The 221892-nt window shown below is 35.3% G+C and overlaps 1 protein-coding gene and 1 non-coding gene across 4 annotated transcripts; both read left to right on the plus strand.

Moving 5' to 3' along the window:
- Positions 1 to 22783: 22783 nt before the first annotated feature.
- LOC150101716 (ectonucleoside triphosphate diphosphohydrolase 5-like) lies at positions 22784 to 194533 on the plus strand. Of its 3 annotated transcripts, none has more exons than XM_090400547.1 (14): positions 22784 to 22802; positions 77550 to 77676; positions 90909 to 91181; positions 105626 to 105705; positions 110715 to 110858; positions 111598 to 111673; positions 119959 to 119994; positions 130626 to 130791; positions 136131 to 136186; positions 143796 to 143889; positions 154712 to 154866; positions 166350 to 166406; positions 180869 to 180975; positions 193951 to 194533. In XM_090400547.1, exons 3-14 carry the CDS (start codon positions 90938 to 90940, stop codon positions 194017 to 194019), a joined length of 1284 nt encoding a protein of 427 aa, XP_090256673.1. In that variant the 5' UTR covers positions 22784 to 22802; positions 77550 to 77676; positions 90909 to 90937; the 3' UTR covers positions 194020 to 194533. The 3 variants fall into 3 exon arrangements, with proteins under 3 accessions (XP_090256673.1, XP_090256671.1, XP_090256672.1); XM_090400545.1 differs by lacking the exon at positions 22784 to 22802 and adding an exon at positions 56893 to 57020; XM_090400546.1 differs by lacking the exon at positions 22784 to 22802 and adding an exon at positions 69861 to 70101.
- Positions 194534 to 204569: 10036 nt separating this feature from the next.
- LOC150101717 (signal recognition particle RNA) lies at positions 204570 to 204868 on the plus strand. The gene has a single exon (XR_016549095.1).
- Positions 204869 to 221892: the final 17024 nt, after the last annotated feature.

Raw genomic sequence — 221892 nt, forward strand, 5'->3', positions numbered from 1 at the left:
CTATTAATAAATATCGTAGAGACAGTTAAAACAATTAAAACACGCAGCACTCAACCAAAATAGTGAACTAAAACCAAAACCGAAAATAGTAAACCGAAACCAAAAATTATTGAGAACTGAAACAAAAACCAAACTCAAACTAAAAACTTGACGAAAATTAGGCTTGTTCGCATTAATTTGTTAGCTACTATGCATATTATGCCATTTTTATACATTGCTACTCACTTGTGTGCATGCGCCGTGTTCATTCACAGTACTCGTACATTACCCAGCTGATGACCTATTATCTATCAGTTCAAAATTCGTTCCTGATTTGAAGACGAACTTTAAAAACAGAGATACGTAAACGTCGGTTCGATACACTTCTGATGCTGTTTTCCACATAATTTATTACAGATTTAATTGCACCCTTATTAAACATGTTAATAAGACTAGCGAAGGAAAGTCACAACAGTGAGGATACGCCTGCACATAAAAAGAGGTGTGCTGTTATCAATTTAGATATAAAGTTAAAAACTATGCAAAAACTCGAGTCCGGTTTTAAGACTGTTGACGTCGCACACAAATTTAAATTAAATTCGTGTGCGACGCTTCTTTAATTTTATTCTTTAATTAAATTAAAGGATAAAAGTAAAGAATCAGGTGAAAATGTTACTCCCTTCTCGGTAAAGGAAATCACCCATTCTCAGAGTAAAACCATCCCCGAGTTGGAAAAATTGTTTGAGAGCGTGGCTCAAAGATTTAAATAAAAAATCGGTGCCAATCAAAATCCGAATCCTTCAAATATAGTTAATGTCATATATTTTTCAGGTATTAGTTTGTTCAGAAGTTGAATTATATTAATGGCCTATGTGTGATCAGAAGCTCTTAGGATAAATGAGATGTGGTGAAAAGTCAGTAATCTGGCGTGATTTTCATCAGCATTATACTGCTGATGAAAACATGACAATCTAGGAGCTAGCTGTATTTTTATAACTTGTTATTGGTTAACTTAAATTTTTTTTACTAAATTATAAAGATAGAGAAGCTTAGCGAATCTAATTAAAAAGGAATAACCACCATATCAATGAATTAACTGCTTTTAATGATTTGCTTTCTAGTGAAACGTTTGTATGTGGAGGTAAGAGACTTAAGGCACAAAAAATGGTGCTGTCTGCCTACAGTTCTTTCTTTTATAGAATATTTCTTGAAAACTCGTGTAAACATCCAAATGTCATTCTCAAAGATATAAAATACACAGATTTAAAAATGATAACAGGTTTTATGTACACTGCTCAAAACAATTAGTGGATATTTTAGTTTCTGTCGGATAATTATAAATTTCTGCAAATAATTATAACTATTCGGTACTTTATACATGAATAAATATTTCTTACTTATGGATAGCGTGTAATTGATGAGACATTATTTAAATAATCGATATTTATTACAAATTTAACAAATTATACATTTTAGCGTGAAATAATTTTAATAAGAATAGCCAAAAACGCTTTTGTTAATTTTTAATAGTGCGTATGGTCTCCATTAACAGCGAAAACAGCGGAACATCTTGATTGCATAGACCGGATAAGATGATCAAACAGTTCTTGTGGGATATTTCCCCACTCTTCTGTGAGAGCAATTTCAAGCTCTTGAAGCGATCGTGGTAGCACCAGTCGAGCAGAAATGCGCCTACCTAAAGCATCCCAGGCATGCTCGACTGGATTACAATCCGCCATTCGTTCAATACCTTTTTCCTCAAATCACTCTTGTACCAAATTTGCACGGTGTGGACGAGCATTGTCATCCATAAAAATGAATTCTTGGCCAATTGCAGCAGCATATGGACGAACTACAGGTTCCAAAATCTCATCGCGATATTTTTGGGGTGTTAAGGAACCGTTTCTAATAAAATAGAGATCGGTATGGCCACCTATACTTATTCCAGCCCATAACATCAAACTCCCACCTTGATGTTGGGGGTCTTTCATGAACAAACTGTGGATTATTTCTTGTTCCACTTTCACGCCACATCAAGACACGTCGGTTATCTGGTTACAGACTGAACCTGGACTCGTCACTAAAAAGTACACGAGCCCAATCCTCATTTGTCCAATTTCGGTGTTCCTGTGCCCAAATTCTTCGGGCTCTTTTGTGATTTGCAGTAACTAGAATGCAAACCATTGGTCTTCAAGCATATAAACCTATGGCATGAAGACGATTTCGTACTGTCTGTGTCGATACCAGCCTCCCTGTTGCTGCGGCAAGTTCGCTTCGAAGTTGTGTTGCGTTAAATGTTCAATTTCTTCTGGCAAGTAATGACAAATGCTGATCGTCTCTTGGAGTTGTTGATGATGGGCGACCTTGACCTTGTCTTCGGCAAACATTTTCCGTCTCCAGAAAGTGATTACAAAGTCGCGAAAGTCGCTTTGAAATGCATGACACTTGAGCAACAACTTGCTGCATTTGTCTAGCTTCTAATCAACCAATAGCTCTCCAAGCCATGAATTCCGGGATATCATGTCACCTACCACCCATTATTTTGTTAAAAATGACAGAGCAACATGATATCCCGGAATTCATGGCTTGGAGAGCCATTTGATTAGAAGCTAGACAAATGCAGCAAGTTGTTGCTCAAGCTTGTCATGTATTTCAAAGCGACTTTTCGTGACAAGTTTACATTTGAAGTGATAATTATGCAGTGTGGAAGCGAGCACAACAAACCATGCTTTTTACCCCCCCCCCACATGCTAATACGGCTAAGACACGTTTCGACAAGTCTTAAGATAATTTTGTACGCAGTTGCGTGTTCTACACTGTTATATATTAAGAATATTTTAAAATAAATGTGTTACATTTGTAAATTATTTTTATAACTTTATAATTTACAAGAAAACCAAAATATCTCCTAATTGTTTTGAGCAGTATAGTTGCGGTTCGTTGTAGTTGGTGAATTGAGTGGTGGAAACGGAGAGTTGTGTGGAGTAGGCGCCCCTCCCTCGATGAGTCTTTGGACTCCCTGGAGATGTCACGTAATAATAATAAATATACACTTTTGTACAGTGCATTAATATGAAGGGAAAAATCAACCAATAAATGAAAACAGTCAAAAGACATGAAAAAAAAAAAACACGGTATCCACTGTTTAATACGGATATTCTTTTTAAACGGATTTCTTGGAACGCTTCCTCTTGTAAACAGGTAAAAAGGCACTGCAATAATGAAACAAACGAAACGGAAATGAAGAAATGAATTAGAGCGATTAGTTTTAAGTCCATGCTGTTCAACATTTTAACAAATTAAATAATAAAAGAACTAATAGATAACAATAAAATAAAAATATAATAATATATTAAATCTGATCTGCTATGGAAATTACGTTATAATAATAGTAGACCATTATTACGAATAACATAACGCCTTAGGTCAGATATATAAAAAGCTACAGAAGAAAATAATTTACAAAGAGAAGTATTACAATTCCAAAAAAATCAATAAAAAATACTTGTGATTAGTAGGCAACCAATCATTCAGTTAGAAATAGATAGAAAAATAATAGAACAGGTGATGGATTTTAAATACTTAGGAAATCAGATTAATTCAGATAGAATAGCACAAAACGAAGTTAAATCTCAGTCACTTAATGCAAAGATTTCTGGATATCATTATTACATGAACATCTCCATGCAGTCAATAAACTGCTGGATGTCCACTGTAAACAGAAAAATCTGGAAAAATAATAATTTTAAATAGTAAAACTAAGATAAATGTTTATAAAAGTATAATACGACTAGTTTTAACTTATATCTCTGAAACAAAGTCAAAACAGTTAAGATCAAACAGTTTCACCACTGCAGAAATGAAAACATTTAAGAAAATTGTAGGAAAACAGAGAATTGTTGGGAATTCTGGTAGGAGATGAATGATCTCTTTTAAGTCACTGCTTACAGCAAAGATTTCTCCCTCTCTTCCAGCTTGGTCAGTGAAATTCAAAAAAGCCAATTAGAATTGGATATTAACATCACCAAGCAAAGACGATGACTTCACTGTTTGGAAATGTTGATAAAGATAAAAACTGAAGATATATGGCGCAAACTTCACTTACGTGTCTGTTTGCTCTTGGGGAAAAGGATTAAAACCAAGTTTATAAAATTACTTGGTATGTTTAACGTATAGTATACCCAAGGTAAAAAACTTTCTACATCTTTCTCTCATCCTGATATTTTTATTTAATAAGGTCAAAGCACCTTGTGGCAACTTGTTTAGGCAAAATTTATAGGCTCTGCATTACTTCAACCTTGGCATCTCTGGGTCTGGCTCCCACTGACGAGACCTCAATAAAGGTCGAAACCGGTCTGGGTAGTGGTCCTTTCCTTTAATGCATAGCATCATACATCTCCGCAAGGGGATGTGCTTTGCATTAAGGGAGATACTAAGGGAAAGTGATCAGATCTTACTCCACCTTTACTACGAGTTGCCTCAGACCTGAACTATGTTCAGGCGCAAACTTGACTTACTTGTCTGTTTGCTTACTTGGGGAAAAATGATTAAAACCAAGTTTATAAAATTACTTGGTATCTTTAAGCACACACACACACACACACACACACACACACACACATATATATATATATATATATATGGGCCCTAAAAAATAGAAAAACGTTTCACGACTAATAAAACATAGGAATTTATTAGTCGTTATATTAAATAAATTACACCGATTAGTTTCGCCACCTGGCAGCTTCTCCAGGGTTAGACACATCAAACTAACTATAAATACAAAGATAACGAAGTTGATTAAACACTGAAAACCGTTACAATAGAAATAGGAGAACAAAAAAATTAGAAAGCCTCCACGCTACTGTCTAGAGTCGATCATCATTTTTCTATATTAGAAGCTGCTCTATTCTTTAGGGTGTGGATTATGCCTAATTTTTGAGAAGGATGGTGGAGGAAAGGATGGTGAACGAACACCACTTTAAGATTTTTAATGACGAGAACATGAAGAAAAGGAAGTTTTCCATTTTTCCAACTTCTAATGTAATTTGATAGCAGGTTTGTAGGAGTTAAAGGAATGTAGAAATTTTTGCAGGCTTGGAAGGCCTTGTTTCCAAATAATGAAGATGTCATCAACGTATTTCCACTCCACCATACTGCTGATTTTAAACTTGTTTCTAATAGGAAAGTCTTCTCAAAATTATCCATGAAAAGGTTACTTGAAGGAGGAGAAGGGGAAGGAGGCTGCCCATAGCAAGCCCAAATCTTTGTTTGGAAAAAACCTATTGTTCCACTGAAAAAGATTGGACAGAGAAAATGTTCAAATAAGTCAGTGATATATAGTGCAAAGAGGTCTTTAAGAAATCTAACACATCATCAACAGGAACATTGTTAAAAGGGCTATGACGTATGGACTTGCAAGGATGGCAGTATATGCTGTCGTATCAAAATGGCTGAGAATCTGAGCCATTTTCAATGTCATGTCTAAACTGGATACTTTTGCACAAAATAGGAGGAATTTTTTCTTTACTGAAACACACACACACACAAACAAATTCTTCCAGCTTCTTTAAGTGCTGGAAATATATGAAATAAAAAGCAGTCACCATCCAAACGCGATTCAACTTTAAAGTTAACGAAAAATTTCTCTGAAAAAAACTAGACCGCTAACAATTTTGTAAATAGCAATGACTCTTCATATTCAGGCTGTTTGTGATCACATGTGGTTAATAAGTAGTGCACCCCATAAACCTCACTATCCTTCCAACACCCTAGATATCAGCTCTCCTTTTGTACAGATGATGTCTAGAGATCATAACTCAGTTTACATTATCTTGCCCACCTTTTCTTTTCTACGAAACGTTCTTATCTCAGCCATTCTCAATGTCATGTCCTTTGAACTAGAATGTTAACAAATCGGATGACCTCTGATTTCCAATTCTTCTTTTCATGGTGTGATTACTGTTTCTGCTTTCTTGATTCAAACATCTGCTCCAACGAATAACTAAAACTTTGCTGGAATGGGATCGACTCCATTCCCCCTATTCCATTCCAAACCGAAACGCTGTCCAAGTCTTCGTTCTTTTAAAAAAAGTGTGTCAAAGCAGTCCAAGATAAAGATTCGATATATCTAAAGTGGTTCAAATCAAAAATCCTAGCTTTGAGCTTACCTTACACTGCATCATATGTAAATAGCCAGTGAACAAATCCAAATTCAACTTTGAAAGGGCCAAATGCAGAAAAGTGTCTCCAGCTCTAACTGCAGTCATATTTTCTATATCTTACCAAGGCTACTGGACTCAACATCTACTATTCCAAGTTGCCACCCTCATACATCTAGACGGCACCATTCAAAGATAAAACTAACCTGCTGGTATCAGTCTCTTATACACTGCTTGAAAAGAAGTCAACGGATACCCCATGGTCAAGGTGCATCGTACCATGTAACGAGTCACATGTTTGTAGCCGGTATAAATTGAAGGAATATGATGCTCCCAAGTCAGTGCAACTGTATCTGTGTGAAATGGCTGCGAGAAAACTGACAGAGTTTGAAAGAGGCGTTGTGATAGGATGCCATGTTACATGCATATCTGTTCGGGAAATTGTTGAGAAATTGGGCCATCCCAGGTCAACAATCAGTGATACCACACTGATATGGAAGCGCAGGGAGTCAACTGCAAGAGCTATTCGGACGACCCACCACACCGAACGTGATCTTGGGGCGTTATAAAGGAAAACACCCTTTCGTCGCCCGACACGTTGAATGCGTAATTCCGGCCATCGACTGGAACACGAATCTGCACAAAAACAACCGATGCTCACAACATGGGTTTCTATGGTGGGACTGCAATATGCAAGTCCCACATTTCCCAAACTATCATGCAGCGTCGTCTTCAGTGGTACAAAAAGCATGTATACTGTAGGACGTGGAAGCTTGGAAACCTGTGTTAAAGAGCAATGAATCATGCTACATCGAGCAGATGGACTGGTGTGAGCGTGGCAGATGCTCGGTGAACCTCTCTTGCCAGAGTGCGTAACTCCAAATATGAAATCCGAAGGTGGCGGTGTAATGATATGGTTCTGTTTTTCCCTGGTTTGGCCTCGGATCTCTGTGGTGCTATGAACACTGAATTCCGAGAAGTAGCTGAACATTCTGGACAATGCAATGCTTCCTACTTTGTGGCGTTTCTACGGAACTTGCCGTTGTCTCTTTCAGAAAGACAGTGCACCGTGTCATAAAGCTTCTGCTATAACTGCGTGGTTTGTGAACATGAACGTAACCACACTGAACTAGCCTCCAGAGCCCTGATCCCAACCCTATGGAACATCTGTGAGATGAACTAACCAGTTCATCCAGGACCTCATTACATGCCTACAGGAAGAACGATCCAAAATTCCCATCGATCGCTATCGTACGCTTGTGAAAAGTATGCCCATAGGATTCTACAGTCATCACAGCGAAAAGAGGCCCTACATCTTATTAAGCTATGGCTGTTCGCATACTGTGGTATCCGTTGACTTCTTTGCAAGAGGTGTATAATCAATAAAGGCAATACCTTCCATATATCAATAATACTTCACTTTAATACTCCTAAAGAAATAAGGGGTATCTTAAGAGCTTGTATACCTACAAGTTTTGTAAGGCAGATTGTATTATCTCAAAGACTGAAACCTCCAGCTGCGTGCGCGCGCACCGCGCGCACCACACACACACACACACACACACACACACACACACACACACATTACGCATACATTGATAGACTTTCTTCTTCTTGCTTTTAATCTCGATGTCTACTGTAGTTACAATAGTTTTCAGGACGCTGTGTAGTTTGGAAACGAAGTCTCTGCCGGAAGATCTATTAGGGTTGTAAATGCTTTTCCACACGGAATTAGTAAGACAGATACAAACATCCATGTCAATAGTAGAATTCGAACCCACGGCCTGGGTTCGAATTCTACTTTGTTGGTTGGTTGGAGCACGGGGAACTATCCATTCGGTCAACCAGTCCGGCATGTGTACTGTATGTTCTGCTACCTTTCAAGTGTAGGATTAATAACAACAAGGCCTTTCTGAATGGAAACAGTCCAAATCAATATCATGAAGTAACGCGTATTACCTTAGCTGATACAATTACTGTTAGATGTAGTAAGTAAATCGCTTATATCCAGCGGGTGTTGTAGTGTTCTCAATCTTATGGAATTTAATCTGCAATAGACATATACAGAATTATCAAAAGCACGTGTTTAGTTCATCATTCAGACGTATCGGTCTTTGACCCAGCCTCTATTTTTTTTTATAATAAAAGATAATCGGATTACTTCAAAACATCAGGATTTTATCATGATCTGAATCCAGATCGCTATTTATCGGATATTTGAGAAAATAAATTCACTTTTCACTGATTTCATTTTTATCAGCAGAAATTACAGGGCATATTTTTTTTTTTTATCATATTTTCCACAAAATCCTATCTATAGGTATTTATAGTAACTTCTGATATGAATTGACTTTTGGATGTTTCAGTGAGATAATGAATAAAAAGTATTTTTATCATCAGTTAATTAAAACGAATTAATTTCTACATTTATTATGGAAGCAATTCACATACTTGTATTGACCTTATTCTCCTTGCATACAGGTGTGTACAGTTCTTTTTCCTCTCCATTTTTTTTTAAAATTATCTGAATCTCCTTCTCTTCACGAAATGTTATACGCCTACATCCCTACTATGAAGATAGGCCAAGGGTTGGATAATCCACTTCAGGTTTCCAATAAGCAATGTGGTAGTTTCAGGCCGAACGATGAAAATCGTCTACCATCTAAAGTAGCTCGCAAACATCTATCGCCACGGTGGGATTCAAATCCATAGCCAGTTGATACTGAAGAGTAAATACGCTTATGTGTGTGTGTGTACACACACACGCACACAAAGATAATGAAGAAAACGAGGTGGGGGGAAGTAAAAACATGAATTTACATTCGAATCAAATTTAAGGCTGGACAATAAAAGTCCATTTTAATTTATACACAATAAGCAAACAGTTTCTACGCTATTAAAATGAAAGTTTCGAAAGTCCTCGGAAGCTTGCGAAGTTCTTGGTCTCTGAGAAGACTAACAGTTTGAAACAGCTGGCAGGCTAGTAGATTCCATAATCAAATGCACGAAAATAAAACGCGAATATCAACTTCGGAAGTCAAAGATCAATTTCGAAACTTTTAAAGTGTCATTGTGGTAGCAGTAGTAATCTCTCTCGCGATGAGTCCTTGGGCTCAGAGATTTTACCTAGTAGTAGTAGTAGTAATAATAATAATAATAATAATCCTTTTAAGCGAAATAAAAATGACTGCATAGATGAATGACTAAAACGTGGTCCAGGTGAAAAAGAGATTCCGACATGGATACAAATGGAAACGGTTGAATGACCAAATATGGCGCTCCAAAAAATACCGTTACTTTTAAAACACCACCTTCACACAATAAAAGAAAAATCGACAAACAAGCGTTCTCGGTGAAGAACTTTCAAAAGCATAATACTGTTCATGGCAAGCAGTAAACAATTTCCACTATGGTACACATTTTCACATTCTGTTTAATAGCTGATATACACAGATTAGCCAGAGACATCCAATCTCAGAAATGCCACTGGAGTTTTCTTAATACTTTAATGTATAATATCAATATTGTTGTTAAGAAATCCTCTAAGGCCTTTTATTCCCATACGGAATAGACGTTCATTTAGCCCTAACTTTTTGAAGACAGGTTATATCTCGATCTTTCAAGCCTTCACTAATAGCAGGCCCAAACTATAAATTGAGGTTTTTCAGGAACGAAAGAAAGTACGGCAGACAACTATCTCCATATCTCACTTTCTCTTATTATTATTATTACGTAACACCCGCAAGAAGTCCGAGGACTCATCGCGGGAGGACACTCTACTCCATTCCACTAGACACACCTAACCGTCTCCCCTGCTACTTAATTTACCTACTACACAGAACTACCATCAACGCCATCTACCACCCAGTACCACAACAGTAGCTTTTGTCTGTATATTGCGTGCGTATTATTATTATTATTATTATTATATAGGTATCTTCAGGGAGTCAAAGACTCGTCGAGGTTCCTGAAGAAGTAATTCCTCGGTACCTATCATACCCCCTCATTGAAAACACTCACAGAAGACAGAATCACACTTTTACTCACCTTCCAATAAAGATCCTGAGTTCTCCCTACATGCCATAAGCTACAAAATTTCTCTTGTATCTATACTATAAGATTCCTTTACCAATTTGCGATGAGGAGAGTTATATCTGTCATGTCTCAACTTCTCTCCTCTCCTCCTTCTATTTCCTAAACTCTGAAGGCCATTTTGTTATTGTAAAATCTTTCTGTTTTTAAGAAACTTAAATAATATCAAAGAAATACCCATATTGGTAAATAATAAATTTACAAATGCATTTTTCTCTCTCTCTCTCTTAATTGCGCTTACAGAATGAAAGCGCACACTTGCACTTTGTGGGTTGTAGATCTGAACAGGATCTGGACCCTGGGGAGGTCTTGGGGGAATTGATTCCACTTTCCTTATTGACATATCATATCATAGTTAACATGAGAAACCTACCGTAACTGTTCAAGAACGAAACTTCTTTCCTTCAGTGGCTTTCACAGACATTTAAGCGCCCACAGCCTTCCAAATATCCTTGGATTTCCTAACCGTAATACGAGGATAAAGCGGTTACCCCTATGACTCCAAGTATTCTTGTTTGTAAATTGCGTGTGTTCTGCTGGCCGGTTTGTCTGATCTGAGGGAGGAAAAGCTCAAGTTTCCGGGAGAACCCCCTCCCCCTCTACCTCTGTATGAGACCGGCTAACTCACCTTTAGTCGATAAAGACCAGATAAAGGTTCTTCACATCATGGACGGGAATCGAGCCCAGGTCTTTCCGACCAAAGGGCTTCGTCTATACCGACTGAGCTACGGAGGCTCCTCAAGAAAGATAAACTACCCATTTAGAAATATTCCACATTTCTGTGGCAATGAATTGTGGAATGACAGACAGTTGTGGAATAACTATAGAAATTAAACTTGCACGATGGGGCAAATGGATCATAGAGCGCACGACGGAAAACAGATACTTGATGTGAATATTTATGAGTTCACTTTTAAAATAAGAAGTTGGTATATCAGTTATGGCATGATAGCCGAAGGGGAAGAAATCCTCGATTTTAAGGTAGTTCCTTAATCTTTGTGTGTGTGTGTGTGTGTGTGTGTGTGTGTGTGTGTGTGTGTGTGTGTGTGTGTGTGTGTGTGTGTGTGTGTGTGGCTATTTTATCTTTTAAGCTTCTGCTAATTTTTATATCTCGATCCAGCGGCTGCATGAAAATGCGATACTGTGAAATGCGATACTTTCCACATATAAAGACATGAGAAACACATAATCAATACAAACACACACGTTAATTGTGGTTGTATTTCTGAACAGTCTCTGATATATAAGTAAGATAATTCTCGGACTGAAGTCTCTTATTACTATGAAACCAAAAGATAAATTATTTCGTCTCTTCTGCTTACCTGTTTATATTTTAAATAGCAAATAGGTTGGGAAATTTGGCTATAATATATATACACACATGTAAAAAAAGTACTAATTCGAATTTTGAAAAACTGTTCTCTGCTGCATTCAGAAGAATGCCATATGTTTTTTATTTCCTTTCCCTCAAGCGTGAATCATATGATAAGAATATGAAGTACATATACCCAGTTTCATATGCATTCGTTTTTTTGAGATTTTTTATTCGCTGAAGCAACTTTTCTGTGAAATTTTGCAGTTTCACTACCGAACATCATAAAAATTTAAAGAGTTTTTACTAAATTTTTAGAAATATCTTTTTATATGAAAAAAAAAATAATACGCTGTATTCTTGCGATCAAAAAAAAAAAAAAAACCTGGTATAGTTAGCTTTGTATGATTATACTCTGTGTGAAGGAATTTTGCTTTGTTAGAGTTTACGGCCGAAGCAAAGCAACGAAGGGAATGTGGCCAGCAAGTTACATCTGGTAACTGAATGTGCTCTCCGGCCGGTTTGCTCGGTATGAAAGGATGAAAAACTTTTCTGGTTGGAAAATATTCTCATCACTGTATGAGGTCCGCTAACTCACTTTTAGTTGAAAAGCCTTGCGCTGTAAAAGGAATACGATCAAGATCTTCCCAATCGTACTTTTCACACATAATGAAAAGATCTTATACAGTTAGTCCGCAACAAATAACAAAAATCGATCTCATATATGTTGGGACCTCAGATTGTAGGCATTAGTGATGAGACCTGGCTATCAGAATCAGACCTACTAACTGGTATCGAGTGTCATGGGTACAGTATATTTTGGAAGGATAGGAGAGGAGGGGGGGAGGTGTGCTGCTAATGATATCGGATGACTTAAATCCAGTTAGAGTTGAGACGTATTATTGTAGTACTACTACCAACAGAATTTCATGTGGCAGTGAGTTTGAAGCCATCTGGTGTGAGGTGGAATCTAACAAGATCAATTACATAGCGGGGGTGTTGTTACAGACCTGGTGGATCGGTTGCTAGTGATGAAGAAATGCATCAACAAATAGAAAAGATGAGCGCGAAACGAGTAATCATAATGGGAGACTTTAATTATCCAAATATTGATTGGGTAGCAGTAGAATCTCATTAGAAGAATGAAAATGCATTTATTGAACTGTTGCGGGACAACTTCCTCAAGCAGCATGTGACAGAAGGTATTCGAGGTCAACGAGTGTTATATTTGATTATAGTGTCAGAGCACGTTTCAGTTAAAGACTGTTCTGCCTCCTATTGGTGACATGCAAAAGGTCTGAAATTCTACCTTGTAAGCCATTGACGATAGTTTGTTAATTTCAAACTGAAATATTTGGCAGTATATTTAATAAATAATACTTTTCCTTGTGTTTACGTGTAGATAAGTTATAATAATATGGTACAAGTTTCCCTCAAAACTAGAATTCACTTGGGAAGTGACTAAGTTTATGAATGTTCCATTCAGAAAAGGTTACTTGCTGAACAAAGCAGGAAATTATGACCAACTGAGAAATATATACTGAGTTCAGTAGAATGGGATCTGTTGCTGGATGGGAAGAATATCGACAGTGCATGGGAAGCATTTAAACAATACTTAAATGATGCGATATCAAAATGTATCCCGATAGTTCGAAGAAAAAATAGGGTAGGAGTCAAATGGATGTGTAATCTTATATAGTAAGAGATTCGTAAGAAAAAGATGATGTGGATGGAATACCGTGCGCATAAGGATGATATCCGTTATGAAAATTATAAGCAGCAGGCTAGAATAGTCAGTCACAACTGCTGTACGGAAAGCAAAGTCTGAGTATGAAAAGAAACTGGCTCTGCATGCTAAAGACTACCAACAAGAATTCTATCGATATGCTGCGAGTAAAAGAAAGAATGAATCTAAAAGAATAACTCTTCTGAATGTATATGTCATAAGGGTTACAGGTGCATAAGAGGTTGTTCAACTAATGAGTGCCCATTTTGTTAAAAGCTATCAACCTGTGCACGCGACATTGAACTAACTTCTACCTCTTCACTGGATGAAGAAACTCAGGTGTATGAGGACAAGGTATTAGAGCTGTTGCACAAACTGAATAAGAATTCAGCAATAGGGACTGATTGGATATCAGATTGGATATCACCACGTGTGCTAAAAGAGTGTTCAGCAGAACTGGCTATTCCTTTGACCAGGCTGTTTAATATGAATCTCAGAACAGGAAAGATTCATCATTAATGGAAAGAATGTATGGGAATTCCATTGCACAAGGGTGATGTATTCAACTATCGACCAATTAGTATCTCATGAGTAGTGGTGAAGGTTTTGGAAAACTTAGTCAGGGCTTGCATTCAGAAATAGGTTGACAGTGAATCTGTACTTTGCAACGAGCAACATGGATTTACTAAGGGAAGGACATGTTTTAGCAACTTGCTCACATTCTATAACAGGGGTCGCCAAACTTCTTTGAACGTCGACCCCTTCAAGCGTTTCTTGACTTTTTATCGACCCCCTCTATTTTACTATTACGTAATTATAATAGGACACGCAAAAAAGATGCTTATGTGAGTTTTTAGATTATTTATTTTATAGTTACAGTGTTTATTGTATGTATAACATAGTATATATTATTATATTACTATTACTACTACTATTACTATCACTAGTAATATCACTGGTATTACTAGTGATATTAATAAACTACTGGTATTACTACCAGCCCTGCTCAACTCTTCAACATAGAGAAATTTAGTTCGTGAATGAATAACGATTGAATTATGATATGTATGTTGATGAATTTTAGAACATTAGCGCTCACTTGTATGTCGATGCGCAAAAATGAGACTGGGATCGAATACGTGTAAGTATAAGTAAATAAGAACAGCGTACGTGTTGCAATCTCGCTCCTGCCGCGCCGGAACCACTCATCCGTTTATTGGTAAATACGTTATTTTGGCCTACTTGATTGGCCTCAGTAACTATTTTCATGACCTTGCTCCATCGTACAGGTCCTATTCATGTCACTGTTCCCACGATTCACTCTTAATTGCGTTGTCATTCAGGATGGAGGTAATCCAAGTTAACCGAATTAAATATTATCCGTGCAATGATGTCTTATATTTTTCTATCGACCCCTGTGCTCGAATCGACCCCTAACAATGTTATATCGACCCCTGGGGGTCGATATCGACCACTTTGGCGACCACTGTTCTATAACAATGTTACCATTGAACTCGACAAAAGGATGGATACACTATGATACTTTTAGATTTTGCTAAGGCTTTTGACAGAATACAGCATGGTAGACTGTTGCATAAATTGGAGAATATGGGTTTGGATTATAGAATATTAACGGATAAGAAGACGGCCGATTGACAGATATCAAAATGTGGTATAGGGGGAATGTGAGTCTGCAAGATTTAAGGTAACTAGTGCTGTACCACAAGGATCAGTGCTTGGTCCACTGTTATTCAATCTGTACATTAATGATATTGGGAAGGATTTGACAAGCGACATACAGTCATTCACTGATGATGCAAAGATAGGTAGGGTAATTGGGAATGCTGCTGATATGCAGTACTTGTAGAATGATTTGAATAGGCTGGAATTGTGGGCATGAGAAAACGGATGTCAGTAAATGTAAAGCCATTCACTTTGACGTGATTAGATATCCAATCATATTATATTGGTGAGACTATGCTAGAAGAAACTGATGAGGCTAGGGATCTTGGAGTATTAGTAGATAGGAAGTTGAAGTTCAGTGGCCATGTAGTAAAGATTGCAAATACAACTCAAAAGATAATTGCAATGCTGAAATGAACGTTCACATGTAACGATAACGATGTCATTTTGCCTCTTTACAAGGCCTTGATAAGACCTCGCTTGGTCTCCTGGTTTCAGTTGTGATTCTGATATAGTAGAGAGAGAGAGAGAGAGAGAGAGAGAGAGAGAGAGAGAGAGAGAGAGAGAGTGTAAAGGAGAGTGTTGAATACTGATTATGAAGACAGATTGAAAATTTGTAGACTGCAGACATTAGCAAACAGAAGAAAGAGGGGTGATATGATTGAGACTTACAAACTTCTAAAAGGGTCATACAGGATTTCAGTTGATGAAATTTTTCATTTTATGTAGGGTAAGGAAAGGACGAGAGGGCATCCTTGGAAGCTGAGAGTGAATGCCGCTAAGAAGGGGGTGAGGGCTAGAGTTTTCTCTCATATGGCGGTGCCTGGTCGGAATGGATTGTCATTGGATGTTGTGAGTGCAAGCAGTGTGATTGAATTCAAGAGTAAGTATGATAGGTTGTGTGTGTATTATGTGGCCTCTCTCGATGAGTCACTGACTCCCTAGAGGTCTCTCTTAATAATAATAATAATAATAATAGTAAATATCATAATAATATTTACAAACATGAACGTGCCAGTTCAGGCGTTGTTATCGCTGTGGTTCAATGATAACAAATCTGAAATTTATCAGGGAACACACGTGGTTTTTGAAAGAGTTACTTCAACAGCTGCAATATTGATACCAAGGATGAAATAACGTAGCAAACAAGCAACGTCTTTTCGCCAGCAAAGTTTAACAAATATCCAAATAACGTTATTTTAATTTTCTTTGTTTTTTAATATCAAATTAAAATATTATTTTATTTAATAATAAATGTATTATTATTTAATAAACTACATGAGACTAAAAGGCGCAAAAATATACTAATAATGAGACCTGTAAAGTATTCATAACTATAGAATCACACGTGTACCACAGTAAAAATTAAATTTATTATGCAGATATTATGCCAATATTAACTAAAACATTAAATATCAAACTTTTATCGTGATACACTTGTGATTCTATAGTCAGATTAATATACGAGTACAAGGAATTATATGAAAACATCCTAACATATGCTCTTGAGTCTGGACGTATTCAACTGACAATACAAAATGACAGAAATTATATTCTGTTTTGCCATTCGGAAAAAAAGAGATAAAGAGATGGCATACGGGCATATGTACATCATAACGTACATACTGCATTGTCACCACATAACATAACATATCGACAGCAAATTGTGCTACTTGTGTAGGTGTTTGAGCTCTGTTGGAGTATTATCTTATAGCTGTAGTTGAAAACTTAAAGAAATGGAAAAACAATTATTAAAGTAATTATAATGCGGAGAATCAAGGTTTTGGTGACTATGCTGAAAGAAATTATACAATATCAAGATGGAGAAATGGGTAATGCAAATAACGCCAATAGCGTCATGGACACAGGAAGACGAAACAATCCAGGGTGAAGATACTGAGAAATGTGATGAATTTCTTTCCTTCTTCTTCGAAAGGAAACTGTTCATTATTTGACTCTGCTGAGACAAAACAAAATTATTTAAGGGAGTACTTCTCAAAATATGACGAAATGACAGATGCTGATATTAAAACTGATCCCAAGAAGCAGTTGGAAAAGTTCATAAGAGTGCTACACATAGAGTAAAAAGAAAGCAAACTGATCCAAAAGACATGCCAAAGAAAGTCCAGGTATTAAGAAATATCTGTTGGAGGAACGAATCATATATAACGAAAGTGATATTGTCACATTTTGAATTATCCAGAAAAGTTGAATTATTGAACTTCCATTTGGCAAAGTAAGGAACCAAAGGAGGCAGTTCTATTTTTGCTGATTTTGAAGCTGATAAAACAATTAAAGTATGTAAAACAATCAATAAAAAAATTGGAAATAAACATTAAGAAAGCATCTACCAAATCAAATCCGTTGTGTTACGCGGTAGAAGTCGTGATAGTGGAGGAAATGATACTTATGGGCAAAGCTGGAGAGCTCTAGTCAAAGCCGTGTTCAACGGTATGCGGAAGTTACAGAAGTTATAGTTATGATTATAGTGGAGAAATAGAATAGTTATGATGAAGCTGGATTTGGCGCCTCTACTCAAAAGAAAAAAAAAGAAAAAAAAGAAACCATATAGTCTATATGCCCGTTAAATTTCTGCACGATTGTTGGGTTACTTATCTGGAAGACCAAAATGTAATGGCTTGCAATTTTTATTTATTGCAAGCCTACAGGGAACGAAGATATTTTTCTCGGTATAGCCAAGATAGATTGTAGGATTACAGTATCTAAAGCTAAACAATGACTAGGCCTTGTCATCGTAATGGAGTGCCAGAACTTTCGTGAAGTTCAGTTGGCCTGCAACAATTAAATCTTTGCCTGTCTTCGCTCAAAGTCTGAACACTGTTCTCACTGTCCATCAAAATATTTGATTCAGTGCAGAAGAGAGCAATTTGACTGATTAATGATCAGTCTCTCAGCAGTTCACTAAATCTTCACACGGATGTCCAGTTTCTGCTACGTTCATTTATTGCAGATATCTCCATGGACATTGTTCATTACAGTTAGCATCAATAATTCTCCAGCTCTCTTCGAAATCTGTTAAAACATGCAACAGCTATTCAATGCTCTTTCACAGTTCAACTCCATTTACAGAACAAAATTTTCTTTCTGTTCATTTATTCCTTCTGCTGCTGTATTTTGAAACAGCTTTCTTAATGAGTACAATATATACGTCTTCAAATCAGTGGCGGCTCGTGGCTTGAAATCGTGGGGGGTACTGTAACTTTCTAAATATACATACACATTGTAAGTACAGTGTATACGTGTTTAGATAAAATATCAAAATTATGGTAAAAATTAAAAAAAAATTAAACATGAAAAAATATTGTTTATTATCGATAAAATTATACAGTTTTGAATAATTCAAAATTACTAAAAATAAGATATATTCTTCTTGTTTTGTTTCATGAAAAAACATTGTTTATTATCGATAAAATTATACAGTTTAGTATAATTCAAAATTACTTTAAAATAAAATCCATTCCTTCAATTGTAATTAAAGGAATGGATTTTTGTTTTTATTTTATTTTTATTTTTGGACATTACAATTAAATCCTTTAATTGCAATGTCCAAATATTTAAAAAGACGGAGTAAGCACGATAAGCACTACGAACACTCTACTACTGGCGCAAACTGCATATAAACAACAGTGGAACTGCGCGACGGACAGTGCTGCATTACGCCAATAGCTCGCATCTCACTATGACGTGCTTTTGCCTGCGCGCGTAGCAAATACTAGCAATATGACGCTGTGGTAAACACAGTGCTGCTAGCGTCCTTCCCTCTTCCAAGTGCTACAAGATGGATTTTTTTTATTTTTTATACAAAATAAGAGAATTGTATAGGATTGTTGATGATAAAATTAAATATTACAAGCAAATATAAATAAATTAATAAATATATTTATATACAGGGTGTTCGGGATAAATTTGACAGTTTCGTAAGGAAAAAGAAAATCTTCTTTGTATCTATTAAATTTAATGAATTGACAAAAAAACATTACAGGCAGAGTTAATTACAATACTATCAACAAGATTTACTCAAAATAACCACCATTAGCATCGATCACAGCTTCAATTCTGCTTCGGAACCTCGAACAAGCTGATGCTACAGTCTCCCTGGGAAGGGCCGCGAAAACTGTTTTAATTTTATCCATTAACTGGGCTTTTGTATTACTGGAAGTGCGATTGGTGTCTTTTTCAACTGCGCCCCATACAAAATAATCCATGGGGTTAAGGTCTGGGGAGTTTGGAGGCCAAACATTTGGACTGGTGAAGTCGTAGAAATTTTCAGACAACCATTTTTGACTTTTCCCAGAGGTGTGGCAAGGGGCCGAATCCTGCTGCCATACATACGGCCTACCATTGGCTACCCTTGTTATCCAGGGCTTGACTACAGTTAGCAACTCCACGAACAAAGCCCAAATTCCAATGCCAGGGTTCTTCAACACCTGTTCCTGCAGATTTGCGAGGAATTCTGCTGTACGAACGCAATCAGATCGTCTGCTAGGGATCTTTCTTCTTGCTACATCCTCGTAGTCACCATTGCAAGTCTCTAGTTCATGCCTGATTGTTTTTACTGTATTCAGGGAGCATTGGGCAGCAGTCGTAATATCCTTATTTTGATGGCGGGCACGAATCATCATGATACAAGTTATTCTCTTCCATGATTCAGGTGGGTTCCAGCTATCCATCCTTTCTGACATCTTGTATATGAATGAAGAAGGGTCCAAACTTTTAAATGAAGAGAAGTGTGTGTTAATACATGTAACTTACGGAAAAATATAATTAATTATAAATATGTCAAATTTATCCCGAACACCCTGTATATAGAAAAATTGGGGGTGCTGCAGTTCCGCAGTGCCTGTGCACGAGCCCCCCCCCCCCACCCCCTGCTTCGAATATAATGTTATATAACAAGTTTTTTTTTCCCTCTACATCTTTCTTCCCAAGTTACTAACGTACTGTTGGCTGAGCAAACGCTAGGAAATAGGATTATAAAATAAAATAAAATAAAATAAAATAATAAAAATAAATAACGGGATTATACTTAGCGCTTTAACTGTGTCATAAAACATGTGATGGTTTCTGTTTTGTTTAATTAGACTGATAATGACTGCGTGTGAAGCACTTGTTGTGACTTCATGTGAGCAAAATCCTAAACCTAAAGATGAAGGTAAACTTTTGCTCTCTTTTTTCCTCCTTTCTTTTCATTCTGTTGGATATGTGGACTTTAAAATGGATTTAAATCATGCTTACTCTAAACCTTGTTTATATCCTAAATGAAAGTTTCAGAAATTGCGGGCATTCATTTCGGTCGCCCATTTTATCCCTTAACTCGTAATGTACTCAAATATTGCCTATCACTTTATCAGAAGTAAAGAGAAGGTAGACTTTAGCTGGTACTTGAATTGTGTCATAAAATATTTTTATTTTGCTTCATCAGATTGATAATGATTGGGTGTGAAGCATTTGTTATGGTTCCATGTGAGTAAAATCCTGAAACTAAAGATGAATCTTAACATATTCTACAACTTTTATATATATATATATATACATTCTGTCGAGCGTGTAGACTTTAAAAAGAATTTAAATAATGCGTACTGTAATCCTACTTCCTAAATGAAAGTTCCAGTAATTTTGGACATTTATTTCAAAAGTTCTTAATATATCTAAATATTGCCTATCGCTTTATCAGAATTAAACAGAATGTAGATATCAGTATGTGAAGGGAGATAAATTTCTTTGCATCCGAGACTTTGCATCAAAATCACATGACGTGTTAACAGAATAATACCCGAAAATAATGTTTCAGGTGGTTTTTTCTTCTTCTTTTCATTATAATGAATCTTATTATACCAAAAAAATAAAAACAAAATAAAATAAAAAATTATTCCACCATTCTACGTGAGACTTCATTAATGCAAATTCTTTTCTAACACCTTATTTGTAAAATTAGAAGAGAAAATATCAGTGATAGTACTTCTATATTTTCATTAATAAATACAGTCTATATAGGAAAAAAAAATTAATAATTAAAATTTTTTCTATGAGTCTTCATGTGGAGGCATTTGCAATAATAACAAACACATATCAACAATAGTTAAATTAAGGGGATATTAATCCCACATTGTTTTAAAACCGAATAAGAAACTCAAGGATTGGAATCAGAGAGTTTCATGCCGAATATAGTAAACTATAAAAGTATCGGCGATTACTAGCGTGAGCCAATGCAAGTAATCCTAGTACGTAGTACAATCTTGGAAAACTCGCAGCAAAGGTGGTGAAGTTCTGATCGCTATTCTTGGTATTTTCCATAATGTAAAAACACATTTCCTAGGAAATGTATGCTGTTATTACACTATGGTAGGAGGTCACTACCCAGACCGGTTTCAGCCTTTTTTGAGGCTTCATCAGTGAGTAGCTAGACCAAATAGATACCAAAGGGTATAGCGAAAAGAACTTATATACTCTGCTACACGAGTTGTCAAACAGGTGCAACCATTAAGTTACTTAAATATAAAGAGCCAATAGGCTCTTTATATTTAAGTATATAATATCCCCTTAATTTAAATAATGTTTATATCGCCGAAATGAAGCCTATTGGCTCTTTATATTTAAGTAACATATCAACAATTTTCTTCTCGCTATGATATTACGTAACCGCGTAATATTTCTCCATCTAAGTGGTCACTCAAAATACTCATTAAGTTCTTTCTTAATCATAGCTGGATCCTTAAATGTTTAATTATTAACGTTTATTTTGTTTATCTTGTTCTTAATTTTTTTTTTTTTTTTTTTTTTTTTTTTTTACACATGGTGCAGGAGATTAATGCTTGGATTAACTAAGCATTCCTAGTCAGCTTATGTTCCAAATTTTTGTCGTAAATTTCGAAATCATATCCCGCTTTCTTCCCATGCTTCTTTTTCAGTTCAACAATATTAGCGTACACTTGTGCACCGTGAACTTAACAACTACAGGTTCCTGCAAAGAAAATGATAATTACTAAGAAAAAAAAAAGTTATTTTATTCCGAGCATGATAAAACATTAACGACGTTAAAATCAACCTTGTGAGGGCAGTGCGTGTGTGGTGGCGGTGTGACAAGCAGTTTCACAATACACTTGTCCGTTATGTTGTAATTTGCCTTATGCATGAGTTCGATACAATACTACGATGCATCACGCGCTTCAAAAACGGAAAAATAATAAACCGAACATAATCGTTAAGCTTCCTCAGTTAGCCTCATACAGATCTTTTCAAACGAACTGAGGAAGGAGGGGAGAAGGGACGGTTTCATAATCTAGTAACAGTCATATTTTTGTTTCTTTGATATGTAGATATTTTATGGCATTCTCAAATCATTAATCATGAAGACAGAAAGACGGAGTTGCTTGTCCCTGAATTCCTAATGTGTCTAGCACTGCTACTAATCTTAAACTCAAAATTAATGAAGTATCAAAAGTTTTAAATCCTTCTCTTTCGCCTCTTCGGAACAATTTTCTTATTTTATCCTACACCAGTCCTATTTTTATGCTCCTGCCTTTCCTCGCTATTTATATCTACGCAATTCTAAGCGATGCTGGATGCTTAGATGGCAAATTTAGTGGTCAGCTGTGCGGCTTTGTGCAAGACTTTGACTGTTTAATTATCCAAATGCTAAAAATGTTTTGGCGGTTTTCCACTTGAGTAACTTTTGCAGGTAGTCTTTACTTTCATGCAAGTGAATACTTAACAAAATACTGAGTATGCTCGTTCGTTTCTATTCATTAATTATTATCCAAGCATTTTTCAAATGGAATAATTAGTAGCCAACTTTCTCCAGAAAACAAGCCTCCCTGTATGTATCTATGTACGTATATAATATTTTATAAGTGTCTGATTAACATTATAATTCCAGAATTTATATAAAAAACAACAACTAAATATTAATAGATCATTGGTTCTCAACTTTTTTTATGAATAATTACCAACAAATTATATGCATATGCATCTACCCTATTGAAAATGAGTACTTTAGAAGAAAAGTCAATAAAAATATAAATAATTTAAAAAAATTAAATATATATATTTATTAAATTTTAGTTATTTTTAAAAAAATTCTTGGCACCTACCTCAAATCCTCTCCGAATCTACAAATTGAGGAATATTGGACAACGCAAGCCATAGATTATAGATGAATCTCACAACATTGAACAGTAATTTTCATATATTACTAATTATTCATTTTCATCTTCTATCCAAAGGATTTAATTCCTGAACTTTTACTCTAAAGAGCTACGAGATATTTCATCCACTAAATATGTTAGCGAAACAAGCAGACGATAAGTAGCCATATACATATTCATTTTACAAATTGTAGGATACAGTCCTTTGCGCTTAAAAATATATGGAAATAGAAAACTACCAAAGCAGTTAAAAACTAGCTAGACTGGGAGAAAAAAAAATCTCGCAAAAATCTAAATGATAACATATCTAAAATTGCAACAACACGAGACAGAGCTTCTTTGTCTTATGTCTTACCAATAGATGTGATCGCCCTCTACCAAAAGAAATAAATAAACATATTGAATATAAATTAATGTAAATAAACATAAATATCCTGACATTTTTTAAGAAATCAAAACGAAATTCACGTTTCTTTTTATTTAAAGCATTTAAAGTGACTTTTTGGATTTTATATAGATGCAGCAACTATTCCAATGACATTCATAAAATATTAATTTCCAGTGCTAACTTTTCAAATTTGCCAACTTTTTTTAAAACATTTCTTTAAATATTATATGCTATCCATATTATTTGGATTATCACCTCTTGAATCTGATGCCAATGTAGAAAGATCATGCAGACCATTTCGTATCTTCTAATGTGTCTACTGTTTCGCCTGTTTTACTTGACTCATATAAACATTGAATCGTGAGATATATGACGATACATTTGGTTTGTCTACTGTTTCAAGTTTAAGTGAACATCAGTGCTTAGCATTTAAGTGCAATCAGTCTCATAGGAAGCATGCCTTCTTTTATACAACCATACCCAATGTAATTGATAGAAGCATGTGGAATAAATTGTGCTGTACAGGTTCTCATGGGACAAAGAAAGTGACATTTTTAAATAACTGGAATATATTTTATAATTTTGAACGGACCAATTTGTATAGTTTATCTTGCAACATTCCAATATGTTCTAATGTTATTTATTTATTTATTTATGGAATAGAAAGTATGGGGGAATTGAGAATGACAGATTATTTAGTAACGGATTAAGTGAGTGTGTGCGTAGAATGAAAAGTGCAGAAACACATACACAGAGATTTCTGAGCAATGTCCAAAAGAATGTGAGAGAAGAACAGGGACAAAAACAAGCATCAGTGGGTGTAAGGGATGTAAAGTTTAAAAGGAGGAAAAAAGATATTGTGCTGTAAGCGGATTCTATAATTAAGGTGTGAAAGATGGTAGAGTAATTGAATCATGTTATCCAGGGTAAAAGATTAGGGATATAACTGAGGCTGTGAAATTGCAGAGAGATAGAGTGAGCGAGATTATTGTAGTTGTGGAGACGAATGATCTAGGTAGCGAAAGATTTTCTGTGAGATAGAATTTGAAAGGCTAAATGATAACAACAAATGCAAAGAGCGAGAGCGGAAAGATCAAGAGTGTGCTACCAAGATTCGACAGTGATGAAATAAACAGCAGAGCGATTATAGAAAATGGAATGATGTCAAGATTGTGTAAAAACTTTTGCAAAGAAATGAAACTGAATATTCATTTTATGAATGTCTCGGATGAATTTGGTAAAAGAAAGGAATAGATGATAGAGTCAGCTGTTAATAGTACTAAGGTCAATAATCGCTGTGAATATGACATTAATTATTTCCAGAAAATAAGCTGTATATAGAGTGGACTAATTCACACGCAGGGAGGTTATGAGAGGAAGGGAGTATTGCAGTTTATGTATGCTAATGCCAGAAGTATTCGGAATAAGTGTGAAGAATTTTTGGCATTAGTTATTACAACTTGGCCAAAATTATAGACATTAGTGAGACTTGGTTAACTAAGAATGATATAGTTATAGGGATAGGATTTAAAGGATATGTTATTTTTTAGGGAGGACAGAGATGATAGAATGTGGGAAGGGGTTTTGCTAATAATAGACGAAGAGTTGAAGCCAAAAAGGGTAGAAATACCTCAAGTATGACGGGTATGCAGATTGCAGTTTATTTGAGGCTATTTGGTGTGAAATAGAGATCAACAGGATGAAATACGTAATCGGTTTTACTATAAACCAGGTGGGGGGTATGGGAGAATGTAAATGGTATGCATTAGCAAATTAGCATGATGAGTCAAGGTCGAGTAATTATTATGGGGAATTTTAACTATGGGGACATAGACTGGGAGAAGGAATGATCACAAAGAAGGAAGAAATTGGATTTTAACAGTTGTTAAGAGATAACTACCTGAGACAGCATGTAATGGAAGAGAGAAGAAATTCGAGAGTGTTAGATCTGGTCATAGCATCGGAGAACATATCAATAACCAGTTTAGTTACACTGTCTCCACTTGAGGAAAAGCGATCATGAGGTCTTGTCCTGGGAGATTGTAAGAACTGCTGAATATTCTGTTAAAAAGGGGTATATGGAATTACAAGGCTGGTGATGACAAGCGGAGAAGTCAGCTATCAGTAGTGCTATGTCATAAGAATTTGAAGGTGAGAGATGTTGATAGTGCGTGGGGAATTGTATATAAAAAATGTTGATAGTGCGTGGGGGGTAAAGAAAGCAGTATCACACTGTATTCCCAGAGTTAGGAGGAAAAATCAAGTAGGATGTATAGTATTATTAAGCAAAAGTTATAGATAAAGATTGTGGAGGAAGTATAAAGAAAATGGTGATCAGCATACCATGAATAGTACAATGTACAGGCTAAGAAGGTGACCTGTATGGTAAGGAAGGCCAAAGCTAATTATGAGAGGAAGCTAACTGATGAGTTCAAAAGAAATCCTGAGGAGTTCATTCGCTATGTGGCAAGTAAAAGGTGCAACAACTATAGAAGGATGACTTTAAAAGCGTTGATGGTAGAGAAGTAACAGAAGGAAATCAAATAGTTGAGTTACTTAGTCATCATTTTGCAAAAGTGCACCATCTTGGTTGTGATATTGCAATGCCGAATGTGTCACTGACTGATGAGATTCTAGAGATAGAAGAAATAGAGGTGCTTTGTATATTACAAAACCTTAATATTAACATTGCCATAGGATTAGATGCCATATCGGCCCATGTGTTACGAGAATGTACAAGAGAATTATCTCTTCCTCTGACCAAGATGTTTAATTTAAGCCTCAATTCTGGTAAAATTCCAATAGAGTGTACAGAAGAGAAGACAGTTACACTGCATAAGGGAGACTCCAAGACAGAAGTAGCAAATTGTAGGCCAATCAGTATCAGGAGTGGTGGTTAAGGTTTTGGAGAAATTAATAAAAATTATAATTGAAGAGTGGGTGGACAGAAATATGTTACTTTATAAGAGGCAACATTGTTTTGTGAAGGGTAGGTCTTGCCTTAGTAACTTACTTTCTATAATAAAGCAACAGAGGAGTTGGATAAAGAAAATCCTTACTCGGTGATGCTTCTGGACTTTGCGAAGTCATTTTGACAGGATCCCACATGGAACTCTGTGGCATGAGTTGGAGCAAATGGGAATGGATCCGAAGCTGGTGATTTGGATTAGAGGGTGGACAGATATCAAAGAGTGGTTTATGGAAGAGCTGAGTCAAGGAGAAGGCAGGTGACTAGTGGATTCAGGGTTAGGTACTTATTTCTGTGTTGTTTAATTTCTACATTAACGATATTAAAAATAATTTGAAAGGAAATATCCACTTGTTTTCTGATGATACAAAATTGGAAAGAGCGATAGTCAATTCAAATGATGTAGATATCTTGCAGGATGACTTAAATAGGCTGGCGGTATATGATAAGGTAAATGACTGTCAGCTTAACGTGGCTGAGTGGTGCACTTTAGGAGGATGAGATCACATACTGTTTACTATATTAATGGAAATGAACTGCAAGAAGTTGACTGGGTTATTGTGGGCAGACAACTTAAGTTTAGAAGGCATATTGCAAAGGTTGCCAGAACATCACATCAGATTACATGGTTGTTGAAGAACATACTGACAAGCAAAGATATGGAAGTTATTGTTCCACTTTATAAGGCATTAATAAGATCAAATTTGGACTAGGACTATTGCGCAGAGACCTGGTTCCCTGGATTCCTTGGTGATGAAGAGGAGGAGAGGATTGGAGGAGAGCATCCAGAGGTAAGTTATAAAGATTGTTGCAGGTCTGTAGAATGTTTCCTATGAGGAAAGATTGAAGGGCTATGGACTCCAAAAACTAGCTAATAGATGTAAGAGAGGAGATGATAGAGACATAAAAATTATTAAAGGTGTTTTATAAGGTTGATACTGATTACATGTACTTTTTTTTGAATAGTGTAGGAAGGGAGAGAACGATGGGTCATCCCCTGGAGATTGTGTAAGAGTGTGGTTGACAAGGGTGTTAGGGCTAGATTTTTTTGCTTGGAGGGTGGTGATTGTGTGGAATGAGTTGCCAGAGGTAGTTATGAATGCTTCGTCTATTAATGAATTTAAGGAGAGGGATACGCTGACTTACACAATACGATAGGTATTGTGTAAGTCAGCGTATCCCTGATTTTTCCTACGAGAACACTTCACAAATCCTGAAATTTTCACGGAACACCTTGGTTATTTTGTAATGTATTAATAATTAATTATGGCATAATCATAAAGAGTATTAGTACACTTATGTATAAGGTGTGACATGTTGACAAATATAAAATTACATTTAAATCAGTTATCAATCACTGGACTAATGATATCTTGTAGCATACTGTAGTTTCCTCAGGCCAACATCATTAAATTAATTTGTACTGATTTTCATTGACATATCCCATTCTGATCACCAAAAATTTATAATATTATTAAGTACTTAAGAGTGAATGCAGACTTTTTCTCCCGTGTGCTGGTAGTTTTCCCCTCCTTTTGTACATCCTGGAGATCGCTTTGTAGGCTGGATGTGGATGAATCATTATCTGTTGCGTCACAAACACCTTCAATAACAGATTTCTTAACACCAAAATTAAACAAAGTCCCTTGTCTCTTATTCATATTAAAATTTAAATTTGTAGGCATATTATTTTTAAAAAATCACGGCACTACGGTTTTGAAACAAGCACTTTCACCCTACAATACGAACTTGCGAAGAAAGTATTCAGTACTGCTAGATTTGAGAACCGGATAGAGAGTACCTTGATCTTCAATTTCAGTGGAAAAAGTTTCTTTATACTACCTTGCTGATTGGTCACTAACATTTGCAACACAGATGTTATTTTGTTCAGTTTTGAGAACAGAGGATACGCCGCCCATTGTTGTAATCAGCTTGCAGGCAATTTTTATGACCGATCATAAACAGCGGTATTCCCTTCCCCGAATTATTTCCATGTTTAAAAATACACGGCTTGGTCACTCTGACATCACGGAACACTTATTCACTTTCCGCGGAACACTGGTGTTTCGCGGAACAGAATTTGGGAAACCCTGGTGTAATGGTTAGTGTGTCAATGTAGGGTCTCCCGTGATCAGTCTTCTGACTTCATGCAGACACCGTTATAATATTAACATTATTATAACGACTTATAATAATGTTATAATTTTATAATATTATAATATTAGTAATTTTATAATTAATTTTTAGTATAGTATTTAATATATTTTAATTTTTAGTAATAATTTTTTTAAAAAAAAACATTTTATTATGTCTCAGTATAAATTACATACAATAATAATATTTACAATATTTACAATAAGGATTATACAGAATTTTTGAATTTAAAATATACATGATTATAATAATAATAATAATAATAATAATAATAATAATAATAATAATAATAATAAGTTATTTATTTTATTTATTTATTTATTATTATTTTTTTTATGCCTCAGATTGAATACATAGTTGCTGTAGTAATTATATATATATATATATATATATATAATATTTATAACGCATTACAAGTGTGTATAACAGATACTTGCAAGTTAGTAATTTTCTTCCTCGAAGCTTAGCTGAGCTTATCTGAGGAAGATAATAGATGACAGAGGGTGGTGGTTCCATGGTTGTGTTCCTATACTGGTCACAAGCCAGGTGTTGATTTTACTGTTTGTTGGTACGTGCTTGGAAGACTTCGACTGCTATTACAGTTTAACTTTTTTTTTTCTTTTTTTCTTTTTTTTTGTGCAAATAGGGTTGGATTTAGACATGGTGTGTTTGTTTCTTTGTATTCTTGTAATGATAGTTTTTGAGAGGGGGGGGTTGTCATAGGTTTGTGTGTGTGTGTGCATGTGTGGTGGGGGAGAGAGAAACAGGAATTGCTCTAATTTTCATTCTCGCTATAATATTTATATAGTGCCTGTTTCAGCTCTCTGTATGTTCCTAGGTTTCTGTTGTCGAACGGCAGTTTGTTTATCATGTCAGGTACGTAGAAGTTTCAGGTGTCTTTGCCGTTGTGATTGTTGTACTTATATGTTATGTAGTTTGTTGACTGTGGTCTTGTTATTTCATATATTGTTCTGGTTACTCTATATGTTGGGCTGTAGTAGTGTTTTAACATGACTGTGTAGTGGCATAAGTGTTTCACCTTAAATATTTTTGTTTTGTCCATGCTTCCTGCATAAGAGTGGGTTGTTCCCAGAATATCAGTTTTATCATTTTATCTTGCAACCATTGTAGCCTGTTAAGTCTGTAGTCTGCGCAGAATGCGTATGATGTGATTGCATATCTTAAAATGTTTTCACATAATGCTTTATAGATTAGTATTTTTATGTGGGTTGGGGCAATGTCTTTTAATCTGTATGGTTTGCTTGCTATTATCCTAAGCTTGGTATGTAGGTAGTTTGTATGGCTATTCCAACCTTGATCAGCATCGAAGTGAAGTCCAAGATAGTTGTTTTCACCTGTGTGATGATTGTGGTTTTATGTTCTGCACTTTGTGTATAGGAAGATGAATGTTTGATAGTGAGATATTTAGTTTCTATGGGCAGGGTTTGGGGGTTTTTGAATATCATTAGCTTTGTTTTTCCAGAGTTTATATATATGCCGTTTTCGGTTAACCGGTTAGTGATTTGATTGATGTCGTGTTGCATATTTTTGTAAGCGATATTTGCATTGTTGTGAATGGATATTATGGCCGTGTCGTCTGCATACTGGAAGATTTTACTTTTTAGGGGGAGTTGGCTTATGTCGTGTGTGTATATGTTAAATAGAATGGGAGATAGGACAGCTCCTTGCGGTACTCCACAGGTTACATGTACCTCTTTGCTGTATGCTGATCCTATACGTGTGATGTGCTTTCTGTTTTTCGTGTATGCTTTAAACCACTGGAGTAGACGACCTCCAATTCCGATATGGGTAAGTTTCGTTAACAAGGTTTTATGTGTTAGTGTGCCAAATGCTTTTGTTAGGTCAATGAATATCACTAATGTTATTCTGTTTTTATCCAATGCAGCGTTTATTAGATCTGTGAAATCTTTCAGGAGTGTTGCTGTTCCTTTATTTTTTGAAAGCCATATTGTGTTTTGGGTATGATTTGAAAATTTTTCAACGTATGTGGAGAGTTTCTGATGTACAATGCGCTCCGTGATTTGGTTGATTACAGGCAGCGTGGCGATAGGTTAGGTCTGTAATTACTTATTATGTTTCTTTTTCCCTGTTTGTATATGGGTGTGATTAATGCAATCTTAAGTGTTTCAGGTATGTGTCCCGTTTCGAAGATTTTATTTAACAGTTTTTGTACAACTGGAAGTAGGTCGGTTGAGTGTTTCTTGATGTCTTTTGGCCTGATTCCGTCTATCCCCGGTCCTTTGTTAGGATTAATTTGTTGAATTGCCAGTGATAGTTATTCTTTTGTTACTGTGGGGAACCACATCGACTGGGTTGCTCGTGGACCTAGTGGAGAATGTTCGTTTGTGTGAGGAAAGGTTGTTTCTTGTAGCTTTTGGACAGAGTTCACGAAGTGCTGATTAAAGTTGTTTGCCAACTGTTTGAGGGATTTGGGATCGCAGGCAAAGCTGTGTTTTATTGTTTCTGAGGCAGTGGTTCTGTGTATATTGTCCAGCATTTCATTAATCAGGTGCCAGGTTTCCTTTATGTCATTCGGAGCTGTTGTTAATTTGTTGCTGTAATAGTTTCTTTTTTGCCGTTCTAATCTGAGTTGTTAGGAGATTCCGTTTTCTTTTGTATTCAGCTTTTAAAGCGATATTGTTCGGCGACTTCTTAAGTTGTTTCCATAGGGCATATTTTCTTTGTATGTCTGTTAGTATATTGTCTGTTATCCATGGATTTTGTTTCTTTTGGGGGCGTATTTTTATTTTTGTTAATGCTTTGTTATATATTTTGTTAAATGCAAGTTTAAGATTATTATATACAGCTTCAGCAGAGTCTAAAGATGCTATCTGCATCCAGTCTGTTTTTCTGATTTCATCGTTTACTATTGCTTCGTTTACAATGCTATGATACTATTTTTTGCTATGATACTATTTTGTAGTCTCAGTGATTTTTATGGGTTCTGGTTCAGTGTGTAACTGCAATGCTGTGAAATAATGGTCTGCTAGTTTGCATGTTATGACGGCTGCTGTGTGGCTGTTTGGAGGGGCCCTTATATTTATATGATCAATGCAGGTTGAGGTTGTTGTGTTTCCGACTATCTCTTCTCGTGTATACGACTGTATGGATGGGGTTATGTTATACGCCGATAATAGGTCTAGGTATTGTTCTGTGTTGTTATTTATGTTCCTAATGTTTATATTAATGTCTCCTATTATTATCAAGTATTTTGAGGTGCCTACTTTCGTGGCTGAAAGCCATCTGTTTAGTTCTTCTAGGAATTTTGTGGTGCTTAAGTTGGGTGGTCGGTATATTGCGTTTAATATCAGGGAGTTTTCTTGTTTGATGTTTTTAATTTCGATGCATATGTTTTCTGCGTATTCTAATTTATAGTTTATTTCTGTTACTTCTAGTTTATGTTTGGTAAATATTATTATACCACCGCCTCGTTTTGTTTGTCTGCAGTGTTTGTGTTGTTGGAAGTGTGGCATTTGGTAGGAGGATGCCTCTTCGTTTGTCGTAGATACTTCAGTCAGTATTAAAATGTCTATTTCGTCTATATCTTCCTTCAGATAAGCTTGCAGGGTCAGCCAGTATTTTTGAATGCTTCTGATGTTGATGTGGAGAATAAATAGTCCTTTTTTGGGATTGTCAGTTGTTTCCATTCTGTTATTGATTTCAGAATGTGGCAATTATCATGTTCCGGGGTGATTACGTCTGCTTGATGGTCTGCATTCATGTTGGTTGGTATGCTGTTCCTTCTTTACGAGTTGTCAATATTCCTTTCAATGTGACAGCCTGTTGAGGTCATCTACGGATTTTATTTCGATTGGTTTTGCGTCTTGTGCCTTTCTAAGGAATATTTTGCTGTCTCTTATCCGATTAATAATAATAATAATAATAATAATAATAATAATAATAATAATAATAAGATATTTCTCAAGATGATGCAGTCAATTTTGTGACTCCATCTGGGGCTAAATAATATTTTAGTATTATAATATAGTACAGTATTCTGTAAGACGAAAGACGAAAGTAGTTGATATTTTAAGGCATTGCGGTTGATAAGGAAAGATATAGGAATGGAATATTGCCCTGAATAGTCAGGAAATGTATGTCAGGGTTAATCAAACTACTTCTGATTACTTTTATTGAATTACTGAGATTAAGAATTATCACTCTGATTAGACGTTTGCGATGGTTATTCCAATTCGGGAAGAAGTTTCGTTATATAAAATATGGAATTACAGAGCATTTATTTTTACAAATTGTTGTAATAATTTTTCAATTTTCACCATTTTTATTATAATTTTAGCATTACATAATCATAGTCGGCATTTTACCTTATCATAATGAAATAAATGAGAGAGTGGAAAACAACACAAAGAAGGAAACTGGGGAAGTCAGTGTGGACGGTGAAACAATTTACGAAACGTGGATGCTGGATTCAGAGGAGCGTGTGTGAGTGGGCAAAAAAGGATCGAAACTTTTCACGTCCAAACTTTCCCTTCCCAGGGAAAGTTTGGGTGTGAAGAAAGGTGTAGAATCGGTGGTAATATAGAGGAAAGTACTAAAGAGTCACATCGGAGAAGTGATGTTCATAGAACTTGTAGAATCAAAAATGATTTCTTATATTTGTTTGCTAATGCCAGAAATGTTCGAAATAAGGAAAACGGAATTGTTATATTCAGTGAGTTCATTCGCTTATACTAACAAAACTGTTAGTATAAGCGAGACATGGTTAGATGAGGATGACATCCGGACAAGAATAGAGATGGACGGATATGATTTTTTTTGTAGAAGGAAGAAAGGGAGGAGGTGTACCGTTGATTACAGTTATGGCCATCTAAGATGGATTTGCAAGGTGCAATTAATGGCCGCTGTTTTCAGGCAGTATGATGTGAGGTAGATATGAACAGGATGAAATATTTAGCTAGGTGTTGCTATAAATCTGGTAATGTGGAGAGTAATGAGAAGGAAATGTATAGGCAAATTAGCCTGGCTAGAAAGAAAGGAGTGATCATTATGGATGACTTTAATTATGGTGATATAGACTGGAATCAAGAGATGGCTTCTGGAGGCAAAGAGAATGAATTTCTGCAGTTTTTGAGAGACGATTGCTTTAGGAAGTACGTAACAGAAGGTACACGAGGATCAAAGGTAGTGATAAGTCTTGATCATCTTATCATATGATGATTTATAAATGGGGTGTGAAATCTTCCGCCAGTTGGTGAGAGTGACAGTGAGGTGATCACTTACAGGTTGACCAGTCATTTCAGGACTTCTTTTAGAAAGGAATATGTGTGGAATTATAAGCTTGGTAATTATGAAAAGTTCAGGAAACAGCTTATGGCCATAACTTAGAAAGAGGAACTGAATGGAAAGAATATCAGTATTGCTTCAATGTACTGGCTGAATGGGAAAATGAGTAGGAATTTCAGGAATAGCAAAGGTGGGATGTATTATACACAATCGGTAGAAATATCTTGGAAAAGGTAGAGGAGATGAGAGATCTGGGAGTTATTGTGGACAATGATCTAAAATTTTGGGACATATTGCTAAAATTGTAAAGGTCGCACACAGTGGCGCACTCAGGATTTAATCTTGGAGGGGGTGAGTTGAGTAGACGATTTGCGAATACACACTACGCATCCCATACGACCTATGACTGAGCATCTGCAGTGATCGCTAATTCATAAGTAGTATAGAAATAGAAGACACGACACAACATAAATAAAAAAAATGAATTTTAATTAGGAAAAGATTTTTGGAAAATTTTCTAGTGTTTTATCCTTTTCTTTGGGGGGTGCCCGGGCCACTTGTCCCCCCCCCCCTGGGTGCGCCAGTGGTCGCACAGCGGTAATGGGGAATGATTCGGAGGGCACTGACTTGTAGAAGGAAATGTTATAGTTCCCTTATATATAACTCTGATTAGTACACATAGGGATTACTATGCACAGATTTAGTCAACTGGTTTTCAAAAAGATGGAGATGTATTGGAAAAGGTTTAGAGACGATTGACTAAGCTGGTTTCTGGTCTCTGGAAAGTTGAGTATGAAGACAGATTGAGAAAATGGAATTTGCAGAAATTGGTGAATAGTAGGAGAGGATATATTATCGAGGCATAAAAGCTGTTACAAGATTATTACCAAATTAATGTCAGGCGGTATTGCACATAATGGGCGAAGATAGGAAGAGAATAAGAGGTCATTCCTGGAAGTTGTATAAGGAGATCGTGAGCAAGGGACTGAGAAGCAGATTTTTTGAATGGAGAATGGCGAGTGATTGGAATGCATTGCCTGAGAATGTGGTGAGTACAGATACAGTGAGCATATTTAAGGTGTGGTATGATAAACTGTGCGTGTAAGAGTGGGATCTTCCACAATGTCTTTTGACTCCCTATAGGTTTAATAATAATAATAATAATAATAAATAGTTGATAAGGAAATTCTAAAATTAATGGAGAATTATATGCAGAATGAAAAATTTAACTTGACATCGGATCTGGAGCATTCCTGGAAGACAAATTGCAGAGCAAGCAGACCTGACGAATATAACATTTTCTTGAGGAGTGGAGAAATTACGTTACCTTATCGCAGGATATATTTATTTTTTTCTGATATCCCATCTACGGAAAGTTGGAAATTTATAGCACCTTAATGCAGGTAGGCAATGAGAAGAACAAAGATTGTTTTCTTAATGCCGCCTTCGATAAGTGAAGTAGTAGGTAAACAAATAGTAGGTAAGTGAGGAAGTAGGCAATCGGATAGTAGATAATAATAATTATTATTATTATTTGACACCTCCAGGGAGTCCAAAGACTCATCGAGGGAGGGCAGCTGCTCTACAACTCTGTCTCCACCACTCAATTCACCAACCGACCACAACTACACCATCGCCATCTACCGCCGACCACCACCACTGGTATTTCCACAGACAATCACAAGCATCCATGCCCACGACGGGATTCGAGCCCCCAGCCTTTCGGCTGGAGAGCGGATACGCTAACCACTCAGCCAGCCAGGCTGGCCAAGTAAGTGAGGCAAAAAAGTTTTACATCTTTACCATTGCATATTCAATGTTCAAACTTTTATGTCCTGATTAAACGTCATGATGTAAAGCGACGTTGCGAGTCAATTAAGTTATTTCTTTATGAAAATTGGATAATATTAGAAAAGGTCCAAAATCAGGTAAGTAATCCTTTTAAAACCGTATAATGAAAGGCAGAATATCCACAAGTGGCGTTTTCGAATAAAGTGAGGTACAGAGAGGAACTTGTTGAAACATTTTGTGTTATATTTGTGTGTTCTTCATTATAAATTGTGGCTTATATATAGGAGAAACTCTTTGTTCGTTTTTTTTTTTTTTTCATACATTTCGATAAGTTCACCTTTCAAACTAAAGATTAGTTATTTGCCCATAAAGGTCAGTTATGTGCCAAATCTCAAAGAATGCACTCATTTTTTGTGCCATCAGGCAGATGTCACAAAAAATGTATGCAATTATCGGATCACACACATCACGGTGCTAATGTATTTTATTATTATATTTTCATTTCTGTAGTAATTTCTGGCAAAACACATAAACCGGCTAGAATAACAAACGCACTTTACAGATATGTGATGCTACGGGAATAAGGATTAATTAACTTATTCCGTCAGATCTGGTTTCTGGTTTCGAAAGCCTGCATGGTCTACGTATAAGTAAAACAGGAAGGAAATATAATAATTATCGTTACTCGACAAATACGCTCGCTCACTCGCCCGTGGCGAATAGATTTTACCAGATGGTGAGTAGCTGCAGATTAGACAAAACAGTAATTTTTCATTTAATAAAAAAAAGTAATTTTGTTAGGAAAATCTTTTTAACTAAGAAAATACAGAATATGCGTAATATGAAGGCCCAAGGGCCATTTTAGTAACAAAATGAATGTATCAAATTATATTGTCCAAACATTCAGTGCAGTTTTTACTGGTCTTCTTATTTCTTATTATTTATTGACTTCTTGAATGGTTCTCACACAATATAAATTTTCTCCAAAGAACGATATGGCACCACTGTTCACTTTATGGAACTTCTTTTGATTTATTGGGGAATACATTAGAAGAAGAAAAAAAAAAAAAAATGAGGGAGATGATTTGGGCGAGTACAATTTTTCGTAATTTGTCGAGACCTGGTAATTAGTTTATAACACACGGCACTACTTGACAGTGCAGTAATAAATGCATCATGAATTACTGTAAGACGAGTGAGCAAAGCATCATCCACCACAAACATTCAAAGTCAATATTTCCAAATAACTAAGTAATTCAATAATACTTGCTGACCCTCGATTATTTTGTGTTGGTGTAAAATGTCGACATCGTTATGGGCCGCAACAGTATCACTGCTGAGGCCCACAAAAATCAAGATTCCATCGATTTCATTTAAAAAAAAATACAAACGATAACAAGGTAAACTGTAATGGTGCACTTTTTAGTATAAATGTCAGTATATTGCTAAATATAAATGCATCGTCTCATCAGTGAGATTATATACAGTATTTGTAATTACTACACAGTGAGACGAAAAACTAAAAAAAAAAAAAAAAAAAAAATTAAAAAATTAAATTAAATTTAGTTATTTATCTATTAATGAATCACATCCCAAAGTTTCTTAAATCCTGCTCTAAAACTTCACAAAAATTATGACTTTAAAATAATTGCCCTTCTCTACTTTCGCGGTTATAGCCACTGTCTACACTGCACATGCGCTTTGTTTTGAACTGTCGACAGAGAGTAACAAAGGAGTGTATAGTTGATAATTTTTAAAGCATCTACTTATTAAAATCCAATGACCTTTACGCTGACTGTTGCGCATTTCTTTATTGACTGCTTTGAATAGTTTCAAAATTGCTAAATTGAAGTTCTCTACTAATAAACATTTAATGCGAAATATATGTATGTCACAAAGAAGTTAAAAAATTACATTCTTGCGACTTGTTGTTTTATATCGCAATAAATTTTTTCAAAAACATTTACAAAATGGCTTCAATATATATACTATAAAATAATTTGGAGCTGTTGTTTCATAATCAACTGTAACTCCGTTTCTTTCAATTGCACAAAAGGTTAAAAAAAAAGTCATTGAGTACACTAAAAGATAAGTCAGTGAAAGTTCCTGTAGGTGATAGTATAGCATAGTCTATTAGATTAATCGTGACGTAACTGTAAACGTAACCTTGGCAGGCTTGCACTTACAGTGAGAACAATATGTACAAATCTACACCTGATCAGATCTGAAGGACGACCGCTGTTCAAAGATTAAACTATAGATTATTTCATTTTCTATTGAAAAACTGAAAAAAATTGCTTTGAGCATCTATAATCGCACGCACGCACGCACACACACACACACACACACACACACACACACACACACACACACACACACACACACACACACACACACACACACACACACACACACACACACACACACACACACACACACACACACACACACACACACACAAATATAATAGAAAATTAAAAATAGAAGAAAATTATTTGGCCCTCCATTGGTACATGGCACTAATGTACTATTAGATGTAGTAACTCTATAAATTCTCTTTACTTACTCTCCTCCTCCTTCTCTCTCTCTCTCTCTCTCTCTCTCTCCAGTTTATATTCTCACATAGTCGAAATTTCTCATAAGAAATCTTCTATCCATAATGTTAATGTGCCTTAGATTTGAGTATTCTTCACTGGATCCTGATCTATAGCAGCACTTAACTGTATATTTTGTCGTAAAATAAAAGGGAACAAATGAAAATGGGGATGCTTTTTTTGTTAGTTATGTTCTATTGAACTGACTCTCACTATCATTCCCCGATCTCTAGTCTAACTTGTACAGGAAATTATCTGAGAAGAAATATTTAGTTATTTTCTGAAGATGTAAAACTAGGTACAGCAAGAGTTAATAAGAATGTCTGTCAGTTTAATATATGAAAGTGTAAGGTTATGCATTTCGAAATGAAAAGATTATCATTGGTGAACTGCATCGATGGAATTGCACTTCAGGAAACTGATGAAAGTTGGGATTTGGGAATAATGGTGGACTGAGAGTTAAAGTTTAGAGGGCGTATTGCCTAAGGTCGGAAAAGTATTGTTATTATTACGTGACACCTCCACGGAGTCCAAAGACTCATCGAGGAAGGGGACCTACTCTATAACTCTCTGCCTACCACTCAATCCACCAACTACAACGCCATTTACCGCCCACCACGACTAGTATTTTCACAGACATCCATGCCCACGGCAGGATTCGAACCCGTAGCCTTTTGACTAGAGAGCGGATACGCTAAGTACTCGGCCAACCAGGCTGGCATATCTCATAGGATTACCTTGTTATTGAAAAACACGCTGACTAGCAGAAATAAGGAAGTTTTTATCCATCTTTATGATTTGATATGAGCTATCTGGTCTACTACTGCACATATCTGGTGTCATCTGGGTTTCTTGGAGATGTGGAAGAGGTGAAAAATGTCCAGAGGCGAGTGACCAAGATACTAGTAGAGCTATGCAATGTTTCATATGAGAAGATATTGAAGATTTGTGAGTTACCGAAAAAAAAAAGGGGGGGATATGATAAAGACACAAGTTATTTAAAGCGTTTTATAAGATTGACATAGAAAGCATTTTTCAGTACATAACTAGTGTGGGGAAAACTGGGGAGTTATCTCTGGAAATTAACTAAGAGTATAGTTAACATGGGCGTGTGGACTAAATTTTTTGCTTGGAAATGGTGAATGAGTGGAAAGCGTTACCAGAGTCAGTTGTGAGTGCTTTGTCGGTGAATGAGTTCAAGACGAAGTATGAGAGACATATTGTGTAAATGAAGGTTAGTGCTTGGTCGAATGTTAGTAATTGAACTTTCCACGACGAATCTACTGGTCCCAGGGAGGTGATGACCTGGCAATCTAAGTTGGCCGGCTATGGCTTAAACACACCAAAATTATTCCAATAGTTATCGGTGCACTTGATGTAATTTCAAAGAAGCTATCCAACTATTTACAGCAATTAAACATCAACGAAGTGACCCCATATGTCTGTCAGGTGGCGTCGTAAAATATCGACTGTTCCAAGTAATGCTGGTTTTTTTTTTTTTTTTTTGTATTTTCGGGACTTTTATATATATATATATATATATCTTCTTCTTTTCCCTACTACGTATTAGGCCTACTGGCCTGTTACAGAGCTATCTTAAGCTTTTCTAAGTCTTACCCGTCCCGAGGATAAGGTGACTATCCCTATACCTCCCGGTATATTCTATGGCTGTAGCTGTGTGTATTCAAGGGGACAGTTTGCCTGCTTAAACCCTGCTGTCCACGCTCAAGACCGGACTTGGCTATGTCTGAGAAAAATCCTTAAAATCCTCACGTCAGCGATGGAATCGAACGCAGGACACTCCTTTCCCAGGCATATGGTTGCGAAGTGCATAGCCACTAGGCTAACCGCGACACACACACACACACACACACACACACACACACACACACACACACACACACACACACACACACACACACACACACACACACACACACACACACACACACACACACACACACACACACACACACATTTAATTATTTCTTACTAAATATACTTTTTATTTTAAAATTCGTTGTAAATCTTAAGTATTTCTCATTAGAATTACTGTGCTTTTTTTCCCAGTTAAAATGCTACTACTAACTTAGTTTATTTGCTGCACTTCAGATTGTTTTCTATTTTCGGATGGTCTGAGTTTATTTTTCTTTTCTTTTCTTTCTTTCTTTCTTTTTTTTTTTTTTTCGTAATTTACTTTGAACTAGTAAAGTGTTGTGCTGTTTATTCTAAATGTACGGCTTTCGTTAGTTAAATATTTCTTGATATCTATTAAAGGTTGTTTATAATACGCTCAAAATAACTGTAACTTAAAGCATGCGGTGTGTTGAAAGAAATGTTGACTCTAATTATAGCTTTAATAAAGCTGAATCAGCAAGCAGAAACATTTCCTGGAAAAATTGTTTTAAATATACTGTATATGTAAATGTATATCTTGGAAATTGTTTCGAAAATAGAACTTCTCTAAGCATTTGTTACAGATGATTTGCATTTCTTTCTTTCTTTTAAAATACGACAAACATAAAGTATGCTAAACTGTTATTTGATAAGCATATACAGTAATGTTGTAAGGTACAGTTTGAACTGCACCGAGTATTTTTCATATATATATATATTTCTTATTTTCGAGTTATTACAAATATATTTGTATTTATCTCTTATTTTTCACTTATTTTGCAACATAATTGTCTGGAATTATATGCCCAGTATTACATTCAGGTATTTTTATTTTTTATTTTGAAATTCTTATAATTTTTAGTTTACTGATTTAATCTGTTTGTTAAAATATCTATAAAATTGGGACACAAACAAAGCATAGCTGCAAAAACTTCACTGAATATTAAAAGAATATTTATATAGCCATTTTCCTGTTATTCAGGAATCTGTGAATGAGGATATCTGCATGTTCATTTCCTGTTTCAGTTATTTAAAGTTGTCAGTGCCAATTGACATTATGTTGGTGCTATCCTCCGAAAATGAAATCTTGTAGTGAATTGCAAGCATTTGATTATGTCAAGAGAAACTAGGGATAATATAAATCACTAATACATACATTCTTCACAAACTTATCTGAAATTACCGAAAGATTAAAAATGCACGCAAAAAGAGATCACTAATACATACATTCTTCACAAACTTATCTGAAATTACCGAAAGATTAAAAAATGCATACAAAAAGATATCATATTTTAAATAATTCATAAATAATTTATAATATAGAAAGGTAATAAATATAAGAGAGAATGGCTACAATTTGTTTTTTTTTTTGTTTTGTTTTTTTGGCCAAATATATTTATTTTAAGCTAAGTTATACCAACTAGTTTCGCCAACTGTGGCTGTTGGCGTAATTATATATATTTATATAATTTTAACCCTGATGAAGCCAACAGCCACAGTTGGCGAAACTAGTTGGTATAACTTAGTTTAAAATAAATATATTTGACCAAAAAAACCCCAAATAGTAGTCATTCTCTCCTATAGTTCTCGTGGTCAAAAATAACCGTTTTATTATCAGGTAATAAATATATTACGCTTCAAACAATAGTTTGTAGAAAATATTACTTTCACATGCTGCAATAGCAGCTTGTGCAAGTAATAAACATACAAAGTTAGTAAATAAATAAATATATAAAAACAGTATTGGCAATAATCTGTTGGCTATTATACTATCATGTACAGCTGTGGATTAAGCGGCTGAGGGCCCTTGACGGTAAAATTTACGAGGCCCCTAAAAAGTGTTTTAGGGGCGCCGTAAAAAGAGAACTAGTATAGGACTTCACTATAACAAAAAATTAGACACACATAATGTGTAATTTAATATTTTTATTTCAAAACATAGCAATAAATGTTTTTTTTATAATAACATCAGGCATAAAATATATAAAAAATATAAAAATTAAAATTACAATGAAATAATAAAATGTGTTAAGTAAAAAAGAAAGAAATATATTTATTTGGAGTAAAAAGTTAAATAAATTTTTCTCGATTTTTCTCTAGTAAATTCATGAATTATTTTCGAAGTATCGATGTTATTTAATACTTATTGTTCCATATACAATAGCACCATATTGTTTAACCTTTGTTCTGATATCGTACTTTTTAGATAGTTTTTTTTTACCCTTTTTAACCACGTCGCCGTCAATATAAATAAAATACATCACTCCTTTACACTTCGTATCCATCATATATTTCAATGTAATATCAATGGTATATTACAATTTTAATATGCACTTCGTCTTGGCTAGTTGGGATAAGGCAGAGAAAAATCTTTCTCCCAATGAAATGAAAATAGCCAAAACTTTTTTTTTTAAATAATTTCTACATTTGGAAAAGTAAGCTCGACCCCATTCAATCTCGGGGCCTCTGGCAGCCACCAGGTCCTGCTTAACGCCTGCCTTCTGATCATATACACTCCAGAAGACAAAGCCGAATTAGTTGGTAATATAAATAAACAAGCCGTAACGGTGAAGATTTTCGCTTAGTACCTTATGGTGAAGAAATTCTTCAATTAAAAAATGGAGACATACTATATTATAGAGGCCCAGATAAGGAAAGAATCAGTGGAGTTGGATTCTTGATCAACATAAAACTGAAGAACAACATAATAGAATTTGACAGTGTATCTGATCGAATAGCAAGTATTGTTGTTCAAATCTCGAAAAGATACACTCTTAAGATCATCCAAGTGTATGCACCAACAATAAGTCATACTGACGAAGAAATTGAAGCCTTCTATCGTGATGTATGCCAACTCTACAATAAAGGAAAACATCATTCCAGAATTGTAATGGGAGACTTTTAATGCTAGAATTGGTATTCAACATTGAGATGAAAGCTCAATGGGAAATTTTGAATATAGTATGAGAGAGGACAGAGGAGCAAGGTTAATAGAATTTGCAGAAAAAGAAAACCTGTACATCATGAATCCCTTTTTCAAGAAAAAAAAACACATAGATAGTGCACATGGAAAAGTCCAAATGAAAAAAAAACTATCCTCAGCAATAAGAAAAATATCTTTCAAGACTGCTCTGTTATAAACACCTTCAACATTTGAAGTGACTATCGCATGATACGCAGTAAAATCCAAATAAACTGCCAAAAAGAAAGAAGAAAAATGTTTTCTGAGATCAAAGCAAAACATAGATGTACACAAACTCAACATTAAAAAAGATATATTCCAACAAGAACTAAACAATAGATTTAAACATCTTATTATAGATGACAATGCTGATCTATCAGAAAGTAATGACATTATTACCCAAAACCTTTTACAATGCTCACTTGAAATAGCTGGTACCACAAAGCAAAAACAAGACAAAATCTCTGAAGAAACAAAACAGCTTATAAAGAAACGAAGAGAAATGAAACAATCAATTAACCTACAGAATGAAACTGAATACACTGAACTGTGCAAAACAATCAGAAAAAGTATCACAGAAGAAATAAGAAAATTCAATTGTAAATCCATACAACAAACAATTGAAAACAACCGTAGTCTCAAAAAAGCCAAACAGTAATTGATGAATAGCAACAAACAGATGGTTGCAGTCAAACTACAAGACGGGACCATCACCAGAGATAGATATGCTATAGCAAAAAGAGTTGAATCATTTTACTTAATATTATATCAGGATAATGAATTAAATGAAGAAGACAACTACGACACAGCTGAAGTACCACAGATTCTACCAGAAGAAGTTACGTGGAGCATCCAAAGCTTGCAAAATGGGAAAGCTGCAGGTGAGGAAGAAGTTATAACTGAACTTCTAAAAACAGGTGGAGAAATAATCTACAAATTTTTAGCAAAACTATTTACTTTATGCTGAAGAAAAATGATGACCAACAACATGGAAGAAGGCTACGCTAATTCTTATACATAAAAAAAGGTGAGATAGAAGACTTGACGAGCTACCGACCTATCAGTCTACTATCAGTGGTTTACAAAGTTTTTACAAAAGTCTTAGCTCATAGGCTTTGTGCGACTTTAGACCTAGCACAACAAAAGAACAGGCAGGCTTTCGAAGGAGCTTTAGTAAAATGGACCATATTCAAGTTGTACAGCAGATTATTGAACGGTGTAATGAATATCAGTTATCATTATGTCTTGGCTTTATTAACTACGAGGAAGCCTTTGATTCACTTGAAACTTGTGAATCAAAGTACCTTATAGCATTACGAAATACTTGAAGCATTACGAAACCAACAAGTGGAGGAGCCCTACATCAGAACTATCAAATCAGCATACATCAATTCCACAGCAGCAATTCATTTCAATGGAAACATCTCTACTCTGGGAATACAGAGAGGTATAAGACAAGGTGACGCAATATCTCCAAAATTATTCACAGTGTGTCTAGAAGAAATATTCAAACTTCTTGATTGGGAAGGAAAAGGTCTGAAGATAAATGGAAGATATGTAAGCCATTTACTCTTTGCAGATGACATAGTTATCCTTACTTCAACTGCGCATGAATTACAGACTCGTATCTATGAACTCCAAATTGGTAGCAAAACAGTTGGCCTAAAGATAAACCTAAAGAAGACCAAGTTATGTTCAATAGCTATATCCAACCAGAAATAATAAAAATCAATAATGAGGAAATTAAACAAGTAGATCATTACATATACTTAGGACAACAGATATCAGTGGAACAAAATATCATGAACGAAATAAAAAGCCACACGATTCTTGGGTGGAAAGCATTTAGAAAATTACATTCAATATTCAAAAGCCAACTACCATTATCCTGAAGAGAAAAGTTTTTAACCAATGTATTCTTCCTATACTGACATATGGCTGTGAAACATGGATACTGAATGCAAAGGAAATTCAAAAATTACGAATAACACAATTTAGTATGGAAAGAAGTATGCTTGGTATCACAAGATTGGATCAAAAAAGGAATACATGGATAAGAAATCAAACCAAAGTCTCTGACATCATAGGAAGAGTGAAACAAATAAAGTGGCAGTGGGCTGGGTATGTTGCTCGAAGACAAGATCGACGATGGACAAAAGAAGCACTGGACTGAATTCCATGAGAGGAAAAACGACCACGACGCCGACCTAAATCACGATGGATTGATGATATCATCAGATTTGCAAGAGTGACATGGAAAAGGAGAGCCATTGACAGACAGCTTCGGAATAATCTTGGAAAAGCCTACATCCAGCAGTAGATCGACAACAGCTGATAATGATGATGATGATGATAATGGCCTTTAAAGACTAATAATAGACAAATGAAATGGTTTCTTTTTTTTTAATACGAATGCCAATGCTTTTTTTTTTTTTTTTTTCAGAAATACTCTTTAAAATTAGGACTGGGGTGTGAAGGATTGTTTAAACGCACTATTTATGTGACCCTTACCGACTCTTAGAAGACGAACATTGTGATGAAAAAAAAAAAAGTAATTGTACTCAAGGAATTCTGGCCTCAGCAACGCAAGTCCCGTTTGAGATCATTTTAGTGGCCCCTAGTTTAAGATAATCAGTATCGGGAATATATATATTTGCAGATCTCGTTGGTAGAGTTGTTAGCGAATCTGCTCTCTAACCAACAAGCCAAGGTACTAATGTACTATAGATGTACAAGTTTTTGTGGGAGTCACAAAAATATACTATTAAACAATATTAAAATTAATAATATATATTATATAATATATTTATATTTATCAATTATACTTATTACAAAAATAAACTAATCATAACGAAAATTTTTAATTTCTTGCTTATGGATCCATTTGGGTCTAATCGACTTAAAGCTGATTTAAGCATATTGAATTTCAGTACAACTGATAATTGCAATGTGCGTTGAAATATCCGTATGATACCGGTTTCATAAGGAGGTAGCAAATGTTTATTTCTTGGAACCTTGAGTTTTTCACCTGAGAAACTGGCTAACTTCCTAGAAAAACGTTCTCATCTAACTGATATGATACATTGGCCTCATATTGAATTTAGCTGCTTCGAACATAATTCCAAGCACTTAATTCCATGTGATATCATTTTACTATACGTCAGCTAACATGATGTTTCGCTTACTTGCTTATCATTACTAAAAATACTTGTGTCGTTTCGGATTTAATTAATTAATTTTAATGACACTTGACAACGAAACGTACTGACTATATTGCCACGTAGTCAGCCAGATGCCGGTCTAGTATGCAAAGTAATACACCTGCTATCTATCCTATAGTCTGTGGGTGGAATGTTTGTGAAAGTCTTCAGTCAGGATTTTCTTCGCTCTGTGAATAGCAACACCACGCTGTATATTAGATGTCTGAAGTGGCGTGATAGGATTTCATATTTGGTTTTTGTATGCTAATTCTTTCCCATCTGTCCTTTAGCCTACCTACAATACTAATTTACTATTGAATCCTTTTTACATTCAAAAATTACATCACACTAGTCTCTGTGAAACGAATCTACTTTATCATAGAGAAATGTATAAATATATTAATTATTATTATTATTATTATTATTATCACCAGACCCCCATGGAATCAAGAGACTCATTGTGGGAGGTCCCACTCTCACATGAACAGCTCATCGAACCTCGACTTAAATTCATTCACTGTCTCTGCACTCACCACACTCTCAGGCAATCATTCCCATCACCTACCACTCTCCATGAAAAAATCTACTTCTCACCCCCCCCCCCCGCTCATATCCACCTTATACAGCTTCTAGGGATGGCCTCTCATTCTTCCCCTGTCGCTCGATATTCTATGAAATTCTATTTATGATACGATATTCTATTAAAGATACAATAAATGAAATGTTTGTCCAGTTTTAAAAGGATTCTTGAAAATTAATTAATCCCAACAAGGGTTCCTTATGATGTTTTAAATGAACAAATTAACAGGTTCTAATCATATTACGTGTAGTTACAACAAATTTGTAGGGTTACTACCATACTACGAAATGCCATAATGGAGAGAGCTTAACGTGTTTAATGAAAGCATTAAAGGCCATACACCTAGTTTAGAACAACTGATTGGAATTACTAATCATATTTATGCCTTTTTATTGAAGCTGCTTCTTTGGGAATTCTGATTGAGATTGCCATGGTGAATGGATGATTATCAATATTATCTGCCTGTTTTTTGGCAGATTAAACAGTGTTTTAGACTGTTCATTAATTATAATACAATTGATAATTGCAAATATAATAATCTTAAAACTATTACTTATAATTGTTCAACTACGCATAATACTTGTTCTACATGGTTGACGTCATCAACTTCAGGTGTAGCTTCTCCACTAGTAAGTGGTGTCTCTTTTGGAGATCAAAAATTTTATCACAGTCCGTATTGGTCGGACTATAATATAAACTAAAAACAAAAAATCCTCTAACGCCTTTTATTTCCAAAAGACAGACGGAGAATAGAAGGAACTCTTTAACTGCGAATAACCTTTTGAAGACAGGTGAGGAGACAATCTCCATCCTTCTAGTTTTCACTGATAGTGAATCGAAGGTATCAAGGTATAGTGTATCCAAGGTAATATTAAAAATAAATATACTTCTACAAGAATACAAAAGGCATCAAAAGTTACAAAATGAAAAAAAAAAAAACAGTCAGGAGACTGAAGCAGTATAGAAATCTTTGCATTTCTTCTGGACACCCCGATATTATCCTAATATTTTTCTCATTGTATTCTATTTACAATATTGCATGGCAATGAAAGAACACAATCAGCTAATTTTAACTGTCTCTTCTGCACCTGTTCATATTAGAGTGAAACCCTTATGTTACACTTTTGAAGGAATTACTTCAAATCAAATGTAAAATTGTTGTTGTTGTTGTTATGGTATTGCTTGAATTTCCGAGAAAATTTACATTCTTAAAACAGTAATGGCTGCCATGTAGTTCTTAATACTAAATTGCAGCCAACCTTATTTCACCAGTATGTGGCTCAATTTTTTTATATAGAAAATTTTTTTATGAAACATCACTTATTTTTAGATGAAGTATGTTAAACAATCCCACTATAGCTCAGTTCAGTGTCTATCAACCCTTCGGATTGTAAAGACCTGGATTTTTATCCTATCAATGGTTCTAAGATCCTTTATCAGGGCTTTTTAATGGAAGGTGAGCTTGCCAGTTTCATGAGAGGATGGATTTTCCACTTGAAAATTCCGTTTTTTCATCCGCAAACCTGACAAGAGAACGCAGCATTTATCCACAAAAATATATATTTAGATTAACCACCTTTTCCTAAAATTATGGTAACGAGAAAGCCAATCTAGTCATGTTATGCGCTTAAATACCGCAGATTATTTTTATCAGCTAAATAGTTGATGAATAGATTGCGGAAATTGATTAAATGATGAGCTTGGTAACTGTATCTACAAATTTTACTTTCTCCTTATTCCATTACAACAGTGCTATCCATTTGAAATTAAACTGTCATTAAAATCCAAGTACTATTCCACAAGATTCTATTCACTAATTAATCGTAACATATCAGTGAACTTGGCAAATATTACATTTGGCAAAAGTGATGGTGCTTGGTGGTTGAGATTTAATTTCTTCAAATATATACAACTCATTCAAATTATTGAGATATTTTAAATTAAATCTGCAGCATCTTTTTTCATCTTGGTCGAATCGATATTATTAAGTGTATAACCTGATTAAAATTCAAAATCCTTAGAAATAACTTTTAGTTTTTTTCCTGTAAATTATTATTATTTTTTAAATCTCTGTATTTCAACTTTTTGCTTTTGTCAGCTTTACGTCCGAGGCAGTTGTTTGCTACATCTCAAAATTCTGGATCTACTCTATAGCATTATAAACTTAGGGCATCAAAACTCAAACACTATATATTTATGAGGAGATAATCTCAAAACCTACCTAGACGAAGTTCGTAGATTAAAAAAAAAAAATCTTGAAAAATCCTTCTTGGTGTGAAATCTTGTTAACAACGAGTTGTAGGTATTTTCGAAAAAAAAAAACACCTGTACTACTCCTTAGTCAATTGCTTTGACAATGCCCTTTGCTTGGAAAGATCTAGATTCTGACCCCCCCCCCCCTTTTGGATGAAAACTTTCTAAGTGCTTTTCAAATGAAGGTAAGTTTGCCCTCTCATATATGGATGAAAGCGTTTATTCCTCCCTGAATCTCGATTTTTTTCATCTCACAAAACAAGCAACCCAGCCATAGAACATACACTCAGTTAACAAACACAATATATTGGCAGTATAAGCCTTATCGACTTCGGTCGTAATTCCAAGCAAACAGAACAATCTCACACATGGTTTGTTTACAGAGATTGTTTTCTTACGTGAACTCCTCCACTAATGATGGTCAGTTTTTAATGCTTGCTACGTTTCGTATTATCATGTTCATACATATTACCATACATATTCATACATATTATCATCACTCAAGTAAAGCTATGTGTTTCATTCTATTATTATTATTATTATTATTATTATTATTATTATTATTTCAGCTAAAGAAATAAATGTAATCGCAAGGACTTCGGGATATTTTATCTTCGACTGAAAAGAAGTGGGATCGAATTAATCTAAGACGCCAAGAACCTTTATAATAGCTTTTCAAGTTAGCTGATGACGTAATTTATAATGATGAGTTAGCTGGTGTCATAATCAAAAAAGCTAAGAGTGTTTTTCCCCTCCTGTAAACTCAGGTTTTCATCTCGGAAAACAGGCAGAACGACTGGAACTTACGCAATTAACAGACATTATATGCTGGTCTGTGTCATAGTTGCTTTTATTATAATTCAAATCGGTTTCTATGAAAATAATCTCATTGGTCAGGATAAATAACAACAAATAATGCGTGCAACAAACAAACAAGCAAGCAAAAAAGAAAAAAGAAAAGGAAACCACTTACTATGCGAATTTCGTGAGAATATAGATAAACATTGTTCATTGACCCCCATTGCCTATCTCTGATTCTGTACAAGGGTTAAACATATATAAACAAATTAGTTTTTTTTTTAATTTTTAGTACGTCTCTATTTCAACAGCCTAAAGGGGATTTCATAATATTTCTCAATCCTATCTTTACTCCAATCACATTAATTCCTAACTTATGAGGGACAGAACAATGTTCGATGAGCATATGGAACAATTTGACTGTTTTAAAATTTCTGCGTTTTTCTTAAATTGTAGAGTTGTCGAATGATATTTGAACCTGACAGTGGCGCACCCAGGGAGCGGGCCAAGGGGGCCCTCCCCCCCAAAAAAGAAAAAGTTAAAAAACACTAGAAAAATTTCCAAAATACTTTTCCTAATTAAAATTAATTTTTTAATTATGTTGTGTCATGTCTTCTATTTCTATACTATTTATGAATTAGGGTTCACATAAGGTGAGAGAACCCCTATAGCAGTGTTTCTCAACCTATGGTCCGCGACGATGGGACAGGTAGTCCACAGGCTTAAATTAACCAAATAAATCTATATATTTTAATTGTCCAAACAAAACAAATTAAAATTGAATAAGTAAGTAAAAATTATTAAAATAAAATGAATACTTTAAAAAAAATAGCTGCAGAATGTTCATGGAATGAACATTCTGCCACCATTTTAATTTGTAGGGGCAGAATGACGAGTAATAAAAGAGGGGTGAAGTGAAAAACAATGTGATTTTATTGCTTCCACCTTCCCTTGCTGTTTTGTCAGATTTGAAGTGAACATGTGTTGTCCACATAACCACATTTCAACCAACTGCTTGTTGTTTATTGATTTTTATTGTTGAAGGTTTTCGTCGTTCAACCAAGGCTCAATATACCTTCAGAAGTGCTTAGTAATACTTAGACAAAATGTGTTGTGAATTAACTCCAGTATTTATATATTTTTCGCGCGAAAAGCAAACTGACAATTGAGTTGAAATGCTAACTCTCTTCAACCGAATTCCAATAATATGTGAAACTGCCATAACAGCATTCACTATATATATATATATATATATATATATATATATATATATATCTTATTTTTAACACGTTTACGAATTTTAGCACTTTCGGTTGAATTTTATTGCTGCCGAGCGAATTCACACAATCTAATTAATAACAATAGTTTTTGTTAGATTCTGTGTTTGCAGGTGCAACATATGGTTTTGCTTGAGTCTATATATACAGTATAGTTTCTGTATGAGGGGACATGTGATTTATTAATTAGTGTCGTTTTTATTCCAGTTGTCTCTAATTGCACTGTTTGTTGAGAAATATATTACACAGACTGCTTATACCTTATTCACTGACATAATAAAAGTATTTGTTTTTATTGTCTCTGCAATATAGTGGCTATTGGGGGAGGGCGTGTTGTTTACCTCGGGAGCAAGATACTATCGCCCTGCTCTGAATGTGTTTCAGCTTTTTTCATTTGCGAGGTATATGCGAAACTTTTTAATTTCTTTTTTTCGAAAAGTAAAATTAGGGGTGAGAGTTATATGCGAGTAAGTACGATAAGTACATTGGTACCTTCTTTAAACGGAAAAATATCTCGGATGACAGTGATAATACAAAACGAGTTTGTAATGACAGTTTGTGTGTAGTTTCTGAAGAGAAAGAGGTCTGTAACGAATCCACAGAAAAACAGAATTCCCATCAGTTGCAATGCGATAATATTAATACGCTGAACGAAAGGAAAGATTTGGTGGACACTCGACCAGTGGATCGCATTTAAAGTAAATACAGTTGGTTATTTTGTAGGAACATTTTTCTGTTTTGTGACTTTTCTCCCTTTACGGTAATTATGCCTACATTATTGTGTTATTATTCAACAATTGTTTACAGGTTTGAATGTGTATATAAAGTGAATATCAACAGTAGCCTGATTACGAACGCGTGATGAAAGGGACAGGGAGATTTGGAACTTCCCCAGATAGTATTCAAAAGCTAAATACAATTGCTTATTTTGTATAGGACCCCCGGAACTTATTGGTTTAGAATTTAACCACTGGGAAAGGGTTTGTGTCTACCTCAAAACTCTGAAACAGAATTTGGAAACATTTTCCGAATAACTTTTTATAAGAAATTTCTGTGATTTCACGATCCAATTCAGGCTTGCAGCCACAAGAAACCTTTCGTTATCGAAAAAAGAGCAGCTAATTGAGCTTTCAAGTGACAGTGGGCTTAAAATGCAATTCCGTGATCGTGGTTTGGCTCGATTCTGGATCTCGCCTTCAGTGAGAAGTGAATTTCCCGAATTATTTGAAGAAGTCGAAAATCATGCAGTTTCCTACAACCTATCTTTGAGAGAAACGATTTTCATCGTTCCTTCAAATAAAAACAAAATACAGAATTCGTCTTAGTGTGTGTGCCGATCTTCGACTGAAGGTGACCAATATTGAGCCAGATATTCAGCAACTCTGCAAGGTCGAGAAGCTCATCCATCTCATTAAAAGTAAATAGTAACATAATTATATCATTTCATTTATTTGTTTAATAAAAATTAAAAATTTGTTTTAATTTTTACACAAAATTTAAGTTTTTATCTATATATCCGGCCTGGTCGGCCGAATCTCCAGCAAAAGGCTACGAGTTCGAATCCCGCCATGGGCATGGATGTTTGTGATTGTATGTGAAAATACTAGTGGTAGTGGTCGGCAGAAGACAGCGTTGGTGTAGATGATGATGATGATGATGATTGTATTTGTGGTTGGTGAAGACGGAGAGTTGTAGAGTAGGTGCCCTTCCTTGATCTGTCTTTGGACTACCTGGAGATGTTATGTAATAATAATATCGACAAGCTTTATATGTTCATTGTGCATCACATAGTTTGAATTTGGCACTTGGAAATGCTATATCTGTGACAAATAAGAAATTGTATTGGCATAACTGAAAAGGTACACAATTTCGTTAATACCTCTAAAAGACAGGATGTAGTTGTTGTTTATAATATTATAATATTAATATCTTTTAAGATTTATAATATCTTTATTTAGCTTGCAAAAAATATTTGCGTGCACCTTACTATTGTCTAAAATAATGCAAAAATCTGACAGTGACCTCTTAATTTCCCTAAATTTTGTTGATGATGTTGTGGCTCAATTAAATACCGTTTGTAAAACACCGATTCTTCATTTAAAGATATTTACGATGAAGCATGTATAAAAGCCAGTAATTTTAATATTGACATTAAAAAGCCAAAGACTTCATCAAAACAAACATTAAGGTCCAATGTTCCAGCCGATTCTGTAGAAGAGTATTTCAGAACTATTTCACTCCATTTATTGACCAAATATTGATTCAACTTCATGAACGTTTCACTTGGCACCGCAACATTTTGAAATATATTTTTTTCTCTTCTACCAAATGGAAAAGATGCTCCAACAGCAAGTGCAATGGAAGATTTTCGTCAATTGTGTGAATTTTAATGCCGGTAATTTGCCTTATACAAATCCAGCAATTGTGAACGCCGAATTCAAGTTGTGGTATAAGAAATTTGAAAAACCGTTTGCAATAGCTCCATGCAAAAATGCCGTCGATGCAGTTTCAAAGCGTGACAAAATGATATATCCTAACATCTATAACTTATTAAAAATATTTACAACGCTTCGGGTAACAACATGCGTCAGTGAAAGGTCATTTTCTAACCTACACCTTTTAAAAACCTATTTAAGATCTACCATGACACAATCACGATTGAACGGACTGGCTTTGCTATATATATATATATATATATATATATATATATATATACAGAGAGAGATTAATGTAACCACGATTGAAGTAATTGAAGAGCTTTGTAAAAAGAAAAGAAAACTGAATTTTATTCTTTAAATAAATTTTTGTAATTACCTAATGAATTATATTTAATGAATTTTATTGAATGAATGAAATTTAACAAATTTTAGTTGAACGGATAAAAATATTTTTAATGCAAATTCATTGTACTAAAAATATTTTTATCCGTTCAACTTGTCCCCCCCCCCCCCACCACCACCAAGATTAAATCCTGGGTGCGCCACTAGAACCTGATTTGTTTCGGAGATATCGTCCAGTATTAAGCTTTCATATATATATATAATGAAGTGGAAGATCATTAATTAATGGGAGAGCTGTTTTATTGCTTTCAATATAATTTATAAAAGAACTATATATCAACATATTGCTTATCCCATTATTACAAATGATCGTTATTGCTTTGAATCATTACAAAATAAATGAGCTTGAAAGGGTTACAAGAGCACAGAGTTGTACTCTGTGCTCTTGTTGTACAAAGTAGTACAAAGTAGCCCATAATGTTTTATTTATAAGTGCTTAATGAGAGCACCTTAGGAAGCCAAGAATCTTTATCAAAGCTTTTTAAGTGAAGGAGAGTTAGCCAGCCTTGGGTTTTTTCATCCCACAAACAGGCAAACTTGTCATGTGAATACACATATCTACAGACATATAATACTTACCTCTAGAGGGATGCAGGAAAGGAATGGAAAGCCGTCTGCATTAAATTGTCTAAAAACCCCTAATCACAACACTCACCCCTCTCGGATGAACGAGAAATGGATGGAATGAGACCACCACTGTTTAATCCGATATACAGATGTAACAATAAATGATTTCTTTCCAGCATTTACAAGTCAAATAAAGCAATACTTCCCTGACTCATTATTTTACTTTATAGAGATTGGATGTCATCTGTGAAACAAAAACAGAATATTTAACCTGCTTCTCTTGACTCAGAGAGGTTGGAACCAGTAAGTAGGTCCACCATGACCAATCTACTGACCTCGTAGTTTCTCACTGAGAAAGTAATTCCACGTATGATAATGATGCAAAGAAGCTGTTTTGTTTCATTTTTTCTTTCGTTACCATGAAAAGGAGCAGGCTGTATTCGTTTTTCGAATCACTCGTATAGTGAACTGTCGCTTGTGATTTCGAATGCCCTGTATCTACATTTTGCTATGACCAACGAAAGATAACCTCACCCGAAAAAAAAAAAGCCAATTTTTTTTTTTTTCGGGTGAGGGAATTTTTAAGGGAATAAAAAGGGGTATTTATATTAAAAAAATTCTCATTCATCTAAATTCATTAATAAATCAGCTAACCCCTTTTATTCCCTTATAGGGAGTAGGTGAGGTCTTTATACCGTATCTAGCTTTTGGAGACTGAGTGGACAGTTCAATCTCTATGTCAGACTTATGTTCAAGTCTAGTCGCCGACTAGAGGAACTTTTTCTAAGCATTTCTTCAACCGATTCCCGAGTTGGTCGATCTCTGGCACGGGCAAGCTGGATTTTCCTCCCGAAACTCGGGTTTTTTATCCTGTAAACGCAAGAAAATCGACCGTAGTACCCACATTATTTCAGACAGTAACATATCTCGTAAGGGTTAGGTACCAAGAGATGACAGCACTTGTTTGCCAGCCTCTTCATCGGTGGCTGCTATAATTAGTGATAGACATGGGCCAGCGATCTCTGATTGGCTACCGGTGGAGATTAAGCTTCCCACTCAGTCTCCAAAAGCTAGATGGGGTATAAAGGCCTCGTCTACTCCGTATAAGGGAATTAAAGGCATTAGTTGATTTATTTTTGTTTATTTATTTCTAAATTCATTATTATTACGTCATGCCTCTAAGGAGTTCAAGGATTCATCGAGGCTATTCCACATTACACAACCCACCATCTTCGTCTACAAAATCTACACCAACTACTTCCCATTACTAGTAATAGTATTTTTATATGTTAAATGCATGTTTTCATTTGCGTTATTTCCTTTATCCAACTCAAATGTCTCTTTATTATAAACGTCAGTAATTTCTTACTAAGGCAGAATCTACTCTTCACGAAACCTTACTTGGTGGGAAGTACCGAAGTCCTTTCTGTATATAGTTATCATATATTCCTATCCACCCATTCTTGAAATCTGTCTGACAAATTTCTCAAAATCTTTAACTCTTTCCGGAGATACCGATATCTGCAATTTGCTACTTCTGTCTTGGAACCGTATTTATTCAATGGAACTATTTTGCTCTTGTTTCCACTCCAATGGACCTTACTGGAGCTGATACTGAAATTAAACAGCCCGATCAGAGGCAATGCTAATTCCAGTTGTTAATCCCATTACGGCATTCGAATTGAGATTCTCACATCGCTTAAAGATGCAATATTCTAGTAGATGCACTATTCTAAGCACGTCTACTTCATATCTGTCAATCGGCAAGCAAAGGTTAGTCGATTGGTAGAGCCTCTGCTACTAATGGTCACGAAAAAAAGTTAAGCAAGTTTGAGTGCGATTAGTATTTGGAAGGGAATCAATCGTTCGATGCTGTTGGCACAGTCTCCCTCGATGAGTCTTTGGACTCCCTGGATGTGTCTAATAATAATAATAATAATAATAATAATAATAATAATAATAATAATAATATCTATATTGCATCAGTTTGCGTTATCTGTTATGCAGTACCTTTACGTGGATGCTGCAGTCTTGCAAAGAGATCACTTAGTACGCAAGTATTTCTTCTACTTCTGTCACCTATCTACCATCAGGTAGTAGAAGCGTGAATTTTCAAGTAAGCTGCTAGTGTAATAATTTTACTTTGCATTTTATTTTCTTACCTGAACTTTTATACAGTATAATATATTCATGGGAAAAAATCAGGTTATCATCTTTACTGTCATTTTAGAGCATTTTGATTAGACGGCGCTGTATCTTCTACCATCTGTGTTGGCTGGTTATAATTTTTTTCCCCCCTTCGCCAGTATGAGTTGCTGGTTAATTAAAATTTATCCTATAGGAATAGCAGAGCTCGATATAATGAAAAAGTAAGAACATTTTTAATATACATCGGTTTTGATATTGAGATGGTATGTAAAAATCGTTAAATATATGTATGTGTATTTTACCTCTAACATTGATTTTTAGTTAGTAAACCCAAATGCACTGGTTGATTTCAGTATCGTATCAGATGGCAACAACACTTTATTAATTGGATCCTTTTATTATAAGTGTAGGTTCATAGTTGTATGTTGTCATTGATTGCTATAAAATAGTTTATTCGTCTTTAAGTTGAATAAACTATAAAATAGTTTTATATTCCGCCTGAAAGTATTACCTTCTTTAGATAATATTGGCTTCTAGTTGACTAGTCCAGTTGTTGAAACAGCCTTAATTTCAAACGTCTCCTAGAGAGACATGTATCTGCATGAGCTGAAATTTTTAATCAAACTCATCCAATTTCAACCCTAATCTGTTTAGATGTGTGCTGTTGATAGATATTACTTGGATGGTTGAATGGAAGTTACAACATAGTAGCTAAAAAAAAAAGTATCATTTAGCGAAACTTCTCCGTATTGAATCGATTTTCATTATCAATAATGCTGAACCTCCAACAGATAATATTTCTCCTGCTGAAAGACAAACCCTAAAAAAAACTTAAAAAGAATAATAACATTGTTATTTTAACTGCAGATAAAGGCAATTCCACGGTCGTCCTCAACTCTGAAGATTATCACAGCAAAATGCTTCAATTACTTGAAGACAACATAACTTACTCAATTCTTCAGGAAGATCCTACAAGAGAATTACAAAACCATACAAACAACTTGTTAAAGACTACGAGTGAACTTCCTCATAATGTTCGCCTTTCTTTATGCTCTCTACATTTTCTTATACCACGCATCTATGGAGTTCCTAAGATACATAAGGAAAACACCCCTCTTCGCCCAATCGTGGAAGGAATTGATTCACCTACTTGCAATCTTTCAAAATATGTAGCAAAGCACCTCAAATGTTTCTCCAGTAAATCCTCATCATTCATCAAAAACACCACAGATTTTGTTTCTCGTATCAAAGATATTTCTATTAATGAAAATGGCATTATAGCAAGTTTTGACATTATCTCTTTATTTACTAACGTTCCTACAGACGAAGTACTTACATTACTAAAGGAAAAATTATCCAAAAAAAATGTTTGCTTTATTAAAACATTGCATTCATTCTGGTTACTCTAGATATCGGGACTCCATTTACAAACAAAAACAAGGCCTGGCAGTGGGCAACCCATTGTCCCCAGTTCTAGCTAACATTTTCCTGGAAGATTTTGAAACGAAAGCTATATCTTCCTTCTCATTTAAACCCAAACTTTGGAAACGTTATGTTGATGATATTTTCATTATATGGAGTCACAGATGCACATCTCTCATAGATTTTGTTCATCATCTTAACAACCAACATCCTAATATAAAATTTACTGCTGATCTAGAACAAAATAACTCCTTACCATTCCTGGATGTAATGATTACTCGATGCTCTGAAATATTAAAAATCTCTATATGCAGGAAACTTACTCATACTAATAGATATCTACATAGTCATTCTCATCATTTCCCACAACAGAAGCTTGGAACTATCTACCTTAGGACACAGAGCATGCTCTCTTTTGAATGAACCAGATGAACTCCAAAAAGAAATAAATCACCTCTCTCTTATCTTTAAACAAAATGGATACTCCGAAAAAACGATTAAGAAATTTCTTCTGAATCCTCCTAGGCAGTGCACCACAGAAACTAATAATAATTTTAAAGGTAGCATCTCCATCCCATACATTAGCAGTCTCTAACAAATTGGCAATTTGTTAGAGACTGTGTTACGTATGGGATGGAGATGCTACCTTTAAAAAATACAAACATCAGGACGTTCTTCACCACACTTCCAAAAATCCATTCTCTTATCAGCCATCCAAAACCTATTCATCGCAACCTAAAATATCCAGGTGTATATAAATTATGGTGTGATTGCAATATCCCGTATTTTGGACAAACCAACAAATCTATTGAACAACGTATAGAGGAGCATAAGAGAGACATGTCCTATAAAAGATCACGTGCAACTGCATTATCCAGTCATGTTCTTTTTTCAATCAATCCTAATGATGATCTCCAAAATCACTCCATTTGCTGGGATAAATCAGAAAATATTTTTTGCTGTGGTGATGAGTTCGAAAGAAAAATTGTAGAGTCCAGGGAAATCATCCTGAATTCTGAACACTTAAACAGCAATTTAATTTATAACATCCCAGATAGCCATACTGCAGTTATTCAATATTGGCGTTCACGAGAGCCTGCATGTACACACGCAATAAACAATAGCATGCAAGTTAGAACAACTTAAAAAATACGTTTTTTGTTTCAATTATGTGTTGCAATTTTTACCTGTAATTCCCAGCTTTTTAGATATATTCTCATTAAACTTTATAAGTTATCTTGGTTTAAGTCATTAAATCTATTTAAAAAAAAAAATATATATATATATATATATGTACAATTCATGTATCATATATTCCTGCATCATATATAATACTAATGAATATACTTGAATTTAAATGACAATAGCAAAAATTACCATTATTGGCTTCTGAACTATCGAGATAATACCAACAAAATAATAACAAGAATTCAATATAGCATAACTATTCATAAAATATATGTACTGGTTTTAATTATATAAATATTATATATTATATAAGTTTCACCATGAAAATAGTTTACTGACAGAAATTTTAATATGAAAACATAAGTTTGGAAAACTAATCCCACTGTGTGCACATTTGCTGAAACCTTTGTACAGGAGTTCAGCTTTCGTTATACCATGATGATATAGTTTTTTTTCTTCTTGAGCATATGATACAGTTAGTCTAGTTTTAACATTCTGAAGTTGAAGGAACATGTACTGCTGAATATGTTCCTAAAAACATTCTTGCAGTTTATTAATGCTGACAGTTTAAGAATATTTTGTGTGCATGTGAAGTGTTACAAATGGTTTGTATTTCTTGTACACATAACAGCCACTGAATTAGAAATCTTTTTATATATATACATAAATGTCACTTATGCAGTGTATATGTAAAATACACTGCATCATGTGTTCTCAACAGCTATTTAAGAATGCTACTGGTCAGTAATCGTTAATGGTGTTGATCACAATGAGGGGGGGAAACTTTCAGAATTTGTTAAAGGGATTATTATGGGTGCTGTCTGACTGAAGTCACACTTTTGAAAACAGCTAACTGGTTTCTCTAAAGGTGAGATATCTCACGTGTTCAATCAGTGGGAAAATAACCAAAATTGCATGTCTAAGAAGTGTAACTCTGGTCCTAAGACAGTCTGCCAGGAATGAGAACACTATCGTCTGAAAAGGCTTGTATGGACAAACTGAATTTTCTGTGTGTGTGTGGTAATTATCTAATACCAAAGCATTTAATGAAGGCTGTTCCCAACCCATATTTCACCAAACTATGTGCAGGGAATTGAAGAGGATCAATATTGGCAATCGCATGCCCGTACGTAAAAGAAAAGTTACTAATTCAGTGTGCATTATGCAGTATCAGGTGCAGCAACATTCTGACAAAGTTAGATGACTGTCCCATGGTGTAGAGCATGTTCACAACATTGTGGTTCGTTATGAAGGTTGCAGGGGATTGTGCATTGTAATTTGAATCCTGTAAAGCGGATGCCTTGCTATATTAAACTGTTGCTTGATAAATGAAACTATTTTGAAAAAGTATCTGTATATCAATGGTTGCCTTGCAGGATTGAAGATGCGGTTTCTTTTCTCCATGAAGTATAGAAAGGATCCAGAAGTAAGTGACCAAAATGGTAACTAGGGTGTGGAATATTCCCTACAAGGATAGACTTGAATATTCGTGGTTACAAATTTTAGTGGATAGGTGAAAAAGATGGGATATAAAAGAAATGTATGTTACTTCAATAGAGTTTTATATGGAAATGCTGAAAAATTTTTAATGCATGATAGGATGGGAAAGAACAATTGGTGACATTTTGTAAAGGTGTGATTAGCATAGGTACAAAGACTAGATTTTTTTTATCTGGAATGTTGAATGAGTGAAATGGGTTGCCAGATAAAGTTGAGCAGTTTATTAGTGAATGATTTTAAGGAAAAGCATGGTTGGCATTGTGGGGCTAATACTTAGTGTTGGACTCCCCTACTGTCTTTAGATTTAATGGATATTAGTGTAATAATGTTGAAGGATAGCATGCAGGATCAGCACTTCACCAGAGAACAAAATGGGAACAGGATAAACTCCAAAGATGCTATAGAGGTGTTTATATATATGAGGGTAGTCTGAAAAGTTCTCGACCATAGATGGCAACACTATCGGCAAGATTTTTTTTCTAAATTGGTCTGTCATAATCATTCATGTGAAATTGCAAGTCATTCTATCAAGTAGTTTGTTTTATAATTTGAATTGGATCATCATGGATCATCTTCAAGGCTGGCCATACCAGCCTTGAAGATGATCCACGTGAAGGATGTCCAAAAAGTGTAACAACACCAGAAATCATTGATCAAGTGCATGATATGGTATTGAATGACCAGCGAGTCAAAGTGCATGAAATTGCTGAGACTATAGGCATTTCAAAAGAACGTGTAGCAATATTTTGTGTGAAGAATTGCAAATGAAAAAGTTTTGCGCAAGATGGATGCTGCGCTTGCTTACAGCAGATCAAAAAAACGCACTTGTGTGAAAAATCTATGAACAGTGCTTGGAGCGTTTTAACAAGAATAAAAGTGATTTTGTGCATCAGTTTATTACTATGGATGAGACTTGGATTCACCATTACACACCAGAGTCCAAACAGCGGTCAAAACAGTCGACTGAATATGGTTGTTCAGCTCAAAGAAGACAAAGTCAGTTCCATCAGCAGGAACGGACATGGAGATGGGTGTTTTGGGATGCTAAAGCATTTTGTTTATTAAGTATCTTGAAAAGGGTAAAACAATAACTGGGGAATATTATTTCGATCTTTTAACCAGACTGGACGAAAAAAAATTCTTGAGAAAAGACCCGGTTTGCAGAAGAAAAAAATCATCTTTCATCAGGACAATACACCTGTTACAAAGGTGTTTTAGCAATGGGAAAATTAAGGGAAATGCACTATGAATTATTGGAACATCAACCCTCCCCAGATTTGGCTCCTTCTGACTTCTATCTCTTCCCAAAACTAAAACTCTTCCTTGCTGGTCAGCGATTATCTTTGAATCAAGAGGTGATTGCAGCTGTAGAGGGGTATTTTGCAGATCTTATTGAGCACCACTAAAGGGACAGGATAATGGTGCTGGAGCATCACTAGAATAAATGTATTAGTCTTAAGCGAAATTATGTTGAAAATAAAAATAATTTTGAAATTATTATTATTATTATTACCCCAAGACCTCATGGAGTCAAAGACTCATCTGGGAGGTCCTTTTATCACACATACAGCTCACCATACCATGTCTTAAATACACTCAAAACTCCTTGCAGACACCGCACTCTCTCGGGCAAGGCATTCCAATTATTCACAACTCTGAACAAAAAAAACCTGCCTCTCACTCCCCTACTCACACTCGCTTTATACAGTTTCCAGGGATGACCTCTGGTTCTCCCCATACCTCCCAATAACTGGGGAATATTATTCGATCATAAATTAGTTTTTTCATTGTTAGGCTGAGAACGTTTCAGATTACCCTCGTGTATATAATATATATTGTGATAATATATTGTTATTTGACACCTCCAGGGAGTCCAAAGCTCATCAAGGGAGAGTGTGCCAACAGCAACGAATGATTGAATCCCTTCCTACTACTAACCACGCTCAAACTTAACTTTTTACGTGAGCCATTAGTAGCAGAGGCTCTACCAATCAGCCAACCTTGCGGCGTATCCTATCCATCTCGTCTGTCCGTGTGTGTTAAACAGCAACTACATATGAAGTGCATCCACAACTTGTAAGAATTATCAGAACCAAACAACCTAATAATGGTTGTTGTTTATGCCCAGTGCTCGACAAATAGTCTTGCCCACTTGCCTGTGGAGTGTGAATTTTGCTAGCTGGTGAGCTGCAGAATGAAAAAATTATAGTATTTTTTATTTAATTAAAAAAAACTTTCTCAACCACAGTATATTACTATTAATCATTTTGTGGAATTTCTGTTGACTTATTGAGACATGTCATACTGACTGATCTTGGGCAAGTAAATTTTTTGCATGACAAGTAGTTTCACTTAATTTGTTGATCCACTACTTGTGACAGTTCTTTGGCATGCTATTGGATGTAATGATTGAGCTCATTCATTCAGCACCATCTCTGAACTTTCAAATGGCAATATTTTTTAGATATTATTCAGATTCAGAATTTCTTATATATCATGAGATTTGGAGAAAGTTTTCTAAATGGTCAGTATCATTAAAGGAATGTTAGTACATGAAATTAATAAACAAAAATAACCTGTTTCCAAACTTGAGAAGGAAAAAGTTATGAATTTATTGTCAAATGTGATAAAATATCCATGATAAAAAAACAGCTGCTTATAAATCAGTAAACGAGGACGCAATCCTTATAAAATAAATAAAATGCTGCATCTCTACCTTCCCCTCCACACACACACACACACACACACACACACACACAGGACCAAAGCAGTACTATTCCTATCTCATCTATTCAGGACACATCTAAAAAAAATACTTCAAATACTTAGGATCTTCACTCCATGTTCAAACCACATCTCAAATTTCAAGCCTTGTTACTGTAACTTGGCCAATTACAGACAGAAAGATCATTACTTTGGAGAATACAGAATACATGTGCTGCCATTTATGACACATCAATCCATTATAAAAACTTCTGTTTTTATGATGCTATAGAGGCACCAATTTAGGACTTTATCTTTTGTCTGTTACAATTTGAATGTTTCCTACTCGTTGCTTATATTTTGACAAGGTTGTGCTGTGAAGATGCTGGTTGAAAATTAGTGATATATTGGCTAGCTAATGAATCTTATTTTTTTGATGTTGAATTTATAAATACTGAAAAATTATGGTATTTTAACAACTCCGTTCAGTTTAAATAAGCTTATTTACTCATACTTCACTATGCAGATTTTTTTTATGTAAATGACTGTTTAGCAGTCGTACGTGAAGTAGGTCATGTGACTTCTAGCATAATAGACATGTTCAAAGGTTAAAATGAGTGTTGGCAAGACAAAAAAAAAAGCTGCATTAAAAGTGGAGGAGCGTCTGAATCTGAATGGTGGAAATAGTAAGAAAAGGAACTATTATTCTGACTGCACCTGTGATCATGAAAGATCCTTTCAAAGGAGTATGCCAAATAATGCAATGTTTTTTATTTAAAATTTAAAATAAATTTTATTTAAAAAAAAAAAAATTGAAAATGTTTAGTACCTTGTGAGTGAGCAGTGTTCTTGATTTGTAAGATTTGATTTGTTAGCTTTACTAGGTAAACACCTTCCGTTAAGATGGATCATGATTAGACAAGTACAGTAAAAACAGACATCTCAAAAACAGTTAAATCAAGAAATATATAATCTAGAGGAAAATCAGGATTATTATTATTATTACTATTACTCAAGACCCCATGTAGTCAAAGACTCATCTAGGAGGTCCTTTTATCAAACACGCAGCTCATCATACTGTGCTTTAAACACATTCAAATTCTCTGCAGATGCCACACTCTTAGGCAAGGCATTCCAATCATTCACAACTCTGCATGAAAAAAACCTGCTTCTCATACTCTCCTTATACAGCTTCCAGGGATGACCTCTGGTTCTCCCTTGATCTTCTACTAACCTCTCCAGCATTGATCCTATAACAACCCCCTCAACAACTTGTAGGTTTCTATCAAATCTCCACTACTCCTCCTGTCCACCAGACTCTGCAAGTTACATCTTCTCAATCTTTCCTCATACTCAACATTCCAGAGTATGAGGAAAGAGAGGATCCAGAGGTGACTGACCAAGGTGACTGAGAGGATCCAGAGGTGACTGACCTTAGTCAGTCACCTCTGGATCCTCTCCAACATCTCTTCATCCTGAAAACCAGGTGACCAAATCTGGGCACAACAGTCCATGTGTGGCCTAATCAAAGCCTTATACAATGGAACAAGAATCTCTCTACTTCTACAAGTCAGTGTCCTCTGCATCATTCCCAGATTTAGCATTCTTTGAGAAAAATTTAAGGGATTTATGTCGACAAAAATACCAAGTGGGACCATAAAATAAATGAAGAAATTTTACAATCCCTGTATATAAAACCAATTAATCACTACATAAGACAGTATAAGCAAAACTGGATAGAACATTTGAATTGAATTGAAAACTGAACAGCAGACTACCAAAAATATTATACAGATATAAAATAAGTTTTAAAAGAAGAATCGGAAGATCAAGAAAGGGATGGCATGAGACCGGAACAGGCTACCTGGTCTAAAATCCATGTTAGGAAGATGATGTTGACAAAAAAAAAAAAAAAAAAAAAAAAAGTTGAATGCAATATAATGCTATAATTGAGGATAGAATTCTAAACCCTTACTTATGCACGAAGTTAGAAAATAGCATTATTAAAGAAATGTCTCACATAGTATTATTTTTTTTTTTTTTTTATAAAAAAAATCAGAATATGCAAATAAAAGATTAATCTTTAACTTTTTCCTCCTCTCTGGCAAGTGATAATGCACTGGCTGCTGCAGCATTCTAGACATGACATATCCTTTCACTGTAGAGAAACAAGTTATGAATTTTTGTAGTCCCAGAATATTACTAAATGATATTTATTTGCAGTGGTATAAATTGGTTATGGTGGCAAAGTGAGCAATTCAAAAGTGGACAGACTGTTGTGATTGTTATAGAAATGTCAGATCTATCAAAAGCATCTTCTTGAGACAACATTGCTAAACTGCACATTTTGTATGAAACAGTTTGTTGTTTATGAAAAATAATTGAATCCCTGTTTTATTTGTAGATTTGTAAATGTTCATAGTCAAAATCTTTTGCCACTGTATGTTGGAGTTTAGTTGACTTCAGTTTACACTCATATTTAACATAGCATATATTGTGTGTGCTAGTTTTAGATGTGATCATTTCATCAGCCATGTAAAATTAGCCATGCAGTAATCCATTTTTGCTTTATATAGCACTTTTCAGTTGCACACATTAAGCAGTGAGCTGCTGTACAAAATCAAAGTGACTCATTGAGACCCCCTTAGATAGCACTAGCATGCGGCCTTCGTTGGCAGAGTGGTTAGTGTATCCACTCTCCAGCCAAAAGGCTGCGAGTTCAAATCCCACCGTGGTCATGGATGTTTGTCTCTGAAAATACTAGTGATGTAGACGGCATTGGTGTTGTGGAACAGGTGCCTTCACTCAATGAGTCCTTGGACTCCCTGGAGGTGTAACATAATAATAATGTATTTTGTGCTTGTGACAGATTACTGTAATTGGGTTAGTGAACAAAAGGAGGGTGATTATTATGGGTGATTTTAATTATGGTGGTATAGATTGGAATGCAGAGATAGCATTTGGGAATAAGGAAAATTAATTTCTTGAGCGACAACTATCAGCAGCATGTAAAGGAGGGAACACAAGGATCGAGAGTTTTAGATGTGATCATTTCATCAGAGGATGTAATTGTGAGTGGGGTTTGTACTTTCCTCCAGTTGATGAGTGATCACCTGGGTTGTGGCTAGCTCTATTCAGACTTCTGTGAGGAAAGGATATATGTGGAAGTACAAGGCTGGTGATTATAACGAGCTTGAAGCTATAGCATGGAATGAGGAGTTGAGCAGTAAGGAAATAAATGCTGCTTGGGAACTAACAAAGATACACATAACAGTATCAATGTGTGAATGTATTTATTCCAAAGGTCAAAAGGCTGAATAAGGTAGGTGCAAAATGGATGAATGAGGAAGCTTAAGCATGAAATCTGGATGAAGGCACTTTGGAAGCAGTAGAAGATGAACAATGGTAATCAGTTATATGAAGAGTACAGTATAAAGAACAAGCCTGGAAAATGACTCAGTAAGGACAGCAAAAGTGCAGTATAAACAGAAATTAGCAAAGCAAGAGAAAAAAAGACCCTAGATTTTTTTTTAGATATGTGGCAAGTAGAAGGAAGAATGATTATAATAAGGTGATGTTAATGGATGAAAATAGTAGAATGGTAACTACTGCAGAAGGTTAACAGAAGACATAATTTCTGATAGTCTTAGGACAGCTATGTATGCGCAGCTAGCAGTGGAGATTGAACTACACCTACATGGAGTAAAAGGCATTAGCAGATTTATAATTTTTAAAATAAAAGTAGCTTGTAAGGAAGACATTTTTTTCAACCATCTATTAGAATAATGCCCAAAGAAAGAACTAAAAGAATTAAATAAAAAAAATAAATTAAACTGTTTCACCAGGTTTGATGATCTCTTATGAACAGTAAAATCCATGGGACTTCCATGGAGTACAAAGTCTCAGTCACTCAACCCTATATAATCCACCATCTATACCACACCAATACAATCCACTATTATAGTATTTTTGTCTGTTAATTATGTGCATTCTCTGGCTGATTTATTTATATTTGAAGGATGAAAAACACAAGTTTCTGGGAGAAAACCCTACTGCCTTCATATCAGATTGGCTAAGGTTCCTTGAGTCATGACAAGAATTGAAGTTAGCTTTTTCCAGCTGAAGGGTTTACTTTATATCTAGTTTACTGGTGGTTTGAGCAAAAAAATAATAAAACCTAAGATGGCAATGTAAACAAACAAAAATCATAAATACTTTTGTAGAGTAAAAATAAAGCTGGAAATTAGAAATAGATATTAGGAACAGATTTCACATGGACATGCAATTATAACATTAGTACCATAACTAAAGAATTAAAACCATTAACAGCATTAAGTAATTATAATTACAGCAATCCGTCAGAAGCACAAAATACATTATTATTATTATGCTACACCTCCAGGGAGTCCAAGGACTCATTGAGTGAAGGCACCTGCTCCACAACACTCTTGTCTCCACCAATTACACCAGTGCTGTCTACTGCCCACTATAACCACTAGTATTTTCAGAGACAATCACAAACATCCATAACCATGGCGGGATTCAAACTTGCAGCCTTTTGGCTGGAGAGTGGATACACTAACCACTCGGCCAACAAAGGCTGAGTGGTTAGTGTATCCACTCTGCTCGTCTGCCTTACGCAGACATAAAAGAGGACATCCTCAGCACTCCCTCTCCCTTCTTGTCCTTTCTATTCTCACAAAAAACACTGTGCCCTTCCATTTCTATTCCTGTTAGGATATCTTCATTCAGCCATGTTTTACTCGTTCCAATGATTTTGGGGCAAATAAACTCAATCAGTGAAACCATTTCATTTCCCTTATTTTTGATACTTCTGGCATTTGTAAATAAACACAGCAGTTCACTTTTATGTTTATAACCAGTCCTACCCAAGCTTCTTGCTGGATGTGATTTCCCTACCACACTGCCCTTGCTCAATCACCATTATCACTGCTTATCACATATATCTGCTCAGTCTCAACTTTCCCACTCACATCCCAATCTATTCCATTTCTGTGCTGATCATCCCCATACATACATTCACTACTACTTCCACCATCCACTCTCCCTATTCACCCAGGTTCCCTGTTTCCCCCATTCCTCTTGCATTTCCATTCTCTAGTTATCCTTCACTACTATCGTTTCCATTGCCGAGCACTTCTATCTCTTCAATACCACTCTCCTGATCTTTCACTTCATCTCTTGATTGCATCACACACTGCACTTCTATCGAGCAACATGCGATTTGGATGAAAATAGTCACACAGCTAATGACTAGTTTTGTTCAAACCTTTTTAGTTTGTCATATGAATGTTTCTATATATATAATTTCTGACTTATAGTCATATGATGTTTATATATATATATTTTTTTTTTTTAAATCCCAGGTTTGAAATTTGCAAAATGGCAATTTGCATTATTCAACTTATTTGGTCTAATGTCAAAGCATGATTGCAGAACTATTATCCATAATAATGCCATAGTCAATAGGGAGTTTTAGTAGTAATCTAAACTTTTCATGTAGTACTGTCATAGACTCCTGTACACCCCCCCCCCCCCTTGAGGATACATATCAGAAATTTGATGAGATTAATAATGCCATTGGCAAGTAAAATTTAACTTGTCTACTTGCTTATTTCACAACTGAAACCACCAGCTTTACAAATTTTAACTGCTAATCTTTTCTCTGAAATAGGAATTAGTGTCACTTCTAATGTGTAGGCTACTCAGAAGTGCTTTGCAGATTGTATTAAATTTGATTTGTAGTAAGATGCAAGGGCTTACTCTTTTTTTTTTTTTAAGTAGTAAGATTGTCAGAAATCAATTGTCAAAAAGACATTTGTGCACTCCTTTTGATATAAAGTTAAATTGTTCAGCCAGTTTAGAAAAGCAGTCTTATTAATCAAAAGAAAGTAAATTTTTGTTAGGATTATTTTCACTCTTAATATCTGTTTAACCATATTTAAGAAATGTAACTAGAAATGACCAATTTAGGTGTATTTTTGATAAGGTTTTTTTTTGTTGTTGTTATTGTTCATAAGCTTTTAAAACATTTTTTATAATTATTTACATCCTTTCAGAAAATTAAGTTGAACTAGATTTCTTAATTTTCTTTTGTTAAAAAGTAAAAATATACTTATTGTTATGACAATAAGTATATTTTTACTTATTGTCACAAATGTTTTGAAATGTGCTTGTTAACTTTTTTCAGATAAGATTATTCAAGCCAGTTAGATCTGGTCATTGACTCACTTTTGTGTATCATGTTCTGTTTTGTGGGTGTTCACGTGTATGGCAGGAAGATTGGTTTATTTGAGGGTGTGTCTTAAAATCATACAAAACTTTGTCCAATCAGAATGTTTCCATTCAGGCACATTATTATTGTGATGTTAACCTTTGATCTTAGGTGTTGCTGAATTGGATTATTTTATCAGTATGCTGTGATATAAAAATGCTCAGACATATCACTGTTTAATAATGCATTTGTTGGTAAGTAACTGAGATTAGTATTTTTTACAAATCACTTTTCTGTTGGATTTAATTTATGCTGTAATAGTCGAAGCATGTATTGTTTTCCTTATGGGCAATTATAAATGCTATAAATATATTGTGTTAGTACTTTTTTTTAATTCTCAGAAAAGGAGCAATATGAGCTATGTTGGAAGAATTTAATAGATTGTGGCAACTGCCAATGCATGTAGCTTGTTTTTAATTTTGAGATGATTATACCCTTCTCTCCATCTTTATGTATGTGCTCTCTCACTCACTTTTTTAGTAATTGACTTTTGTAATTTGGAGGTTCTTTTTAACATTATAAATTTAGTATAAATGAAATATAGCTTAGATATAAAATTATGTTACTGCTCTTAAGTAGTTGGATTGTTTTTATTCTTCTGTCATCCTGTTATTTTATAGCGCTTTTACATGGAAAGTTGTAAAACCACAGTACACCAATATTGTGAATGGATTAGAGATTGAGAAGATAATGAACTTATTGACATTTGACTTTCTTTGTCAGTCCCCTCTTACAAAACAGTTGTAAATCTATATTACTGTTAGCACCATGGAGGAAATTTACTTTTGTAAATTTCCTCTATAGAAAATTTACTTGTTTAGAAGCTTCTGAGCTAAACAATAAAATACCCTCAAAACATTGAGTAACATAGTTTCTCTAAACCCTCCTATATGTATCTCTTTTTTGATATAAGTAAGATTTCCATCAATTCATCACTTCTAGCCCTTTTTTATAACATTTGATGGTTATAGTGCTCTCCCCCCCCCCACCTCCCATTTGTCTCCAACTTTCTCTGTTTCTCTGTCGCATCTTTTTCCTGATACCAACATTCTCCAGCCATTGCCACTAAGTCATCCTTCCATTTTCTCTCTGATTATCCAGGCATTCATCTTCCTTCATATGGATGCCACTGGGTAATTTTCTATCTATCGCTGTTCATCTGTGCAACATGTCCTGCCCATCTACATTTTAATTATAAAAACTTGTGTCCAACACTATTGTTTCTTATATCTTCATTCCTTATTTTATCTTGAAGTTTGATGTTTAACATGGCTCTCTCCATTCTGCTCTTATATTCCTCATTATGTCTGGTATTTGTTTAGTTCTTGGTTATGTCTCTGATCCATATGTCTTAATTGAGATGATGCATTGGTTGAAAAGTTTGGCTCATTTTCTGGTTTTATTTTACTGGTCAAGAATTGTTTCAGTTTGCCAAAAGCTGTCCAGCCTAACTGAATTCTAGACTTGAATTTTTAACCTTTTTATCTTTTACATTTTTATGTAAACTTTCTATAATAATTAGATTTTGATTTTCTTGTAGATTCATTTGTGGATTTCTGCTTTCATGTTATTTCTTTGATTGTATAATTTTTTGCAGTTTCTTGGTATAATTTTTTGTTAGCTACTGATTTTCTTCTATTGTTATTTTCCTTCTTAACTATTCTGTGATCACTTCCTATGACTGTTTGATTGATGACTGAAACATCCTTAAATATTCTTACATGAGATGATAAAATATAATTATTTCACTTTTTGTTTGTCTATTTGTACTAATCCATGTCCAATTTTGGTTTGGTATTTCCCGTGGACTAAGTGAGTAGCAGGCGGGAGAAAGATCGCGGAAAGTAAGAGGGCACTATCATGGCTAGTAACAGGGTGCTAAAAAGGGGGTGGGGGAAGTGAAGGGAGAATAAAAAGGGTTTGCACCCCTTTCTCAGGGCTTTTTTCGCCTATTTTGCTGGATGATTATTCGACTTCTCTTGTGGACCGGTAGTTCCTGATGGTGTTTCTTGAGGATAGTTCGATATCGGAAGGTGTGTCTTTCCCTTCGATGTCTGAATTTCTGCCGGTACTAAGGCATGAGATATCGGCATATGCTGCCTTCGCTGAATGTTCCAACAGAATAATATCGTGGACGTATATTATGAACTGGCAGCTAGAAACAAGGATGGCCTGAAACAGATTGAGAATAGACGAGGGAAAAACATCAAGTGTAGAGCATAGTTTAATCTGATGACCATAGTGACTCACCACCACGTGGACACAGACTTATGGAAGTATTGAACAAAGAAGGATAGTTCAGACGGACCTAGAGATCCTGCCCCAAGAAATGGTAAAGTACAGATTTTATTGTATACCCAGTCGGTAAAAGGGAAAGATCATTGTAATGTAATAATCGAGTATGGACAATATTTAAGAACTTTAAGTGATTATTTAGCAGTGGCTAATGTCCATAAGACAAATTGTTTGGAATGATTATAGATGATTGTGACTAGTTTAATATGCAAGACTAACATAGTAGATAGAATATTGATTAGAAGTGTATAATGTGTATATTATGTGTGTTAAATCTCTAACTCAGAAGAAGGATTTATTGTTCATGCATTAGAGTATTAATCAGTTTGATAAAGTTTGATTTAAAACTTTATCAAACTGATTCCATTTTTTTAATAACATTTATTAATAACAACTAAAAACAAAATTTAGTCAAAAATTTAAACAAAAATATGTCATTAAACCAATTGAAAGTGAGATTGGTCTAAGTGTATATTATGTCTTTAGATTCCAATAAATTTTTTTTTTCTTTTATACCTGAGTTTTGCCTGTGATATGAACCAAAACTACCACTCATTAATCTGAACCATAGTGGGGGGAATTGAAAGAAAGGTATAACATGTTGTTATAGAGGTTACGACTGCAAACCAGAATTTACTTCGCCACAGTAATTATGAAAGAAAGTGGTAATAAAGATGATATCAAAATTGCAGATGTTAATGTCAGCTCTTTGCTTTATGCGGATGATGTTATACTTCTTAATAAATCTGTTACAAGTCTGCAAGATTCTCTGACTAAATTGAATAGCTGTTGTAATAGATATGGTATGAAGGTCAGCAATAAATAGACAAAGACAATGAAAATAGGCAGAATCATTGAAAATGTCAACTGTGTTGTGAATGGAGAACCTGTGGAACAAGTGAAACATTTCAGCTACTTAGGCATGATTTTTACTGAAGATGGTAAATTAAATATAGAAATAGACAACAGATTCAGCAAAGCTGGTATGGTAGGAAGTCAATTGAATAAATTCATATGGAATAAGAGAGAAATTAGTCGGAACACTAAATTAGCTATATACAAGACAGTGTTCAAACCAGTTTTTTCTGAGAGCTGGGTCAGAAGTAAAACACTTGACCAAAGACTAGAGACCGCAGATATGAGAGTCCTAAGAAAGATTATAGGCGTGAGCAGATGGCATCAATGGCAATATCATATTAAAAACGAGGATATTAGGAAAGAACTTGACATTGTCAACATCCAGGAATGCGTTAGCAGAGCTAATCTCAGGTGGTATGGTCTCTTAAACAGAATGGGCGAAGAAAGATTAGCAAAACAAGTGTTCTCTGCCAGGTTGGCAGGAAAACGACCCAGAGAAAGACCAAGATATAGGTGTATTGATACGGTACAAAGTGCCTTAGATGATAGAAATATAAGACTGATAATGTTGGAGTCTTGACAAGTAACAGACTGATTTGGAGTAAAATTATAGATAGGAAGTTAGTAATGATGGTTCATGTAGTACTATCATATCCTGTACACCCCTTGAGGGTACATGGCAGGAATTTGATGATGATGATGATAGTAAAGCATTTGATTTATGAGTATAAGCACTAAATTTATTCACCTATGTGCACCAAGAGTCTGGAAAAGTCTCCCTGAATAAGAGTCCCCTCTATTCTAAGTTATTGGCTGGCACAGCTTTAAAAAATAAATTTGTCAATATCTGAAGATGAGACGTCCCCAGGAAGAAATTAGAGGTATTCATTTCTTTTAGCAAGGAATAACCTTTAACCGTCAAGGTAAGCACGTGAGTAAAATTAGGAATCGGCTAGAGATATAGAATTTACTTTCCTTATAGAATGAACACGTAAAAAGTGATACAGATATTAGAATCAGGAAAATTTTATAAGTCTTGTAATTATTGTAGAGAGGAAAAGTCATAAAGGAAGTAAAAAATTATTTAAGGAAGAGCAAATATTTAACAACACAAAGTTTTTTGAGGCTTGTTCTATTGAGAATATGCTTAGAATAGCTTTATTCATTGTAGTCTTTGCATAGAAGAAAGACCACACTTCACTTTCACTCACCTTTGATAATACTGAGATCTTCATATGAGATCAGATATCTGTTCTTGAACTTTATGCACATCTAGCCTTTCCTGCCACAAGCATATTGCACCCAGTCTTCTGTTTTTCCTCCTCCCACTCCAATCTCCTTTTCTGCTCAAGACATTACTTCTTACCTATACAACTCTTAACATTATGAATCCCAAATTTATGCTACCTTAGAATATTATAACATGTGGAGTGCTGAACCAAAAGCCTCTTTAAAAATGCTTTATGCTATACAGAAGACAGTGATTCATTTAATTGGCAAACACTCCCTCTGAGACTCATTCTGGTCACTTTTTTCATAGATATTCTGTTTTCTGCTTTATGTATAAAATAGGTACTCTTCCATAGATACTTTCTCTGTACTACTAGACTGGTTTCCTTCGTTCCTTCCTTCGTTTTTCTGTCAAGCCCACTAACATAAGTAACTGCTGAACAATGTCTATTCACTGTCCAGCTCCAGATATATTTAATTAACTTGTCCCTCTCCTTCATTCTGTCTTCTGCGCTTTGGAACATTATTTCCCACACAGTTTTGCTTAAGCATGACTAGCTTCACTTGTTCAAAAACTATTAATAGGTTTCTTCATGTTGGAGATTTAATGGAGTATTGATAGCACTAAGAAAGAAAGAATTAACTAATTTTCATGCTTCCAATATTTCATCTCAGTTACTGAGACATCTTCAGGGAGTACAAATAATGTTTGTAACACACACACACAAAGGCAACACAATACTCAATGAAACACATAGATATGATGATGATTCTAAAGTCCAGTGGTACACCCTCTGTGGGCCTTTGTATGTTATCTAGGGAGTAAACTGAGGCCTCTAATAATTACAATTTTTTTTTTTTTTTTTCTCGACGATATGAGCCCTTTGTTAAAATTCCCATAGCTCATCACTGGATGTGTCTAAATACCGACCTATTAGTATTTCTGTGGTAGTGAAGATTTTAGAGAAGTTGGTAAGAACTCGCATACAGAAATGGGTAGACAAGCATTCTGTACTCTGCAGGGAACAGCATGGGTTTACTAAAGAAAGTCATGTTTTAGCAATTTGCTCATATTTTATAACAATGTTACGGCTGAGTTGGATAAAGGGAATGGATACGCTATGATAATGTTGGATTTTTCTAAGGCATTTGATAGGATACCACATGGTAAGCTGTTGTGTAAACTGGAGAATATGGGATTGGAACATAATTTATTGACTTGGATCAGGGGATGGTTGACAGACAGATATCAAAAAGTGGTATACAGTGGGTGTGAATCTGCCAGATTTAAGGTAACCAGTGGTGTACCTCAGGGGTCAATCCTTGGGCCATTATTGTTCAATCTATACATTAATGACATCAAGCAGGGTCTATCATCAGATTTGCAATTGTTTGCTGATGATACGAAGATAGGCAGGGCAATCAGGGATGCTACTAATATTCAGCAATTACAAAATGATTTGAATAGATTGGAAATCTGTGCTAACGAAAATGGTTGTCAGTTGTTGGTAAGTGTAAAGTTATGCACTTTGCTGTGATTAGAGTTCCAGCTGCATATTATATTAGCAGGGTTATGCTACAAGAAACTGAAGAGGCAAAGGATCTTGGTATATTGGTGGATAAGAATTTAAAGTTCAAAGGTCACATAGCAAAAGTTGCAAATACAACTCGGAGGATAATTGCTATGTTGAAGCGAACCTCAACATGTAAGGATAAGGAAGTAATTTTGTCTCTTTATAAGGCTTTGATAAGACCACACTTGGATTGCTGTGTGCAGATTTGGTCTCCCGGGTTCAAAGGGGGATATAGAAGCTGTGGAAAGGGGTGCAAAGAAGAGTTACAAAGATTATATCCGGATTATGGGATTTAGATTACGAGGACAGATTTGCATATGTGGATTACAGACTCTGGTTAAGAGGAGAAAGAGGGGTGATATGATACAGGTCTATAAACTTTTGAATGGGTGTTATAGCATTTCAACTGATGAAATTTTTCATTATATGGAAGGTGGGGAGAGAACATGGGGGCATCCATGGAAGTTAAATTTATTTGCAGTCAAGAAAGGGTTAAGAGCTAGGTGTTTCTCCCAGAGAGCAGTGAGTGAGTGAGTGGAATAATTTGCCCTTATGGGTAGTGAGTGCATCTAGTGTGAATGAATTCAAGGACAGGTATGATAGCTGGGTTGGGTAAGTTACAGCCTCCCTCGATGAGTCCTTGACTCACTGGAGATCTCAGATAATAGTAATAATAGTAATCAGAAAATTTTATGTAAAAAGTAATTTGTAAATCTGATTTGGCATAACTTTTTTTTTCCATCCTTCAGAAATAGCTGTATCATAGATCTGCAAGCCAAAGTGATGGGGGAAGCTACCCTCACCCTTTAGCCCAAGTAGACATGCCTCTTATGGAATTAATGGTGGTATAGGTGTGAATTCTGGGTGCACTACACTGTCTTAGGAAGTAGTGAGCATAACTCTGCCAATAGTGGATGAGATTTTGAACTGATTTGGTACTGGCAAACATTGAATAGTAATGATGTATATACACATTTCTCCTCAGTTTTTTTGTGCAAGTATATGTCAATCAGTCTCACAATAAACTTAATCATTGCTGGCCTGGTTGGCTGAGGGGTTAGTGTATCTACTCTCCAGCCAAAAGGCTGCGGGTTCAAATTCCACCATGGGTATGGATGTTTGTGATTGTCTGTGAAAATACTAGTGGTGGTGGTAGTTAGCAGTAGATGGCATTGGTGTAGTTGTGGTTCATTGTAATTGGTAGAGACGGAGATCTGTAGAGTGGAAGCCCTCCCTCAATGAGTCCTTGGACTCCTTGGAGATGTCACATAATAATAATAATAATGACTTCATGCTGTTTCATTTTTGGACATCACACTGGTCATTTTTGCTGTTACAATTGAGAGGCTTCTAGTGGCAGAAGTGTTAAACTTCATACCAGAGTTCGGGTAAATAAGTGCATTTTAGTTCACATACCTATTTAAATTATTTAAAAAAAAAACTACATTTAAAGGTCACAGGTCAAATTTATTATTTACAAAAATGGTGACTATTTTTTTGATGATGCATTCAATAAAAATTGAAGTTGTAACAAGGTTGTAAGGGATATATGGAAATCTTCAATAACGTTTCACATGAATTCTCATTCTGAAATGTTATTTAAAATTGATTATAAGATTTTATTGAGTATTAAAATTTGAGAAATTGTCAAGAATTGAAAGCTGTATCACTAATTTTCTTTTCAGATAAGTATTTCACACTCTTCGTTTCTCGAGAAACAAATTCTAGGAATTGTCATAATTATGGATTGATCATTAATTAAAAAACACCATTCTCTGATGCATATCTAGTTGCTGCAACTCCACATTCAAGGTAGATATAATCGTATTAATTCTTTTAATTGCTAATGAGTTTTTTAAAGCATATGATTATTTTTGTCTTAAATAAATATGTAACTCTTAGTAATTCCTGTATGCTCATTCCAAAAATGGTATCTAGGTTTCATTATCACATTTTTTTTTTTTTAGCTATGAGTTGGAATCTCACTGTGGGCATGTATGTTTGTGATTGTGAAAATAGTAGTTGTGGTGGGCAGTAGATGGAGTTGTTATAAATGTAGTTTGCTGTAGTTCAGGGGTCTTTAATCTTTCAGACAGTGCAGGCCACATTAAACATTTCAATGAAGCCTGCAGGCCACTAAGCTATACTGCAGTATTTAGAATTGTAAGATGGAAGGCACTAGACAGTGCACTCGAACGAACTACTGCTTCAGCCATCTACCTGCGACGTTAGTACTAGTACTTAAGTACTGCTTGGCACTGGTAGATGGCTGAAGATGCATGTCTATTTAATATTTATTTTTATAGGATTTTATATAAAGTATCAAATGCACAGCGTTCCTTGTGAATCTGGAAAGCATCTTACAATTCTAAATACTGCAGTATAGCTTAGTGGCCTGCGAGCTTCATTGAAATTATTTTTTATTTAATCGCGTTTTAATGTTAAGTAGTTATTTTTCAAAATGGCTGGCCGGCAGGCCATGGCAAAGAGCTTCGTGGACCACAGACTGAGTGGTGAAGACAAAGAGTTGTAGAGTAGGTGCCCTCCCTCGATGAGTCTTTGGACTCCTTGGAGGTGTCACATAATAATAATATACGAAGCATCCATTTATTACAAACCGTATTTATACTCCATTCATTCTCATTAAAAATTAGCTTAACCTTGCAATAGATTTGGCATGCCTTAAGACATGGAATTGGCTCTATGCCTTACAGAATTTTTAGATTATTTTTGTCATTACTATATCCTGATTAGAATTATTAGCAGATTAAAAAAACAAAGTACAGTCATACGAAGTTACCCGGTAGGTGGGACCAACTAGAAGCGCGTAAGTCGAATTTGCGTAACTTGGGTATAATTTTGCATACAAACATACAAAATATTAATTAATTGGGACCAAAGGTTTACAAAAACACCTATATTTTTTAAGAAATATAATCATAATTGTAGTTTTTCGTACATAAAAAACAAAAAAAGTTATTTCGATGTCGATGGTTTCATAAAATCTAATAGATTCGTCTGACGGCATAATGTCTTTTTCTTGTCACGCAGAATTTCTTCATATCAAGCTAATGATTTTTTTATTCCTTACCTTGTGGCTACAATTCATTCCTCGTTAGAATCTATGTCCTCCAAAATCTGTAAACCTTTCTTTTATGATTGTTCTTACTGTGGATTCCTGTAGATCGAACTTCTTTGCTAGCTCACAAATTTTCATTCTGCCTTCAAAATCCTTAATAATGTTGAGTTTTGTTTCCAAAGTCAATGTTTTTCTTTTCTTGCTAGCTGTAGAAGAATTGGACTTGCTTCTTTTGGACGACTTTATTATTTTTTATGTGATGAAATTTTTATCAAGAACATAATATTAAACAATTGCAAGGTTTGTAGATTATAAAAATCTTGTATGAATGGAGACCACGCGAAACACGTCAGTGCTTGTTCACAGCATGTGTGACACTGGTGATTGCGGCCGGCGGTGGAAAGATACGACTAGTGGTGAGCTGTGAAGCGGGACGGGAATACGTACATATATGAAACCGCATAACTCCGGATTCGCGGAAGTCGGGGTATGACTGTATTTGAAATGTTATTGACAAGATTACCCTTATCTAGTGCTGTATTTTTCTGTGAATGTTGTTTATTTTCCTAAATCTGCAGTGATTGGTTCAAAGTGACAAAAAAATGCTACCAAAGCAAGAATTACAAAAAAATTTTTACTTTCATTGCAGAATTTTTACCGAATAATTATATGACCATTTACAATTATGAGGTTTATTTTTAGAGTTTAAGCATTGAGGGTGCAGACATTTTTTTACAAATTTTAAGAAATATTTTGCTTTGCTGCTTTTTGCAAAAGCATATACAGGTATGACTTGGTTTATGGCATTTCAATTTATGCCCGCTTCTCTTTTGTGCCTCTTATAGATTGGAATTGGAGACTGTAATGAGTCATGACTCTGCCCAACTTCCTAGAAATAGATGGTCCTGACATTGTAATAAAACTATAATACTAAATGATTAAACTGTGGTCTAAAATTTAAATAATTAAACAAAAAAAAAACAAATATAAAATGTGATGAGAAAAAGTTAATTACATTAACCATGGACTAAGAACTGCATGTACTGACAAACATGCACTTGTCTACTCAACAGGATACTGAAAGATTAAGTCTGATTGCTACTACTACTATCCTCTCAAAACATGTTATCTAGTGTGTCTGGACAAGAGACTAAAAGCAATGTAAATCATTGACTAATCAAGGCTTATGACTTACAGACGACACTCAGGGAATTTGTTGAGGTTATTCAAGTGTCCGATAATGTCACGAGACTACTGGAAGTCATATGAGATCATAAAAGGAATCTCCAACATTTCAGCTGCATGAAGTGTGAAAATGTATGAATGGTGTCTGACATAAGCTTTGGCTTGGCTGCATTCTAGATTTGCAAGAGCATATCTGCTCTTTCGTCAATAACAGAGAATGTGACAGAGATAGCAAAAGAAATATGAATGGATGATTGAAGTTGGTGACATAAATGAGCTCCTTGAAAATCAGAATGAAGAACTTTCATGAGACTACTGGAAGTCATATGACATTGTAAAAGGAATCTCCATGGAAGATTTAGAAGAGCTAGCTAAACAGCTGTCCGAAGAAGACAGAGAAAAGTGAAGCTGACTCTGTTGGTTAGGACACTAACAGTGAAATGAATAATGCTGTTCATTTCACTGTTATTTATTAATTTGTTACTTATTAATAACAGGCTACTACTCTTATTAATAAGCGATGTGAGATCTTCAGTAGCAATGACCTCCAACTGGGAGCTGAGCTCATCCGTTAAGAGAGGAATTGAGACAGTACTATATCCATACTATAACTTATTGACAGTAAAGAAGAAAGCCAAACAGATATCCATTGTCATTTTTAAAGCAGTAAAGTTTATTTCTTTTTCTTAAACATCATGTCGTTTTTAGTATGTAAATTTCATAAAACATAGGTATTATTTCTGGGAAATTCCCATATTACTCCTCTTAAAAACTATTGTTTTTACAGCTATTTACTTGTTTTCGTTTAGGAGTGTCCCTTATTTTAAATACATTGGCTTTGTATTCAAGAATTTATAAGGTATTATAAGTGTATTTTAAGGGTAAATATATGCAGACTAATAGAGGAAGAAATTCTGCACATACCTTGTTTGGATGTTAGGATGTCTTTGTTTTCCATACTTCTGCTGTTTAGGCTATTGAATGGGGGGGAATTAGGAAACGTGGGTGGGTTGTTTGAGGCAAGGTGGGAAGATTAATTAGAAAACCTGGGTTTTTTTAAATAATATATATATATATATATATATATATACACACGTATATTATTATATTTAAGGGCACTACTTTAGGGAAGTAGTGCCCTTAAATCTTATGGGAAACGGGTGGGGTAGAGCGTTAACGGGGTGCGAGCCGTTTCGATCGTGTTATCGTCATCGGAACATTTGATAAGTGTAGGGCTGTCATGGCAGCTTGGTGTATCTTCTTTAGGAGAGCCTGTGTTATCGCTTATTGGTCGGGGTCGTGACCTAATTTTTTATGTTGTGGAACTTCCAACACTCGGAAATTAGGTATGGTCGGTGGACGTTGATTGAGTTTACATCACATTTATGACAATTGTTTCCGATATTCTAAGCATTGTTTCGTTGTCTTGTTTATCTATTATTATGGCCTTGTCAATTTGCAGGGTATATTTCTGTTCAAGGGTGTGAACTGCTATTTCTGTCTTCCCTGTACTCTGTATTCTATTTTTTTTTTTTTTTTTTTTTTTTTTTTTTTTTGATGTTGCATTTTTTTTGTGTTTAAATGTTCTGGAATAGGGATGTTACAGTCGCAGAAGTGTTCTTGTAGTCTGGCCGTAAAGACCTGATGGTAGAACCTGTGTAGGTGATATCACAGCCTTTTTGTCAAGGAAATTTGTAGACTGCATTGTGGTGTTCTAATATTTCTTTGTGTGTGTGAGAGATTTAGTGGGTTTTAAGAGAGTTGCTAATTTTTGGTTCGTGGTGAATACTCGTTTATAGTCCGTGTGTTTGAAAATGTATTTGTAGGCTTTGTATGTGTTTTGGATGTTGGGCAGTTTGATAATCTTTCATGTTGGGAAGTCTGTTTTGGTTGTAGGGTTGTTTTGACGGGTTTTTGCTGTTCTGTTCGCGTAATTTATTAGTTGTGTCGGATAGTTCCAGATTTAAAATCTGTGTTAAATTCTTTAATTCCGTGTTGACATACTTACGGTTAGTTGAGAATTTGTAAGCATTTAATAATTGTGATAGGATGACCTATTTTTTAACTGAATATGGATGGTATGAACTGAAATTGAGGTAGTTTTCAATATGCATGGGTTTGTGGTATATTTTCGTGGCTAGTTTGTTGTTAGTTCTGATTAAAAACAGGTTTAAGAAATTGATGGATTTGTTCTGTTCAGTTTCCATGGTGAATTTTAGTCTGTTGCTATAATTGTTAAAGGGATGTTTGTAAGGTGGTGATGTGTGTAGGTTCTCCAATGCATAGAATGCATACACCACAATGTAGTCTACAAATTTCCTTGCCAAAAGACTGTGATATCACCTACACAGGTTTTACCATCAGGTCTTTATGGACCAGCCTACAAGAACACTTCTGCGACTGTAATATCCCTATTCCAGAACATTTAAATACAAAAAAAGCAACATCAAAAAGAAAAATAGAATACAGAGTACAGGGAAGACAGAAATAGCAGTTCGTGCCCTTGAACAGAAACATACCCCGCAAATTGACAAAGCCATAATAATAGACAAACAAGCAATGAAACAATGCTTAGAATATCGGAAACAATTGTCATAAAATGTGATGAAAACTCGATCAACGTCCACCGACCCTACCTAATTTCTGAGTGTTGGAAGCTCCACAACATAAAAATTAGGTCACGCCCCTGACCAATAAGTGATAACACCAGCTCCCCTAAAGCAGATACACCAAGCCGCCATGACGTAGCCCTACACATTATCCCGAAATGTTCCAATGATGATAACATGATCGAAACAGCTCGCACCCCGTTAATGCTCTCTCTGCCGCCCCTGTTTCCCATAAGATTTAAAGATGCTACTTCCCCAAAGTAGCACCCTTAAATATAATAATATATATATATATATATATATATATTATTTAAAAAAATAAAAAAAACCCAGGTTTTCCAATTAATCTTCCAACCTTGCCTCAAACAACTCTCATGTTTCCTCCCCCCCCCCCTTCAACAGCCTAAACAGCAGAAGTATGGAGAACAAAGATATCCTAACATCCAAATAAGGTATGTGCAAAATTTCTTCCTCTATTAGTCTTCATATATTTACCCTTAAAATACACTTATAATACCCTATGAATTCTTGAGTAAAAAACCAATGTATTTAAAATAAGGGACACTATTAATTAAAACAGGCAAAAATTCTTGGGAACCTAATGTATTGACATATATTCCCATTATATTTTTGCTTCAATTTCTGCTGCTTCATTTTACACCAGAAATCTCTGGACCCTAACTTTGGCATAAACGAGTCATACCTGTATTGGGATTGTTTGGATCTCCCAGAGCAGCAGTCTCCAAACTAAGGCATGCGAGTCAGATGTGGCCTGCGATATGATTTTATCCAGCCTGCCAATTGGACTAATTTTTCAATAAGAATCCACAAAAAAATAAAAAAAAAAAAACACGAATGCTGATAGATTTCAAATGCATTAATTAAAATTGTGTTCAAAATATATTCCCGAATAGCAAAAAGTAAATTGTAATCCAAGTTATGGTCTTTCTGACTGTAAAAGGTCGGTTAAAATAGACTAACGAAGAAAAAAAATTTTAAAGAATTCAAAATAAAATAAAAAAGTTACATCTGAATAAACTTTTTTATCAACAAAAAAAATTTGTGTCGCACGAAATAAGAACACTTAAAAAAGTCGGTAAAAACATGGTTAAAATGAACTAACGAGCAGAAAACGAAATAAAAACAAAATTTCCCAATCTATATTCATTGACAAAAAAAACTTGAAGTTATACGAAATTAAAAAAAAAGTTGCGTGTAAATTGTCGGTGTATATTCGGTTGAAAAACTAACAACTAGCAAAAATTTGCTGATAGTGTTTGTTGTCATTAATATACGATAATTTAATCTCACATACTCTGTAATCAGTTTTTATCTGCTTTCAATAAAACTCGTATATCTAGTTCTAGAGTTTTTTATTACTACGGCCCGCTGAACAATGCTGAAGTACCCAATGTGGCCCTCACGGCGAAAAGTTTGGAGACTACTGTCCTAGAGGAATTAGACCAACATGGTTAGCATATGTACTCTGCAACCAGAAGGCTGCAGGTTTGAATCCCACTTAGTGCTTGGATATTTGATGATTGCCTTTCATCATCATAAATTATTCATACAAATATATATATATATATATATATATATATATATATATATATATACACACACTTTTCCAATATGAACTGGGAGAAGTAGACCCAGCAGTGGGAAAGATAGTCTGAATATCATCAAAGGAGCTTGGCTCAAAATAATTGACTCTCATTTTGTATGTTAGTCTCTTTGAGCTGTTTTCTGTACTTTTTATGTATCTTTATAAAGCCAGTTTGTGTTTGCATTGTTTGTAACAAAAAATATGATTAATTATTGTTACTACTTTCATGAGGGCCAACCTGATTGAGTGGTTAGCGTATTCGCTCTCTAGCTGAGAGGCTGCAGGTTTGAATCCCGCTTAGGGCCTGGTTGTTTGTGATTGTTTTTCACCTTCATACGTTCATTCACACAAATATGTATACACTCTCCCAAGGTGGACTGGGTCACCATGGAAGAAGTACACCCAATTCTAATGTAATGGGAGAAGCCTTCACCCTGTAATGGGTGAAAATACAGGCTGATCATCATCATCACTTTCATAAGGAGAACTATTTGCTATTTTCTTTTTTTTTTACTGCACTGTATACATAACACATCTCATTCACTGTATTCACTATCTTTGATATAATTTCATTATACAAATAACATTATAGAAATGTTATTTTGTACTTCTTGATCAGCTGATGAATTAGTAGCATCAACGTAATATGTTTTCATGTATATAAATTATACACACAACGAAGTTGCAGAACTTGTGCACACTAGCATCATGTGTAGTGTGAGCAAGATTTAAGGGAGAAGAGACACTGATTTTTTTGAGTAGCTAGAGGTTGTAGTTGTTAGTGGACACTTTGTGAGGCAAGCTCTTCAAGAGAATAGAGGCAGTTGGAATGGAAGAGGAGAAGCAGGTATGATGGATCTGAAGTCAGACAAAAAGATGTCAGATAGCTACTGTTCATGTTTTAACATTCTTAGTGGAAATTGGAGGGGTGTTAGATATCATTTCTATGGAAGTTCTTGTAGAAAAGTATCTGCAGTAATTGTTATATGGGTTTTTAAAATATAACCCTTTTCTGTTAGTATTAATAGATTTTTACACTTGTCTTCTAGTTATTGTGCATATTCGCTGATGATTCTGTCACAAAAAGGACTTTGAACCAACACATTTTCCTCTTTTTTGGATACACAACATAAAATTGTTCTCTTAGAATGTTATATACTGGTTGTTTTTGGTGTTTGCACATTCAGGTAGGAATTCTCACTTCTTTTTCCTTGCTTTTTCCCACTGTTAGGTTGAAGCCAATATATTATTATTGCATGGGCACCTCCATGGATTCCTAAGACTAGTTGTTGGAGACCTAGACTATCAACACAATATCTATTGTACCTCTCCTTGAAATCATTAACAACAAAAAAATCTAGTCCTTGTGCTCTCTCTTGCTAACTACACTCTTACTCAACTTCCAGAGATGGTGTCTTTTCTTCCCCCTCTAGCCAAATGCTGAAATATTTCCCTGGCATCAATCCTATAAAATCTTTTAAGTAACTTAATTGTTTCTATCATATCCCTCCTTTATCACCTATTGACCAACTTCTGCAATCCATAAACTCTCAATCTATCTTCATAGGGAGTATTCCACAGACCACTTGCCTCTGGATCCTCTCCACTACTTGCTCGTCCTCAAAAAACCAAAGTGACCAGACCTGAGCACATTAATCCAGATGTGGATTGCTGTGCTCAGGATTGTAATGTGGATCATATCAAGGCTTTATAAAGAGAATGATAACTTCCTTATCTCTGCTTGTTAGTATGTTCCTTAATAACAAAGTAATCCTATGAACTGCCCTGGCTACTTTAACAATATGCTCTCTAAACTTCAACTCTATATCTACTGCTGTGCACAAATCCCAGGCTTCATCAATTTCCTGGAGTACAGGTTCTTCAATGTGGTACACAGCTTGTAATCTTTGTATCCTGAAATGCATAACTTTACATTTTACATTAACATCCAGTATGTTTTGTCTATACTTTCAGCTTATTTAAATCATCTTGCAAGCTCTCTACATCATCCTGATTAACTGTTACCCTACCGAACTTGTTATCATCAGCAAACAACTGAATATCTCCGTTCAAATTATTTCCTATATCATTTATGTACAAATTAAACAGTGGTCCAAGTAGAGAGCCCTGTGGTACACCACTGGTCACCAGCCTTTTCCTGGATTCTGCTTCTCCATATATTACTTTTTTGCTATCTGTCTGCTGTTCATTAGCCATCCTTTTTATTTATATCACCAGTTTCCTATCCATCCCCATTTGTTGCAGTTTGCATAATAGAATTCCAAGTGGTATCCTGTGAAATGCCTTTGCAAAATCCAGCAGAATCATTGTGTAGCCATTCCCTTTATCCAACTCAGCTGTCGCTCTTTTCTTATTATAAAAAGTTAGTAGATTACTAAGGCATGACTGACCCTTGACAAAGCCATGCTTTGCCCCTCTTACTGTATCATATTCTTATCCATCCATTTCTGAATTCTCTTTTTGACAAACCTTTTCATTACTTGTACCACCATTCCTGAGATAGTCATTGGTCTATAATTTGCTACCACAGACTGGGATCCTTCTTTATGCAAAGGAATTATTTTGCCCTCCTTCCACTCTCTTGGGACTTTGCCAGAGCTGAGGCTTATAGTCTAGTCAAAGGCACTGCCAGTTCCCCTGCACATTCTCTTAAAATGCAAGCTGATATCCCATCCATTCCCACAGCTGTATTTGCATTCAGATTCTGCAGTATCCCAAGTATTTTCAGTTCATCAACCTCTGTTCTCATATCAGTACCTGTCACCACTGTCATAACAGCATCTTCAGCTTGATGATATACCCTTGCAAAATAGTTGCTCAGTAGTTAACCGATTTCATTTGCCTCTCTACCATCTGTGCTCATTAAAGTTATCCTTCCATAGTCATTCTTTCTCTTACTTGCCACATAATGAAAAAAAAAAGTAGAATTTCTTTTTGCCTGCTCGTCTAATTTCTTCTCATAATCTGATTTGCTTTCCTTACCATGCTGGTCACCTTTCTCCTTATATATATATATATATATATATATATATATATCCTCCATTTTTTTTGCAACTAATGCTTAATAATACTACTCATCCATCTAACTCCTACCTGGTTTACCCTCCTGACCTTGGGTATACAGTGTGATATGCTTCCTCCAGATATACCCCTTGATTATCCTCCATGCACTGTGAACATTCTTTGTGCCATAGTACTGCTTCAAGTTGCCTTCTAAGTGTATCATAATCACCAGCCTTATAGTTCTATATATACCCTTTCTTATCTGAAATTTCTCCAAATTTTGTTACCTCCAAGTCAAGACCATATGGCCTTGACTTTTTTTTTTTTTTACATTAACATCCATTATGTTTTATGATCCTATAACAAGATCCAGCACTCTTGTACCCCAAGTCCCCGAGAGGTTGCACTAATTAGTGCCAAAAACCCTCTTATTCTGGCATTAGTATACAGAAACTGTAGCTCTTAGGTCCCAATCACCTTTAGTTCCTGAATTGACTACTCCTATTTGGTATTGTTGCTTGAGAGACTAGATTCTTCATTTTTTGTTCATTCACACTCACTCACTTCATGGGTACCTTCAAATACATTTTGTCTTCTGCATCCACTCTCAGTGAACAAAGCTCTCTTTAGACACCTAACTCCAAATCCATTTAAGCAGCCCATCAGCATTGTATAAATCTATCCATTCACACTCACTCACTTCATAGGTGCCTTCAAATACATTTTGTCTTCTGCATCCACTCTCAGTGAACAAAGCTCTCTTTAGACACCTAACTCCAAATCCATTTAAGCAGCCCATCAGCATTGTATAAATCTATCCATCCATCAAACTCCGGCCATAGGTCTACAAAGTCTCTGCACAACCTACATTTTAATTCATTGTTTCATATTACTGTTTTTTGTAATGAGTTCATGCATCACTTATAGTAAACGGTATTCCATTTTTTATTACTTGAAAGTTAATGTAAATTCACATTTCCTCTGAAAGACTAATTTTTTTCTGGTATAACATGTATGCTTTGGACATGCATTTGGATATATATTTGTATACAAACAATTCTTGAATCAGTGGCAATTTATCATTTTTTCTGTTGATTATCTCTGGTGTTCCAGTTGTTCAAAACACATGGACCTCAGTGAAAATGTTCTTTACAAACAACAAAAGAAAATTACAACTGACTCTGTGAGACTTGTTGTTCCTGCTAAATTCAGTTTATTTCATGGACAAGGAATATAAATACTAGATCTTGCAGAAATTGTGAATAAATAACTAAATAATATAAACAACTTTGTATCAACTATAGAACAATATTAGATCTCCATTTTGGGATCTAGAACTGATAATACTAGATCTCAAAACAGGAAGTGACACAAGACAAAGTTATCTGCATCATTTGTATTTCAAAGGCTGATTGATAGAAGTGCTGTTGAGTATCTAAGACTGTTGAGTACCAGTACTTCCGGCTTAAAAACACAGACATACCTAACAGATTGTTGCATTAAAAACATGTTATGAAAGTAAATATCTTTGATAGTGAAGTATGAAAAAAAAAATTATTCAAATTTATGAAATTCAAAAAACATAAAACCTGAAGAATAAAATTAAGATCACATAAAAAAACAGCAAATGACAAAGGAAAACCAGCTTTGCTGTTGGTTTAAAAAGGATACCTTCAAACTAAAAACAGTTCTGTTGACACTATGTAGAAGCAGTTTTTTTTTTTTTTTTTTTTTTTTGTCTGTCATATTGATTTATGAAAAATGAGATAAATATGACTGAAGAAGAGTAAGTATGGTTTTGCAGGTTGGTGATGGAAACAGATATTATTGCGAGTGGAACTGAAATTATGAATTTGTGTGTTATCTGGAAGCTTTGAGAGATTTCCATCTTTTTAATACATTTAATCCATTTTATCCATGATATGACTTTTCATTGAATTGTTTACAGTAAATTGAAAGGAGAGATATGGAATATACTTTGGATGAAATTTCTCTCTCTCACATGCACTACATGAACTCTCCAGACATGTTTCTTGGCAGAGTAACTGATCGGGATGCCTTCTAAAGCATTACTGTTACCTTCAGTCCAGCATACTTTTCCATAGCCAGTGTGGAATAACTGTTTTAACTCTATCCCTGAAAAGAAGGAATATTGAGATTCTTCATAATGTCCAAATGTTGAAAGTATCACTATGTCCAAGCTTCCTGCTACTTAGGCTTTCATTATGCAAAATGTTGGTGTTTAAAAAAGGCAAATTCGTCCACCACTACCACCTAATGATGTGCATATTACGACAGAGGTTAGACTTTTCCTCCAAATGCCATCCAAGACTACTTACAGACCCAAACGTTTTTAGATACAGATCAAGAACTGTTGCAATTGGGTAAACTACACATTAATTTCACCAGCATTTTTAAACTTTCAAATTTTGCCCCATAAGGTGCAAAGTTTAGTTTATAGCTGTAATTTTTTTTTATTTCTTCACATTATGGCTGGTGATTTTAACATAAAGAATAAAATAATGCATTGAGTAATTGAGCTTAAATTTAAGATAGGAAATTGGTAATTGACAGAGTTTATTTATAATAGCAGAGGCTATAGTGGATGAGAGAGTTCCAGGCCATGCAAATTGGACAGTCAAGATGATTGTCCAATATGAACAGCACATGAGTTTGGTTTGATTGCTTTTCATGTTTAACATTTCTAACACTTTAATTGGGCTCTAGAAGTACCTCTTAAACTTTAAGATCCCCCCCCCTCCCTCCTCTCCATATAAATACGTTTCCAGAATGTGGCTTTGCATATTGGTAGTTTATCTGAATTACTGTTCAACACTGTACTTCGAATACTTCTTTGGTGCAGTATCCATAACATATAAATCACTTTCAAATTATTACTGTTTATTCCTTGCAAGTCACTATTTTAGAAGTGTTTTATGCCAACCTAACAGTTGTTACTTCTTTGCTTAAAATCCTCAAGAGGATTTTTGTTGTTCCATTCAAACAAAGTGGTATTAATAAGTCGAGATGTGAGGTTTTTCTTCCACAAAGCCATGTTTTCTACCTACAAAACAAATGGTCAGAAAAAATGCAATTTAAAGATGACACATAAAAACACTGACATCCTGACCAGTATAGCTAACAATAAATATTTTTGAGTGATTGACATACTGATGCTCTTTACTGTGCTGTGATCAGAACAAGACATAAATAATTGCTGGTAATCCAGCCAACCAATGTATTAAGTGCTTTCTATCTGGAAAATCATAAGACCACAGGATTTTAGATAAGGTAATGAAAACAGTCAATTGATATTCATGTGCAGTATACATATCGCTACAAATATTTGCTTGCACTTTTATATGAAGAAAGGTTAACTATTTAGTCTTTTTGCTTTTATGAATGTTTTTGTTTCAAGTGACTGCTAGATCAGAATGATAGAACAATTCATTTTTATTTTTTAAATAACTTATTTTTTGTGACACATTTTGCTTAAATATTTTGATTAGCATTCACAGCTAAATAATATTTTTTGTTATAGGGAGTAACAAGCATTCTAAAATTTAATAAATGGATAATACTAGATCACCATTGAAATGCACCATGAAATGGACATTCTATCCACTGATAACCATTACTCTCATGGTCCTGCTTGCTTCTGTTACCCAAGTTGGTCCATTTTCTGCAATGAGAAAAGTTGCATCCATGTCAGATAAAGATGGAAACAGTATGTTTACAGATGTACATGCTATTATATTTGATGCTGGTAGTACAGGCACCCGAATTCATGTTTTCACCTTTTTTAATAATTCTGGTAAGTTCTGTAATTTTTATTATTCAGTTATATACCTTAATTTTAAACTGAATTGTAACAATCATTATTGTCGTTATAACAGTCAACTTTATTGACAAAGTATAAAACAAAGTATTTTGTTGTAAAAGCTGAATGTTTAGGCCATGTTGATTAGAGTTGGGGTGCCTAAAGGTTAAAGCTGTATAACTGGGAGGAGACCTCCATGTAGCTTTTTAATGAATGCCCAGAACCAACCACAGCTTCTGACGTAATGTCCAGTCCTCACCTTATCATGGTGCACCCTGTTAGGTATCTATCTTGATACTGAATGACCAAGGATGAGCTGACAATTTGGGACTCATCTGACCAAATTGTATTCTTATCAGCTTAAACCATAATGAAAAATAATGGTACAACATGACAGAATTTCATGCTGGGTGGGATATTGTATAAACAAGATCTCATTGTTTTTGTCAGGGAATCGGGGTGAGCACTTGAAAAGTCAGCTACTGAAATAAATCCTGGCACCTTTATGAACTCAATATCTGTGAATACCAGGATACTTATCAATGAATAAGTATCCTGGTCGGTTCTCCACATTCCTTAAAGGTGATGTGTAGGTATCCTCCCAGTTATTTGGCTTTGATCCTTAAGCAATCCCAATCAAAAAAATCTCTCCTAAAGCAAACAAAAAAAAAGTTTGCCAGGAAAGGTGAAAAATCAAAACAGTACTGATCACCTTCTAAAATAATGAAATCATTGTGCACAAAGAATTTGTTTCAAATAGTGATGACCAAACTGTGAACGCTGTTTGTTGTTTAGATTCTGAAACATTTGCTGCAGAGAATGTCATGTGCAGACTCTGTATAAAAAAAAAAAAAGGCAGTTAGTTCTTTCATAACTCTCGAAGCTGCAAAGTGCTCATTGTTGGTCTTTAGTCTTGGGGGGGGGGGGGATCTGCATACCAATACATTCACCACACTCACCAGACTTTGTTCCAAAAAACCCAATGCACTATTGAAATGCTGCCATTTTGATGTGTTGATACCATTCAAACAGCCATGATGATGATGACTTTGAACCATAGACCAATATAAGTTTTCTAGTTGCGTCCTGACCATTGTTTTCAGTGTTTGAACTCTGGAGGGATCTACTTTGAATGAAATTTAATAAATTTAAAAATACATATACTGGCCACTGAATTAGAAACCTTTATGCAGATATACATAAATGTACTTACAGAGTATATATGCAAAATACTTGGTCACATGCATCACCATGTGTTCTAGGCAATTATTTAAGAATACTGCCGATCAGTAATCATCAATAATGTTGATCACAATGGGGAAAACAAAGGATCTTTCGGAGTGTAATAAAAGACTGATCATGGATTCTCGTCTGGCTGGAACCACGATTTTGAAACCAGCAGAGCTGACTAGTTTCTCAGAAGGTGAGATATCCGAGATGTTTAATCAACAGAAAAATAAAGCCCACATTGCTTGTCTAAGAGGTGTAACTATGGTCCTAAGACAGTCTGTCAGGAATGAGATCACCGTTGTCTGACACAGAGGGCTTGTACCAACAAGCAGAACTTCCTGTTTGTTCCTGGCCCATATCTTGTTGAACTATGTACAGGAATTGAAGATCAATATTGGCAGTTGCATGCTTGTACGTATGTGTACATGCCCCCCCTTTTTTTTTTTTTTTATTCATCAGCTTTATTTTCCAATTGCAACATCCCATGCTGCATGACAGTAATTGACTGTACCTGCTAGATTTATGTTCATGACATGAACAGATTATTATTAATCAGTATGTAGTAAAGTTTTCTACAAACAAAAAAAAACAAATTCCATGGTGTACAGAATGTTAAAGAAACTACCCATAAAAAGAAATACGAACAGTTCCTGTTGAATAAATCAGCAAATACACTTAGAAAATATTGAGAATAATGTGTGGAAGTCTGTGTTATATGTAAAATTATCTTAACAAAAGTTGTAGGAGGATTTTCAAAATATTTCAAAAAGAAAGCTTAGAATGGAGGAAAGAGTTATACTACAAAAGTAATCTATGATCATAAAATTGATGTAAAACTGAATATAAATATCTCTTGTCTTCATAATCCAGTAGAGTAATTACTTTGAAAATTAGTACATGAGGTAACAGAACAGTGGTAGAAAATATCCAAATGGAATGCTACTGGAATATTTTTTTTTTAATACTTATGTAGAAATAGTTTTTAATCCTTTCTTAGTGCTATAAATATTCCATTAAACCTCCAACATGACTGTGTGTGTGTGTGAGTGAGTGAAAGAGAGAGAGAGAGAGAGAGAGAGAGAGAGATTTTTATGTTGCTCCCACCCAGGAAAGATTATTTCCAAGTACAGTACATTTCGTACCGAGGGTGGGCTAGGGATATTCCCCCCACATTTTTATCACTTTATATATATTGTATTTTTCATTTATTTTTTTAAATAGTCTGGACACTCTACTCTAGAGACCAAACTTGGAACTTTTTGAAGTCACTTCAGGTTTTCAATGGTCTCATACCAGGCAATGACATTCACCTTCAACCTAAAGCAATCGCAAACATCCATGCCCACCGCAGAATTTGAACCTGCAGCCTGTTGGAGAGCTGGTATGCTAACCACTTGGCTAACCAGACCTGCAATTTGCTAGCTAAAATTGCTTGATGAATCCCCCCCCCCTGCTTTTTTTGGAGATGTGATGTGACTACTGCCATCTTTCATCTCAGGAGGAGGTCCCCAACTACTGTTCCCCCACCCACCCATTTTCCCCACATGCTCTTGTTGGGCATGCTTAACACACCATTATTATTATTCAGTGATGGAGCCAGTTTCTGCTCCATTTGAAGGAACAGCAGTGAAACAGTGACCTGTGGGCTGGCTGCCAGATAGTGCATGGGACCAAATCCAATGGTAATATGTCTGTCAGAGGCTTTCTGATCTGCAGGTGAATAATCCTGCTGCTGCTTACTCTGCCAGGTCATGCCTGTAGGGAAACTGAGTTAGTAGTATGCAGGGGATACTGGCCAAGGTTACACTTGGATTGGATTCTGGGCACTCCCTGTGTGTGTGAGTTGTCTTTCACCCCAGCTGCATGCTCCTACTCACCCTGTTTCCTGAATCAACTCTAACAAAAAAGACAGTCATACAAATACTAATGTTTTAACTAAGGATATGAAAAACTCCCAATAAAAATAAAAAATATTAAATATATGAAAAATACAAGAAAAAATTTAAAAAAAAACATACTTCTAATAAAAAAAAACCCACTTCCATGTTTATTTAATTCACATTTGAAGCATCACTACAAACATCAATGATATACACCACCACCGCTTAGATATCAAAATCTCATCTCCTTTTCTTAACAGAACCCCAATTGACATCCTCCATGACCACCCACCTCAACTGTCCCAACTACACCTTGCATGATGCATTCTGCAAAAAAGGGAGGAATGTGTGCTTTGTGAAATCTAATATCCCTTATGAAAGGCTATCTAACCTTGAATTTCTGCCTTTCAATCTGCTCTGACTTAAGTTCTTATCTTACTTTATAGCCTTCATTTACTGCCTTTACTACTCCCCTAATTCTGACAACCATGCTACCCTTTTTGACTACTTTTTACTAAAAACGTGCAAACTAATTATCCAAATTGTGAGATGGTCTTACTAGGGCAGTGGTTCTCAACCTTTTGAGAGACCACGGCCCAGTAAATTCTTTTTTTTATAAGACGAAGACTTGGTCCCAACATATTTACTTGTAAATACCTTTCCAATTTTTTTTAAAGTTCATACATTAAACTAACATAAGTATTAATAATTAATTACGGCATAATCATAAAAAGTATTAGTACACTTATGTATACAGTGTGTCATGTTGACAAATATAAAATTACACTTAAATTAGTTATCAATAACTGGACTAATGAGATCTTGTAGTATATTGCAGTTTCCTCAGGCCAACATCATTAAATTTGTGCTGATTTTCATTAGCATATCCCATTGTGATCAATAAAAATTTATAATATTCAGTGTTAAATTGATTTTAATGATGTTGGTTTGAAAACGGATGCTTAAGGGTCAAAGCTGTATAACTGAGAGGAGACCTCCACATAGCCTTTAAAGGAATGTGGAGAACTGACCAGAGCTTCTGACCTAATGTCCAATCCTTACCTTCTCGTTGTGTACCCTGTTGGGTATCTATCTAGACACTGAACGAAAGAGGATGGGCTGGCAATTTGGTATTTAGCTGAAAAAATTGTATTCTTATTGGCTTAAACCAATATACAAAATGATGGTATAACATGACAAAATTTCATGCTGGCTGGCGGCGTCGCCTGGTTAAACAAGGCCCCCGTTGTTTTCGCCAGGGAACCAGGGCGAACAGGGAAAAGTCATCTACTGGAACAAATCTGAAGCACACCCCAACTCAACATCACCTGAGTTAAAGAATGGTAAACTATCAACATAAGAATCCTGAATGGCAAAGAAATGGAGCTAGCTGAGGAATTAGATAAGTACCAGATCAACATAATAGGGGTGACTGAAACAAAAACGACAAAAACTGGTGAGATCTTTCTGAACAATAAATACAAAATGTTATATTCAGGCAATGACAATCAAGGAAAAGAAGGGGTAGCCATAGTATTCAACACTAAATATGAGGCTAATCTTCTTCAATGTCAGGCAGTCTCAAGTAGAGTGATGTGGACAAATATCAAAATGGGGAACTGGACAATGAGCCTTATTTGTGCCCATGGTCCCCAACTAAGGTAGAAGTGGAGGAATTTTTTGAGACTCTACTGACACAATGAAAAGCAAAAGTTGGTCCTTGTTAGGGATCTAAATAGCAGAGTAGGAAGTGATTGTCAGACATACAAAAATGTTTTGTGAAAATTTTGGAGAAAAGAGCAAAGCTAATAATAATGGTAAATATCTGTTGGATTTCTGCTCAGAACATCGACTAGTTATTACTAACACAATGTTCCAACATAAAAATATGCACAAATTCACATGGAGAGAAGAGGCAAGGAATAAGAAAAGTCTCATTGACTATGTTATTGTTGACAGTGATATTTTCTCCTTGGTGCAGGACACCAGAGTGTACAGAGGATTTGAAATTGGAAGCAAATACTATTTAGTCTTGAGCAGGATAAAATTGAATTTCATATTGAAAAGAATGACATGTAAGAAAGGTTTAAAGCGAATAAAAGTTGAGCAGCTCTCAGATATGAACTGTAGACTAAAATACACAAAGATTATTGGAAAAAAAATGAAAGAGTTTGAGAACAAGAACCAAACCTTGGAGATTCAGTGACAAACCTTGAAGAAAACCCTGATTGATTCAGTCAGAGAGGCATGTTGTGAGGTTGTCTTGCAAGGATAGAAAAATCAGAACTCCATGGTGGACACAGGAAGTTAAAGAGGCAGTGAAGGAAAAGAAGAAAGCATATCAAAAGTTCCTGTCAGATAAGTCAGCTTATGCTCTTAGAGAATACAGAGACAAATGTAAGAAATAAACATTGTGTAAAACTACTAAACAAAAGTCATGGAAGGACTTTGGCAAGAACGTAGAAAATAAATATCAAGAAGGTGGTAAGATATTCTTGAGATTGCTGAAGAAGCTTAGAAATGGAGGAAAGAGTGCTGTAAAAGGAGTTAGAGATGATAAAGGTGACATGAAAACAGGAGAAGAAGATATCCTTGAAGTATAGAGTAATTACTTCGAAAAATTGCTAAAGTGATGACAGCACAGTGGAAAAAAACACTCAACAGGCATACAGTCAGGAATGCATATCCATACTTGAAGTAGAAAAAGCCATCAAAGGCTTGAAATGTAGAAAGGCAGTAGGAGTAGATGATATTTGACCAGAAATGCTGAAGTATGGTGGCATAAAAGTCTTACAGTGGCTGCACTGCATAGTTCAGAATGCCTGGACAGAGGGACGAATTCCTGATGATTGGAGTAGAGCTCTAATGGTCAAGAACAAGCTGGTTCAGGCCAAATAGAAGCTGTCAGAATCAGATCTTCACTTTACGACAATTAGTTGAGAAAGCATGGGAATATAACAAAGATCTGTATTTAAGTTTTTGTTGATCTGGAAAAGGCATACACAAGGTGCCAAGAGAGAAGCTATTCAATACACTACAGTTATATGGTGTCAATGGGGGCATTATATCAAGCAATACTTAGTCTTTATTTGAGTTTTAAGTCAGCAGTTAGAATTGAAGGAAGCACAGGAAGATGGTTTAATGTTAAATCTGGTGTGAGACAAGGATGTACATTATTCCCTCTGTTATTCATTATCTATATGGATCACATTATGAAGGAATGTGGTATTCAACATATCAGAATTGGAGATGTTAATATCAGCTATTTGCTTTATGTAGATGATGTTATACTTCAAAATAAATCCGCTACAAGTTTGCAAGATTCCCTGACTAAGTTAAATAACTGTTGTAATAGATATGGTATGAAGGTCAGCAATAAAAAGAGAAAGACAATGAAAATAGGTAGATTCATTGAAAATGTCAACTGTGTTTTGAATGGGGAACCTGTGGAACAAGTAAAGCATTTCAGCTACTTAGGCACAATTTTTAGTGAATATGGAAATAGACAACAGAATCAACAAAGCTGGTATGGTAGGAAGTCAATTGAATAAATTCATATAGAATAAGAGAGAAATTAGTCAGAACACTAAATTGGCTACAAGACAGTGTTCAAACTAATTTTAACTTATGGATCTGAGAGCTGGGTCAGAAGTAAAACACTTGACCAAAGACTAGAGACCGCAGATATGAGAGTCCTGAGAAAGATTAGAGGCATGAACAGATGGTATCAATGGCAATATCATATTAAAACGAGAATATTAGGAAACAACTTGACATTGTCAGCATCCAGGAATGTGTTAGCAGAGCTAATCTCAGGTGGTATGGTCACTTGAACAGAATGGGCGAGGAAAGATTAGCAAAACAAGTGTCCTGTACCAGGTTGGCAGGAAAACAAACCAGAAGAAGACCAAGATATAGGTCTTAGATGATAGAAATATAAGGTTTGATAATGTTGGAGTCTTGACAAGTAACAGACTGATTTGTAGGAAAATTGTAGATAGGAAATTAGTAATGATGTAAATTTTTCATGTAGTACTATCATATCCTGTACACCCCTGGAGGGTACATGTCAGGAATTTGATGATCATGATGATGTAGAAAAGCTATCAATTGCCTATATAAATAAATGTATATAGGCAATTGGAATAGATGATATTAAACCTGAAGTGCTGAACTATGATGGTATAACAGTTTACCATTATGTATACAATGCTTAATTCAGATAGCCTAGTAACAATGTCAAATCCTAATGATTGACTAACTCTCATTGTCATATCCATTTATGTAAATGGAAATAAAATTGAATTTCGTAATTGCATGTTCCAGGAAAGGGTTTATGCAAGCATACTTGAGAAAAGACTAAGAAAAATAGTTAGAACAAAAGTAGTAAAGAACAAGCTGAGTTTGTCAAATAATGGTTGCAAAGATCAGATTTTTACCTTACAACAAATAGTTGAGAAATTGTGAATGTATATAGTAAGGATTGCCATTTAAGCTATATTGATCTCGAAAAAGCATATGGTAAGGAACTGGGGGGGGGGTAGAGCTGTTCATAAATAAAAATTATATAAATGGACCTTATAAAGAGTGATACATAACCAATATAAAAGTTGGTGGTTAGAACTGAAGGTTTGTGTACAGGAAATTAGCTTAAATTGTAACAATTGTGCTACCTCCATTATTTGTTTTTTCCCGTATGCTGGATGCCAGTTCACAAGACCAGTAGTACATTTGTGCTGTGTGTGGGCAAGATGAAAGAAGGAATCTGGTGATATGTTTCTTGAAATCTGAGTAAAAGACCAAAAAGAAAACCTAAAACAAGATGTGTAGACACCATTAGTCAAGATAGCAACATCATATTACAATGTCTGAACTGGAGAAGTTAAGTTTTGGACTGACAGGGTTAGAGGCAACAAATTCAGGAGGCCAAGGCTGAGTTTGTGCTGTAGAGCCATAAGAAGTTTTTGAGAAGATGGAGTAAAGGAGGCAGTTCCAAAGAACAGCGGTGAGTTGAATGGAATGAACAAGAGAAAGAAGTTGGTTCAGTAAGTTGTGTGAAGCTGGATGTTGACTGGTGACCTCTCTTGTTATGACTGACTTGAAAGATGAAGCAGGAGTAAGAACGAGGCCAGTTCTGCAGAACATTGTTGAGGAAAGTATCTGGAGAAGAGACAGAGAGGAAATTAAGCATTATGAGAGAGAGAGAGAGAGAGAATGAAAATGTATGAGGAGGTGGATATTGATTAACTGGAATACCCTCTTCTGTATATCATCAAGCCATCTTAGGAGTTTTTGGTATACCATCCTAAATGTGGAAGCAGTATTTCATGGATGGATGGATGGATTTGAGATTTATACAGTATTAGTTGTATATACTGTATAAATAGTGCCTTGAGAGAGAACACACATAGCTTTTTAGTGGCCACAGGAGCTGTTACTACGATGCATTTATGCCAGGAAAGCCCAAAAATATATAGATTAACCAAGAAGAGAAATTCAGTCACATTGAGATATCTGGATGAAAGGAAGAGGAGGTAAGGAAATCTTTCTTGTGAGAAATTAGAACAGGACTGTTTCGATAGCATTTGCCTTGCCTATTTGATCTGTGGAATTAGAGAATGAAAGGCAGTTTAGATAACTAAGTGATGGTGCACGTTGTTTATCTTAAGGCCATAAAAGTTGGTATAGTGGTGTTTTTTGGATTTATTTTTTATTTTGAAATTGTGTTTTTTTATGATTTGCAGTAAAACCGTGTATCACATTGCTTTTCATTGTTGATAAAAAGCAATGTGATTTACAGGAAGAGCCAAATAAAGAGTGGGAACATGCAATGGGAGATGAGACTCACAAACATAAGTGATTCTGACTACAAATATACAGGCAGTCCCTGGGTTACTAACAAGATATGTTCCTGAGAAAGTCTTTAAGTAGGATTTGTATGTAACTTGGATCCCTGGTGAACAGCACATATACACTAATAATAATAATACTATATTATTATTATTACATAACGCCTCCAGGGAGTCTAAAGACTCATCAAGGGAGGGCACCTACTCTACAACTCTCCATCTCCACCAACTGCAACTACCTTCATGATATACACCACCACCATTAGTATTTTCACAGACAATCGCAAACATCCATGCCCTTGTCTGGGATTCGAACCCGCAGCCTTTTGGCTGGAGAGCAGATACGCTAACCACTCGGCCAACCTATATAATACTATAATGGCTCATATGTGGTAATAATACAGTGTAATATTGTAATAATAACAACACTCCTGTACTATAGTAATAATAAGTTACAGAAACTATTGTGCTCTTTCTTTTAATTCAAAACAAACAGAACATGAAAACAAACTCATGACAAAAAGTTTAGATAGGAGATATTTCAGAAACGAATATTAAAGGTTAACATTCGCCTAATGTTGCATCAGTGTCTTGCTTACTGGAAGGGGCATTTTTGAAATAAGAAGGTTGGCTTACATTATTCAGAAGATGATGGAGATGGTGCTGGAGAATCAGGATTTGATTCTGTTGCTGGAGGAGGGGAGCTTACCACTGAAGTAGATTTCTTGAGAAGGTATTTAGAGTTGTTTTCACAGCCTTTTTCTTTTCTTTTTTTTTTTTTAATCATAAATGGCCTTGTAGCAGTTAAATGTTCTCACTAACTGCATGGTAAACCTTTGTAAACTGCTCAATGTTAGGATATTGCTCCTCAAGCATAGCAAATCCTGCTTCACTGAGATGAAAGGCTTCAGCTAATTCTTTTGTCGTAAACTTTCTTGGCTCTGGTCATGTTCTTGTGTTTCTATCAGCTGCTTTTCTATCTCAATAAGGTCTTCATTTGTTAAATCTTGTGAATGGGACTCTGGTAGGCCAATAACATAATTTTCATTGATGTCCGATTGCAGTGCATTGCCATTTTCTTCCCACAGCTTTTCTGGCTTCGGCAATGTCTTCTTCTGTGAAGCCATGAAAATCACAGAATTGAGGGCACAGTTTGTTCCACACCCCCTTTAATTGTTGATTGCTTCACTTCCTCCCAAGAATCAGCAATGTTTTTAATGGCATCATGGATGTTGTAATTCTTCCAGAACTCTCTCAAGGACATCACATCATCTTCTATAACCCTGACTGCTTGCGGGAATGTACACTGTAAGTAATAAGCCTTCTATGCAGAAATGACTCCCTGGTCCATTGACTGTAGTAATGATGTAGTGTTGAGTGGTAAAAACATGACCTTTACATTAGGGTGAAGGCCATCTAAAGATGTTGGATGTTCAGGAGCATTGTCCAGCACAAGTAGAATTTTAAAGGGAATTTTCTTTTCTGAACAATAACATTCCACAGTAGGAATAAACAGTTCAAGACCCAATCTTCAAACATGGAAGTGTGACCCAAGCCCTTAAATTTGACTTCCAAAAAACAGGAAGAGCTGCTTTAATAGTGCGGGTTTGTTTACATAAGCTAAAGATACTAGTTCCTGAATTATAATTTAATTATTAATTATCCTTAAGGGGGAGCCCATTCATAAGTACGGAATGCCGGAATCCTGGGTTGTCCGTAACCTGGGGACTGCCTGTACTAATTTTACTGATTCGTACAGTGAAGCTTTCATATTATGCCAGTCCACTTACACAGAGGAAATTCAGTCTCATATGGACCACATTATTAAGGAAAATGGTATTAAAGCATCATATGATGTTCACGTCCATCTAATTCTCATCCATTCGAGACTGGTTAAGTCCATTGATTAGGGATTTTAAGCAATTTAATGCAGCTGGCTGGTTTGCTTGTTTTTTGCAGGAGGGAAAATTCTGCCACCTTTGTATGAGATTGGCCAACTCATCTTCATTTGAAAAGCCATAAAGGTTCTCATCCTAGATGGGATTCGAATCCAGTTCTTTCCAACCAGAGGATTTTGTCTGTATACCAGACAATCAAATATATTAGATAATAATCTAAGTTCTTTGTGCTATGCAGATGACATTATTCTTTTAAATCTACCTCAAGTATTCAAGAGCCTTTAGTGAAATAAGTAACTGTTGTGATAATTTTGATATGAAAATCAGTAATAAAAATATAATTGAAATTGTGAAAATAGTTGAGGAAACTAATCATTTGCATTCTCAGTAATGAACCTATGTAACAAGTGACATTTAGCTATTTAAGATGGGAATTAAGACATAGTCAGCAAGGATTTCATTATTAGGATCAAGACAGATGGATTCTGTGTTTTTGAAGCATAGAATTTAAAATTAGAACTTGTTTTATTTCAGAAAATCAAGGTTCTTTGTTAAAATTATTTCAAAACAATTTTTGTAAGATTTTATTATTATTATTAATAAATAATTGTAAGTATTAAAATGAGTGCAACAATAAGGCAGTCAGGTACTCACATATTTGCTGTATATTCTTAGTAAGAAATTAAAAAAATTGTTATATGTGCACATTTGAATGTACTTTTGAATACTTTTTTGCAAGCACTTTCATTTGTTTCTCTTTTAAGGAATTAACTGTAGTCATCCTGTATACTAGCATTCCATTTTGGTATCATTTCTCCATTGCAGTGATGTCTTGATAAAAGTATTCAATCTGCTCTTCACTCATGCACCAAAGTTTTCAAAAACAAGCTGATCAACTAGTTCTTGATAATTTTCAGGTTGCTGGTTCTTTCATTGTTACTCTTGTCCTGTAAGCACAGAAAACATGTAAAATTAAATGCAGAAATGACTGGTTAACAAGGATTTTATAACTAGGAGAAAGACAGATGAATTCTGTGTGTTTTGGGGCTAGAACTTAAAAATGGAACTTTATTCCAGCAGATCAGGATTCTTTGTTAAAAATGCTTTGTAAATCCTCCTTGCATACCTAATAGTAATGCATCATCGAATTCCTGGTATGTACTGTATCTTTAAGCAATATACAGGATACTACGATAGTGCTACATGAAAAATTTACCTTTATTATTAATCTTTCCTGTTGATAATGTTCCTCCAAATTTGTTATCTGTCAGAACTCCAGTATTGTCATATCTTATATTTTGGTCTACTAAGGCATCTTCTTACTGCATCAACCTTTTCCTGTCTTATTCTGTTAGGTGACCACAGGTTATTCTGTTCCCACATTCCCAAATGCTATCAGTGTCAGATTTCTTTCTAATATCTTTATTTTTAACATGATTTTGCCATTGATGCCATCTGTTCATTCCTTTCATTTTTCTCAAAACTTATCTGTGTAGTCTTTGATTAACTGTTTTATTTCTAACCCATCTCCCACATCCATAAATTAAAATTGGTTGGAACATTGTTTGTATACTGCTAGTTTAGTGTTTTGGCTAATTTCTCTCCTATTCTGAATAAATTTATTCATTTGGCTACTCACCATACCAGCTTTTGTTATTCCATCTTCTCTATCCATATTTAAATTTGCTATTTTCACTTAAAATTGTGCCTAGAACAGCTGAAATATTGTGCTTGTTTAACAGGTTCTTTGAATTTCAGGATTCAATATCAAGCATCCTGAATGAAGAACCTATAGAACAAGCAAAATATTCAAAGAATCTTGATTCAAATGGTGATCACTTGCATTGTATTTAAAAATATAACATTATCTGCATAGTGAGAAGAGCTAAGTTGAATATCTCCAGTATATCAGGATTGATGCTTCTTTCTTTCACAGTGTAAGCCACATAAATAACAAATAAGAGTGGAGATAGTTTGCATAATTGTCCTATTTATCTAGAATTTTACATCGCACCATCTTCTCGTACTTCAATTCTGAGTGAATGACTTTAACTTAAATATAAACTATGTATTGCTTGATGTACCATATAACTATAGTGTTTTTGAATAACTTCTCTGGGCACCCCGGTGGATTCTTTTCCTGATCTACAAAACTTAATACAGCCTTGTCAACCGTCTTTTTGAAAGATCATCAGTTGACAATCTTTCAAAATAAATACTTCAGACATCTGGAATATTTTCAATTCCATGTCACCTTTATCATTTTTAATTCATTTTAAAGTGCCCTTGTCCCCATCTTTTATATTCTTTTAGAAGTCTTCCCTTATCCCACCCCACCCCTGTGTTTCTCTTGTGCCCTTTCCTTTTTCTTTAGTTACTTTAGTTACTTTTCTTTAGCAAACCCTACTTTTACAATTTGTGTGTAAAAGTAGGGTTTGCTGATTTGATAGGAACCTTGCAATATGTTTTCTTTTATTCTAGAACTGTCCCTTTATCTTTTTTGTCTCCTTCTTGAAGTTGATTGTTTTTTTGTCCTTGCAAACAATCTTGCTACATGCTCCCTGGCTGAATCACATGTTCAGTGTTTTCTTCAGGGTTTGTTTCTTGTTTTTAAACTTTCATTTTTTTCTCCAATAGTGTTTGTGTACTTGAGTCTACAGCTCACCTGTACTCAACTTTGATTCCTTTCGAAACTTTCTTATGTGTTTTTCTTTTCAATGTGATATTTACTTTTATTTTGCTCAAAACCAAATGGTGATCTCTCCCTGCTCTATATTTCTTGTATACTCTTGAATTCTGAACCAGCATGAAAAGATCACTCTGGAAATCCTTCTCTAGAGACCAAATATAAACTTTTTTTTTGGTCTGGGTAAGCCTGATAATCATCATTCTGCATGTTTTATTTTGGTTTCAGGATCTTACTAGGAGTAACACCTGCCATCCTCAGTAGAGAGGAGCATTTAGGAAACTAGGTTTGCTATCAACTGTTTGAATGAAATCTTTGCAAACATCCAATTACTGAGTTTTTCCTCATCATTCAGTGTAGAACAAATTTCATAAATATTTCTTTTCCTCCAAGTCTGTTGTAATTATGAATCTTGTCAATTCCTTGTTGACATTTATTCACTTGTTAGCATTCTCAGTGTTTTGGCACCTGTTTTCATTCATCCATTTTGAGGATTGTTTGATACAAACATTTCAATACTTAAGCATTGAAATGTTTGTTCATTTGAAATGTTATGGAGAATAGGTTCTTGGAACAGAACCTATTCCTCATAAGTTTATAATATGTTCATGCTTTTTCAGTGGGAATTTTCCTCAGGTTTACACAATTTGAGCAATTTTAAAAACAGCTGGTTTGAATTGGTAGACAGATCATTTTCCTCTGTCTTCTCTTGTGCCCTTTCCTGGAGTGATTGCTTAGTACTCAAGCAGAACCTTCTGTTGCCATGGAAACATAGACAATATTTTATTATATAAAGAGATTTATATTTTCAAACTTAGAAGATATTGGGGAAATATTCAGGTCTTATAAGGGATACATGCATATCATTTTAATGTAAAAATGTTTTTGTTTTCAGATGGTCATTTAGTTTTGGCTGATGAATACTTTCAACAGGTTACTCCAGGCCTTTCTAGTTATTCAGAGAAGCCATATAAAGTAAGTTTATTTTAATAAGTAGTTTGAAATGTTGTAGCATTTGCTGGTCTTATAATTATATACTACAGACCTTTAGTAGAGAGAGAATGTATATTAACATGATGGTTAGGTCACTCCTGCTAATGTAATGAAGGAATTTGAAGATATTCAATACTGTAAGTAGTGAATATCTTCAATATTGAATATTCCTTATCTTCAAATGGTAAATTGAAAAAACTTTCTTTGCACCTTTTCTTACATTGTATGGAATTTTTTTTTTCAGAAAAAAAAAAAAACTTCTCCTTAGTAGTTAACATAATTTTGTCTGTTATCTCTTTCAAATTGCAGAAATAATATCTCATTTTTAATGTTTTATTTTATTTGAAACAATGACAAAAATCAATGGAAGCTTAAAAGAACTATTGTAGTAATTTTATTTTTAGATAATTTCAAATTTTGCTTTAATTAAATGTTGATTAATCAAAAAACAACTTAATGTTCAACTGGAAATTTAAATTTTGACAGTCACAAAAAATTAATTCTATAAGTAAGTTTTATATTATTTAGCAAGTTTTATATTAATTATTTAGCAAGCATAACTAATTTAAATTGGACAACTTAACCCTTAGTTTAAAACGTAACTACATGAAAAATGGAGTACATTATACTAGTTAGTATATTGTATTTTACACTTACATTAATTACTGTAGTGTAGAATATGTTATTAAAAAAAGCTTAAAAATTATCTCTATCAAAAAATTCTCCTGTTTTAAGATTAATTAGCATTCTCAGTGTTTGGGAACAAGTAGTGGAACAAGATCTCCCTTTTAATGTTTTATTTTATTTGAAACAATGGTAAACTTAGCTTGATTTAAAAATAACCTAATTAGGTATTAAAGAATCATATTTTTGAAAAGACAATCCTTTACCCAGAGAAAATTAATATGTTCACTCCTATAACTAGGTACTTTTAAGCAACAGCTGCTTTTGTGTGCCATATATATGTAGGTCAATGTGATTCCTGTGTTCTTAAGAAATACAGCTTCTGCTTATTCTGTGAATGCTGTGCATTTTGTTTAGGTAATATTGAGGTGCTTTTACCTTGCTAATGAATAGACTTATTAACTTTTAACATGGGAAGAACTTTAGAAGTAGTGGTGAAGGAGAAAATCCAGCAGATTAAACAAACCTCTAAGCAGCTATCGTATTATGAAGTACCATTATTAATTTAATTCAAAGAAGCTTTTCAAAACATGCATTGAGTAAAATGCTTTTTTTTTCTATCATGTTTCTGCTATAAACAGACTGTTCTCTAAGTGACCTTGGTTGCTTTTTTTTAATTGAAAAGAGAGAAATGAGGGAGACTTAAGAAACATAAACTTACATAGCTTATCAAAATAACAGTTACTTCCTTTGGATGAAAAGATTGTGCCAATTTGCCACTGATATCAGCAATATTTTTGGATGTATTTGCAAGTAAACAGCATCTTATTAGCTTTTTCATGTTAATTTAGACTGAGAACTTGAGCAGTTTAATTTGTGTTCAGATCATGGTAAGTGCATAAATAAGGCTTATGCTTTGATCCCAAGTGCATCCCTTCATGTGTGCATCAAGAATATCAGTAGAAATTGCTCACCCTTGTCTAATTATTTAAACCATCTAGAGCATACAAGGGCTCACTTTAGTGAGTACAAGAGTGGCGAAACCCGAGACGGTACTTAGACCATGCCCTACTTTGTGTAATATACATCTGTTATATTACCTGTAGAGTAATCCAGAAAGATTAGAGGCATGAACAGATGGCATCAGTTCACGCCTCTAATCTTTATATGCAATATCATATTAAAAACGAGGATATAGGAAAGAACTTAGCATTGTTAGCATCCAGGAATGTGTTAGCCGAGCTAATCTCAGGTGGTATGGTCACTTAAATAGAATGAAAAGGAAAGATTACCAAAACAAGTGTTCTTTGCCAGGTTGGTAAAAAAAAAGACCCAGAGGAAGACCAAGATATAGGTGGAGTGATACAGTAAAAAGTGCCTTTAGAAGATAGAAATATAAGATCTGATAATGTTGTGGTCCTGGCAGGTAACAGATTGATTTGGAGGAAAATCGTAGATAGGAAGTTGGTAATGATGTAAGTTTTTCATGTAGTACTATTATATCCTATACATTCCTTCAGCTTACATATCAGGAATTTGATGATGACTAGTCCCTCTCCTTTTTTTTTTCTTCTTGCTCCTTTCCCCAATGCTATTAGAGAATTCAAAAGCTAAGGGTGAATATTTCCTATTTTGCTATTTCATTTTGTCTTATTCAGTGGGAGTCTACCTTTTCTCCTAAGTATATTTGCCTCACCTAGAAGGCTGAAGTCCCACTCCATCTTGCCAACATGGGAAGTATTGGGACCAAAACCTCCCAGATATGTGGAAAGGGCCTCTACAAATCTACCGCTGTTTGTGGAACCTCACTCCAAACTACTAATATGGTTGTGCCTTATAATACATCTCATGCAGAATAATCAGAGCCATATTCAGGGCTTAGGTAGATGGCCTTGTTCGAGAAGTATATTAGTCTCCAACAAAAGTCAGTGATATTGTGAACGAGGCATACAGAATGTATGGGATTAAACTTAGAGGAGAACTTTACATAGGCAAATGGAATATATGGGTACTCTTGACATTGTCTGTAAAGAGATGGAGAGGTATAGAATTGACAACATGAGAATTACAGAGATCAGATGGATTGGAGAAAGTCACTTCGAAAGACAGGATGGTAAACTAGTGGTTTATCCAGGAGGTGACTCAAAGCATCATGGGCTAGTTATGATATTGAAGACGCTTCAGCAAGAGCCCTTCTTAGTTATTAATTCTGTTAATGACAGGATACTTCGCATTAGACTTAAGGCTCATCCTGCCAATGTTTCAATTGTGGTAGTTTATGCATCCCACACAGATAGGCCTGATGAAGAGAATGAGGAATTCTATGAAAACCTACAGACTGTTTTAGACTGCCTACCAAGGAGAGATGTACTTTACATCTTAGGAGACTAATGCAAAAGTGGAAAAGAGTATGGGAGTTAGGAGGTCTGAGTGTGGCATGTGAAAGACTATTGGCATTTTCTCATGCTAACAGATTAGATTTTATAAAATAGCTGCTTCTGGAAACACCCCATGATGGACCTATACTTGGACATTGATTGCGTCCTGTTCTCCAACATGGAGCAGACTGGTACAAACCGTCAGCTAGTAAGAGTCAGAGTAAGACTAAGACTCTGAAACCTACAGGTCATGCACATCCCATTAGAGTGGATGTCATTACTAGAGTAATCACTACTGCATAAACAGAAGGATCATCAACTTGGTTGGATGATCTTTTGGAGACTAATGAGGAGAATTCACTGGGAAAGCCTGGAAAGGAGTCAAGATTATTATACAGGATATAGCCAAGAAGTATATAGGTCATTTCGAAAACCAAGAGACACATAAATATCAGATTCAACATGAGATCTATTTGAAAAAAGGGAGTTGGAGAAACAAAGAGACACAGGGACTGAAGAATATAAGAAGTCAGAAGAGCCATCAGGTAGGACAAGGAAGATTTCATGCTAGTAAATGTGAACAGATCGAGTTCCAGATAGGAGACGATTATATAAGGATGTTGTCAAAGACAGGAATGGAGCATTCTAACAGAAGAAATGGAAAGAGTACTGTGAGGAATTCTCCAGCAGAAAAGATAAATTTGGAGGTGTCCTCTCATCAGGAAAATTTCTATTTGGAACCTCCTTCTCTTAGGCATGAAGTTGAAAGAGCAGTTAAACTGCTTAGCAACAGTAAGGCCCTGAGTGCAGATGCAATCCCAGCAGAGTTGATTAAGGTCACGGGGGATGGAGGAATAAGTGTGTCATAGATTGATTACAATGATATGGTAGGTAGGATCATGGCCTAGAGACTGGAAGAAGTCTGTTTTTATACCACTACATAAGAAGGGAGATATGAACAATTGCAAGAATTATAGAACTATTAGTTTAATATCTCATGCAAGTAAAATTTTATTGAGATCATACTAAATAGGATTGAGGCAGAGATGCCTGAGGAACAAGCAGGTTTTAGGAAAGAGTACTAGATGGTTGCTGCAGATTTGACTTGTGGAAGATCAATCTCATTGCCTGGTGTGAGATCACTGCCTTACTTATTGGAGTCCTGAAGCCACTTAAAAAACATCCATGTTTGGTCAAGCAGGGTATCTGGATTATGTAAAAACATCGTAGATTCCAGTTAATTGGGACACATTAGGACTAGAACATTTTGGCCAAATTATGCAAAGTTTCCTGTTAATAGGTAAAGATATAAAAAGACAAACTAATATTTCATTGAGCAACAAGTCATTCAAGGAATTACAATAGAGAAATATGTATTTAATTTCCTAACAGTGTCACCTAAAACAACTGGGTGGGAACAAGCTGATGAGTCATTTACAAGATTTACAAACTGTGGTTTGGCATTGTATAACCTGTGCTCTTCTTGTGCCAATAAATCTGAAACCAACTAACCAACCATTTACAGGCGATTACTTCAGAGGGATAATTTCAATTGCTGTAGTCTCATGTCCCAGTTAAAAGACATGCTGTCCCTAATAAGTGAAGAAAATTTGAAATTTTCTCAATTTGGTTTTTTGTTCTTTAAGATTTGTCCCAAATAAATGGCTATTCCAATAAACTGATGGCCCAATTAAGCATATTCTACTGTGTGCGTGCGTGCGTGTGTGTGTGTGTGTGTATAAAACATAAAAAATTGAAAACCTTAGCCTTTTACAGCTGATATATTATAGGTTTTACAACCTTTTGTGGATGAATGTTAAAAAAGAAAAGTATATCCTGTACTTGGTATACTTATATTATTTCTACTTTAGCAATACTTTGTATCATGGTGTTAATGTATTTTCAAAGGAGCTAGTACTCTAAAAGTTACTCTCAAGTTTGTTCTTTTGTGATTAGTATAAAATTATATTGTTTATTTCTGTATCTCAGGCAGCAAAAAGTTTGAGTGGTATGTTGGATAAAGCCAACAGTATAATTCCTCTACATAAAAGGCATTTAACACCAGTTGTATTAAAAGCTACTGCAGGATTAAGGTTACTTCCAGAGCACTCAGCAGTTTCCATCCTAGATGAGGTAAGTTTGTTGAATAATATTTATTGCATTAAATAATTTTTTTCACAACAGTTTGTGACCTTTGCCATATGCTTTAATTAGTTAATTAAGCTTTAACAGATTTTATTTTGAGTCTCTCAAAATCAATGTATAAGGAAGAACAGTTTGAATCCAGTAAATTACAACTATATGCTCCAACAATGGTTAACTCTTAGATGCAGTTGCTAGTATACTAGGTTAAATACTTAACAATGTTAGGATCCTTCAACATGAGTCCCACATCCTATTCACTAGAAAATTTTGGGACAATTTAATGGGTGGTCTGATGAAAAGAATAGGCATTCATTGAATTCAGTTTGCATATTGCCAATGATATCAAGTGTTATTGAAGTAGTGATTTTTATATAGCATCTGCAAGGTCCTTTGTTGACAGATCACATAAATGTATTGCATATAAAAGAAGTGATAGAAATAGCAATAATGCCCAGCTTTGCATAGTTCTATTAAGTACTTATTCTTTAGAGGACACAGTACCCCCCCCCCCCCCCATCAATCATCATCATGCAGTAATGGATTAATGTTTCTGGCATCTTTATACAGCTACATTATACATCTTAAATTTTTATGATCCATCTGTTATTAAAAATCTGACATCTGGGAACCATAGATATAACATACATTAATTTTAGAGACCTGATTTTTTATTTACATTTAAACAGTTTTAAATTTGGATTTTTGAAAAAATAACTTTCTTTTTTAGGTAACCAACTTACTACAAAGAACACCATTTGCTGTTCATGATAATGCAGTTTCCATTATGGATGGAGAAGATGAAGGCAAGCTACTAAAATTTTTATATCACATTTCTTTAAGTGTATTTGTGTTAGCAGAAAAAAAATGGCATACAAACTGAAGACCATGTAGAAAAAATGGCAAGGTCGTTGCTTGTTATCACCCTTCAAGATAGAAAGCAAAATATTGTTAATTATATGGTGGTTATATAGACATCTTAACAAACAGTTATTAAACCACAGAAATATCAGATTACAACAAGAAGCTCATAGTGAATCTTTATGTCTAAAGTTAAAACTTGTACTACAAATTTGGTCTGCATTTGTTAAAAACTGACACCTTGAATATAATACATATTTTTTTTTTAAATAAAGCTTATCCTCTGTGTGGGCCTGTGTAGCTTAGTAGAGGTAGTGACTGCATTCACAGCAGCTAGGCTGCCTGAAGAAAAACTTACGTTCAATTCCACTCGCAAACTAGGGGAACTTTTTCTAGGCTTTTCTTTGACCAGTTACCAAGTTAGATGATCTCTGGCATGGGTAAGTGGATTTTTTTGTCAATTTTGAGTTTTTTATAAACTCAAAATTGACCATAGAACCCACACTATTTCAGACAATAACATGCTTCATTAGAGACCAAGATATGGTGGCACTTGTTTGCCATCTGTTCACTGGATGCACTTAAAATCAGTGCTAGTCTTCAACCAACTACCTCTGATTGGCTACTAGTAGAGATTGATTGCCCACCGAGTCTCCAAAAGTTAGATAGAACTGAAACAACCTCGTGTACTCCTAATAAGGAAAATAAAAGTCATTAGCTGATTTACCTTATTTTCTTTGCTAAATTTGACCTTTTTTTCCTTTAAAAAAAAAAAAAAAATCACTAAAAAAATCCGTTTTGGTCAGATCATCATTACCATTCTTCTTGAAAGTTTTTTCATTTGGTTATACTATAAATTAAAGATGTCAAGAAATTGTATTCTTGGTTTTATCCTTTATCCAAGTGTAAGCAAACAAAGTTTATGCATGAAGTGACTTCACGTCTGAACTCCTTGTATATAGAGAACTGGCTTCACGTCAGTTGCCTTAGTATCCCATAATGCAACACACACCCTTACAGACATGTATAATGCTAGCATTATTTGAAGGGCCACTACCCAGACTGGTTTTGATCTTTATTGAGGTCTCATCAGTGGGAGCCAGACCCAGAAGTGATAGCAGGGTTGAAGTAATGCAGAAGTAATATTTCTATATACAAGTAGTCAAAAGGTGTCATGCCTTTTTACTAAAATACACTGGATATTATTAAAATACTCTTGGTATCTTTAATTTATAGTATAACCAAGCAAAAAAAACTTTCAACATCTATCTCTAATTCAGAGTATATTTTAGTAACAAGGTGTGACACCTTTTGACTACTTGCATATGGGAATATGATTTTGGCATTACTTCAACCTTGGTGTCACTTCTGGGTCTGATTCCCTCTGAGGAGACCTCAATAAAAGTCAAGACTGGTCTGGATAGTGGCCCCCTCCCATAATTCATAGCATTATACAAGTCCATAAGGATATGTGCATTGCATTATGGGATACTAAGGCAATAGATGTGAAACCAGTAGCCTCTATATACATGGAGTCCAGACGTGAAGTCACTTCATTTGCAAACTTTGTTTGCTTACACTTGGATAAAGGATAAAACCAAGAATACAATTTCTTGGCATCTTTAATTTATACCATTCTCTTGTTCCAATATTAGCTTTATTTGGTCTGTTTTGAAGCTGAAGAAGAAGATAGTTATACATTCTGTTAATTACATAATGCCTGCAATTTCAGTTTAGAATTACAGGAATTTTGTTCAGGACTCTCTTTGATTTTTGAAGTCTCTTAAAGCTCATTATACATGCATGACCTTGCATTTTAGAAATTTATTTTTGCTTTTTTTTTTTTTTTTTTTTTTTTTTTTTTTTTACCTTATTCTGAACTGGTCTGTTTAGCAAAGCTAGCTTTTGTGCACAAAATCATGTGTTTTTTTGTCATTACTTTTAATATGGAAACTGTAACAAATGTAAACTTCAATCTAGCTTTACTAAATAGCTGGATTTTTCCCCCCCCACCCCCCCCCCCCCCCACCCCCCCCCCCCCCCACCCCCCCCCCCCCCCACCCCCCCCCCCCCCCACCCCCCCCCCCCCCCACCCCCCCCCCCCCCCACCCCCCCCCCCCCCCACCCCCCCCCCCCCCCACCCCCCCCCCCCCCCACCCCCCCCCCCCCCCACCCCCCCCCCCCCCCACCCCCCCCCCCCCCCACCCCCCCCCCCCCCCACCCCCCCCCCCCCCCACCCCCCCCCCCCCCCACCCCCCCCCCCCCCCACCCCCCCCCCCCCCCACCCCCCCCCCCCCCCACCCCCCCCCCCCCCCACCCCCCCCCCCCCCCACCCCCCCCCCCCCCCACCCCCCCCCCCCCCCACCCCCCCCCCCCCCCACCCCCCCCCCCCCCCACCCCCCCCCCCCCCCACCCCCCCCCCCCCCCACCCCCCCCCCCCCCCACCCCCCCCCCCCCCCACCCCCCCCCCCCCCCACCCCCCCCCCCCCCCACCCCCCCCCCAGGTGGAAAGCCTCCCTCAAAGGGTGCAGAAGGTAATCAAAACCAAAGGTAGATAGTGTAGATTGTTACTGCTATATTTTTACTTTGACTGTTGAGAATCATACATATAACAAGAATGTCTTGAATTTTATATGGAAAAAGTCATGATAAAGTGTTTAGAAAAAAAAAGCTGTTCAAAATACTACAATTATGTGGTATAAATAGAACATTATACAAAACAATACATGTCTGTGGGCCAATAGTTTGAATTTAAGGATGATGGCATGCTATCTCTATTGCTATTCTTCATTGTATGAATTGTGACGAAAACAAATGGCATTAAACCTGATATTAAACTGCTCTTTGCTTTCTGTATACCTCTAAACAAATCAGCTGCTTTAGGACTAAATAAATTGATAACTGCTATAACAAATTTTGTATGAAAATCAGTAATAAAAAAGATAAAAAATAATGAAAATATTTGGATACAGTAAACTTAAACACTCTCCTCTTTGTCGACGACCAAATAATAATTACAAATTCTGAAGATAAACTACAGAAAGCTATTTTAGATCTAAATGAGATATCCAAAGATTATGGTATGGTAATATCAACAGAAAAATCAAAAACTATGGCCTTTAAAGGACAAGATCCAGCAAGAACTAAAATAGTAATAGATAACAAGATCTTAGAACAGGTGAATTCATTTAACTACCTAGGATGTACGATCACATATGAAAATGAAAAATATATAAACGTAAAAATTGCAAAATATTTAAAAATAACAGGTGTAATTAACGCTATATTTAAACCAAACCTAGTTCAAAACAAACCAGACTAAAAGTATACAATACATTAGCCCTACCAGTCTTAACGTATGGAATTGAAATCGGGACAATAAAACAAAAAGACAAACAAAGATTAAAAACAGCAGAAATGAAGTTTGTGAGAAAAACTGCAAAGTATACCCTATTTGATCACAAAAGAAATCAAGAAATTATGAAAGAATTAAACCAAGAACCAGTAATGGAAAAAATTAAAAAATATAAACATAAATGGATGGAACACGTTCAAAGAAGGAAAACAGAAAGATTACCAAAACAAGCCTTAAAATACAAGCCATTAGGAAAAAGAAAACCAGGACATCGTCTTAAACAATTCAACGATGACTTCTAAGGCCGGAACAGGCCATGTTAGGCCTAAATCCTTGATATGCATGATGATGATGATATTTGGATAAAATTTTTAGTGAATTGTAAAATGAAATGTAGAAATAGATAACAGAATAAGAAAAGCTGATTTGGTGGAATTTGGGATTTAGCCAACCAAATTGTATTCTTATTGGCTTAAACCAAAATACAAAATGATGGTACAACATGACAAAATTTCGTGAAGGCCGGGGCGTTGTCCGATTAAACAAGGCCCCGTTGTTTTCACAAAGGAACCAGGGCAAACAGCAAAAATCAGCTACTGGAACAAATCTAAAAACACACCCCAACTCAACATCACCAGAGTTAAAGATCGGTACTATCAACATAAGAAGCCTGATTGGCAAAGAAATTTAGTATTTAAATTATTATTTAAATTCCTCAATTTAAATTAGTATTTAAATTGAGGAATTAGATAAGTACCAGATCAACATAGGGGTGATTGAAACAAAAAAGACAAAAACTGGTGAGATCTTTCTGAGCAATAAATACAAAATGTTATATTCAGGCAATGACAATCAAAGAAAAGGAGTAGCCATAGTATTCAACACTAAATATGAAGCTAATCTTTTTGAATGGCAGGCAGTCTCAAGTAGAGTGATGTGGGCAAATATCAGAATGGGGAACTGGACAATGAGACTTATATGTGCCTATGGTCCCGCACTAAGGTAGAAGTGGAGAAAATTTTTTAATGCTTTAGAGAAAGCAACTGACACAATGAAAAAGGAAAAGTTAGTCCTTGTTGGGGATCTAAATAGCAGAGTAGGAAGTGATTGTCAGACATACAAAAATAATTTGGGAAAATTTGGAGAAAAGAGCAAAGCTAATTATAATTGCAATTATCTGTTGGATTTCTGCTCAGGACATGGACTGGTTATTACTAACGCCATGTTCCAACATAAAAATGTGCACAAATTCACATGGAGAGAAGAGGCAAGGAATAAGAAAAGTCATTGACTATGTTATTGTTGATAGTGATATTTTCAACCTAGTGCAGGACACCAGAGTGTACAGAGGATTTGAAATTAGAAGGGATTACTATTTAGTCTTGAGCAGGATAAAATTGAATTTCATATTGAAAAGAATAATATGTAAGAAAGGTTTAAAGTGAATAAAAGTTGAGCAGCTCTCAGATGTGAACTGCAAACTAAAATACACAAAGATTATTGAGGAAAAAATGAAAGAGTTTGAGAACGGCAACCAAACCTTGGAGATTCAGTGGCAAGCCTTCAAGAAAACACTGATTGATTCAGCCAGAGAGGCATGTGGTGAGGTTGTCTGCAAGGATAGAAAAACCAGAACTTCATGGTGGACACAGGAAGTTAAAGAGGCAGTGGAGGACAAGAAGAAAGCATATCAAAAGTTCCTGGCAAATAAGTCAGCTTGTGCTCTTAGAGAATACAGAGACAAATGTAAGAAAGCTAAACACTGTGTAAAATTAGCTAAACAAAAGTTAATGGAAGATTTTGGTAAGAACATAGAAAATAAATATCAAGAAAAGTGGTCAGATATTCTGGAGGTTGTTGAAGAAGCTTAGAAATTGAGGAAAGAGTGCTGTAAAAGGAGTTAGAGATGATAGAGGTGACATGAAAACAGGAGAAAAAGATATCCTTGAAGTATGGAGTAATTACTTCGAAAAATTGCTAAATGAAACATGTAGTGATAAAAGCACACTGGTAAAAAAAACACTCAACAGGCATACAGTCAGGAATGCATATCCATACTTGAAGTAGAAAAAAGCCATCAAAAGCTTGAAATGTGGAAAGGCAAAATGAGTAGATATTCGACCAGAAATTCTGAAGTATGATGGTATAAAAGTGTTACAGTGGCTTCACTGCATAGTTCAGAAAGCTTGGACAGAGGGACGAATTCCTGATGATTGGAGTAGAGCTCTCATAGTACCTATATGTAAAAAGGGAAATAAAACGGAATGTGAGAATTACAGAGGTATTTCTCTACTGAGTGTTCCTGGTAAGAATACTTGAAAAACAGTTGAGAAAGATTGTGGAAGAGAAGCTTGGTGAAGAACAAGCTGGATTCAGGCCAAATAGAGGCTGTCAGGATCAGATGTTCACTTTACGATAAATAGTAGAGAAAGCATAGGAATATAACAAAGATCTATATTCAAGTTTTGTCGATCTGGAAAAGGCATATGACAAGGTGCCAAGAGAGAAGCTATTCAATACGCTATAGTTATATGGTGTCAATGCGGCATTATATCAAGCAATACTTAGTCTTTATTTGAGTTGTAAGTCAGCAGTTAGAATTGAAGGAAGTACAGGAAGATGGTTTAATATTAAATCTGGTGTGAGACAGGGATGTACATTATCCCCTCTGTTATTCATTATCTATATGGATCACATTATGAATGAAAGTGGTATTAAACATGATATCAAAATTGGAGATGTTAATGTCAGCTCTTTGCTTTATGCAGACAATGTTATACTTCTAAATAAATCCGCTGCAAGTCTGCAAGCTTCTCTGACTAAATTGAATAACTGTTGTAATAGATATGGTATGAAGGTCAACAATAAAAAGACAAAGACAATGAAAATACACAGAATCATTGAAAATGTCAACTGCGGTGTGAACGGAGAACCTGTGGAGCAATTAAAACATATCAGCTACTTAGCCACGATTTTTAGTGACGGGGTAAATTAAATAAGGAAATAGACAACAGCATCAACAAAGCTGGTATGGTAGGAAGTCAATTGAATAAATTCATGTGGAATAAGAGAGAAATTAGTCGGAACACTAAATTAGCTGTATACAAGACAGTGTTCAAACCAGTTTTAACTTATGGATCTGAGAGCTGGGTCAGAAGTAAAACACTTGATCAAAGACTAGAGACTGCAGATATGAGAGTCCTCGTTATTAAAAACGAGGATATTAGGAAAGAACTTGACATTGTCAGCATTCCAGAATGCGTCAGCTGAGCTAATCTCAGGTGGTATGGTCACTTTAACAGAGTGAGCGAGGAAAGATTAGCAAAACAAATGTTCTCTGCGAAGTTGGCAGGAAGATCAAGATATAAGTGGGTTGATATGGTACAAAGTGCCGTAGATGATAGAAATATAAGATCTGATAATGTTGGAGTCTTGACAAGTAACAGATTGATTTGGAGGAAAATTGTAGATATGAAGTTGGTAACGATGTAAATTTTTCGTCTAGTAGTATCATATCCTGTACAGCCCTCTTGAGGGTACATGGCAGGAATTTGATGATGGATGATTTGGTGGAAAGTCAGTTGAATAAATTTTGTGGAATTAGAGAAATTGGTTAGAACACTACTCTATTGGTATAAAGACAGTGCTCATAGTTTTAAATTATTACATGACATCTTTGTAGAATCTCCCTGTACTCCTTGTGAGAGATCACACTATGTTACCTACTTTTCATACTGTGTTCTGGCACTAGACCATCTAAAACTACCTACTACATAATATTTTTTGTTTGTTATTTGTGTGTATGTGTGTGAACTCTAGCAGGTTCGCCTGTTGTTTGGCATCAAAAAACCTGTCTACCTCTATATGAGACTGGCTAACTCATCCTTTAGTGGTAAGGTTCATATAAAAATGCCTTTTAAAATTGGACCTGGGTGTTTTCTTTTCCACTTATTGATCTGGAAGTTTGATTGGAAATAAACAGTTGATTAAAGATTTGAAAGCAAGTTATGAGAGTTCTGATAACTCTCATAACTTGCTTTATGTTTCAAACTACTTTTATAATTGAAAATATTAGAAAATAATTTGACATTAGTTCAAGAATATATATGAAGAACTATTCTGAGATGGTATGGACACTTAGAATGGGAGTGGAAAGGTTACCAAAATAGATCTACTTACTAAGAACGAAAGGCCATAAGACTCAGACTCAACACTAACACCTGAGACCACTAACAGCCCTTCAAATGCCAAAATGTAACATCTGAATATTGAAAACATGGCAAATATAAGATTAATTAGGATATCACATCCAAATTAATCTGATATTTGTCATGTTTCATTGCACATGTCCAAAGCTGGGTGATACAGGCAGGAAAATCTCTTATGAATCAATACTGGTAGTTAATTATTGGGCTGCTATGTAGTGAATAAGACTTGTTTTACACATTTTCACTGCTATCAGTCTGTTTCTAATATATCTATGATTGCTTTAAAACAAAGACATCATATTATAATGTAAATCTTAAGTTACATTGATCTTTTTATATTACTGTTTCTGATATGTTTATGTCATTTTGTGTAATCTTGTGAAATGGTCATTATGTCTTAAAGATTGTCCATTTTCCATCAAAGTGAAACTAGGGCAACAGATTTTATTTTTAAAGATCCCAAGTACTATATTTATCATTCTGTTCAGCTAGGATTAATATATGGATGGACAAAGGAATGCTAAAAGATGTATAAAAATGTATATACTATATTATGCATATACATAAATGTATATGCTATATTACATATATTATTAACACAAATTTATTTAAAAAACCCGGAATATATATTCTCTAATGAAAGTTTTATTTTTCATTGCTTTCATAGGTCTTTATGCCTGGTATACAGTGAATTTTCTGTTAGGTAAGTAAACAGTATTTGAGCCTTATATTGAGTAATTTAAATCTTGGCTATTTTTGAATTTCTAGCCTGATTTGTCCACTTTATATTTAATAGAGCTAATTGTAATGTTATGAAATTAGTCTAATGAAAGATTGTAATCTTTATAGCACCGTAGTACTATGCATAGGCTAAGCATTAATCTGGGAATCCTGCTCTAGTAGCCCAATGTTGAACTTTTTAAGCTAAACTGGCCTTCACCAAGCAGTCGTGGTCTTATGCTGGCGAATGAAAATAATTTGGAAATGGTACTCTATTATTTTGAGTTACTTTGAATTAAGGAGAATATCAGACATCAGTCCATTATGCATCAGAATTATGAAATATTGTGGATGGATTCTAAATTTGAAGAAATCCTGAAAAGCTTTTGGTTTGCTGGTTGAGTATTTTCAAAAATGATAAAAACCATAAAAAAGTTTATTTAATGAAACTGAAGCTTCAGTACAAGAAGAACAGATATTAAAGTAATCTTTTAATCTCTTCATTGTGTATCGCACTGTATTTGAAATATATTATCCTGTTAGGGATAGTATTATACTTTTAAACTTTCACTATTCCATTCCAAATTTTCCATTGGATTCATGTCAGAAATGATCATAAATCCAGAATATCTTAAGCCATTTGTTATGGAAGACTCAATTGTATCTATATCATCAAGGTAGTTAATTATGAAGAACTTCGAAGAAAGGTTGAAGAATTGCTGCAGGACTTGTCTCTGATTGAAAATCCAGTATGTTTCAAAAAAAAAAAGTCACCTGATTTATGGAGTTCTTTTCAAGTATACGATGAACATGCTTGTCCTGGAAAGGCTAAAGGAGGACACTGTTTTTTTCAAAAAAACGACTGTAGATATAACATGTCTAGAGTGTATAAACATAGGAGTGAAGATACAGGAGACAAGGTTAAGTTGGTTTGGTCATGTGATGAGGAGGCAAGACAAGTGTGTGGGAAGAAAGCTCATGCAGTTAGATGTGCATGGTTGGGGGGGGGGCATAGTTCGCCAAAGAAGAGATGGAGGGGAGCTAGTGGAGGAGGATCTGAGGATGAAGAACTTAGATGTGGTTACAGCCTAAGACAGGAGGATGTAGAGGAGACTCATTAAGAACAGCAACCCTACTTAAGTGGAATAAGCTGAGGAAGAAGATTGTGATTATTATTATTATTATTGTACAAGCACCTCCATGGATTCCTGACTCATTATGAGAGAGACCCAAACTATCAACACATTATCTGTTGTACCTTTCCTTGAAACCATTAACAGACAAAGCACTTACAACTGACTCAGGCAACTCATTCCATTCATTCCACTCTCTAAGCGAAAAATCTGGTCCTTATGCCCTTGCTAACCACACTCTTACTCAACTTCCAGAGATGGCTAGAGGGATCAGAACAAAGGTCAAGTGTTAGTGAAACATTTCCCCCTGCAGGAATCATATAAAATCCTTTGAGTAACTTAAATGTTTCTATCATATCCCCTCCCTCCCCTTTTTTTATATCAGCCAATTTTTGCAATCCATAAACCTCTATCCTCATAGAAGCATACAAACCACTCACCATCTTGGTCACTTGCATCTAGATCCTCTCCACCACTTTCTCATTCCCAAGAAACCCAGGTGACCAGACCTGAGCACAGTAATCCAGATGTGATTGTATCAAGGCTTTATAAAGAGGGATGATAACTCCCTTATCTCTGTTTATTGTGTTCTTCAATAACGAAGTAATTCTGTGAGCTACCCTTGACTACTTTAGTCATATGCCCACTAAACTTCAACTCTCTTTTGCTACTACCTTCATATTCTGACTTAATTCCTTCATCATTTTCCTGATAATCCAGTTTTATCAGGAATGTTGCCTTTATCAACTTATAATTCTACTATGACTTATTTTTTTAAGCATTTTATAAGGAGGGAAGAATAGATTTTGGGATAATTTTAAACTTAATAAAAGCATTACTTTTTATGACTTCTTTTTTTTTACATAGAATTCACAGTAGCTTATTGACTAAATAATAAATGTCCACAACTTAATGACTATTTCATTCACACAAATCTGCATAGCCTCTTAGAAAAATACATACAAAATCCAGTGTTAAATTTTCCAACAGTATTAACATAATCCAATACATTTTAATTCCATAATGTGGTTTGTAATTTATTATCACCTATACTCTTTTTCAAGTTATCCTGGAAGTAAAGAAATTACTGCAGACCATACCACTTCCGAAGGCAGCACGATATTAGTTCGCTGTTACTATGGCAACAGTGAAGTGGCAGTCATTAGAGACTACGTGATAGACAATTGCATTTTCCAAAATAAGTTCCTTGTAACAATTTAATGGTATGAAACATAATTCTAGCATCCGCAAGTAAGAAGTAATAAAATAATTATATACAAAGTACCACATGATGATGTGTTAACGTAAAAAATTTAAGGAAATATTTTATGCAGCGTAAGCCTATAGTACGAATGGTAAGAAAAGCCGGAAATGTAGCTTATTCCACTACTTCCAAGATAACTGAAAAAGAGTATAGATGCAATATAATATATAGGTTCTGCAATTTGTTCCTTTTAATTACATTTCTTTCGACATTATTACAACTGAAACAGCCCATACTTGTCCACTTTAAACTGGTAAAAAAAAAATATTAACTGAATAACAGCAGTTCAGAATAGTAAAAATTCAACCACTGAAAATCATGATACATGCTATAGTGTCAAACATATGACAACAATAACAAATACAACCATTATAGATTTTCAAAATAAAAAAAAAGCAAATTTAAGAGATTCTTGCCATCAGAACTGATTCTAATGTATAGCATTTATGAAAATGCTATACACCTTAGCTGTAGTATTCAACACTAAACACAGAAATAAGTTTCTTGAATAGCAGGCACTATCAATCAGTGATTTAGACAAACATTGTGGAAAATTGGAAAATGACTTATTTTTCTCTATGGCTACAGAAGCTAATACTATAGCATTCATAAAACTGCTATAATGCTCTCATTATGACCAACTGAGGAGTATACTGTGGGATAGGATTGGTTGCTGGATGGAAAGAATACCAACAGTGCAAGGGAAGCATTTAAACCATACTTAAATGATGTGATATCAGAATGTGTCCTGAGAGTTCGAAGAATAAATAGAGTAGGAGTCAAATGGATGTGTAATCTTATTAAGCAAGAGATTCGTGAGAAAAGGATGATGTGGAAGGAATACAGTTTGCATGAGGATGATGTCCATTATGAACTTTATGAGCAGCAGGCTAGAATAGTCGCAACTGTTTTACGGAAAGCAAAGTCTGATTATGAAAAGAAACTGGCTCTGCGTGCTAAAGACAACCCACAAGAATTCTATCGATATGCTGCAAGTAAAAGAAAGAATGAATCTAAAAGAATAACTCTTCTAAATCCAGATGGCAAGGGTTACAGATGCAGAAGTGGTTGTTCAGTTAATGAGTGCCCATTTTGTTAAAAGCTATCAACCTGGTGAACACAACATGGAGCTTACTGTTACCTCTTCCCTAGATGAAGAAACGCAGGTGTGTGAGGCTGAGGTATTAAATCTGTTGCACAAACTGAATAAGAATTTAGCAATAGTGACTGATGGAATATCAGCACGTGTGCTAAAAGTGTTCAGCTGAACTGACCATTCCTTTGACCAGGATGTTTAATATGAGTCTCAGAACAGGGAAGATTATGCAGGAATGGAAGAAATGTATGGTAATTCCATTACACAAGGGTGGTGCAAAGACTGAAGTATCCACCTATCGACCAATTAGTATCTCAGGAGTGGTGGTGAAGATGTTGGAAAAATTGGTTAGGGCTAGGGCCTGCATTCAGAAATGGGTTGACAGTGAATCTCTACTTTGCAGTGAACAACATGGATTTACTAAGGGAAGGTCATGTTTTAGCAACTTGCTCACATTCTATAACAATGTTACCATTGAACTAGACAAGGGGAATGGATACACCATGATACTTTTGGATTTTGCTGAGGCTTTTGACAGAATACAGCATGGCAGACTGCTGCATAAATTGGAGAAAATGGGTTTGGGTTATACAATATTAGCATGGAAAAGAGGATGGCTGACTGATAGATATCAAAAAGTGGTGTACCGGGGATCTGAGTCTGCAAGGTTTAAGGTAACAAGTGGTGTACCACAAGGATCAGTGCTTGGCCCACTGTTATTCAATCTTTACATTAATGATATTGCGAATGATTTGACGAGTGACATGCAGTTATTTGCTGATGATGCAAAGATAGGTAGGGTAATCAGAAATGCTGCTGATATGCAGTCTTTGCAGAATGATTTGAATAGGCTGGAATTGTGGGCTTTGGAAAATGGGTGTCAGTTCAATGTCAGTAAATGTAAAGTCATTCACTTCGGCATGATTAGATATCCAATGTCGTATTATATTGGTGGGATTAGGCTAGAAGAAACTGAGGAGGCTAGGGATCTTGGAATGTTAATAGATAGGAAGTTGAAGTTCAGGGAACATGTGGCAAAGATTGCAAATACAACTCAAAATATAATTGCAACGCTGAAACGGACATTCGCATGTAAAGATAAGGATGTTATTTTGCTTCTTTATAAGGCCTTGATAAGACCTCACTTGGACTATCATGTGCAGGTCTGTTCTCCTGGTTTCCATGTAATTCTGATATATTGGAGAGAGTACAAAGGAGAGTATTAAAAATGATATCAGGATTCTGGAATACTGATTATGAAGACAGATTGAGAATTTGTAGACTGCAGACACTAGAAAACATGAGAAAGAGGGGTGATTATGATTGAGACTTACAAACTTCTGAAAGGGTCATAGAGGATTTCAATTGATGGAATTTTTCAGTTTATGGAGGGTGGGGAAAGGACGAGAGGGCATCTTGGAAGCTGAGAATGAAGGCTGCCAAGAACGGTGTGAGGGCTAGATTTTTCTCTCAGAGGGTGGTGCATGATTGGAATGGATTGCCTTTAGATGTTGTGAGTGCAAGCAGTGTGAATGAATTCAAGAATAAGTATGATAGCTGGTGTGTGTAGTATGTGTCCTACCTCAATGAGTTTCTGACTCCCTGGATGTCTCTATTAATGATAATAATAATTTCCTTTATTTCTTATTTGGATATGATTTTATGGAAATTAAGTCTTTTCATTAACTTTTAAAAATGTTTTTATTTTTGTTTACATGTTTTAATTTTTTTCAGTATTAACTTTATATGTTCAATGTAACCTTGTTACATTGAACATGTATGATTGAATTCAATTCGTTCTATTGTTATTCTACAAGAAACTCCTGTTATTCTCTTAGAAAGGCTTATACGTTGATTGCACATGATTACTAAATAATTTAAGGAATTCACAACGTATACTGGAATATAAATTAAAATAAACTTTAATATATACTTCCTATATTTCGGCAACGTCACGTTGCCATCTTCATGGGAACATAAGATTAAGACACGTGCACGCAGGCACTAAAAACAGCAAATGAGGTTGAAGCAAGGAAACCACTGTTTTTCCTAAAGTCCTGATGGTGCCCCCCCCCCCCCCCCCCCCCCAGCAGGCTATTGTATGTCTCCCAAATTTGGGGCAGTCTCATGCATCCAAATTTCTTGAGGTTTGGCATGTTTCTTTGGGCTGAGGCTGATTCTATGAATAGTCTTTCAAATTTATACTTGCTGCAGTGTATTACTGTGGCTTTCTTCCAGCGTATTCTGTGGCGTGTATCCAGAGCATGGTCTGCAAGACTAGAGTGGCTGTACTGGTGAAACTGGATGTAGTTCCTCGTGTTCCAAAATTCTGATATTTGCTGTCCTGCCTATTTGGCCAAAGTAGGACAGCTTACAGTTGCAAGGGATCTGGTATATACCAGGTAGGTCTAGGGGAAGTAGTTGGTCTTTAGTGGAGCAGATAAGGGATGCCAATTTTCTATATGGTCTGTAACAAGAGGTCAGGTCATATTTATTCAGGATTTTGGTACTTTTTTCCGAAGTGCCCCGAATGTAGGGAATGGTGTGATGGATTTAGAGTAATCTTTTTTATGAAAAGGGCGGGGGTTACTGGTTTTAGTATTTTTTGGGGGTTGTAGCCATTGGCTGAGAAAGTGTTGAGGAGGTGATTTAGTTCATTGGTTAGGGCATTGTCATTTGAACAGATTAGTTTATCCCTGTTGTATAGTGTCTTAATAACTCCATATTGTTGTGAGGGGGGGGGTGAATGTGCCTGCCTGTATGGGTGGGTTTTCTATAAACTGAGAAAACCAAGGTTCCATCAGGCTGGCAGGTGACTAGCGTGTGTGTGTCTAGGAAAGGGAGGCTGTTGTTTTCCTCTTTTTCCAGGGTGAACTTGATTTTGGGGTGTTGGTTGTTTAAGTGCGTTAAGAAGAAGGGGAGTGTATCAGAGCCATGTGGCCAAATAGCGAACACCTCAACGTAGCCAAACCATATGGTAGGTTTTTTGTGGGGCAGAGTTTAAGGCTTTCTCTTCAAAAGTCTCCATAAAGAAGTTGGCCAAGGGTAGCGAGAGTGGTGAACCCATGGCTGTTCCCTCTATCTGTTTATAGAATTTTCCCTGCCAAATGAAATAGCCTGAGTTCATTGTGAACTGAAATAGGGCTGAGATATCGGGAGGAAATTTGGCTTGGATGAGCTCTAAGGTTTCCTTGAGTGGGACATTTGTGAATAAGGAGATGTCAAAACTGACCATTATATCAGTATGTTGGAGTATAAGGTTTTCTATACTGGCTTTGAAGTGGGCTGAGTTTTTTATGTGTGTGGTGTGTTGCCAGTATAGCATGTGAGCGCTTTTGGCTAATTTGTACATGGGGGAATCAATGCCATGAGTTCTAATGTTTCCTTGAGTGGGATCGATTCCCCCACATACAAATTAGCCAAACATTTAGCCAAAGTGCTCGCACACTATACTGGCAACACACATCACACAGAAAAAACTCAACCCATTTCAAAGGCAGTATAGAAAACCTTACACTTCAACATATTGACATAATGGTCAGTTTTGATGTCTTCTCGTTATTCACAGATTTCCTCGCGATATCTCAGCCCTATTTCAGTTCACAATGAACTCAGGCTATTTCATTTGGCAGGGAAAATTCTACAAACAGATAGAGGGGACAGCCATGGGTTCTGCTCCTTGGCCAACTTCTTTATGGAGACTTTTGAAGAGAAAGCCTTAAACTCTGCCCCACAAAAAACTACCATATGGTTTGGCTACGTTGACATGTTCGCTATTTGGCCACATGGCTCTGATACACTCTTCTTCTTGATGCATTTAAACAACCAACACCCCAAAATCAAGTTCACCCTGGAAAAAAGGAAAACAACAGCCTCCCTTTCCTGGACACACTAGTCGCCCGCCAGCCTGATGGAAACTTGGTTTCCTCAGTTTATAGAAAATCCACCCATATAGATATATTCACCCCCCCCCCCACACACACACAACAATATGGAGTTATTAAGATACTATACAACAGGGCTAAACTAATCTGTTCAAATTACAATGCCTCTGAACCAAATCACCTCCTTAACACTTCCAGCCAATGGCTATAACCCTCAAAAATTCCAAAAAATACTAAAACCAGTAAACCAACCCTCTCATTCCCTCCCCCTTCACAAAACATATTACTTCACAAAACATAAATCCATCACCATTCCCTACATCCAGGGCACCTAGGAAAAAATTCCTGAATCCAAAATCCTGAATAAACATGACCTGACCTCTTGTTACAGACCATATAGAAAATGATCAGGGAAAGGAAGAAGTAGCTGTAGTATTCAACACTAAACACAGAAATAAGTTTCTTGAATGACAGGCACTATCAAGCAGTGATTTAGACAAACATTGTTTAAAATTGGAAAATGACTTATTTTTGCCTATGGCTACAGAAGATTCTACTATGGAAGTGTAGAAATTTTTTGAGTCAAAAGGAAAAAGGAAAAGTTGTTTCTTGTTAGCGATTTGACATCAGAGTACAAAATGAATACCAGACATAACAAATGTTGGGGGAAAATTCTGAGAAAAGAGAAATGCTAATACCAATGGTAAATACCTGCTTGATTTCTGTTCAAGATGTGGAATCGTCATTACTAATACCATATACCAGCACAAATTTGCATGGAGAGAAGAAATAAGAAAATGGAAGATGTGAACTGCAGATTTAAACATAAACTGTTACTCAAGAAAAAATGAAAGAGTTTGAAGACAAGAATCAAACTTTGGAGACTCATTGGCAAACTCTGAAGAAAACATTAATTGATTCATTCAGCCAGAGAACTATACGGTGCATTTGTTTTTGCAAAGATTAAAAAAAAAAAAAAAAAAATCAAGAACTCCTTGACTGCCTTTCCTTGTGGAAAGGCAGTCAAAGAAAAGAAGAAAGCATATTGTGAGAGTTCATAGCAATTAAATCCGCATGTGCTTGAAGAGAAATGGGGGGGGGGGGGGTAAGACAGCGAAGTGATGAGTACAAGCTAAACAGGCATGGGATGACATTGGTAAGAATATAGAAGATGAATATCAAGAAGCGGCAAAATATTCTAGAAGTATATTGAAAAGCTTAGAAAGAGTACTGTAAAAGAAATCAGATGATACAGGTGACATGAAATTTGAAGATAATGATCTTCTTGAATGTTTGGAATAATTACTTTGAAAGATTACTGAGAAAAACAAGAAGTGATAGTATGGTGTTAGAAAAAATTCAAGAAAAATGCAATCAGAAATACATTTCAGTAGTTGAGGTAGAAAAAGCCATCATAAACCTGAAATGCAGAAAGGCAACTGGAGTAGAAGATATTCTATGAGAAATGCTCAAATATGGAGGTATAACAGTTTTACATTGGTCATGCTGCATAATTCAGACGGTCTGATGACAGGGTCAAATTCCAGATGATTGGCAGAATTCTCTTAGTACCAGTCTAATAAATGGGAAATAAAATAGAATGTGAGAATTTCAGAAGAATTTCCTTACTGAGTATTCCAGGTAAAATTTCTGCAAGCATACTTGAGAAAAGGCTAAACAAAAAAAAAAAAAAAAAAAGGTGGGTTCAGGCCTTATAGAGGTTGTTAGAATCAGATTTTTACTTTGACAAATAGTTTTGAGCAATCATGGGAATATAACAAGGATCTATATTTAAGTTTTGTAGATCTGAAAAAGGCATGTGACAAGATGCCAAGAGAAAAGCTGTTTAAAATGCTATGATTATATGGTGTAAATGGGGCATTATATTAACCAATACGTGAATTTTCAAATTTAAATCAGCTGTGAGACAAGGGTGCACATCTCCACTGTTGTTCATCATTTATATGGGTTGGGTCACAATTATCTAGGAAAGTGGCATTACATCAAAAATGGAGATATTCTACTCAGCTTATTATTTTATGCATATACTGTAATCCTAAACAAATCCAGTAGAAGTATGCAGGATTCATTAACTAAATTAAATACCAGTTGTAATAAACTTGGTATGAAAATCAGCCACAGGCAGAACACTGAAAACATCGACTGCATCCTGATTGGAGAAAATAAAACACTTAAACTATTTTGCCACAGAATAATGCAAATAGAAAACTGTGTATGGAAATAGATGACAGAATTAGCAAAGCTGGTTTGGTAGAAAATCAACTAAATAAATATAAGAAAAATATTAGTTAAAATACTGAATTATAATGGTATACAAGACAAACCAACTTATGGATCTGAGAGTGTGTTAGAAATAAGATACTGGATCAAAGACCATATTATGAGAGTGCTTTAAAAAAAATAATTAAGAGTATAAACAGATCGCATCAATGGCAGAACCTTATTAAAAATGAGGATGTTAAGAATAAATTTGACATTGTTAGCATTCAGGAATGTGTGAGCAGAGCTAATCTCAAGTGGTATTGTCACAATTAGAATGGTTGCTGGGATGCAGAAACGAGATCCAGAGAAAGCCCACGATCTAGGTGGATTACAGTAAGCAGTGCTTTAGAAGGTTGAAAAATAAGATCTGATGATATTGGAGTTCTGACAAATAACAGATTGATTTGGAGGAAAATTGTCACTAGGAAGTCGGTAATGATGCAAAATTTTCATGTAGTACCATCATACTATTCCTTTACCCCCCCAGGATACATATCAAGAATGTTAAAGATAATGTCCTTTTGGGGTTTGTCTATGTATATTTTATATATGTATTCTCTTGGATCCTTAACTGGTGGCTTGCTGGTATTGTTTTACAAACATTATTCTGCCCAGAATTTCTTTAGCCTTATAAATTCCTTGTCAATAATTCATTACACTTGCCTTGTACCTTCACTTTTTTATCAGTATTAAAATAGATAGGTAATTGAGGAGTTTGGTAATAAAAGGCTGCATAAATAAGAGTTTGCTGTTGTTTAATGGAAGGTTTGCTATAGTGAATTTTCTTTAGCATATATGTGGAATTTTAGATGGGACTTGTCAGTAATTTTTGATAAGATCACTATAAGGATATTTACTATAATTAGAGTTGACTGTAGTTATGATACACAAAGTTACTGAGTTTATATAATCACTGCAGTAATTGTACTGATTTACTAAACTTTGTTTTTGTAGACTTACTTTCGAATCCATCCAAGTCAGTAGCTACATTAGATTTGGGAGGAGGTTCTACTCAAGTTACATTTGCTCCTGCAGATCTTAGCACACTTATTGAGAGTCCTAGTAATTATATAATGAAGAAAGAAATAAATAAGAAATCTGTTATGTTATATACTCACAGGTTAGTTTAGTTTTCTCTATACAGGTAAATAAAAATAAAAACTATTTCTTTTAAAATAGTGTTTTTATTTTTTGAACCCTACGGTTTGCTCATTTTTGTTTGTTCCGAAACATCCGATTCAAAATTTTGTGTGTAGCAAATTTAAATTTTTTTGGAGGAATCTTTTGAAATTTAATGTAACTTGCTATCTTAAAACACAAATGTTTTATAGTTGTTCCCACCTATAAAAAAATTCTTCTACAAGAATACCTTGCTGTAGTATATGTCAGGGAATGGAGAAAATAAACCTTTTTTTAACTGTAGTTTGGAATTTCATGTTAAAATGTGACTTTAATGAGTAGGAGTTAGTACTGTGAGTTTGCATTGGACTGAATGATAGTGAGTAGTTGCATCTTGTGTCTATTAGATTTGAGTGCAGTGGAATTATAATTACCAACTCAGGTTAACAATATCCATAAAAATGAGCAGAAATCAATAGCTGTGTGATAAGATGTGGAGTAAGATGATGAGGAGGATCATTGACTAATTTGTTTGCTTGCCAAACAGAGTTATATTTTGGTGGATTCTCTCCAAATTTGAGAACAATACTCCATTATAAAAATTTCATATTATTGTGATTAGTTGTTTGTTTTTTGAATTATAATATTCAGTGTAAGGATTTAAGTTTTGTTACATGAGGACACTTTTTTTTTTTTTAATTTATTTATTCACATTTCTTAATGCAATTGTATGCCTAGTTGTAAATAGGCAACTTGCTTACCTTGACATGGTAATCCTTAAGGAGTTACATACTAATATTTTATATGTATAATATTTTGTTATATATATACACACACACACACACACACAATATGTAATTTTTTACATATTGTGATGTGTAATTGCTATACTAATGGTAACCTTGTTGCCAATTAAGTTTCTCTTTTAATGAACATGCTCAAATAGTTGAGTTTTGGAACAGCTGTTCCTGGGAAATGGATACACTAGCCAAGGAGAAAATAGAAGAGAGAGGGGGGGGAACTGTGTAGCGATCTCATCATCATCAAATTCCTGCCATGTACCCTCAAGGGGTGTACAGGATATGATAGTACTACTTGAAAAAATTACATCATTACTAACTTCCTATCTACAATTTTCCTCCAAATCAGTCTGTTACTTGTCAAGACTCCAACATTATCAGATCTTATATTTCTATCGTCTAAGATTTTTTATATCGATCTTTATCTACTCTCCAAGGAAGAACTGTGAAATTAATATTGAAGGACAATATAATGCATCAGGCCTTCATATATCAGAGTGCTCAAGTATGCAAGAAAGATACACTACATAAAGCAAGACAAAATTTGTGATAAAATTCTTTTCCTTGGAACTGCTCCATTAAATGTATTTCTGTTCTCAGAGTGATTATCTTCCTGCTCGCTTCAGGAAGTTAAAGGTGTTCTTTATTAAACTTTCTTGCTAGAAGAATATATGTAGGCATAATAGTTAAGTGAATCTTTGATTTCTTTTGTTGTGATCTGAGGAATTTGAGAGGTAAGATAGACTGAATAAATGAATTAGTAGAAAAAAAATATGGAAAGTAAAGAGGATATTGATTTGATTATAATTGCAGATGAAATTAGTTCATACAGTCAAAATGAAACTGTTCAACTTTTTAGCTGAATGGTTCCTATTTTGTATATTAATTGATATTCATCTCTCAGAAACAAATTTAGTTGTGACAAGACATTAATGCAAGATTGAGAGTTTTTCTTCCTTTATTCTTTTCTCTTGGAGCCCATATTATGTAATCTTTAGAATGACCATATAGTTATCTTTAACTTCACTAAGAATCCGAAAGATATAGTTACTCTCCATGACTAATAACATAAATTTAACATATTAACATGCACACACATGAGCAGTCCTCAGCATACAATGTATGTGACATATGACCACTTGTATTTACAGTGTCCATCCCATTATGTTCACATGTATTATCTCACTCTTGCAACCCAAGGACCTGAGTGTTATTGTTGTTTTCAAGGCATATTATTTAAGGAATACTTTTGCTTAGTCTGTTGCAGTTACTGAGGATGAGAAAACCTTCAGAGACTTAAGGAATATAATATCTTGCATTGTTGTTTTAAGGATACTTGCGACATAAGACTGAATGATATAATCACGTAATCACAAGAAAGATATTTATTTAACCAAATATTTCGGTCTGGAAATAGCAGACCATCGTCGGTGGTATTACAAGAACAGTTTAAAAAATATACAAGCTAGAATACTAACAATAGATCGTTGAAATTAGAACATGCCGCGTGATGTTATATCACTAAGTATGAAACGAAATATTTTGAAGTAGAAACATGATTGAATTTGCTATTAAAAAAAAAAAAAAAAAAAAAAAAAAAAAAAAAAAATTAATGGGTAATCTTGATTAGGCTTTCCCAGATTTTTGATATAGATATGCAGTCATTACGATTCAGGTTGAATCGTAATGACTGCATATCTATATCAAAAATCTGGGAAAGCCTAATCAAGATTACCCATTAATTTTTTTTTTTTTTTTTTTTTTTTTTTTTTTTTTTTTTTTTTTTTTTAATAGCAAATTCAATCATGTTTCTACTTCAAAATATTTCGTTTCATACTTAGTGATATAACATCACGCGGCATGTTCTAATTTCAACGATCTATTGTTAGTATTCTAGCTTGTATATTTTTTAAACTGTTCTTGTAATACCACCGACGATGGTCTGCTATTTCCAGACCGAAATATTTGGTTAAATAAATATCTTTCTTGTGATTACGTGATTATATCATTCAATCTTGCATTGTACAAAGAATGTAGATGCAGCATGGAGTGAGGTGACCGCAGAGGGTATGAATAGTGTTTGGAAGAAGCTGCTGAAAATGCATGCCTGTACATTCACAGGTTTAACAGACAAAAAAAAAAAAAAACCTTACAAGAGATTAATGACAAGATTGTACTGCTAGCTAAAGAGTTGGAAGTTGACAATGAAGATGTAGAACAGTTAGTGGAAGAAGAGCTCTCAGAGGAAGATCTTATAGAGGTGATGCACAGGAAGTTGTAGAAGTGAGAAAAAGCAGAACAAGCAGAGTCCCCCCCCCCCGATGAAAGTTTATAGTGAAAAAAATTGGCAGAGGCATTTGCCTCGATTAATAAGGCAATTTGGTTATTCAAGGAAATGGACCCCAACATGGAGAAATTTAGCAAATTACATCATTCTGTGCTAAATTTAGCACAAAATGATGCAAGCTGCAATTTCTTGCTACAGAGAAATTTATGCAGAAAAGCAAAGAAACCTGTGCAGATTAAGTTGGATATAAAATGCGAGCTTTTAAAGAGGCTCACTTCTGCTGTGACCTCTTCTTCTGAAGACAAGCCTAGATTCTCCTGAAGTTAAGCATCTGGAACTGTCCTCAGAATGCTTTGTTGCATTTCCTGAATTTGAACATTCTGTTGTTGATTACCTGGCTTATATCAGTGGCGTTGCGTGTCCATTTAGGTTGGGTGTGCTGTCGTGTGGCTTATGCATCCTGCACTACAAAATTCATGTCAATCTGACTATATGATTGCTTTTTTTTTTATGAATCGATATTATATTCCTTATATTAATTGGTCCAATGCAATTACTTTGTAGGATAACTTAAAATACTTGAATTTATCAATTAATATAATTTTAAATGTGGAAAGCATAAAGGTCAAATGAACAATAACTTTGCTTCATGCGCACCATGTATGTAAGAAGCACAAAGGGTTTACACTTCGTGGTGAGATTATCATTGGCAAATACTAGAGTGAGGCAAGGGTAATTAATTTTTGATATGGCTTTTAAGTACAGCCATATAATGTGCACAGAAATTGAAAAAAGTAATCAAATTGAGAAATTATTATTTTTCCAGATTGCTTCAAAGAAAGGCTGAAACAACTTGTATTACTTATTTATACACAAGTTCCAACCTCCTTCGACTATAATCATAATCACACAATCTGAGAAGGCACTGGCAGAAAAATGGGACATTCAATAGATCATCAGCACTGTTTCCCATTTTAAATATGGGCAAAAAAAGTTCTAAATTATTTATAGAAAATTACTTGTCTATATTGGTGTTCTAAACACATCAGTTCACACTTCACGCATGCAAAATTTAGAAAATAAAAACATCGACTTAAGACAAATGACAACGTTCAGTTGGATTGTTTGATACAATAACCAATCATAGCCACTGATTTCTGAGTGCTATTGTCTCAATGCACATCCTGCCTTGGCTTCTGGGTGGTTTAAAACCACTGGAACGCTAAGAATTTGCACTGTGTCATCTGTACGTCTGTTAAAAAGGCTTAAAAGTGTCCATATTTGTGATTGCACACCCGGATCAAAAAAGTGTCCTCTTTGGGCTATTAACACAGATGTAACGCAATGTTTGTGCCTTGAAATGTGTTCTCTTCACAAAGCATTAGTATATTGTGTTTAATTTTAGGAATGACGTGAAGCCATGAAACAACTAGGCGACTCTTTAACAAGAATAAATGCAAAAATATAATATCTGTGATATTGCTATTTCATGGGTGTGTACCCCCCCCCCCCCCACACACACACAGAGAGAGAGAGAGAGAAAGAGAGAATATGAACAAAAAGAGCCAGTGATTTGCACTAGGACCTTAATATAGGGAATTAGAAACCTTCATGTGGTCAAGAGCCATAACATTATATTTATGATTCCATTTTGCAATGAGAACCAAAATAATCCCTTATACTTCCATTTCATGCATATGTGAAAGTTTCATGGGCCCATTTCATACAAAATATATTTCACATACAATACTGAGTTAAGCATATTGAGATTCTACATTTGATATTTTGTATTTTACTTCTTTTATGATTTTAAGTTTGACAATATACATAACATCATTAAAATAAGGGAAACTTTATTTAGGTAATACAATTGACTTTTGAGAGCAAATGCTTTTTCACTTCCAAAATGAAAGTGCATTTTATTGTGCTTAGAGCTACAGCCTCAGAACCTCTAGTTCTTAACCCTTGTAATGTTTTACCTAAGCTAATAACCTCTTTACTGGTTGCTGTTTGTGGATAGTTGGAAACTCCTAACCATATTGATGATATATTAAAGTCTTTATGCTATAGTGTCAATCTTCACTTTACCAAATACTGATATTCTTGATCCATGTATCAATTAGGAGATTTGTTAATACATAGTACTTCATAAATTTAATTATTATAGTTAATTTTAGAATTAGTAAAGCTTTTCTTATATATATATAAAAACACATTATTTGATGCCCCCCTTTTTTTTTTTTTTTATAATAGCTATTTAGGTTTGGGTCTAATGGCAGCAAGATTAGCTATTCTAACCTCAGGTCAAAGTAAGTAGTTTTGTACTATTTGATGTGTTCTTCCTTGTGTGAAAGAGGCTAATTCTGTTAAATAAAATTCTCAAACACTGAACTGCTCCTCACTTCTTAATGCAGCTACAGATTTTCGTCATTTTGAAGTTTCCTAATTCTGTAAACATAAAAAAATTTATCACTTTTTAATACATTCATGCAAGTTCAATTTATTGAACCTGTAGTACGAATGCAATGAAGAGAAATTTTATTAATATGTCATTATTAATATTAATATCTCATTAATAATAAATTTTATGATAATTTATATAATGCTATTTATAAAATATATAAATCAATTTATAAATATATGAGTGGAAGTGATCTTTACTAAGAGTATTCTAAGCATTATCATTATTAAAAGGAATTCAGAAATTAATAAATTTAAAAATTCATAAAATTTAAGTAATTTTTATTAAAAGGAAACATGATAAATATCCAGTATTGTTTTTCAGATAGAAAACAGTATTTGCCTTTGTAACTTAGTTTTGAAAATAACCAAAAGATTTCAAGAATACAACCTTCAGAATGAATGATACCATGAAAATGTACTTTTAAAAGATATTACATTTACCAGACATATATTAACCTATATTGATCTTTTTATTAGTGTTTTCATCATCATCATCAAATTCCTAACATGTACCCTCAAGGGGTGTACACGATATGATAGTACTACATGAAACATTTACATCATTACTAACTTCCTATCTACAATTTTCCTCCAAATCAGTCTGTTACTTGTCAAGACTCCAAATTTATCAGATCTTATATTTCTATCGTCTAAGGCACTTTGTACCGTATCAATCAATCAACCTATATCTTGGTCTTCCTCTGGGTCATTTTCCTGCCAATCTGGCAGAGAATACTTGTTTTGCTAATCTTTCCTCCCCCATTCTGTTTAATGGTTGGGGTGTCACCCGATTAAACAAGGCCCCCATTGTTTTTGCCAGGGAACCAGGGTAAGCAAAAAGTCAGCTACTGGAACAAATCTGAAAGCACACCCCCAACTCAACATCACCAGAGTTAAAGATCGGTACTATCAACATAAGAAACCTGAATGGCAAAGAAATGGAGCTAACTGAAGAATTAAATAAGTACCAGATCAACATAATAGGGGTAACTGAAACAAAAAAGACAAAACCTGGTGAGATCTTTCTTAGCAAAAAATACAAAATGTTATATTCAGGAAATGAAAATCAAGGAAGAGAATCTTCTTGAATGGCAGGTAGTCTCAAGTAGAGTGATGTGGGCAAATATCAGAATGGGAAACTGGACAATGAGACTTATTTGTGCCAATGGTCCCACAGAAGGTTCTACTAAGGTAGAAGTGGAGGAATTTTTTGATGCTTTAGAAAAAGCAACTGACATAATGACAAAGGGAAAGTTGGTCCTTGTTGAGGATCTAAATAGCAGAGTAGGGAATGATTGTCAGACATACAAAAATATTTTGGGAAAATTTGGAGAAAACAGCAAAGCCAATAAAAATGGCAAATACCTGTTGGATTTCTGCTCAGGACATGGACTGGTTATTACTAACACCATGTTCCAACATAAAAATGTGCATAAATTCACATGGAGAGAAGAGGCAAGGAATAAGAAAAGTATCATTGACTATGTTATTGTTGATAGTGATGTTTTCTCCCTGATGCAGGACACCAGAGTGTACAGAGGATTTGAAATTGGAAGCGATCACTATTTAGTCTTGAGCAGGATGAAATTGAATTTCATATTGAAAAGAATAATATGTAAGAAAGTTTTAAAGCGAATAAAAGTTGTGCAGCTCTCAGATGTGAACTGTAGACTAAAATACACAAAGATTATTGAGGAAAAAAATGAAAGAGTTTGAGAACAGAAACCAAACCTTGGAGATTCATTGGCAAGCCTTGAAGAAAACCCTGATTGATTCAGCCAGAGAGGCATGTGGTGAGGTTGTCTGCAAGGATAGAAAAATCAGAATCCCATGGTGGACACAGGAAGTTAAAGAGGCAGTGAAGGAAAAGAAGAAAGCATATCAAAAGTTCCTGGCAAAGAAGTCAGCTTTTGCTCTTAGAGAATACAGAGACAAATGTAAGAAAGCGAAACACTGTGTAAAACTAGCTAAACAAAAGTCGTGGGAGGACTTTGGTAAGAACATAGAAATTAGATATCAAGAAGGTGGCAAAATATTCTGGAGATTGTTGAAGAAGCTTAGGAATGGAGGAAAGAGGGCTGTAAAAGGAGTTAGAGCTGATAAAGGTGACATGAAAACAGGAGAAAAAGATATCCTTGAAGTATGGAGTAATTACTTTGAAAAATGGCTAAATGAAACAAGCAGTGATGACAGCACAGTGGTAAAAAACACTCAGCAGGCATATAGTTAGGAATGCATATCCATACTTGAAGTAGAAAAAGCCATCAAAGGCTTGAAATGTGGAATGTCAGCAGAAGTAATGATATTCAACCAGAAATGCTGAAGTATGGTGGTATAAAAATCTTACAGTTTCTGCACTGCATAGTTCAGAATGACTGGACAGAGGGACGAATTCCAGATGATTGGAGTAGATCTCTCATAGTATGCATACATAAAAAGGGAAATAAAACTGAATGTGAGAATTACAGAGGTATATCCTTATTGAGTGTTCCTGGTAAGATATATGCAAGTATACTTGAGAACCGGTTGAGAAGAATTGTGGAAGAAAAGCTTGGTGAAGAACAAGCTGGATTCAGGCCAAATAGGGGCTCTCATGATCAGATCTTCACCTTTTAGTTGAGAAAGCATGGGAATATAACAAAGATCTGTATTTAAGTTTTGTCGATCTGGAAAAGGCATATGACAAGGTGCCAAGAGGGAAGCTATTCAATATGCTACAGTTATATGGTGTCAATGGGGCATTATATCAAGCAATACTTAGTCTTTATTTGAGTTATAAGTTAGCAGTTAGAATTGAAGGAAGTACAGGAAGATGGTTTAATGTTAAATCTGGTGTGAGACAAGGATGCACATTATCCCCTCTGTTATTCATTATCTATATGAATCACATTATGAAGGAAAGTGGTATTAAACATGATATCAAACTTGGAGATGTTAATGTCAGTTCTTTGCTTTATGCGGACGATGTTATACTTCTAAATAAATCTGCTACAAGTTTGCAAGATTTCCTGACTGAATTGAATAACTGTTGTAATAGGTATGTTATGAAGGTCAGCATTAAAAAGACAAAGACAATGAAAATAGGTAGAATTGTTGAAAATGCAAACTGTGTTTTGAATGGGGAACCTATGGAACAAGTGAAACATTTCAGCTACTTAGGCACGATTTTTACTAAAGATGGTAAATTAAATATAGAAATAGACAACAGAATCAACAAAGCTGTTATGGTAGGAAGCCAATTGAATAAATTCATATGGAATAAGAGAGAAATTAGTCAGAACATTAAATTAGTTCAAATTATTCAAATATTCAAACCAGTTTTAACTTATGAATCTGAGAGCTGGGTCAGAAGTAAAACACTTGACCAAAGACTAGAGACTGCAGATATGAGAGTCCTGAGAAAGATTAGAGGCGTGAACAGATGGGATCAATGGCAGTATCATATTACAAACGAGGATATTAGGAATGAACTTGACATTGTCAGCATCCAGGAATGCGTTAACAGAGCTAATCTCAGGTGATATGGTCACTTAAACAGAATGTGGGAGGAAAGATTAGCAAAACAATTGTTCTCTGCCAGGTTGGCAGGAAAATGACCCAGAGGAAGACCAAGATATAGGTTGATTGATACAGTACAAAGTGCCTTAGACAATAGAAATATAAGATCTCATAATGTTGGAGTCTTGACAAGTGACAGGCGGATTTGTAGGAAAATTGTAAATAGGAAGTTAGTAATGATGTAAATTTTTCATGTAGTACTATCATATCCTGTTCACCCCTTGAGGATACATGTCAGGAATTTGATGATGAGTCCATATCTTGAACAGAAATCCAGCTGGCACTTCTCATTATTACTAGCTTTGGTCTTTTCTTCAAATTTCCCTAAACATTTCTTCATCATGTATTCATATCCATTATATATATTTGTGGTTTAAGCTAATAGAGAGTATAGTTTGGTTGGCTAATTCTGAAATTGCTGACCCCATCCTCGTTCATTCAGTACCAAGTGTACACCTAATAACAGGGCACACCACATGAAGGTGAGGATTGGACATTACGTCAGAATCCCCAGTTGGTTCTCTGCATTCCTTAAAGGCAATGTGGAGTTGTTCTCCTAGTTATTTTGTTGTGATCCCTATGCAACCCCTGGTGGGGAGCCAGTTGATGTAAACTTAATTAAATTAAAGAACACCTCTTGATGGTACATGTATCAGGAAATTGATGATTGTGATCTATTCCTATCCTGTTCTGCTGTTAGTCTAAGACAGACCAACTTTTTATTTTTATTTTTTACATTAGATACCTTCAGTAATGACTCAAATGCTTCAACTCCTTTAGGGGGATCCTTCAATGGGATGATATGTACAGGTGTTTCATTGGGTCCCTATTTTGATGTTTTCCCTCATCACTGCTTGATATTGCTTGCTGTTCATGAAGATTAACCTCATGTTTAGTCTTCAATGCTATAGCTACCCCTTTCTTTGCCTGGTCATTATTGTCTGCATTTTAATATCTTATATTAGAAGAATCTTGCATGTTTGTCTTCTTTTGGTAACACCAATTATATTGCATCTCTAATTTTTTTACCAGTTCCACTTAATTTCTGCTGATGTTGTTGGAGCTTGTTTCTATATCTTAGTTTCACTATTCACTATAGTTGCCTGACAAAATCAATGTTTGTGTGTGTGTGTGTGTGTGTGCGTGCGCACGTGCAGAGGGGAGGATGCAGGCTTGTTTTACTGGAAAATGTTCCAGCCAGCATGAAATTCCATATGTTCCATCATTTTGCTTTAAACCATAAATAATAAATTACACGATAACCCAGTAATTAACTTTAATGAATTAAAAGTACACAATATTTTGTACTGAAATTAACGGTACATCATCAGTGTAGACAACAAGCAATTCAAAGGAATGGAATACAAAGTACATAACAGTCAGTGGATTACCAATTAAAAACTGTTGCCACATGCTAGAAATTAATATTAATAAAGAATATTATTAAAATTATTCTTAAAAACTATTTTTTGATGGTTACATAAGATTAGAATCTACCAAACTTTTGGGAAAGACAGAGAGAGAGAGAGACAATCATTTCGGCCAGTGTAAAAGAGCTTCACAATTCTCTTTGAAAAGGCATTCATATTTAAACTTGCATCTATGGAGAAGGTGAGCTTTATCCCACTGGATATTGTGTTTAGTGTCATTACTGTGTTGTGCCAGACCAGACTTTTGAGGTTTCATGTATTCGATATAATATTGATGTTCATTAATTCTTTTTTCCACGGAACAGCCTGTTTGTCCAAAGGATGATAGATTACATTCACACGGTATCTAGTAAATGCCAGCTAATGAAAGAGGTGCCAATTTGTCTTTTGTAGATGGCAACAGGTGAGAAATTTTGTTGATCAGAAGATATGTGGGAATGAGATGATGCGTCTTCAAAATTCTGCCAATCAGTTCTGAGATGCCAGAAATATAAAGGATTTGAACCCTCTGGTCTGTTAAAGAATCCTGAGGTGTTGGAACATAGGAGTCAATTATCTGCTGGATTTGATTAGGGTTGTAACCATTAAATTCCATTAATGCTTTGATAGTGAAAAGTTCTTGTAGTAAGCTTGAGGGAGAAGAGCACATTTCGTGTGGTCTATTAATTAGACTTGATAACACCAATTTTTTTGAAGAGGTGTGATGAGCAGGCTTTGATGAATGTATCTGCCAGTAAAGGTAGGTTTTCAATAAACACTAGTTGATAAATTACCAGAGTCTGTGCGTGTAAGAAGGATGTCCAAGAATGGTAACCTACTAGCCTTTTCTTTTTCCATGGTGAACTGAATGCATGGGTGAAGGCTATTGATCTGTTGTAGAAAAGTAGTAAGTTCCTCTTCAGAATGTGGCCAAATAGCAAAGACATCATCAACATAACTAAACCAAAGAGAGGGTAGGGGATGAATGGATGAAAACATGGTGTCTTCCAGATGGTTCAAAAAATAGTTTGCCCAAGGTGGAGACAGAGGGATACCCATTGCAGTACCTTCAACTTGTTTATAGACCTTGTTTTTCCAGCTGAAATATCTTGAATGTATAACAAATTCAAAAATCTTTGAATATTGGGAGGGTAATCATCATATAGTAAGTTAACAGTGTCAGATAATGGAATATTGGTAAAGAGGGAAACAATATCAAAGCTGATAGCTTTGAAACTGTCAAAACAATACCAAAGCTGTCAGCATTGATATTGTTTCTCTCTTTACCAATATTCCATTATCTGACACTGTTAATTTACTATATGATGATTATCCTCCTGATTGTCTCTCTCTCCCAAAAGTTTGGGAGATTCTTATCTCATGTAATCATCAAAAAAATAGTTTTTAAGAATAATTTTAACAATATTCTTTATTATTAATTTATAGATTAATTTCTAGCACGCGGCAACAGTTTTTAATTGGTAATCCACCGACTGTTATGTACTTTGTATTTCATTCCTTTGAATTGCTTGTTGTCTACCCTGATGATGTACTGTTAATTTCAGTATGAAATATCTGTACTTTTAATTCGTTAAAGTTAATTACGGTGGTTATTGTGCAATTTATTATTTATAGTTATGCCACAGGTAAAGATTTGCTTTAAACCAGTATGAATACAGTTTGATTGACTAAATCTCATATTCCTTGAATTGCTCAAAAGGATACTTACTAACGGGGTGCACCATGAGAAGGTGAGGATAGAATTAGATATTAGGTTAGAAGTTCCAGTCAGATCTTGCCATTCCTTAAAAGGCTATGTGATGATATCCTTCCACTTACCTACCTAGCCTTGATCTCTTAAGTTGCCCTTGCAGTAAAATATCAAGAAGTTAATAGTTAGGAGGATTAATGAGCCTTAAACCCAAAACAAATTATTGCACAGTGTATGCATGCATCAAATGACCAAATATAAATTTTGTTTTGTAGTCTTATAATTGTTTACCTACAACAGTTTTTTCAGTTTGCATATACTTCCATTTTTTCAGAAACTGCAATATCTGTGACAAATTCATGGTAGTTAGTCCTCTGTCTAATGCTAGGACTTATGAAAAATTCCAGTGAATATGCCAGAAGTTTGTGAAACTTAGATTAATTTTCTTGAATTATATACTTGCAAACATTTTGTTTTATTTCATTTTGCCTGATTGTACTACTAGAGATGGTCTGATTAAAACCAAAATTAAAATGACAAATTTTTAATATCCTAAATGCCAGATTTCATTAAATTTCATCCAGTGAGTTCAGAATTAATACTCGGTTCAGATTATTCAGTAAATATGATCTACTTGAAACCAAAATATGAACCATATGGTCGTATTATACTCTACATCCTGAATACCAATTTTATTACTGGTATTCAAGATGTAGACTACAATATGACCATGTGGCTAAAGTTTGCAACCTAATATTTTTTTTTCTTTCATTTCAGAAGGTAAGGAGGAATTAGAAATACTGCGAAGTCCTTGTATCCATCCTGCAACAAAAAAATTGTGGAAGTATGGAATTAAGGAATATTCAGTTATGTAAGTTTCCTGCAAAATGTAAAGTTCTTAGCTTTTATTATTATTTTTTTTTTAATCCCTCCCATCCATTAATTACTAACTTTTGTTAGTATGGTATTTCAAAATTTCCAAACTAAACGGGTATCTAGAACATAGTCATCATTACAAGGCCAAGTCACTCCAGAAGTATTTGGTTTCACACTGTTGTGGATAAAGAAAATTGTGAAAATGATTAATATTAACTAAAATAAATTAATACCTCCAGTATTTTGGCAAAGTTAAATTGACATCATCAGGGAACAAAATTTAATAAGATATGTGCATGCAGGCACTGCACTAAATAATGAAGATATGTAACTGAGAACAGGTGAGAGCCTCCCAAATTTAGGGCAGTTTCATGCAGCTAAATTTGTTGAGGATATAGTAGTTTCTTAAGACAGAAGCAGGTTCATATTTATATTTGTTGTGATGGAGTAAAGTCTTTCTTTCAGCATATTCTGTGGTGGGCATCCAAAGCATGATCACCATGTCCTGGATGGCTGTAGTCATAGAAATAAATATAATGATCAGCGGTTCTGATGTTGGCTATCTACGAGGTCTGACAAAAAAAAACAAGACTAACCCTATAGAGGGGAGAGACAAAAAGATGGTTATAGAGCATGTTCTAACCTGTCACCATGAGACAAGGCTCAACTCCATTGCTTTACTCGGTATGAGTGGTACGAGTTTCTTCACAGAAGAAACTCCAACACATTTGGATGATCTTTTTGAGACTAGTGAGGAGAACTCACCTGAAATGCTGTGGGAAAGGGTCAAGATTATAATAGCGGATACTGCCAAGAAGAATGTAAAATTAGAAGACTGAGAGACCCATGGATATCAGATTTACATGGGATCTGACGAAAGGAGCAGATGGAGAAGAAAAAAGAGACACAAGAAAACAGAAGAATATAAAAGATTACATAGAGAAGTGGGAAAAGCCATCAGACAGGAAAGGAAACTTTTTATGCCAGTAAGTGTGAAGAGAGAAAATTCCAGATGATGAGGCACAGTTGTAAAGGGATGTTTCATTTAGTTTGTAACCTAAAGCGCAAGTTTAAGCCCAAATTGAGTGTCATCAACAGGAATGGAGCACAGTACTAACAGAAGAACTGGAAATCAAAAACAGATGGGAAAGAGTACTGTGAGGAATTGTACAGCAGAGAGGATAAAGAAAATTTGGAGGTGTCCTCTTACCAAGAAAATTTTGATTTGGAACTTCCTTCACTTAGCCATGAGATTGAAGGAGCAATTTTAAACTGCTTAACAACAATAATGCCTCAGGTGCAGATGGAATCCCAACTGAGTTAAGGTCATGGGATGGAGGGATAAGTGTTTCATAGATTGAATACAATGATATGGTAGACAGGATCATGGCCTAGAGACCGAAAGAAGTTGGTTTTTATACCACTACATAAGAAGGGAGATATGAAGGATTGCAAGAACTGTAGAACTATTAGTTTAATATCTCATACAAGTAAGATTTTATTAAAGATCATCATAAATAGGATTGAGTTTAAAGTTGAGGCAGAGATGTCTGAGGAACAAGCAAGTTTTAGGAAAAGGTACTAGAGATCAGATCAGATCCTTTGACAGATTATTGAAAATTGTAAAGAATTTGGTCTCCCTATGCTATTGTGTTTCATAGGCTACTCCAAAGCTTTTGACTCTTAAGAATGTGAAATTGTTGAAAGTAATGAAATTAGTGGGATTGCCTCAACACATTATCAGGTTGATAACTAACTTGTACAGTGAGCAAAAAGCTATGGTAAGAACAGGTGTTGGATTAATGGATTGGCTTCAAGTCGGCAAGTATGCCTACTTTCTCCTCACTTGTTTAGTATCTGTGCTGAGAATGTCATGAATGAAGTATTGGATAAGCTTAAGACAGAAATTAGGATAGGTGGGAGATTGATCAATAATCTGAGATATGCTGATAATGCAGTACTCCTTTGTAATGACATGGAAGAACTAGAATGAATCCTTAACTAAATTAATAAGATTAGTAAGAACAGAGGACTTCAACTCAATCCTAGCAAGACAAAGATTGTGGTTCTCAAAGGAAATATAGACAGGAAAGCTTCTGTGAAATGTTTACCTTAACAGAGAAAGAATTGAGGAAGCCAGCACATTTTGAATACCTGGGATCTGTTATTAATGTGAAGAATTGCTTTTTAGCAATTCTTCATATTCCGTTTCACATTCCTAGTCTTCTTTCAGAAGGAGACTAGGATTGACTAAAACAACATTCAGAGATTTGTCTAAAATCTAGAAGGATAGATCTTTCTCCACAAGAAAAAGTTGAGGATTCTGGATGCAGCTGTTCTTCCAACAGCAATTTATGGATGTGAGATCTGGAACCTAAAGAAGTCTGATAGGAAAAGCATAGTTGCTTTTTAGATGTGTTACAGAAGGCTGCTGAGGATATGATATACTGAAAGGTGGTCAAATGCATGGGTGCTAGAAAAGATTGGCAGAACTTTATGGCTCCTTAAAGATATTGACAGAAGAAAGCTTGAAATACTTTGGACACATTGAAAGGATGGAAGGAGGACTTCTCAAGCCAGTAATAGAAGGTAAAGTTTCTGAAAAAAGAGGAAGGGATAGACCTTTAACGTGATGGATGGGTGGTGTGTGTCTAGAGTAACTGATCTTAAGAGATTTGACATCTCCAGTAAGGCATACGACTTATATGTTGTTTTATATACAACAAAATGTATATACACTTCAGCAAAAGAAAAACCCTGTATACAAATTGTAATACAGGTATCCCTCAATTAACGCGGTTAATTAATCCCTCGATGATATCAAAATCACGTTAATCAAATATAATAATCAATGGTAAAAATTACAATCGTCCATGATCGATAACTGTATTAATTCATTTTATATGGTAATCTTTTAGGAAAAATAAAAAATGAATGCAACGTAAATGTTTAATAAATACTTATACCTACATTAGTTATGGCAATTTTTTTTATCAAAAGAAGTTATCAAGAGTCGTTTGAACAGTTTTAGATTTTTTTCTTCTTCATCATCATCAAATTCCTGACATGTACCCTCAAGGGATGTACAGGATATGATAGTACTACATGAAAAATTTACATCATTACTAACTTCCTATCTACAATTTTCCTCCAAATCAGTCTGTTACTTGTCAAGACTGCAACATTATGAGATCTTATATTTCTATCATCTAAGGCACTTTGTACTGTATCAATCCACCTATATCTTGGTCTTCCTCTGGGTCGTTTTCCTGCCAACTTGGCAGAAAACACTTGTTTCGCTAATCTTTCCTCGCTCATTCTGTTTAAGTGACCATACCAGCTGAGATTAGCTCTGCTAACGCATTCCTGGATGCTGACAATGTCAAGTTCTTTCCTAATATTCTCGTTTTTAATATGATATTGCCATTGATGCCATCTGTTCACACCTCTAATCTTTCTCTGGACTCTCATATCTGCAGTCTTTAGTCTTTGCTCAAGTGTTTTACTTCTAAACAAGCTCTCAGATCCATAAGTTAAAACTGGTTTGAACACTGTCTTGTATACAGCTAATTTAGTGTTCCGACTAATTTCTCTCTTATTCCACATAAATTTATTCAATTCACTTCCTACCATACCAGTTTTGTTGATTCTGTTGTCTATTTCCATATTTAATTTACCATCTTCACTAAAAATCGCGCCTGAGTAGCTGAAATGTTTTACTTGTTCCACAGGTTCTCCATTCACAACACAGTTGACATTTTCAGCAGTTCTGCCTATTTTCATTGTCTTTGTCTTTTTATTGCTGACCTTCATACCATATCTATTACAACAGTTATTCAATTTAGTCAGGGAATCTTCCAAACTTGTAGCGGATTTATTTAGAAGTATAACATTGTCCGCATAAAGCAAAGAGCTGACATTAAACATCTCCAATTCTGATATCATGTTTAATACCACTTTCCTTCATAATGTGATCCATATAGATAATGTACATCCTTGTCTCACACCAGATTTAACATTAAACCATCTTCCTGTACTTCCTTCAATTCTAGCTGCTGACTTACAGCTCAAATAAAAACTAAGTATTTCTTGATATAATGTCCCATTGACACCATATAACTGTAGCGTGTTGAATAGCTTCTCTCTTGGCACCTTGCCTTTTCCAAATCGACAAAACTTAAATACAGATCTTTGTTATATTCCATTCTTTCTCGACTATATGTCGTAAAGTGAAGATCTGATCCTGAGAGCCTCTGTTTGGCTTAAATCCACCTTGTTCTTCACCACGCTTTTCTTCCACGATTCTTCTCAACCGTTTCTCAAGTATACTTGCATAGATCTTGCCAGGAACACTCAGTACGGAAATACCTCTGTAATTCTCACATTCAGTTTTATTTCTCTTTTTATATATGGATACTAATAGAGCTCTACTCCAATTATCCAGAACTCTGTCCAGGCTTTCTGAACTATGCAGTGCCGCCAATGTAAGACATTTATACCACCATACTTCAGCATTTCCAGTCGAATATCATCTACTCCTGCTGCGTTTCCACATTGCAAGCCTTTGATGGCTTTTTCTACTTCAAGTATGGATATGTATTCCTGACTATATGCCTGTTGAGTGTTTTTTACCACTGTGCTGTCATCGCTGTTTGTTTCATTTAGCAATTTTTCAAAGTAATTACGCACTACTTCAAGGATATCTTTTTCTCCTGTTTTCATGTCACCTTTATCATCTCTAACTCCTTTTACAGCACTCTTTCCTCCATTTCTATGCTTCTTCAACAACCTCCAGAATATTTTGCTACCTTCTTGATATTTATTTTCTATATTCTTGCCAAACTCCTCCGATGACTTTTGTTTAGCTAGTTTTACGCAGTGTTTCGCATTCTTACATTTGTCTCTGTATTCTCTAAGAGCAAAAGCTGACTTATTTGACAGGAACTTTGATATGCTTTCTTCTTTTCCTTCACTGCCTCTTTAACTTCCTGTGTCCACCATGGGATTCTGATTTTTCTATCCTTGCAGATAACCTCACCACATGCCTCTCTGGCTGAATCAATCAGGGTTTTCTTCATGGCTTGCCACTGAATCTCCAAGGTTTGGTCCCTGTTCTCAAACTCTTTCATTTTTTTTTCAATAATCTTTGTGTATTTTAGTCTACAGTTCACATCTGAGAGCTGCTCAACTTTTATTCGATTTAAAACTTTCTTACATGTTATTCTTTTCAATACGAAATTAAATTTCATCCTGCTCAAGACTAAATAGTGACATTCTGTACACTCTGGTGTACTGCACCAGGGTGAAAATATCACTATCAACAATAACATAGTCGATAAGACTTTTCTTATTCCTTGCCTCTTCTCTCCATGTGAATCTCTGCACATTTTTATGTTGGAACATGGTGTTAGTAATAACCAGTCCATTTCCTGAGCAGAAATCCAACAGGTATTTGCCATTATTATTAGCTTGCTCTTTTCTCCAAATTATCCCAAAATATTTTTGTTTGTCTGACAATCATTTCCTACTGTGCTATTTAGATACCCAATAAGGACCAACTTTTCTTTTTTCATTGTGTCAGTTGCTTTTTCTAAAGCATCAAAAAATTCCTCCACTTCTACCTTAGTAGAATCTTCTGTGGGACCATAGGCAGAAATAAGTCTCATTGTCCAATTCCCAATTCTGATATTTGCCCACATCACTCTATTTGAGACTACCTGCCATTCAGGAAGATTAGCCTTGTATTTTGTGTTGAATACTATGGCTACTCCTTTTCCTTGATTGTCATTTCGTGAATATAACATTTTGTATTTATTGCTCAGAAAGATCTCACCAGTTTTTGTCTTTTTTGTTTCAGTCACCACTATTATGTCTATCTGGTACTTATCTAATTCTTCAGTTAGCTCCATTTCTTTGCCATTTAGGCTTCTTATGTTGATAGTACCGATCTTTAACTCTGGTGATGTTGAGTTTTGGTGTGCATTCAGATTTGTTCCAGTAGCTGACTTTTCGCTGTTTACCCTGGTTCCCTGGCGAAAACAACGTGGGCCTTGTTGAACCGGGCGGCATCAAATTTTGTCATGTTGTACCATCATTTTGTATATTTGTTTATGCCAATAAGAATACAATTTGGTCGGCTAAATCCCAAATTGCCAGCCCATCCTCATTCGTTCAGTATCCAGGTAGATACCCAATAGGGTGCACTACAAGAAGGTGAGGACTGGACATTAGGTCAGAAGCCCTGTTCGGTTCTTCGCATTCCTTTAAAGTCTATGTGGAGGTGTCCTCTCAGTATATACAGCTTTGACCCTTAAACACCCCTTAATGTTTTTTTTCCTTATCGGCACAAATTCTACGATAACAAGGAAAATTACTCTCCTGACCTCGGCAAACAGACATTCTTCGATTAACATCTGGATCCATATCCACTTGCTGTTTAAGCGATTCTAAATGGCGAAATATTCCATCAGGTTCTTTGATTGTTATCTCTTTTGGAATTTCATCTTCACATTCCGTTTGTTCGTTGTCTTCATATGTGCGTTGTTCAATTTCAAGATCGTTGTCACTGACATCTTTTGAATTTGAATCCAATAATTCTTTAACATCTTCTGCATCAACACCATCAAAACCAAGGTCTTCACTAATTGCAACGATTTCTTCGACCACTTTGTTCACATAATAAATTTAGTTTAATCCTTTATCCAAGTGTGAGCAAACAAAGTTTGTGCCTGAAAGTATCTTCAGGACTGGGGTAAGGTGGTACAACACCAGGGCAACTCGTTGCAAAGGTGGAGCAAGCTACCAACACTCCTATCTCAGTATCTCTTATAATGCAAAACACATCTCCTTGTGGATATGTCTAATGTTATGCATTAAGGGAAGGGCAACTATCAAGACTAGTTTTGACCTTTATTGAGGTCTCTTCAGTGGGAGCCAGGCCAGGCACGTTAATCAATACTCTTGCCGCATATATCAAGGGATTGCCGCAATTAATTTCGCAGCATTAATCAAATCCTGTGTTAAGCAAGGGATACCTGTACTAAATTTATACAGACATCCAGGGATTAATACAAGTTACCTTTGACTTCTACAATTACACTTATTATTACAGCTAACTACTGCTTGGGCAATGTTGGACAGTGGGATTGCTGCTCATGCTGTTTCAATTTTTTTCCGAAGGGCCACCACTATAACTGGTTTTCTAAGATACAGTACATCCATTAGAGTCCCCCCCCATAGGTAGAAATCCAAGGTGTTAAATCAGGAGAACGTGGGGAAAACTCAACTGTACCTCTTTGTTCTATCCATTGTTTCTGCAAACTCTCATCGAGTTAACGGTGTTAGTGTGGTGGTGTGCCATCTTGTTGGAAGAGAATTTGATCATTCACATAAAGTGCATGAATGGCAGGTAAAAAGGATGTGCATATCATGTCTAGGTACACTTGACCAGTAACAGTACCTTCAAAGAAGCAGAATGGTCTTATTAAACCCCCTAGGTGACAATCTGCACCAGACATTGTCCTGGTAAATTGACTGCCTTGTCCACATTAACACCCAGATTTTTTGGAGTCCACTAAACACAATTATGCCGATTCACTGTTCCATTAAGCTTAAATTGTGCAGACCAAACCATCTTCCTCACAAATTCCTCATCTGCCATTTGTTGAAACTACTCACAATACTGCATTCTTCGATCAGGATCGTCTTCATTCATTGTATGTAATAATCTTGGGATGTAAACTTTCCATTTAGCTGCTATAAGAATGTGCCATATGCTTGCACTGCTAACTCTTGTCTCACATGCACATTGTGTGGTAGACTTCTGTGGCGAGCATGTAAACTGTTCCAACAGCATAGTGTTGTGTCCCAATTTACGATTATTAGGCTTTCAACTATCCTTACATGTGAAACTCTACTTGTCTTTATCCAAATATTATCTATATACGAGATATCACCCAAATACAAATATTCAAGCTTCTTCTCCCCTTAGTGTCCCTAAATATTTATTTTATACTACGCTTTTCAGGACATTTAGTTTAAGATATAAAATTCAAAAACAAGGAGCAATTACCAAAATATGTCTGAGTGTGAAACTAATATGCAGTCGTGATCTTTATCTCGTAACTTAACAAAATCCCCCTCCCCCCCCCGTGTGATTAGGTTCATACGTTGTTACAAGTGGTGCATTGAGCGGCAATCTCAGACAACTGTATTTTCAATGAACAAAAGTTTATTGAACTCTTAAACATGGTACAATTCATTCTTTATCAAATAAAACTCAATTCAATACTAAGATTATATATAATACAAATTTTCACTAGCTAAACACAAGTATTAGGTTAAGATCCTATATAAGAATTGTGATCATATCGCCATAACAGATTCTATACATACAAACATGTATAATTCTAGAACTAGTTGACCTCTTTTGTCTAACCCCTTACTGATCTGATCATGCTATAATTTTGTATTTTTAGGACATATATATTCAGTTACTCTAATTTTCTTACTAAGACAATATGGGTTAAATTTATCCTTTCGTTGAGCTAATACACACTTTTGACCGTTAAAACTCTCTTAAATAAAATACAATGTACATGCATAAATCTCTAGGCACATGAATACTTATTAATGTATAGTAACAAGCTCATTCTCATTTTAGTCTTACATGTACTAAAGTCCTATTATAATTCTCATTAATCCCTTCAACTGTTCAGTAATTGAGCAATGATTACAGTTACATATGATTTGAATTGACACGAGTTTTTTTTTACAGTACCTTTTGACTTGGGTCTTCTACACTGGTCTCTACCCTTTCCAATTGTACATTCCTAGGACGAACTCTTCTATAACTTATCACTCCTAAGTTCCTTTGGCACAAAAATGGGCTTTCACAATCTTTATCTTACATACTTCAATTAAGGACATATAGGATCATCTATTCTATGGCTGTGAAATCAACCATGTGGGCTCTGACTTCTTTATAGATTTTTCCTTCTCTAGTTACAATCACTGGATGATGAAACACACTGACATTATCTTCTTTCTTTTTAACTAAACAGCATCCCTCATTTCTTACAATAGGAACACAGAATCAAAATCCCATACACTTTGTTTCCTTATTGTGTCGGACGGAGAAAACTCCTAACCCGTCACTCAGGAAAACTGCATGAGACCTATAAGAAGACTCGTGAAGAAAACTCTGAGGAAAAAAGCCTCGTTGGGGGGGGGGGGGGGGGTCCTAACCCTTTTATAAGATGACCCCTACCAGCACCTTCTTCAATTTCTTTTCTTCCCCCTTTACTGGAGTCTATTTCACTGACCAGTTAGAATGCCGTTTTTCTGCCAAAACATTATGCGGTCCGTGTGCACGCGACTGACACATGACGAAGTCTCAATTTGGGAATTATGACCTTGAGCTTTGGTTTTTGTTTAAGCTAACCTCTGTCCTCTGTACTAAATTAATCCCCTTTCCAAAATTTTCTAAGAATTAACTCGAATCTTTAATCTCTTATTTCAAGTGTAAAAACTAGCCTCTCACATACAAAATCCTATGACTAATCTTCTTTGCTTTACTTAACCTTATTTTATCATATCACAACTGTAATAAAATTCTCTTCTTTTTTTTTTTTTATTTAGTTCAACAAACAATTTCAGCTATATTTTTCACTTGGATGCAAGCATATTTTTCTTTCTTTTAATTTTTTGTATTCGTTACTTTCAAGGGCTCTTAATGATATCTATCTGCTTAGGAACAAGCTTGCTTACTTAGTTATCTATACAGGGTTTTTATTTCTTCTCTTGTTACATCATGATAACTGAAATTTTCACATTCTTAAGTTATCAGGGTGTAACAATAGCTGAGGAAGTAGGACTTGTTGCTGTGCAAGGCCTTCCAGATCTTCCCTTGCGCACATCTCACACGATACTATGGGTCTCAAACTTATCACGAACATGTGCCATTGTCAGGCGTGTTGGAGGTTGTTGTTGCAAATTCGTGCCTCCATTGCTGTTGAACTTTCAACAACATTCTCAAATTTGAATACCACTTTAAAATGGACTTGCGTTCCTCGAACAACAATCGTGCCTCTGCCATTTTGTTTGTTTGACTGTCCTACAGTCACATGTTGATGCTAGTATTCATGTGAGTAATCACATCTTTTAAGAGATCATATTACACATTGCTACCATACTTCGATTTAACTTCAAAAAAGTCCATAGATGACATCTGTTAAAGTGTGTATACATTTTTTTGGCAGACTCTGTATAACTTTCCATTTCTTTTATTTCCCAAGAATTCTTTGTCTTCTGATTGGTATGTCATTTGCTACAAAAATCAGTTTTGCTATTTTGGAGGTTTCAATAGTAAAAATGTTTGTAATAGCATGCTTAAAATTGCATTGGTTCCATTGGACTTAGGCTGGGAGTTTTTTGTAGTTCATTATAGTGGTGTTCGGTATAGTGTGCGTCTAATCTGTATTTTTCTAGGATCCTTGAAATAGGTTCAGATTCCAGTGGTGTAGGGGGATTGGAATTCTACAACTATCTTAGAAACAGGCTTGTGTATCTACAATATGCCGGATCTTCTTTTTGATGAAGGCATTCTGCTGCATAACTCTTTGGATATTATAAAGTAGTTTAAGATAAGAGACGATGTCCTCTGTTAGGAAGAGTTTTGATAGTGCCTTTTTTTTTTTTTTTTTTTGAGTTGCACAGAAAACCAACTATTATTCAGATTTATGCCAATCATTTTTATATTTAAATAATTTATATTAATGTTAGTTAAATGGTGTTAATTTTTGTTGATGCATTTTTAGGGGCATGAAAAGTGGAAAATATGGCTTTGAAGCTTGTGTTGATCAAACCATGAATTTAGTTAAGGACACTGTGGACAAGCCAAAAGAATTACTAAAACGTGGTATCTATGGTTTATCTTATTACTTTGATAGAGCATCTGACTTAGGAATTATAGGTAAGTTAAATTTATAGTGTTCGTGGTGATAATAAGGCTGAGCAAGCAGATTTAATATGGAAATGTTAAAATGATTTTCCCAATTTTGATATTTGTTTTAATTTTAAGTATTGGCCTAATTAAATCATGTATTGGAGAATTAAAGCTTCTTTTGTATTTTCTATTAATGTTATATGGCAATGGCTTGTGATGAAACCAAGCTTACTTTGGATTATAAGACTGTGTCAAAGGGGTGCTTAAGGGTCAAAGCTGTATAACTGAGAGGAGACCTCCACATAGCCTTTAAAGGAATGCGGAGACCCGACCAGGGCTTCTGACCTAATGTCCAATTCTCACCTTCTCGTGGTGCACCTTAGGTATCTACTTGGATACTGAACGAACGAGGATGGGCTGACAATTTGGGATTTAGCTGACCAAATTGTATTCTTATTGGTTAAACCAAAATAAAAAATGATGGTACAGCATGACAAAATTTCATGCTAGCTGGGGCGTCGCCCGGTTAAACAAGCCCCCCCCCCCCATTGTTTTCGCCAGGGAACCAGGGTGAACAGCGAAAAGTCAGCTACTGGAACAAATCTGAAAACAAACCCCAACTCAACATCACCAGAGTTAAAGTTCTTGTATAGAGGCTTAAGTGCTGTGAGGACATTATGTTGGAGGTTTAATGGATTTTTTACAACACTCAGAAAGAATTAAATTAGAATTTAATACTCCTATATTTAATACTCCTATACTCCTATATTTTTAAAAAGATGTCGGGATACAAGAGTGATACTGAAATACGTTAAAATGAAGACCAATTTCCATTCCAAAAAAGCACTCCGTATATATAAATGTGCCAGCCTAGCATTACTACGCGAGCAAATCGCCTCTACTCGTGCCGCCCTCGCAGTGACGAACGCCGCCATTGGCTCCCTACATACAGAGCTCTCCACCGTTCTTAACCCTGAACTTTGGTCGATTCTCTCTGACATCTCGGAAACTTCCGCACAGAGAGAATTTCAAAAAAAAAAAAAAAACAAACACGTCAAGAAATACAGCAACCTGGTTAAAGACAAACCACAACCACAAATTCAACCGCTCCAGACAGTAATTAACCTCTCTTCCAAAAGGCTCAATGAGGATGCCGCCAGCGCCCTTGGCCTCGGCCGTAATTTTGCCGTCACCCCGAAAGAAGTGCCGGTGCTCGACGTAATGGTTAACGTCGAACGAGGGATCGGTCGCTTACCGTCGGAGGTAGCCAACAACATCAGACTCGACGTAGCCAACATCCTCGCTCACTCTTCGCTGACAAAAAGTAACTTATCTTATACCCAACGCATGGCTCTCCAGAAACTACGCAAAGAAAAAAGTATTGTCATCACCAGAGCGGATAAGAGTAATGCCACAGTTGTTCTTAATACCAGCGAATACAATCGTAAAATGAACACTATCCTCCACGATCGCGCTACCTACATCCCGCTAGAACACGACCCCACAAAAACACAAGTTAAGAAATTAAAAATCTTACTTAAAAAAGTAACCTCCTGGCTCCTTGACGTCACGAAAAAACTTAAACCTTTCCGCTCCCGTCCCCCCTGAATATACGGTTTACCAAAAATCCATAAACCCAATTCCCCACTCAGACCTATAGTAGATGCCACCAATGCACCTTGTTACAGACTGTCTAAACAGCTGGCCAACTCTCTGTCCCCCCCTCACCGGAAATTCAGCTTCCTATATAAAAAACTCGACCCACTTTAAAGCCCTCACAGAAAATTTAACCTTGAACAATACAGACATATTGGTAAGCTTTGATATCTCCTCTTTGTTTACCAATATTCCCTTAACTGACACTTTATCTCTCTTAGAAAACGTTTTCCCCTCTGACATCTTAGATCTCTTTTCCTTTGCCATCAACTCTGGGTATTTCTCTTGGAATAACAAAATCTACAAGCAGATAGAAGGAACTGCCATGGGTTCCCCCCTCTCATCCCCCCCTTGCCAATTTCTATATGGAAGATTTCGAAAAACGAGCCATAGACTCAGCCTCACTCAAACCTTCTATCTGGCTAAGATATGTAGATGATGTGTTCTCCATTTGGCCTCATGGCCCAGACATGTTAGACTCCTTCCTCGGTCATCTCAATAGCCTACATCCAAGAATCCAGTTTACTATGGAAAAGGAAAAGAACAATTGTTTACCTTCCTAGACACCTTAGTCACGCGCCTGCCCAATGATACACTTGCCTTCACTGTATACAGAAAACCCACACACACAGGCAGATACATTCACAAACTCTCCCACCACCACCACCCCTCACAACAGTATGGCATCATTAAAACCCTTACCAAGAGAGCCCACAATCTTTGTTCCAGTGGAACCGCCCTCACTACTGAGCTTAACCACATACACAGAACTTTCCTCTCCAATGGCTACAGTGAACACAGTATCAAAAAAATAATCAATTCCTCCCCCATTCCCCGTCCCTCTTGTCAACAAGAATTTAAAAATGCCATCACCATACCCTACATCCGAGGCACTTCAGAAAAAATATCCAAGATACTAAAAAAGTATAACCTACACACAGCATATAAGCCCTACCGCAAACTTGCTACCCTTATCCGTTCTACGAAAGATCAGCTCCTCCCTCTCTCTCTCTGCCTGGAGTTTACAAAGTACCCTGTTCCTGTAAGCTTGCGTACTTTGGACAGACAGGCAGATCAGCATCCATCCGCCTGTAGGAACACAAGTTGTACATCGTTAAACACAACTATGGCCATTCAGGCTTGGCTGACCATGTTTTGGACACCACCCACAGAGTATCATGGAAGAAAACCACCATGCTCCACCACAGCAAATTCAAGAAAGAGACTTTTCTTAGAAGCAGCAGCAGCTCTCAGAAACCAACCAAATCTTAACAAATACGGTTGCATTAAGCTTCCGAAGATTTGGGAAACACTCATCACCAGAGGTCCAACCTTACATTCCAGGCCACCTACTACTGCCCTTAGAGGGCGCTCCACCTAGATAGCACTTTAGTGTCACCCACGTGGTTGTGCTTAGTATTGTAAGTTTTTGTGTGCATGTTACATTAATTGTTTTTGTAATCCCCGTAGATGTCCTAGTGACTAGGACGAAATATAGGAGTATTAAATTCTAATTTAATTCTTTCTGAGTGTTGTAAAAAATCCATTAAACCTCCAACATAAAACCAGAGTTAGAGATCGGTACTATCAACGTAAGAAGCCTGAATGGCAAAGAAAAAGCAAAGAGCTAGCCGAGGAATTAGATAAGTACCAGATTGACATAATAGTGGTGACTGAAACAAAAAACACAAAAACTGGTGAGATCTTTCTGAGCAATAAATACAAAATGTTATATTCAGGAAATGACAATCAAGGAAAAGAAGGAGTAGCCATAGTATTCAACGCAAAATACGAGGCTAATCTTCTTGAATGGCAGTCAGTCTCAAGTAGAGTAATGTGGGCAAATATGAGAATGGGGAACTGGACAATGAGACTTATTTGTGCATATGGTCCCACAGAAGGTTCTACTAAGGTAGAAGCGGAGGGATTTTTTGATGCTTTAGAAAAAGCAACTGACACAATGAAAAGGGAAAAGTTGGTCCTTGTTGGGGATCTAAATAGCAGAGTAGGAAATGATTGTTAGACATACAAAAATATTTTGGGAAAATTTGGAGAAAAGAGCAAAGCTAATAATAATGGCAAATATCTGTTGGATTTCTGCTCAGGACATGGACTGGTTATTACTAACAACATGTTCCAATGTTGTTAGTAATAACCACCCACAGAGTAGGTGGATACAAGCAGATAGAAGATAACTATGTTATTGTTGATAGTGATGTTTTCTCCCTGGTGCAGGACACTAGAGTGTACAGAGGATTTGAAATTGAAAGTGATCACTATTTAGTCTTGAGCAGGATAAAATTGAATTTCATATTGAAAAGAATGACATGTAAGAAAGTTTTAAAGCGAATAAAAGTTGAGCAGCTCTCAGATGTGAACTGTAGACTAAAATACACAAAGATTATTGAAGAAAAAATGACCGAATTTGAGAACAGGAATCAAATCGTGGAGATTCAGTGGCAAACTCTGAAGAAAACATTGATTGATTCAGCCTGATTTTTTTATCCTTGCAGAAAACATCATGTGGTGAGGTTTTCTGCAAGGATAAAAAAATCAGAACTTCCTGGTGGACACAGGAAGTTAAAGAGGTAGTGAAGGAAAAGAAGAAAGCATATCAAAAGTTCCTGTCAAATAAGTCAGCTTGTGCTCTTAGAGAATATAGAGACAAATGCAAGAATGCTAAACACTGTGTAAAACTAGCTAAACAAAAGTCATGGGAGGACTTTGGCAAGAATATAGAAAATAAATATCAAAAAGGTAGCAAAATATTCTGGAGGTTGTTGAAGAAGCTTAGGAATGGAGGAAAGAGTGCTGTAAAAGGAGTTAGAGATGATAAAGGTGAAATGAAAATGGGAGAAAAAAATATCCTTGAAGTATGGAGTAATTACTTTGAAAATTTGCTAAATGAAACAAGCAGTGATGACAGCACAGTGATAAAAAATCACTGACCAGTCATGCAGTCAGGAATACATATCCATACTTGAAGTAGAAAAAGCCATCAAAGGCTTGAAATGTGGAAAGGCAGCAGGAGTAGATGATATTCCACCAGAAATGCTGAAGTATGGTGGTATAAAAGTGTTACAGTGGCTGCACTGCATAGTTCAGAATGACTGGACAGAGGGACGAATTCCAGATGATTGGAGTAGAGCTCTCATAGTACCCATATATAAGAAGGGAAATAAAACTGCATGTGAGAATTACAGAGGTATTTCCCTACTGAGTGTTCCTGGCAAGATCTATGCAAGTATACTTGAGAAACGGTTGAGAAGAATTGTGGAAGAAAAGCTTGGTGAAGAACAAGCTGGATTCAGGTCAAATAGAGGCTGTCAGGATCAGATCTTCACTTTATGACATATAGTCGAGAAAGAATGGAATATAACAAAGATCTGTATTTAAGTTTTGTCGATTTGGAAAAGGCAAGGTGCCAAGAGAGAAGCTATTCAATACGCTTCAGTTATATGGTGTCAATGGGGCATTATATCAAGCAATACTTAGTCTTTATTTGAGTTGTAAGTCAGCAGTTAGAATTGAAGGAAGTACAGGAAGATGGTTTAATGTTAAATCTGGTGTGAGACAAGGATGTACATTATCCCTTCTGTTATTCATTATCTATATGGATCACATTATGAATGAAAGTGGTATTAAACATGATATCAAAATTGGAGCTGTTAATATCAGCTCTTTGCTTTATGCGGAAGATGTTGTACTTCTAAATAAATCTGCTACAAGTCTGCAAGATTCTCTGACTAAATTGAATAACTGTTTTACTAGATATGGTATGACGGTCTGCAATAAAAAAGACAAAGACAATGAAAATAGGCAGAATCGTTGAAAATGTCAACTGTGTTGTGAATGGAGAACCTGTGGAACTAGTAAAACATTTCAGCTACTTAGTCACGATTTTTTACTGAAGATGGTAAATTAAATATAGAAATAGACAACAGAATCAGCAAAGGTGGTATGGTGGGAAGTCAATTGAATAAATTCATGTGGAATAAGAGAGAAATTAGTCATCATCATCACCATCATCAAATTCCTGCCATGTACCCTCAAGGGGTGTACAGGATATGACAGTACTACATGAAAAAATTACATCATTACTAACTTCCTATCTACAATTTTCATCCAAATCAGTCTGTTACTTGTCAAAACTCCAACATTATCAGATCTTATATTTCTATCGTCTAAGGCACTTTGTACCCTATCAATCCACCTATGTCTTGGTCTTCCTCTGGGTCGTTTCCCTGCCAAGCTGGCAGAGAACACTTGTTTTGCTAATCTTTTTTCGCCCATTCTATTTAAGTGACCATACCATCTGAGATTAGCTCTGCTAACGCATTCCTGGATGCTGACAATGTCAAGTTCTTTCCTAATATCCCCATTTTTAATATGATATTGAGATTGATGCCATCTGTTCATGCCTCTAATCTTTCTCAGGACTCTCATATCTGCGGTCTCTAGTCTTTGGTCAAGTGTTTTACTTCTGACCCAGCTCTCAGATCCATAAGTTAAAACTGGTTTGAACACAGTTTTGTATACAGCTAATTTAGTGTTCCAACTAATTTCTTTCTTATTCCATATGAATTTATTCAATTGACTTCCCACGATACCAGCTTTGCTGATTCTGTTGTCTATTTCTATATTTAGTTTACCATCTTCAGTAAAAATTGTGCCTAAGTAGCTGAAATGTTTTACTTGTTCCATAGGTTCTCCATTCACAACACAGTTGACATTTTCAATGATTCTGCCTATTTTCATTGTCTTTGTCTTTTTATTGCTGACCTTCATACCATATCTATCACAACAGCTATTCAATTTAGTCAGAGAATCTTGCAGACCTGTAGCGGATTTATTTAGAAGTATAACATCATCCGCATAAAGCAAAGAGCTGACATTAACATCTCCAATTTTGATATCAGGTTTAATACCACATTCCTTCATAATGTGATCCATATAGATAATGAATAACAGAGGGGATAATGTACATCCTTGTCTCACACCAGATTTAACATTAAACCATCTTCCTGTACTTCCTTCAATTCTAACTGCTGACTCACAACTCAAATAAAGACTAAGTATTGCTTGATATAATGCCCCATTGACACCATATAACTGAAGCGTATTGAATAGCTTCTCTCTTGGCACCTTGTCATATGCCTTTTCCAAATCGACAAAACTTAAATACAGATCTTTGTTATATTCCCATGCTTTCTCGACTATTTGTCGTAAAGTGAAGATCTGATCCTGACAACCTCTATTTGGCCTGAATCCAGCTTGTTCTTCACCAAGCTTTTCTTCCACAATTCTTCTCAACCGTTTCTCAAGTATACTTGCATAGCTCTTGCCAGGAACACTCAGTAGGGAAATACCTCTGTAATTCTCACATGCAGTTTTATTTCCCTTCTTATATATGGGTACTATGAGAGCTCTACTCCAATCATCGGGAATTCGTCCCTCTGTCCAGGCTTTCTGAACTATGCAGTGCAGCCACTGTAAGACTCTTATACCACCATACTTCAGCATTTCTGGTGGAATATCATCTACTCCTGCTGCCTTTCCACATTTCAAGCCTTTGATGGCTTTTTCTACTTCAAGTATGGATATGTATTCCTGACTGCATGCCTGGTCAGTGTTTTTTATCACTGTGCTGTCATCACTGCTTGTTTCATTTAGCAGTTTTTTAAAGTAATTACTCCATACTTCATGGATATCTTTTTCTCCTGTTTTCATTTCACCTTTATCATCTCTAATTCCTTTTACAGCACTCTTTCCTCCATTCCTAAGCTTCTTCAACAACCTCCAGAATATTTTGCCACCTTCTTGATATTTATTTTCTATATTCTTGCCAAAGTCCTCCCATGACTTTTGTTTAGCTAGTTTTACACACTGTTTAGCTTTCTTACATTTGTCTCTGTATTCTGTAAGAGTAAAAGCTGACTTATTTGCCAGGAACTTTTGATATGCTTTCTTCTTTTCCTTCACTGGTAGGAAGTCAATTGAATAAATTCATATGGAATAAGAGAGAAATTAGTCGGAACACTAAATTAGCTGTATACAAGACAGTGTTCAAACCAGTTTTAATTTATGGATCTGAGAGCTGGGTCAGAAGTAAAACACTTGACCAAAGACTAGAGACTACAGATATGAGAGTCCTGAGAAAGATTATAGGTGTGAACAGATGGCATCAATGGCAAAATCATATTAAAAACGAGGATATTAGGAAAGAACTTGACATTGTCAGCATCCAGGAATGCATTAGCAGAGCTAATCTCAGGTGGTATGGTCACTTAAACAGAATGGGCGAGGAAAGATTAGCAAAACAAGTGTTCTCTGCCAGGTTGGCAGCAAAACGACCCAGAGGAAGACCAAGATATAGGTGGATTGATGCGGTACAAAGTGCCTTAGATGATAGAAATATAAGATCTGATAATGTTGGAGTCTCGACAAGTAACAGACTGATTTGGAGGAAAATTGTAGATAGGAAGTTAGTAATGATGTAATTTTTGTCATGTAGTACTATCATATCCTGTACACCCCTTGAGGGTACATGGCAGGAATTTGATGATGATGATGACTGTGTCAAAAGAAATACTTGGTGAGGATTTAACATTAGCCATTTCCTGCTTTACAAATTTAAAGTTTTAGGGAGAAAAAACTTGTTCATTCTGTTTATTTTTTAAATGCAACTCCCATCCACACATGTTTGGGAACCACTTCAGGCCTCCAATAAGCAGTGTGGAGGTCTCACACTGGACGATGAAATTTATCTCACACCTAAAGACAGTCACAAATATTCATGCCCATAGTGGGATTCCAACTCCCAGTCTGTTAGTTGGAGAATAAGTAAGTTAAATTTAGCCAACCATTCTGCAGTTTACTCTCAGGTTTTTAATTCTGGGATTATTTCAACATACCATCCTTTTTTACTCAATGAACACTTTTCTATAATTCATTAAATAGTTGTCATTCTAGTTAAGTGTCTCTTATCTTCAGAGTATTTAAAGGTTATTTAAAATAGCGTAGTAAGAAGCAGTACAGATTATTTCTTGCGCTATGATTATTCATTAAAACAACTTTAATGAGTAATCTTTAGGTGCATAAATAAAAATAAATATGAAACCTTGCAAAATTTTCAGTCTTCATTCTGTTGCCCACTTGGTTGATTGAGTGCTTAGCTCCAAACAGTAGGCAATGACTTTGAAAGATCCACACCCACAGTGGAACTTTTTAAATGTCTTTTGGTGGTGGATGAATCTCATTACTTGGCATGAGATAAACACCTTGTTTATTGGAGGTCTGATATATCTTGGAAAAAATTTCATGATGGGTCTCTAGAACAGGGTTTTGGGATTATCTAGACTTTAGCCATTCACATTGCTGATATACAATAGGGTTAAAATCTGAGAATATAATGGATATAGCATGTAGCTATATCCATTATATTACTAGTCTAAAATATTTCATGTATTCTTTGCTATCTTTAAGTGATGGAATGAAGATGATTTAATCTTGATGTTTTTATTTCTCGTTAAAAAGAAGCCTTGAGTATGTACAAGATAATTGAAGCTAGTAAGTGACAAGTAGGTGATGATAATGGGTGACTAACTGTGGAAACAAGAAAGAACATGTAAACAAAGCAAAAGAATTCCTGCTTAAGGATAACTATTTTGCAATACACATGGGATATGTATATTAGATTTAATGATGTCCCTTATGGCGATAATGAATGAAGTCACTATAATGCCAACAGTTAGCTGGTGCAAGCTTCACTGAATAAAAGAGATATGCAGACTATGACAAACTAAGGTACTAGATTGGTGACTTATCATGGCCTGATCAGTTGAGAGAAATCACTAATGACTGGAAGTTTGTTCATGATCAGTTATTGATGACAGTGCTAGATTATTCCTATAATTACTATGTCAGATAGAGTGGAAGTGAAATGGACTAATCATGGAATTTTGCAGGAACTGTAGAGAAAGAAAATGAAGATGTGAAAAACAGGGCATCCTCGGGCATTAGGAGTAGAAGGCACAGGCTAAGGGCGCGACAAGTGTAGTGAGGAAGGCGAAATTGGCATATAAAAGATGATTCGTTTAGACAGTAAAATGAAATCTGATATAATTCTGCTGATTTTTTAGTAGAAGGGATGAACATGGAAAATTGAATTTGTTGCTAAGATTCACATGTCACATCTGCTGAAGTTATAGTGGAAATGTTCAGTGAGTATTTTGTTAGTGTATTTCAAGTTGAGTGTTTAAATATGAGGATATCAGCATTTTAGGAAAAGTGTTTAAAATTTTAAGTAAGCCTGATGTTAGTGCCTAATGCAATATTGCCATGTATATTAAGAGAATGTGCAAAAGAACTAACAATGTTCTTGACTTTGCTGTTCAACAAGAGACTGGCAACAGGAGAAGTGGAAAGATGAAAAAACAGTTCACTGCATAAGAGAGAAGTTGGTAGTGTCATACTATTAGGCTAGTTTGTGTATTAGGTGTGGCAGCAGTGAAATGGTTTGTTTTTGACAGATATAAACTTAAATTAATGTGGCTAGACTTTCTAGAGAGTAGCATGGATTGTAATGGGAGGTCTTGTTTCAGAAACCTGATTACATTTTTGCACAGGGAAGATCATTACAAGGTGATTTTTCTCCATTTTGCAGATGCATGTGATAGATCACATGACACATATTACTGTTGAAAAAGATGGGGGATGGATATTGATTGGTAACCTAGTTATAGGAATGGTTGGTCAAGAGAACCAACAAGTTTTGTATGAGGGTATGATGCCTCGAAAGGAAAGGTAACACTCTTCTGCCTTCTGCTACCATTGTTTAATCTGTATACTGATGAAAAAATTCAGGGTTTGGAAGGAGATATTCATTTGTTTGCTGATGGTGCTAAAGTGGAAAGAGCAATTTCAGGAAGTTCTGATGTAGTATTGTTATGAGCAGGTTTTGAATAGGTTGATTCTTTGGGCAGATGAATAAGAAGTCAGTTCATTGTTGCTAAGTGTAAAGTCATGCACTTTGACAAGGGAAGATGGAACAAAATGTATTGTATTGGAGGTTTGCTCCAGGAGATCGAACAGATGAAGGATCCTGGAGTGTTGGTGGATAGGGAGATTGTGTGTTCAGGGAACACATTACAAAAATTGTAAGTAACCTAGCAAATTGCCACTATATTGAAAAGGACTGATAAGTAGGGATAAGGGAGTAATAGTTCCACTATATAAGACATTAATTGACCATATCCTGACAATCTCATTACCTTGATATATGTGTGATAGTTTGCAGAAGTGAGAGACTAAGCAATGTTGAATACAAGGGCAGATTAAGGGAATGTATTGTGTGAAAGTCATGTGAGTAAAAATAAAAGTGAAAAGGAGATTTTGTGCATGCCAAGCATTGAATGAGTGGCATTACTAGATTAGGCGGTGGCAAATGCTTGAATGCTGACTGTTTTCAAGTCAAGGTATGTTATGTGCATTCTAGTCTGTGAGAATTTGCCCTATCATGATGAGTCGTCTGGATATGGAGGCCTAGAAGTAATACATACTAACAAAGTTTAACTTATATTGATGTTGACAAATTTGATATGGTATTATATTGCCAGTAATGGTAATTGATGTCCTATAACTGTTTGGTAGCATGGGGGATAAATTAAAATTTAGCAACTTTCTATTTAGAAAAATGGGCATTTCAACTTTAAGCATAATCAGTTTTTAAAATAGCATCAATTATTTAGAATATTAGGATGCTTAATCAGATTATTGTGAAGCTTTCAGCGAATTTTACTGAATTTAAATTTTTAAGCATATTATTTTAAAAAATGTGGTTTATATTTTTCTAGATCATAAGAAAGGAGGTCCAGTAACAGTAGATCAGTATGTAGCTGCAGTCAAAAAAGGTAGGTTTTGGTTATTCAGCAAATCAAATCAAAATATCTAGTTAAGATATTCTTTCATCAGTACATTGTGTCTTTTTCCTCTCACACCATATGCCTCATGAATCCATTGGTAGACTTATGGGGCAATTTACAGTATGATGTTTAGATGATCTGTTTTTCAGTAATCTTACATAAATGGGTGTAAAATTTCTAATATTCTAGATGATATAAATGTTGCAAAGAAAGAGGTAACTTATTCACATTGGATCATCATCATCATGCATATCAAGGATTTAGGCCTAGCATGATCTGTTCCAGCCTTAGAAGTCATCGTTTAAGAGGACGTCCTGGTTTTCTTTTTTGTAATGGTTTGTTTTGGTAATCTTTCTGTTTTCATTCTTTGAACATGTTCCATCCATTTATGTTTATATTTTTTTAATTTTTTTCTATTACTGTTTCTTGGTTTAATTCTTTCATAATTTCTTTTGTGATCAAATAGGGTATACTTTGCAGTTTTTCTCATAAACTTCATTTCTGCTGTTATTAATCTTTGTCTTTTTGTTTTATTGTCCAGATTTCGCTTCCATACATTAAGACTGGTAGGGCTAATGTATTGTATACTTTTAGTCTGGTTTGTTTTTGAACTAGGTTTGGTTTAAATATAGAGTTAATTACACCTGTTATTTTTAAATATTTTGCAATTTTTATGTTTATATCTTTTTTATTTTCATATGTGATCATACATCCCAGGTAGTTAAATGAATTCACCTGTTCTAAGATCTTGTTATCTATTACTATTTTAGTTCTTGCTGGATCTTGTCCTTTAAAGGCTTTGATTTTTCTGTTGATATTATCATACCATAATCTTTGGATATCTCATTTAGATCTAAAATAGCTTTCTGTAAGTTATCTTCAGAATTTGTAATTATTATTTGGTCATCGGCAAAAAGGAGGGTGTTTAAGTTCACTGTAGGAGAAAGTTTAATTCCTTGATGTGTATTTTTATTCCATTTTATTATTATTTCATTTAAGTAAATATTAAAAAAAGTAGCTGAGAGGGGACATCCGACAAGGATGTCCCCTCTCAGCAACTCTCGTATATGATAGCTCGTGATTTAATCTTATTTATATTTGATTATTTTCATATATACTTGTGATAGCTTTTAGGATATTATTTGATATTTGTCTTTCTTTTAATGTATTAAATATATTTCTTTTAACTTTGTCAAATGCATTTTTCAAAGTCAATAAATGCAATATGTGTTTCTAAATTGTATTCTCTTCTTTTCTCTATTATTAATTTTAGGCAAAAGGCTGGGTCTATACATGATCGTCCTTTTCTAAATCCATTCTGTACTTCTAAAATAAAGTTTTCAGACTATTTCCTTAGTTTGCTATTTAAGATTCTGCTATATATTTTGTAACAGGAATTTAGTATACTGATACCTCTATAGTTTTTAGGGTCATCTCTATTACCTTTTTTAGAGTTCTTTTACCTTTTTTTTATATTCACATTGGATATGAACACTAATACAGTATAGTTTTTTAAAAGATATATATATATATATATATATAGAGAGAGAGAGAGAGAGAGGAAGGTATTCTGTGATAAATGAAAGAGGATGAAGAGAAGTTGGTTCATTAAGTTTGAAGCTGGTCAGTAAATGGATGTTCACTTAAAGTTGTTTGTGTCTTGGAAGAAAATGGGCAAATGGATTGCACTCTTCTGAATAGTATCAAGCATTCATTGGGGGTTTTCAGCATTCCAAAGTTGGGTAGAGTTCTAATTTCTGCAGTGTTAGCTGCATATAGGTGAGAAGTAGAAGAAAAGAAATTATGTTTGGAGATCTGGGTATTATCTGCAGTAAGAAGTGAATGTGATCATTCTTATGAGAAATAAGAGAGGAATGGGTTTTGTTAACATTGAATGTCAATTTTATCCTTGCCTTGAAGAATATACAAGGTAAGAGTTTAAGATATTAGTTATGGAAGATCTTGAAGCCTGAGATGATTGTGTACTATATGGTTTACTAAATAAAGAAGAATGGATTATACTGACATCAGCAAAGCTATGGATAGGATTTGGGTAGTAATAGGTTATTTATATAAAGAAAAAGAAGAGTAGGTAATGGTACAGTCCCAGAGTACTCCAAAATTGATGGGGAAATATTGAGAAGAGGAAGCCAATTATTTGTAAGTTCTTTTAAATGTGTGTTGACATTTTTTTTTTTTTTTTTTTTTTTTTTATCTTAAATGCAGTATGCAGGCACTTGAGTTTTGGCTTGGCTGTATTCACGTTACATTTTTATTTTAATTTTTTATCTGATTGACAATTATGTTTTGAAATCATTGAGCAGTACTTAGCTATTTATTTTAGCAAGCCTGTAACAAACAAATAACCATGATGTTTCAGAAGGTGGGGTTTAATTTTTAACTTCTAAGAACAAAAATATATAGCAACCACCTGGCTGGTTACAAAATGCTTGTTCATCATACTGATTATATTCTAATGTATTATAATACATTTTATCTTAATACTTTACAATTTTAGCCATTGATTTTTATTTATAACTATTTGGTGCCTCTTTAATCAGTGTGCTGCTGGTCTGCAGACATTCAGATTTATTTCTCTTAATAATCTTTTTTCCCCATTATATAAATATCATGGTGAAGCTTTTCAACGAAACTGAATGAAGTGTGTTCTCATTGACATTTTGTAGTTGTATAGTTTGATATGCCTATGTGAAATATTATTACTCTGCACCACACCAATCTACATGCTGCGCTGTCTACTACTACCACCACTACTGCCATCCACTTCCCATTACATAGTATTTTTGTCTGTTAATTTTGCATTCTCTGTCTCTTTTGCTAGATCCCAAATTTCTGGGAGAAAATATGTGCAGTGATAACTCTGAAACCAACAGCTTCAATTCAACATGTTTAATCAGAAAAACTAATAATGGCATCGGTTCACCTATATTTTTATCTACCATTCTGATCATAGATTAGCTGTCATTGCACATTCTTGAAACTTTATATTGAGTTCTTTTCCGATTTCATTTTTAATGTGGCTGTGCCGTGCCGGTGGTATCATCTTGTTCACTCTTCTAATTCTTGTAAGGATAATTGTGTTTGAGATCAAGTGTGTGATTAATTTCTACCTAGTTGTCCAGTCTGTATTGTGAAAATTGGTCTTTGGTCTTTTGGATCTGTTATCATCATTATCAATTCCTTATATGTACCCTTAAGAGGTGTATGGGATAGTATCATTGTACCGTGATCATTAGCAATTTTTTTCCAAATTAATGCATTATTTCAGCTTTTTTTTTTAAAAAAAAAAAACATGCTTACATTTTATTCTTATAAGACTACTTCATAAATCCACTTGTTCTTCCTCTGGGATCATTTCATGCTATTCGTGTATCATTTACATGTTTTCTTAACATCTTTCTGTTAAGAAAACATATTGAACGACCATTACCATCTTACAATTGCTGTCAGCAATTCTTGAATTCTAATAATGTTAAGTTCATCTCTAAGATCTGCATATTTATTATGATTATGCTATTGATTGCATTCTGTTCATTCACCTAATTTCCTCAACCTGACTTTCAGAGCCTTAAGTTAAAATTGGTTCAAATGGCATCTTTATGTAATGCTATGTTTAGTCTTTTATTTTTTTAGCTAAAATATAAATTTATTCAGCTAGCTTCGTGCTATACCAACTTTGCTTATTCTTTTATCTGTTTCCATATTTAATTTGCCACCTCTACTAAAAATTAAGATTTTAGGAACATGAGTTCCTACAATCTACCATTACTTCTACCATTTTTGGTTTTCTCTTGTTGATTTTCTTTCAAATTTGTCACATTATTCAATTTATTTAAAGAGTTCCAAAGACTTGTATACTAATTTATTTAAGCAAAGAGCTGAGTTTAATATCTCCAATTTTAATATCAGGTTTAATTCCACTTTTTTATGGGATCCACATAGATGATAAATAACTGTGGTGATAGTATATAGCCAGGTCTGGTGTCTCATTTTACTAGACTATCTTCAGTTATATATTGCTTTATATAATGTTCCATTTACATCATATAATTGCAGAGTTGTGAACAACTTTCCTTCATCATCATCAAATACCTGCTATGTACCCTCAAGGGGTGTACAGGATATGATAGTACTACATGAAAAAAAAATTGCATCTTTATTAATTTCCTATCTACAATTTTCCTCCAAATCAGTCTGTTACTTGTCAAGACTCCAACATTATCAGATCTTATATTTCTATCATCTAAGGCACTTTGTACCGTATGAATCCACCTATATCTTGGTCTTCCTCTGGGTCGTTTTGCTGCCAACCTGGCAGAGAACACTTGTTTTGCTAATCTTTCCTCGTCCATTCTGTTTAAGTGACCATACCACCTGAGATTAGCTCTGCTAATGCATCCCTGGATGCTGACAATGTAAGTTCTTTCCTAATATCCTCGTTTTTAATATGATATATTACCATTGATGCCATCTGTTCACACCTATAATCTTTCACAGGACTCTCATATCTGTGGTCTCTAGTCTTTGATCAAGTGTTTTACTTCTGACCCAGCTCTCAGATCCATAAGTTAAAACTGGTTTGAACACTGTCTTGTATACAGCTAATTTAGTGTTCCGACTAATTTCTTTCTTATTCCATATGAATTTATTCAATTGACTTCCCACCATACCAGCTTTGCTGATTCTGTTGTCTATTTCTATATTTAATTTACCATCTTCAGTAAAAATCGTGCCTAAATAGCTGAAATGTTTTACTTGTTCCACAGGTTCTCCATTCACAACGCATTTGACATTTTCATTGTCTTTGTCTTTTTATTGCTGACCTTCATACCATATCTATTACAACAGCTATTCAGTTTAGTCAGAGAATCTTGCAGACTTGTAGCGGATTTATTTAGAAGTATAACATCATCCGCATAAAGCAAAGAGCTGACATCAGCATCTCCAAGTTTGATATCATGTTTAATACCATTTTCCTTCATAATGTGATCCATATAGATAATGAATAACAGAAGGGATAATGTACATCCTTGTCTCACACCAGATTTAACATTAAACCATCTTCCTGTACTTCCTTCAATTCTAACTGCTGACTTACAACTCAAATAAAGACTAATTAATAAGAATAAAGACTGCTTTCTCGACTATTTGTTGTAAAGTGAAGATCTGATCCTGACAGCCTCTATTTGGCTTGAATCCAGCTTGTTCTTCACCAAGCTTTTCTTCCACAATTCTTCTCAACCGTTTCTCAAGTATACTTGCATAGATCTTGCCAGGAACACTCAGTAGGGAAATACCTCTGTAATTCTCACATGCAGTTTTATTTCCCTTTTTATATATGGGTACTATGAGAGATCTACTCCAATCATCAGGAATTCGTCCCTCTGTCCCGGCCTTCTGAACTATGCAGTGCAGCCACTGTAAGACTCTCACACCACCATACTTCAGCATTTCTGGTCGAATATCATCTACTCCTGCTGCCTTTCCACATTTCAAGCCTTTGATGGCTTTTTCTACTTCAAGTAGGGATATGTATTCCTGACTGCAAGCCTGGTCAGTGTTTTTTACCACTGTGCTGTCATCACTGCTTGTTTCCTTTAGCAGTTTTTCAAAGTAATTACTCCATACTTCAAGGATATCTTTTTCTCCTGTTTTCATGTCACCTTTATCATCTCTAACTCCTTTTACAGCACACTTTACCCCATTCCTAAGCTTCTTCAACAACCTCCAGAATATTTTGCCACCTTCTAGATATTTATTTTCTATATTCTTGCCAAAGTCCTCCCATGACTTTTGTTTAGCTAGTTTTACGCATTCTTGCATTTGTCTCTATATTCTCTAAGAGCACAAGCTGACTTATTTGCAGGAACTTTTGATATGCTTTCTTCTTTTCCTTCACTGCCTCTTTAACTTCCTGTGTCCACCAGGGAGTTCTGATTTTTTTATCCTTACAGGCAACCTCACCACATGCCTCTCTGGCAGAATTAATCAATGTTTTCTTCAAAGTTTGCCACTGAATCTCCAATGTTTGATTCCTGTTCTCAAACACTTTCATTTTTTCTTCAATAATCTTTGTGTATTTTGGTCTACAGTTCACATCTGAGAGCTGCTCAAATTTTATTCGCTTTAAAACTTTCTTACATGTTATTCTTTTCAATATGAAATTCAATTTAATCCTGCTCAAGACTAAATAGTGATCACTTCCAATTTCAAATCCTCTATACACTCTGGTGTCCTGCACCAGGGAGAAAACATCATTATCAACAATAACATAGTCAATAAGACTTTTGTTATTCCTTGCCTCTTCTCTCCTTGTGAATTTGTGCACATTTTTATGTTGGAACATGGTGTTATTAATAACCAGTTCATGTCCTGAGCAGAAATCCAACAGATATTTGCCATTATTATTAGCTTTGCTCTTTTCTCCAAATTTTCCCAAAATATTTTTGTATGTCTCACAATCATTTTCTACTCTGCTATTTAGATCCCCAACAAGGACCAACTTTTCCTTTTTCATTGTATCAGTGGCTTTTTCTAAAGCCTCAAAAAATTCCTCCATTTCAGCCTTAGTAGAACCTTCTGTGGGACCATAGGCACAAATAAGTCTCATTGTCCAGTTCCCCATTCTCATATTTGCCCACATTACTGTACTTGAGACTGACTGCCATTCGAGAAGATTAGCCTCATATTTTGTGTTGAATACTATGGCTATTCCTTCTTTTCCTTGATTGTCATTGCCTGAATATAACATTTTGTATTTATTGCTCAGAAAGATCTCACCAGTTTTGGTCTTTTTTGTTTCAGTCACCCCTATTAAGTCGATCTGGTACTTATCTAATTTCTCAGCTAGCTCCATTTCTTTTCCATTCAGGCTTCTTACATTGATAGTACCGATCTTTAACTCTGGTGATGTTGAGTTAGGTTTGTTTTCAGATTTGTTCCCGTAGCTGACTTTTCGCTGTTTGCCCTGGTTCCCTGGCGAAAACAACGGGGGCCTTGTTTAACCGGGCGATGCTCTAGCCGGCATGAAATTTTGTCATGCTGTACCATCATTTTTTATTTTGGTTTAACCAATAAGAATACAATTTGTCGGCTAAATCCCAAATTGCCAACCCATCCTCGTTCGTTCAGTATCCAAGTAGATACCCAACAGGGTGCACCACGAGAATGTGAGGATTGGACATTATGTCAGAAGCCCTGGTCAGTTCTCCGCATTCCTTGAAAGGCTATGTGGAGGTCTCCTCTCAGTTATACAGCTTTGACCCTTAAGCACCCCACTTGGACACCTTATTATATGCCTTTTTCTGGATCTCAAAACTTAAAACACTGGTCCTTTCTGCATTCCCAACTATTCATCTTAAAGTAAAATTTGGTCTTGGCAATTCTTATTTGGCCCGAACCCTACTTTTTCCCTTGGTTTTTCTAGCACAATTTTTTTTAGCTTAAATATGCTTGTATATATCTGACTTGGAACATTAAATGGAGAAATTCCTGTACAATTCTCTCATTCAGTTTTATTTCCCTTTTTGTAAATTGGGACTACTAAAAGCTCTACTCCATTCTTTTAGAATTTTATCTTCTGGTCAAGTCTTCTAAATTATGCAGTTTAGGCACTGTAAAACTTTATACTTCCATATTTATTTCTGATTAAGTATAATCTTCACTATTTTTCACATTTACACCTAACCTTTTTCTCCTTCCAGATGTACTCATGATTAAATTTCTTCTGGATATTTTCTACTACTTTTATGCCACTACTTTTTAATAATTTTCAAAGTGATTATCTGTATTATTTTGATTAGGTGATATTACTTGTAAATTAGCTAAATTGCATTTTTCTCTGTATTCTTTAAGGGCACATGCTAATTTCTTACCAGGAACTTGGATTCCCCCCCCCCCCCCCATGGAGTAGCTCTTTAAGTCCACCATGAAAAGTTCAGAATTTTTCTGTACTTACAGACAACTTCCCAACATGCTCATCTGGCTGAATTAATATTTTCTTCAGATTTTGCAATTGTGTCCCTAAAGTTATTCACACTGATAGTTGTGTTTTTCAGTCTTTTCATATAAAAGTGCTTGATTTTGGTTCTTTTTAAAACTTTTGAGTTATACTTTTATTTGTGTGTTCTTTCCATGTTAATTGTATTTTCACATTGCTTTCCTTGAAATTTTTTACCTTTCAAGAATGCTATAACTGTTCTTTTCTTCTTTTCCCTGATTGCTGTTGCCTGAATATCCCCTGACATATTGTTTTCAGAAAATTAGAGATTTAAAAAGTTTGTTAAATAATTTATTATTCTTCTACTTGATAAAATGGCATATTTGTGAGGAGATAAATTCCATTCATGCTGAGCAAGAATGGAATTTATCTATTGTTCATTCCTGATAGAATATTGCCTTCAAATTATCCCCACACATTCATGCACACAAAAATGTTTTTCTCATGCATGATTATCTAAATATAAATGATTGTGGTCATTTAGTGATAACTGAGCATAATGAAATTTATCTCCTCACTTTCAGTATAACTTCCACATCCATACTTATTTGCCTTTGGAATTTGTCCAGTGAATGTAATGTTGTCTTATGTTAGGACTTTTTATCTTTTATATTGTTTGCACATATTTGAGGTTTTGCAAAACTAGTAGCACACTAGTGTCTTGTAAGGACACTAGTTGCTATAGATTTTTTGATGATAGTTGCATTTATGCTATTGCACAATAGAAAGATTTTTTTTTCCCTTGTCATCTGAGGTTTTTTTTTGACAAATTTATTAAATTGGCTATTTAATTCTTTCATTATCATCAAATTCTTGATATGTACCCCCATGGGGTGTACATGACATTATGATAGTATTGCATGAAAAAGTTGCACCATTACTGATTTCCATTCAACAGTTTTCCTACAAATTAATCTGTTATCTATCAAAGATGCCAACATTATCACTTATTTCTGCCTTCCAAGGCACTTTTTTTTTACTGTATCAATCCACCTACATCTTGGTCTTCCTGTGGGCCTTTTCCTGCCAACCTGATAAGAAACACTTGTTTTTCTGATCGTTATTTTCTCATTCTGATTAAGTGACCATACCATCTAAAATTAGCTCTGCTAACACATTCCTGAATGTTAACAATGCCAAGTTCTTTCCTAATCTCCTCATTTTTAATACACTACTGCCATTGATGCTGTTTGTTCACTTCACTAATCTTTCTCAGAACTTTCATATCTGTGGTGCTCCAGCATTTGATCACGTGTTTTATTTCTAACCAAGCTCTCTCAGATCCATAAGTTAAACTGGTTTGAACACTGCCTTGTATACAGCTAATTTAGTGTTTTGACTAATTTCTTTCTTATTCCATATAAATTTATTCAGCTGACTTCCTACTATGCCTGCTTTACTTATTCTATTGTTTATTTCCATATTTAATTTGTCATTTTCACTAAAAATTGTGCCTAAATAGCTGAAATGTTTTCCTTGTTTTACTTGGTTCACCATTCAGGATACAGCTGATGTCTTTAATGTTTCAGCCTATTTTCATTGTCTTTTTTTTTTATTGCTGATTTTCATACTAAATTTATTAAAACAGTTATTCAATTTAGGGAATCTTGCAGACTTGTACTGGATCTATTCAGAAGTATGGCATCATCTGCATAAAGTAAAGAACTAAGATTAACATTGCAAATTTTGATATTAGATTTAATATCCACTTTCCTTCATAATGTGATCATGGAGATAATGTGCATTCTTGATGCACACCTGATTTACATCAAACATTGAACCATCTTCCTGTATTTACTTCAATTCTAACTGCTGACTAACAGCTTAAATAGACTATTTTTCAATATAATGTCTCGAGTTAGTCGATCTCTGGCACGGGCAAGCAGGTTTTTCCTCCCGGAAACTCGGATTTTTCGTCCTGTAAACTCAAGAAAATCGACCGTAGAACCCACATTATTTCAGACATTAAATATATTGTGTTAGGGTTAGGGACCACGAGATGGTGGCACATTTGAGCCGTCTCTCTTCACTGCGTACCGCTTAATTAGTGATAGCTTTGGGCCATCTGTCTCTGATTGGGTACCAGTGGAGATTGAACTGCCCACTCAGTCTCCAAAAGTCATCAGATAGGGCTAAATGGCCTCGCCTACTCCCGTATACGGGAATAAAAAGGCGTTAGCTGATTTTTTGATTTGTCTCGTTTACACCGTATAATGTAGCGTTTTAAAGAGCTTTCCTCTGGGCACCTCATGCCTTTTCCAGATCTATGAAACTTACAAATCCTTGTTATATTCCCAAGATTTCTCAACTATTTATATAAAAGTAAAAATCTGATCTTGACAACCTCTATTTGGCCTGAATGCAGCTTGTTCTTCACCAAGCTTCTCTTTCACAATTTTTCTTGGCTGTTTCTCATAAATGAGTTCTATAAGAGCTTCTCCACTTATCCAGAATTTGACCCCTCTAACCAGACCTTCTGAATTATGCAGTGCAGCCACTGTAAAACTTTTCCATATTTCAGGTTTTTGATGGCATTTTCAACTTCAAGTACGAATATGAATTTCTGATTGCAATCCTTTTGAGTCTTTTCTACCACTGTGCTGGCACTTTTTTTTTAGCAGCTTTTCAAAATAATTACTCCAGAAGTCTAGAATATCTATCCTCAGTTTTTATTACCTTCACCATCTCTGAATCCTTTTCCAGTATACTCTTTCTTCCGTTTCTAAGATTTTTCTAAATGTTTTACCACTATCCTGATATTTATTTTCTGTGTTCTTACCAAAGTTTGTAATATAGAAATCGACAACAGAATCAGCAAAGCTGGTATGGTGGGAAGTCAATTGAATAAATTCATATGGAATAAGAGAGAAATTAATTGGAACACTAAATTAGCTGCATACAAGACAGTGTTCAAACCAGTTTTAACTTGTGGATCTGAGAGCTGGATCAGAAGTAAACCACTTGACCAAAGACTAGAGACTGCAGATATGAGAGTCCTGAGAAAGATTAGAGGTGTGAACAGATGGCATCAATGGCAATATCATATTAAAAATGAGGATATTAGGAAAGAACTTGACATTGTCAGCATCCAGGAATGCGTTAGCAGAGCTAATCTCAGGTGGTGTGGTCACATAAACAGATTGGGCGAGGAAAGATTAGCAAAACATGTGTTCTCTGCCAGGTTGGCAGCAAAACGACCAGAGGAAGACCAAGATATAGGTGGATTGATACGGTACAAAGTGCCTTAAACGATAGAAATATAAGATCTGATAATGTTGGAGTCTTGACTAGTAACAGACCGATTTGGAGGAAAATTGTAGATAGGAAGTTAGTAATGATGTAATTTTTTTCATGTAGTACTATTATATCCTGTACATCTCTTGAGGGTACATGGCAGGAATTTGATGATGATGATGACACCAAAGTTTTCCCGTGACTTTTTTTTTTATCTAGTTTTACACAGTACTTTGCTTTCTTACATTTTTCACTGTATTCTCTAAGAGCATAAGCTGACTTACTTGCCAGGAACTTTCAAGACTGCCTCTCTTGTTGAATTAATCATTGTTTTCTTCAGGACTTGCCACCGAATCTCCAAGGTTTGGTTCCTGTTCTCAAACTCTTTCATGTTTTTCTTGAATGATGTTTGTGTATTTGAGTCTACAGTTCACCCCTGAAAGCTGCTCAACATTGGTTCATTTTAAAACTTTCCTACACACTCTTCTCTTCAGTATAAAATTAAATTTTATCCTGCTCAAAACTAAATAGTGATCTCTTCCTATTTCAAATCCTCTAATATACTCTTGTGTCCTGAACCAGTGGGAAAATATTGCTATCAACCATAACATAGTTAATGAGACTTTTCTTATTCCTTGCCTCTTCTCTCCATATGAATTTGTGCACATTTTTATGTTGGAACATGGTGTTAGTAATAACCAGTCCATGTCCTGAGCAAAAATCCAACAGGTATTTGCCATTATTATTAGCTTTGCTCTTTTCTCCAAATTTTCCTAAAACATTTCTATGTGTCTGGTAATCATTTTCTACTCTGCTGTTTAGATCTCCAAAAAGGACCAACTTTTTCTTTTTCATTGTGCCAGCTAAATAAGTCTCATTGTCCAGTATTGTCCATTCTGAGATTTGTCCACATCGCTCTATTTGATATTGCCTACCATTCAAGAAGATTATTCTTGTATTTGATATAACATTTTGTATTTGTTGCTTAGAAAGATCTCTTCTGTTTTTCTGTTTTCTTTGTTTCAGTCACACCTATTATGTCAATCTACTTATCCAATTCTTCTGCTAGTTCCATTTCTTTTCCATTGATGCTTCTTACATTTATAGTGCCTGTTCATCTTGTGTTCAGTTTGTGTTCATCTTGTCTGACAAGATGAACACAAACGACACATTAAATACCTACACTTCGGTAAAACAGGCCTTTCTGACCATGCACTCCAAACATACCATAGAATTGACTGGAAAAATACCAAGTCCCTACACCGCACCAAAACCTGGTTTGAGAGAAAATTTAAAGAGTCTTGTGAAATGCTCAAACACAACCCAAATCTCAACAAAAATGATGGCCTCACCATTTCAAGAATGTGGAGGACCCATCTACAACCTGTATAACATCCTAAACTAGTATTAGAAAAATTCCCACTACAAGAAGACAACCTGGTGACTTGGTGAAGTGTTTAGAACATTCAATAGCAACTGAAAGAAATCATTTTGTAACTATCCAGAATATTAATACATGAGGACTCTAACAGTTTATTGTAGTTGCATTTATCTATTTATAATTTATATATATATATATATATTTTTTATTTTTATTTTTTTTTATTTTATTATTATTATTATTATTATTTATTTATTTATTTTTATTATTATTATTATTTTTTTCATTTGTTTTTCTTTTCTATCACTAGAGGTCAGGCTAGAAAAAAGATTTATTAACTACGTAGATTTAGTTTACTGGTATAGAAAGCATGAGCATGTAGCTTGGTTCTGCATACAGTTGTATTCTTCCGATGATGACCTCGATATAGAGGTCGAAACGTCAAGTTTTATTTTATTTGTAATTAATAAAATAATCTGTTCAACACGTGTGTTTTTGAGTCCCTAAATCTACAAATATGAGTGCTGATCACCGTGTAACCCTAAAAGAAAGAATTTAATATCTTCTCCCACCCCCAACCTATTTTTGATTATTGCCAGTTTAATTGATCATTTTATTAGAAAGAGTAAATGTTAATCATTTAAGCAAAAAAAGATTATCTATAATGGCATGGCTTGAATTCTTTTTGCAAATTTTGATTGTTTTAAATTTTTAGCAGTTCATATGACAAAAATAATTTGTTCCAGTGTTCAATCTTCTTTGATCATTGTTCTTGATCTTTTAGGAAGGAAATGATAATTTAGATGATATAATAACTAAACAGATTTATTCATTTCCAATATTGTATTAGTCAAATTGGCATCAGAGAAAATACACTGGTATAGGTGCATGCATATATTATTATCATATGTACAAGGATATGCCTATTCTCGTACTTAGGTTACGAAATCCAAGCATGCTTGGATTTTGTAATTGGGCCTTAAAGCCCTGTTAAAGCCATTGGGATAGATAGATGCACGCACACAGCACTACAGTTAGTGAGAATAAAGCATAGACTGGCCCAAAATCCTAAATTTCACCTCCTAGCAGACTTCATTGTGTGCTTGTAGCCATTGGCCTGTATCACAACTTGAAGTTTTGAGGATGAGGGTTTTCCAAATCAGAGGCAGCTTAATCTATTCATATTTATTAAAGTTGTAATAATTTATTAGGACAGAAGCATATTCAAGGAACAGCCTATTTGTATTTGCTTCAGGTGAATAAGATGGCCTTTTTTCAACTGATCCTGTTACAGATTCAAGACCTGGTTTGCAAATCTTGAGTAGCCATTCTGTGACAACAAATGTAGTCTTGATGCTTTGAGATTTTGATGTTGGCTGTTCTGCCAGTTTGGCTATGTGGGATAGGTTGCAAGTGCAGCGTGCTTGCAAACACTTGGCAGATCTAGGGATTTTAAGTGTAAATCATAGGCATTGAATGAAAAGAAACTGCCCATTTGAGTTCTACATCCCTTAAAGGGGTGTTTTTTTTAAGTCATTATGTAACCTCTCTCACAATGGAAAGGTTTGTCATTTAAATAATTATGACATTATACAGTTAATACCATACATAAAGTAATTTTGCAATAAACATAATCATCCATCTTTATCTGTTAAAATCAGCAAAATGATGGCACTGCCTAAATTAAACAGTGTTTGCTTCATTTGCTTTATTTTGAATATTTAAAATGCTGTTAATAATGAATTCCATTGTGTTTACTTGTTTTCTATCAAGTTATAAACATTTAATTTGAATTTTTCTTTTACTGATTTGTAGCCTGTACTAAAAATAATATTGAAAAACCATTTTTATGCCTGGATGGAACATATATAGCAACATTCTTGTTACATGGACTTGGTCTTCAGAATGATACTGAAATTGTGGTAGGTTTTTATTTAATATCTGTTTTCTTTAGTTTAATGCATTTATCACAACTTGAAGTATTATGAAACAGTTTTTATAACCAGTTATTTTCTGAAGTAGTATATCCAAATGGGAAAAATCATTTTTTAAAGGTTACATTTCTCTTTAAGTAAAAATGGTCAATTTATATTTAAATAATTTCTGTTATATTTAACATTACCAAGATCACATTGTAAATAATGATATTGTCATTCATCTGTCACCAAAGAAAATTAAATTACATGGATTTTGATGATTAGAATAGATGGTGTTTTACTGCAATTTGTTATCAACTGTTGATTTTATAACAAATAGAAGTTAACTCCGTAGCACAAGTTTGAGAACAGTTAGAAAGATGCTATCAAAATGAGAAAATGGTGGTATATGTTATTTTGCTCGTCATTCCAGAGGAATGAATAGCAGAGAAAACATTAAGTATTGTTATTTATGTTAAGATAATTTATTTAGATTATTTCAGAAAATTCGAGGTGATAAGATCTTTATTTGTAGGTAGTGTTGTAGTAGAGTGCTTCAGTACTTCGTCAGAAGTCATGCCAGTACCCTCACCAATAGACAAGCACAAAATAACTGGAGATTTTTGTTTCCCCACAAAGGATGTGCTTTATTTAATTTTTTTTCCCCTACATTTCTTGATGAGAGTTTAAAATGTAATGAAGAATGAAATTTTATCAATGACGCTAATGATTACATTATTTCACAGATTGGCTAATTAGGAGCTCTTTGTAGTATTGTATCTTTTGAAGTTGTTTCTAGTAATCTTGGGTCACTGGAGGCAAAAGTGCTAAAATATGTTACTTCTTCTAGTTTGTGCTTTTAGCTGCTGCTAAAAAAATATAATACAGTAAAATTTACTTAATAAAGTAGATTCTGCTGTATTCTAAAGTCAGAAGTTAAAGTTGGACAGGCACTTATAAAGGTGCCTGTTCAACTTTAACTTCTGAGACTAAATCAGAAGAGCAACATTATAAAATTTCAAAAGTAAAGGAACTTGTTCTAGGCTTCTTTTTTTTTCAACAAGTTTTTGAGTTACTTGATTGTGCAGATAAATAGGATTTTCCCTCCTGAATTTGGGGTTTTAACCCTGCAATAGAAAACATAATTCACTATTTCAGGCAGTAATACCAGTTATGGTATTATTTCTCTGTTCTGTTATGCCTCTCTTGTCACATCAATTTCCTGATATATATATATATATATATATCCCCAAGGTTACTATGACAGCACTATGTGATTAGGTTTACATTATTATTAATCTCTTATCAACAATTTTCCTCCAAATCAATCTATTAATTGGACTGCATTATACATCACTTGACCAAGCACCAAATTGGTGGTTTGGTGATTAGTTTGCCATCTGACGTATAATGATGTAACCTATCTATAAAATAATCGAGACCAAGCAGGAGTTTATATTTTCACAGTTTTGTTTCAAAGAACTAAATGGCAAACGGAATAAGTTCTTTTTCACCAAGCGCTAAATTGATGCTTTTTCCAAAAACATCAATTTGGCGCTTGGTCAAGTGATGCATAACGCAGTTCAATTGTGAGCAGTCCAATATTGTCACAGCTAACATTTCGTGCTTCTAAGGCACTTCTGACAGAATCAATCCGCCTAGTCCTTGGTCTTTCTCTTGATCTCTTTCCTATCATCCTGGCATCAAATACCTGTTTTGCTAACCTTTCTTCACCTCTTCTATTTAAGTGGCCATACCATCTTAGATTAGCTCTCCTTACATATTGTTGAATGCTAACAATGTCAAGTTCCTTTCTAATATCTTCATTTTTAATGATTCTGCCATTGATGCCATCAGTTCACTCCTAATTTTTCTCAGAACCCTCATATCTGTGGTCTCTAGTCTTTGATCAAGTGCTTTTTCTTACCCAACTCTCAGATTCGTAGCTTAAAGCATGGCAACATTGTCATGTATACTACTAGTTTGGTGTTTGGGCTAATTTATTTCTTATTCCATATAAATTTATTCAGCTGGCATTACCCACCATACAACTTTGCTTATTCTGCTGTCTATTTTCAGATTTAACCTGTTATCTTCACTAAAAACTATGCCTAAATAGCTGAAATGTTTTACTTGTTCTATAGGATCTCCATTCAGAATGCAACTGGTTTTCAATGCTCCTACCTATTTTCATAGTTTTATTGCTGATTTTCATGCCAAATTCGTTACAGCTGTTATTCAGCTTAGTTAGTGAATCCTGGAGACTTGCACTAGAGATGTTTAGGAGTACATCATCTGCATAACGCAAAGAGCTAAGTTTGACTTTTCCAATTCTAATATACCAGGCTTGATGCCACTTTCTTTCATAATGTGATTCATATAGATGATGAATGAGAGTGGAGATAATGTGTATCCTTGTCTTACCCCTGATTTTATCAAATCCTTCTTCCTGTATTTCCTTTGATACTAATTGCTGACTGACAACTTAAATATAGACTATGTATTGCTCTGTATAATGTTCCATATCCCATTAATTGTCTTCTTCTTTAAATGGCATCTCCTATCAGAGGTCAGCGACCACCTTGGCAAATTTTGGGCAATTCTCAGCCCCTCAGAAATCATGCCAGTCCACTGTTTATATCTGCCAGACAAGATTTTCTCTGTCTTTCCTGTCCTCTTCTTCCATTTATCTTCCCTTTTATAATCAATTGAAGTATCTTATATTTTTCATATGAAGTAGGTGACCAAGATATGCAGTTTTTCTTCTTTTTATGGTATTGTTCACGTGATTTTCCTATTTGTTCCAGTACTTCTTGATTGGACGTTTTTGCTGTCCATGGGATTTTTAACATTCTTTCATATAACCACATCTCAAAGGCTTCAAATTTTTTTATTGATATGTCTTCAGGGTCCAAGTTTCTGCACTGCACTGTATAGCAGTACAGCCCATACGTAGCATTTAACCATGTGCATACTCTAAGCTCTAAATTTAAATTGCAGTTACAGTGTTGATTTCATCAGAAGAAAAATTTTTCTTGCCATTTCAATTCTTTTATCTTCATTTCTGGATTGCATTTATTTAACCAGCATCCAAGATATTTAATTTTGTCACTCTTTCTATTTGTTTCCCATTTAAAGAAAGTGCTGAATTAAGAATTGGTTTCTTGATTATGACCATGAATTTAGTTTTGGTGATATTTATTCTTAATCCCATTTTTTCATCCTCTTCATTCACTAGTTCCAGAAGATTTTGAAGATCCTGAATATTGTCACCCAGGAGAGCTGTGTCATCAGCATATCGGATGCTATTGGTGATTTCACTATTTACATAAATCCCTTTGTCTCTTCCATTTAAGATTTTTTGAAATATGGCTTTTGAGTATATGTTAAAAAGGAGAGGCAACAGCACACATCCTTGCCTTACTCCTCATTTGGTGTTATAATGTCATAAACTTGAACAGATGCCTTTTGCTTCCAATATAAGTTTTCAGTGATCCTGATGTCATTAACCACCTAATCCAATTCTTTTTTAATAATTCAATAATTTTAATATGTTGGATTTTGTCAAATGCTTTCTCGAAGTCGAAGCAAATGAATACTTCCTTGTTTTGGTACTACATATTTGGAATAAGATTTGAGAACAGAAAAGAACCTTCTAATTCCCAAACCGTTTCTAAAGCCAAATTGGGTATCATTGATGGTGTCAATGATACCATCAAAGTCTTAGGGGATTTTGCCTATATCGTAGATCTTATTAAATAGCTTTACTAATATTGTAATGTTGTTGCCTTCTAATAACTTTACTATATTTCTGCTGATATTCTATCAGGGACTAAGGCTTTTCTTAGAATGCATGGATCTTGCATCTATTCATAAGTATTTTCTGGATTTTGTCTGTTATCAGTAAAGAGTTCTTCTACACATTTCATCCATTCTTTTATTTTGTCATCCTTTTCGGATATTATTTTTCCCTTTTTGTTTCAAAGGATACATAGTTGTTTTTTCTTAAATATACTTGAGGTTTCTTTCAGCTTTTTGTGTAAGTTAAAACTGTCATGCTTTTCCTGTAGAAATTCTATTTCTTTACAATTTTTTCATTCAAATTTCTTTGATTTTGTATTTAATAATTTTCTGAACCTCTTTATATTTTGTTGGACTATGATTATTATTGTGATGATTATATTATTTATTTGATTTTTTTATGTCAGTCTGGTTGGCCAAGTAGTTACCGTATCCGCTCTCCAGCCAAGAGGCTGTGAGTTCAAATTCTGCTTAGGCATGGGTGTTTGTGATTGTCTTCCACCTTCATACATTCATTGATCTAAGTATAGATCCAGAATGGACTGGGTCACCATGGGAGAAGTAGACCCAACCCTCCTGCATTGGGAGAGGCCTTCACCCTGTAGCTGGTTGAAAAGACATGCTGATCATCATGATTTTTATATGATCTACATTGATTCATGAGAGAGAGAATTTCATCAGTTATCCATTCTTTTTTTTTTACTGCTCTATCATGACACAAGTTATTGGTACATTTCTCTATGAAGACAGATTTTAATTTGTCCCATTATTCATCACCCCTTACATGACATGACATCATTCTTGATAAGTGCTGTCCCTTGATGCAATTTTTTTCCTATCTCTGGGTTTTTCAACTTTCCTAGATCAAATCTTTTCTGTTGATGTTTCTTAAGTATAGCTTTCAGTCTTAAGTTTTAACTCTGTCACCAGTAGATTATGATCAGGAGCAATATCTTCACTAGGATAGGTTTTTGTATTCTTTATGGAACTTCAAAATCATTGATTAATTAGTTAGTAATCAATTTGGTTTCTGACTTTGTGTGCATTATTATCCTGTTGATCGCTAAGTACTTTCAGTATGGTAGCTTAAGCCATGTGTTTGTGATTATTAGTTCCTCTTCTTGGCTGAATTGAATAATACTGTCTCCTCTCTCATTTCTTGTTCCCAGTCCATGTTCGCCAACCATCTCTCCACTTCTACCTTTCCCAACTTTAGCGTTGAAATCACCCATGGCAGTGTTAATATCATGTTTCTTTGCATTTTTCATTAGTTCTTTTAATTGATCATAAAATTCTTCGATCTAGGTATCATTCTTGTCAGCATTAAGGGCATAGGCCTGTATAAGATTAATATCTAGTGGTCGACCTTTCAATTTTAACAACATCATCCTATCTGAGTACAGGATGAAGGTCAACAGTGACTTATTGGCATATTTGTTTAATATTATTCCAATTCTGCTTTGATGATTGTTTTCACTACTTCCAGAGTGGTACATTGCCATGTCATTAACTTAAGTTTTGCCTGATCCTGGCAACCTAACTTCACTCATTCATAAAATCTCAATTCTAAATCTTTTCATTTCCTGGATAGCATTTCTTAGCTTACCTGCTTCTTGTCTGGTTCTGACATTCCAGGTTCCTAGTTTTAGTGGACACACCATTTTGAGCCTAGAGATTATAATTGTAGTATTTTGAAAAGTTTTTCTCTGGGCACCTTGTCGTGTGCCTTTTCCAGATCTACAAAACTTAAGTACAGATCCTTGTCGTATTCCCACGATTTCTCAACTATTGGTCTTAAAGTGAAAATCTGATTTTGACAACCTTTATTTGACCTGAACCCAGCTTGTTCTTCAAGTTTCTCTTCCACAATCTTTCTGAACCTCTTTTCAAGTATGCTTGCATAAATCTTACCTAGAACACTTAGTAGAGAAATTTCTCTGTAATTCTCACATTCAGTTTTATTCCCTTTTTATAGATAGGTACCATGAGAGCTCTAATCTGATCATTGGGAATTCAACCTTGTGTCTTCTCTCCATGTGAACTTGTGTTTGTTGAAACATGCTCTTAGTAATGACTAGTCCATGTCCTGAGCAGAAGTCCAGTAAATACTTACCATTATTATTAGCTTTGCGCTATTCTTGAAATTTTCCCAAAATGTACCTATATGCTTGGTAGGATTCATTTCCTGCTCTGCTGTTCTGATCGCCAGCAAGGACCACTTTTTCTGTTTTCTTTATGTCAGTTGCCTGTTCTGATGACTCAAAAAATTCCTCCACTTCTTCCTTGGAAGATCTTTTATGGGCCCATAGGCACAAATAAGTTTCATTGTTCATGTTCCCATTTTGAAGTTTGCCCACATAACTACTTGAAACTGCCTTCCAATCAAGAAGTTTATCTTCATGTTTGGTATTGAATACTATTGCTAGTTCCTTATTGCCTGAAAATAACATCCTATAGTTATTATTTGGTAAGATTTCACCTGTTTTTGTCTTTGTCTCACTTATGTCCGTGTGGTACTTTCCAATTTTTCTGGAAGTTCAATTTCTTCCCATTAATACTCCTTATATTGATGGTTCCTATAGATGTTGAGTTTTAGCTTGTTCCAGAAGCTGACTTTTCACTGTTCTCTCTGGTTTCCTAACAAAAACATGACCAGCAGGGGTCTTGTTTAACCGGGTGACCCCCAGCTGACATGAAATGTTACCATGTTGTACCATCATATGTATTTATGGTTTAAGCCAATAGAGACAATTTGGTCAGCTAAGTCCCAAATTGCCAGCCCATCCTTGTTCATCAGTAACTAGTCGATACCTACTAATAGGGTGCACCACATAAATGTGGGGGGAGTTAGACATTAGGTAAGAAGCCCGAGTTGGTTCTCCGCATTCCTGAGAGACAATGTAGAGGTCTCCTCCCAGTTATATGAATTTGACCCTTAAGCGACTCCCATCTCTTGTCACTCAGTCTACAAATTGTTCACATAGCAGCAAACTTGTTTACCAGTGAAAATTAAGAAGTGGAGACCAGCTGCTAACCAGTTTCCAAAAGTTAGCTAAAAGAGTTCTGCCTACTCCCTTTGGGAAATGAAAAAACATTGGAGGATTTATTTTATTTTTTATATTTTGCATAACTTATTACATTGGCATCTCATTGAAGTCAGATTGCTCATGTTTGGCTCACACTAAGCATTATTCACACAATGCCTATTATACCTTTCTTCAAACCTATTGATTAGAGTACTCATGACCAACCCATTCCACTCATTCACCACTCTCCAAGAAAAAAAGTCTTATATACTTTTGCTTAACGTTTAAGTATTTTTTGTCTCCTCTGTTCTGCCTATAATTGCAAGAAACACTCCACAAACCAATCACCATTTTGGTCATTTGTCTCTGGATCTTCTCTAATACTTGCTCATCTGAAGATTTGATGTAAACCACTGTAAAGATTTGATCACCTACGTTTAGCGTAGGTGATCAGATCTTTACAGTGGTTTGTATGTAGTTGTATCAATGCCTTATAAAGAAGAATAATATATCTTATCAGTGTGTTTCTTAATCCAAAGTGGATACCATATTCTTGTTAGCACTGATCCTGCAAAACTGACCCAAAATGTGTGTTTATAGGCATAATACATTTATTTCATGGCTTTAATGTTTTGTCATAATCTAGTGTGGAATATCTGATGATTATCAGATACACCACACATTATGTTGAAATAATTAACTTTTAAAAATTATTTTAGCTGCTTTGGAAAATAGAAAATATATATGGGGTGCTTAAGGGTCAAAGCTGTATAACTGAGAGGAGACCTCCACATAACTTTTAAATGAATGCGGATAACCGACCAGAGCGTCTGACCTAATGTCCAATCCTCACCTTCTCGTGGCGCACTCTGTTGGGTATCTACCTGGATACCGAACGAACGAGAATGGGCTGGCAATTTGGGATTTAGCGGACCAAATTGTATTTCTATTGGTTAAACCAAAATAAAAAATGATGGTACAACATGACAAAATTTCATGCCGGCATGAAATTTTGCCAGGGAACCAAGGCGAACAGCGAAAAGTCAGCTACTGGAACAAATATGAAAACACACCCCAACTCAACATCACCAGGGTTAAAGATCAGTACTATCAACATAAGAAGCCTGAATAGCAAAGAAATGGAGCTAGCTGAGGAATTAGATAAGTACCAGATCGACATAATAGGGGTGACTGAAACAAAAAAGATAAAAGCTGGTGAGATCTTTCTGAGCAATAAATACAAAATGTTATATTCAGGCAATGACAATCAAGGAAAAGGAGGAGTAGCCATAGTATTCAACACAAAATTCGAGGCTAATCTTCTTGAATGGCAGGCAGTCACAAGTAGAGTGATGTGGGCAAATATCAGAATAGGGAACTCGACAATGAGACTTATTTGTGCCAATGGTCCCACAGTAGGTTCTGCTAAGGTAGAAGTTGAGGAATTTTTTGAGGCTCTAGAGAAAGCTACTGACACAATGAAAAATGAAAAGTTGGTCCTTGTTGGGGATCTAAATAGCAGAGTAGGAAATGATTGAGACACAAAAATATTTTGGGAAAATTTGGAGAAAAGAGCAAAGCTAATAATAATGGCAAATATCTGTTGGATTTCTGCTCAGGACATGGACTGGTTATTACTAACACCATATTCCAACATAAAAATGTGCACAAATTCACATTGAGGGAAGAGGCAAGGAATAAGAAAAGTCTCATTGACTATGTTATTGTTGATAATGATGTTTTCTCCCTGGTGCAGGACACCAGAGTGTATAGAGGATTTAAAATTGGAAGTGATCACTATTTAGTCTTGAGCAGGATAAAATTGAATTTCATATTGAAAAGAATAACATGTAAGAAAGTTTTAAAGCAAAAAAAAGTTGAGCAGCTTTCAGATGTGAACTGTAGACTAAAATACATAAAGTTATTGAAGGAAAAAATGAAAGAATTTGAGAACAGGAACCAAATTTTGGAGATTTAGTGGCAAGCCTTGAAGAAAACCCTGATTGATTCAGCTAGAGAGGCATGTGGTGAAGTTGTCTGCAAGGATAGAAAAATTAGAACTCCATGGTGGACACAGGAAGTTAAAGAGGCAGTGAAGGAAAAGAAGAAAGCATATCAAAAGTTCCTGCCAAATAAGTCTGCTTGTGTTCTTAGAGAATACAGAGATAAATGTAAGAAAGCTAAACACTGTGTAAAACTAGCTAAACAAAAGTCATGGGAGGACTTTGGCAAGAACATAGAAAATAAATTTCAAGAAGGTGGCAAAATAATCTGGAGGTTGTTGAAGAAGCTTAGGAATGGAGGAAAGAGTGCTGTAAAAGGAGTTAGAGATGATAAAGGTGAAATGAAAATGGGAGAAAAAAATATCCTTGAAGTATGGAGTAATTACTTTGAAAATTTGCTAAATGAAACAAGCAGTGATGACAGCACAGTGATAAAAAATCACTGACCAGTCATGCAGTCAGGAATACATATCCATACTTGAAGTAGAAAAAGCCATCAAAGGCTTGAAATGTGGAAAGGCAGCAGGAGTAGATGATATTCGACCAGAAATGCTGAAGTATGGTGGTATAAAAGTGTTACAATGGCTGCACTGCATAGTTCAGAATGACTGGACAGAGGGACGAATTCCAGATGATTGGAGTAGATCTCTCATAGTATGCATATATAAAAAGGGAAATAAAACTGAATGTGAGAATTACAGAGGTATATCCTTATTGAGTGTTCCTGGTAAGATATATGCAAGTATATTTGAGAAACGGTTGAGAAGAATTGTGGAAGAAAAGCTTGGTGATGAACAAGCTGGATTCAGGTCAAATAGAGGCTGTCAGGATCAGATCTTCACTTTACTACAAATAGTGGAGAAATCATGGGAATATAACAAAGATCTGTATTTAAGTTTTGTCGATTTGGAAAAGGCATATGACAAGGTGGAAAGAGAGAAGCTATTCAATACGCTACAGTTAAATGGTGTCAATGAGGCATTATATCAAGGAATACTTAGTCTTTATTTGAGTTTTAAATCAGCAGTTAGAATTGAAGGAACTACAGGGAGATGGTTTAATGTGAAATTTGGTGTGAGACAAGGATGTACATTATCCCCGCTGTTATTCATTATCTATATGGATCACATTATGAAGGAAAGTGGTATTAAACAGGATATTAAAATTGGAGATGTTAATGTCAGCTATTTGCTTTATGCAGACAATGTTATACTTCTAAATAAATCCGCTACAAATCTGCAAGATTCCCTGACTAAATTGAATAACAGTTGTAATAGATATGGTATGAAGGTCAGCAATAAAAAGACAAAGACAATAAAAATAGGCAGAATCATTGAAAATGTCAACTGTGTTGTGAATGGAGAACCTGTGGAACAAGTAAAACATTTCAGCTATTTAGGCGCGATTTTTAGTGAAGATGGTAAATTAAATATGGAAATAGACAACAGAATCAACAAAACTGGTATGGTAGGAAGTGAATTGAATAAATCCATGTGGAATAAGAGAGAAAGTCGTCAGAACACTAAATTAGCTGTATACAAGACAGTGTTCAAACCAGTTTTAACTTATGGATCTGAGAGCTTGTTTAGAAGTAAAACACTTGAGCAAAGACTAGAGACTGCAGATATGAGAGTCCTGAGAAAGATTAGAGGTGTGAACAGATGGCATCAATGGCAGTATCATATTAAAAACGAGAATATTAGGAAAGAACTTGACATTGTCAGGGAATGCGTTAGCAGAGCTAATCTCAGGTGGTATGGTCACTTAAACAGAATGAGCGAGGAAAGATTAGCAAAACAAGTGTTCTCTGCCAAGTTGGCAGGAAAACGACCCAGAGGAAGACCAAGATATAGGTGGATTGATATGGTACAAAGTGCCTTAGACGATAGAAATATAAAATCTGGTAATGTTGGAGTCTTGACAAGTAACAGACTGATTTGGAGGAAAATTGTAGATAGGAAGTTAGTAATGATGTAAATTTTTCATGTAGTGCTATCATATCCTGTACACCCCTTGAGGGTACATGGCAGGAATTCAATGATGATGATGATGGAAAATATATTTTAAGAGGTAATGAGATGCCTTATTTCTTCTCTCCCTCCAGTAAAAGCAATAAGAATACAATAAATGCTGTCTAGTAGAAATACTCCACTAGAAATTTTTAATTTGTGTACATTAGAATAAGAAATTAATTTCACTTGTTTAAATCAGAAATTTTGTTTGCAGAATTACTTTGTAAATTATTTGTTCAGTTTTTGTAGCTTACATTTGTTATAAAGTATCATGAAAGTTTACACTATTTCAAATATGTTGGCAGAGAGCCAAATGTGCAGTTGAAATTTCAATAACTGGATTAATTTCATTTTGTAAAATATTAAAAAAGTTATCATTCCTTTACTTTTATAGACTGAAACAGTATATAGTGTTGAAAGTTTATTTTTCACTTGGTTAGACTATAATAAATTTAGTTTAATCCTTTATCCAAGTGTGAGCAAACAAAAGTTTGCTCCTGAAAGTATCTTCAGGACTGGGGTAAGGTGGTACAACACTGGGCAACTCGTTGCAAAGGTTCAGCACGCTCACAACACTCCTATATCAGTATCTCCCATAATGCAAAACACATCTCCTTGCAGATCTGTATAATGTTATGCATTAAGGGGAGGGCCACTACCCAGACTAGTTTCGACCTTTATTGAGGTCTCTTCAGTGGGAGCCAGGCCCAAGTGGAGATACCAGGCAGATGCATTAGCAAGGGCATCTCTACCTATAGGAGTTGCCAAACGGTGTGCCACCTGAAGATACTTTCAGGCGCAAACTTTGTTTGCTCACACTTGGATAAAGAATTAAACTAAATTTATTATAGTCTAACCAAGTGAAAAATAAACTTTCAACATCTTTCTCTAAATCCAGAGTAATTTAATAAAAAGGTTGCACACCATTTGGCAACTCCTACAGGTAGAGATGACCTTGCTAATGCTTCTGCCTGGTATCTCCACTTTGGCCTGGCTCCCACTGAAGAGACCTCAATAAAGGTCGAAACTAGTCTGGATAGTGGCCCTCCCCTTAATGCATAACATTATACAGGTCTGCAAGGAGATACTGAGGTAGGAGTGTTGTGAGCTTGCTCCACCTTTGCAACGAGTTGCCCGGTGTTGTACCACCTTACCCCAGTCCTGAAGATACTTTCAGATGCAAACTTTGTTTGCTCATACTTGGATAAAGGATTAAACTAAATTTATTACGAAACAGTATAGTGACTATTTTTCTTAACAGAAGATTTGTTTTACAAATTCTTTGTTAAATAATCTTCTGTTAAGAAAAACGAAAGGAAGACTTCCAAATTGTAACCAGCAGTTTGTAGCAAGTCTGCACGTGTATAGACATCCAGGATGTGATGCAACTTGTTAGCAGTAGTGCTAACAATTTGACATAAGTGAGTTTGTTGATATTCAAATAGAATGTGGATAAATAGAGGAGAAAGTAAAATGTTAAGGGATGGAAAAGACTATTAGATTTATCATAAAGAGTTTCTTTCAAATGGTGTATGACCACTTGAAGATATAAATCTAAAAGAAGGCCTTTCAGTATTAAAGGATAAACTGTAATACTGTAATTTAGTAGTTAGAACTGTTGTCCATACTGATGTTTTAGTGGACAATTTGAATCAAAGATAGATCGTTTTGTTTTAAGAGGGAAAAATTATATCTTTCTTTTTAATAATTTAATTTAAAGTTATTTTAATATTTCTTCTTAATATTGCTACTCATGTGATGTCTGCATATTAGACACGAAAGGAAATGGTGTCTTGATACAGTGATAGGAAAAGTTCATTAGGAACATTGAAATCAATACATAACAAAACATAAGCCATTATTTTCCATGATGATGATGGATAAATTTTGAATAGCCCTACATAGTTTGCAAGTATACTTGAATGTTTCTCAGAATTTTTCCCCCTCCTGCAAAACTGCAGATACAAACTGTCACACACATGTAGGCATACTTATAATATTTTGATCTCACCAATTCCAAACAGTTCATATTTTTTTAAAAAAAATACTTTTAAAATTACTAAAAAAAACCTGCATGAACTCTTATTATAAGGTGTTTCATTGTAATTCAGTTATATATTTGTTTCATTCTCTTTCCAGCTTGTAAAGAAGATTGATGGCATTGAAACAAGTTGGGGACTTGGAGCTGCATTTAGTGTTCTCAGTTAACAGTATTTACCTTTAGATAAGTGTATAGGAATAATCATGTACATACTGTACAGTTTTTTATTGTAGCATATTTATAGCTTTCTTATACCTGACATATACGGAATGCTAATTTTGATCATATTTTGTCCCTGCCCCCACCTCCGATTCCTCTTTCTTCATCTTCATTCACTCATTATTTTTTTCAAATATCGCTTGCAACATCATGTAATACATCGGTTTAATGTTGATATGTTAATTTCTTTTCAAATATATTACTGCTCTACTACATACTTTTCTCTTTAAAACAAACTCATTTTCTTAATTTATTACATTTTTTTCAAACTATGGCTTAAGATCTGTACTTAATAGACTGGACCTGTTATTTCCATGCAGAAGGTATTTTTTGTTGGCCTTCAAAAGAAAATAAAATGCATAAAAAAAAAGATCTGATCATACAGAGAGAGGGAAAAAAACTGTGACCATACCATTTATTCTTGTTAATGAATGACCAGAATAAATTTGATTTTCTAATGTTTTTGTCTTGTTTCATCTTTTAAAACATTTTTGAAATAAAATTGCTTTTTATTATGTGAAACATAACAGGCTCTCTGTTCTGTTTATACAGTTACAGACCTACAAATTTATATTCACATTTAAATAGCTTACCATGCATAAAGTTGGCATAAATTTACCACACTAATTTAAAATATCCATTTTTGGGAGTCATGTAAGGATTTCTTGCCAACTTGAAAATAATGGGTATTTATTTATTTTATCCTACTCGCAATACACTTGTTTTACAAAATTGTGAATAAAATGAATTAAAAACAGAAGAATGAAAGAATATTGATTTAAATATTTTTTGAAGACATCTTTGTTTTTCAAATGACAAATAGCACAATAGTAGTTTTCTTATTCAACACCAATGGTAATATGTCATAATGCAGTTGTACCAGACTTCCCCAATAGCTCCTTTCCATTTCTTTTATATCCTGGTGAAAGCTTTATCTCACTCTTTGTTGATTGCTATTTCACAAATGTAATAACAGATTTCTCTGCTGTTACATTTTGAAAACAATGATGTTGCTTTTCAGTTTTTCCTTCCGATGTTCATCTGCATTATTGTTATATAATAATCAGCATTTGTTACGGCTTAATTATGGTGGCAGATACTGTGGTGGAGTAATGACTTTAAAGGAAAATAATTACATAATGTTTTGAGCTTCATATTAAGATATTTATGAATACCCACACCTGGTCAAACCATTGGCCAAAGTAGCAAGTTAAAATATCCTTTTTTTATTTCTGGTTGGTTGACTTCAGAATTGTTATCCTTGGTATCTCTTGAACCAGATATTATAGAGGTAGCAGATTGGTCATCCATACCCTGGAGATTCTAGCCATCGTTCTTGATATTCAAATGATTAAGATCTCACAAGCTTCATTGGAATTTCTTCAGTTTTGGTGCAATGAAAGAAATGAATACCTTTTCATTCAGTTCTGTGATATGTTTTAAGTGCATGATCAAAAAGGCCAAAATTCTTGGGTGCTGCATCATTTGTTTCTTTTCTTATTGGATTTGTGCCTGCTGTTTCACCATGGTAGAGTAAGTTAGAGCAGCACAGGATTAGGTACATTCCTAGAGAGGTAAGGGGGTTGAGTAGACGCTTTAATTTTGTAAGTGGGTTTTATGTGGTATGAGTGTTGTATTTGTTAGTATTTTGGTTACTTTGCCAGAAATTCCTTTAATGTATGGAATGGACTTATTTTATGCTTTTTTTGTGTGTGTTTGTTTTCTTCTGGAAAATTTGTTGATTATTTTCTTTTTTGAGCCATTCTTTATATAAATGCTTAAAGAATGAATTTCAAATACTGCATTAAAACTTGCTTATCAGAGTATATTTTTAAGGATGCTAATAAGTTTTTGTGTTGGATAGTTGGGGGGGGGGGGGGGGCTTACATTAAGACAGTGGAGGACAGGCAACCTGATGGAAAACATGTGACAAGCATATTCAGAAATATTGGTGTGTGTTCTGATTTTCAATTTGGTGATTGTATGCTTTGTATTTGTGTTGTCTGTTCAGGAGGCTTCAGAAGGTGTTTTAGAATTTTGTGCCAGTAGAAGTGAATGTTGGCAATTATTCATCTTTGATTTTTTTTGTAATTCATGACACAAAGAAAATAATATATTTGTTTAACTTCTAATATTTCAGTGGTTTATGCCTAGCGTCTTCAGAGAACAGTTTTGTTTTGCTTATCTCCGCACATCAGGAGGTCTCAAGATCCACGTGACAATGCTGTTAATAGTAGACATGGTTTAAAATTACAACACAAAAACTGAAATCCTAATTTGGTGCCATTTGTTGGATAAAGAGAAGTTTTACAAGCATGACTGTCTCTCAGTTTTTTAGCAAATTGATAGCCATATTTGTTGAGGTTTGGGTAATGTTGTAGGTAAAGTTGGGTTTGGGTAAAGTTGTAGCTGACTGAAAAAAAACTGACTCGTAATTGACTTCTGTGTAGTACTGTTTCTTCCATCTAATCCTGTGTGAATGGTTTCCAAGGCATGGTCTCTTGTCCTGATTTGCCATAACAATGATGGAGAATGTATTTCTCCACTTTTTATGGAGAAATACAGAAAAATATCATCTTTGACATCATTTCTTATGTTGTCTGAGATGGATAAATTCATTGGTAAGAGCATTATCATTGGAACCTAGTTCTGTTAGTATTTTTAAGATACCATGTTGAGCTTGGATGATGGTAAGAGATATGATTGCTTATGTAATTATCTTCCAGTTTTTGCATGTGGCTAGGAAGAACAAGCAATTACTCTTTTCTGTTGTAGAGTGAATTTTTGAATGTTGGCTGTTTAAATGCACCTAAAATGTATCTATTGTGTCTGGACCATGTGACCAAATAGCAAATACATCTATATGATGCAGCCAGACCACTAGTTTGAAAGTGGCTATGTTGAGTGCTTAGCTGTCTAAGTGTTCCCTGCAGTAATTGGCTGGGGGGGGGGGCTCATTTTTGTCTCATCAGTTGTTTATTTTTCCATTTACATGTGAAACAAATAGTATTATAAATTTGACTATGTCTGGGAGGGAAGAAGGAGACTACTGTTAAATTTAGTTCTTTTTGTTGTCCATTACAACTATAAACTATTCCTACTATTAACTAATTGTTGCTATTTGTGTACTGTGACAGACTGTGCTCTGAAGATGCTGGGTATAAACCAGTTAAATATTAGCAGCTAAATAATTAAAAATGTATATTTATTTTTTATTTCTGTGTATTTTGAATTAAACTGCGAAAAGAATCAAAAATGATTAGCATATTTGAGGTAAATTTATAGTAGCTGAATCTATAGCTCATTGCCACTTCCCCACCACTAACTAAATTTTATATATATTCTATATATAAACTTTAGTTAGTGATGGGGAAGTGGCAATGACCACACCCCTTTTTGTAGGTTTAAGTTATTTTGCTACACATAATGACCAGAATAAGTTATGTTGACAAAGAGGACCTTGATATTAGGTGAAAAAGTTTTCAACGTTAAAAAATCAAGTTTTCCAGAGAAACATACACTACCTGGCTTTGCCAAAGGTTGAATAACTTGGGACTGGCTGAAAAAAGGACAAGAAAAAAAAAGTTCCTTAACTATATTAATTCTAATTTTATGAGATCATTATAAGTGAATGTTATTTGAATTCACTAAGCTAAATTTAATGGAGAATATTTTGAGGCTAGAATTTAGATTTTTCTTTGCACTGCCTGGAGATTTTTTTGTAAAAAGGAAAGCAGTCTATAAAGACTGCTTTCCTTTTTACAAAAAAAATATGTTTTCATGTATTAATTGGATTCCTTTCCCAGAAACTTACAGAAAACTGCAATTTTCACAGATATATCCATCTTTTCTTGGAACAATCAGCTGGATGAAATAAAAATGTAGCATAACACCGTTTACACCCTCTGAATCACAAAATTAGAATCAAAGAAAATGTGTTGAAAGATTTGCAATTCTAATTTTTTGCATAGAAAATAATTATTACCAGATATGAATTACCATCATCTAAATCTATGTACTTTGTAGACTATATAACCATGTAAACACATAAAAATGTAATATGAAAACTTATTTGAAAACATTCACAAAATTAGAATAATTTTTAATGTGGTTCAAAATATTAGAATAATGCCAAAAATTACAGTCAATGGGGAAATATGATAATTAGTACTTGGTTGCACCCCCCCCCCCTTTAGTTTTTATGACAATTCATAAACAGTTGGGCATATTCTTTGCTGGCTTTTTTAAATCAAAACAGTCTGCAGACTAGAAACAAGTTCATTTTTGTCTCTTGGGACAACTTCTTGAAGATGTTCTTCATAATTTCCTACAAGTTCTCAATAGGGTTTAAATTTGGTGAGTTTGCTAGCCAAGGAATCACATCGATTTGCCTTTCTTTAAACCATCTAGTAGTCTTGGAAGTGTGACAAGAAGCTGAATCTTGCTGAAAAAGGAAATCGCCATCATGTAAACCTTCCACTGTCAGTAACATAAAGTACTCAAGAATTTCTTAGTACACTTTGGTATTTTAATTTTGTGAGTGTTTTCAAATAGCAGCTTTCTTATCATTTATATTACATTTTTGTGTTTACATGGTTATATAATCTACAAATACGTAGGTGTAGATGATGCTAATTCATATTTGGTAATAATTATTTTCTGTGCAATAAATTAACATTGCAAATCATTCAACAAATTTTCTTTGATTATTCTAATTTTTTTTTATTCGGAGGTGTAAGTTTCTTTAAGAGGATTATTAATTCTCATAGAAAGGCTTAAACGTTGGTTGTACATGCTTACTAAATAACTTAAGGAAATTACAACGTACAATAGAATATATATTAAATTAAACTTTAATATATTTCCAATATTTTGGCAACGTCACATTGCCATCTTCAAAGAAACTTGCAATAAAGACACGTGCACGCAGGCACTAATAGTCTCATAGTAACATAGCGAGGAAGCTATGGTTTTCCTAAAAGTCCTGATGGTGCTCCCTAGCAGGCTATGTAAGTATTCTTGGTCATTGGATTGAAGGTCTCCTGATGTAAGCCTCCCAAATATGGGTCAGTCTCATGCAACCAAACTTGTTGAGGTTTGGTATGTTTCTTAAGGCTGAGGCTGATTCCATGAATAGTCTTTCGAATTTGAATTTGCTATGGTGTATTGTTGTAGCTTTCTTCCACCGTATTCTGTGGCGTGTATGCAGAGCATGGTCTGCAAGACCAGAGTAGCTGTATTGGTGCAACCGGATGTAGTCCTTATGTTCTGATATTCGCTGTCCTGGCTGTTTGGCCAAAGTATAACAACTTACAGCTGCAAGGGACCTGTTATACACCAGGTAGGTCTAGGGTGAGTGGTTGGTCTTTAGTTTAGTGAACAAGGAATGCCAATTTTCTATGTGGTCTGTAACAAGAGGTCGTCATGTTTTTTTTTAAGATTTTGGTAATTTTTTCCGAGGTGCCTCGGATGTAGGGAATGGTGATGGATTTAGAGTAATCTTTTTTGTGAGGAGGGGGGGGTTACTGGTTTTAGTATTTTTTGGGGGTTGTAGCCATTGGCTGAGAAAGTGTTGAGGAGGTGATTTAGTTCATTGGTTAGGGCATTGTCATTTGAACAAATTAGTTTATCCCTGTTGTATAGTGTCTTAATAACTCCATATTGTTGTGAGGGTGGGGGGGGTGAATGTGCCTGCCTGTATGGGTGGGTTTTCTATAAACTGAGAAAACCAAGGTTCCATCAGGCTGGCAGGTGACTAGCATGTGTGTGTGTGTGTGTGTGTATCTAGGAAAGGGAGGCTGTTGTTTTCCTCTTTTTCCAGGGTGAACTTGATTTTGGGGTGTTGGTTGTTTAAGTGCGTTAAGAAGAAGAGGAGTGTATCAGAGCCATGTGGCCAAATAGCGAACGCATCAACGTAGCCAAACCATATGGTAGGTTTTTGTGGGACAGAATTTAAGGCTTTCTCTTCAAAAGTCTCCATAAAGAAGTTGGCCAAGGGTAGGAAGAGTGGTGAACCCATGGCTGTCCTCTCTATCTGTTTGTAGAATTTTCCCTGCCAAATGAAATAGCCTGAGTTCATTGTGAACTGAAATAGCGCTGAGATATCGGGAGGATTGGCTTGGATGAGCTCTAAGGTTTCCTTGGGACATTTGTGAATTAGGAGGAGATGTCAAAACTGACCATTATGTCAGTATGTTGGAGTATAAGGTTTTCTATGCTGGCTTTGAAGTGGGCTGAGTTTTTTATGTGTGATGATGTGTTTGCCTGTGTAGTGTGTGAGTGCTTTGGCCAAATGTTTAGCTAATTTGTATATGGGGGAATCCATGCCATCCACTATGGAACGTAATGCCACATTTTCTGTATGTATTTTTGGGAGTCCATATATACGGGGGGGGGGGTATAGAGTTAAATGGTTTTAATTTGTTAGTAACTTGTACAGGCCAAGAAGTGACCTTCTTGAGGAGCCTGTGGAGTTTCTAATTTGTGAGTTAGTGGGATTGTATTCAAGCCCGATCTAATAATAGAGCCTTAAGCTTACCTGTGTAGTCCGTTTGGTTGAGTACTATGGTGGCATTTCCTTTATCTGCTTTGGTGATTATTGTTTCTTTGTTCTCCCTCATTTCCTACAGGCTTTATATTCCTTATTAGATATGTTGGTTTTTGGAGGTCTTGCTTTGGAGACAACACAAGCTACATCCAGTCTAATATTATTGGCGATGTGGTTTGGAAGGTGGTGGATCCCGCGTTCGATCTGGATCATTATATCCTCGGCCGGTATTTTTCTGGGAGCAATGGCGAAGTTGTGGCGACGTGAAAGTGCGTTAAGTGCCTCAGGCTTCAGAGTAATTGAAGAAATGTTGACTACCGTGTTGGTAGGAAGTTTTGGTTCGTTCAGAGGTTGAGTTCTTTTTTAATTTCTCAAATTAGGGAAAACCATAGCTTCCTCACTTTCTTTTCATTTACTGTGTTTAGTGCCTGCGTGCACTTGTCTTTATTGTAAGTTCCTTTGAAGATGGCAACGTGACATTGTGAGGAAGTATATTCGGAAATATATTAAATATATTATTTAATATATTTCCGAAATATTGGAAATATATTAAAGTTTAATTTAATATATAATTGTACGCTGTAATTTCCTTAAGTTATTTAGTAAGCAAGATGATTATTAGTAACTTGGCTTGGCTCATATGCTTTTGCACCTGACTCCTTTCTTTTGTAGAGCACATGTTCTTGGTGGAGGCAATGATAGTACTAGCCTTTTTCATTCTTCCTCTTGTTTTTAATTTTGGTATTCTTTGCTCTGCTATTCCTAAGCCTGAGTATACTTTTCTTTTTGATTCTTAGAGAATATTGCTAGAATACAACACCTTCCACTGTTTCTATGTAATGTGAGCAATGTACATCTAGAAAAGAAGGGAGGGTGAGGAGTGGTTTCTGATATACCTGCACTGCATGGGCAAGCACTGGGGGAGGTTAAGGTGCAAGTACATCAATACGAATGCTTCATCCTCAAATTTATTAGGGATTACCATAAGGTCTCATTGAAGTTCAGAAATCATTGAACAATTAAATGACAGAAGCTGAAACATTCAGAACAACTGCATGTACATCCGTTTTGGAGAAGAGAGAAATACCAATCATAAACCAGTAATCCCCCACTGTTATAGAAGAGTAATATCAGAATGTACTCTTCTCTTAACATATAATACCTCCTAATTATATAACTTCTGTTAAAGCTGGATGCTTGAAATTCCCTCTAATGCTCTATATCCAGAATCCTTTGAGATGTTTTAAATGCCAAAAATTGTCATTCTCAAGTCTCCTGTTGTTTGTGCTCTGTGTGCAGGTGTAAAGAGCTTAAAACTAAAGATTGTACTGCAAAATAAAAAAAAAGCATAACTTGCAAGAGAAAATATTTAACCTACTCTTAAATGTTTAAAAGTTGGATGAATGACAACAGAAGAAAAAAAAAAAAAAAAAAAAAAAGATTTTATTCCAGAGTAAAAGCATCCTGGAAAGAGTTTGTCTTAGATGTTTTTCCAGGGGAAGAGATGGACACTACACTTTCTTTCTTTAAAAATAAAAAGTTCAGTATTGAAAAACAGCAAGCTCTCATAAAAATCAAATGATTCATCGCACAAAACTACACCATGGACTCCACAAGAACCATGACAACAATCTCTTGCAGAAGCATAAACATGAGTTTGCCTACATGCTTATTTGAAAGTATGTATTTCTTGAATATGTTATTCGAATAAATACACACATTAATTATTTACATTTTATGATTAAAATATATTGTTTTGTAAATTACAATATAAAAAGTAGCCAAGAGCAAACATATATGTAAATAATTATTACCTTCATATGGTAATCTTAGAGCAATTAGGTATTAATATTTTATTATACATAGACAATATGTATTTTCTTCCAAAATCAATAAAATGTGTAATTGCTATACTAATGGTGAAACTTAAGTGACCATGTTGTCATTTAAGTTTTTCTTTGAATCTTTGCAATGAATAAATAGTTGGAAAATGGAAACGCTAGCCAAGGAAAGAAGCAGGAGGCAGGGAGACTGTTCAGTGATCTTTTTTTTAATCTACTTTCTTAGAAAAACTGAAATTAATATTGAAAGAAGGATGATATAATGTATCAAGCCTTCACATATCAATGAGAGTGCTCAAGTAATTGGAAGCAAGAAATTTGGAGTAATAACTAACTTCAGCTATAATAGACAATATTTGTTTTCTTTGAATTGGGAATACTTTTGTTTGAAATAGTGTTTCTATAGGAGATGAACCTAGTAGGACTTTTGGCAAATATAAATGATTGAATACATTAAGGGAAATATTCGTTACATAAAAACCTTAATTTATTGATAGCTTTGAATTCATTATCAGTGAAGGCTCAGTGGTAGAAACTGGCTCCCCAGAAATTTAGGACTAAATGAGCTCAGTCCTTGGAGCATAAAATGCATTGGGAGATTGCCCATAGTTTCCATCTGAGAAAACATAGCCTTCCAGCAACGTATCACCACAGTCACTTGCCATCTGCCTCTTATTATAGTATAGTGTATCCCATTTATTTGGTGTTCACATTTCCCAAGATGACTCCAAGCACTGTTCAGATATTTTCATGTGAGTGCGTTTTTGATCTGTTGTGAGCAAGCATGGCACTCATCTCGTGCAAAGCTTTTTCATTTGCAATTCTTCATGCAAAATATATCCTACACGTTCTTTTGAAACGCCTATAGTCTCATCAATTTCACGATTTCTGATGTTGTTACACTTTTTGGACGTCTTTCATGTGGATCATCTACAAGGCTTGTATGGCCATGTTTAAACTCTGCTGTCCATTTCTTAATTGTCGAAAACAAAGGAGAAGAGTGCCCATAAACTTTTATGAACGTTGAATGAATTTCTTTTGGTGTTAAACCTTATTTTACAAAGAATTTTATAACTGCATGATATCAATTTTATCCATTTCAAGGGATAGAGACAACACTTTTGCTTCAGACAGCTGTATAAAAAATTATCTGATACAATGACTTGCAATTTCACATGGATGCTTATAACAGTTGGTACCAACTTAGGAAAAAAAAAATCTTGCCGATAGTGTTGCCATCTATAGTCAAGGCCGAGAACTTTTCAGAACATCCTCGTATATTGCCTAGTGATTTTCTATTTTTCTTCTTTATTGTATTTTTCAGTTCTGTGATATTTTCTGTTAGATCATTCTTTGTTTTATAAAATTTTATTTCATTGTTCTCATTTATACAGAGATTTTGAAAATAGGTCACTCATTTTTCTAAACAATTGTTTGTATTTTTATCTTTTCTTTTTTTTTTCTTTATTCGTGTATTTTATTACTTTATAGGTTTTGGGTTGTAGCTTAAATATATCCTTTTCTAGTTCTGTTACGAAATTGTTGCATCTTTCTATGTTTTTTTTCATAACTTCTCATTTTGCAATTGCACTGTTTCTTTTTATACTCTATATCTGCTTCTATTGTTTTGGAATTTAGCCATTTTTGGTAACTGTCCTTTTTTGTTTTTATTATATTTTCTATTTCTTTGTTCCAGCCTCGTAGTCCTCTTTAAACCATTTGCGCTTTATTTCCAAGCTTTCTGTTGCTGCTTTTGTGAGGATGTTTCAAATTTTCCCATTCCTCTTCTATGTCACTTGATTCATGTGTAGTTTCTGTTTTTAAGTTTGTGCATTTTTGATATTTTTGTCTAATCTGGGATTTTGTAATGGGGTTGATAAGAATTTTCAATTTTATCTATTTTTAGCCACCAGGTTTAAACCAAATTTTTGCTGATACCATATAATGATCAGAGTTTAATTCAAAGCCTTGATATACTCATGTCTAAAATTAACTCGGCTAATTTAAATTTTGCGATAATGTAGTCAATTACTGATTTGCATCCTCTGGCTGACCAAGCATATTTATGTTTTTCCTTGTGTTTTGAATTCATTATTCTCATGTTATTTTGGCTGGGAGTAGTGGCGTGCTTCTATAATCCAGCTACTTGGAGGCCTGAACTGGAGGACGGTTTGAGGTTGGGAACTCTGCTCCTTGTCATCCTATGTTGATCGGGTGTCTGCACTAAGCATGGCATCGATATGGTCACCTCGGGGGAAGCCCAGGGTCACCAGGTTGACTAAGGAGAAGCGAACCAGCTCAGGGCGGAAACGCAGCAGGCAAAAGCTCCCGTGTCATGTAGTAGTGAGATCGCGCCTTTGAATAGATGGCATGGAGCAGCCCATCCAATAAAGTCGAGCCCAGTTCTTTGATAGTCTCTGCTAAAGGGACTTGTGGTGTGTAGTGTTCGTTGAAAGCTCCTGATAAGATAACTTATTTTAAGTTGTCATTGACAATTTTGCTTGAATATTATGTAGTTTTGTTTGCTTTCATATCTTAGTGTGTCTGTGTGTGGATATGCAGGATGAGTGGTGGAATTTGTGGACGTGTGGAGTGAGTTCGATGGATGAAAGGATCTATGTAAGATGGATGGTTTGCATTTGAATGGATTTGGTGTAAGGAGACTTGAAAAAGTGTTCTTGAATGAAGTGGATGTCTACAATCAGGGAAACGATTTATTAAGGGGGCAGGGAGTAGATATGCAGACCTTAGGGGGGGCAGTTGAGTTTATGAATGAGTATAATATGCCCGAGCGAATGAGGACAACAAATCGGAATGGGATAGTTAGTATAAGGCATCAAGGTAGGGATGGGGCTAACGGGGGTTGCAATTCATGTATACTAATACTAGGAGTATTAGGAACAAGAAGGGAGAATTTTTGGCCTTGGTTGGCAATTCCAGACCACAGGTTATTGGCATTAGTGAAACATGGCTGACTGAAGATGATATAGCTAGTGGGATTGAATGTGAGGGGTGTAGTGTGTTCAGGAATGACAGGGAGAATAAAATGGGGGGAGGAGTATTATTGCTGATGGCTGCAGCCAAGGAGAATAGAAGTTGAATTGCAGGATAGAGAAAAGGGCACATTTGAGGCCATTTGATATGAGATTGAGGCTAGCAGAACCAAATATAAAATTGGTTGCTTCTATAGACCAGGTGATGGAATAGATGGAGATAGTATGCATAAGCAATAGCAGAAATGAGTGGAAGGAGGGTAATTATTATGGGAGATTTCAACTATGGTAGCATTGATTCGAGGGAGGAGAGGACACTTGGGAGGAAGGAATTGGATTTTATGCGGTTATTAAGGGATAACTATCTGTGACAACATGTAATGGAAAATACTAGGGGTCAGAGTGCTTGACCTAGTAATTGCATCTGAGGATTTGACTAACAAATATGACTACATTGCCACCAATTGGTGAGAGTAATCATAGGGTCTTGACTTGGGAGGTGGCTAAAGGTATGGATTTTACAATTAAGACAGGGTGCATGTGGAATTCTCAGGGTGGTAAGTATGACAAGCTTAGGAGTTTGATTGGTTCAGTGCCATGGCATGTAAAACTGCAAGGGCTGGATGGTGATAGTGCATGAGAGGTGGTTAAGAAGTTTTTGCAGGAGGCAATGACTGACTGTATACCTAGAGTCCGAATAATAACTCAAGTAGGGGTTAAATGGATGAATAACACCATTAAGCTTGAGCTGGAAAAAAAGAAAACGAGAGAATTTAAGCAGAAAGGTGACCTGCAGGCACATGAATGGTATAAAGCTCAGGTCAGAAGGATAAGTGTGGTAAGAAAAGCAAAAGTGGTTTATGAAAGAACATTAGCCATGCAGGCTAAAGAGAATCCCAAAGTTTTTTTTCGATATGTTGCAAGTAAAAGAAAAAATGTATACGACAGATTGATTTTAAAGAATGCCGATGGAAGGGAGGTAACCGAATCAGTTGATATAGTAGAATTACTGAGTGAGCACTTTGCAAGAGTATATCATCCAGGTGGTGACATTGCAGAAATGGAAGAACCAACAGCTTATACGGGAATTGTGGTGCATGAAGTGGAAGTGAATAGTCTATTACAAAACCTCAATGTCAATTCATCTGTGGGATTGGATGGCATACCAGCTCATGTCATACGAGAAGCGGCTAAAGAATTGTCAGTGGCTTTGACCATTTTGTTTAATTTGAGTCTCGGGTCTGGGTTAGTCCCAAGTGGGTGGAAAGAGGGGGAAAATAGTTCCACTGCATAAAGGATATTCCAAAACTCCTGTTGAAAATTACCGGCCGATCAGCATATCAGGAATTGTTGTCAAGGTCTTTGAGAAAATAGTCAAGTGGAAAATACAAGATTGGATAGATGAAAATGGGACACTGGTGGGCAGCAAGGTTTTGTGAAGGGTAGATCATGCCTCAGTAACTTGCTCACGTTCTATAACACAGTGACAGTCGGTTGCACTGAATAAGGCTAATGGGTTTACAGTGATTCTACTGGACCTTGCTGAAGCCTTTGATAGGATACCACATGCAATTCTAATCAGTAAACTGCAGCATATGGGGGATGGATATAGGGTTGCCGAGATGGATAGGAGGGTGGTTGATGGAGAGATACCAGAGAGTGGTTTATTCAGGAGTAGAGTCCAAAATATGGCCTGTGACTAGCGGTGTGCTGCAGGTTCTGTTCTTGGACTGCTACTGTTTAATTTGTTCATTAACGATATAGGGAAGGATCTAATAAGAGGAACAGTTCATTTGTTCGCTGATGATGCAGAGTTGGGTAGGGCAATAGTGAATGCAGAAGATGTCAAAATTTTGCAGGATGATTTGGATAGTTTGGAGGACTGGGCTAAGGAGAATGGATGTCAATTTAATGTGGAAAAATGTAAGGTTTTGCATTTTGGGGTGAAAAGATTAGCAACATTATATCACATTGGTGGAACTGTACTCCAGGAGATTTATGAGGCCAGGGATTTGGGAGTGTTGGTGGATAGGGAGTTGAAGTTTAGGGGGGCACATTGCAAAAGTGGCAAAATCAGCTCATCAAATCACTTAGTTGCTGAAAAACACTAACGAGCAGAGACAAGCAAGTTATTTTTCCTCTGTATTGAGCCTTGATAAGATCCCATCTAGACTATTGTGCCCAGATATGGGCGCCAGGGTTTCTTCTTGATGGGGAGGAGGAGGTAGAGAGGATCCAGAGACGAGTGACCAAGTTGGTGGCAGGTCTGTGGAATGAACATTATGAGAACAGGTTGAAGATTTGTGGGTTGCAAAAATTGGTTGATAGGCAGAAAAGGGGGGTGATATGATTGAGACATTCAAATTACTGAAGGGTTTCTATAAGATTAATTCAGAAGATATTTTTTAGAATAGGACTGGTAGTGGGAGGACTAGGGGCCATGCATGGAAGCTTGGTTACAAAAGGTGTTAGAGCTAGGTGTTTTACTTGGAGAGTTGTAAATGAGTGGAATAAGCTTCCAGAGTCTGTTGTGGGTGCCATGACTGTAAATGAGTTTTCACGGTGAGGTGTGATAGATACTGTGTGAATGTTGAATAGTTGTTCTTGACATGATGTTGGGCCTCCCTCGATCAGTGTAAGGACTCCTTGGAGCTTCCCATAATAATAATAATTATAAATGAGAAAATCTCGCAATATATGACCATTTTGATTACATGTATCTTCGCCAAATTTACCTGTTTATTTTGTATTTTTTGTTTCTTATTCTGCATTTAAATCTCCTGCTACTAATAAATAATGAGTTTTGTTTGTTTTATATATGACTTTCTGTAGTTCTTTATAAAATATATTACTGTCTTCTTTCCCCTTTCACCAATTATTGTTATGTGGCCTCTTAATGTCTTGAGTCTTAATTTCTATTAGTCTTTCGTTCAAATAGTTATAATATGCAATATTGTTCTTTAGAGATTTATGCACCATCCACTGTAGATTTGTATATAGTTTGTTTCTTTTTACCTTTTTTTCCTTATATCTGTTACTATACATATCTTTATGTTAGCTTGATTTAGTTGTTTATCAAATTCCTCTTCTTTGTATGCGATGCTTCTCACATTCCATTCTGCAATCTTCGTTGTGTTCCTTTTTCCAATTCCGTTTATCTTTTCCTGAAAGGTGGTCTTTTCTGTGATAATCCCTCCGGATTTTCTTTGGATGAGACTTGAAAGTGTATTGAATTTTCCCAGGCAGGTTACTAGCCTGTCGCTGGGTGAGTCGAGTGATAGGGCTGCTTTCTAATGCCTCTGGACAGGCAGATCTAACAGTATTTACTGTTAAGATGTTAAGGTTATACCACCCATACTCGGTCGCCTGTGCCTCGTTTGTACTTTCAGAACAGCATGGACCACGAGAAAGTGTGGTTGGCATTTGAGTGGGAGAGGCTATGTATTACCCTTCACCATCCCTTCCACCCCACTTTCACGCTATGCTGACAAAAGTATTTGGACACTTAGTTGCGATTAAAAAATGCAATTTAAATATTAAATACTTAGTGGGACCACCTTTGGCCTGAATGGTAGCAACTACCCTTTAGGACAAGCTTCCAATCAATTTCTGATATGTTGCAAGAGGAATATTTTTTCATTCCTCGTACAAAGCTACCCCATTGCTCATGACGGTTGCTGTGGCATGGAGCGAATTTGGCATTCTAATTCATCCCAAAAATGTTCGATGGGTAGCAATATAGGGGACATAGACCACTCTTTCTGTAGATAGTGTAGTTGAGTGATATAACACTCGACTACAATTCCACTTCTTTGATTCTGAGCCGGCCAGCCAGTCCAACACTTCAATGTTGTTTTATGGAAATTACACTCAGCAAGTAGTGCTATGCTGGCTGAAACATGAAGATGTCCAGGTAGCCATTACACATTACATGTCATTCACCACCAATGGTGAATGACATGTAATGGCATCTCTGCCATAGTAACTCAAGGCATGTAACTACCCATAGTCAGTTTTAGTACTGACAGATATCCTCGCAGCATTTTCCAAGTTGACTGGGAGGTCCATCTATGAATGACAAGCAACGGTGGATTTCTGCATACCAAGATGGGTAGCAATATCAACGACAGAAAGACCACTGATATAACACTTAACTACCATTTCATGTTAGAAGTTATCAGTTCAATTGAACATCGAGTATGGTTAAAAACATGTACCTCATCTCTCCTTTTATTACCACTTATGCAGACACCTTGAATTTTGCATGTGATAGGATCTGAAATTTGCATGGCACATAAGGTGTCCAAATACTTTTGTCAACATAGTGTATATCAATATCAATGATATAGTTTACAGTGTAAAAAGAGATATTTAGTTGTTTGTTGCTGATACTAAATTAAGAAGAGCAATGTTAGGAATTTCTGATGTGTTACAAGACAATTTGAATAGGTTGATGCTTTGGGATGAAGAATGGAGGATGTTAATTTCAATATGGCTAAGTGTAAAGTTATGCATTTTGGTCAAAGAAGATGGAATGAGGTGGTTTACCATGTAAAAAGAACTTTTCTTCAGGAGGTGGAGGAGGAAAGGGATCTTGGTTGAAATACAACTAAGTTCAGGAGGAGACAGTGTGAAAGTAATCAATATAAACTGATATATAGTTGGCTGAGTGGTTAGTGTATCTGCTCTCCAGACAAAAGACTGCGGGTTCGAATCCCGCTGTGAGCATGGATGTTCGTGATTGTCTGTGAAAATACTAGTGGTGGTTGGCAGTATATGGTGTTGGTGTAGATCAGTGTTTCTCAAGCTTCAGATATCCGCGTACCCCTTCTTAAATTTTCATTAGTACCAAGTACCTCCTTATCAAAATAATAAATAAATAAAATATATTTCGTTGTAAATGTCTATTTTATTTGAATTTAGATGCACATGTAAACAAAATACATGATTTATTTTTAATAGAACAAACTTTATAAAGATACTATAAATGTTTACTTGTAATAATTTCTCATCTATGAAAGGAGTGAAATTGCTTATGGTGAGATAACATTTCAGCTATAGTTGTTAATTTCAATCTCAGATGCGGTTAGACATCTATAATGCGATTCCTCTTCGTCTTAATATCTACAAGGGCCGAAAATCCAACTTCGCAGAGATATGAACTTGGAAATAGAAAATGAACTTTAGAGCTTTATCTGTTAATTCAGGAAATTCATTCTGTATTTGTAGCCAAAATGATGATAACGTATTCTCGTTGTATTTATTTTTTAGGAAACTATCAGAAGCTATTTCTAAAAGTAGTTGTTCTTCTATTGACGATAGACCCTTTGGGATAGATTTATTGATATTGAAAGGGTATCTTATCGACTCAATATTAATGTTCAATTCAGGGAAATACTTTTATAGATTCATTTGTAAGCTTTGCAAATGATGCATGATAGTAATTTTCACATCATCAATTTGTTCATTTGAACTTGCGAGCAATTCATGAAGAGATAGAAACGCGTCAAATTCTCCATTACCAACCCGCTTTTGCCATAACTTCATTTTTGCCAACGTGGCGTTCACTTTATCTTGGACATGAAATATAGAAATTTCCTTGCCTTGTAAAAATAAATTAAATATATCTGCCAGGTATGCTAATTGAACCATTTTCATTTATGTAAATATTTTTTCAATTCAATCTTTTCATCAAGAAAAACTTGTCGTTCATTCCGAAGTTCAAATAAACGAGTAAGGACTTTTCCACGAGAAAGCCAACGAACATCGGTATGGAAAAGAAGCTGTTTTTAGTTGCCTCCGTTTCTTTGCAAAGTTGAGAGAAAAGTGGCATTTAGAGGACAGCCTTTAATATAATTTATGATTTTTACATCTTCATCAAGAACTTTTCTTAGGTCTGTAGGCATCACGTGTAGACAAAGTCTCCCTGTGTATGCAGCATGTGTCAACTTTGCATCTGGTGCAACAGCTTGAATCCTTGAAATAAGCCCCTTTTTTTAGATCCGACCATGGATTTCGCTCCATCCGTGCTTATTCCAACACAACTTTTCTAATCGAGCTTGTTTTGATGCATAAAGGTATTTATACTGTTGAATATTTCTTCTCCTGTGGTATGTTCTGGCAAGCGTTGGCAATATAAAAGGCCGTTATGAATTTTTTTGATTTTTTCGTACTTAACGAACACTAGAAGATATGTAATGTCGGTGGATTCATATTCCTGCAACGCATAATAACGACTCCTACGTATATCGGATAACAATGTTTGTTTTATATTTTCAGCCATTTCAATGATTCTTTGATGAACAGTACTATTTGAAAAGCAAATCCGATCAAGAGATCTTACATTATCTCCGATCATAATTTCTGCTATTATTCTTACTGCAGGCTTGACCAAAGTTTCACCAATTGTTTCCGCTACACCACTTTTTGCTATTAATAGCGACATGCGATATGAAGCTTCTAAAGCCTTCATATTTTCACCTCCTGACATGATCGACATCACTTTTTGAGATTCTTTTAAATTTTTTAGTTTATTTTGAAAAAATTCGACAGGTTTGTCCTTGTATTCCTTATGTTTCGATTCAAAATGGCAATTTAAATTAGATGTTTTCATGCTTTCATTTTTTAAATTTTCACCGCATATTACGCATAATGGAATAAGTTCCTCTTAATTTCCCGTCCATGAAAATCCACACTTCAAGTACTTTATATCGTAGTTACGAAGTTTTCTCATGTTCTTCCTAGTTGGTTCTTTAGAGATGTCAGACGACACACCCTTATCAATTCACTTGATCCAGACACAATATCAATGTTTTCTTGTCTGACAGCTACTTGTATGTTCCTCTCTTTTATGCATTTTAAAAATCCAGTCTTTAACCAATGATCCATACTTAAGAATTTGAAAGCTAAAAAAATTACCGTATTTAACGAACAGTCCTTCCACCAAATGGATAGTGAAAGCAGAGCTCGAAACAGACAGCAATGGTAGGCCAGTAGAGATAAAGCAGCTATGAAGACGTTCATATGATTGGTGCAGTATTAACAAACGATCGCGCTACTAAATGACAATGGCAAGCCGAAAGTTGAGTTGAAATGCTAATTCTCTTCAACCGAATTCCTTATATAAACACATTCACTATATATTTCTTAGTTTTAACACGTTCGCTCAAACAGAACCATATGTTGCCTGTGCAACATATGGTTTTGCTTGAGTCTACTATACAGCATTTTATGTGGGAGGGGACATGCGATTCATTAGTTAGTGCCGTTTTTATCCCAGTTGTCTCTAATTGCACTGTTTGTTGAGAAAATATTACACAGCCTGTAGATATCTCTGTACTTTATTCAGTGATATAATAGGAACGTTTTACGATCTCGAACTTCACGGATACATTAAATTTAATCCATGCGTTAATGACGCATAGCCGAAAATTTCCACGGACCCCCTGAAGACCTTTCACGTACCACTGGGGGTACGCATACCACACTTTGAGAAACACTGGTGTAGATGAAGGTAGTTACGATTGGTGGAGATGGAGAGTAGAGTAGGCGCCCTCACTCGATGAGTCTGGACACCATGGAGGTGTTACGTAATAATAATAATAATAACTTTCCAGTTATCTAGAAAATTGCTGCTATATTATGGAGAACTCTGAATGTATGGATAAAGAGAAGATAATTCCAATGTATGAGGCAATAATTATGCTTCATTTTGAATTTCTGTGAGCAGTACTAGTCATCTGGTTATATTGGTGATAAGGAAACATTGGAGATTATGCAGAGGGCAATAACTAAAACTGACTCTGGAATAATGAATATGAGGACAGACTAAGGGAATATGGTCTTCAGATCTTGGCAAATAGAAGGAGAGGTGATATGATTGAGATGTATAAGAGAGGATCTATTAAATAGGTACAGGGAATTGTTTCATAACAAAGATGGTTGTTTCAAGAACGCGAAGTCATACCTGGAAACTGTACAAAGGTCTTGAACATTCACAAATCACTAATTATAAACTGCATCGGAGGAAGAGACGAATGACGTGTCGCTATCTCGTGGTCCCAACCTTTCCATAATATGTTACTGCCTGAAATTCTGTGAGGTCTACGGTCATATTTATTGAGTTTTACAGGACGAAAAACCCGAGTTTTCGGGAAAAAAACCCGCTTCCACTGCCAAAGATCTACTAATTCGGCTTAAAAAGTTCCTCTAGTCTGCAACTAGACCAAAACTTACGTCTTTCTTCGATTGTTGTGTTGCAGAGGATATAAACCCACAGCGACTTTTCTCCATCTCACAATATGGCTTAGATAAAAATTCTTGTACATTATCTTCTTTAATTACACTAGAAGCATCTGCCAGCAATGCTTCCCCTATCCCCAAAGCATTTAGTATAAGTTTTTTTTTGATATGAAAAATGTATATGACACAGTTTAGAAGCGAATATCACACTTCTATTTACATCACAATTTCTTTTTTTACCCCATCAAAACTCAAGTCTGTGTGGGATCTGCATTTCTTGTGTCTTTTCTTCCCAAGAGATAGTAGTCGCATCTCTTTTGTCCATAGCGTCATGCTGTTCTCAAACTTAGCTTGATAGCCAGTTCCTTCTTTGATTGTGGCTTCACCGTTTTTGTAACATGTTCATAGAATTGGTTATTTTATGTTTAATTTAGGTTTTCACTCAGAAAAGTGGCGTGCATTTTATGCTGCAAACATAGCTTCGTTCTCTTAGAGATACAACAGGATAAGCAGTTATCCAAGTTGCAATAGGCAAAACACTTTACATACTTTTAATATTTTAATACTCCTGCTACATATACATTGACTAAAGGACAAGAATCTGGAAAGCATTGAACATTTATTGTGCCTTTGTTCAAATCAAACAAAGTTCAACAATATAATACAAGGAAACAAATTTGCATGTCGAATTTTTAGTAGCAACTAGATTGAACTGGGAAACCCTGGCCCAAGACGAAAGGAAGTGATTTTCGGGGAAAAAAAAGTGTAGAACTTTACATTTATAAGCTACAAGTTCCCAAAATTATAATATAATATAATATAATATAATATAATATATTATTATTATAATAATACCCCTGTGGAGTCTGACTCTTCTAGGAGGTTCTTTTATCATATACATACACAGCTCATTATACCACATCTTAGACACACTCAAATTCTCTGCAGACACTACACTCTCAGGCAAGAGGCATTCCAACCATTCATGCTACATGCAAAAAACCTGCTTCTCCCCTGCTCACATCCTCTTTATACAGTTTCCAGGAATGACCTCTGGTTCTCCCACTATTTTATGTAGAACCTATCCAACATTGATCCTATTATAACCCCTTACTAACTTGTAGGTCTCTATCATATCTCCCCCTCTTTCTCCTATCCAGTAGGCTGTGTAAATTGCATCTTCTCAATCTTTCCTCATATTTGACATTTTAGAGGTCAGAAACTACCTTAGTCAGTCGCCTCTGGCCCTTTCCAACATCTCTTCATCCTTAAAAAAACAGGTGACCAAATCTGGCACAGTAGTCCATGTTTGGCCTAATCAAATCCTTATATAATTTAACAAGAATATCCTTAATTCTACATGTTAGTATCCTCTTCATCATTCCCCAAAGTCTTTGTGTTTTCTTCAAAATTTTGGCAATGTGTCCACTAAATTTTAGATCCTTATCCACTATCACCCCAAGATTTGTTATATCCTCCACCTCCGACAATATATCCTCACGAAACATAAATTCTACATCCCATTTTAGTTTCCGAAATTTCAAAATTTCTTACATTCTGCAACATTGAACTCGCTCCCCATTCCTCTGCCAAATCACTCCATTTATCCAAGTCTTCTTGTAAGGCCACAACATCTTCTCTACTCTCCATAGTTCGTCCCAACTTTGCATCATATGCAAACAACTGAATGTTTCAAAGGAAAGGGATATATATAAAGGAAAGGGATATATATATATATATATATATATATATATATATATATATATATATATATATATATATATATATATATATATATATATATATATATATATATATATCCCTTTCCTTTGAAATTGAAAGATGACGGTCATAATATTGGATTATATTAAATGATATTAAATCTACAAGGACTGTAATAACCAAAAACATATATTTTTGAGAGCTGCATGATAGAAGATAAGATTTCAAAATAAATACAGGCCTGTGTTTCAGTCCCATCTAGCATGTAAAGGACAAAAATCATATATACAGATTTTCCATATGGTGGCCTTGAGAATTTATCAAAATTGCGCCTCTGATATTTTCTCTCTCTGTTCCATCACTTGTTATTTCACCTAGTAATTTTCAAAAATTTTCATTTTCTAGAATATCCATAACTTTAGTCTCCATCTTACTTTGATGATTTTTATTCCTTTGCAATGCTCTTTTCTAGATTTCTAAGCTTTCTTAGAGGCCGCTAGGATGTCATCTTCATGATTGTTAACTTCACATTGTTTCCATAGTTTTACCTTACCTTTTATTAACTGTGTTTGCATGTAACTTAAGCTTTCCTCCGTAAATTAATAAAAATAAATAAGCTAATGCCTTTTTGCCCCTTGTAGGGCGTAGGCAAGGCTTTTAAATACTATCTAGCTTTTGGAGACTGAGTGGGCAGTTCAATCTCCACCAGTAGCCAATCAGAGATAGCTGGCCCATGTTTATTACTAATTATAGGCACACCGATGAAGAGACGAGCAAACAAGTGCTGCCATCTCTTGTTACATAACAGGATATGTTACTGTCTGAAATAATGTGAGTTTTACGTCGATTTTTGTAAGTTTATGGGATGAAAAACCAGAGAAAAACCCCGCTTACTCTTGCCAGAGACAGACTCTCTCGAGAACCGGTCGAAGAAAGGCTGAGAAACTCCAGTCGGCGACTAGACTCGAACTTATAAGTCTATCTTCGTGCGGCCAAGCCCAGATGATGCAAGCGCCACTTCCACTGAGCTACACAGGCCTTTCTTCCGTTTAATCTGTAATCTCCAAGGAAACATGCTGACTTTCTTTCTAGGAACTTTTTATTTCTTTTGTTTTTCCTGTTCACTGTTTCTTTCCCCCTTTTAAACTAGTTGAAATTGTATGTACATCTTGGAGTTATTTTTTGACTTTAGCTGATAAATTCATCATATATCCTCAGCAGATTAAATTAATAATTATTTTTCATTGTGTAGCTCAGTGGAAGTGGCGTTTGCAATCCACGATGACCGCACCAAGAAAGACTTGGGTTCGAATCTAGTTGCCGACTAGAGGCATATTTTTTAAGGCTTTTTTCTACCGGTTCCCGAGTTAGTCGATGTCTAGCATAAGCAAGCAGGTTTTTTCCTCCCGGAAACTCGGCTTTTTCGTCCCGTAAACTTAATCTTATCCAGGTTATGCAACAGCATAACCTGGATAAGAATTTCTTAATAGGGACAGATTGAATATCAGCATGTTTGCTAAAGGAATTCATTCAACTGAATTGGCTAGGCCTTTCATATGTCTGTATAACTTGAGTTATACAGACATATGAAAGGCATCAGAAAACATACTATAGGAATGTTTTCTCAGCTCAGAAAAGATACCATAGAAATGTATGATAGTTGCATTATACAAAGGTGGTGCAAAAGCTGATGTGTCTAACTACCGATCTATCAGTATCCCTGGTGTGGTATTGAAGATTTTAGATAAGTTGGTAAGAACTCACATGCAGCAATGGGTAGACAAACAAGCTATACTCTGCAAGGAGCACCATGGGTTTACAAAACGAAGGTCATGTTTTAACAATTTGCTCATATTTTATAACAATGTTATGGCCGAGTTGGGTTAAAGGGAATGGATGCACTATGATAATGCTGGATTTTTAAAGGCATGAAATGCTACATAAAAGGCTGTTGCATAAACTGGAGAATATGGGATTTGAATATAAACTCTTGACTTGGATCAGGGGATGGTTGGGAGACAGATATCAAAAAAGTGGTATACAGTGAGTGTGACCAGTGGTGTATCTCAGGATTCAGTCCTTGGACCATTTTGGTTCAGTTGATAGATTAATGACACCAGGCGGGGTCTAACATTAGATGTGCAATTTTTTACCGATGATGCGAAGATAGGCAGGGCAATCAGAGATGCTACTGATATTCAACTTACAAAATGATTGGAATAAGTTGGAAATTTGGACAAATGAATATGGCTATCAGTCTAATGTTAGTCAGTGTCATATTATGCACTTTGGCGTGATGAGACTTCCAGCGGCATATTATATTAGCGGTTATGCTACAAGAAACTGAGGAGAAAAAGGATCTTGGTATATTGGTGGATGGGAATTTGAAGCTCAAAGGTCACATAGCAAAAGTTACAAATACAACTCGGAGGATATTTTTGTTGTTGAAGCGAATCTTGAGATGTAAGGATAAGAAAGTTATTTTGCCTCTTTATAAGGCTTTGATAAAGCCAGACCTGGATTATTCTGAGCAGATTTGGTCTTCTGGATTTCAAGGGGATAACGAAGCTGTGGAAAGGCTGCAAAGAAGAGTTACAAAGATTATATCCTGATAACCGTATTTTGATTATGAAGACAGATTACGAGTTTGTGGGTTGCAAACTGGTTAACAGGAGAAAGAAGGGTGATATGATAGAGATTTATGATGGCTTGAATGAGTGTTATAGGATATCATCTGATGAAAATTTTTGTTATATGGAAGGTGGGGAGAGAACACTGGGCATCCATGGAAGTTAAGTTTGTTCACTGTCAAGAAAGGGATAAGAGCTAGGTTTTTTTTTATCTTAGAGCAGTGAGTGACTGAGTGGAATAATTGGCCTTTAGGGGTAATGTGTGCATGTAGTGTGAATCGATTTAAGCGAAGGTATGACAACTGGTTTGTGTGATTTATAGCCTCCTTCGATGAGGAATTGACTCCCTGAGGTCTCAGATAATAATAATAATAATAATAAAAAAAAAAAAAAAAATCAGCTAACGCCTTTTTATTCCCGTATACGGGAGTAGGCGAGGCCATTTAGCCCTATCTAACTTTTGGAGACTGAGTGGGCAGTTCAATCTCCACTGGTACCAATCGGAGATAGATGGCCCAAGGCTATCACTAATTAAGCGGTACACAGTGAAGAGAGACGGCTCAAATATGCCGCCATCTCGTGGTCCCTAACCTTAACACAATATATTTAATGTCTGAAAATAATGTGGGTTCTGCGGTCGATTTTCTTGAGTTTACGGGACGAAAAACCCGAGTTTCCGGGAGGAAAAACCCGCTTGCCCGTGCCAGAGATCGACTAACTCGGGAACCGGTCGAAAAAAGGCTTAGAAAAATTTCCTCTAGTCGGCGACTAGATTTGAACCACCAAACCCTTTCTTCGTGCGGTCAAGCGCTGTAGAAAGCAAACGCCACTTCTACTGAGCTACACAGGCTCTTAATAATAATAATAATAATAATAATAATAATAATAATAATAATAATAATAATAATAATAATAATAATAATAATAATAATAATAATAATAATAATGTGCGTTTCGCACATGAATCAACCTGCATCCTTTGTTATTAAAATGATCTTCATATGACATTCCAGTGTCTAGAGATTATCACTCTGCCCAACTCGACTATTAAAGTCTTCTGACACTAATCATTCTTGTGTCCATCTGCTTTGAATTTCATCCACCAGAGTTATTCCTCTGATGTCTTCAAAAATACTAATTCCTTTCTATAGTGAGGCATCTTCAAATGTAACAAAAGTTGCAATAATTAAAAATTCCAATCCATGTACTTCATGAATTACTCTTATAAACATTCCATTTCATTCTTTCGAACTTTTTTACTTAGTTGCTATGTACTTTTTTTTTATAAGGACAGATGTTCTGACTTTAGCCCTTTTGCCTTTATCCTCTCCACTTCATTTTAGGACCATAACCATAACATGAACTTTCCTTTTTTCTATAATACTTTTGAATGTTACTTCATAATTATTTAGGTGGAGCCAGTGTAGCTCAGTGGATGTGGCGTTTGCACACCACGGCGCTTGCCTGCACGAAGGAAGACTTCTTGGTTTCGAATCTAGTCGGCGACTAGAAGAAATTTTTCTAAGTCTTCTTATGAGCGGTTCCCGAGTTAGTCGATCTCTGGCACAGGCAATTATTTCAGACATTAAGTACGAGTGTTAGCGCTCGTGAAGAGAGCTATCTCTCTTCACTACGTGCTGCTTAATTAGTGATAGCCTTGGGCCAGCTGTCTCTGATTAGGTACCAGTGGAGATTGAACTACCCACTCAGTCTCCAAAAGGTAGCTAGGGCTAAATCGGCCTCGCCTACTCCCTATATACGGGAATAATAAAGAAAAAGAAATAAAAAGGCTTTAGCTGATTAAAAAATTTAGTATTTAAATTTCGTATATTTCATGTTAAAAACCATTTGTCTATTTCTAGTAAAATCTTCACCAAGAAGATTCACCAGTGTTTCCTTTGAGATTTGGAGCAATATTATTTTTCCTAGACAGAGAGCTAACCTGTTGTGAAACCTACAACCTGATGGACAAGGGTTTGATTTCAGCGTTACCTCCTCTCGGGTAACTCCAATTACTAGTACTAGAAAGTTACAGTGATTACGAACTATTTGATAATAATGTAAGAAGTTGACTGCTATCATAAGGATGTGGATACACAGCCAGGAGACACAATAAAGTCTGTGTGCTTTATTCAAACAAGAAATTATATTTTACAGAATTATTCAGTAATAACATTACTACAACATACACAAAGTTGTCTGTGATTTACTAAAGACGGTAGAAAAAAGTCGAATTGCCGACAAATTTTAAAGGATTTTTGTGCAATATACCCGTAAACCGATGGACCGGTATTACATTCCCTACTCCTTATATTTGTATACAGACACAATAAGTTTCCTCTGCTCTTTTTTTGTATACTCATATCTGTAGTCTACATGACCCAGTTGGACAGCTATCAGATGAGCTTAATCATGGAGGTTATTATGATGAACGGATGACTATGTGCTCATCCTTGCACATACTTAATAAGACCTAACCAGATGAGTACATAGTCATCCGTTCATCATAATAACCTCCATGATTAAGCGTATTCGTATCAATAACGTAGTGCATATCTTAGTCGTTCTTACACACAGATTTGTATGAACTCCCATAGCAATAAATAATTTCTCTGAACTCCTGATACCAAATGCATTCAAGTGCTGATCGTCTCTCTTATATAAACAAATTCGCTCTTCTTTCAAACTGATCTCACATATCCAAAATCTCGCAACTCTTAGTTATGCAAGAAGAAAGGCTAGATGGCAAACGATTCTATACGCTTTATGTATAGAATCATTTGCCATCGCAGCTCTTCTTCTTACATAAATGCTATCATACATGTATCTCACTATATACTAACGATTTTCACTTTCTCACCCTTCACTCTGACTCCTTTCCAGCAGTCCTTTCATATTCTCTCTTGTACTGTCTTTATTCATTTATTTGAAATTGTTTATATATATACTAACGATTTTCTGCCTGTGTAGCTCAGTGGGTGTGGCATTTGCACACGCTTAACTGCGCGAAGAAAGACTTCTTAGTTTCGAATCTAGTCGGCGACTAGAAGAAATGTTTCTAAGCATTTTTTCGACCGGTTCCCGAGTTAGTCGATCTCTGGCACGGGCAAGCAGATTTTTTCTCCCGTAAACTCAAGAAAATCGACCGTAGAACCTACATTATTCCAGACATTAAATACAATGTTAGGGACCACGAGATGGCGGCACTTGTTGAGCCGTCTCTCTTTACTGCATGCCGCTTAATTAGTGGTAGCCTTGGACCAGCTATCTCTGATTGGGTACCAGTGGAGATTGAACTGCCCACTCAGTATCCAAAAGTTAGATAGAGCTAAACGGCCTCGCCTACTCCCTATATACGGGAATAAAAAGGCGTTAGCTGATTTTTTTTTAAAGATTTTCACTTTAGCTCAGTGGATGTGGCGTTTGCACACCACCGCGCTTGGCCGCACGAAGGAAGTCTTGGTTTCGAGTCTAGTCGGCGACTAGAGGAAATTTTTCTAAGCCTTTTTTCGACCGGTTCCCGAGTTAGTCGATCTCTGGCATGGGCAAGCAGGTTTTTCCTCCCGGAAACTCGGGTTTTTCGTCCTGTAAACTCAAGAAAATCGACCGTAGAACCCACATTATTTCAGACATTAAATATATTGTGTTAGGGTTAGGGACCACGAGATGGCGGCACATTTGAGCCGTCTCTCTTCACTGCGTACCGCTTAATTAGTGATAGCCTTGGGCCATCTGTCTCTGATTGGGTACCAGTGGAGATTGAACTGCCCACTCAGTCTCCATAAGTTAGATAGGGCTAAAATGGCCTCGCCTACTCCCATATATACGGGAATAAAAAGGCGTTAGC

This window comes from Typopeltis vanoorti, chromosome 11 (genome assembly GCF_054136105.1).
Source record: "Typopeltis vanoorti isolate ZY-2024b chromosome 11, IOZ_Tvanoo_1.0, whole genome shotgun sequence".
NCBI classification, from domain to species: domain Eukaryota; kingdom Metazoa; phylum Arthropoda; class Arachnida; order Uropygi; family Thelyphonidae; genus Typopeltis; species Typopeltis vanoorti.

Bases quoted from the DNA above. Each gene is read 5' to 3' on its own strand.
- LOC150101716 (XM_090400547.1), top strand. From the start codon at position 90,938: ATGGATAATACTAGATCACCATTGAAATGCACCATGAAATGGACATTC. The intron at 136,187-143,795 runs GTAAGTAGTTTT...CTTTCATTTCAG, and splicing joins TATTCTAACCTCAGGTCAAA to AAGGTAAGGAGGAATTAGAA. The intron at 143,890-154,711 runs GTAAGTTTCCTG...ATGCATTTTTAG, and splicing joins ATTAAGGAATATTCAGTTAT to GGGCATGAAAAGTGGAAAAT.